Here is a 255079-nt window from a genome sequence, read left to right as displayed (position 1 = left end):
ATTAACCGTGTGTCCTCTGACCAGAGAGCTGTTTCCCAGGCGTGTTACTTTTACGTGAAAAAATCTGACCTGGGCGTCGGTTCACCTACAGCTAGAAAGAGATCAACCCTGAAAAATTCCTTACCAATTTAACCATGGAAACAGTACTGGGCAGAGCCTTAACGTGTCAGGTGCTCCAGCACCTGAAACTCAGGCCGTGAAGCCTCCAGACAAGTCCGGGGTAGTGACTGTCTCTTGAATTTGGAGCCAATGCCAAATTCCCCCTCTGTACATTTATGTTTAGCTGTTGGGCAAACTCTTTCAGTTTTCCCCTGATGCCTTACGCTGATAAATAAGGGTGACTAGCACCTCGCACTTAGGGCTTACTCTAGGCCAGATGCCCTAAGAAGTGCTTTACTTGTATTCTCTTCATTCCCACAACTCTGCCAAGTGCACTTTATGCCCCGTTTACACATGAGGGCCCGGACTCTGTCCAAGTGTCAAATTGGGATGTGAAGAAAGTTACACAAACCCCTAGCAAATGGCATCCTGTCTCAGCTGAAACATAACTTCCTCAAAGAAGCTATGCCTGAACCTCCAGGCAGCTGAAAGTCCCCATGACATACTCTCACCGCACCCCGAATTGGCTAGAACTTACCACATTTGCTTGTATTGTGACTATTGCTCCCATATTGGGCTCATCTGCTACATTACAGACTCCATGAAAGCAGAGATGGGGTTTGTCTTGTCCATTGCACTCACTAAACCTCATGACTTTGTGCTTGGCACTTAGCGGGCTTCCAATAAATATTTGTTGAGTTAACAAGTGACACCAAAACCCTTAGAATTTTCTAATGAGATTGTACCACCTATAAAGCAATAAATAAAAATGGATTGGGGGCACCCGCTTGGCTCATTCGGTAGAGCATGCAACTGTTTCTTGATCTCAAGATTACGAGTTCAAACCCCATGCTGGGTGAAAAGCTTACTTTAAAAAATAGGTAAATAAAAACGGATTCTTTTAAAACGTGTATCTAATTTGCATAGATGTGTATATTAGGGAACTTAAATTTAACTATATAGTTAGTTGAGGAAGGTGACGGTTTCAGAATTGTGTGTATCAGTTACTACTTTGCAACTTGAATGAAATTTATATCCTGCAACTACACATAAGAAAAAAATTCATACATAAACCAAGTTACCAGGACATCACATGCAAGTGGAAAAGCAGATACCTTGGCTCTTTCTCTGCCTTGCCACGACATTGACCCTACATGCCATCCCAAAGGGCAAAAGTCACAACAGTTTCTTTGGAATATTTGGGTGATTTGAAAAGTGGATCATTGCCAGTTTTCTAAACAGTGAGTCCTCGTGACATCCTGAGATGTGGACCAATGCAGTTGACATACAAGTTACTAATATAGAAACTGAGAAAACATAAATGAGGAAGCAAAGGAGAGCAACTTGCACGCGTGATGGTCTGTGTTGTAGATGACATGAGTTTCTGGCTCCTGGATCTAAGTTAGTTTGATCCATTATGCCAGAGGAAGGGACTACATAGGCGCATAGCAGGGAGGGAATATGCAGTGAAATTAATAGAAATTATCATTTCAGAGACACTTTGTAATTGGATACCTTACATTTTTATGGCAAGTTCCAGCTTATATACATCCTAGCTAGAGCCCTTCTACATGCATCCTAGACCTGCAGCTTGAAAGGCTGGGTCACTTTTTCAACCTCCCAGAGCCTCAATTTCCTCATCGGTAAAGTGGGAATAATAATGCATATTTCACAATGCTTTTTTTTGAGAATTTACTTAATATGTGTAACACTTCTAGCTCTGTATACAATATGAAGTAGGTGTTGGACAGATATGTTTTTATTATTACTTCATGTAATCTTTTTTTTAATGTTGATTTATTTTTGAGAGAGAGAGCACAAGCAGGGGAGGGGCAGAGAGAGGGAGACAGAATCTGAAGGAGGATCCAGGCTCTGAGCTGTCAGCACGTGGGGCTCAAACTCACGAACCACAAAATCATGACCAGAGCTGAAGTTGGATGCTTAACCGACTGAGCCACCCAGGTGCCCCACTTCATTTGATCTTGACAATAAACTGGTGAAGTAGATTTAGACCCAGGTTTCTGATTCCAAGTCCAGAGTTTTTCCACTATGTCGCACAGATTTGGTGACTCACAAATTATGTGATGATAATGATTTAGAAATAAAAATCTCAGGGGCGGCTGGGTGGCCCAAGTGTCTTCAAGGACACTTGAAGTCAGTCAAGTGTCCGACTTCAGCTCAGGTCATGATCTCATGGTTCGTGGGTTTAAGCCCTGTGTCGGGCTCTGTGCTGACAGCTCAGAGCCTAGAGCCTGCTTCAGATTCCATGTCTCCCTCTTTGTCTGCCCCTCATCTGTTCATGCTCTATCTCTCTCTCAAAAATAAATAAATATTTAAAAAAAAGAAATAAAAATCTTCAAATGAACTAGGACAGTTCGTATGGATTATTTAATAATTATAAAGTGGTATCATTTCCATGTGGTCTTTGGACTGACTTTCTCTAGTGGCATTGGGTTTTTAGGGACTCACACAAGGTTTACATGGTCAATAACTATATACACTCATAGGACAATAGGCTGATTTCAGGGCATCTTCAGAAAAGAATAATCTCTTCACTTGTCTATCTAGAAAACTAAGATTTTTCTGACATAGAAATCCCTCAGTAGGGGCAATTTCTGAAGCATATTTTGTTCCCTCTAGGCTGTATAAATTGTTCACATAAGCTATATTGTTTTGAGTTATTGGGTTAGACTTACTAAATTTAAGTTTTTGTTTAAATTTTCTGGTTATTGAACTATACTCTGAAACAAGGAGAAACTCCAAGTAAATGTGTGGTAGGGGCTGGAAAGAAGGACATTAACACGTATTCAGTGCATGCTGTTTGTTCTTCAAGGTGCTTTCACGTATTTGTCTATTCATCTAATCAAATATCTGTTGGGTGCCTACCATGTGCCAAGCACTCAGCTAAGTAGCAGTAAGCTTACATTCTCTTCTATTAAGTTAATGTCCATATGTATACCCTATAGATATATATTTCTCTGTAGGAAAGTGGCTACTTGGAGCCAGTAAGTAAGCCAGAGTGTGCCAGAGAAAGCAGGAATGTCCCTAGAATAAGGACTCCTAAGTTCCAGGGGTCACACACACACAATAGCCAGGTGGGTTATTATGGTGTAGGCTGAAAGATTATTCAAAAGTCCCCAGAGAAGAGCTGACTGCCCAATTCTGGTCACCTGTCTCTGGGATGATGAAGGCCCTGGAGACCCTATTAATTAGACTCATGCCAAAAAGGCACAATAACATGAATTAAGCGGGATGTTATTTGTTGTTACTCCCAGGCTTGGTAAATGGTGTAAACAATATAAACATGGGGAAGAGAAGGGAGAGTTCCAGGAAATGCATTGGAAATAGGGAAGTGGTTGGGGTGGGGACATAGGGAGGAGATGTCCTATCCTAGTATATGTAGGCAAGACTCTCTATTCTGTTCTTCACTTTTGACCAGGCAGCTAGGTAGTTTTGGGCTCCCTCAAGAAATGACTGCTATGCTACTAGGTATTTACCCAAAGACTACACAAACACTAGTGCAAAAGGATATATGCACCCTTATGTTTATTGCATATTTAAAATAGCCAAATTATAAAAGTAGCCCAAGTGTCCATTGATAACTGAATGGATAAAGAAGATGTGGTACATATATACAATGGAATATTATTCAGCCATAAAAAAGAATGAAATCTTGTCATTTGCAACAACACGAATGGAGTTAGTATAATGCTAAGCAAAATAAGTCAGTCACAGAAAGACAAATACCATACGATTTCATTCATATGTGAAATTTAAGAAACAGAACAAACAACAGCAACAACAACGAAAAAGAGCGAGAGAGACACAAACCAAGAAACAGACTCTTAACTATTGAGAATAAAGTGATGGTTACCAGAGGGGAAGGTGGGTGGGCAGATGGGTGAAATAGATGATGGGGATTAAGAGTACACTTATCATGATGAACCCTGAGTAATGATGTACAGAATTGTTGAATCACTATATTGTACACCTGAAACTAATATAATACTGTATGTTAACTATACTAGAATTAAAATGTTAAAAACTTAAAAAACAAAAAGAAAGGAGTGCTATGAAGAGAGCTGAAAGTATTTCCTGCTTTGTTGGCTCCAGTTAATCAGGAAGATGAGGCGTATAGGAAATAGTCCTTGCAGTGGAAGCAATTTAGCGGGAGTGACTGAAGCCTTATAAGAGCTACTGTTTACATCCAGCAGAAGTGCATGTTGATTGGTCAATGAGTTGGGCAGACAATTGCTTCTACAACTTTTATTGAACAGTTGGTTCAGGCATGATTCTGCAATTACTTGAATATTGCACAAGGCTTTGTCCTTAGTTAATAAAATGAAAAGAAAATGGAAAATACTATGCATGAGAAACATGGTCTTGAAAGGGCGGGCCTACGCCAGCCGACTCCATCTTGTTCTGTGTTCTCCACCTTGAGTGACTATGTCCCCGACATGACCCCTTTTCCGGGAAATTCACAGAAACCTCAGACTGCGCCTCCTCCCCTTGAGTAACCTCCCGCTCACCCGTTCAAACTTTCTGATCAAAACACGCCCAGCGACCTGCGTAACAGGACTCCGACCCTTCCCCAACCAATCGGCTGAGGCCACGACCCTTCCCCAGCCAATCGGCTGAGGCCACAGCCATTACCTCACCAACTGCCCCTAGACCCCTATAAAACCTTTGTGCTTTTGAAACTCGCTCTCTCTCCCTGGTATCTCACCGCTGCGTCGGTGCAGGTAGGGGATTGAGCTCGAGCTAGCTCGAATAAAGGTTCTTTTGCTTTTGCATCGGACTCGGCTCCCTAGTGGTCTTTGGGGATCACGAATTCTGGGCATAACAGTCTCATTCACTTCCTTCTTTGAAACAGGTGGGAAATCATTAGGTGTGCTGATGGAGACAAATCTCTATCCTTGATCTGATGTTCTTCAGATGTAAGCTGACCAAACGTGCATTTACTTCTGAAGGAAAAACTCATATTAAAGTACTTACTCAAAAATGCTAGAGGGGCACCTGGGTGGCTCAGTTGGTTAAGCCTCTGACTTTGGCTCAGGTCATGATCTCATGGTTTGTGAGTTCAAGCCCCACATCGGGCTCTGTGCTGACAGCTCAGAGCCCGGAGCCTGCTTTGGATTCTGTGTGTCCCTTTCTCTCTGCTCCTTCCCTGCTCACACCGTCTCTCTCTTTTTTTCAAAAATGAATAAACATCTAAAAATTTTTTTAATGCTAGAAATAACCTTATTATAGTTTCAACTTAGACAAATAAACTTTATTTAAAAATTTATGAGGCAATTGGGGAAACATGGACTGGATAGTTAATGACATCAAACAAGTTATTGTTAATTTTCTTAAGGTGGGATAATGGCGTTGTGGCTATTTTTCAAGATTCCTTATCTTTTAGAGATGTAGGCTGAAGTGTTTGTGGGTACACTGATGTGGTGTTTGGGATTTGCTTCAACATTAGCTCAGCAGGAGAAGGGAAGTGGGTACGGGTTTGGGTGAAAGAAGACTGACTGTGGGCAAACAATTATTGCAGCAGGGCGATAGGTATGTAATGCTTGCGGCATCTCGGTTACCTGTGCGTTAGGAGGAAGTATGTGTTGTCTTTTCCCAAAATGGAAATGGCTTTGTTTTGTTTCTGTTTATGAAGTGAATCTGTGTTCTTTTTTAAAAATTAGTATACCTAGAAGCAACTCAAACGTCCACCAATGGGTGAATATGATATAAACAAATGTCGTATATACTTACAATGGAACATTACTGAGTCTTAAAAAGGAAGGAAATCCTGTCATGTGTTACAACATAGATGAGCCTTGCAAGATAAGTGAAATAAGTTGTATGATTCCACTTATATGAGGTTCCTACGTTAGTCGAATTCATAGAGACGGGAAGTAAAATGGCGGTTGCCAGGGGCTGGGGTGAGTGGAGAATTGGGAGTTGTTTAATGGGTACAGAGTTTCAGACTTGCAAGATGAAAAAGTTCTGGAAATCTGGTTCACGGCAACATGGATATCCATATCACTACTGGACTGTACACTTGAAGACGGTTGAAATGGTGAATTTTATGTGATTTTTTTTACCACAATAAAAAAAATTTAGCTAGTACTTTTAGAAAAGGAATAAAGAAGAAATTAAGTATCTCCCTAATCTTGCAGCCTAGAAATAATTAGCATTAATGGGTATGTATCCTTCCATACATTTTTCCTGTGGATACACACACACATACATATACACACACAAACACTATTTTAATTAAATATGGGATCATACCCACTTAACAATAAAGAAGATACCTTTTCATTCTGTAAATAGGTTTCCATGCTCTATTTCAATGGTTGCAGAGTTTTCCACCAAATTAGATGTATGGCAGAATAAAACTTTGGCAGTTGTTTCCAAAATTTTTGTTCTCAGGACTCCTTTATGCTATTAAAAATTATTGAGATCCCAAAGAATTTTTTGTAGGTTATATCTGTGATATTTAATGTACTATATATTAAAACTGATCAAGTAAAAAGACTTATTAATTAATTTAAAAATAACTATAATAAATACATTTCATATTAATATAACTAACATTTTTAGGATAAACAGCTATCTTTTCTAAAACAAGAACATTAGTGTGAAGGGTGGCATTGTTTTACATTTCTACAAATCTCTTACCTAGCTTAGTAGAAGACAGCTAGATTCTCATATCAACATCCGTAGTCAGTTATGACATTACATATGCAGCTTCTAGAAAATTGCACTGTACTCTTATGAGAGAATGAAAATGAAAAGATCAAATAACATCTTGATATTATTATGGAAAGAGTTTTGACCTTGCAAGAGTGTCTGGGACCTTTCATGGACTGTGGATCACATTTTAAGAACCATTGTTTTTTAGATACTACTCTATGTCCTTAATTTTTTTTTAAAATTTCAGCTTTATTAAAGTATAGTGACAAATAAAACTGTAAGATATTTATGGTGTACTATGTGGTTTTTTGATATATGTACACATTGTGAAAAAATCCCCCCATCTAGTTAATTAACACATCCATCACTGTACACATTTACCTTTGTGTTGTGGGGGGGGGGCATTTAAGGTCTACTTTCTAAGCAAATTTCAATTATACAATATAGCATTATTGACTATAGTCACCATGTTTCACATCAGATCCTCAGACCTTATTCATCTTATAGCTGAAAATTTGCATCCTTTTACCAACCTTTCCATGTCCTTTTTTTCTTTCTAGCCTTCTCTTTTGAACAAGTAGCCAGCCAGGCTCATTGTGGGGGCTGCGGGTTGGGGGTGAAAAGGCAGGAGAGAGGAAAGAAAGCTTTCATTTCCAAAAGTCTAAACCTAAACCCATGAAGGAGATTGTATGAGGGGCATCAGAGGTGACATTTCACTATAGTGCAGTCTTCCGACCTTGTACGCATCTTGACATACATAGACAATTACAGCATTTGCAGGGCATTCTGGGGAAAGTGAATGCCCTGGAGGAAATCTATATATACACTTGGTGAAAAATGCATTCTATTTTGGATGTTATATAATTACGGTAAGAAAAATAAGTACAGAGCATATGTTTGCTAAATATCTGATTTATATACAACTTGCAAATACTGTCTCTTCCATTTTTTTAACAAAAGACTGGAGTTTGATTTCATGGACAAAACTTGTGAATATGCACGTTTGTGTTTCAAATAGCTTCTCCCCATCTTGATCAAAAATTTTAAATGATAATCTCTTCAAGTTATTTAAAAAATTTTTTTTAATGTTTATTTATTTTTGAGAGAGAGAGAGAGACAGAGTGTGAGCTGGGGAGGGGCAATGAGAGAGACACAGAATCCGAAGCAGGTTCCAGGCTCTGAGCTGTGAGCACAGAACCCAATGTGGGACTTGTACTCATGAAGCGTGAGATCATGACCTGAGCTGAAGTCGGTCGCTTAACGGACTGAACCACCCAGGCGTCCCAATTCAAATTCTATTTTTATTGAAATATAGTTGACACACAATGTTACATTAGTTTCAGGTGCACAATGCAGTGATCTGACAAGTCTATATGTTATGTTGTGCTCACCGCAACTGTGACTACCACCTGTCACCATACAACACTATTAGAGCACCACTGACTATGCTCCCCAGGCTGAACCTTTTATCCCCGTGACTTATTCATTCCATAATTGAAAGCCCGTACCTCCCACTCCCCTTCACCCGTTTTGCCCATCCCTCTACCTCCAAATTCTTGATAAAAATTTTTGCTAACACAAGTAGATAAGAAGCAATTTTCATTTTTTTTTAATTTTTAATGTTTATTTATTTTTGAGACAGAGAGAGACAGAGAATGAGCAGGGAAGGGGCAGAGAGAGAGGGAGACACAGAATCTGAAGCAGACTCCAGGCTCTGAGCTGTCAGCACAGAGCCCAACGCGGGGCTCGAACTCACGAAGTGCGAGATCATGACCTGAGCCAAAGTCGGATGCTTAACCGACTGAGCCACCCAGGCGCCCCGCAATTTTCATTTTAAAAACAGTTGTAATTATATTTAAAGAATCTCACAGCAATTCCTTCTCTTTCATGGCAAAGATAATGTTGGAATTTTCCGATAAAGAGAGTGGACTTTTAGATACAAAGAACTTTTTCACAGGAAGCATTTCAAAATCCGATAAAGAGAGTGGACTTTTAGATACAAAGAACTTTTTCACAGGAAGCATTTCAAAATAATGATGAAGCTGCAATTGGCAGAAAGAGCTTGCGGATGACCAGGCAGCGATGGCCCAATAGATGTTCCAGCTGACATCAGGGTGGGCGGATGCCTGGAGGACACGTCTTGCCCATCCCCTGTCTGCTCCCTACATGCACCGCACCTTGGCATTGCCTACAAACACCCAGCACTCAGATATTACCCTACAGAAGAGGGAAAAGTCTTAATTGACAAGGATTGCATTTACCCACCTCCTATGCAATGGGTTCAAAATAAAAGTTGTTACAGAAAATGTTCTGAAGTTTTATATTTAGTGCACACCTCAGTTTGTGCTCTGAGACTCATTTCTGCCACAGTGTTTATTTAGCTGGTTTCCGAACATCTTGTTATGATAAACAACACTTTGGGAAACTTCTTTCCACACACTTTTTTTTCAGCTACATTATGATTATTTCCTTAGATTCAGTTGCTGAAGCAGATTTGCTGGATCAAAGGTTTGTGGCCTCTATCATCTATCTATCTGTCACCTATCATCTCTTTACATTTTGCTTTCTTTTTTTTTAAAGGTCTTTGTTACATGTTGGTCAAATAATCTTAAAAGTTAACTACTGGGTCACCTGGGTGGCTCAGTCAGTTGGGCATTTGACTCTTGATTTTGGCTCAGATTATGATCCCAGGGTCGTGGATTACAGCCCTGAATTGGGCTCCTTACTGAGCATGGAGCCTACTTAAGATTCTCTCTCTCTTTCCCCCTGCCCTTCTCCCCCATGTGTGCTCTCTCTCTCTTAAAAAAAAAAAAAAAAAGTTGTTAACTGCTTAAAAAAATAAAATAAAAATTTAAGGAGCGCCTAGAGGGCTCAGGTGGTTGAGCACCCAACTCTTGATTTTGGCTCAGGTCATGATTCCAGGGTTGTGGGATTGAGCCCTGAAATGGGCTCCTTGCTGAGCATAAAGGCTGCTTAAGATTCTCCCTCTCTCCCTTTCTCTATCTCTATCTCCCTCTGCCCCTCTCCCCAGCTTGTGCTCTCTCTCTCTAAAGTAATAAGAAAAAAATGTTTTAAGTTGTTAACTACTCATATTTTTTTCTATCATTTTATTGAAAATTTGCAGATACATAGAAAATTTGAAAGACTTATATAGTAAACATACATGTAACCACCACCTCAGTTCTGCAATTAACATTTTGCTTTTTGTTCTATCATGTCTATCTGCCTAACCATCCTTCCAACAGTCCATCTTATTTTTCAATTGGGATACAATTCTCATATCATAAATTCACCCTTCTAAAATGCACAATTCAGAGGTTTTTCGTATAGTCACATAATTGCGTGGCCATCACCACTAATTGCAGAATATTCTCATTACCCCATTAAGCAGTTGCTCTAAATCTCCATCTGCTTTCTGTCTCTCTGGATTTACCTATTTTGGAGATTTCATACAAAATAAATCATACAATATGTGACCCTTTGTGTCTGGCGTTTTTCACTTAGCACAGTGTTTTCAAGGTTCATCGGTGTTGTAGCATGAATCAGTACTTTACTCCTTTTCACGACTGAATAATATTCCATTGTATGGATATACCACTGGTACTTGTCCTTTTATCAGTTGACAGACATTTGCATTGTTTCAACTTTTTGGCCATTATGTATGATGTTCCTATGAACACTTATGCAAATTTTTGTGTACTTATATGTTTTCAATTCCCCTGTGTATATACCTTGGGAGTAGAATAGATGAGTCGTACAATAACTCTATGTCTAACGTTTTGAAGAATTGCCAAACCGTTTTCCACAGTGACTATATTACATTCGCAGTAGCAGTAAATGAAGGTTCCAGTGTTTCCACATCCTTTCAAACACTTGTTATTTTCTGTCTTTTTGATTATAGTCTTATGGAAGTGAAGTGATATTTTCTCGTGGTTTTGATTTGTATTTCCCTAATGACAAATGATGCTGAACATCTTTTCATGTTCTTATTGGCCATTTGTATATTTTCTTCGGAGAAACATCTATTTAAGTTCTTTGCCCATAATCTTGTTCTTTTTTTTTTTTTTTGATATTACAATGTAAATTGCAGAATCCAATATGCATTATAATCATTACCTAGAGTTCAGTATTTGTTTATGGTTCTTTTTCTTTCTAGGTAGAATTTACAAACAGCATGTTAAAAACAAGACAATAGGCCTCAAATGGAGTCACTTATACTAAATCCCATATCACCAAATCCAGACTTAATTGCAGTTTCAGCTTTCCCAGAGACGGAATCTTAAACCAATTAATCAGGAATCACATGATTGGCACTAGTTAGGTAATCTGCCTGAGAGACCCCTAGTATCCCCTAAAGAAGAATGACCTTGGGGCGCCTGGGTGGCTCAGTCGGTTAAGCATCTATCTGACTTCGGCTCAGGTCATGATCTCACAGTCTGTGAGTTTGAGCCCCACGTCAGGCTCTGTGCTGACAGTTCAGAGCATGGAGCCTGTTTCAGATTCTGTGTCTCCCTCTGTCTTACCCTCCCCCATTCATGCTCTCTCTCTGTCTCAAAAATAAATAAACGTTAAAAAAAAAAAAAAAGAAGAGTGACCTTGCAATAACTAATGCACTTTTTTTTTTTTTTAACCTGGTGTATGTTCCTTGTTCCCACTCTTTCTGCCTATAAAAGTCTTTCATTTTGGGGACACCTGGATGGTTCAGTTGGTTAAGCATCCAACTCTTGATTTTGGCTCAGGTCATGATCTTGTAGTTCTGGGTTTGAGCCCTGCCTGGGCTCCATGCTGAACAATGAAGTCTGCTTGGGATTCTCTCACTCCTTCTCTCTCTCTGCCCCTCCCCTGCTTGCACTTTCTCTCTTTCTCAAAATAAATAAATAAACTTAAAAAAACAAAAAAAGGTCTTTAGGGTTGCCTGGGTGGCTCAGTTGGTTAAGTGTCCAGCTTCGGCTCAGGTCAAGATCTCACGGTTTGTGGGTTCGAGCCCCACATCCGGCTATGTGCTAAGCTCAGAGCCTGGCACTTGCTTCAGCTTCTGTGTCTCCCTCTCTCTCTCTGCCCCTCCCCTGCTCGTTCTCTGTCTCTCTCTGTCTCTCAAAAATAAATAAACGTTAAAAAAAAAGTCTTTCATTTTGTACTGCACCTCGGGATCCTTTCTATCTGCTAGATTGGATGTTACCCAATTCATGAATCATTGAATACAGACATTAAGATCTTTAAAATGGACTCAACTGAATTTTTTTTCCACAAATGCACAAACCCTAAGTGTAACATTGGATGAGTTTTGACAAATCTGTGAACCCAAACCTCTATCACTTCAGAAATTTCTTCAAAGCCTTTCTGGACAAACCCCTGCTCCCATCCCCAGAGGTAATCACTCTTCTGCTTTTATTCATCTTATATTAGTTTGGCCTGCTCTATAAGCACATATTACATAGTCCTGTGTAATGCTCCTCTCGCTCAGAATACTATCTTTGAAATTAGGCTGTCGCATGTATCAGAGTTCAGTCTCTCTCTCTCTCTTTTTTTTTTCCTAAGCAACCTCCATTATATGAATCTATCCCAGATTGTTTATCCATTTTCCAATGGATGGGCATTTGAGGTTGTTGCCCATTTGGGGCTATTATGAATAAAGCTGCTAAGAACATCCTTATCCCAGTCTTGTTGTGGACATATATTTTCATTTCTCTAGGGAAAATAGTTGGGAGTGAAATTGGGTCATAGAGTCTTGAGGGAAACTGCCAAAAGTTCTTCCCAGTGATTGTACCATTTCACACTCCCACAAACAATGTATCAGGATTCTGGTTCATTCTATGTCCCCACCAACACTGAGCATTGTCAGTTTTAAACACTGTAGCCTTTATATGCCTGGACAAGACAGAAGTATAGTCCTATCTCATTGTGGTTTTAATTTTCATTTCTGTGATGACTAATGTTTTTATGTGCTTGTTTGCTATTTGAATAGCTTCCTTTGTGAAATGACTGTCCAAACTTTAGTTAATTGCATAGCATTTTAACATATGTTGGGTTGTATGCCCTTCCAGATAGTAAAAATTAAAAGAAGAATACATGGTGCTATGAATTCACATTTTTAAATGTCTGAAGAGCCAAAGAAATGCAAAATGTATTGGCAAGATGGGCCCGCCCAGGGGGCATGTCAGAGTTCTGTAAATTAATGTTAAGAATTGGGGCCTGATAGGGGCGCCTGGGTGGCTCAGTCTGTTGGGCGGCCGACTTCGGCTCAGGTCATGATCTCCCGGTCTGTGAGTTCGAGCCCCGCGTCGGGCTCTGTGCTGACAGCTCAGAGCCTGGAGACTGTTTCGGATCCTGTGTCTCCCTCTCTCTGACCCTCCCCCATTCATGCTCTCTCTCTCTATCTCAAAAATAAACGTTAAAAAAAAAAAATTAAAAAAAAAAAAAAGAATTAGGGCCTGATAGAACTCACACCCAAGGATGTGGACTGTGACTAGAGTTACATTAGGACTTTCAGAGAATCTGGGGCACTTTTGCCTTTGTGAGAAAAAACATTAGAAATTGTATTCTACTATTGTATTGGTATAAAGATGACTACAATCCAAGCTTGATTTGGTATTACATATTCACTATTATTACATAAATATTTTTCTTCTTATTTTAAAAGAAATTCCAATTAAAGTATATTTGTGGGCACTCAAAAGTATTGTAGGCCTTAGACCCTGTGCCACTCTCAAAAATGAATGTCATTCTTGTTATTGACCACCTCTTTCTTAAATAATGGCAGAGAAAACTATGGTAATTATAAAAGGGAACTCACCCTAGGTCTGGGTTGTCAATATATATATATATATATACATATATATATATATACACACATATATATATATATGTGTGTGTGTGTGTGTGTGTGTGTGTGTATACATATATACACACGCACACATATTGGCCTAAAGGTCTGTAGTTCAGGCTCACTGTCCAGGCTGAATCTTCTGGTTGTTCTGCAACCTTTCAAGCATCTAAGAAGGTAATTGCCTAAAGGGTGGGACAATGTAATCTTTTCCTTGGTGGGGAAGCATCAGTATCAGAAAGCATCAGGTACAGGAATGTTTAGGAAAATCACACCTATACATGAATATTTTGGAGTGAGAAAACTGTACATATTTGTTACTTAAGGGTTTAAGTGATTTTGGCCTGTTGGAGTAATACTTTCAGCTTTGTAATTCCCAGTTAAATGTATCATCCAGCAACTGATTTAACTCATGATTTTAGTTTCAGATGTTATACGGTTAATCTATTAGATTTTAACTTGCCTAAGAACATAAGGTTTGTTGGTTTAAGTAGTACTTGAAAGAAAAATCAACTACATCAAATGTATAAATATAGCTGGAGATACTTAAGGGGATCTACTCACTCTAAAAGTCCTTCTTTAAGGTGAGGGTTAAAATTGTCTAGATTTATCAAGAGAATTATACATTTTTTAAAACTGTGACCTCTTAAAAGCTTAAGAAATCGATTTTGAATAATTTGGATACTAACTTTTAAAATGAGAATAACTCTCTGTGCACAAAAACCACCCATGAGGACATTTAAAAAATGGCGCTGACCATGTGCATTGTGACAATGAAGGAAACTTGCTATAGATAAGTGGTGAGGACAGGCTGAGTAAAGCAGGGATACCAGGAACCAAATGCAAATAGGAGCCTGCTCCTCCTCTTACCCAGGCCTCATATGTGCCATTTTTGAACCTTAGTCCCAAGCTCAAACACATGTATCTATGAAGTCATATGGCATATGCCCTAGATACTCACACCCCAATGTCAAAGCCCTGTGTCAATTTGCTATGGTCACCTTCCTACAAAATATATTTAAATCTTTCCATCAGTACCTGGTCTCTCAAATATGGCTTCCTTCTTGGCCCAGACTCTCTGCTTTTGTATTATTTATCTGGCTATTTATTCCACCCAAATTCTTCTTTTTACTCCCTAGGTGCAAATTAGAGCTTTTTGAAGCAACCTCAAATTTTTGAGTCACTAGGGTCCTATTTACCCTCATTTAACAGAATAATGAATCCTTATATGATGCCCTAGTGGCCTGAATAAATAGATGCCCCCTTTGAATTGCCTAATTTGCATCCTGAGCATGAGTTAGCCACCCAGCAACATCTAGAATTCTATTTTTATTTATCACATTAGTTAACTTTCTAGTTACTTCGAGAACTATTCTCAGAGTAGCCATATCATGTTGCTTGGATAAGGGAAATACTAAAGCCCCTGAGCCAATGTGGGTTAGTTTAAGTTGCTATATGCGGTAAATGTATATGTATAATACATACATATTCATATGCAAAAAGTATCATTTTTTAAATGTGCTGGTCATGATATTCCAATATGCAGGCACGTTAAGATATATTAATTTCACATTAAAGTTACCAAGTTTTTGTTCCCTGGGATATTGTCATGTGCACATAGTCTTCATGCCTCTGAGAACTCCTCCTCCCACCTGTCCACAGAGTTGATTCTGTGCAGAAAATTTGCACCACGTGATGGCCACTGTTTCTTGCCACAGTTGATTAACCAAGGATAAGAATGCAATCTCAACTTGGTCATTCCTTCTTGGGAAGTTTAGAGACACAGGAGAATGTTCTCTGGTATGCACGTGGAAGACCCCATGAACCGAGTTTGGAAGCTGCAACTGGAGGACAGCCAGCCTGTACCCCATCCATAGAGCCCAAGGAGCCCATTTACAGAGAGTGGGGAGAGAGAGAGAGAGAGAGAGAGAGAGAGAGAGAGAGAGAGAGAGAGAAAAGCAGATGTGTGGAGCAAAGTAAAGGTAGATAAGGTCAAGGCAGCAAGGGAAAGAGAGCAGCTAATTGCTGATGGTTTCATGGTTCACAATCCCTTGTGAACCTGAGTGCACATCCTGTCCTTGGAATCTATGAAATGACCCTGCATTTTATAATAAATTCTCCTGTTCATCCTAGGTTACTTTGTTTGGGTTTCTTTTACTTATAACCCAAATAATCTTGACACAGAAATAAAGGCCACTTACTACATAGTAGGTACAAAATCTGAATCATTTTTTAAAGTTTATTTATTTTGAGACAGAGAGAGAGAGAGAGTGCACGCATGCATGCAAGTGGGGGAAGGGCAGAAAGAGAGGGAGAGAGAGAGAGAGAGAAAGAGAGAGAGAGAGTCCCAAGCAAGCTCTACGCTCATCGCCGAGCCCAACATAGGGCTCTATCCCACAACCCTAGGATCATGATCTGAGCTGAAATCAGGAGTCGGATGCTTTAACCCACGGAGCCACCCAGGTGCTCCAGAATCTGAATCTTTTTTAAAAAAAATTAACTTATTTAGGAGAAGACTAATGCAATCTCTTTCTGGTGTTCTGTAGGCTTTTTGTTTGTTTGCTTTGTTTTGTTTTTATTACATTTTTAATTTTAATTCCAGTACAGTTAGCATGCAGTGTTACATTAGTTTCAGGTGTATAATACAGTGATTCAACACTTCCATACAACACCCAGTGCTCACCACAAGTGCCCTCCTTAATCCCCATCACCTATTTCACCCATCCCCCACACCCTCCCCTCTGGTAACCATCAGTTTGTTCTCTATACTTAAGAGTCTGTTTATGAGCAGTGCAATTTGAAATGAAAGAAAGATCATGATCTAAATGGTTTTATTAGGTTCAACTGTTGTTAGGATTTCCCTTCCTATCTTAAAGTAAATAAACTGCACAGTAAGTTCAACCTAAAATACTAGCGTGAACATTGCATAAATATAAGCACATTGTCATTTTCCCTCGGTTTCCTCAGAAGCTTTTCCTTTTCAGTGGAGATTTATGAATTCTGTAATATACCCTGTTCAACAGCAAAGTTCAGATCTTTTAGCAGACGCTTAATAAGCAGATAAGAGATTGTGCTGATATTGGGGATACAAGATGAATAAGACTGGTTCTTGCCTCTATAGGAGCACCCAACACATGAAGAAAGAACACCAATGCTTGTAAGGTCCCTTTCTCCCCTTTCTCTGCTGTTGGGGCTCTATGGAAGATGGGGTGTGGCCACCAATGTCAGCTAGCTGGTCTAAACAAGCCACCTTCCTTGGAGTCTGATCTAGCAGAAAAGCACTGACTTAAAAACCTGCTTAAAAAGCTGGGCTTTGCCAATACTAACACAGCTCTGTGAATCCTTTTCCTAAGCCAGTTTCCCTGTTTATTTTCACAACTCTAACTGGGGCAAAGGGAAATTGAGAAAGGGGCTCACAGGGTTCGGTTGTAGGAAACAAATGACTCCATGTATATTTTGCAGAAAGGGATTTTTAAAACGGCAAGTAAGCACTTACAGAATTGCTGCTGGGGCCGTAAGAGAGGGCTCTTGGCTGGACCTCTGGGATGATTCTCAAGGACATCTTGCAGAACTGGCTCACCAGGGAATCAGAGGCTGAAGCGGGACTTGTTGATTTCATGGACACACTTTTCTAGCCTGGGTCCAGGACTAAGTGCCTCTGGACACCCATGAAGCCAATGATGGACATAAAAATGCCGCTACGGAAAACCCCAGGACAGTACTTGCCAAAGGAAGAAGCTAGAGAGCAGGAAGATGGCCTGTACCTCACTTCCACCTTAAGAATAACGATTATAATAAAGCTAACACTTACTGATAACTATGCACCAGGCTAAGCAATTTGTAGGATTTAACTCAGTCCTCTTAACAACGCTATGAGGTAAATGCTTTCATTATCCACATTTTACAGACAAGGAACCTGAGGTAAAGAGTGAGTAAACATATTCGGGTCACACAGGTAGTAAGTAACAGTAGAGGTGTGCATGCATCCCATTGGTGCAATTGATTTCATGTCTGGATCCTAGCTGCAAGGAAGTCTGGGAAGCAGAGAATGACTTTTGTTTTTCCCACCCCTGCAGCTTTCGAGGGAGTCCGGAAGGCAGCAACAGGGTTCTTCACCACATCTATCCCCACAAGGCAGCTGCAGACCCAGGGCAAAAATGCCACAGCAACAGTGATTCAGCACAAGTAGATTCAATGTGTTGAATCTGTCATCTGTTACCCAAAGATTAGCTCCCCACAAAACCCTATCAAAGTGATACCAGCAGCTTCTAGATTGTTACCTGATGCAACTCCTGTTTGAACAAGGCTTCCTGTAGTTTGCTGTGTTTATTTCATTCATACAAAGTTACGAACTAAAATTTAGTGTTTCAAATTTACTCATTCTTGGCAAAATATGAAGCGTTTTTCTTTAAAAACAAGCAAGCCAACTCTGAAAAACGATCACAAACTCATTGGATGTCAACGACTCCCCTTCATTTCTCAGAACCAAACTCAAAAGTTGTCTCTTTTGTGACGATTTCCTTCTAGCGTTGAGTACTTTTGTGCATTAATTATATTATCTTCTATGAAAATATAATGTCGGCATGAGTTTTCTAGGGCTGCCATAAAGTATTACCACAGACAGAATGGCTTAAAAACAGAAATTTGTTTTCTCACTGTTCTAGAGGCTGAAGTCTGAGATCAAGGTGTTGACTGTGTTGGTTTCTATTGAGGCCTCTCTTTGTGGCTCATAGACAGTTGTGGCTTATAGACAGTTGTGTCTTCAGGCAGCCTTCGCTCTGCGTTTCTCTGTCCTAATCTCCTCTTCTAGAACCAGCCATATTGGATTAGGGCTCACCCTAATGACCCCATTTTAACTTAATTACCTCTTGAAATTCCCTCTCTCCAAATATAGTCATATTCTGAGGTACTGGGAGTTAGGGCTTTAGCATATGAATTTAGGGGGCACAACAGCCCATAACATGCAGCCCATAACAACGTCCTTTGCCGGGGCACCTGGCTGGTTCAGTTGGAGAAGCATGCGATTCTTGATCTCAGGGTTGTGAGTTCGAGCCCCACGTTGGGTGTAGAGATTACTTAAAAATAAAATCTTTAAAAAACAAACAAGAACAACAACAACAAAAAAAACCAGTGTCCTTTGCCAATTAAACTATTGTACTCTCAGCATTTTTCATTCCAAATGCATTTTTTCCAAATCTAATTTTATTTTTACATACAGGAGTTAAAATGTTTTATGTAGACAAACATGCCCATCTTTCCTTCAATTATAGTTTCTTGATTTTTTATTCTATCTATTTATATAACTAAAGTCTCTCGAGCTTGTTTTGGTATTATTCAAGTGAGAGCCTAGATGGTTTTTATTTCTCTAAAATTTTAACTAATTATTCCAACATCACCTTTTGAACATGCCTTCCTTTTTTCATTTGGTAGGTGATGATGTCTTCTTTATAATGTCATAAAGTTATTCGTATGTAACTCTGTTGCTTGGCATCCAAGACCTACATATAGGTTTAGACTCGCACCAGAAAAGGGAGAGAGTTCTTCCATGTTTTCAGTTGGGGCACCCCTCAGCCTGTGAGGGGACAGCTGAGGACGGTCACTGCAAATCTACTTCCCTCCTTGCTCTGGTCTCCTCTATTGTCCCCCAGGGTCCAGACTCCATTTTGCTACACTCTCAGTGGTTGAGGCTTGTGAAATCATTTGCCATTTGCATCAGAGGCAGGCAAAATAAATTTTTCTCTCCATCCCGAAGGGCGATGGGTCTTTACATCCTTCAGAGATCTGATGGGGGTGGAGGTTCGAAATAGCCATTCTGGCAAGTAAAAGAAGGGACTAGTTGGTCAGAGAAATATAATGTGATTCCCGGGCAGGACTGAACCCCATTTAAATTTGGTGGCCATCGGGACGCCTGGGGGGTGCTCAGTCAGTGAAGCGTCTGACTCTAGATTTCAGCTGAGGTCATGATCCCACGGTTTATGAGTTTGACTCCCACATTGAGCCCCGCATCAGGCTCTGTGCTGGCAGTGTGGAGCCTGCTTGGGATTCTCTCTCTCTCTCTCTCTCTCTCTCTATCTGCCTCTCCTCACCTCGCTCTCTCTCAAAGAAAACAAATAAACTTAAAACAGAAATAAATTTGGTGACCATCAATTATGGTGGAAGCCAGCAGCTCCATTATGTGCATGAGTCACTTTGGCAGGGACTAGGGAGATTTGAATTCCTTTGCCTGGGGATTGAAAACAAGAAGAGTGGAGAGGCTGAGATCAGAGAGATGGAGAAAATGGGACATTATCTAGTTCAAAAAGATAGGAATTAGGCATTTCAAAGAAGTCAACAGAGTGAGGACTGAGAACAGGCCATTGGATGCAGTTGCAGAGAAGCCGCTAGTGCTCAGAACTCCACGGTATTCTCTCCAATCTGCTCACCAGACTTACCTGTGTCATCAAATTGACAAATATTTTATTTTATTAAAAATTTTTTTAAATATTTATTTATTTTTGGGAGACAGAGAGACAGAGTGCAAACAGGGGAGGGGCAGAGAGAGAGGGAGACACAGAATCCGAAGCAGGCTCCAGGCTCCGAGCTGTCAGCACAGAGCCTGACGTAGGGCTCGAACCCACGGAGCATGGGATCATGACCTGGGCCAAGGTCAGATGCTTAATTGACTGAGCCACCCAGGCGCCCCAACAAATATTTTAAAGCATTTGTTTCATTCACAAAAGTAAATATAACTAAATAGAATAACATCAATGACATTTTCATTAGATATACTGTATTATGTTTTCCACTAATTATCACTAATCCTCTAAATGGAAATATTCCAGAAAATGTAAGAACATAATAATAATAATTTCTAAAGTCACCCCATAAAGATGAAGGCATTTTAAAATTTTTAGTACATTTTTTGTTGATCACTAGAAAAAAATGAATAGCTTTTCTCATGTTTGTAAGTGCGCAATTAAAAGCTAAAAAAAAAAAAAAAAATCCAGCAACACAAGTAATATAAAGATATTACCCTAATATATAGAAATAGGAAGTGTGTGGGGTGCCTGGTTGGCTCAGTTGGTGGAGTGTGCAACTCTTGATCTTGGGTTTGTGGGCTTGAACCCCACATTGGGTATAAAGATTACTTAAAAATAGAATCTTAAAAAATGTAGGAAGTGTGTAATACCAGTAAGCAGTTTGGATTGTGTGTGTGTGTGTGTGTGTGTGTGTGTGTGTGTGTGTGTGTGAGGTTGAGTATAGATGAGCTCTTTGCCTGACAGGTTCACTCAGCTCTAAAGTCTAAGTTAAGGCTGAGCGCATATGCAAAACTGACTTTGGAAGTCAATTATCACAGACAACAGAAGGGAAAAGCCCTTACTGGTGCTTTACCCACTGTCCTCTGTATCTTCTGGGGATAATAATGACAAGGCATTGTCTTTATGACAATAGAAAAGATATTATTATTAGAATGTCATTGTATTTTCTTCTGCTAATTTCTTGGAAATTATTTTTAAATAAAATTTCAATTTATATTTTAATATAAATATAATTTTAAAATATTTTCATGAAAATGTATAACAACCCTGTTTGCATCGCAAAAATTCATAAGGACGAAAGAGAGACACTGGCTACTTTGATGACCTTAAGGAAGACTCCAGGAATGTCCTCAACAGCATGACCTTTGAGACCCAATCCAACAACCAGAAGTTCGTCATCTTAGTAAAGTTTGAGCAGCCATAACTGCTTGAACAATGTATGGCAGAACCTGGCTGTGTGGCTTCGATTCCCCCTTTCCCCAGCACCCCCAAAGCAGTTGGCCTTTGGGGCTGTGCCCAGATGGGTTTTCTCCTACTGTTTATCATGCCACACTGGTCCCATGGGTGGTTCAGAGCTTCCTGGCAGTGGGAAGACTGAACATTGGCCCATCCGGTCCACATCGTAGGCTCCAGCAAAAGAGCCAGGCAGCACAGACTCTTCTTTTGCTAATTTTTTTGGTTGAGCATAATGAACACTCAACAAGCATGGAGACAAAGAAGAAAAGCAAAGGAAGGTTTTTTGGTCCAAATGTGATCTTAGTGGCTGTGCCAGTTATCAATTTATTGTTACTTGCCTCAAAATCTACCCTTTATCGTCTGCTCTGTGATAGTGGGCTAGACTGTTTAAGCACTTCTTGTCTGCAGTGAGCATTTGGTTAGATTTCATCAATAGAAGGTGCTGGAAGGACACTGCAGGAGATAGGAGCTTCTCCTTCCTGTCTGTTTCTTCCATTTTATTTCCCCCAGATTAGACACATTTGCCCATCCAGGCAAAAGCAGCACTGGGCCACAGCAGGCTCCCTGAGGTAGGTGGTTGGTGTTGGGGGGCCCAGATCCCCCCTGCCAGCAGGCATGCCCACCCCCCACTGTTGCTGTGTAGCATCCACAGTTGCTGCCTTGGCTAAAGTGACAGACTGATGAAGGGCACTTAACTCCACGCTGCAATTTGTGCTCCAGAGTGTCTCCAGGGGATGAGACTGAGCTAGGCTTCCGTGGAGACCACATGCTTGCCTCACCGGATTCCCCTATTCTGCTCTGCTTCCCCCATTCTGCTTCTCCTGAGACACTGTTTCCCCATAAAGCACTTGTACGCGAATTCGCATCTCAGCTCTGTTTCTGGGAGCTTAGCCAAAGACCCACCACATAGACCCTGCCACATAGAATTCACTCACCAGATGCTTGTTGAATAAAAGTAGAATGATTCTAGGCTCTCTGATACAAATTGGCTCAGATTATAGGGTCTCTTGCTTCGCTCTTCTGAGCCTCTAGTTTGCTATCTGTAAAATGGAATCAATCAAACCTAACCTGTGGAACCGTTGTGGATAAAGCACCCGGCCCCGTCCTATGGTTCAGAGAGTGTTAGCTTCCAACCCCTCCTTTTGTTGCGTTTCCCTCTTTGAAGATGTGGGGACTCACTTGGTGCGTCCAGGGTTGGCATGAAGATGATTTTAAGCTGAAGATAGTTGAGATTCAGCTGATGTAGAAAAAAGCCTTCTTGGAGCTTCCCTTACATGACTAAAAGCAGAAACTTCTAAGAAAGGAGCCTGCCATAAATTCTCTTTGGGGTGGCTTCTACTCCTAGGAGCAGGACCAGTAATAAACTTACCATAATTACCCTCTCCAGGGGTGTTTCAAGGCCATGAAGAAGACAGAAAGACCACTGCATCCGTATAAACACATATTATCACAGTTTTTCTTATCTCCCATTTGTTCTCCTAGAAATCCATTTGTCTTTGCTAAAGGAATCTATTTGTTCTTCCCATAGAAGCTGTTAAATATATAAACCTTTAACTTGAACCATTCAACTAGCCAGCTGCTTCTTTGACTGGCTCCTGCGTATACGCTGAAAAACCTTTTTCTCCTGTTAATGTGTCTTTTGCCCATTGAATTCACAAGCCATGGGCACTAAACCTAAGAGACTAGAGGAAAACGTCTTTCCTCTCCTACAAAGGCTTTGGAAAAGAGCTATTTTTTTCATTTGTTGCTGTGTGGCTCGACTACGTACAAATACAAACATCCTGGAACATTATCTTAACAAGGATGGATGATTCTGCCAAAACAAAACAAAAAAGCAAAACCAGTGTGATCATTATTGTACTCATCAGCTTTTAGCAACTGCTGAACCATGTCGGAACCACAGATGTCCACAGTGACCCCTCTCTCCCTTACACAGAAGGAATAGGCAGCACGTTTAATTACATTGTTAAAATTTGCAAGGGAAGTTAAAGTTTGCAAGGGAAGAAGGAAAGAATACAAACCAAAGTGTCAACATGAGTTATTTCTGGATGAGGACATTTTAAAATTTCCTTTTTTTTTTGTTAGTTTTTCTTTATTTTCTAAATTTTCAGCAGCGAATGTTAGTTTTATGATAAAAATCCTCTTTCCTTCTTAATAAATAGTATGAAAAAAAAACAAAAACAGGGGCACCTGGGTGGCTCAGTGGGTTAAGCGTCTGACTCTTCATTTCAGCTCAGGTCATGATCTTGCAGTTCATGGAATCGAACCCCATGTCGGGCTCTGCGTTGACAGCGTGGAGCCTGCTTGGGATCCTCTCTCTCCCTCTCTCTCTCTCTGCCCCTCTCCTGCTCAAAAAATAAAAAACAAAAGTAATTAGAAATACAAGGTAGGCAACATTTCCTAGATCACTCTTACTTGCTGGGTTTTTGTTGTTGTTTGTTTTGTTTTGTTTTGACCTTCAATCCAGATTTGACATGGCTTTTTAAACATATGCTGCATATTTAGCATTCCTTGCTTGCTGGTTACACAGGCAGCAGGAGGTAAAGTCATTTCCTCTGCGATTTTGTAGTCGATGCAAAGGTTAAAAAAAGAGACAACAGGCCCCAAATGGAGTTGTAGCAAATGGAGTTTGCTCCAAATGGAGTTGTCTCTCTCTCACACAGAGTTGTGACACCAAGACTTTTCTTTCCAGGAAGCAACTTTATTCATGCTGGCTGGGCTCAGTTGGGAGTGTACCTGAAGAACTGAGCCCCAAACGCCACATGGCCTAGTTTTTTTTTTTTTTTTTTTTCTATTTCTTCATCTCCCATATATGGTAACACACAAACATGCGGTCTGATTAAACGGTCTCATGTTCCAAGGTCGCGAGGGACGTTGTCACGTATGCATATAGTCAGGATGCCTTGAGGTCTTTTTTTTTTTCTTCACATTCCTTAGGGAGGGGACCCTACCACAGAGTCACTTGTGCTAAGTCCACATCACCAACCCAAGACCTAATACCTAACTTAATGTACCCATAATTGTAACCAGATTAAAGTGAGTCTGCTCCTTGGTGAGTTTCAGGTAGAGAAGACTCCAGGTAGAGGGGTCACATGAAGGAAGAAAGTTTATGTGCATGCAGCAAGTAACGAGATCACAGGGAATAAGTTCCAAACCCGTAACTCCCAGAGCAGGGGCAGTGGGTTTCTTTTATTTAGAGTCAGGATAAATATTCGGAAAGGGGAGTTTTGTCATCTTATGTCGAGGTAGCATGAGGTTGCGCATGCGTCTTAAGGAAACACGACTGTAAGTACGTTGTAGGTTGTGTTAGGGAGGCTTGTGCTCTCCTTGGGTGGAGATTTTAACATTACAATAAGGCGGAGGTAACTCTGACGACAGGATGTGGCTGCGGGCCTGCTCCAAGAGCAGGTATAAACTAGATGGGGTCTTGGGCTCCAGATCGCAGGTAAGGCAAGCAGGGCCTTGCTCACCTTTGAATCTGCACTTGGAGTTTAACCACTGGTTTATTGTCTCTGATCAGGTGTGGCTATTTCCAAGCCTGGTAGAGACTTAGTTTTTGCATTCCCTTTGTTCCCTTGAAATCCTTTACTGCTGAGGTTTCTGCATTTCTTTGTAATTCAGCACCTCCTGGGAAGTTCTGCCAGCCGTGTGCTTGGGCAAGCTGGGCACAGACCTGGGAGAATAGCTGCGGGCCTAAAATGACTTCTCTTGTTTCACAAAAGCTTTGTCTCTTCTTTTTCTGGTTCACAGCCCTCTCGGGAGCTTTCCTGGTGCAATCTGAAACCTGCCGCAGCAATCAGAGGGCAGGGAGAGACTGAAGAAAGAGGCAGGCCGCCCTGGGTTGGTAGGTGGCAATTTAAATAATAGCAAAGGGAACTTACCTAGGAGGCTTGTCTTGGGCCGCAGCAAGATGAATAGATCCCCACACCGTCGCCCTCCAAATCTTAAGAGTTTTATAAAGAGGCCCTAACTGGGCCAGTCAAGTATACCGTGCAGGTGTTTTCAACAGCACATCACCATCTCAACACTGTGTCCTTGGAGCAGCCTCTGGGAGCTGGAAAGGCAAGTGGAACCCGCATTCCAAGGACAGCGGAGGGGGGAGGAGTCTCCGGGAGCCCCAGTTCAGCTCACACGTCTGTTGGTGGTCACATCTTTTTGATGATGTTACCTAACATCTGGGGACCCCTAACTTTTTCTGCTTACATAATGTCTTAACCTCTCCCTGGAATGGAATCTTAGACCAGTCAATATGGAATTACGTAATTAGCACTAGAGAGGTAATCTGCCTGACAGACCCTTGTTGTTCCCAAAAGGAGGGTGACCTTGCCACCAAAATTCTGCTCTTTGCTAGTAACTTCCTTGTCCTGCCCCCCTTCTGCCTATAAAAGTCTTTCTTTCATTTTGCACAGCTCTTTGGACCTCCTTTCTATCTGCTAGATGGGATTCTGATTCATGAATCAAATAAAGCCAACAAGGTCTTTAAAACGTACTCAGTTGAATTTTGTTTTTTTAACACAAGGGTTCAGCATTCGCCTCCCAAACCTGAAACCAGAGCTCATTTTGTTTTGTCTGCCAGAAATACTGCAGCTGGTCACTACTTCTCACTAGAGCTCAGCTCTGGGAGCTGTTTTTATCAAGCAGAGCTCCTATCAACAAAGGAAAGGAGAAATTTAAACAAGAAAGGAATAGAATGATTCCTTGGGAAGGGCTATGAAATACTGACATGTCCTTTTGAAGCAAAGGTGGTTTTAAGATCACATACAAGTTGTTTGAAAACAATACTAATGTTGATTACAATTCGATTAAGGACAAGTTCTAAGACACTTATACAACAGAGAACTTAATCTTGAACTGAATGAAGATGAAAAGAAAAGAAGAATAAATTGGGGTCAAATAGCCTTATTGGGAAATGAGGAATGCGTGTCCACATCTCTGACAGACTTTGCTTTTTAACGATCCTAATAAACTAGCATGTGTTGTGGAAATGTAATTAAAAGTGAAATGTCTTCTCAACTCAGAAAACCTCTCTACAGGGGCGCCTGGGTGGCTCTGTCGGTTAAGCATCCGACTTCGGCTCAGGTCACCATCTCGCGGTCCGTGAGTTCGAGCCCTGCGTCGGGCTCTGTGCTGACAGCTCAGAGCCTGGAGCCTGTTTCCGATTCTGTGTCTCCCTCTCTCTCTGACCCTCCCCCGTTCATGCTCTCTCTCTCTCTGTCTCAAAAAATTAATAAACGTTAAAAAAAATTTTAAAAAAGAAAACCTCTCTACAAAGAAGAGAAAGAAAATAATTTTTTTATTGAATCGGCATTAAACCAGAATGTGATATGCATCTCTGGCCATCTGCTAAAGAAATGGCAGACAGCGAGGAAATCTTGCGCCCTTACAGCTGAGCGGATGCACCGGTGACGTTCGGCAGGTTTTGCAACGTGAACTCAGATGATAGCTGAAGTTAAGTTTGTCTTCTCCTAGGAAACTGCGAGGCAGGGCACCATCTTCCTTGAGGAGTACATTTCATAGAGATGGCTCTTGGTCCTCGGGGACACATTTCTGAGCTGTGAGACTGGCAAGAGGCTGATGCGGCCATTAAAAAAAAAAGAAGAAAAAAAAAAAGATTTACATACGTAAATCTCTGAAAAGCAGAGAAAGAAATTGTGAAAGAAAAGGGAAAGGAAGGTCTCTTTCCTTGTTTCCAAAAGGTAGAATTAAGCCCCTTATCTTTAAGCCCTTTACACATACGGTGGGGTAACTTCTCAATTCACCTAACGAGGTAGATAATGAGGCGGGGAAAAGTAATTCAGTGAATGTCAGGTATGCAGTTCTTCCTCTTTGGCAAAACAGCAGAAACATACTCTTTTTCCGATTGCCTAGACCAGGGTTTCTTAACCACGGCACTATGAGCATTTTGGGGGGCAGATGATTCTGCGTGGTTTGGGACGGGCCTGTGCATTGCAGGATGTTTAGCAGCATCCTGACTTCTCCACCCACTAGATGCCCGTAGGACAACCCCCTCCCCCAACTTATGGCGACTAAAAATGTCTTTGTCATAATGAAATATCCTAAGCGGAGTGGGGGTGGGAATCGCCCTCGGTTGAAAAGCACCGGTGTAGACAAATGATAAAAACACATGAACCAAAGAGGTAGGTGAGCCTGGGCTGGGATGCCAACAAGCCTTCTGCCCTCACTACCTGAGCCACACCTGTCCGAGGCATGCTGGAGCTGTGGCCTGAGCACGGATATCCCGAGGAACTGAGGGTCAGTTGGCTTAGTGGAAGACATCTCTGTTTGTATCACCCAGCCACCGGTCTCCTTCCCACCCCCTCCCCCCTTCCCCCCCCCCCCCCCCCCCCAACACCTCTGGTCATTCTTTCTCAGTCCTTGTGATGCTGGGAGGAGGGTTAAGACCCGAATCATTGTAGCTCCAGGGCTTGTCTTGTGTCCAAGGCCTTGTCAATCACCGCACTCTATCTTTCTGGCTATCGTGAAAAAGAGGAACGAGGAATGCTTTTTTGGATGGTTTTGCCTGGCTGTGAGAGTATGATCCTGCAGGCAGCCGCCTGGCCACCGTCATGGGGGAGGCTGACTGAGAATGGAAGCAATTCAGTGGGAAGCAGAATTAAGATAAAAGGCGAAAATATCCTGGACACAAAATTGGAGCCCTGGATCTAGCCATGTCTGAAACCATTGCTTCTTAATTGTCTGTTAATGTGAGTCATCAAAGCCGGGGCTGGGAATCTAGCGGCCAACCTGCACACAGCACTCACAGACCCTTCGAGCTTTCCGTTCTCCCCAAATGGATGGGGACGTGAGGTGGGTCTTAATCCTCTTTTTTTTTTTTTTTTTAGTTGCAAAGATTTTACCTCAAAATATTTACAGTTAATTTTTGTGGTGGTTTTAACACAGTTCCACAAATACCTTGATACTTTGCCTTCAAGCAACGGGAGCTACATCTGTCTCCCCTAAGTTATGAACTAAGTAGGCAGGGTGACTCACTTGTAGTCAGTAGAGAATGGAAATGTCCCAGTAGTAACTACAATGTCAAGATCTGCAGATGTCACCTGAACTAAGTAGTCAAAGTAAACATCTCTAACAATAATGAAGGATGGTATCATGTCCCCTCTTCCCGATAGATGCAATGAGAAGGGTATTATAGCACATGATATTTCTTCCAAAAATGTACTACCCCAGTCTAATCATGGGAAAATATGAAACAACCTACCATGTGAGCGGCTTTCACAAAATAACTGAGCAGTAGTCTTCAGGTCAAGGTCATAAAAACAAGAAAACACCAATAAATTGTCAGAAACCAAAGTTAATTACGCAGGCCTGATGACTAAATGCAATATGGAATTTCGTTTGGTTCCTGGAACAGAAAAAATATTATTGGAAATACATTATTGGGGCCATCGGTGAAATTTTAAAAAGTTTTTAGTTTCATTAATAATTTTGTACCAGTATGAATTTATTTTCATAAATGTACCCTGATTATTAACATTCTCTTCTAAACAGAGCCCATACTAGATAATCCAGTTGAGGGAGTATGATGTAGGCAACTGCTTAAAAAAGTGTTGAAAGACTTGGAAAGTCAAAGAAAGGATGGGGGAGAAGGGAAGGAGGAGCAAGCCACATATCTGCAACAGCAGAGAGCTGCTACTACCCGTAGGACTAGAGAGATCAAGGGAGAAGGTGGTACCAGGAGGCCAGGAACCAGAGCCACCACCATCGGTGGGAACAGTAGGGGCCAAGGGCAGGCCACCCCAAGATGGGCCACTTTGGCATAAAGATTATTTTGAGTTAAAAGCAATCAAGACCCAGCAGATTCGGAAAAGCTCTTTACCTACCCCCCCCCCCCAACTGCCTAAAAAGAATGTATTTATTTATATTTATTTATTTATTTCCCTATTTATTTAATTATTTTCAATCAAAAGGTCTCACGTGTTTATTACTGAACCAACCTACAGGTGCAGAAGCATAATAACAGAGAAAAGTCTTTTCCGTGATACAACAGATCAGGTAGTACGATCCCGTACAGACCTGGCTTCGTTCTTCTCCAATGCCGCCTCTTGGAGTTGTACCTGGTGTTATTACCAGTTTTCATCCGAATCCCCTGAGGAATGGGACGATTCTGCTTTTTTGTTTCTTGGCCAGGAATCGCTTGATCCTGAAAGTCTTGTGAGAAGACATGGCAAGAAACAGTCAGCAGCACACGCCATGATGGCGGAGAGGAGGAGAGACCTAAAAGGAATTCGGATTGAGGACTTGCTCCAGGTGGAGAGCTGTAACCCTAGATAACTACATTATACTGTGAACTAGGCATGGTAGACAGGGAGGAGCCAAGCAAGGCCTATTTGATGGAAGCCCTCCATGGTCCATTGTTTCTCGGTGGCCCAGCAAACATTTGTTTACCACACATTTACCTTTTTTCAGTCTTCCTAAAGACCCCATTCCTTCCCTTTGGAGACCCAGACCTTTGAAGACCCCATTCAGCTTGGTTCAGAATGACATATATACTTCATGCTGCCTGACTGTGTTTGGAATTTCCATGTCTATGTGGATGCGCCCCAGGTCTGTAACTAAACATGATTTTTCTCCTGTTAATCTGTTTCATGTCAGTTTGATTCTTTGTCTGGCTAGCAGGACCATGAAGGGGACAGGAATTCTTGCTTCCTGACAGAACTGGCCACACTGCCAGAGGAGCTGAGACTGAAGAGGGATGCCTGACAGAAGCTGGAGCCTCGGGGGAGCCATGGTCAGAGAGGCCGCCCAATCGCCTCCCAGTGACTTTCATCGGAGAAATTGGAGAAGAAAATCTTTTCCTCTACCCTCTCAGGTTCAGTAACTGGGGGGCTGAGAATTTAACTGACGAAAGGCAGATTAACAAGAAAAAAAGGGAGCGTTAGTTTGAGTGTGCAATCTGATTATATGCCAGAATGCTGTGAGGAGTAACTCAAAGAGGAGGTTAGAATTTGGGAGTTTATTTACCTAAGTTAGTAGGGGAAAGGAAGGCTGGAAAAAAAAGCTTCTATTGGAAGAATAGATAGGTTTCTTTTTTTTTTTTTTTAATGTTTATTTTTGAGAGAGAGAGAGGCAGAGTATGAGCAGGGGAGGGGCAGAGAGAGAGGGAGACACAGAATCTGAAGCAGGCTCCAGGCTCTGAGCTGTCAGCGCAGAGTCTGATGTGGGGCTCAAACTCATGAACTCGAGATCATGACCTGAGCCGAAGTCAGACACTTAACTGACTGAGCCACCCAGGTGCCCCAAATAGAGTTCTTTAAGAAAGGCAAATGGAGGGGTGCCTGGGTTGCTCAGTCGGTTAAGCATCTGACTCTTGAGCTCAGCTCAGGTCTTGATCTCAGGGTCATGAGTTCAAGCCCTGTGTTGGGCTCCACACAGAGCATGACGCCTTCTTTAAAAAAAAAAAAAAAAGACACATGGGTTTTTAGGAGAACAAATAGATAAGAAAATGTGTCGTGATGTTTGTTTATATAGGTGCAGGTGGTCTTTCCGCCATGGAATTCCCCCAGAGAGGGGAAATATGGTAGGTTTACTCTTGGTCTCTCTCCTGGGAGCAGATCTGCCCCTAGCAGGAATTCATGGAAGTTAAATTTCTCAGAAGTTTCTCCTTTTAGTCAGGTAAGGGAAGTTCTGAGGGAGCTTCTTGCTGTATCTGTTGAATCAAATATCTTCAAGTTAAGTTAACTCTGGGGTTTATACCAACTCTGGGGTTCCAAGCAGGTCCTGAGGGGGTGCAGGACATGTTCCTGCCAAATATGACACCGTAGCATATTGAATATTTTAAGCTGGAAGGGTTTGAGAAAACAGAAGCAGTAAGGTCACTGTGAATTTCCTTCTTCCCTTCTCCCAAAACAGGTAATAAAATCCCCATGTGAGAGTTGCCCTCCCTGTACCCCAGGAGAAGACATCCTTATCACCAAAGACAAAGGCACATGGAGAAGCATCTGAACAAATAGGCCTTACTAAGTTTCCCCTGCTGTACTTACCCCATAGTCTTTTACCTGCCGTATTTCTACACGACTGCCTACTCTTTGTTAAACCTAGCATAAAAATACTCAGGCTTAACTGTTTCTTTGGGCATCACATAAAACCTATATTAAATAAATGTGTGTGCTTTTCTCCTGTTCATCTGTCCCTGTTGGTTTAATTTTCAGCCCCAGCCAGGAACCCTAGGAGGATCGAGGAAAACTTTTTCTTTCCCTATGGTCCCCACAGGCTTAACCTAACTGAGGGCCGGTGGGCAAGAGAGCCCGGGAAAAGGAAGTATCCAGACGCTGGGCCCTGAAATTCAGAGAAACAAGAAGCAGGGAATTGTTTTAAGAGCAAACGCACAAACGACTGGCCCATCTCTTTTTCTGTGGTCACCTGTGATCTTACCTTACCGTTTGCCCCATCTCGAGTCCTCCATTATGAAGGAAACAATGCCCACCCCTTAAACAGCAAGCCCAGTGGTTCATTTCTGGGTCTACTTAAATTGCTAACTTGGTGGTACTGCCTAAATAGCGAGCAGAGCTTTGTATTTAGACACCTCCACCATGTCCCCAACAATCATATACATGAAAACTACCAACTTACGTTGGTTTATAAGCAACACCAAACTGAGCGGTCTTCATGAAACACCCGAATAACACTTGGAAGCTTCTTAATTCACAGTGTAGATGTGACAAGTGTTCCCAGAGATACGGAATGAAACCATCGTACCTATGGGACAATTGCCCTGCAATTCTAGCAGAGACCAGCCAGGGTACCTGTTTCAAGGTGGGATTCCACCTTCTCTTTCCCCAGAGATCACTGAAGTTCACAAGGGAGGAGCAGAAATCTGGAACGGGATTCTTCAGTCTTAGCCTGCTTAGTGGCTTGTATCTGACATAGGAATCCAACCAGCCACTGGGAATGAAACCACCAGCCATTATGAATCAGAAATATCCCAGTTATGCATTGGAATAAATAATGGGAAAGGCTCTCTGCCGAAAGAAAGAAGTTTTGGCAGTATCTGCTAGAACCTGCTCATTCTGCAGGAAGAGATAACAAAGCATGCCCTGCCCTCACTAACGCAAGAGCAGAGGCTGCCACTGCCCAGCTCGCTCTTCTCCTTCTGCTTCCGTCCTTACCTTTCCTGTGTGTGGATGTGGGCTTGTGTCCTTCGTGCTTCTCTCAAGGACTTTCAGCTTCTCCTGCAGGAACACATGTTCCTCCAGCCCAACATCTTGGCAAAGATGAGTCTTTTTGCAGCAGGGCCATTAATGATAGTAGGAGCTGGTGTAAATCTAGGAACCAGGGCACAGGGGAAGGCGGTGACCCAATTACTGACAGCTGTTAGAGCCTCGTTTCTCTGCATTTTAGTTTCCCCAGCAGAGTGGCACAGACACCACCATCATTAACATTTAATTTTGATTTAGTATGTCTGCACTGGCTGGAACAACTAAAGTGCAGCCTGTTGCCTATAAAAGTTCAAGCCCCTTTGAGGTCAGTCTGATCCGCACCTGCTCAGGCCCAAGCGAGGGGGAGAGGACACCGTTCAAGGTCATTCCAATTTCTAAAGGCTTCTTCCTGCTGCAGGTGTCTTGAAAGATAACTAAAAAGCTATGCGAAGAGCTGGGATTACTTACGCAAAACCCTCTTCCTCCTCCCCTGTGGTCACGCTGAGAAAAAGAAGAACTAAGGTTGTGTAATATAGATAGAAGGAACCCAAATACCAACCTTAGTGACGGCAGTTTTTTTAGGTGGGCTAAGTGGTGCAATTTGAACATAACTAAAGAGTGATAAAGATCCTCTCCTTGACCATGCTTTAGACAGGCTCCTCTGAGCCCTCTTTTTGACCAGGCCTGCACTTTGACCTCTAGAACCTGCAGGCTCCCAGCACAAATGATTCCATCCATTTCCCAGCCCCCCAGAAGCCCCTGCCAACAGACTTGAATATACACATAGTTTCTAATTGCTGGAAGCTGCGTGCTTAGGATGACCCCACCCCCTTTTAAAGTATCTGCCTGAGGAATTCCTGTTTCAGCCCAAACCTGGTAACAAAGAGGCCCCAGGAACACCCCCACTCAAAACAGTTACTTTAGAAAGCTTGCAGTTGTAAATCCTTTCTTTCCAGCTTTGAGATGCAGACCTTCCACCACCCAGAACTGCAGACTCAGGAACCCAGAGCTGTCGAAAAGCAAACCGTCAGGTAAACAACTCAGGCTCTCCCTCCCAGGCACTGGGCGGCTTGCTCTAACTTGCACCACTACCTCCTGTCACAAAGATACTAGGAGTTTGCTTCTCCTCCAGATAAGCACCCAAGAGTGAGTTATCTCAGTCTGCTGGGACCCCAGCTTGGTCCCCTGCCTACTCCTTCATTCTGGCTTTAATACGTCTGTCACCTCTGCATGGATAGAAGTTGAGCTCAGTTCACATGGGCCCTCTTCCCCACTGCAGTGGTTATTAATGAATAAAGTCTATCCTTGCCACTTCAACTAGCGGCCAGCTTATCTTTGACAAAGGTCAGGTGGTAGGGTCCCCTCCCTGAGGGGAGAAAAAAAAACTTCAAGGCAACCTGGCTATATGCATATATGTATGACAACATCCCTCACGACCTTGTAACATGATACCACCTAATCAGGCCGCATGTTTGTGTGTTACCATATATGAGAGACAAAGAAATAGAAAATGTATAAAATACTACGCCATGTGGCATTCAGGGCTCAGTTCTTCAGTGGACCCAACTGAGCCCTACCAGCACGAAAAAGTTGCTTCCTGGGGAAAAAAAAAAAAAAAAAAAGCCTTGGTGTCATGATTCTCTGTGCGAGAATCCTGCTACAGTCAAATCCACATGTTCTTGCCCTAGGGAGCAAGGGTTGTTAGATAGCAGTGCTAACAAGGCTAAGGTTATGAACTTGATCTCTGTATGGCTCTGTCCATATCATGGCCGCATGCGCACACCTCTATCAGGTATTTCTTTTTTTTAATTTTTTTTTTTAATGTTTATTTATTTTTGAGACAGAGAGAGACAGAGCATGAACGGGGGAGGGTCAGAGAGAGAGGGAGACACAGAATCTGAAGCAGGTTCCAGGCTCCTAGCTGTCAGCCCAGAGCCCGACGCGGGGCTTGAACTCACGGACCACGAAATCACGACCTGAGCCGAAGTCGGACGCTCAACCAACTGAGCCCCCCAGGCGCCCCCCTATCAGATGTTTCAAGAGTGCCTCTCGTGGATCAGGAGAGACACCAGATTAGAAAGTAGAGATGGCCCAGCACAAACCATTTACTGCTGGCTTTGTTTTTTTGTTTTTTGGTATCTCATTACTGCTTTAAAAGCTCAGATATCCAGATGGTGTGGCTTGCAGCTTTCACTCAGCTAGAAGACCACCTTCATGTCTGCCTTCAGCCAAACGCCCTTGTCCCTCTGTGTTAGACATTCCCAATTGCCTTGCCCTTTTAGCATCTAGCTCATGGTCTGCCTCTTTCACCAGGTCTTTCTCAAAAACTCCACCTCCCACTTCTCTGCCTCTAGTGCCTATAAGCATTTATCTTTGGTACACTGTCTCATTCTGTTACCGTCAGTGGCTCACGGTTCATGTAACTGTGTAAGAAACAAGGACCGAACATTCCACCTTTTGTTTTCCATCCATGTCAAGCATCAGGCTAAGTATATTGAAACCGATCAGTTAAATGCACTTAGATATTTTCATTGAGCTTTTGAACAGCTTTGACAAATCTCAACAAAATGAGGTTGAATTCCTTCATAGCTTCTAGGATGGGCAGAGGGCTGTTATTATAATGCTCAAAGTGCTTACAAAGTTACACAGAATCAAATGCCTGTTACTGCACTCTATATGGAGTAGACTGTCTATTGCCTGTGGAGTTTTTCCAATTTTGTGTGTGATCAGGCAATATTATAAAAAGACAATCATTTAGCATGTAGCATTGTAACAGCTAGGCTTTTACATTTACATTGTTGGTAGCCTACATTTTCATAGCTGTACACAGATCTCTTAATTATGATAACACACTTTATGCCCATTTAAGAGAGAAAAAAAGGGGCGCCTGGGTGGCTCAGTCGGCTGGGCATCCACCTTCGGCTCAGGTCATGATCTCATGGCTCACGGGTGCAAGCCCCGTGTCAGGCTCTGTGCTGACAGCTCAGAGCCTGGAGCCTGCTTCGGATTCTGTGTCTTTCCTCTTTAACTCTCCCCCACTCACACTCCATCTCTCTCTCTCTCTCACTCTGAAATAAATAATAAACATTAAAAAAAAAAAAAGAAAAAAAAGTTTGGGAAGATGCCATAGACTAGATGGCTTGTAAGACTCCTCAGAGTTAGGGCTTCAAACTTCCAGTGTCTGTGGGAAAGTTTTCTCTGTGTCCGTTTACTCATCTGTAAAATGGAAATAATAGTATGAGTCATACAGTGTTGTTGTTGGGATTAAATTAGTCACATGAAAGACTTACAACGTACTTGGCACATAGAAATTACTAGGTAAATGACTGTTAAAATAGTCGAAGATGTTAAGGCACAAAGAACTTAGAATGTGGGTCTTTTTGCAAAGTTTCCAATGGATGCCTCAGGTGAATAAAACTTTAAACTGGTCCGGTACTCCAAATCATTGCTAGGGGCGCCTGGGTGGCTCAGTCGGTTAAGCCTCCAACCTCGACTCAGGTCATGATCTCACGGTTCGTGGGTTCGAGCCCCGCATCGGGCTCTGTGCTGACAGCTTGGAGCCTGGAGCCCGCTCCAGATTCTGTGTCTCCCTCTCTCTCTGCCCCTCCCCTGCTCATGCTCTTTCTCTCTCTCAAAAATAAACAGTAAAAAAAAAAAAAAAAAAAAAGCTAGAAGGAAAAAAAATCATTGCTACTTATTACCTTTTTTCCTACAGATAACCAGCTAAGTACATTCAAGCTATAAATCTAACAAGGGATGGGAGACAGGTGATATTTAAGTTGTATTTATTTATTTATTTATTTATTTATTTCAATATATGAAGTTTATTGTCAAATTGGTTTCCATACAACACCCAGTGCTCATCCCAAAAGATTCCCTCAATACCCATCACCCACCCTCCCCTCCCTCCCATCCCCCATCAACCCTCAGTTTGTTCTCAGTTTTTAAGAGTCTCTTATGCTTTGGCTCTCTCCCACTCTAACCTCTTTTTTTTTTTCCTTCCCCTCCCCCATGGGTTTCTGTTAAGTTTCTCAGGATCCACGTAAGAGTGAAACCATATGGTATCTGTCTTTCTCTGTATGGCTTATTTCACTTAGCATCACACTCTCCAGTTCCATCCACGTTGCTACAAAAGGCCATATTTCATTCTTTCTCATTGCCACGTAGTATTCCATTGTGTATATAAACCACAATTTCTTTATCCATTCATCAGTTGATGGACATTTAGGCTCTTTCCATAATTTGGCTATTGTTGAGAGTGCTGCTATAAACATTGGGGTACAAGTGCCCCTATGCATCAGTACTCCTGTATCCCTTGGGTAAATTCCTAGCAGTGCTATTGCTGGGTCATAGGGTGGGTCTATTTTTAATTTTTCGAGGAACCTCCACACTGTTTTCCAGAGAGGCTGCACCCGTTTGCATTCCCACCAACAGTGCAAGAGGGTTCCCGTTTCTCCACATCCTCTCCAGCATCTATAGTCTCCTGATTGGTTCATTTTGGCCACTCTGACTGGCATGAGGTGATATCTGAGTGTGGTTTTGATTTGTATTTCCCTGATGAGGAGCGACTTAAGTTGTGTTTAAAGAGAATCTTTGAATTGTTAATTCGGGTAGTACTCATTCTTTGCACAGGTTCCTACTTGGTGTGTGACACTGGGCTTAATGCCGGGTGGCATCCAAAGAGGATAAAAAAGGTCTTGGTCCTCCAGGAGGTTTCAAACTAGCAGTATGAAAAAGAACATGCGCATAATGAAGGGCTCAGAATACTTACAGGAGGGAAAGAAGCATGTATGGGGTGGGGATCAGGACGTACTTGGACAATTTCAGCCAGGAGGCAGTATTTGCGCATCTTTAGTTGACAGCTGGGGCATACCGTACATATTAAAGATGCACTGGGTATAGCATTAAAGCAATTAGGAAAGGAAGAGTTTGGAAATCGTGGGAAAATTTTGGGATTTAGTTTAGTTTGATGAAAGGAGGTATTAAGAGAATAATAAAAGGTCTAGCAGCAAAGGCAGGCTGGAGATACGCTGAGGCAATTGGATCTCATTTTGTGGAGGACACTAGATTTCTGAGCAGAGAAATAACGTGCAGGTATCGAAGAAGATGGATTATTAGTGGGAAGGGTGAGAGGTATATTCAAACATCATCCACAGTTCTTAATGTATAATTAAAATGTATTTTTTCATTTTTAAATTATAGAAAGTCTTTAAGAAAAATATGTCTAATAAGTCAGTCATCTTAGAAAATGCTTGTCAGATGGCTTCATGCCTTCTCGGTGGAAGAGGTAATTCCGGGGAAATCAGAAGGCAATCTCAGCAACTCTTCCACTTCTTCTTGCAAAGCCTCTGCTTTTTCGTGCAACAGCATCTGCAATAAAAAATCAAGGCATGAGACCAAAATATGCATTGCCAGAGAATTGTGAACATTTTTACCACCGTCTATTAGATACTTGAATCTTAATACATCAGCGATGTAGACATTAAAACTAATAATGAGACTGAAAAATAGCCACTTAAGAACAAGTGATTATAGTAAATGAAGCTGAGGCATTGAGTTAAAGCCATTTTAGCTGAGCACTGCATTTGGTACACCAAAAATAAAGGAGGTTTAAGACCCTCAAAGATTTGTTTTATTGAAGACTCAGCCACTTAAAAATTAACTTTTAATCTATAAAATGTAAGACAATTTTGCAAAAATTTAATTAGCTCTTGAAAATGTTATCCTTTATATATGCTTTTTATTATTCCTCAGAGTTTAGTATGCGATCTTTTAAAAACCTATCAGTGTTTCAAAGAAAAATTTTATTCAAGCTCCTAAAATTAACATGGCTAATTTCAAAAGAAACATAAAGAGCCAAGAAAGTAGTTCTAAACGTGGCGCATAGTAAACGTCAATGAATATTTGCTGAGTAATGATTTTCCCTCTTTCTTTTAAAAACCACAAGTAGGGGCGCCTGGCTGGCTCAGCCAGTAGAACGTGCAACTCTTGATCCTGGGGTTGTAAGTGGGTATAGAGATTGTTTAAAAAAAACAACCCAAAACCAAAACCCAAACAACAACAACTTTAAGAACAAAAGCCCAGAAATCGAGTGTTGGTATTTGTGCAGCTGGGTTTTGTGTATACTGGGGTGTAGTATTTGCATCACTTCTGTTACAAAAGTTTTATAATAAAAAGTTCCGCAAAATCACGTGGAGGAAAAAAATCATACGACAAACCCACTCCAAGCGTGGCATTACATAGCATTATATACAGAAGAGATTAAAATGCAATCAGGTAAGCTTTCCAGTAGGTGAGGTAATGGTGACCACGTAAAACTAATCTCCCAATAGATCCTCTAAAAACGATACAGATCAACAAGACCAAGTAAACTGCCCAAAACTCACGGGTCATCATTACTAGAATACAGAGAACACCATCAGCTTCAAATTACTTGTAGTTAAAAATACCTGCCAATTTCCAGCAGAACCATTTTTTTTTACAATTTTTTTTTTTAGCTTATTTATTTTGAGAGAGAGAGAGAGCACGAGCAAGGGAGGGGCAGAGAGAGAGGGAGAGAGAGAGAATCTCAAGCAGGCTCCACAGTGTCAGTGTAGAGCCTGACGCAGGGTTTGAATTCACGAACTGTGAGATCATGACCTGAGCCAAAGTCAAGAGCCAGACGCTTAACTGACTAAGCCACCCAGGTGCCCCAGGAATCTGTCGGTGAAACTGTGCTCAAGAAACATCACCTGCACCTAGACTTGATTTAGAATATTAGACCTTGAGACTGAGTCTGATGCCATAAAGGAATAAATCTTGTAGGGATGAGCATATTTTGCATGTGAAAGAAACGTAAATTATCTGTGACCAGAGAGCAGACACTACAGATGACTGCAGATTATCTGGCACTCCCCTCATGTACAGGTGGGGTCTAATTCCTCTTCCTTTCAACCTGGACTGATCTTAATGGCCTTCTAGTAACAAACAATATACAGCAAAAGTGACACTCCACAACTTCCGAGGTTAGTTCAGAAGACGTCCTGCCTTTTCTGCCTTGATCTCTTGAAATGTTCACTCTCTGGACATTTCCTCTTGAAACTGAGCTGCCATGCTATAACAAAACGAAGCCTCATGGAAAGGCCATATGTAGCTGTTCCAGTTGAAAGCCCCAGATAACAGCCACTTTTCAACTGCCAGCCAAGTGAATGCGCCATCTTGGATTTCCAATTCAGTCAAGCCTTCAGATGACTACAGCCCCAGTCAAAATCTGACTGTAATTGCATGAGACTCCACATGCGAATCATGCTGTTAAACCTTTCCAGAATTAGGATTCTGGAAACATAAGCAAAATAAAATAGCTGTTTTAAGCCACTAAGTTTTTGAGAGAGAGACAGACACAGAGAGAGAGAGAGAGAGAACCAGTGGGGAAGGGACAGAGAGGGAGGGAGAGAGAGAATCCCAAGCAGACTCTGCACTGTCAGTGCAGAGCCTGATGTGGGGCTTGAACTCATGACCCTGAGATCATGGTTACTCAAGCTAGTTTCCAAGCAAGTTCAACAGCACACCCTTGGGAGTTTCCGGACAGTTTTGTCAGCATCCCAGCGGGCAGTTTCCTGCTTGCCAGCCTTGGCTGCAACACAACGAAGGAACTTATCTGCTGTCCAGTGAGCCACAGCCACACCCTCTCCAATGAAGTCTGAATCCCATCCCCAGGGGGTGGTGAGGGTGGACACGCTCCTCATGATTCCTTCCCATATTTGTTAAAGTTCTGTTTACCCCTAAGAAACCAACTAGTAATCTTTGTTACTAGTTACTATTTCTTTCTTTTAAACGTTCCTCTTCAAATTACTGTGTGGTTTCCGTTCCTAATAATTAGAGCCTGACAGATATACCCCCCAAAATAAGAAAGTCCAATAACGATGGGGACAGGTCAAAAAGACAAATTGGCCTACATCTAGAAAAGGGTAAGTAGGATAGTAAATCGCCTAAAACAAGATTATTTAATATGGATGAAAGAAACGGAAAAGAGAAACCTTTGGAGGCAAAGAGAGCTGTTTTCAAATATGTGAAAAACCACCATATGAACAAAGATAACAGAACAGTTCTAGAGGGTAGTACTTACAATGTAATGGTAGACATTGTAAGCAGGCAACATTTAGCCTCATTATCTTGAGATGCTTTTTGTAACACTACAAGTGTCCAAAAATAGAACTGCCTAATTTTTGAGGTTGTAAGCTCCATGCCAATGTAGGTGCTCAAAGTGGGAAGGCCAGATGTCGGGGATGCTGAGGAAAGGATTTCTGTGAAAAAAGATGAGGAGGCAGAACTCCGTGAGATCCAGCCTTCCTTGTACTTCAGTGAACTCTTGAGATTGTCTAATTTTCAGGAGGTCTTTTTCTCTTTTTAGGAAGCCTTGTATCATAACAGATGCAGTTTTTATCCACATATTGTGAGTATATGCCTTTGTGTCTTGTAGTTAGATGTTTTTGTTTTTATGTCCAAAGTATAAGGCGATAACACTACAAAATATCATGAAGGTTAAAAAAATGGTTTGTTTGCTTACCTTTGCTGATGAAACAATTTGCTTGGCCTGGCGTCTTGATAAATGATCGATTGTTCTTATTAGCACTTCAGGATTTGCATTAGCTAAGTGCGTTAGACTTTTATAACCTGCATTGTACAACTGTTTTGCTCGACCCTAAAAGGTATTACAAAAATCAGTAGGATCAGAATTTGGGATTAGGAAAAACAATTAAGTGTCTTGCTGAAGGGAAAAATTTCACATGCAAGAGACAGAAACAGATGAAGGTAATAAAGTAAATATGAAGAGATAACACAACAGAACCCTGAGAAATTTTAAAAGATGAATTTGGGTGGTTCCAAACTGCAAGATAGCTTTCTGTGTGGCTTAAGTCAACTGATGTGTGTTGCAACCAGGAATGAGAAACCCATTAAGGCACTCAGGTGAGGGGCACTGGTTCAGACTCCCCATCAACATGTTCTAGTCCAATAGCCTTAAAATGTGTTCACCATCTACTCAGGGGACCACTGGGGTGTGTGTGTGTGCGCACGCGCGTGTGTGTTCCCGAGCAGAAGAATGCTTCTGATTGAATAACAGAATAAGCTGAAACCAAGAGTTGGTTAAAAACACAGAGCTGAGAAACCAGCTGAGGATGCTTTCTTCTCACCCTCTTAGGAAATGGAAATCAGCCTTGTTGCCACCAAATCACCCCTTCCTGAAACAAGCATCTAGTCTAACCTGACAGAAGGTAATTCGTCATTAGAGTGGAGGAAGGGAGAGATGGCTAAGGACGAATGGAAGCACACATATACTTGGGGAGTATCAGTTTTAGCCCTACTGTTACTCTATTTTCACAAATGTGATTTTTCATCAGGGCTGCTGCCAGATTAACAGTGGATTTCTGGGAGGCCATGGCAGCAATTTATTTAAAAAGAAAAACAATCAACTCTCATGGCAAATGAGGAATAAGTCCGTTATTATGACTTACCTCATGATAACACTTCACAAAAGAGTAAAATCTGATTTTCCTGTTAGTTGAAATCATCCCAGTTGGGAAACTGGGATGGGAAGCTACTAACCTCTAAAACTCCAGTCACTTCCATGAGGGGAATGAGCTCTGCCTTTACACAGTAAGTCAACTTCTTGGTAAGTTCTACCAAAAGGGCTTTATAAACCCAAAACTCCTCAAGTTCCTGCAGAACACAAAGAAACATACAGAATTAATTTAAATCTGGCAAGTTATTTCGAAGTTTGGTTGGTGTGGTAATGGGCTCAGAGAGGATGTTTCCTTATGTAAGTTCTGAAACTTGGGGTAAGCCGGAGATGAACAATAATTCCAGGCAAAATTATTCTAAAGAAACACTGCAGAGACAGAGGAATCTGATGAAGTGATTTTGGGATGAGGAAGAAGATTAAAAACTGAAAAATAGGTCAGTAAGAAGAGTTCTGTTCACTTTTATCAAAACACCAGCGAGTGAATGGATAGTTTTTCTTTCCCAAATGACTGAAAACAATTCCCACCTCTGGGAATTTATCCTGTAGACAGAATATTACACGTGGAAGAATTCTGATGCAAGATGCAGCAATATTTAAAGCAGCAAAAATATCAGAAGCAATATTTAAGACAATAAAAATAATGGAAACCCTGGGTCAATAACTGTTAAAGCTGGGTGGGTATTTATTACATTGTCTAATTTTATGTTTGAGATTTTCTAGAATAGTTTTTTTTTAAAGGTCACTTTCTAACCTTGGAGGGTCATTGTGAGCACATGTGATACGTGGAACAGCATTAGCTGGCTATTTTGTGGTCCCTAGAAAAGCAGTCCATGCACTAAAGATGACACAGTGAAGAGAAGAAAACCTTGGACAGAACTAGGATCCAGAAACCCTGGCACCGCCTTTGCTCTAGCTTTCCTGTTACATTTGATAATCTTTTTTCCTCACTAAACTTTATTGGGCTTTCCCATTACTTGTAGCTAAAGGTGCCTTAGCTAATACTATTGATTTTATACTACTTACGTAACTTTTTAAAAAGAAAAAAAAAAACACTTTAAAATACTGAAAATACACTCATGAGAGCACAAGTTGTCGGGTAGATTGTTTCCAGGATCAAACATCCAATTATAGTTGTTTTTCAAGTTCAATGTATAGATTCTTTTACTCGAACACTTCTATGCAGCTGAAGTCCTTATAATCCTAAGTAAACTAAGGATGGAATATTAGGGGAAGTGCCTTTATATACGAAGAACAACAAACATAGAAAACTCAAGAAAACATATTTTAAAGGCTAGCCTCTCCTTATTACCCATAGTTTTTGTCTATAGCTTAGCTAGCATGTGATTAGAGAATGTGAGCTAATATCTAAAACTCAGCATAAGTAGGAGATATTTAGAAATGTGAATTTGCTAAAATAATTATCATTCACCCCAAAGTCAAGTATTTTGGATTATTTACTCATTAGTACGTATTATAGAGTTAATTGCCATTATACATACACAGAATATGGGGATTTAAGATGGGGAAAGTGAAGATTTTAAATTTAAAAATAAAATTCATGGGGCAGCTGATTGGCTTAATCGGTTAAGTGTCTGACACTTGATTTGGCTCAGATCACAATCTCATGGTTCATGAATTCAGTCCCTGCATCGGGCTGTGTGCTCATGGTGTGGAGCCTGCTTGGGATTCTCTCTCCCTCCCTCTCTGTCCCTCCCCCAATCACTCTCATGCTCTCTCTTTCTCTCTCAAAATAATAAACGTAAAAAAAAACCATAACATATATACTTTAAAAAATAAATAAAATTCATGGGAGGAAAATGTTTTTAAAAAATTGAGTATAGGAACAAATATGGAAAGGATTATTACACTGCTCAATTAGAAGAAATTTAAATGAGCAAAAAAAGGCTTATATTATAAATTCATCAAAAAAATTATCCAAGAAGAAAAATCTGATAAGCTTTGTTGTGTTATTTAAGGACACTCTGAAAGCTTCTTTTAGGAAAGTCACCCAAATGCATATGGCCAAAATAGCTTTCTTCTTGAATTATCTTATAAACTAAACACTTGACATAGAAACCTAAAGCAGCTGCCAAATGCTGGAATCAAAAATGACAAAATACTATGGAAATCAAGAGAGCATGGTCCCACAGAGTCACAAAGTAGCTGCCGGATGTTGGTAACACACTAATGAAATACTTTACATGGTTATCACTCATGAGAAGGATTCTCCCACAGATTCTACATCAATGGAGAAATGTTGTTTTAAAAGTTGATTTCAAATACTTGTAACTATTAAAAAATTTTTTTTTAATGTTTATTTTTATTTTTTGAGAGAGAGAGAGACAGAGAGTGAGTGTGAGTGGGGGAGGGGCAGAGATAGAGGGAGACACAGAATCCAAAGCAGGCTCCAGGCTGTAAGTTGTGAGCACAGTGTGAGGCAGGGCTCAAACTCACAGACTGTGAGATCATGACCTGAGCCGAAGCAGACGCTTAACCAACTGAGTCACCGAGCACCCCTTTAACTTTTTTTAAGTTTATTTATTTATTTTGACAGACAGAGAGACAGAGCAATTGGGGGAGGGGCAGAGAGAGAGGAAGAGAGAGAAAATCCCAGGCAGGCTCTGCGTTGTTAGAGCAGAGCCCTACATGGGGCTCGAACCCACAAACTGTAAGATCATGACCTGAGCCGAAACCAAGAGTCAGATGCTCAACCCAATGAGCCACCCAAGCGCCCCCAAATACTTGTAACTATTAACAGCGGTTCTAAGAGTAGGGATAACTAGGTGCTTTCTACTTGTTCACTATATATTTTAGTTGATTTTGTCATTTTTGTATCTTTACTATAAGCTAGTATATATAGTACTTTTTAAGCAGATAAAAACAAGTATAGGTCAACAATGAGAAAATAATGACTAAATGGTTTATGAGTTTGGTAGCAGTTAAAACAAAAAGATGCACAAAGCATGTGTCATCTGTTTAATGGAATTACCTCACAGAAATGTAGCACACAAGAGGAGAACGTGGCAGCTCCAGTAAGAAGACTCTGTATATATCCTCGAGGCATGTTAAATTTTTCAGACACACTCCAAATGTTGGTCTCTTTGAGCAGGGCATAAAGAACAAAAGACAGGTATAGTCTGTTGACAATGTCCTTGTCCACCTTCTAGAAAGACACAATCAAATACATTTATGTACTGGACCTGCTAAAAATGTACATTATATTGAAATTGGACAAAGGTAATGGGAATGAAGTTACACTACAGGAAAGTAAGAATAGAATGATTCCACAGAAATAAAACTAAGTTCTAACATATGTACTTTATAGTAATTCAAATTACCATTTTTCCATGTATAAAAAAAAGAAATGTACCAAATTATTTCCAATTTAAACTTCCTTCTACAGGGAAGCTGGAGTGGGCTGGATTGTGTTTGTTCCCCCCCCCCCCCCCCAAAGATATGTTTAAGTCCTAACCTGTGGTACCTGTGAATGTGATGTTATTCGGAAATAGGATGTTTGCAGATGTAATTAGTTAAAGATCTTGAGATGAAATCATCCTGGATTTACGGTAGACTACCTTTGGGGCTTTGTATTCAATGACTGGTGTCTTTATAAAGAGGAGTGGACACAGAGTGACACAGACAAGAAGGCAATGTGAAGATGGCACTGTCCAACGGAGACACTGGGTGGGGGGATGCGTTTACAAGCCAAGGGATGCCACAGATTGCCAGCAACCACCAAAAGCTAGGAGACAGGAAAGATGTTTTCTTCCTCAGTGCCTCCAGAAGGAGCCATCTTGATTTCAGATGTCTGGCTTCCTGAACTGTGAGAGAATAAATTTCTCTTGTTTTAACACACTGAGTTTGTGCTAATTGTTACAGTAGCCCTAGGAAAAAAAGTACAGGAAGGGAAGGAGTTGGGAAGGCTTTTACATTTACTGTGCTATTTGTAGGTTGTATGTAAGTGTGAATGTGATTAGACAAATGCATTTATTTAGAAAGGTATGTTAGGGGCGCCTGGGTGGCTCGGTCGGTTGAGCGTCCGACTTCGGCTCAGGTCACGATCTCACGGTCCGTGAGTTCGAGCCCCGCGTCGGGCTCTGGGCTGACGGCTCAGAGCCTGGAGCCTGCTTCCGATTCTGTGTCTTCCTCTCTCTCTGCCCCTCCCCTGTTCATGCTCTGTCTCTCTCTGTCTCAAAAATAAATAAACGTTAAAAAAAAAAAAAAAAAAGGTATGTTAATAAGTTGCCCACATTGTAAACTAAGAGTAAATGTTGGATTCTATGATTTCCACATGGTTATGATAATTAATGTTTCCAAAGTTAAAACACTGGCAGAGAAAAACGCCTCCTATAGTTGACAATTTGTGTACCTGCTTTTGCCTATGGTGTCTAGGGACCAGTTCATGTGTAAAGTATTTCATAGTCAATATCAAGCTACCTTAGAAACTGAGTAGCTCATGCTTAAAATCAGAGTAAAGAAAGGATGAACTTGAGAGAGAAAAAGTCAGTATAAAATATAAAATGATATCCTCTATGATAAAAGAATGTTTGGGATGAGAATTTAGGGTGGCATATCGAAGGCTGCATGAATTACAGATTCTGCATGTTGATAGTGGATCACCTTTTAAAAAGCATTAAGCTGAAAAATCATGATAGCTGAATTGCCAGTAGGGAGAGATTGCTTTTTAATTTCCAATTTTAGTGCACCTTCATTATTAACTATAATTTGAGTCAAAGTAGATTTTGCTTAGAATGGATTTTCTAAGCCAAGAAAAGTGATATAATTATATTACACGGTAAGATAAGATGTTTTATGCCAATTTCAAGATCTTTTACAAGAAATGTGTAAAGAAAAGTGGAGATGTCATTTTCAATGTGGAGAAATAAAGTCGATTTTAAGTAAATATGTTCTCTAGAATTTAAATCAACTGAACATTTATTGACTATGTTTCATTAAAATGCAACAAAAATAAATTCTGATTTAAGTTTTAAAAGATGTATTATTCTAATAGGATTTTGTAAATGTTTATTATTTGGTAATGAGTTCTAAATTAATATGATTTTGTTTTCATTTTATATTTTAAAGTTGGATATAAAAGGTTTGTTTTAAGAAATATTTTTATTTAACATTTTAAACATTTAAAACAATGTAGCTATTTCTGAGGTAAAAGACCCAATCAAAATACTGGGATAACATGAACACTGAAACATATATTTATTTGGGATTTTTCTTGTTTCTTGAATAGGCCTGGATTGCAATGTATTTTCCTCTCAGGACTGCCTTCGCTGCATCCCAAAGTGTTTGGATTGTTGTATTTTCATTTTCGTTTGTTTCCATATATTTTTTAATTTCTTCTCTAATTGCCTGGTTGACCCACTCATTCTTTGGTAGGGTGTTCTTTAACCTCCATGCTTTTGGAGGTTTTCCAGACTTTTTCCTGTGGTTGATTTCAAGCTTCATAGCATTGTGGTCTGAAAGTATGCATGGTATGATTTTAATTCTTGTATACTTATGAAGGGCTGTTTTGTGACCCAGTATATGATCTATCTTGGAGAATGTTCCATGTGCACTCGAGAAGAAAGTATATTCTGTTGCTTTGGGATGCAGAGTTCTAAATATATCTGTCACGTCCATCTGATCCAATGTGTCATTCAGGGCCCTTGTTTCTTTATTGACCATGTGTCTAGATGATCTATCCATCTCTGTAAGTGGAGTGTTAAAGTCCCCTGCAATTACCACATTCTTATCAATAAGGTTGCTTATGTTTATGAGTTATTGTTTTATATATTTGGGGGCTCCGGTATTCGGCGCATAGACATTTATAATTGTTAGCTCTTCCTGGTGGATAGACCCTGTAATTATTATATAATGCCCTTCTTCATCTCTTGTTACAGCCTTTAATTTAAAGTCTAGTTTGTCTGATATAAGTATGGCTACTCCAGCTTTCTTTTGGCTTCCAGTAGCATGATAAATAGTTCTCCATCCCCTGAAACATATATTTATAATTTTATGATATAGCAGTACCTGAGACAGGGCATCAGTTAATTCAAATGTAAGTGAACACCACTTTCACTTTGCAAAATATAATTAGTAATATTTATGTAAATTCAAAGATATAGGGGGAAATGGTAGGTAAGATAATTAGATTTCAATAAAGATTGGATTACCAGAAAAAATGAAAAATGAAAAAAAGTATATTATACGGTGGAAAATGATATTAACTTAAGGAATTTGAAGGTATATTTGCCAGAGAATCATTTCCATTCCTCTTAAAGTTAGTGTATTAGACACTTGCTTCATATGTGTTGACTAAACTTCAAAACCCCAAAATATAAGATATTGCACAAAAAGTATTAACTTATCCACTTCAACCTTCTACAGAAGATACTTCAAGTACTAGACTGGGAGTTCTTCAAGGACAACAAACAACAATAACAAAAACCTCAAACCCATCCTGTCTTAGAAGCCCTGACACCAAGCAGAAGGCCTAATAAAAAGTTTCTAGGGGTGTATAAAAAAAAAAAAAGTTTCTAGAGGGGCACGTGGCTGGCTCAGTCAGTAGAGTGTTTGATTCTTGATCTCGGGGTTGTTGAGTTTGAGCCCCATGCTAGGCGTAGAGATTATTTAAAAAAAAAAAAAAAGCTTCTAGAAAATACCTTTTTCTCCCTTGAACTGAACTTATTTCAGGATTATATACTATGATGAAAACATTTTATAAGTATTTTACAATTTTTATAATGTAAGGCATCAGTAGCTTAAGAAAAATAAGGCTTACTTTCTCCTATGACAAGAAGCTTATATGTGCATGACAGTGTTTCAGAAATACAAAGGTACACCCACAAAAAAAGAACATCACATCATCCAAAAATAAATACTATTTTTAAAAAATGCCCAAATTTCTGGTCCTGAGAATGTTTTAAAAAATAAACTGGGAATTATATTAACTTAAAGAAAAAAAACATGAAACAAAAAGATCAAATCAACAAAAGAGATGATATAACAGCATTAATTTTGTTAAATCAACTTATTTAGGAAGAGAAAAAAAAACTATGGTACCTTCCTTATAGCTTGACCTGATGCTTTCTTCCCAATAAAGTTTTCAGAGACTCCAAGAAGAGCAGCTACATTTTGTTCTGCTGGACTGAGCTGGCTAAACTACATTAAAAAAGAGTAAACATAGAGAAAAATCAAACTGTAACTTTTAAAAATCCACCATTTGAACCAAATCCAGTACTTCCTGTGATATTACATTGTCATGGTTTTAAAGGATAGGAAGAAACGACACAAATTTTATTAACACATATTTCAAGCTCAAAAAACGTTATTAAAATATAACATATATTAGTAGAACATTTGAAGACAGAGTCACAAGCACTATGACCATGGACTACGGTTTCCATGGACTATGTGGTTATGTTTAATACTGAGATGTTTGGGGGAGAGAGAGAAGAGAGTTAAGCTTTTGAAAGTAAATGCATTGTATAGTACCACTTAAAAAAACTTAGTTACAGGATGCATGGGTGGTTCAGTGGCTTAAGTGCCAGACTCTTGATTTTGGCTCAGGTCAGGATCTCATGGTTTGGGAGATTGAGCCCCACGTCCGGCTCTGTGCTGACAGCGAGAGGCCTGCTTGTGAGTCTCTTTCTCCCTGTCTCTCTGCCCCTCCCCTGCTCATGAGCGTGTGCCCTCACTCTCTCAAAATAAGTAAACATCAAAAAAAACCAAACAAACAAACAAACAAAAAACCACAACTTAGTTACAATTTAAAAATATGACATTAAAAAGAAAGTTAATTTCCTGCAATTAAAAGCCACATACTGCCTCTGCCTCATACATGTTCATGTCTCTGCCCTGTTATAGTAGAATCGTAACAAACCATACTCGACCACCTGGTTTTGTGACAAGCAGGATCAGTTCCACCTTGCTATTGGTGATAAAACTGACATTCCTTCTCAGGTGTTAACATCACTGGACCCATCATGCTTGGCTCTGATAGAGCTGTCATATAATTAAACTCTCAAAAAACAACTTTCACAATTTTCTTCACATTCTAGGCATTATAAAATGGAGTGGTCACCAAATCATAACGATAACTATCTTTGGGGAATGGGACCAGGGATGATCTTCTTTTCTTTTTTGGACGTTTCTTTATTTTTTCTATAATGAACATGTTCATATTTAACAGAAAAGTACTATTTAAGTTAAATAAACCAAAAATGCTATGGCCATATTACTATTTTAAAAACTGAAACATGAAAGGCCCAATTTCATATATATTTTAGCAGAGAAAAAAAAGTGAATAATCACTTAACAAAAATTACATCGTCATTAATAAATAAAATAGTCTATATTGAAGAACCTTGTATTCTCACCTGCCTGAAGTATATCATCCAGTCTGGGTCACACTGAGAAGCCATATCATAGGGAGTTGTTAGGTAAATTAGGTGAAGAAGGCTTTCCAGTACAAGTCCTTCGAGACCTTTCTTCAAGTCTCTGTAGAGAACGTCACAATAAGCCAAATCTATAGTTCCTAAAAGAAAGATACACACATTTATATCTCATTGCCAAAGAGGAAAAAGGTAAATTTTAAAAAGGTCTTATTTAGAAGTTACCTAAATGTAGCAAAACGTCTTTAAAATCTCTTTAAAAAATGTTTTTTGAGTCCAGTATAGTAACTGTGTTATATTAGTTTCAGGGGTACAATGTAGTGATTCAACAATTCTATATATTACTCGGTGTTCATCATGATGAGTGTACTCTTAATCCCCTTCACCTGTTTCACCCATCTGCCCCACCAAAACCGCTTCTTAACTAATTCAGCACATTTGGAGGTCATTTTGATTGTATATACCAACATTTAACAAGTACATACCAACTACTCTGTTTTTGGAAATCTAACCCAGAGAAACATTTCCACACATACCAAAAATACATACATGGAAATGCACACTGCAGCTTTGTTTATAATTGAGAAAAATAAAAAACAGTGCAAATGTCCGTCAACAGGAGAATGGCTAATTAAATTACAGAATTCACAGTATGAATGATTACAGTAGAAAAAGAAAAATGAGGTATATTTAAAGGGACTGACATGTTAAGATTCTCCTAATATTTTAAGTGAGAAAAGCAATTGCCAAAAAATGCTTCCAGCTATGATTTCATTCTTAAAAATAAAATATAAAATAATATGTAAATTATATGCATAAACAGATACATAAAATAATCTATACACATGTACACACACACACACACACACATATATACACATACACATATTAATCTATATATAAGATAATACATGGAAGGATACACATCAAATTATTAACAGTGGTTGCCCCTGGGAGAGTGGAAATGGGTCAGGAGAATGGGATTTTCCTTTACATAATTCTAAGTTCTAAGGATTTTTTTAAACAATAGAAATGTATTATTTTTCATTAAGTAAATTATGATGTAGCCATTAAGAAAAAACTATTCACTGTCATACCATGGAATAATTTCCAAGATATTATATTAAGCAAAAAAAGCAAATTCTGGAATACAAATGATTGTTTATTTAAAAGCAAAAGCTTAAGAAAATCTTAAATTTGTATATATGTATATATTATGTTTTGAAATGAAATGTACAGAAAATGTCTGAAAAGACATACACCAAATTGCTATTCTTGGTAGGATATTCAGATTTGTATGATTGCTAGGGGAGAGGGGTATGAAAGGGGGATGACCATCTTTTCCCTCAAATACTTCTGCAGTACCCTAAATTACTTGTAATTCAACTTTTTATTTACTAAAAAAACTTTTTTTAAAAGTCAGCTCTACCTGCAAGAACTCATGACCCCAAGATCAAGAGTCGCATGTTCTACCAACTGAGCCAGACAGGCTCCCATATTTTTCAACTTTTAAAAGCTAAAGTAGTTTGACAGTTTATAAACTTAATGTTATTAATATGAACTTACAATTCCAATTTAAAGAAACAGAATGATGTAATTTCTATTTTTTTTCCCAGCACATTTCGTCAGAAAGTTAGGGAAACTCTTACCCTTAAAAGAAGCTCGTCCCAGTTTTGTAATATGAAAACTATGTTGGAACTCTTCTTCAGACTTATCCGTAGTGTCTTTTTGTAGGAGTCCTTTTTCTGTCAGGTATCTAAGTGATTCCACAGTTATTTCCCACAGGCTTTTTCCTTTCAACAAAATTTTTTGCTGAACACCAAAAAATGTACCATTCATAAAGTGATAGATGTCATCAAGATTTGTTGCAATCTGAAACAATTCAGGACATCATTGGGACATTGTCCTTAATTCAAGGCATCATTTTGAATGCATGTTAATCTCCATACCTCAAAATTATTGAAATAAATTATATAAAGTCAACATACTTACATATATAAAGATAATTTTATAGTGGGATTTTTAAATTAACATGAAACAAGTTAAAGAAGTATCATATTCATACTTTTTATGAAAATCTACAGTTTTCATTAAAAAACTGCTCAGATTTTTGAATAATTTTTCACAGTAATCTCCAAAGCTGTGCTCTCTGTTTACTCTCCAGCCAATTATCCCAAATTCCCACTCAACCTCCTTCAGAAATCCCTTCACCTCTTCCTTTCAAGCCACCTGTGAAAGCATTCTTTAGCAATAAAAATTGTATTAACACACACACACACACACACACACACACACACACACACACACACACGTAAAACACAACTGAAAGTCTCCTCTGAAACAGGATCAGGCAATACTTCCAACATATCACCTAAAAATAAACAGTTTTCTCTTTTTGTCTCTCTTACCCCTGCTCTTTTGCTGCCTGTCTCTCCTCCCCCTTGTAGTCACTATTTAAAATCTATAATGGCAATTATAAGTAATACTTAACCCTCCATTTGGTATTCAGATGTAGAGCTGATGCTAAATTAGAATAATATTATATTAGCCAATTTCAATGAAATCAGCATATTATACTAAAATATAGTCAATCAATAAGCATATTTTTCTCACAATTCTGGTGATAGTTTCAATTGGAAAACTTTAGTTATTTCATAGTAAACCAATATGAGGGTTAACAAAAAAATATGAGGCACAGACATTTCCTATTGCTTTTCTTCCTTTTAATAAAACTCATTCTTTTTTTTTTAAACATTTATTTATTTGGGAGGGGGCAGAAAGAGAGGGAGAAAGATAATCCCAAGCAGGCTCTGTACTGTCAGTGCAGAGCCCAATGGGGGGCTTGAACCCACAGACCATGAGATCATGACCTGAGCCAAAATGAAGAGTCTGACGCCCAACCGACTGAGGCACCCAACCACCCCTTAATAAAATTCATTCTTAATATAGTATTCAATTAAGCCAAAACTGCAGTTTTAAGATATTCAAAACTGATACTCAGTTTGTAGATTATTACTTAATTCAAAGGTATGCAGGAATCAGAGATAAAACATACTGTGATATGGCTGTGATAAATAAATGATACCTAGAGGCTCCCTGAATGCGATGGCCCAACCACTGTTATGTCGTCTCATTAATTCCTGGAGTTTCCTTCTCTTCCACTAAAGCATGGATCTAGTCTCTCCAGGGCTGCTCATCTGTACCTTCCTGTACCTGCTGCCCAAGCCACAGACCTTGCCCTTCTTGCCTCTCACCCCTCTTCTACCTGGTTGTTCCTGTCCAGAGGACTTGATTTCTGCTTCAATTCCAACTCTAAAGGTTTTCCTGTTCTCTGCCTTCTTTCACAACTGGAGCCCTGTTGTGAACCCCTTCCCCAAGGTGTAAGGACCCCTGATGACCTGTCCCTCTCACGACTGGGTCCAGTTTCTTGAGTTCTGCCTCTTATGGGCAGGCGTGGAACAACAGCTGCCTACCTGCTAGTCTCCTGAACCAACTGCTGCCTGGACTTCTTGCTGCTGTACTCCAGCTGTTAAAACAGAATTTAAACGCAACTGTTGTTCCTGGTAGATCTTGCATTGCCAGGCCCATAAAACCACACCCTTGTGGCCAAGTCAGGTCTCCCAGTCTCCCTGTTACCTGAGTGTGCTTGTCTTAAGTGAAGTCCCAACTCCCTCCCAATTTCACTGCTTTTTGCTGAGTCCTAACTCATATACGTATTTGTCAGGGTATGTATTATGAATATTTCCTCCATTCTTTTCATTTTTTAGCAGTGTCTTTTGAAGATAATTTAAAAAATTATGATGAAGTCTATTTCATTCATTTTTTTCTCTTCATGGTTTATGTTTTTTGTTTCCTCATAAGAAATCTTAACCCAAGGTAACAAACAAACAATTTACTCCTATATGTTCTTCTAGGAGTTATATTTTAGCTTTTATTTAGGTCTATGATCCACTTTGAGTTCATTATTTTGGACAAAATTAGAGTGAGGTAAGAGTAAAGGTTATTTTGTTGTTGTTGTTCTATGCAGATATCTTGTCAGTACAGCACCATTTGTTGAAAAAAAAACTATCCTTTGTCCATTTAAATATCTTGGCACCTTTTGTTAAAAACTGATCATATATGAGGAATGCCTGGCTGGCTCCGTTGGTAGAGCATCGACTCTTGATCTTGAGGTCCTGAGTTCAAGTCCCAGTTGGGTATAGAAATTACTTAAAAAAAAAATTTGATCATATATGTGTGGGCCTAATTCTGGACTTACTAGTCTATTGTTCTATATGATCCTTGCACCAATATCACACTGTCTTGATTACTGAAGCTTTATAGTAAATCTTGAAGTAGTATGAACACTTGTTTTTTCACAAAATTAAATTTTGGCTATTCCACTCCTTGCATTCCCAAATAAATTCTATCAGCCTTCAATTTCCACAAACAAGCTTGTTGAGATTTTGACTGGGATTGCACTAAATTTATAGACTTTGGGATGTAACATCTGATCAAAACTGAAAATTCCAATTCTTGAATATGGTACCTCTCTCTATTTATTTAGGTCTTGTTTAATTTCTCTCAGCAGTTTTACAGTTTTGAGTATATAGGTCTCACACACAGTAGTTAAATTTATCCCTAAGTGTTGCATGTTTTGGATGCTGTTGTAAATGGAGTTGTTTTTCCAATTATTTGTAGTGAGTATACAGATACGATTGAGTTTTGTACACTGACTTTGTATCCTATGACACTGCTGACTACACTCTAGCTTTTTTTGTACATTCCTTTGGGTTTTTCTTGAACCTACTATCAGCAAATAAGACAGTTTTACTTCTTGCTTTCTAATCTATGTACCCTTGTGTTTCTTCCTGTCTTGTACTGGCTATGATTTCTGATATATCCTGAAAAGCAGTGTGAAAGTAGACCTTTTTTTTTTTCTTTTCTGATCTTAGAGGGAAAAATATGTAGTCTTTCACCATTAAGTGTGACGTTACCAGCAGTGGTTTTTTTTTGTTGTTGTTGTTTTGTTTTGTTTTTAAATAAACACCCTTTATTGAGTTGATGATGTTCTCTTCTAATTTGCTGAGTTTTTATCATGAGTGGGTGTTGAATTCTGTCAAAAAAGTAATAACATTGAATTTTGAATGTTAAACAACTTTGCAATACTGGAATAAACTCTGATTGTGTTGCTGTATTACTAATACTTTGATAAGGATTTTTATTATCTATTTTTACTATAGATATGTAGTTTTCTCTTCTTGTAATATCTTTGTCTGGTTTTGGTATCAGGGTAATGCTGATCTCAAAAGATGAGATGAGCAGTGTTCCCTCTTCCTCTACTTTCTGGAAGAATATATGTATGATTGGTATTATTTCTTCCTTAAATGTTTGATAGAGTTTACCAGTGAAGTCAGTTGAGCCTGGAATTTTCTTTGTGGTAAGTTTTAAGTTGTAAATTCAATTTCTTTAATAGATATAGGACTATTTAGACTTTCTGCTGCTACTTCAGTCAATTTCAAAAATTGTGTCTTCCAAGAATTTTCCCATTTCATTTAAATAATTGAACTCATTTTTCAGCATTCAAGGATACAATTATTTCAGGATTATTCATTACTATTCTTTTAATATCTCTAGGATCTTTAGTGATGACCCTCCTTTCATTACTGATATTGGTAATTTATGTGTTCTCTCTTTTCCCTCTGTTATCAAATCAGTCAATAATCTTACTCATCGTTTCAGAGAGCTAGCTTGTGTTTTCATTATTTTTATTCTCTAGTTTGTCTATTTTTTATTTCATTTTTGCTTTTACTAATTATTTCCTTCTTTCTACTTGGGCTTTTTTCCCCCCACGTTCCTAAAGTAAAACTTAGAACCTGAATTTAGATTTTTCTTATATTCTAATAAGCATCTAAAGTTATAAATGTCCTTTTCAGCACTTCTTTGGCTTCATGCCACTAATTTTGGTATATCTGTTTCCATTTTCATTCCATCGTAAATATTTTCTAATTTCCCTTGGAATTTCTACTTTGACCACTGGTCAAGTGTGCTATTTAATCTCCAAATATTTAGGAAATTCCCTGTTATCCTTCTATTATTGCTGGTATACTATAATTGCTTTCATTAGACACAATACTATATTGGATTTCAATCCTTTTAAATGTATTGAGACTTGTCTATGATCTCAGAATATGGTCTACATTGGTGAAATATTTCCCATGCACTTGAGAAATATTTCACACACACACACACACACACACACAATGGTACACTGGAAAGAGTACAGGCCAGCATGGCAGGAAACTAAATTATAGTCCCATCTAAACCATAATTCACTGAATGATCTTAGACTACTCACCAGTTTTCTGAGTCTGTTACCTTATCTAATATATAAATGGAATAAGACTTGATGATCTTTATGATCTCTTCCTCCTTTACTAATTCCTTAGCAACCTCCCTATTGTAAGGATTTATTACATTATACATGGATTACTACAATTACTTTTAAACAAGTCTTGCAATACTTCTGCATGCTATTATCCCCATTTTACAGATAAGGCAACTGAGCGAGGTTTACGAGAGAGCTGATACCTTACCCAGGGTAATAAGAGACAGAGTTGGGACTGGGACACAGGTATGTGTGATATCAGAGTTCTTGCTCTCAACCACCACACTTTACTAATGCTCCACTGATATGTGACAGTGTCACAACTCTTTAGGCTACTATTTAAGCATGCTCTCATATCCTCCCCAATTTATAGCACACAATCTGGCCCAACTTTTCCCACCCAACCTTCACCTCTTCAGGATCTGTAGGCCTTCTCTAGAGCTACAGAATCTAGTCTGTTGACTGATACCCCACATCATCTTTAGCTTTCTCATCATTCATTCTATGTCAAGTACCTGGAATGGCTTATTCTTTCCCTCTGCTTGTCTACAACTTCTACAACTTCTTCTTTTTTTTTGAGAGAGAGAGAGCATGCGAGCAGGGGAGGAGCAGAGAGAGGGAGAGGAGAGAGGGAGAAAGTCTTAAGCAGGCTCCATGGTCAATGTGGAGCTTGATGTGGGGTTTGTGGGGCTTGTGGGGCTCAATCTCAGGACTGTGAGATCATGAGCTGAGCTAAAATTAAGAGTTGGATGCTTAGCCAACTGAGCCACCTAGGTGCCCTGACAACTTCTATCTCCTTCACTACCTAGCACTGATTTCTTTTCTTCCTTATAACCTTTCACTATTCTGAACTGCTAAGGGATATTATAATATTCCACTATTCATCTATAAGGTAATCAAAACTTATGGGTTTTTTTTTTATTAATTATCTTTTGTATGTTCACCCAAACTGTTTGGGCTAATAAAGATATACTGCATGATAGGTTAAGACCACTGGTTTTGTAGTTGAACAAAGCTGAATTCAAACCCTGGCTTTGCCTCTTTATGGCCATGTGCCCTTAGACACAAAGTTAAAATTTACTTACAAATAACCCTAAAAAAGAATTTTAACTCAAGAGTAACCCTAAAAGAGAGCTAATCTCTAAGAAAAGGAGTGTTTTCCTAGTGTGCCTTTTCTTTTTAAATTTGTTGTCTGATAAAGGCTATACTGATCTCACAAATGTTTATAATATCCTAGAATGATCACAGGACAACAGGTGAACCTTATTCCTCACAAAGGCAGAGATGATGGATTACCCCACATCAGGACCCATGTCTTTATGGCTTCTTATAATCCCCAGAGTCTCCAAAAAGTCTCTCACTTGTAATGATGCCCAGTTATGATTTGTTGATTTTTCATATTTCATACAACTCAAAGCATTAAAAATGCACATATAAATCTAGATTCAGATTTAGCATGTCAGGCTGTTCTTTTCCACATTAGATTAGAGGTTAGCATTTTTTTCTACTTTACAGTTCTCATAACTTTTAAATCTCTATTATCTCACATAACAGTAATAAGATTTAAAAATATTGAAAAATACCTTCAAACCAATTAAAGAGAGAAACAAAGTTTGGATTCCCTTAGTGAATTCTTGAACAAGATGGCTATAACAGTTTTCCAATGGTCTGCTTATTAACTCCAATACCTACAAAAGTTAAAGCAATATTATGTTTTGTGTTATTATAAAAAAATAAAGTGTTCTACATAAAATTTTCTATTTTGCATAGATCTGGTAGAAGTAGGGGGAATTTAAAGACATAAAAACAAACAAATAAGAATTTAGCAGGTGTTTTCATGAAAATGGAAGAAAGATAAATAGGAAAAATACTTTTTATTGCTTGTCTGAAATACAAAAGTATTCAAACTACTTGTTCTAGTTCTTAATCATAGAGGAGAAAGAAACACTATTTAAATAAATATTAATAAATTTTAATATTTTATAATATATTAATATTTGATATAATATTTAATATTATAAATATTAATAAAATTAATACATTTTAAAGGATGATATATATCATAAAAGAGCTACAACCAAAGACCAAAATGAGACAAAATGATTAACCACCAACTGGATTGATTATTACCTGTTGCTTGTCTTTTTCTTGCAGTATAAGGATACTCTCCCCAATAGAATCTATCCCAGCACGGCCAGCTCGGCCAATCATCTGTTTATATTGGTTCCTCTTTAAAAACTCCTTGGCAACATAGGGAGCTCTTAAAATAACTCTATGGAATTGATAATATTAATTAAAAGTGATACTCCATCTATGATAATAGCATCTATCTTTTAAATTCTGTATTATTTATCTGGTATTAAATTTAATGACATGTTAACTCAAACTAATAAGTGACTACTATTTACCAAGAACCTGTGATGCCTTAGATTCTTTATGTACATTATCAGTTAATTCTTACAAAATTATTGGTAATAATATTCTTTATTATTTTATTTTATCTTATTTTTTTACAAAGGAGCTAACTGAAACACAGACAAGCTAAGTGGATTACCTCAACCCACAAAACTAGTAATTACCAGAACTATGGTCTGAACATGTTGGCCTAGCTACAAAGCTTATGATCGTCACTAGAACAACAGTCTCCAAAGATTTTTGATTCTATACTTCATAAATGAAAAATCTGACCATGCACTATGAACATATGCCTGCTTATGTATGTATGTTTGTATGTATGTATGTATGTATGTATATATTTATATTACTGTCAACTATATAAAATTACAAGTTTCAACCATTTTTGATGTACAAACATGGTACTTTCAATCCTGCTCATGTATATAAAAGTCTGTAGCTAGTTTTCCTGCTCAAAAGTGAGAGGAAATCTGTCATTTATCTACTAACCAACCTACTCTTTTATTTATAAATCTCTATGGACAGCCAAGATTATAAACACTTGAAGAAAACTAAGGACATTAAAAAAAAAAAACAACACAAGAATATGCAGAAACAGGGAACAGAAAGAATTTTTAAAAATTCTAATCAGTATTCACAGAAAATTCTAGAGGGTATTATATTCACAATATGAGAACAGACTATTACAAATGAAGAGCAATAAGAGAAGATAGTTCTTGGAAATTAAGAAAAATTTTAAATTCATTAAAAAATTCAAAGACGGACTTAATAATGAATGAACACAGTTAATGGGATACAATAAAAAACTGATCTTGTCACATAGAAGTAAAGTTGAAGAAATCACATAGCTCATATAGACTGAAAACTGTGTAAGAAAACTTGAGAGATTTGAAAGCCCAATCTACCAGGCTTCAACCCTGTCCAAGGGAAGTTACAAAAACAGAGAACAGAGATAATGGGAAAAAAGAAAAAGCCAAACAAAAAGTAAGATGAAGGCATAAAACTTTTTTGGGGGGGGGGGGAAGGGGGGAGAGGGTGCAAGTGAGGCAGGGGCAGAGAGAGAGAGAATCCCACGAGGGGCAGAGAGAAAGAGAGAGAGAGAGAAGCGGGGCTCACCCGGGGCTCCTGTTTCTGTTTTTTTTTTTTTTTAATTTGAATGGGGCTCTTGCTCACCTGATACAGCACGCATGCTCACCCAAAGCAGGGCATGAGCTCACCCGATGTGGGACTCGAACTCACCAACTGTGAGATCATGACCTGAGTCAAAGTCAGATGCTTAACGACTGAGCCACCAGGTGCCAGAGGCATAAAAGGCATAAAACTTTAGATTGAAAGCATTTTCCCAAGTGTAAGACGTATGAATAAAAAGTAGCTAAACTTGGATAGTTGGGATTAAGAATTAAATTTCCAGGGTTTCAAACCTTGGTTTTTGAAACTCATTTGTTGGTATGAAGTTGGGTACATTATTTAATTGTTCAGTGTCTCAGCTTTCTGTTCTATAAAATGTGGACAATAAAATATAACCTTCTTCACAGAGTTGTCATGAAGCTCTATTAAGTCAATGCATGTAAAGCTGTTATGACACAGGGGAGGGAGTGTAATAGCTGCAATTATAATTATACACTATGATGAAATTTTAAGGTAACAGAGAAAAATCTAAGTTTCTGGAGAGGAAAAAACAAACCTATGCAAAAACAAAAATGGGCAACAGTGGCTCCTAAAAGACATGGAACAATACTACAAAGTCCCCAAAGGGAAAAAATTGAAACTAGAATTCTTTTCCTAGCAAGATGTTCAAGTGTGAAGCTAAAATAAAAATACCTTCAGCTATAAAAAGACTCAAAAATTTCTACCCCCCAATCTAGCATTTAAAAAATAATTGCTCAGCAGTCAGAGAAAGACAAATATCATATGACTTCACTCATATGAGGACTTTAAGACACAGGACAGATGAACATAAGGGAAGGGAAGCAAAAATAATATAAAAACATAGAGGGGGACAAAACATAAGAGACTATTAAGTATGGAGAACAAACAGAGGGTTACTGGAGGGGTTGTGGGACAGGCGATGGGCTACATGGGTGAGGGGCATTAGGGAATCTACTCCTGAAATCATTGTTGCACTATATGCTAACTAATTTGGATGTAAATTTAAAAAATAAAATTGAAAAACGAAGAAGATGAGAAGTCTGCCTGTAAGGAAAAATAAAAGAATGAAAGTAAAAGACAAGAAAGAAAGAAAGAAAGAAAGAAAGAAAGAAAGAAAGAAAGAAAGAAAGAAAGGAAGAAAAAGAAAGAAAAAGAAAGAAAAATTACTCAGGAGGTGCCTGGGTGACTCAGTCAGTTAAGCATCCGACTTCGGCTCAGGTCACAATCTCATGGTTCATGAGTTTGAGCCCCTGCATCAGGCAGTGTGCTGACAGCTCAGAGTTTGGAGCCTGCTTTGGATTCTGTGTTTCCCTATCTCTCTGCTCCTCCCTAACTCACGTGTGTGCATGTGGATGTGCTCTCTCTTTCTCTCTCTCTCTCCCAAAAATAAATAAACATTAAAAAAAATATTACTCAGGGCACCTAGGTGGCTCAGTAGGTTAAGCATCAGGCTCTTGATTTCAGCTCAGGTCATAAAATCATGGTAGTGAGATTGAGCCCCACTTTGGGCCCAGCACTGACAGCGTGGAGCCTGCTTGGGATTCTCTATCTCTCTCTCTCTCTGCCCCTCCCCTGAACTCTCTCTCTCACTCAAAATAAATAAACTTAAAAAAAAATAACTACTCAATGATGGCAAAATTAAAAGTAAACCACAGAAGGAATATGTGAGTATGAGGTAGTGGTAAACAAAACACAAGTATAATTAATAGGATAGTTTAAATAATGATGGACTATAAGATGAAAGAAAATTAAAAATCTGAAACTAAAACTTTAGGAAGCTGCAACATACATGAGGCAGTATAGGAGAATATACAAATGCTAAGACTTGTTATGTTCAGGAGAGGACAAAGTTATTGATTAAATCTAAAATGGCAGAAAAGCATGTTTGATTATAACTTAAAATTTTAAGAGTAACAACTGGAATAAGAGAAATAGGATATATAATTTCCTTTTTAATTCTCCAATTATCTGAAAAAAGGAAAATTTAATCAGTGACAGAGGTTGAAAATAAAAGAATGGAAAAAGATAAACTCGGCAAAGAAAATGTAGTCCTAGTGTTCAAAGTAAAATCACTCAATGAGAAAAACAAGGACCTATTAATTGATAAAATGTATGATTCAACAATAAGATATTTGAAGTAAATCTTTGTATACTTCAAAAGTTTTGAAATACAAAGTAAAAACTTCTAGCAATGCAAAAAGGAGAAATTGACAACTCTGTAATAACAGTGGGAGACTAACACAGCTCTCTGAAATTGACCGATCAAAGAATCACAAATAGAAAACAGAGGAGCTGGTAACAAGATTAACTGTGGTCTCATGGAGATGTCCAAAACTGCGTACCCAACAGAAAATACATGTATTTGAAAAAATGTCACAAAGTTTAAAGTCACAAATTATAAAGATCATAAATCAATTATACAGGCCTATAGTTTTGGTAGTAACTGAAAAGATAATCAAAGACTTACTCTAAAAAGATACTAGACTCAGAAGTCTTTATGGATGAGTTCTCTAAGCTTTCAACGAAATCCCTATGTTAAATACACTCTTTCAGATCATAAAAATGGTAGAAAGCTTGCCAATTGTTTACAACTAAAAAAATAAACCTTAATGTCAAAACCAGATAGGGAGAGCACCAAAAAAAGGAATTCTAATACCAGGAAATCTACTAAAGTTATTCTTCATCAAAATAAAGGAAATAAACCACACAATTAACTCAGCAAATGAGGAAAAACATTTGATAAATTCTCACCCACTACCGAGAAAGAACAAAACAACAGAACTCCTGGCAAGCTAAGAATTAAAAAGTTTCAAGCCTGGCCAATAGTTTACGTGTGTCTTACCTTCGAGCTGGTAGATTAACGCCTGCTGCGAGGGTGGATGTGCAGGTAAAAAGGCACAGAACTCCCGTGGAATAGGCCTCTTCCAAGAGTTTCCTTTCATCACTTGTTAAACCACTGTGGTGATAAGCAACCCCAAAAGGGATGGTGCGCTTTAAAACAGGACACAAGTTGCCACTGCTGACATTCTTCAAGTTTTTAATCACCTCATGTTTTTCTTCCTCCCTGTGTTTCAGATACTCCCTAGGAAAAACGATCTGTTAGAAATATGAACCCTTGATCTTACGGGAACAAAGTGCCTACTGCTTTAACTTTAGTAGATGCGTGTAAAAGTTCTTTATTAAAAATGATATTGCTTTCCTTAATAGAAGTACATAAGATGTTCTTAGAATTCTGATTCTGAGTTCATCAATTATGAGCCACTCTCAATCTTTTTGTATATCACAGAGTCCTATGAAAATATGATTAAGACTAAGGAAAAAAAACATAAAATAAACATCAAACATAACACTTTGCTTATAAGTTCATGGACTTGCTGAAGTTCATTCCTGTATTGCCTATGAAGGCAGGTTAAGACACTTGCTGTAGATGTTACAATTAGTTTTTTCATTAGAACATACATTTTTATTGGCTTTTTAAAGAAATTTTAAGTCATTTGCTTCTGTGAAGATGGAAACATATTTGTTATCAAATCATATGTACTTATGTAAAACACCAATGGTCTAAACACTAGCATTTTAGAAGCTTCAATAATATCCCACAATGTCTCTGCATCTAAGAGTACCTATTATTTTAAACAGACATAGAGCCAGATTCTACTGCCCAGGGGATTTCATTACACCAGTTTCCCGTGACATTTATGATAAGGAGGCACATAATTAAGATACAAGTGGATATCACAGGACTCTCAAGAAATCACATGTAAAAAGGTTTTTTTTTTCAATGTTTATTTATGTTTGAGAGAGGGAGGTTGCAAGCTGGGGAGGAGCAGAGAGAGAGAGAGGCAGAGGTCAGTCAGCACAGAGCCCGATGCAGGGCTCGAACTCATGAACTGTAAGATCATAACCTGAGCTGAAGTCACACGCTTAATGGACTGAGCCATCCAGACACCCCTCAAGAAATCATGTTTTAAAGATACTCATTTAGAACCCATTTAGCTCTAGATTTACTTTATCTACATATAAATTACAGAATAAAGAAAGTATGCTCAAAACATGATTCACCATTTCTTAATCAAGAGCCACAAAAAGGGGTACTGAACTATACTCAGAACATTCAGCTTATGAAAGCAGCAAGTAATATGCAAAATATATTTTAGAGGAAATTTTCTTTCAGACGATGTTAAGTCCTATCTCTTTTAGAAAGTATGAAGTATCTACTATAATTCATTATTAACTAAGGATTCTAGAAAACCAAATTTTTAAGTGCTTCAGTGTTAAACACCAACATTTATGTCCCCCAAAACCTATTATCACCAAAAGCAAAATAAATCAAGGGTAAAATTAGTAAGTCTCATGTCTCCCAGGAAATGTCAGTCTCTAATAAATTTCCATATCGCTTAGCCGGTGCTATATTCCCTTATTCTATGAAAACAAATGATTTACTGAGACTACCTCAATGATAATTTAATTTCTTTAGATTTTTATAATCAACATCATCATTGTAAAGGCAGACTATTAGTTACCAAAATGGGAAACTCCTTGACTTTATCCTAAACATCTACATCATTGTGGTCAGTAAATTAACTATATTAGACCAATCCATGACAGTAGGACTGGATGGGGAGGTGAGGGTGAATTAGAATCCATAACTGTCTATGAATGGTGATACAGCACCGGCTAAGGGGCCAAAAAGAAGTCTGAAAAATACGATAAAACTACACATGGGACAAAGATACAGAAAAAAACTGAACTGTTCATACTTAAGGTCACTTTATACCCATTGCTATGAGTATAAAAGAGCGAATATTAAAATACTATAAAGTTACAAGTTAATAAATTTCTTAATTACTTACAAAATTCAATTCAAATTCAAATTTATTTACTTTAGTGTAAAGTTTACTAAGAAAACGAAGGCAACAGTATTTAATTAAAGAGAAGGTTAAGTTGAAGATATGATTCATATCCACAGTGATTAGTGCCTGGGCCTGTGACTACCATAGCCAGTGGGTGAACTTGCTGCAGGTTGAACCTGCCTGGAAAGTTTTACAAAATCCTGATACCTGGGCCCCACCTGCAGGGATTCTGATTTTCTGGGATGTAACCTGGGCACTGAGATTTTTAAAAGCCCTTGAGAGGATGCATTTGCAGTCAAGGTTGAGAATCATTGATCTAAAACCATGATATCAGTCAGCATTCTCTTCCATGTAACCTTAGAGTTTTTCTTTGCCTATTTCACATATATGAATCTCACAGTTAAACTTTCTTCAAGGTTAGGACCTTTAAAATCGACTGTAGTTATGATGTTCTACAAGAAATAATCAGTGCTTGTTGAATAAACAGAATATATAGCATGTAAATCATGATAAAACAGAATATTTTTTAAAGATTAACATACTTGCTTAAAAATTTGCATATCATTTCTGCTACGTTTTCACAGTTCTTCTTAGTGGGACAAAAAACTAAGCAGGAATAATTGGGAATAACTTCTGTCACCAATGCTACCAAATGATCAGGATCCATCTTTTTCAGAGTATCAGAATACTGTACAACAAGATGCAGGAACAAGGTAGTTAGCAACCATGAAAACCTGTCATTTTACCAGTGTGCTTTGAAAGGTAAGTAAACCATACTTAATTTTGAAGTTCTCATTTAATAAATCTCATCCTTTAAAAGAAAAGAAGAGACCCAGATTAAATTTTAAAACATTAAGTCCCACTTTTAGGTTATTAGGGCTTTGTTAGGCATATTTAGTTTTAAATTACAAAAATGAAAATAGTAAATGTTTTAATAACCCCACTGCATGTTCAGCTCCACTGGAGCAAAACAAAAAGTCCACAGAGAGAAACACAGATTGAGCCTAATAATGATCAAAGGACCATATAGATAAGACATGCCTTTCACTAACAGTTTTCAAAAACACAGATTCAATCACATTACAGGATATATTTTCAGAAATAAAAAATGTATTCATCAAGTAGACATAAGGAATTCAACATAGAGAAAAATATAAAATTATTTAAAAATCTCACTTCCTTCAACTTTATTAAAAACTAAAATACAGATTTAAAATATATCTTTATGGAATTCTAAACTATTGTAAAATCCCTTTCTTCTCTTTTTAATATACTTTACATAAGTCACAAAACATTAACGTAGTAGACATTAACATTTTATATACAATATCTGAACTACATAGCCCACAAAAGTTTATTCTTGTTTTGTGCTTGTTACTGAATGAATAAACATTTAAGGGAGAGGTCTCCAGATTTTCTTTGTTCATGGAGCCCCAGGGCCAAAAGAAATACCTAACAGTTTTGTTTATTAGGTATTTAGGTGCAAACAACTGAAGTACGTATTTCCTCACAATTTCGTAGCCATTTGAATAAATAATACACATCAGTTGAATGAAAAAGATACTGTTATTTCATTTTTAACCATAATAGCTAACGAACAGGATGTGCGCACAACTGAGCACCCCACAGTCTTCCAAATCTTAGAATCAGATTGGACCTGGCTACTCTTTTTTCTGTCCCACGTTGATTGTCACACAGTATTTGTTTACAGTAACTACAAAAAACAAACAAACAAGACTTCACTAAGATATAATATCATAGAAAGGAATACAGTGTGATCTAATGTTAAAACTGGAAACTACCTCAAAGTTGTAGTTTGTATGGTATCCAACAGATGTCAAGCATCCACTGTTTCTCTCAAAAATCTAAACTATCCTACGGCACCCATGTGAATCTTATGTGGTGTCCCAGGGCACCTAGGCACAATGTTTGGGAACCTCATATTCAAGGGATATGAAAATGTTACCTTATAATTCAGTAGACGTGAAAAAGTCATGCCATTCTCAGCTTTGCTGTCAACCTCATATATCGCATCATTTATTTTCAAATATTCTTTTAATTCAACCTTGCATTAAAAAGACATTTGCAATTAATACCACATATAAATTCCTCTTTCCAAGTTTAAAATTTTGTGAAGTATGTTGTAAAAAAGGACAGCTATAGAAAAACTGTCGCTTTTCTAAGGTATGCAAAACATGCTTCAATTTAAAAGTTTTTTCTTTACCATTTCTTTGAGTCTCTTTTCCCTTTCAATCAAAATAGGGATTAATACCCTTAAAGAAATACTTCTGAATTGAATAGCCACTAAAAGGAAACCAGACACTTCTGTTATTCGTCACAAGAAGTATAAATAAGCCAATGTTCACACTCTTTTATTAAGGAGTTATTTGTGTTATTCCTCAAGATCTAAAATTTTCTGTCTCATCAGTCATCAGTTTTAATTCTACATACCACCATATTCTCTTTAATTTAAGTATTTGTAGACAAAAGATGTTTATGAATACAGTTCATTGCATTTTTAAAAGAAGAGTGTCTAATTTGACTATTAAGGTCAGCCAAGTGTCTCGAAAATTCTCCTCTTTGATGCAAATGTAAAAACATCAAATTTTAAAATTAAACTTGGCGATTCTCAATAACTATTTTCTGAAAAGCTACTTAGACACTGAATATGCACATGAGTACTGCAGACAGAGCAGATGTTCACTATAAGCTACTTTCAGATAATTAAGAAATATATTTACTTTTTTAAGTCTTTTGGGAATACCTTTATTAGGGAGTTTAAATTTAAATCCACATGAAGTCTTAGCTTATTAAAAAAGCATTGTAACTACCAATGCATAAATATATGAAAATATTTTAACTTTTAAGTTAAATGCTTTTATATGCCAATGACTCAAAATATGAATGACTAAATTCTGAGCAAATGAAAAAATTTTTAAGAAGAAGTAGAAAAATAGAATGTATCTGAAAAATTTAATTCAATAAATATTCATTGAAGGCCCATAAGCCAAGTATTGTTGAGGTGCTACAGACACGCAGGTGACCCAAGCTAAGATCCTGACCCCATGGAGTTTATGTTCTTTATACACAAACTCTTATTAGCATGTAGCTATGGTGACTGGAATTATACCCCTTCTATGGTATACCTACTCTATGGTATTTTTTATATGGTATGTTAGCTACTTTTCTTTTTTTTAATGATTTGTTTGTTTATTTATTTATTTATTTCTGTGAGAGAGAAGGAGAGGGCACACACACACATGCATGAGTGAGGGAGGGGCAGAGAGAGAGAGAGAATCTCATGAGGTGCAAACAGAGGAGAGATGGAGAGAGAGAGAGGGAGAGAGAGAGAGGGAGAGAGAGTGTGGATCCAGCTCACCCAAAGTGGGGTCGAACTCACAAATTGTGAGATCATGTGAGCCAAAGTCATATGCTTAACCGACTGAGCCACCCAGGCGCCCCAGCTACTTTTCTTTCTGAGTAAGATGATATAAAACAAATCCATACAGCGCAAACCTTAGGTACATACTGGTCTAAACTGACTGGTGTAATATTCTGCTTGAAGGAATTCTTGAAGGTCTTCAACATTGTTCAGTGTTGCACTCATGCCAATAATCTGAGTTGTTTCTAAAAAAAAATCCAAAGGATTGAGGAAAATGTGTTATTTAGTGTATCAAAATAGTAATTTCAGCAACCTTTTAAAATTTTTATTTTATTTTTAAAGTTTATTTTTATTTACTTTGAGAGAGAGAGAGAGAGAGTGCGCTGGGGAGGGGCCAGAGAGAGAGGGAGACAGAATCCCAAAAAGGTTCTGCACTGTCACGGCAGAGCCCGATGTGAAGCTTGAACTCATGAACCAAGAGATCATGACCTGAGCCAAAGTCAAGAATCAGATGCTTAACTGACTGAGCCACCCACGTGCCCTTAGCAACCTCTTTGAGTTCTGTATTCTTCCTGAGTGATCTGGGAAAGGAGGGAGGGAAGGAAGTAAGAAAAATACAAAGATATTACCAGAGTATTATTCTGGCAGTCAAAGACTGAAAACTTTCAGGTATCTTGACAGCTACTATTTGGAATTTTACAGAATCTCACACTTGTCAAAAAGTCAGATCTTTATCAAGAACTTCTAAACAACAATAATGAGTATAAATATGCTTGTTGCTGACAATCTGGACCATTGTTAGGAAGAGTTATGACATGGTCCACAGGTATGGCTACAGGCAGATGAATAATGTAGGATGTGGGGCTGAGTAGGTCCTGAACTCTTGTCATATAAAGCCCTTTATGGGATCTTGCTATCAGGTTGACAATTTTTTTTTTTTTTTTTTTTTTTAAATAAAGGTGGAGTGAAACTCATGTGGCTGCATGTCCTGGGCAGTATAAAATGGCTACTTGCCATAGGAAAGCAACTCCGTCAGGCAGGTTTTATGACTATCATCCATTTAAAAAATTTTTTTTTTTTTTTTTTTTTAAATTTTTTTTTTTCAACGTTTTTTATTTATTTTTGGGACAGAGAGAGACAGAGCATGAACGGGGGAGGGGCAGAGAGAGAGGGAGACACAGAATCGGAAACAGGCTCCAGGCTCCGAGCCATCAGCCCAGAGCCTGACGCGGGGCTCGAACTCACGGACCGCGAGATCGTGACCTGGCTGAAGTCGGACGCTCAACCGACTGCGCCACCCAGGCGCCCCTAAAAATTTTTTTATCATTGAAATATAGCTGACATACAGTGTTATATTAGTCTCAGGTGTATAACACAGTGATCGACAATTCAGTACATTATACAATGTTCACCACGGTAAGTGTAGCTACCATCTGTTATTATCATGGACTATCTTCCCTATGCTGTACTTTTCAACCTCATGACTTGTTTATAACTGTAAAGTTTGTACCTTCACTTATTTCACCCATCCCATTATCAACTATTTTTGGTGCAGAAGGAAACAGAGGCACAGTTAATATAACTTGCTCAAGGCCACATGTGTCGTTAAAAGTTGAGTCAGGATTTTATTCCAGCTCCAGAGTCTGTCCTCAGCCGTGTGGTAACACATGATCCCCTATACAGACAGACAGTAGGGAAATCAAGAGAGAATGTTTCAGCACCTAAAAGAAAAAGGAATGATAAACAACCAAATGCTGAAGAAAAATAAGACAAGGACAGTCAGTATGCACTGGATTTGACAAGCAGGTGACGATTTGTCTCTCTTCCTCTGCTTTATATTTTTCCATGGAATTTGTCACCATCTGATACACCATATGTTTTCTTCTTTATCCGTTTACTGTCTGCTCACTTTCACTAAAACAGGTTCAGTGAAGGCTGGGACTCTGTGTTATTCACTGCTAGAGCCTTAGCACTTAAAATAGTGTCTGGCACAAAGTAGGAACTCAGTAATTGTTTTTAACGAATGATTATAAAGTGCTGCAACCTGCCTAAATAATATTGCTATCAAAAATTGTAAAATAATTCTTAATATTTGACCTTTATAATTAATCACTTTTCCATATATTAGCTCTTGCAATATATAATTTAATAAGTCATTGCAACAGCACATCTATGAATAGGAAAGAAGACATTTAGAATAAATATTTCATATACATTGAAAGACTATTTGATGTTGCAAATAGCTCCTTAAAGTGACTACTTATATTCACTGGTCTGGTGATGAGGATACTGATGGTGGTGGCAACAACAAACGTTTATCGAGTGCTATGTGCTAGGTAATTGTTGAATGCTTTACATGGTTAACTCATATAATCTTCACAACGATCCTATCAGGGTGGAACCATCATCCCCATTTTACAGATGAAGAAGTAGGTTGAGTCACACGACTAAGTACACACAACTAGTAAGTGGAACAAGATGTCCTCAAACGTTAATTTCCTTCATATTCACAGCTCTACTCATATACCGTTTCCTCCAACAAAAGTTTATAAGTTTACTTTAGAAGTAAAAAAATCTAAGGGGTGCCTGGGTGGCTTAGTTGGTTGAGCATCTGACTCTTGATTTCGACTCAGGTCATGATATCACGGTTCGTGGGTTCAGGCCTGCGTTGGGCCTGCTGACAGAGCGAAGCCTGCTTGGGATTCTCTCTCCCTGTCTCTCTGCCCCTCCCCCACTCATTCTTATTCTCTCTCTCTCTCTCTTTCTCTCAAAATAAGTAGATTTAGAAAAAAGAAAGAAGTAAAACTAATGCAGAATGATAAACTTAAAAAAAAAGGAAAGAAGTAAAAAGCTAATGCAGAATGCTTGAGTATCTTATTCTGTTACATAATCTAACTAATGACACAAGTCTTTCACAGGCTTCCTGAGTATAAATCAATTCTACTTGAAAAAATACTTACTGCTAGTGTAGAGGACTTTTGCTAGGGTCATTTCCAGTATAGCCCCACGGCTTCCTTCACCAATCATGTGTAACTTTGAGATTTAAAAAAAAATGGGAGAAAAGTAAATTTGCATATGCCTACATAGAACACGCATGTATTTATATGAAATCAAGTAATCTTTGCTTTAGAATTCTTAAGCATTTTGGATATAGCAATTAGAGTACACATGCATTGTACCACTGATATTTTATGTTAATGAGTCTTGGGGGCAACATCCTGACACACCTGGAAATTGATAAGCACCATTATAAAATTGAATATACACATACACATATATTCACTCTTCAAAAAACAACATAAAACCGAATTTAAGATTACTAAGCATGAAATGTATTCATCTGTATTGTCTACATATTAAAATAAATTACTTATCCTCATAGAGGTATTAGTGGACCTACATAATAATACATGTTGATATTAATTAATTAGTAATAAAATATAATTATTAAACAATTATTAATAAAATGATAAACTATAAAAGTACTTACTAACCTCATCTACAACAACCAGACCCAGACTGCCAATCCTTCCAGTTTCAATCAAGGAGTTCACCAGACTATGTCCTTTTTCAATAGTGGCAATATAGAGAGATTTTTTTTCCCTTCTTTTAATTGGGGGAAACTTTCCTTTGCTTCCAGCATATTCTTCAACAAAGAAACCCAGTTCTATACCAAAACTTGACAAACCTGAAATCTAGAATATCAGTTACAATAAGCAAAAAATTAGATAATTAACTCGATTATTAAGAGCTCATGTCTATTTTTTAAAAATCTAAAATAGTACCTAATACCAATGAATGAGAACAAAGTCACAGATAAGACACATATATCTAAGAAATGTCATAATTCACGTGTGGCTCTTTGCAAAATGAATGCAACTTTTACATTACATAATCAATGTGAAAATAAATTTCAAATGTTTCCTCTTAATGTAAAAAAAATCAGCATAACTCACTTATTTTGATAAAATAATCGATTACTTTCTGCTTGAAGAGGCAGGCTAAATATCAACAGAAAGTAAAAAACATTTTTTTAAATATTTATTTATTTTTGAGAGACAGAGACAGAGACAGAGCACAAGATGGGGAGGGGCAGAGAGAGAGGGAGACACAGAATCCAAAGCAGGCTCCAGGTTCTGAGCTGTCAGTACTGAGCCCGATGTGGGGCTCGAACCCACAAACTGTGAGATCATGACCTGAGCTGAAGTCATTCGCTTAACCGACTGAGCCACCCAGGAGCCCCTCAACGGAATTTTTAAAATGGAATTTAACCCACCAGTTTAGAAACAAAATAAAATTCTTCTTTTAAGAGGCAATTAATATTAGAAAAGACTTTTGGTAGTTTCTACATACTGCTTTGCACATCCCAAAAATATTAATTCTCCATCATTAATAGAAGTACCTCTTCTTAGTCAACAAAAAGTTGTTACAGGAATGCCTGGGTGGCTCAGTTGGTTAAGTGTCCAACTTCAGCTCAGGCCATGATCTCATGGTTTGTGAGTTCAAGCCCCACATTGGGCTCTGTGCTGACAGCTTGAAGCCTGGAGCCTGCTTAGGATTCTGTGTCTCCCTCTTTCTCTCTCTCTCTGCCCCTCACCTGTCTGTTCTCCCTCTCCCTCTCCCTCTCCCTCAAAGATAAATAAATAAACTTAAAAAAAAAATAGTTGTTACATTTATGGTACCTTTTCTATCTTAGTATGAAATTCAGTTAACAAATACTGCTTGTTAAAAAAAAAAATCACACCTTTTCTTGGACAATTGCCACATATGGTAGGATCATTAGAACATCTCTCCGCCGGCAAAGCAGTTCTTGCAGCATTAAAATCTCAGCCACAAGGGTTTTTCCACCACTCGTTGGCAAGGAATATATTAAGTTTTTTCTTTCTTGCACAGAATTCAGTGTTAAGCAAGTATGTTGCCATTCTATAGAATTAAAAAAAAAAGAAAGCATTCCTTTCCCCTTCTACAATTCAGTCTTAAGAAAGTTTTCTAAGAAGGAAAAACCAAATTCCATTCTGTGTATCAATCTCCTCATAATAATAAGTATAATTATACATGCTTGTTAAATGTCAAACATCCCCAGTCCTTGATGGGCAAGCCAGCGAGAGTCTAATTCTAATTCAGGCCTGGGCAAAGAAGTGGGTGACTAGGCCACCTATTCGCCAGCTGCACACTTAGGTGTAAGATTCTAACAGAGCAGGTAGTGACCTCGGGTATCACCTGAGCCATCAGAGGAGCTAAAGGACAGTACAAAGACCTGTGTGAATTCTAATGCTTTGCTCTTATGCTCTGCAAGGAGATTGTGTAAGCTTCCCTTTCTCATCTACCCACACAACATCCTAGAGAGAAACGGGACGGAGGGGGAAAAAAAACCCATGAGGTTTTATACATGGTTAGAAAGACTATTCAACCGGCTATTATGGGGAGCTGAACTCTGGCCTGAATACCATTTTGAGCTGTAAGAATATTTAAACCACAGGACTAGGATTCTTAACCGGCACATCTAGGAATTCCACAACGTAGCAAGGTGGAATTCACTAAAAGGACCAAATCAGATCCAAAACAAAACTAGAGTTTTGAAAACTAGAGTAACTACTCTCAAGGATAATCTGACAATGTGGACCATCAAAAGTCTTCAAAACGTGCATCAGTACTTTATCACTAGGAAAATGGGCAAAGGATATGATAAGACATTTCACAGCAGGAAGAAATATGAATGGCTAATATATACGTGAAAAGACGCTCAACTGTTACCTACTCGGTTGGCGAAATAAAATACAAGTAACTACTAAAAACAAATAGCCCCACATATAGAAATTCTGGAGCTGACTGGGGACAAGGAGACATTCTTATGTGTGGCTGATGAGAGCATAAAATACTATAATCTTTTTAGGGGTGCCTGGGGGGCTCAGTCAAGTGTCCAACTCTTGATTTTGGCTCAGGTCATGATCTCACGGTTCGTAGGATCAAGCCCTGCATCAGGCTCTGTGCTGATAGTGTAGAGCCTGCTTGGGATACTCTCTCTCCCTCTCTCTGTCCCTCCCCTCTCCAAAATAAATAAATTAATTTAAAAAACAACAACAACAACAACAACCCTACACACTGTCTTTGGTCTAGTAGTATTGCTTCTAGGTCTCTACACCTATAGAAATAAAAACAAGATTATGTGCAAGATGTTCATCATAGCATTATTTATATAAAACAAAGAGCCATCAAAGGGTAAAGGTGGGATAAATTATTGTAATCATATGATATTCTTTGCAGCCTGAAAGCAGGTGGTAGACTGATTTATACATGCTCAATATATAATGAAAGATTATAAATGTGTGTTAGACTGTAACTAACCAATTATGTACAGATTATTAGAAACTAATATATACATAGAAAAGTTGTACCTGAATGTATTACATTTTCCAAAAAAAGTTAAATAAAAAAAGGTGACTACTAATATGATATATTGCAAAGCTTTAAAAAGTTACATCTGAATAACAGCCAAATGACTAATTTCTTACATTTTGGTGATTCCCAAATATTTGCAAATGACTTCTTTTCACTTTACAAATATTTCAAAGGGGGGACCTGGGTGGCTCAGTCAGTTAAGTGTCTGACTCTTGATTTTGGGTCAGGTCATGATCTCATGGTTCATGAGTTCAAGCCCCATGTCTGTGCCAACAGCATGGAGCCTACGTGGGATTCTGTCTCCCTTTTCCTCTCTATCCCTCCCTTCTCCCTTTCCTCCCTCCCTTCTCCCCCTCAAAAAGAAATAAACATTTAAGAATAAAAATGTCTCAAAAATACTTAAATACTTATGTTTAATATTTAATACTTACATATTAAAAATATTTCAGGCTGGTATTACCCATTATATATGAAACTGCAGGTATCTGTGCAAAAATACACCTTGACCACATCCGCATTTCATCCAACTCAGATTTTTTTAAAGTATAAAATGACCAAAATAACAAATACTTAGCAATATCACTTATCTTCACCCACTAAAAAATGATTAACTTAGTTCTCGACATTTATGGAAAACCCATTAAGCATGCAATTCTATGATAAAAAGGCAAAAAAATAATAACAGCGTAAGGTTGAGGTTCTCAAGCTCAGTGGTTCTCAAACTTTTGGCACACCAGGATCCACTGGAGGGCTTGTTAAAGCCAACTGCCAGGTCACACCCCCAGAGGTTGATTCAGTAGGTCTAGAGTGGAGCTTGAGAATACTTACTTCAACGAGTTTCCAGGTGCTGCTGCTGCTGCTGTCCAACAATTACTTTCAAAACCACTACTTTAGCCCAATGAAAAGTGACACACATATTTATGCTTTAGATTGGTCATGTCATCGAACCAGATTGATAAGCAAAAAGAGATTTAAAAACTTGTTATTTACTCAAGTTCTTACTTAGAAGCTACCAACATAACCATTGACAGTCATTACCCAAGTCTCATTTCGCATGTCCTTGATGCAGAACATAGCTTGCAAAACAACCACGATTGTTACTTACTTTTAATAGACCAGGAACTAAGGCTCAGAGTACAAAACTTGTGTTTAAGTAACAGGATCAGAATTCACAACTAGGCTGACAAGCCCCAGCAGTTGAGAACCAACCGGAGCCTACCAGGCACAGTGGTAGTTAATTAAGAAAAAGAGGAGTCAGAGATAGCCCTGTCCTCAGAGAACTCGCTCTGGCAGAAGATGTGGATTAAACAAAGAACAAGGAGCTAGAAGAAAAGCAGAGGGAAGAAAGCGAACGCCTGCTTCAAGGGCAATACACACCTTTAGCTCTTTAACTGCAAACCTCACAATTTAGAATTTATTAGACCCTTTTAGTCTTACATTAGACTTTGTGTCCTTTCTCCACCTGGTTGTCTTCTCCCTGAGATGAGAACCGTGTTTTCATATGGTTCGTAAGGTACTAAGACAGGAGTTTCAGAAACACTTATGAAGTGATTGGTTGATAGGCTCATCTTTTGAGGATGGCAGCAACCGTCCCTTCTTTGCCTAAAGTGGCACATATCTGAAATATATGCAAAGACCCAGGATTTTTGAAAAACATTACAACATTTATTGTTATTAATACTATCTCTTTGCACTTAACTCTTAACTTCAGCTGTCTTCAGAGATGTTTAGTTTTAATCAGTGGTATTACTAATATTGATGCTGTCACTCAAGACATGAATAGTAAAAGGAATTTCGAGTTTTGGTAGAGAAGACAGAGCCAGCCAAGGAAACACCAGCTAAGAAAACTGAGAAGCAACTAGACGATCAGAGATAAAAACGAGTGGAATGTCAAGAAGTCAAGAAGTCCGTGTTTCAAGGGTCTGGTTAATTGTGTCTGGTAAGCTACTAAGAAGTTAGAAAGAACTAAAAGTATTGGATTTAGACACCCTAGTCATATCTCAAGTGAGAGCACAGAACCCAGAGTTGGAGTGGGCTGAGAATTGTGAGGTGAGGAAAGGAAGACAGCAAAGATAACAGATTTGAGAAGTGTGACCATGAAGGGAAGAGGTTCAGTAGCAGCAGGATAGGAATGGAAGGCTTGAGAGAACTGATATTTTGATTCATCTTAAGATGAGATATGTGACCATGGGAGCATCTGCTTTCTATTGATTTGCAAAGTATTATGGTAATTATGGTAAATGTTTTTTCATTTCAGCAAAAAGCATTACCATATAATTTTCCAATTCCCTTGAACTGAACATAAAGGTCTCTCACTTTGCTGGGTAATGAATAAAAAGGACCAAGGTCATCTGATGATGACTCAATTGTTTTCTTGGCAACATTAATCTCCTCAGATAGGAGAGTCTCTTTGAGTTGTTTAGTCTTAGAAAATATTGGTGTTTGGGCCTTGGCATTTCCAGTCATGGCACTTTTTAGATGTTCTTTAAGACTTTTTCTTCTATTCTCCTCTGAGCTAGTTCTGACTTTAGAAGAGGAATCATCAGTTTGCTGGTGTTGTTCTATGCTATTCTGGGGTAATTCCTCATTCACAGTCTTGTGGGAGGAGGAGTTGCAATCCCTCTCTTTGGTAGACTGATCGCCCAAATCATTTGAAGAATTATGCAAATTTTCAAAATATAAAACCTGGGAGGAAGGTATATCATACAAAAGATCAGGTTCAGGTTCAATACAGACATCTTCCTGCCTACTCTCGTTCTTTGTGTGCTCATCCATTTTTAATTCAGTAAAGTTGTCTATGGTAGTAACGCTGAGTTTGTTGTGTCTGTCGCTTTCTGAACAAAGATCGTCAGTGGCAAGGTCTGAGGCATGTTTCCTATGTTCAGGAAGCTGCATATATTGTTCCAGGTCATCAACGTGAGCTAAAAAAGAGTTTTCAGCAAATCTATCATAGTCACCAAACATGTCCTCTTCACTGTCATTATTCTGGAAAGAAAATGAAAAGATTTATGGTCAATTCTAGCTTCACTATAAATAAAAGTTTCAGTCTCAGGCTATACCAGGGTATAATTATATGGATTATAGACCTTAATGTAAATCACCCTATGAAATGGGTATTATCGTCTCCATTTTACAGATGAAGAAATGGAAGCCCAGAGTGTGTAAGTGATTTGCCTAAACTGCACTCCTAGTGTATGGTGATACAGGGATCCTGATTTAGTCAGTGCTAAATCCTTAAAGGTAATCCTAAAAAGGTAGCAAGACCAACCGACATCCCTTGAAATGTCATCTCACTAGAAGTTTCTGAGAACTGCACTATCTTTTCCCCTCCCATACTCCAATCTAAGACCAGCTTGTAACAGAACCATGCTTGTACCACTGGACATTCCAAGGAAATTCTGTTCCTAGGAATTTGGAATTGAAAGGGAGGGTCTGCATACTGACTTGGGATGATCTACTAAACAGAGGAGATGTAAATTTAGAGGTAGCAGTACAGTGAAGTGATTAAGAAAGCAAGATCTGAAGGGGCACCTGGGTGGCTCAGTCGGTTAAGCTACCAACTTTAGCTCAGGTCATGATCTCATCGTCAGTGAGTTCGAGCCCCGTGTGGAGCTCTGTGCTGACAGCCCAGAGCTGGAGCCTTCTTCAGATTCTGTGTATCTGTGTATCTCTCTCTCTCTCTGCCCCTCCCCCACTCACTCTGTCTTTCAAAAATGAATAAATGAATAAATGTTAAAAAAAAAAAAAAAAAAGCAAGACCTGAAGTCAGAAACCCAGTTTCTTGGGCGCCTGACTGGCTCAGTCAGTTAAGTGTCTGACTTCCGCTCAGCTCAGGGGTTTGTGGGTTTGATTCCCCAATCCCTCGCATCAGGCTCCCTGCTGTCAGCAAGGAACTCACTTCAGATCCTGTGTCCCACTCTCTCTCTGCCCCTCCCCTGCTCATGTTCTCTCAAAAAAATAAATAAATAAACATTAAGAAAAAATAAGTGTTTCTTAACTTCTCAGGGCCTGATTAATGTTGTAAAATCAAGATAATGCAAATAGCTTAAGCTTAACAAAATACCCCGCACATAATGAGTGTGCAATAAATGGCAGATTCTATTAGTACAGTAGGAACAGCAGTAACCTGGAAATCTAGATTTGCATCTCAGTCATGTCACTTATTTGCTGCAAGTATGACTTTCATACCTACAAAAAAAATGAGGATAGCAAAGCAATAATACCTCACAAGTGAGGACTAACAGCGATAACAAAGACGAAGTAAGCAAATGAAGGCTAGTAGATAATTGGTCAACTGTTTGCATCTAAGAAGGGAACTGCCAAAGTTTTGAAGTTTCAAATTCCATCACTTCTACAGCTGGTCTCCCAGGGTTCTTTCAGTGGGCATGCACGCTAGGAGACCTGGGTTTACATCATCGCTCCAAAAGTGGACAATGAGACCAGGACCTTGGGGAATTTGAGAGCTGAGGCGGTTGTACCTCGACCGGCTGCACCTCCGCGGTTTTCTTCCGCCGACTTCCAGCCATTATCTCCTCCTCGTCCTCCTCCACCTCATCGCCTGGCTGGAGATCGGCGGCGGTGGGGGAGGCAAAGATGCTCTCTAAGCTAGGCCGGTTCCTTTTGCGGACAGCAACCCGCCGGCGGATGCGGGAACCACCTTCATTCATGGCAGGGGCCGAGGACCCTGCCCGAACTTCGTCCCGCGTGACCCAGCCGCCAAACCCCCGTGGAAGAGGGAGTGGAGCACTGGGCGAGGGTAGCAACTGACGGGAAACCGCCCTCGCCTGTCCATCCACCTTAGGGTAATATCGCAAATCAATTGCCGGGAGGCTGGGGGGGGGGGGGGGGGGGGGCGGCACTCAAACCGGAAGCGGAGGCCCGCGCAGAGGGGCCAGCCTTCTCCTTGTCCAATCATAGGTGTCCCAGGCTTGTGCCTGTGAAGGGTTGAACGAAAAGGTGCTGCGCAGGCGCATTGAAAACCTTACCGACTTCGGTTCGCCAGCGGAACCTTTGAATCGAGTTTTCGGGCCACCAAGGGAGGAACCCCGGAGGCGACTCGTCAGGAATATTTGGAAAGAGGATAAGGAAGAGGAGGAGCGAGGATCCATGGCGGCGCTGGTTGCTGTTTGCAGTGATCTAGGGAGGAAAAAGTTGGCGTACTTCACAAAGCCAGCTCTCTGCCTCAGAGATCCTAAGACTCACGCGGGTAAAGTTTCCATAACCTATGCTCTTTTGTGGCATTGCAGCCGTTGCATTGGCCCTAATTAGGTTGGTGGAGTGGTCACTGTTAGCCAAACGACGCCGGTTTCTAGGCGATTAAGAGCTTCTCCAGGATACGTGGGAATCTGTAATGGCCCGTGACTAGTGTTTTAAGGCAGAAGGGTGCGTGATTGTCGTCGAGTACACTTTTTTAACCACACGAAGAGAGTGATCTCCTGATTCTCAGAGTACTTGCTTGAGAGCCCTGGGTAGAGTTGGTAAGGAAAGTACATTTCCAGAGTCACCCAGCAGCAGATTATAGGGGATGTCTAACGTTCCAGATCAGGGCGAAATGGTGACATGGGCTCTCGAATCTATCATTTCTGCACGTTATCTTTTCTGTCAATACTTTCTTTAGGGGGTCTGTTACTACATTTTCCCTATGGTATAACAATGCCTTTCTGTTGCTTTCCCGGTATTTCCATCAAAATCTGCCTCTAACCGTTGAGTGAAGGGAAAATAAACTTCAGGAAGAGAGCAGGTGAGAGGTTGTAGGGGTAGGGAAATAATATGCCTTTTCCCCAAAGCCTTGGAAAGCACATTCATCATAAATCTTACTCTGCCTCACTTCTAGAGGTTTTTATCTTGTTGTTTGTAAATATAAAACCTCCTTAAAAAAAAAAATCTTGTTTAATGTTTATTCATTTTTGAGAGACAGAGACAGAGCATGAGTGGGGAAAGGGCAGAGAGAGGGAGACAGAATCTGAACCAGGCTCCAGGCTCTGGGCTGTCAACACAGAACCCCACGCGGGGGCTCCTCACGAACTGCGAGATCCTGACCTGAGCGGAAGTCCGACTGCGAGATCCTGGCCCGAGCCGAAGTCCGACGCTCAACAGCCACCCAGGCGCCCCAAAATCTCTTTGTTCAATAAAAATTTTAAATGTTTATTTTAGAAGGAGAGAAAGAGAAAGAGTGTGAGTGGGGGAGGGGCAGAGAGAGAGGGAGATACAGAATCAGAAATCTGCTCCAGGCTCTGAGCTGTCAGCACAGAGCCCAGCCTGGGGCTCAAACCCATGAACCGGGAGATCATGACCTGAGCTGAAATCGGATTAACTGACTGAGCCATCCAGGTGCCCCCAAACCTTTCTTTTATATTGTATCCCTTGGTTCACCTTGCTTCCATAAAAACAAAAATATTTCTTTAGTTACAGAGCTAACAAAAAGAATTGGTTTGTTTCTGTTTGTTTAATTGCAGTGCTGTGGAGAAGCTGTTCACAATATACGCAGGTAGCCAGCAATGAGGACCTGGTAAGGCTTTTTTTCTTCCCTTTAACGCATTTGCAAATATGAGCAAATTCTTACATTTTAGCTATTTGAATAAAGTTCAGCTGGACGACAAAACAATTAAGAAAATAATCAAAGTTTGAAAATTAGAATTCATTGGTGAATCAGCACTTAAGAGAGCTTGGAAGTAAGAGAATTTCTAAAGATCTACCAAGAAGCATCAATTGTGTAAGACCATACTTTTCTTCCTAGATCTTAAATTTAAAGATATATGTGCTTTAGAAATTAAAGAAGGTAGTTTTGGTGTGTGCAGTAATTGCAGAATATCCAACAGAGGAATTGGACTAAGTCTCTTCTCCATTTCAGATTCAGTTCTTTGTGCCATTCATTACTGGGGGAGTTTGGGGGGGAGTGGGTTTGGTGTTTTAGTAAGTGAGTGTTCAAAATTAAAGTTTTACAACCAGGATGTTCAATACAGTTTCTTTTAGCCTGTAGATGTATTTTTATGGGTTTCAAGTGCTAGCTTTGGGCTTGGCCAGTATAGCTTTTCCTGCTATATGCAAAGATGATTTGACACTAATCAAACCATACAAAACATTTTAACACAGTGTAGAGAAGGAATGTAATCATTACATGTGAGCTGCATATAAATTGGATTAAGAGTCTGAAGCGTTGGAAAACAGAATTCTAGTCCCTTGAGCATCCTTCTTGGTCATTTAATGCACACCACAGTTCAAGAGAGTAAAGGACATTACTAGAGCTGTTTTATAGGTCATAAATTCCCCTGAGATGCTAATAAAATATGGGCTCTCAGAAAAAAGCTCACAATTTCATTCACTTGAAATTTTGCATACAACTACAGGGGGTTAAGGTCTTCAAAGCCATTTCTAGATAAGAATATCTTGATTGGAGACGTGCCTGTACTGATTATAGACAGGAGGCATTGTGACAGAAGCATTGGAGGTAGTAGTGAGGACAGAAAAACCAAAAAGGTTGAGATATAAAGCAGTTTGGGGCCATGAAAGGTATCCTGCCATAAACAGAGATTGTATTCTATCCCAGAATCCTCCTCCATGATTTAATTCCTCCTCAGCCAAACCAAAGTATGCATACAAAACGTTTATAAACACACTGAAATCCTTAAAATGGTGACTCTTTTTTAGAAACCTTGATTTTTCTTCTACAAGCCAAGCTGTCATATTTATTCTTTTTTATATTAAGAAAGGTACAACTAATCCTTTGGATAGATTCAAATGTGGTAACCTTAAGATTTAATTCTATTTTAATATTAACACATTAAACTATTAGATTTTTTTCTTTCCTTTATCTTAGCCCATTCCAATGGAAAATCCTTATAAGGAGCCTCTTAAAAAATGTATTTTGTGTGGAAAACGTGTAGATTATAAGAATGTACAGGTGAGATATGGTTTTACTTCACTATGATACTTGATTTTAGGATTTTTGCTCCCTTGTTAGTCATAACTAAAGAGAATCAAGTCAGTTTTATAACAGGCTTTGTGTAGAGGCACCTGTTGTAGTAACTTCATAATTTCAAATCTGGTTTTCTATGTACAAGGCATCCCTTTTATTAAAATGAGAGCCCTTTGGTTCTCCCTCATCTATTATTTCAGCTCAGTGTTTTCTTCCTTTTTTCCCCCCCTCTGCCTTAAAGGTCTTACCAGTAGCTTACTATGCAGGGATTCTTAGTTGGTAGAGTTAACAATTTGGAAAAAGCCCCTCTGCTGAAGTTGATCTCTGTACTGATACACTACCAATATCATTGCTTCAAAGGTATTTTTATTTGTTGTCCAGGGCTCAGCAAATTAAAAGTGGCAAATCACGGGCAAGAATGGTTCTGGAGTTAAGTATCCTGACAGTAGCATAAAGTGATAGCTGCCTTAGAAGCAAAACCATTAAATTTAAAGCACGTCAGGAGGATTATGCATAGTGCCAGCACAGTGCCTGCGACCTGAAAAGTACTAAAGAAGAATTTAAATTAATAAAACACAAAATTATGGCAAGCGGCTTGATGTACCTGTTGAAGACCTCACTGTAGTCTGATAGAATAATGTGATAGCCTGTCATGATAGATGAAATGTTTAATGCTAAGCATAGTATTTTAGGAAAGTATCTGTGGAGGTCAAGGAAACAGCTTTAGCACTGAAAACAAGTGCTCATTAAGCTGTTGTATAGACTTTTTTGACACACTGGATAAGAGATGTTAATTTTGGTAATTAGCTTTTTCATTTAAAAAGATGATCTATTAATAGAATGGACATAGTATTTTTATTTAATGAATTTTGCCTGAAATTAAGCCTTTACATAACTTGACAGTGATATATACATTTTTTAATTTACACAATCAAGGTTGAACAAATGTATTGATATAAATTTTTTTTCTTCTCCAAATAAAACTCAAAACAGCTTTTGTCCCAGTTTGTATCTCCATTTACTGGATGCATTTATGGAAGGCACATAACAGGTATTTTGTTTTCTATTATAGCAACTTATAAAAATTAGGTAAATCTACTTGTTATTTAAGAAAAATGGCAGATATTCAGATTGTGCTATAAATCACTATTAGTCCAGATATGACAGTACTTTGAGAAAGCCTCTTTGTAGGCCAAAAGGGCTATTATTTTACATGTCTTCTTATGCTCAGAGCTAACTACAGGGGGACATGTAAAAAAAAATTAGGGCTTAAGAAAATTGCATTGATGTTTTGGAGTATACTATAATCATTCCTATTTATTTAAACCTGGGGCCAATTGCCTCTAGGCCAAGTTGGATCTACCACTTGTTTTTGTAAATAGCTTACTTTACGTAGCGTCTATAGCCACTTTGTGACTACATCAGACTAAATTAGGACACTGTATGGCCCACAGAGCCTAAAATATTTACTACCTTGCTGTTTACAGGTTTTCTAGCTTCTCCTTAAGATAGTTGTTGTGCATTTTGAGTGCTGACATTTTTTTATGAATATGAAAGCATTTCTTTCATAGGTCTTTGTGGGAAGAAACAGAAAGAAATCACAAAAGCAATTAAGAGAGCTCAAATAATGGGTAAGAGCATCTGAAAAACTGAATTGGGCTAATCGAAAGTTTTTGCTCGTTATCTTTTGTGAAGAATTTTCATTCTTTTTTACAGGGTTTATGCCAGTTACATACAAGGATCCTGCATATCTCAAAGACCCTAAAGTTTGTAACATCAAGTATCGGGAGTAAATTACATGTCTTATCATCAGTAAATGTATTTTACAATAAATGGTTGTATGGTTTTAATATTGACTCAAATTAGAAGATTTAGTAATCTTTGAGTAGAAAATAGGCTAAATCTTGCCAAACGCTTGTAAGTTTTAAATTCTTAATAATTGAGATCTTAAAAGGAAAAAGTGCTTCCACTGCTCATTAAAGAAACATTATTTAAAATGTTAATACTCATCACATTTTACATACATACAAACTTTAAAAATTGGTACTGTAGGATTGTCATTTTATCTGGTCCCCACTTAGCTCATACCATATACAACTCATAGTGGGATTTTAAGTATGGAATAGAGGACTTGGAATTTTACTTTAGTCCCAGATTTTGTCTTGTAAATGGGATTTTAGGCATATGGTTGCATCAAGGTGGAATGCTTTTATTAATGCCCAAATTCCATGTGACAAAGTGTAGACTTGAAATTGCTTAGATTTTTCTAACTACCAATATTTAAGTATGCCTGGCCAGGACAGTGGGTGTTCCCTTTATAGAGACATTAGTTACGTGGGTATGGTTAGTGGTGCAGTCATAGGCCCTAACATTTATTCCTGGGCTAGTCTATCTTGAAACTGGTAGTGTACTTTGATTTTTTTTTTTTTTAAACATTTACTTACTTTTGAGAGATAAGAGACAGAGCATGGATGGGGGAGGGGCAGAGAGAGAGAGGAAGACACTGAATCCAAAGCAGGCTCCAGGCTCAGGGTTGTTAGCACAGAGCCCGACACAAGACCCAAACTCATGGATGGTGAGATCATGACCTGGGCCAAAGTCGGACACTTAACCAACTGAGCCACCTAGGTGTCCCGGTAGCGTAATTTAAAATGATCCACAAACAAATGGCCTAGTAACTAATTGCCAAAAGATGAGAGTAACTGGGGGAAAATGATATAGAAGGACCCTTTTCCTTCTTTTCACTTAATACCAAAAGGTGGGTCATCAAACTTAATTATGGGAATTCAGCTGGTACTGACCTTAGCATGCTTCTCTATGACTGGAAGTTTAGCATTTCTTTCTTCAAGATGGATCATTGTGCCAAAGTATGAACTAAATACATTACCTCTCTATAGTGCTTTAGGAAACTGAACTTTGCATGAAGGCCTGTTTCTTTTAAGGAGTCTGAAAAATCTTTAGTTACTGTCTTAAGACATTTGCATACGTTGGTTGCTTATTGCTTCTGCTGGTCCTAGTCTAGCTTGTTTTATCTGTTGATTAGTAGACTGGTACATGGAGGGCAGGAAAACACTAAAGAGTCAGATGACTCCAGACTGGTAAGTAGCAGCGTAGTAAATAAGCAAGAGAACTTACTTACAAAGCTGGTCTTGGGTGACCACAAGACAGATCTCAGAAAAACAGATCTCTGCACCTGCCTGTCAAGAGTCTTAAAAGTTTATATTGAGGTCTTAACTGGGTTTAGTCACACACAATCCATATGGTCTTAACAGCTTTCTCAAGTCCATGTCCTTGGAATACTCCCAATGTGGTAACAGTAGGCAAAGTGTACATTCCAAGGATGGGAGGGGGTGAGAAACCTTTGTCTCAGTCCAGCATGCAGGTAAAGTAGGTGATGTGTGCTCAGTGACCTCCAGCAAATCATTTGTTGGCTGCATTTAGTCATTATGTTCTATGTGATGCTCTATATGCTCTAGTGATGTTTGTGGTTATTTTAATTTTAGTGTGTGTGAGTGGGGTGGGGAGGGGCAGAGGGAAAGCGAATCTTAAGCAGTCTCCATGCTCAGTGCAGAGCCCAACACGGGGCTCGGTCCCACAAACCTGGGATCGTGACCTGAGCCAAAATCAAGAGTCAAAAACTCAACCGACTGAGCCACCCAGCTGCCCACCTGCCCCATTTGTGGTTATTTTTAAGTCAGGTTTCAGACTGCCAACCTATTTCCCCTCCCTCTGCCCTGTGTTGTTACACCACAGTGCTTCTTAGGTAACCAGTTAAACAGCCCCAACAGAAACTCTTTATACAAAACATCTCAGTTGTTATGTGGGCTTCATTAGCACCCTGTGGGTAACTAATACATGTTAACATAGATAAAAGATAATTTTGATAGTAGCTAGGAATTTGTTCTGCCACTAGGAAGTAGCAGATGGAAAAGCTATGCTCAAAGTTTGTGTTCAGCATTTCATCCAGTGAGTGAAACATGAAGGCTTCATATAATGTGTAGGCCTTGTGGAAATTTCTCACAATTATGTAAAAGAAATAAAACACACAGTAAAAGCTCTCTTAGGCAACTTCCATTTAACCAGCTCACTGGATTAAACTGGAGCTTTACATCCTCAAATATCAAACTGAAGCCCATAATTCTTCAAACCTGTTGAGTTCTACATTGCCAAGAGTCAGCTATTTTGTTCCCCAAGTCTGTGTCAGTTTCGTCACTGTATTGATGAAGTAGGAGCATTAAAAAGTTACTGCAATGAAAACTAAGTAAATGCTTTCCAAAGACTTATAACTAGCTTTAAGAAAATAGTTGTCAGGGTGCCTGGGTGGTGCAGTCAGTTAAGTGTCCCACTTCGGCTCAGGTCATGATCTCGTAGTTCATGAATTCAAGACCCACATCAGGCTCTGTGCTGACAACTCAGAGCCTGGAGCCTGCTTCAGAGATTCTGTGTTTCCTCTCTCTGCCCCTCCTCCGCTCATGTGCGCGCACTCTCTCTCTCAAAAATAAAACATTAAAAAAAAAAAAGTTGTCAAGTTAGGTGTGGTTAGGACAACTAAAGAAGGGTGGAAGTAGGAGGATGCTGTGAAATGGAAAAAAAAAGTAGTAGCATTTTGTACTTACGTTGCTTTGCAAGCTTCTTTAAATTCTTTATAAAGAAACTAAAGCTGGGAATTATAAAAGTTAAGTAATGGATGTGACTTATATAGGAACACCAGTATACTCACAGAAAAGTTCCTACCTTTTGTCCAACAAAAGGTTGACAAAATGAATGTACAACTCCACTTTATGTTAAAATGAAATCTGCGATAGACATGTATATACAAATATATATACACATATGCACCATTTTTGGTTCCCACTTTAACTGGTGTTTTTAGCTACTTGACCAGCTACTGACCTCAGACACACCATTACCAGACTTGTCCTGTACTCAAATACTGGATTCACTCAATTTTGTGTAGAGGACTCTAGACTAGGAAGAGATTATTTGTGCTGTATTTTAGTTGTGCCATAATCAGAACTGCCAGATTTAGCAAATAAAAATATAGGACATGCAATTAAATTTGAATTTCAGATAACCAATGAATAATTTTTTAATGAATGTCCCTAATATTGCATGTTTCCAGCATTTTATCTGGCAACCCTAGCCACTTTATAACTTAAGGAGTAGAAACTGTAATGACTTAAATAAAAATGAAATACCTCTTCATATTTTTAGACATCTTCTTCTATTGTGTTCTAATGCTAGTCTTTCTTTTCCAATTCTAAAGTATGCTATATAAGTTTAAAAGAACCATCTACTTAAATTAAGCCTTTCCCTCAACAGTTTTGTAAAAGGGGCACCTGGCTGGCTTGGTCAGTGGAGTGTGTGACTCCTGATCTTGGGGTTGTGAGTTCAAGCTCCTTGCTGGGTGTAGGAGATTAGTTAAAAATAAAATCTTTCAAAAGGTAGGGGGCAGAAAAACGTTATGGTTTTAAAATAAAGTGCTTTAAAAAATAAATGCACTAGAACTTATGTATTACTGCAAATTGTTGAACATAGTAAAGACAATATAAATGTCTGGCTTTACCCTTCAGCCAATCAAAGCTCTCCTTTTGGCCTAAAAAGATCAAAATGTAGGAGACTGTGGATATTCACCAGAACCCTTCATTTTTTCAATCTCTTCATCTATTTCAGGGCTGCTCAAGGTATATGCTTTTTCTTGATTACTACTATCAGTATCTGTTTTAGATGGTTTGTTTTGTGTCTCTAACAGCCGTGACTTCTTGAATTGCCATCCATCATCAGTATCTAAAGCTTTATGTTTAATCATCTGCGGTGTACTGCTAGCTGGACTAGCTTCAGGAATGTCGGTGTATTCTACCATTAAGGTCAGGTTGTCTATCACATCAAGATGGTGGTTGGCAGTACAGCTACTTTTAGAAATATGCCTATTTTTCAAAGAGATAACACATGAATGAAGAAATTCGCAATCTGGAAAAAAGGTCCGTAAAGCTTCGCAAAGAAAAATGTTCTCCTGAGGGTCTTTTTCGACGGTCTCCCCTAAACAAAATAAAATTAACAGTTCAACATGCGATATTTGTTTTACAAAGCTTTTGTAGTGATCTATTTGTTAAGTCAAAAAGAGCTTAACTGAATATTTCCATCCTCCAAACTCAGAAAAATAGTGTGCATAATCCCAAATTCTAATTTATAGGCCACTATATTCTAAACGAGAATTTAAGTTGTATTTTTTAATATCAACAATATAGTATAGCTATAATAATACCGAGTTCTTTGTTAAGTAGGATTTAAGAGTATTAATAAAACAATTATTTTTAATCCTAAGGTACATAAGTTCATCAGTTAGTTTAGTGGGCTCATCCATAGTTCAGTCAGGATTTTTTTTTTAAAAGCACAGAAGGCAGTGATGTGTGAACCTTTTACTTACGTGCTACTTGAATTTGTGCCTGTTTTCTTTTTTTAATTTCCCATTTCAATCTGTGTACATCCTTTAGTAGTTTCTCTACTGCTCGCTCACTGTGTTCTACTTTTTTGCATATACTCTGCAAAATAAAATAAGGGCGTAGGTAAAATTCTAAGTGGTGTACTACAGCCTAGGTTCATAAACAACAGAAAGCCCTTTGTGGATTTTATATTATTATTAGCCTTTATAAATTTTTTTTATTTTGCTATTTTCTGAAGGAATGCAACAAGCACTTGTATGGTGCTTTATAGGTTATAAAATGCTTTCCAGATGTATTAACTTCCCATTTATACACACACAGCTTTATCACACCTGTTATCTGCATGGTAATACACAGAAATAAAAAACAAAAATATTTAAGTCATTTACTTTGAAACAAAAAATACTGTAGTATTTTGAGATGCATATTTACTCCAAACACAACATTAAGAAACTGACAATAGGGGTGCCTAGCTGGCTCAGTTGGTAGAGTGTGTGACTCTTGTCTGGGGTTGTGGGTTTGAACCCCATGCTGGGCATAGAGATTGCTTAAAAATAAAATCTTAAAAAAAGAAAAAGAAACTGACAATAGCAAGTAACTATGTTTTACTGGTACTATGAAAGAAACCAATGTGCAGACACAAAGGGAAGAAAGTTCTGATAGCATTTTGGCTCCTGGTTCCAATTCCTTCCCGAAGTTCAGCTGCTTTCTGCCTACAGCTCCTGTAACATACCTCTATATCCCCTATTTTAGCCCAAGTTAGTACTTTTGACATAAGAGTTCTAATATATTGCTATATGAAATATTCTGCCATTAAAAAGAACTAGACTATGTAGCAACATGAAAAATGCTTAGTGACATCAAATAAAAATCATGACAGTCCCCAACATCATCAACTACATAAAAGCATGTGTATATATATTAGGGAAAAACCAGAAAATATGGTAAAGTGAAAATAGTTATGTTACAAGTTGGGATTCTGGACATGTCTGTTTTCTAAAATTCTGTATTATCATTCACATTAAAAACCAGTGTGCATTAGTACTATAAAATGTATTAACCCTATTTCTTTTAGCATGGTGTGTGTGTGTGTGTTTGTGTATATACGTTTTTTTAATGTTTATTTTTGAGAGAGAGAGTGAGAGCACATGGGGAGTAGCAGAGGAAGAGGGAGACAGAGGATCTGAAACAGGCTCCACACTATCAGCACAGAGCCCGATGCAGGACTCAAACTCATGAACCATGAGATCATGACCTGAGCTGAAGTTGGATGCTTAACCAACTGTGCCACCAGGTGCTCTCCCTTAGTGTGCTATATTGAGGAGTACGGTGGCCATGGAATATACTACTCAGATCTCCACTGGAGGAAGCATAGTTGACTGACAGCCCTAGCTACCAAACTTTCAGGTCAGCTACTGAAGCCACACTTTCCCTCAGCCACTCTTAACCAATGACTAAACACAGTGGGTATTAGTACAAATCCATTCCTGTAGGACAACTTTGCTTAGCCACCTCTCTAGCCCTGTGGTCTTTTTTTTTTTTTTTAATGTTTATTTTTGAGACAGAGACACAGAGTGTGAGTGGGGGAGGGGCAGAGTGAGAGGGAGACACAGAATCCGAAACAGGCTCCAGGCTCTGAGCTGTCAGCACAGAGCCCAATGTGGGGCTCGAACCCATGAACCGTGAGATCATGACCTGAGCCAAAGTCAGACGCTTAATCGACTAAGCCACCCAGGCGCCCCTCTAGCCCTGTAGTCTAAAGCTCTCTCTACCCAGTTGTCCTCCCATCCTGTCTCTTCTCTCAGGTGTCAGACTCAGCATTGTAAGTCCCCCTGCCTGTTCTTGTTCCTCTCCCTTTTATCCTTCTCAGGACTAATCTCTTACATGTCTAATCCCATCCTGAAGTCTACTTCTCAACTGATACAATGAAACAGAACTTAGTCCTGTGGTAGATTATTCTGTTCTCAAATACATGCTTCCCTTTTTATCCTGTAAAAGGATTATATATCCCTGCCTACTTCCATGAAATAGGGATATATAATCTGGCCCATGAAATGTGAGTGGACGTGTCATGTAAGCTCTGAACAGAAGGGTTTTTTTTGGTTTTTTAATTAAAAAAAATTTTTTTTAATGTTTACTTATACTTGAGACACACACACACCATGAGCAGGAGAGGGGCAAAGAAAGACAGAGACAAGAGACAGAATCCGAAGCAGGCTCCAGGCTCTGAGCTGTCAGCACACAGCCTGATGCGGCACTCGAACTCAGGAGCTGTGAGATCATGACCTGAGCCGAAGTTGAACGCTTAACTGAATGAGCTACTCAGGTGCCCCTGAACAGAAGTTTTAAAGCTGTTGTGAATTTCCACCAGCTCTTGCTCTTTTCCCTTTGTCATGAGACGAGCATGTCCCATATAAGGACTGCTCCTTCAGTGTGGATCCTAGAATAAAGATGACATTTAGAACAGGAGCAGAGCTGCAGCCAAGATATAATGTGAGTGAGACTAAACCTTTGTTTTTGTAGGCCACTGAGACTGAGGTCTTTGTTACTGAAACTAAACCATTAGAAAAATACGAATCTAATCAAATGTCAAGTTATCCCTAAAAGATTTGTTATCAATTTGATATGAACTCTAGAAGTAGTCTTTAAAAGTGTTTGATATGTGAACTTACCTTTAATTCCTCTTGTAAAGAAGCATACATTTCATTTATTTTATGTACCTCCTTTAAAGATCCATCTTCTTTAAAAAATTCAGAGCTGTAAAAATTACCATTTTGTCAAGCAAATGTATAGAAGTCATTTTAATACTATGACGAAAACTTATTTGTAGTTGAGGAGCAACAGAAGATTCTTTTTACTGGTTTTGCAGGGACATTTTGTCAACCTACTTGTTCACAGCAAAACCAATCAGAAAACTTAGTTCATGTATCTTCACATTAGCGGACTTCAAAGCCTCTTATGTACTACTGCCAAGACTCAAAAGATGTTAAGAAAAATAAAGACTGAAGGAGAGAGGGGGAGAAAGGTTTTCAATTTTTAAAATATTTTACTGAATTTAAGTCATCGTTGATTAAAAGAGGCAACATTATTTTATATACCAAAAAGACAAAAACAAACAAAAAACCCGGTAAGGCATAGTTTGTAAATTATCCCAATTAGAGATAAATGTAAAACTGTGCATCTCAGAATTAATGTATTCAGTTTCTTTAAAACTGTTAATTCTTGTGGAACACAAAAATAAATAAAATCTAGTCTTTTATTCTCCAGTAAGTACCCTGTAGTACCAGTGTTGTTATTTCTGACATTATTCCCTTAACGAACACACAACAGTTCTAGCTATATAGCTGTAGCCTATAGTATGAGTGAGTCTTGGCTAAAGCCTCATATTTTTGTTGTTACTTAATATCCAATCTAATTTTATGCCTTTATGATCTAAATTGCTGCCTTAGAAAATTATTTTCAGGCCAGCTACTTACTCTTAGAATATATATGTTGACATACACAGGATATACAACAACCCTTCTCTTTTCTGTGTATTATAAATGGACAAGTGCTAGAAAGAAATACGGAAACAGTAAAAAACAGTCTAGTTTATTTGAAATATGTGGTTATTACTTTTCCTTTAATTTTTATTTTGTTGTGTAATAAAAATTAATTTCAAAAAATGAATAGAAATTTAGTGGGAAAGCAGCTGAAGAATCTCACCTGTGTGTTTTTATTGCTCGGCTAAAACCAGTGGACTCACAGGAACCTGATACAGTTTTATAACCCAGTTGTTCAGACATGCCCAGATTGGCCACCACTAATGGTATCCTGTGAAAAACTCTGAAATAATAAAATTTTAAAATATAAAGTTAGAATAAAGTAAAATATTAACCTCTCCTTATTATACCTATATATACTTATACATATTATATATAGAATACCTTTCCCCTCCAAGATTAAAAAATAAACAAAAACCCCATTCCATACTACTTACCTGAAATGAAATTTATTGACTTGAAGCAAATGGTATTTAAAAGTGATGAAATGTGCATCGTGCAAGGTAATTTTGTGAAAACAATACCTTTCTAAAAAAATTTTTTATTTTAGAGAGCATGAACTGGGGAGAGGAGCAGAGAGAGAGACAGAGACAGAGACAGAGAGAGAGAGAGAATCCCAAGCAGGCTCTATGCTTAGCATGTAGCCCGACATAGGGATCAATCCAACAACCCCGGGATCATGACCTGAGCCAAAACCAAGAGTTAGACACTCAGTCGACAGAGCCACCCAGGCGCCCCTAAAAGAAGACTGTAATGTCTACTTTAACATGTAAAAATAGGCAGTATTGTTGAGATTCATCCTGTCTTCCATGAATAATAAAATTAATCTTGGCACCAGGGTGGCTCAGTTCGTTAAACATCCAACTTCAGCTCAGCTCATAATCTCACGGTTCGTGAGTTTGAGCCTTACATCAGGCTCTCTGCTGTCAGTGCAAAGCCTGCTTCAGATCCTCTGTTTCTCTCTCTGCCCCTCCTATACTCTTTCTCTCCCCCCAAAATAAGTAAACATTAAAAGAAATTAATCTTAGGGGCACCTGAGTGGCTCAGTTGGTTAAGTCTCTGACTCTTGATCTCAGCTCAGGTCTTGATCTCAGGGTGGTGAGTTCAAATCCATGCACTGGGGGTGGGTGTCAAGCTCACTTAAAAAAAATAATAAAATTAATCTTAGTTGGTACTCTTTTCACTTAATCCTCATATCCCATGAGAATGTTGTTTACATAACCTGTTGGGAGTCTCTGTTAACTCATTTTGGTGGACCACCAAGAACAACCTTGCTTCTTTCTTTGCAGAGGTTATAGAAAAGCTGCTCAAGTACCTAGGATTAGTTCTATATTACGTCCTTTAGGAACCATATCCAAAGTACACATATTTTTTCCACCTTATAACAAATCCTCTGTGGCAAAAACACAAGTCATCATTCCATACTGGGCTTCTAATTTCCTTATGTAACCTTCATCTTCCCCATCTATAAGAAAATATGGTACACTAACTTCAGACAGTTATTGTAACAAATGCAACAGTATTTGAAATATTTGTTAGGCTGCAAAAAGTACAATGAAAACATTGAGTATATTTTTCTATTAACTGAAAACAGCCAATGGCTGGCCAACATTACCCCTTCTGAGGTTTATATAAGGCATGCTCCAGCCGATGAGTAGAGCAGCTTTCTGTTATTATACTTGGTGTTAACAGCAGAAAAACCAGTTCCCGGCTTGAAAGATGCTTCTGTAAGTTTTTATGAAGCAGTCTCTCTCTAAATGTCATGATCTGGTCTGAATGACGTCGGAATTTGTACCAACCAACCACAGCCTGAGGGAAAATACAGAAAGATATCAGGTGTAGACCTTAGTGGTTACAATTATTATCTGTCTTACTGTCATAATTAAGCAATAAAATTGACAACCTTTAAAATGGCACTCTTAAATTTAGCAAGATTTTGGCATATATAAACAAAGTACATACTTAAGTATATACTTTACATTTATCAAGTATGTAAACTGACTCGTGTAGTCAAATTATCTTCCATTCAGTTATGGAGCTACTATTTTACTCATATAGAGAAAAAAAATTCCTAACTTCTTTTAGTTTCTTGATATCATTTGCTATTTTAAAATCTTAGTCTTTAGTCAAAATTTAAATGAAGAAAATGTCAATGAAAACAAATTTACTTCCTATATGGATATTTGGTTTGCTAAATAAATTGAACCCAATAGCTTTTAACTGAAATGTATATGGGAATGATACCACCTTTAGAAAGTGGGTTTCAAAATTGAGTAGGATCATATGAAATGGTTTTACAAACTGTAACATTTGCTGAACAAATTTGTTAGTATTACTAAACTTTTTTTTAAAAACTGGAAAATAAAATCTCATTTAGTAATTATAGTTTAGTAATTATAACAAAGAGCAACTACTTTGCTTAAAGGTCTGTGTATGACAATGTCAGCAACTAAGTTTTGTATCTGCACATTTAAACTAAGGAAATTAAAAGTTTTCTTCTTTTTAAAACTAAAAAATTTTTGTAAGTACATTTTTAAATACCCAAATATAATCAGGGGGCAAGCCCAAAGCATTTTCAACAAAGGAAGTTTTTTATAAGAAACTTACTGAATCTACTTTTATTCTCAACTCAGAGACCAAAAAGTTTTAAGAAGTACCCCCCCCCGCCAATTTTGTATCTGGGGGGAAAAAGACCTGTTTTGATCATTCAACAAGTCTTACCTAAACACCAAGTATACTAGTAAAGGTTAGATGCTATATAGCAAAGCGCTTTAACTGCAGCTATGTAAAAGAACAGTAATGAGTTAAGTCCTGGAATAAACGGTATGGGAAGGGGTATGGTAGGAATGTGGAAGAGGAAGAGATCAATGCTAATTAGAATAGTCAAGAAAGTGGGGTGCCTGGGTGGCTCAGGCGGTTAAGCATCCCACTTCAGCTCGGGTCATGAGCTCAATGGTCTGTGGGTTCAAGCCCTGCAGGGGCTCTGCGCTGACAGCTCAGAGCCTGGAGCCTGCTTTGGATGCTGTGTCTCCCTCTTTCTCTGCCCCTCCCCCGCTCATGCTCTGTTTCTCTCAAAAATAAATAAAAGTTAAAACAATTTTTTTTAATTAAAAAAAAAAAAGAATAGCCAAAGATGAGAACAAGATTAATATTTTTAATGACTGGTTTTGCTCTCAGAGCAATCCCTTTGAACTTCTGGAAGGAAAAAGCCTTTCTTTCTTCACTTGCTTTATAGAACACTGTGAAGACAAATGTTGTCAAAAACTTCCGTTAAAGTATTACACAGTTTTAGGATATAATACCAAAAAACCCCCAACAAGTCAGGGAATACCTTTTTGACACTTGATAATATTTTCTTCAGTGCTTGCTCATTTAGTTCACCAGAAGAATTATAAAAGCTGTAAAAGCCAAAATTAAAGGCATTTCAAATAGGCTAAAAAAATGGATTTTATTAGCATTTTTAACTTTAGTTACTCCTTACCCACCCAAAATCCATATACCTACTTGCTGGTCATATGAAGTTCTAAAAATAAGAATAAAGTTCTCAAATTAACAGACTTAAAGTGGTAGAAACAGGAGATCCATAAGCAATGAAAAAGGCAAAGGAAGTGGAGAATCCAGGGATCCTTCATTCAACAAATATTTCTGTATGTCCGTTGTACGTAGAACACTATACAAGCTCTAGCTTTTTCTGGCAGAGCAGTTTAAGACCACACAAAAGCCTTTATTTCTATCATCCCCTACCACAGATCTTTCTCACCTTTACCATATGCTCCACTGCAGTTCTTACACAACCTTAGCTATGTGTACACACAGTGTGACTGTAAGATAGTAATGTTGATTTTTCAAGTACAATTGATATAAATCATAAAGCCATTTCATTAAAACTACACCATGTTGTAGTTGTTTGCTTTATGAAAATGTATCTAACTTATGTGTGTATTTTTCTACATGTATGTTATACCTGAATGAAAAGTTTTAAGAAATATCATAGCCTATTAGGGCTACAGTGCTATTACTATCTGTAGGACTAAAAACACAAGTTTTCACCATAGAAAGGCAATAGGAAGCAGGCTGGATAAAGAACCTAACCAGGCACAAGATTACATTAGAATATGGTAAGTGAGGACACAAATGATCAAATAAACTGGAATGAAAGAGTAGAAAAAAGGGCTGCTGTTGATATATGAGAATGTGTCACTGAGTTTAGAATATGCAATGAGGTGACTGGGTGTGAGAAAAACCCTCTAGGTAAACTGGTACCTGGGAGAGGCAGTGGAGACCAGCGAAAGCAAGCATATAAATACAGAGAAAGAACTATTAGACAGGGTTGAAATGAACAAGTGAATTTTCTTTAAAAAGTCTTTTCATTTTTATCAGTACCACCATGTATAACTGACAATTAAGATATCTTGTTAGTTTTAAAATTTACTTCATTCACACAGAATAATTTTCACAATAGATCATTTACTTCCTCTTGCTACTTACCTAAAGAGCTGATAGCATGGAATATATTTCTGGATGTCTGGAAAAAAGGAATTTTTTGCTATGATTATATAAGTTATCATTTGAATAGCATACACCAAGCACTTCATATATGAACAGCATATACTGAGGGAGGAAGTACTTTACCATGATCTCATTTAATCCTCACCACAAAGCTATGAGACCAATCATTCCTTCCATTTTAAAGATGTGGTAACAGGTAGAGAGAGTGGGGGGCCAAAATTCAAAGCCCGTGCCTCGGTCTAAACTAGAACACTACACTCACTCTCAATAGGTTTAATAATGGCAACACAAGAGATAAATTTAAAGTTGCTATATTTTCATTGGGTTCTAAAAAGGTCATGCTCTAATTCTACCCAATTGACAACTACAGCTGTTAAAGGGATTATCTTTTGTTGTTCCAAGCAGCTGCTTCATAAAGGATTTGTCAATGTTAACTACAAAAAAAAAAAAAAAAAAAAAAAAAGCTAGTATCCTTTAGGAAGTAACTTTTATTCTCTTTCCAGTAGAAATACATCAAAATACATCTGAATTCTGGTAGCTACAGATGCTGTGCAAAACAGAATAAATTCTATTGCATAAGACATTATTATAAGTCTTGTAAGAAATATCCAGATGAATATGGTGTCCCCTCTATTATTCCAAACTTCCAGATCTCTCAAAATTATTCAAGGAGCAGTATGAGTGAAACATCCACATCTGATAACAAAGAAACTTATCCAGTGCACACAAGTCCGGGGGCACCTGGCTGGCTCAGTTGGTAGAGCATGCGACTCTTGATCTCAGGACTGTGAATTCGAGCCCCACACTGGATGCAGAGAATACTTTAAAAACAACTACAGAAAAAGAGAATACAAGTCCTTCTGGGCTTCCCACTTTTAATTGTAACTTGTGTCAAAAATCAAATTTTACCAGACAGCATTTACTGGATTACTGTAATAGCAATCACTTATTTCAGATAGTTCCTGTGACATGTTCTCTTTGCATATCTCTTAGCTGGGCAGATCCTAGCCAGAGTACTAGAATTTTTTTTAGTTACTTAAATCAAAGACATCAGTGTGATTACAGAGAATTTGTGAATCTTCAGCAAGGTGAGGAAACCCACTATCAAACTGCTGTTGAATCTCTTCAAGTAAACATCTGAAGGCTGTAGACATCTCTGCATCTTTGTACCTGCAAGTGCCATCTTTAAAGAGAAAACTACATGAAATCACCATTTCAATAACTTTATGTGTATATTAATAAAAGTCATTCGGTCTATTTAAAAAAGGAAAAGTGATCATCCTCTTGAGACATTTTTCTTCTAGAAAATGTATGTTACCCTCAGACAAATCCCTGTTTAAAAAACCACAACAACTGAACAGAAACAGTCTTTGTAACTGATAACTGGTCAAACATACTCTGGTGTAGATATGGGAAAATACAAAAATGAAGAAAATCTCACTAACCAAAGCAATGTAGTAATTTGTAGATCCTGGATTTTACTTGTTATCATCTAATAATCCAACATTTTAAAATAATTTGAGCAAATACTTAAGTGTTCCTATAGCATTTGCCTAATACCTTAATGCTTAGCATTGTTCCAGCACGATGGAGTTGCTCAGTAAGTGGTTGCTTAAACTCCTCAAAATACTTTTGCTTACTTTGGGTGGTATGCCAGTTACAATGTGGGGGGAGGGGGGAATGCCCCAAAGGTTTGTTTTTAAAGCTTCTGTCTGACAAGGAAAAAAACCACATTAACAAAGTAAAGCTACAAACTGTATAAACACCTGTAACACATAACAAACGGCCAATTTCCCTAAGTTGTAATTTGGTATTACAAATCAATTAAGAAAAAGCAAAACAGTGGAGTAGAAATATAGTCAAAGTATGCAACAGTGCTGTCCTTTTCAACAAACAAAAGCTAAGAAATACAAATTAATATAATTTCTTTTCATTTATCGAATTGGCAAAGATGAAAAGATTGGAAAATACCTAGTGGTGGCACCAGTATGGGGACCCAGGCACTTTTACATATTATGAAAGAGTCTTAAGAACATGACTTTTCCCAAGGCAATGGTCTACCTCTAGGAATTTGACTTTCCAACAGACTCGAAGTCATAGAGATACATGCACTACAAAGTGTTATTATATTGTTTTGTATTAAAAAAAACAAAGTCATTAGTAACTGGCTTAAGTAGATACAGTGGGAATTCGTAACTGGTAAGTAGATACAGTGGGAATATAAAGCCATTACAAAGAATGGCAAACTATACACATTGATACTATTCTACACTAACAGTAAAACTAACAGTATCAATGGAGATATTTATCTTGAAGATATTTACCCATTTATAGTATAATCCCTTTCGTGTAAATAAAAATACACATTTATATACATGTGTATTATTAATGAGCAAAAAAATACTCATAAAACAGTGGTGACCAGAGAAGACTCTATTGAGAGTGAATTTAAATTTACTTAATATATTTACACATATATACTACATTTATATACATATATAAATCTACATATATACTTCCATTTTTAACCTTTTAAAGTGGCAAACAAAAAATGACATACAGTAGGAATATAAACTGGTACAGTATTTCTGGAAAGCAATTTGCTAATACAGATCAAGAACCTTAAAAATGTTCATACCCTTTGACACTATAATACCACCCCCAAGAATCTATCCATAATAAATGTAGGAAAATATTTATGTACAAGGATGGTCACAGAATATAATTTATAATAATGAAAAACTGGAAACTACTGATTATAATTTAAAGGACTGCTGAAATCACATAGAGCCATTAAGAGTAAGAAACCTAACAGAATACACTGCAGTTATAAAAAATGATATTTAGAGGATTGTTTAACATACGGAAGTGGTCATGACACAGTATGATGTCATGATGCCACATTTTTTATACAGCATACTACCAATTTTGTTTTTAGAAATATACTTAGATAAAACTCTGTTAGGCAATCAGAGCCTCCCCCCCACCCCCCATATATTTTAAAGCTCCCTTTTCCCTTTCTTCCCTGAAAGAACAGCTGCCATCTGCTGCAGGTGTTTCACCACCCACTCGTCAAACCCTTCACAGTCTTGCCTTTTCCACATCACACTCCAGAAGTTACTTACAATGATCTAAAACGGAGTCGAAAAAACGGAGTTTTTCAGTTCTCATCTTCCAATTTTTCTGTAGCACTTAGTGTTTCTGTCCAAACTGTTTTATCTTTTTTAGTGGTCTTGCTTACTGGTTCCTTCTCCTTTTGTTAGGCCACCTTCCTACCACTTAAATACATGCAGGAGCTAGTTCAGCCGCGTTTCCCCACAGTAATCTTACGGCATCTTATGTTCCACACTCTTGCTTTAGGCCAGAGCCATGATTTTAATTGAGAAATGAATACAATGCATCTTTTAAAATCTGCATTAAAAGGTTTTATCTATTTTTTAAAACAATTTACAAACTAATTTATCTGATCCCATTTAGTATAAACCATCAACTATAGTAGACACAGAAATAAGTGATCACAGGGGCGCCTAGGTAGCTCACTCGGTTGAGCATCTGATTCTTGGTTTCTGCTCAGGGCATACTCTTGTGGTTTGTGAGACTGAGCCCCACATTGGGCTCCATGCTGACAGCGTGGAGTCTGCTTGGGATTCTCTCTTTCTGCCCCTCCCCTGCGCTCTCACTCTCTCTCAAAATATATAAAGAAAGTTAAGGGGCGCCTGGGTGGCTCAGTCAGTTAAGCGTCCGACTTCAGCTCAGGTCATGATCTCAGGGGTTGAGTTTGAGCCGCACATCGGGCTCTGTGCTGAGAGCTCAGAGCCTGGAGACTGCTTTGGATTCTGTGTCTTATTCTCTCTCTGCCCCTTCCCCACTTGTGCTCTGTCTCTGTCTCTCAAAAATAAATAAATGTAAAAATAAATTTTTTTTAAAGTGTATAAAGAAAGTTTAAGGAAAAAAAGAAATTGAGTGACTCACCAATTGTATAAATAACTTCAACATCATCCATTTGGGAATCAGTAATACTATTCTTGGCTTCACCTTTCACTTCCCCAAGAAGAAAACCTTCCTATAAAGGTAAAAAGCAATTTATGGAATATCATGATAGAATTACTACTCAATCACTTAACCAATATATCCCAAGATCAGGTGAGGGTCCCTGGTGAGGGACCAGGTACACTTTCAGTTTAGTTGGGAAATATGAACAGTTCAATAAAAATGAATAGAAGAGATTGTAAATACTGCTGTGATTTTAGCACACCTAGAACATAAAAGGCTTAAAGCCAGAAATGAGTACATAATGTCTGAAGAAGGAAGAGCAGGGTAGTTTGTCTTGGAACAGAAGGCTCCCCTTTCTGAGTAATGAAATTATGGATAGATGGGAATAGCGCCAATAATGAAACATCCCAAATAACTAGCCAAGGACTCTGGATTAATGGCACATGCTTCTGGGAGCCAGTGGGTGCTTCTGAGCTATGAAATGACACAATGATCAGTGGCTTTAGACTAAAAGTTATACAAAAATATTAAAGATTTGGAATTCAGTATCAAAGTCTAATTTCTAAAAGGGGAACTAGGAGCCCTAATTGTTTTAAAATGCAGGCATTTTACCACAACAGCAGTGATGTCTTTGAATTTCAGAGAATTCAATATTTTCATTTGGCACATTTAAAGACCCAATATGCTTGATGGACAAAGATTTTATCTTCTTTATAATTAGGTAAGAATGCCCCCTCCCATTCCATTAAAAAAAAAAATGACAGGGGCGCCTGGGTGGCTCAGTCGGTTAAGCGGCTGACTTCAGCTCAGGTCATGATCTCGCGGTCCGTGAGTTCGAGCCCCACGTCGGGCTCTGTGCTGACAGCTCCGATTCTGTGTCTCCCTCTCTCTCTGACCCTCCCCCGTTCATGCTCTGTCTCTCTCTGTCTCAAAAATAAATAAACGTTAAAAAAAAATTAAAAAAAAAAAAATGACAAAAAAAAAAAAAATGTTTCAATAATGTGAATCTTTACTGGAATCTAGGGGGAACAATCCAGAACTCTATAGTCCAGTTTTTTAGACAAACCCTGGGAAAGGAAGCAGTGTCAATGCAAGAATAGCTATCCAGAAAATCACCTTTTAAAGATGTTAGGAAAAAGATGTAAGAGTAATGGCCTCTCTAACACGATGCTATTTCCCAAGGGCTAATCCTTTAAACTACAGAGACTTAAGGACCCATTTTGTTTATATTCACACAAAGACTTTCCAAAATAATTTCCACAGCCACACACATTATAAATTGTCATATATTTGCTCTTAGCTAGGTATTAATCTACAAAGTTATTTAAAATTGTAGGGGTGCCTGGGTGGCACAGTCAGTTAAGTGTCCAACTCAATCTCACTGTTCCTGAGTTCCAGAGCTGATGGCACCCAGCCTGCTTGGGATTTGATCTTTCTCTCTCCCCCTCCCCTGCTTGTGCTCTCTCTCTCAAAATAAAGAAAGAACACCCCCCCCCCCCAACTTTAAAACTGTATACATGAAAGGTATCAACTCCAACCTTATTAGGATTGTGACAAAAAACAATTTTGGAAACAACATGAAATGAAATACACAATATTTAGCAGAAATCAGTAGGCTGTGTTCAGTATGGTATTCTCTAAACTGTACTAGCATACTAAGCTCTTAAATCTAAGCCAGTATTTCTTGGGCTCAAAGTTTTATAGTATTTTTCTGATTTCGTAAGTTGTTCAAAACGTGTACTGTATTTAAAAAACTACCTCACTACTTCATCCGGAGATTTTTGAACCTGGCAGAAGTATGAAATAATAATATCTAAATTTGAGGATAAATTTAAATGTTTCTATTGTAACTGAAAGCATCAAAAAGGAACTAGCTGAGGCCTTACAATTTCATAAACTTGACACCAATGCAAACAAAAATCAGGTATCACATACTCCAAATTAGGCTTTCCCATCCACTAAGCTTTGCCCCAGAACAGCCACCGGATGCATCTTCTATTCCTTCACTGGCCTACAATTTCAACAAACGCGCACAGCGGCTGCTCTGCACGAAAAAATTCAGCGGCCTTTGAAAACCACTATCGGTAGTTAGGAGGAACGTAAAGTTAACCCGCAACACCTTTCCTACCGTAGTGGGAGAACGCTATGTGAACTCTCCATCCTTTCACAACTAAGTTTAATCAGAAAAAAAGGGGGACTGCTGGAAAAGAAACGCGTGTGTGTGGGACACTCCGGTCCGGGCGAAGAAATAAACACTGGTTAGAAAAGGAATGGCTACTCCCGGAGAAGACTTGCCGGACGGGAGACACACCTACGACCGCCCGGGAGAGGGACAAGGCAAAGCCCCAGGGCAGAGAACCAGCGCGGCGCCGTCGGGAAGCTCATGGGCGGGGGCCGGGGTAACGGCGGCGAAGGGTGCCCGCGCTCGGGGCCTCTCCCGAGGCGACGCTGGAGCCCGCCTCGCCCCTCGGGCTCACCGTGTCCGAGTCGGTGTTGAGGTGCTGGAAAGCGAGCGCGCCGAGCACAAAGCCGGAGAGCACCGCCGACGTACTCTCCCCCTCCATGCTTCCGCAGGCTCAACGTGCAGGGGAGGATGGGGAGAAGCGGCCCGGGCCCGGCTCCTAGAGCGTCGCGGCGGTGAGGCGGGGCCGAGGGAGGAGGTGGTGCCTGCGCCGGCGCACTGGACCCTGCGCGCTCCGCCGAGGGGGCGGGCCCGAGGAGGCGAGGGAGCTCCCGGTGGAGGAGGGCGCGGCCAGGCGGCTGTGGAGGGCGGGGCCGGGGCGCTGTGGGTTTTTCACCCGGGGCGCGGTCCCGGTCGCATCGTGGCTTCCGCTGACGGCTTCGCAGTAAAGGCGGCTGGTTGTTGGCCACCACGAAGTGCGTTTGGGTGGCCAGCTGCTGCCAAGGGCCCTGTGGCGTATATGCAAACTATAATAAACGAACAATGCTGACAGAATAGAAACAGTGCTTATGTCGCTGTAATAGCACAATGGAAATACCCTGGGTATGGATTTCAAAGTGCGTGATACTGCCATTTACCCATTGAGACCTCTAGCATACTGGCACCCTTTTCATAGTCTCTTCTAGAACTCTTCGGTGATGTTACATCGTGCGTGTGTGTATGTGTGTGTGTGTGTGTGCGCGCGCGTGTCTGTGTGGTGGGGTGGCCGCTTCAGTTTCTTTGAGGATTTGCTATCTTTTAGAAAACTAAAGAATCAGGTTAAAGAATATGCTGATTATAAATATTGTTTAATGATATGTATAACCGTGTTATGTTGAGTCATTTGATATAAATGGTAAGGGGAGTGGGAAGACCAGGGCTTGGCGATATTCCACACACAATATGTAAAGCTATGTTTCTTGACTTATTAAGTCAGCAAAATATCAGACTACTGAATTGAGTTACTGTTGCATATTTCTGGGTTTTGTTGTGTGGCGGCTGTGTTTGGCTGAGTAACACGTTGAAGACAGATGTGTAGAATTATATGTTTATTACCTAAAATTAAGTTTCTTGCCTTCAGTTTAGCAAAATCAGTTAATACGAAAAGATTTGTCACATAATCTCTGTTTTGTGAATGGTAATAATCTAAAGGATTAAAAAATAAAATGCAACACTATTCCAAGCGATCAGAAATAAACCCTCAATAAAAGTCGAGTAATTTTCAGTAAGTTTGCCAAGACTGTTCATTAGGGAAAGGACAGTCTTTTCAACAAATGCAAAAGAATTAAGTTAGGCCCTTTCCCTATACACAGACAATAATTAGCTCAAAACGGATCAAAGATGTCACAGTAACACCTGAAACTATGAAACTCTTAGAAGAAAACAGGGGGAAAGCTTCATGAGGTCGGATTCAGCAATGATGCTGTGGATGATACCAAAGACACAGACACTAAAGGAAAAAATATAGAAATTGCATTTCATCAAATTAAAAACATTTGTCCATCAAAGAACGCTATCAAGGGGTGCCTGGGAGCTCAGTCTTTTAAGCATCCTACTTTGGCTTGGGTCATGATCTCATGGTTTGTGAATTTGAGTCCTGCATCAGGCTCTGCGCTGATATAGCTCAGAGCCTGGAGCCTGCTTCTGATTCCGTGTCTCCCTCTCTTTCTCCGCCCCTCACCTGCTCACGCTCTCTGTCTTTCAAAACTGAATAAATGTTAAAAAAAAAAAAAAAAAAAAAGAACACTATTAAGAGAGTGAAAAGGCAACCCACAGAATGGGAGAAATATTTGGAAACCATATATGTAATAAGAGATTAGTATCCTGAATATATATAAGGAAGAACTCAACAACAGTAAAATAACCCAATTAAAAAATGAGCAAAGAACTTGAATAAACATTTCTCCAAATAAGATATACAGATGACCAATAGGCACACAAAAAGATGCTTACCACCACTAGTCATTAGAGAAATGAAAATCAAAACCACAAAGAGATATTACTTCACATGCATCAGGATGGCAACGGTATAATAAAAAATATGTTTGGTCTTTGTCCCTGCATCCAGGAGCAATGCTCCTATAACTCTTGGAGTCTCCAAAGTGATAAAAGTATCTTTTTGCTAATGTGCTCTAGGGTTGGGGGAGCTGGATAGCACAAGGATGGGAACTAGTTGCCAGAAAGACCAAGCCTTAATTAGATTGGAATTTTTAGCTCCACTCCAGACCTCTTAGGTGATAGGAACTAGAGATTAACTAGAGATTAACTGTGAACGGCCAATGATTTGATCAATCTTGCCTAAGTAATGAAACCTCCACTAAAACTCCTGAAGAATGGGATTTCCCTGGGCAAAAGCAAGCAAATGTCTGAGAAGTCTTACCAAATTTGTTTCCTGGGCTTCCTCTCATGGGTCTTCCAGAGACTAATTAAAAAAAAAAAAAAAAAAAATTAAATTAGCTGACAAGGAAATGGGGAAGGGAACAGAGAAGAGTCAAAGAACTCTCCCAGTAAGGTGGAAATCTTTAGATGGTTATTAACAAATAAGATAAATAAAACGGACATTGATGGGGTTGAAAAGTGTACTTACTACAGCACTATTGAAGTTTGGGTGGACCAAATGAACCCCCTGCTGGTTCCCCAACATTAAAATGCCCCAAATGAGTTTGCTCTATTTACCCCAACTTGGAGGAATTTAAAAAGTTGGAAGGCAAAGAATACAATGAGAAACCTAGCCTATGATCACCCGGGGCAATAGGCAGATTAAGCAAAATAAAATTTGACAAAAGGGCAGGGTCCCTTGGCTGGGGACCCAAAGCCTAACACTCAGGAGTAGGTAGAATGGTCAGAGGATGAAGAAAAGAAGTTTCCAAGATTTCTGGACACAGGAGATGCATGCATGGTGGTATCAACAACTGTTGGTGAAGCCCTACCAGGGGCTACAATTAGATTGAGAGACTATAGAAATGTAAGAGTTGATAGGATTAAGGTGAAAGTTTGAGTGAAAATTGTAATGTTCAAACAGGCTTTATGTGAAGAGGTTTTGTCTCCTTTATCTGAATGCTTTAGAGGGATAGATACTGGTAAAAACAGGACAACAGGCCTAAAGTGGAGTCACTTCTGCAAAGTCCCATGCCACCAAACTGAGACTTAACTTAGAGTTTCTTCTCTCCCAGAGATGGAATCTTACATTAGTGCCTAATTAGCTCTAGTTAGGTAATCTGCCTGATAGAGCTCTGCCATCCCCCTAAAGGAAAGCAATCTGGCAATAATCAACCTTTTTTTTGTCTAGTATAACTTCCTTGTTTCTGCTCCCTTCTGCCTATAAAAGTCTTTCATTCTGTACAGCTCTTTGGAGCTCCTTTCTGTCTGCTAGATTGAATGCTGCCCGATTTATGCATCTTTGAATAAAGCCAATAAAATCTTTAAAATTTACTCTGTTGAGGGGCGCCTGGGTGGCTCAGTCGGTTGAGTGTCCGACTTCGGCTCAGGTCATGATCTCATGGTTCACGGGTTCGAGCCCCGCGTCGGGCTCTATGCTGACAGCTTGGAGCCTGCTTCGGATTCTGTGGTCCCTCTCTCTCTGACCCTCCCCCCATTCATGCTCTGTCTCTCTCTGTCTCAAAAATAAATAAACGTTAAAAAAAATTTAAAAAAGTAAAATAAAATTTACTCTGTTGAATTTTGTTTTCTAACTATATTATAACTGACTGGGGAACACTTTTCCTACTTAGTGTGGGGCAATCCAGTCGGGTGGAGGCAGTCGTCCAGGAGATGAAAGAGTTCACCCAAGGCAGAACAAAGGAGATAGAAGTTTATTGAATACACTGCAAGAAGCAGTGGGCAGGGCAGCAAAGAGACTGTGCCAGGAGGCAGTGGTGCAGGGCTATAGTTAACAGGGGAAGGATGGGAGGTATGGGAACGAATAGAATTTTCCTTTTTTGGTCAGCTAGGGTTTATGGACATTTTGAGGTGGGTTGCCTAATGGCTTGTTTGTATTCAGCCTGGGGGTCACTGTGGGCACTTTTACTTTACTCAGGTTTTCATTGCTCAGGTTGGTTGCCTAAAAGAGGCCTCTAAACTTAGTACTGTAAAACCAAAAATCTGCTAAGGTTTTTACTTTACACCATCAAATTGTCCTAGAGTAAAACTGTTGTAATTGATAATTCCATGAGAAATGACTACCTTGAAAAAATAAATTGTCACTAACTGGAATCTTTGCCAAGGTTATATGTCAAAAATTTTCTCTTAGGTAGTTGCAGTTGTTATGATAGGTAGTTTGCTTGCTCATGAAGTTGAGACATTATTTGGCCATTTTTACTTGTTCTCTCATGAATTACATCAATGTATATTTGCTCTTTATCTATTGTTGCTTACATCTTATTGATTTAAAAGAGCACTTATAGGGGCTCCTGGGTGGCTCAGTCGGTTGAACGTCCGACTTTGGCTCAGGTCATGATCTCGCAGTTTGTGTTTTTGAGCCCAGCATCGGTCTCTGTGCTGACAGCTCAGAGCCTGGAGCCTGCTTCAGATTCTGTGTCTCCCTCTTTCTCTGCTCCTTCCCCGCTCATTCTCTGTCTCTCTCTGTCTCTCAAAAATGAATAAACATTAAAAAAATTTTTTTGAAGAGTGTTTATACATTAAAGATATTAAGTTTTGTCTGTCAAATATTGAAAGTGTTTTCTTCTCAGATGGTTTTTAATTTTTAATTTTAATACAGAAAATTGAAAGCTTTGTATTTAAAACTTCCATTCATGTCTTTAATCTTTCTAAGGTATCATGTTTAGGAACACCTCCCTATGTTATGATAAAAAAACATTATTTGGAATTAGAGGCAATTATTAGTTATGACTAATCACTAATGGCATTGGCTGCATGGAACCATAATAGAGATCATTTACCAAAAGTTTAAACACTAGATTCACACAAACAATAATATTGTTTTTAAAAGACTTTAAAAAATGATAATTGTTGCCTTTCTTCACTAATTTTTTTTGGGGGGTGCCAGATAGTAAAGATGGGCTCAAAGAATGATGTAAACATGTCACCTTGGCCTAAGAGTCAGGTGGAAAAGGGTGATACTAACCAAATCTGAGGCAATTTGAGTATTAAAATAACAATAATAATGGATTATGTCCCACTAAATAAAGTAAGAATATTTGAGTTCATACTGATGTAAATGAATGAATTAATAAATAATTAGGGTAAGTGGAAGCTCTTACTTTCAGTAAAATATCAACTAATAAATGTAGAAGAAATTATGAAATTAGAAAATCTCTTTTGGGAACTCTCCTCCTCCTCCTCCTCATCATCAATACAGGCAACAGGGGGGCCTGACTGGCTCAGTTGCTTAAGCCTCGGTCTCTTGATTTCTGCTCATGCCATGATCTCAGGGTAGTGAGATGAGGCTCCCTGTTGGGTTCTGCTCTGGGTGTGGAGCCTGTTTAAGATTCTCTCTCTCCCTCTCCCTTTGCCCCTCCCCTGCTCACATGCTCTCTCTCTCTCAAAAAAAAAAAAAAAAAAAAAAAGCAATTACTGGCAACTGATACCACCACTGGGCAATGTTTGAGTAATAGGCTATTAATGTAATCTCCAAGTATCTTTCCTAAAAGATTTTTATGAATGGCTGGAGGACATATACCTTCACAAACATCACCTTAACCAAAAAATGAAAGTTAACATCATCAATAAAGAGACAAATCAAGATCAGATGCCTCATGACATGATGCTCCGAGAAGAGAACATCCTGTCTGTGATGTTCTTGCCAAAAGTGCATAATCTGAATTTTACCATGAGGAAACATCAGACAAACTCACATTGAAGAACATTTTATAAAATCACTGACCTGTACTCTTCATAAATGTCAAAGGCATGGAACACAAAGTTTGAGAAACTGTTCTAGATTAAAGAAAACTTAAAAAACAGGACAACTAAATGCTGCAAGAAATAACCCACAATGGCAGGGACAAATTGGTTCAAACAATATTGAACTGTTGTTGAAAAATACTTTTACCTGATTTTTCTTTGCTTTTTTCCATCATTAGCATATGATAACTCAGGAAAACCTGAAAAATAGAGCAACTTTGGAACCTCCACTTTTTTTTTTTAATTTTTTTTTTTTAACATTTATTTATTTTAGACAGAGAGAGACAGAGCATGAACGGGGGAGGGTCAGAGAGAGGGAGACACAGAATCTGAAACGCTCCAGGCTCTGAGCAGTCAGCACAGAGCCCGACGCGGGGCTCGAACTCACAGACCGCGAGATCATGACCTGAGCTGAAGTCGGACGCTTAACCGACTGAGCCACCCAGGTGCCCCTGGAATCTCCACTTTAAGAACTATTTTAAAAATATATAGAAAGACCTCCTCCAGTTACCCAAATTGCAAATCTTTGAGTATGTTTAAATAATAGTTTGTAAATTTTCTGGTCATATTGAAACTTTTCTGCATATATATATGCATATATATATATATATATATATATATATATATAAACTTTTCTGTATATATATATATATAAACTTTTCTGTATATATATATATATATATATATATATATATATATACATATATACATTTGTTTTTCCAACATAAGGAATTCCTTTAATATAGTCTATTAATAATAATTTTTAAACACCCTATTCTACAGGTGAAATACTTAAGGAACTGAGGAAGAGACTTCAGAAATGTCACTGTGAATATCATTCCCCAAACTCTAAGAAAATAAAACGAGATGATCTATTATAAGAGAACAGTCTGAATTTTTCAAAAATCATAATCTTCCTTAATTTAAAGTTTTACTCCAGCATAATAATAATAATACAATCTTTACCTCAAAATACTCATAAACTGTCACCATATGAAAATTTTATAGGAAGTTCTCATGAAGCTTGGCTTGACTCCTACTATGACAGATTCCTCCTGGTACATTTCTAATATTGTCAAGTATTTTCAAAATACCATTTTCACAGTATATGTCCAACATGTATGAGATACATTTCCAAAAGGAGCATTTCTAGACATACTCCTCCCTCATGTACCATCATAAGATATAAGAAGAGACACCAATAGAAGTCAGCCTTAGAACATACTAGAAAGGAAATTTCAACCTTAAATAGGCTTCCTAAGTTCCAATGCATACTCTTGTGGAAATATGCTTTCCAGCTGTATTAGTTTTCTAGGACTACCATATCAAAACACCACAGACCTGGTGGCTTAAATAACAGAAATTTATTTCTCACAGTTCTGAAGGCTACAAGTTCAAGATCAAGGTACCAGCAAGATTTTTTTTTTTTTTTGAGACCTCTCTCCTTGGCTTGCAGATGGCTTCCTTCTCGCTGTGTATCTGTGTCTTCATGTGGTCTTTCCTCTGTGCATAAGTATCCCTGATATCTTCTTGTATATCAAAATTTCCTCTTCTTATGAAGACATCAGTTGCTTAGGTTAGGGCCCACCCTGATGACCTCATTTTAACTTAATTACCTCTTTAAAGACCCTACCTGCAAATATAGTCACAGTTTGAGGTTCTGTTGGTAAGGGCTTCAACATAAGCATTTTGGATGGACACAATTCAGTCCACACCACCAGCGTGATGTGTTTGGGATTCCAGATATTCAGTTCCACTGGAGATCTGATGCTGAGGTTCATTAAGTGGTCTCCCTAAGTAGAAGGCTTCCAAAAGTAGAAAGCTATCTCCAAACGATCAATATATCAATAAGATACCATTGGGTATTGTCAAAGATAAACAAAGCTGGACATTTGATAAAGTGGTAAAAGCAGCTTTTATTTAGTAACTACTGCCATAGGGGAAAGAAGTGAGGTCCATTCCAATTTGTGCAGAGATGATAGGGCATATTAAAGGGAGTATGAGGGATGAGAGAGGGGGGAGCAAGTATAGGCTTAAGCAGAGTCAGGGAAGTGAAAAATTACATAAAAAGGGCAAGAGAGTTGGTCGACGTAAATGTGATTAGACCATCTGTTTCTGCTAACTAGCATCTATCAAAATTAGGCTTCTACCCTCCCCCAAGAGACTGGAGGCAAAGACCCTATCCTTTCTCATTATTACATTTCAAAGGTATGGTTTTTTGGTCCTTGGGAAAGACACTCTTGGTCATAGGAAATACAAATATATCTCAAAGGGGCAGAGGAAGGATTTATGATTGTAAGCCGTTTTTAGTAAGTGCTCTAAGAAAGGAAGGTCAGGGGCCTATCATCAGATATTGACTGAAACAAATAGCAAGTTCTTTTGGCAGTCTTGAGCTCTTCCCCTCAGAAATGCAAGGTAGGGGGAGGGGCAGTCATCCCAGGGACATGGCCTTAGTCTGCTCAGAACCATGTTAAAGTTTGGTCAAGGCTCTTAGTGTATGAGTTTGGATTGGAATCATTTGTGCTGAGAGTTTTTATAGTCCTTGGTATAAACATCTTTCTCCCATCATCTATGGATCAAGATCCATGATCTGGCAATGAGCTTTAAAATCCCTAAATATCATTCTTAAATAATTGAATGACTGCAATTCTTTCCAACCACTGGACTTTCTAACCATTGGACTTTCCAACTATTGGATTAATTGACACTGGAACCTCTAGAATATTATCAGTCCCAATACATCTACATGCCTTAATTACACCCTAGGCCTCCAATAATTAACTGCTATAACTGTTATCTTCCAGGGCCCTGAAGAAACCCAGAAGACATCAAGAATATAAAAGAGATGTGAGGCTGATAATGGAAGCTATTATCTTATTATTTTCTCACAAAGTCATATAGAACCCATTATGTGATTTGTTTAACTCCATTCAGGGCATGTGTCCTCAATAATCAGACCAACTAAATCAAAGCAGCAACTGATACCTTCAAGTTACCTTAAACTGCACATTTGTCTACTTAATGAGAATCCCTGGGACATTTCTCCCTGTGTTTACCTCATCAAAATGCAGGGTGTAATTTGGGCATGATTCTGGTGAACAGGATTTACTCTCAGCTGCCAAGATTTGCCTTAGCTCCAGAAGTCACCTCATGGTCAACATCTAACCGATCTTGCAGGGGTATAAAGGCCTGGCCATTTTGGCCCAAAGAAGGTTAAGTTTGATGAGTCCTATATGCCCCAGAGCTCCCTGTGGTTTGGCCAAGGATTTGCAAGGTCTGCATGACCATTTGTTTTCACCTTCTGCTTAATCCTACTCCTATCTACCTCCCAAGTGTTCATCCCTAATAAATGCCCTATAGGCAAAATTCCATCCCAGTGTTGGCTTTCAGCAAACCCAACACACATCAGTGATCAGTTAGATTCCAAATACTCAAAAACAAACCCACCAGTTTCTTTATTTTATTAGGATGATAAATTACCAGGAATGGTCTGAGACACTGCATGTCACTGGTTTATACAAGGATTTTTTGTTTCACCTAACTGCAAGTTCTTGAACAAAAATCTGTGATACATAATTTAACCATGACCCAAATTGGATAGTTCTAGGCTGACTAAAGAATTGAATGTAAAAGTGGGTTCTAAATATTTCTTATGATATTCATGATTGCATTGATCTTTTTGTCTTTCCCCATTGTCTGATATATAGGTGTTTAAGTGTTGCTATGCAGCCATTATCTCAAGGTTAAAGCCAACTAAGAATACTGTGTCAAAAAGCAGCCCTTATGTACACCTCTGTTCCTTTGAGAGCTGACAGTAACCAAAAGGGGGTAACTAGAATTTCTGATGAAGAAAATGATGCACTTTTGGTTTAACTAGATAGAGCTGTCAACAGGAGAGCAAAGGCAGACGTGATACACTATAGCTAAGACTCTCATGGCTTTCCAGAGCAATGGTTTCAAAGTGTGGTTCCCAGAGGAAGAATATCTGGGAAGCTGTTAGACATGCAAATTCTCCAGCCTCACCTCAAACCTAAGGAATCAGTACAGCACTCAGTGTTTTAACAAGCTCTCCTAGAACCTGCTAACTTTGGAGAACCACTGTTCAAAAGAGTCTGCAAGCAACTGAAATTGTTTTCCCTGGGACCCAGTAGCATGCTCTAGGGCAGACTCCAGGATGGGCTCTCAAGGGTAACTTCCAGTCAATCAGAGACTTCAGTGAAAGAAAACAGAACCCTTATTCCTAGACTATCATTTTTCTTCCTGTTTTATCATCTTTTTTTAAGATCTTTTTTTTACCTTTGTTTGATTGTAAACAAAAGTAAATTCCTAATATGCTACTTATGTGAAAGATCTCTGAATTATTCTGTGACATGACCTAAGCAAAGCCAATTTGTAAATTAATTTTTCTGAAATTAATATTTTGAGGCTGGTAGACCTAATATTTGAGTCTGGGATTGCCAGGCTGAGGAAATAACCTACCCCAGAGTATAGCCTTCCAGTGGTGAGTCTAGTGTATTTGACACTAGACTTTTGAACAAGCATTTGAACAAGCATATTGGTTTTTTTTGACCTTCTTTCTTCTATACAACAAAGTTACTTTCAGTAATGATAACAAAATAAAATGAATAATGATAAAGTCCAGAAAAGAAATGCAAACACTGAAACTTTTCTTTTATTGAACTCTATGTATAATTATGTCAGGGAAAATGAGAAAACAAGTAAATAAATATAGAGTACAGAAAGGACAAAACTAACGGATTAATGTATATTTTATTTAAAAATGTTTGTATTTATTTTTGAGACAGAGCGAGACAGAACTTTGAGCAGGGGAGGGGCAGAGAGAGAGGGAGACACAGAATCTGAAGCAGGCTCCAGGCTCCGAGCTGTCAGCACAGAGCCTGACGTGGGGCTCGAACTCTCAACCATGAGATCATGACCTGAACCAAAGTCAGACACTCATCCGACTGAGCCACCCAGGCGCCCCGATGTATATTTTAATAATAATATTATATTGATGTATATTTTTGAAATGGGGGAATTCATCTACACATTGGTCTATACAGTAATCAACAGCAACATTACAGTTTTTCTTCTAGGGAAATAAACCCGTAATGAGGTATAGTCTCATTCTATGTTTGGAATTCCTGTGAAAACTAGTAGGTATCTTACTTGAATAAGAGAAAAAGATTTATGCCCTCTGCACTGTAACAATTTCGTGAATAATATAGCATATTGACCTAGTAGTTCAATACCAGAATATAGAAGATAACAGTATAAGAAAAGCAGTCTAGCTGCTCTATTAGAATCATGTTAGTTAGAGACTTGATGCTTCAGAGGGATGTACTTGCTTACTAAAATTGGGATCCAATAATATTCATCTCTATTAAATAGTTGTAGGGCTCACTCTGGCAGCACATATACTGAAATTGGAATGATACAGAGAAGATTAGCATGCCCTCTGCGCAAGGATAACATGCAAATTTGAGAAGCGTTCCATATTTTTGAGATCTTTATGTAAAAGAAAAACCTATAACTTATTTTTGGAAAGCTAGATGAACAATCTTTTGGAATACTTGTGTTAATTCTTTTCCTGGATAAAACACGTGCCAAGCATTTATTGATCAACTCGTTAATTAGGTTTTCTATTATTTAATTTTTTTCAGCAATTAAAATCTTTTTTCCACCTGCTGGAGAAGTGTGAAAGCTAATATTTGATCCTGGGCTTGGCGATGTGTGCAGTGAAAATTGTTGGAAAAATAATTTAGAACCCATGATAGCTGAATGGGTAAAGAGACTATTTCAGTCTTTTCTATGGAAAGGTATGAGTAGACTCACTCAGCTTCAGTCTTAAGTAGATTTTCCTGGAGAAATGGGAGTGTTAAATTCTCTTGTTTTTTTTCCTAGAGCATACTATTGAATTTATATTTTAAAACAATTTAATACCTGCTTGCTTTCCAGATAACCTGGTGGAAAGCAAAAGCCACAGCTGTTAAGATGTTTGATGGATTCTCCTAACAAGACATTCAAGGTATGACTCACTGATGCTAATTTGTTTCAGTACAATTTTTTGTGCCCTCTGGCACTGGAGATTTCACGTTGCTACATCCTACCACCCTGGGTGATGAAATAGCATTTCTGTTTTGTTTTTCGCCAACCCCAGAAAAAGGAAAGCTTGCACAGGATTAAAAAAGCCTTAAAGTTGAAAAAGATGGGGGGGGGGCGCCTGGGTGGCTCAGTCGGATAAGCATCTGATTCTACGTTTCGGCTCAGGTCACGGTCTCATGTTTCATGAGTTCAAGCCCCACGTTGGGCTCCACGCTGACAGTGCAGAGCCTGCTTGGGATCGTCTCTCTCCCTCTCTCTCTGCCCCTCCCCTGCTCACTCTCTCTGTCCCTCTCAAAAGTGAATAAATAAACTTAAAAAAAAAAGTTGAAAGAGATGGGAGATAAAATTAAAGCTTTGGTTTGATGATACTAGTCAAAAGTCTCCCCAGAAGTTCTTTTTTTTTTTTAATCACTTAACTGAAGGCAGGCGATGGTTGTTATTTTACTCTGTCTCTTCCTCAGAGAACAAGTTAGGGAAACCCAGTTCCCCTGTTAGAAGACTTCATGTAATGGGGCGCCTGGGTGGCTCAGTCGGTTGAATGTCCTACTTGGGCTCAGCTCATGATCTCACGGTTCGTGAGTTTGAGCCCCACATCGGGCTCATGCCTCTCGGCACAGAGCCCGCTTCAGATCCTTTGTCCCTCTTCCGCTCTTGCTCTCTCTCTCTCTCAAAAATAAACATTTAAAAAAATTCTATATAAAAAAAAGAAGGCTTCATGTAGAAATGTGGGGATCCTAAGAATCCTGAGAAAGTGATTCCCGTGGTGGTCGAGGCATTCTACAGCATTTCACTCGAGAAGCAGAGACCTGGTGTGACCCGTGTGTGAGAGTGAGCTTCAGCAATTCTGTAAAAATACTTTATGCTGCCACAGACATCTGAAATTGTAAAATGGCAGCCCATGAAGCCTCCCATCGCCACGAGCAGGCAGCACAGAACGGCTTGCTGCCCCTCCAGAGCCCTGCTGCAGAGCCCCCTGATCAGAAACCATTGCTTCCAATCTCCATAACTCAGAAACCTCAAGTGGCACCAGAAACATGAAAGGATGCCATCAGGATTAAAAAAGAAACACCCCAAACTTCATTCGTGTGCGCTAACTGCAGTAAAGCTTTCAGGGACAGCTATCATCTGAGGCACCACGAGTCCTGCCACACAGGGATCAAGCTGGTGTCCCGGTCAAAGAAAACTCCCACTACGGTGGTTCCCCTCATCTCCACCATCGCCGGGGACAGCAGCAGAACTTCGTTGGTCTCTACCATTGCTGGCATCCTATCAACAGTCACTGCGTCTTCCTCGGGCACCAACCCCAGCGGCAGTGCCAGGAGCACAGCTATGGCCGTGGCCCCGGCCGTCAAGAAACCCAGTAAGCCTGTCACGAACCATGCCTGCCAGATGTGTGGGAAGGCCTTCCAGGATGTGTACCACCTCAACCGGCACAGGCTCTCCCATTCGGACCAAAAGCCCTTCGAGTGTCCTGTTTGCAATCAGCGCTTCAAGAGAAAGGGCCGATGACTTCTCATGTGAGGTCTCACAAAGGAGGCAGCACCAAACCCCATACTGGCAGTGTCTGTGGGAAAGGCTTCTCGAGACGTGCCCTGTTGCCTTGGCCACCAAAGACAGACTGCGGACACGCACGGGGCGCCACGAAGGCAAGGTACGGTGTAACGTCTGTGGGAAGCTTCTGAGTGCAGCATACATCACCAGCCACTTAAAGACACACGGGCAGAGCCAAAGTATCAGCTGTAATACATGTGAAGAAGGCGTCAGTAGAACATGCATGCATGAGTGGAGACTGGCAGCCAGAAGCAGCAGCAGCGGCAACAACATGTGATAGATGACCGGGGAAGCAGGTGGGGACACTGAAACTGGGGGAAGAAGCTGTCAAAGCAAGCAAGCAAGAAGCTGCCAACCCGTGCCAGACCTCTGTGGCTGCTATGACACCTATGACTCTCACTGCTCCATTCAATGTAATGTCCTGCGTGTCACCTGGGGCGATGTCAAACCCAATCACAGCGGCAGCAGCAACGAGCATGAAGCATCCAGTAAATGTTTCAAGTGCAGTTACCATAACCAGCCCAACGAACAGAGGGCACCCTGTAACTATAACCAGCCCATTATCCATGACCTCTCCTTTAACATTCACTACCCCAGTCAACCTTCTCCTCTGTCACTGCTCCAGTGCATATAGCCCACCCTGTCACGATCATGTCTCCAGTGAACCTGCCAACACCTGTGACGTTAGCTGGCCCTCTCAATATAGCAGTGAGGCCCGTAGAGGGCATGCCTTTCTTACCCCAAGCCTTACCCACATCACCACCTTGATAGCATTATAAAATTTAAAAAAAGGGGTTAAAGTAAATATTTACCAGCAACTTACTTTTAATTTATTAAAGCAAAGAGTAAACTATGGGGACACCCGGGTGGCTCAGTCGGTTAAGCGGCTGACTTCAGCTCAGGTCACGATCTCACGGTTCCTGAGTTCAAACTCTGCGTTGGGCTCTGTGCTGACAGCTCAGAGCCTGGAGCCTGCTTTGGATTCTGTGTCTCTCGCTCTCTGCCCCTCCCCTGCTTGTGCTCTGTCTCTCTCTCTCAAAAATAAATAAACATTAAAAAATTTTAAAAAAGTAAACCATGAAATGGGGATATTTCATTACATTAGTTAATAATAGTGTAGTAGCATTTTTCTCCAATTTGGCTGGGATTATTCAAAGCAGGGTGTATATGTAATTTATCACTGGACCACTTTAGTTTAATCAGAAATTCCTTTTAGCTGACAGCATTGCTTAAACAGGATAGTAGCTGGCAAGATGAAATGCCAGAATTAAAACCAATCATAAAAAAGCAAAACCCATTTCAAAATAAAAAAACAGCATTACTGTTTCTAATCCCAAGAAATCATTTTATTCTAAACACTAGCAGAACTCTTCTCCCCATACAAGGTGGATGGCTGGATGGCTGATTTTAACCTGAAGTCCTAAATCCACAAATTTAGAATTTGTGAGAGCTACTATAGAATTGTCTGTGCTTACTGTTTTTATGGGTAAATACATGCATTGTCATAATAAAATGCTTTTCGGAGAATATGCATTTTACCTTTGAGAATATGTTAATTTCAGGCAGCATTCTTTATGGGAAAGGTGATAGCAGCTCTGATATGCAAAGCGTATAATAATTTATGATTCTACTTTCAACATATAATAGAGATCGTGACCTGATATTTGGAGATGTAAATATCACTCAGCATATTAATCCTGATAGAACATAGCATTGTAGTTGACTTAAAAAAAAACAACAACCACCAAAATATACAAATTTTGTTTTGGTAAGAAAAGGCCTCAACTGACAGTGGATAAGTCAAGTGTGTGAACAGGCAGACCCCTAACAAACAGAGGCCATGGGACTCTTATTCAGGGGCCAAGAAGTACTTTAGAACAGCCAAAATATATTGCTTTAAATTGGAAGATGCTGGAGGCACTGGGATGTGATATGCCCCTCCCCTCTCTTTCCCAATCAGAACCTGTTGATGCTATGATAGGGAAAGATGTGTTAGTTGCTCACTGCAGTTTATGTCTTATATTAAATTGTATACAGTTTGTATTCTAACCACCAGCTAGGACTAGGTAGTATGCCCCTTCAGAACAAGCAGAGTGTATCTTTTTTTTTTTAATTTCTCCTTCCATTTCTTAATCAAGTATTGTGCAGATTTGTTCAACTTTGTAAACATGGACATCACTTTTTTTTTCTTTGAAAAAACACTTGTATCAGCTTGGTGGTGTTTTCAGGGAGGCATTTATCTGTACTCCCTGTAGGAACCCAGGAATGATTCTGCACGTTAAGACATGTGCTTTTTATTTCTTAGCAGGATGTTTTATCTCTGTATGTAAAGTAGAAACCAAAAGTTAAGGAAACAGATACTCTTTACACCATTAAGCCACACATTAATGTTTTTAAAGCATTGTGTTAAAAAAAAAAGTTCCTAAAACCAAGATGCTGTGATTTTTTTTAAGTTACAATATGTTTTTGGGGTTCCCTCCCCTTTTTAATCTTGCAGTTAAAGGAAATGAAATTTAGTTGTATTAATCTTGCAGAATGTTGGCAGGACTGACTATCAAATTGGATGACTTCAGTTTATACCCCACTGTGTCAGTTCAAGCATCAAACACCTTACATCTGAGGCAGACTTCCTACATCATGGACAGATATCTGTGTGTCATTATACAAAACAGTTTGAGGGGGTTGAACTACATAGTAAAACATAAAATAGTACTTAGTGTAAAGTAACTTTATAAATTATCTTTTGTACTTTAGGACATTAAGTTGTACAACTTCTGTACATATAAAAACTTAGGAACATTCTGTTTGGCAGGAAGGCAACACATTCCTACACTTTTAATCTATATGTTTTGTTATAATGTCCATGTAAACATGCCCTCTGTTTGTGCCTTTTAATTAGTGTGTCTCAATAAACAAAATGTAGAGAAAAAATAGTTGCAACATTTTATTAAACCTGTAAGAACAGATACTACACTTGATCTAAGCCAAAAGGCCGAGAAGCAATAGTTGTGGCATTTAAAAGAGGTTGGTTAATGCAAACTCAAATCATTTCAAGGAAAACCATGCTTTTTTTTTTTTACCTCTTTATTCACATTTTTATATATCTATTTTTCCCATAAAAAGGATCATAACCAAAAAAAAAGGATCATAAAAAGAATATAGAAAGCAATGATTGCAATTATGATGAGGGCCAAATTTTGAATAAATATGCCTGAAAATAAATGAGTATCATAAAGGAAGATATAAGTTTATCTTTTTAAAAAAAGTTTATTTTGAGAGACAGAGAGGGAGAGAGACAGAAAGAGAGAGAGAGAGGGAGAGAGAATGATCAGGGGAAGGGCAAGAGAGAAGGAGAGAGAGAGAATCCCAAGCAGGCTCACTCTGTCAACGTGGAGCCCGATGTGGGGCTCAAACTCACGAACTGTAAGATCATGACCTGAGCTAAAACCAAGAGTCAGATGCTTAACTGCTTAACAGGTACCCCAAGATAATATAAATTATCTTAACAGCCTATCACCAATTATAGTTTCTTCAAAGGAAAGTGAGTATGTATGGCCATGGATATGCTCCACTCAGGTCTTCCAGGGAACCTACTGGGGGACACAGTTGGCTGAAAACCTTCACCTGCAGCTTCTATGAGAGCTGTGGCCACTCTCCCCCACCCTGGCTGCTCCCAGACAGTCAGTGCACATGATGGAGGTACTAATGAAGGCCCATCCTTATGAGAAACCACATTCCTTTAGCAGGGGACTTGCTCAAAGAGTCTCCATCAGCCTGGCGGAGATTTTTTTAGCTTGCCTTGTAGTCTGAGACTCCTCTACAACTCTCCTTCCTTCCCTTTATCCTTTTCCAGGTGTCAGACATGCATGACATTGTGAAGCCTCTCCCTCCTTACTCACCTGTCTTTCCCCTATCATTCACAGATATTTTCCCCAATATGGCTCTTGAACATCTAACCTTGTCTTTGTGTCTACTTCTCAGGATCCAAATGGACAGAGTGCTTGCCTTCTCATGTCACCCACGAAGGTCTTCCTGAGCCATAAAGATCCCATTTTCAATTTGTGGCAGTGTTTTTTATTTTATTTAAAAATGTTAATTTATTTATTTTGAGAGAGAGAGAAAGAGAGCATGCACGCACACACAAATGTGTGCAAGGGACAGGGGGCAGAAAGAGAGAGGAAAGAGAGAATCCCAAGCAGGCTCCAAGCTATCAATGCAGAGCCCAACGTGGGGCTCGATCCATGAACCACGAAATTATGACCTGAGCCAATCAAGAGTTGGACACTTAACCAACCGAGCCACCCAAGCACCCCAATCTTTTTTTTTAAATTTTTTATTTATTGATTTTGAGAGAGAGACAGCGGGAATGGAGGAGGGTCAGAGGGAGAGATAGAATCCCAAGCAGGCTCTGCACTGTCAGCACAGAGCCTGATGCGGGGCTCGAACTCACGAACTGTGAGATCATGACCTGAGCTGAGATCAAGAGTTGGTCGTTTATCCAGTCAAGTCACTGGGGTGCCCCAGGCACCCCAATCTTTTTTATTTTAAAATTCCCATCAGTGATCCAATGTAAATATTCATGTTGACAATTACAGGTCAAAACAAAGTCATTCTTTTGGTCCCAAGCTTTACTGAAGTATAATTGAAAATATAATTGTATAAATTTAAGGTATATAATGTGATTTCATGTACATGTATATTGTAAAATGATTACCACAATAAAGTTAATTAACACATCCGTAACCTCACATATTTGACTTTTTGTATGTGTGTGTGGTGAGAACATTTAAGATCTTCTCTCTTAGCAAGTCTCAAGTATTCAATACAGTATTGTTAACTATAGTCATGATGTCATACATGAGATTCCTAGAATTTATTCATCTTATAACTGTGAAAGTTTGTACCCTTTGACTGACATCACCCCATTTCCCCCACTGCCCAGGCCCAGCAACCACCATTCTATTTTCTGTTTCTATGAGCTCAACGTTTCTAGGTGCTCCAAAAAGTGAGATCAGATGGCATTTATCTTTCTCTGTCTGACTTGTTTCGCTTAGCATAATGCCCTCAAGATTAATCCATATTGCTGCAAATGGTGGAACTTCATTTGCTTTTTTATGGCTGAATAATATTCCATTCTGAATATACACTAAATTTTCTTTGTTTAAAAATTTTTAATGTTTATTTATTTTTGAGAGGTGGGGAGGGGCAGAAGAGAGAGACCCAAAGCAGGCTCCAGGCTCCGAGCTGTCAGCGCAGAGCTCGACCCGGGGCTCAAACCCATGAACTGTGAGATCATGACCTGAGCTGAAGTCAGACACTTAACGGGCTGAGCCACTCAGGCACCCCCTACACTAAATTTTCTTTAGATAAAGTCACTACATAGAATACAGTACAATATGGAAATGGAATTATAAAATATCTAAACAATGTATCAGAAAAAAGTTTTAATCACACGCAAGTATAGACTGTTATTAGCTTACAATATATTGTTGAATTTTATTGGTAGGCTCAAAGAATTTTGCCATAATTATGCTATTTTCTATGACTGTTTCCCAAATTTTCAAAATGGTCTGTGCTTACAGTGCTGGTTTGTTAGGGCCTGCCAGAACAAAATACTAGACTTGGTGGCTTAAACACAGAAATATATTTCCTCACAATTCTGGAGGCTGGAAGTCTAAGATCAAGGTGTTGGTAAGATTGGTTTCATCTGAGGCCTCTCTCCTTGGTTTGCAGATGGCCACCCTCTCCCTGTGTCTTCACCTGGTCCTTCCTCTGTGTGTGTCTGCATTTAAATTTCCTTTTCATATTAGGTTAAGGTCTATCCTGATGACCCCATTTAACCTTAATTACCTCTTTAAATTCCCTATTTCAAAATATAGTCACATTTTGAGATACTGGGGCTTAGGACTTTAACACATGAATTTGGGGGACAAAATTCAACCCATAACACTCACATGGATAGGTAAAATACACTCATCCTGTGTGTTTCTCATTTACTCTCACTATTGATACGTAATGCTTTTGTTACCAGGTGTGTGGATTTTCCACATATCAGGCAATTCTCTGAAACCAGCCAGATGTCCTACAATTTAATTCAGTTCTGATAGCATCTACCTGGAGTAATCAGTCAATTTCGGCTCTTAGCACAGTGGCAGCTACCCTGTCCCATTCCCAGCCCCATAGTAGCCAGATAGACATATGTTCCTGGAGCAGCTTACACACAGCTTGCAGGAGCTAGGAGGGAAAAAAGATATTCGATGCAAATAGTTACCAAAAGAGAGCAGGGGTGGCTGTGTAAATACCAGACAAAATAGACTTTAAATCAAAAAAGTTTACAACAGTCAAGGAAGAATCCCATATATGAATTGAAATTCAACACAGCAGGAAGATATAACAATTATAAACGTTTACATATCCAATGACAGACCAGCAAAACACAAGAAGCAAAAACGGATAGAGTTGAATTTTTTAATTCAAGAAATTAACTGCTGAAAAATCGACAGTTCTACAATAATAGCTGGAGACTTCAACACCCTCTCACAATAATGGATGAAACAGCCAGACGAAAGATAAGTGAGGTAATAGAGGATTTAAACCACACAATAAACCAAGTAGATCCAGCAGACATGTACAGAACGCTTCACCCAGTAACTACAGTGTGCACATTCTGCTCAAGTGCACACGGGACATTTTCCAGGAAAGACCATGTGTTAGGCCACACTTAAAAATCAAGAGATTTAAAAAGGTAAATACCAACGTATCTTCTCCAACCACAGTGGGATGCAGTTAGAGACATTCATAACAGAAGGAAAAGTCGAAAATTCACAAAATTATGGAAATTAAACAGCATGCTTTTATTTTTTTTTAATTTTTTTTTAACGTTTATTTATTTTTGAGACAGAGAGAGACAGAGCATGAACAGGGGAGGGGCAGAGAGAGAGGGAGACACAGAATCTGAAACAGGCTCCAGGCTCTTAGCAGTCAGCACAGAGCCTGACGCGGGGCTCGAACTCGCGGACCGCGAGATCATGACCTGAGCCGAAGTCGGCCGCGTAACCGACCAAGCCACCCAGGCGCCCCAAACAGCGTGCTTTTAAACAATCAATGAATCAGAGAAAGATATCACAAGGGAAATTAGAAAATACTTAGAGATGACAATGAAAACATGGGGCTGCCTGGATGGCTCTGTCAGTTAAGTGTCTGACTCTTGATTTTGGCTCAGGTCATGGTCTCACAGGTTCGTGGGATGAAGCCCTGTGTCAGGCTGTGTGCTGGCTGTGGGGATCCTGCTTGGGATTCTCTCTCCCTCTCTCTCTGCCCCTCCCCCCCACCAAATAAACATTAAAAAAAAAATGAGGGGCGACTGGGTGGTTCAGTCTGACTTCAGCTCAGATCATAATCTCGTGGTTTGAACCCCACATCGGGCTCTGTGCTGACAGCTCAGAGTCTGGATCCTGCTTCAGATTCTGTGTCTCCCTCTCTCTCTGCCTCTCCCCTGCTCGTGCTCTGTCTCTCTCTGTCTCTCAAAAAATAAATCAGTGTTAAAAAAAAGAAAATGAAAACATAACATAACATCGCTATGGGTCACATTGAAAATAGTGCTAAGGGGGAAATTTATAGCTATAAATACTTACATTCAAAGACAAGAAGGATCTGAAATCAACAACCTAATTCACAACTTAAAGAAGTAGAGGAAGAAGAACACACTAAACCCAAAGCTAGTAGAAAGAATGAAATAATAAAAACTAGAGCAATAAATGAAATAGAAAATAGAAAAACAATGGAGAAAAATCAATGAAAAAAGTTCTTTCTCTTCCTGGTCAAGGAGGCCCTTTTTCCCATGAGAAATTTAAAAAAAAAAAAAAATTTTTTTTTTTTTTTTTTAATTTTAGAGTGAGAGATAGCAAGAGCATGAGTGGCGGAGAGGGAGTGAGGGAGAGAGAGAGCAAATCTTAAGCAGTGTGGAGCCTGACATGGGTTCAATCCACTACCCTGGGATCATAACCCCAGGGTGAGAGTTGGACACTCCAATTAAGAGTTGAATGCTCAGGGGTGCCTGAGTGGCTCAGTAGGTTAAGCGTCTGACTTCAGCTCAGGTCATGATCACGGTTTGTGAGTTCAAGCCCTGTGTTGGGCTCCGTGCTGACAGCTTGGAGCCTGCTTCTGATTCTGTCTCTCCCTCTCTCTCTCTCTCTCTGCCCCTGCTGCACCTGTGCTCTCTCCATCTCTAATAAATAAATAAAACTTAAAAAAAAAAGAGTTGAATGCTCAAGTAAAAAAAAAAAAAAAAGTTTGACGCTCAACCAACTGAGCCACCCAGGCGCCCCTCTCACGAGAAATTTTATGACCTATTTTTTGGTAGAAAGAGTAGGTTCGAGTGCTCTTTCTGCCTCTGCTGTTTTTCAGATGTCTTCAGCTCAAAATAATCAATATGCTAAAGCAGTATATTTTGGGTTGGCATGTTCTAAAGCACTTCACCTTATTTATTTCATGCAGATTTACTAAACATTCTCCTTGGTTGCAAGCATCAAATAATACAAGTATTAAAGGGAACTTCAGAGATTATTTAGTCCCTTCTCATTTTATTGATACAGAAACTAAAAGCCCAGAGCAATTAATCAAATCATCCAAATTCATAAATAGTTATTTTCTACAAACTATTTTATATGGTTAATATTTATTTAGATTCATTCTCTTTTTAGCTTTATTGGAGTATAATTGACAGAAAGATATTGTATATATTTAAGGTATGTAACTTGACGTTTTGATATCTGTACACTTTGTGAAATGATCACCACAATCAGGCTGGTTAACATGTCCATCACCCCGCATAGTTACCTTTTTCGTGTGTGTGGTGAGAATAGTTAGGATTTACCTTCTTAGCAAATTTTGAAGTATACAATACAGCATTATTAACTATAGTCACTGTGCTGTATGTTAGATCCACAGACCTTACTCAGCTTGAATAACTATAAGTTTGTACTCTTTGATCAACATCTCCCCATCTTCTCCACTCCCTAACCCCTGTCTATCACCATTGTACTCTGTGTCTCAATGATTATGGTTATTTAGATCATGAAGTATTTGTCTTTCTATGTCTGGCTTATCTCACTTGCCATGGTGTTTTTCAGTTTCGTCCATGTTGTCACAAATGGCAGGATTTCCTCCTTTTTAAAAAGGTGAATAATATTCCTATACATTTCACATTTTCTTTATCCAATCACCCTTTGATGGATAATTAGGTTATTTCCATATCTTAACTATTAATTAATAATGCTGCAACGAACTGTAAATACTAATCTGAAGCAGAGTCGGAACCGGAACTTTGGGGTCCCGATTCCCAGTGCTATCTATACCCTTCTTACTAGACCAAAAAGAATGAAGAGGTGATTGAGAGAGAAGAGGTACCCTCACATATAAGGCCATTAGACTTTGGAAAATCCTCCGAGAATGCTAGGAAGGCTGGTAGGGCCCAGCTATTGTCATTTCTGAAAAATGCAGTTATGATAGCTGTCAGGGTTGTAAACCACTACTTTACAGAAGATTGTAAATGCTTTTATTACCAACTTTTAGAGATAAGGACATTGCTTACATCATAGGGTGGGCCCCTACTCCAGTATGACTGGTATTCTTGTAACAACACCACCATGTAAAGAGACAGAGGTGCATGCAGGGAGAACACCATGTGAACATGAGGGCAGAGATGTTGTGATGTGTCTACAAGCCAAGGAATGCCAGACTGCAGGCAAACCATAAGAAGCTAGGAGAGAGGAAAGAAGCAGATTCTTCCTCCCAGCCCTCAGAAATCCATTCCTGCCCTCCCGAGCGTGGACTTCAGCCTCCAGGACTGTGAGACAATGACTTTCTGTGAAGTCACCCAGTTTGTGGTACTTTGTTAAGGCAGCTGAAGCAAATTAATGCATTTCCTAAAATAGCAGATTGCTTTGCTGCTAAATCACTGTCTGATCCACCTAATCTTCCACTGTCCTAAGCCTTTTCCCCCCTCCCCACTAAAATCATGCTTTCTCTACTGAATTTTACTTTCTTATAGCTCTGTCTTTGTCTCTTTGGGCTGCTCCAACAAAAATATCATGAACTAGGTGGTCTATTCACAGCAAACACTTATTGTTCACAGTTCTGGAGGCTAGAAAAGTCCAAGATCATGGTGCTGGCATATTTGGTGTTTGATGAGGGTTTCTCATAGTAGCCTCAATGGCAGTTGACTTTCTGGGGTCTCTTTTACAAGGGCGCTAAGTCCAATCTTGAGGGCTTTGCCCTCCTGACTTAATTAGCATCCAAAGGCCCCACCTCTTACAACCATCACCTGGGGCTTAGGATTTTAAAATATGAATGGGGAAGGGGGAGACACAAGCATTCAGACCTTTCATTCCTTCTTTCTTTTCTACAAATCTGCATCTCGCCTGTTAGAGTTCCACTTTCTCCTTAAATCCTTCACTATTGTACAAAGTTATTTTTACTCCTATGGAATTTTTCTAACCAACATCAATTATTTTGTTAGAATGTGAGCTTCATATGAATAGAGATTTAGAGTCAAACCCACAAGTGGTGAGATCATGACCTGAGCCAAAATCAAGAGATGGCTGCTTAACCGACTGAGCCACCCAGGAGCCCCTGCTTCTTAATTTTTTTAACTTCTGGATATAGTAGGTGTTTCTTGGATTTTTTCCCCCTCAATATTATTCTAAATTCTTAGAAGACAGGAATCCTGGCCTTATACTTTCCTCATATTCATGAATTCACAACTCGTGAATATGTACTTTAAATCAGGCTAGTCAGTGCCTGCCTTAATGGAATTTATAATCTAATGTGAGACAAAAACATTAAAGACATAATCTCTTATGTGATGACATAATTACATAATGCTGATAAACACTTTGTAGGAAAGATAGAAAGCTAGAAGCAAGGATAATTAAGGTACCTAACCCCCCCCACCTAGTGTTGGGATCAGGAAATGTCTGTTTAAGGACCTAAACACCGCCAGGGAGGAAGGGGTGGAAAGGAACACCAGGTGTGGAAGACAGGACTGAAACCTGAGGAAAGCGTTACCTCAGCTGAGAGAGAAAATTAGAATACATTTTGCAATCTTATTTTGAGTCAACTGTAAATAGACTCTTTAATTATACAAACGTAAAGCAAGTGCTTACGCTTTGTTTTTAGGAGAAACCTGAAAGGAAAATAGGAATAGAGATGTTTTGGACATTAAGTCTTAATCAATGCCATGTTTGGATTGTAAATAGTTGTACATGCTTTGTTGACCTTAAAGTTAAAACCTTTATTTTACCAGCAAAAATGGGTTTATTTGGGAATAGCAGAGGATTGAAATTTGGGGCAAACAAGCTACAGCAAAAACCATAGGCAAGTCCAACAAACAAAAGAGAGAAATGTTATTTTGTGGAGAAGAAGGAGGATGTTGGGAGGGGTGGTTCTGAATGAAAGTCCATTGGAGAAAAGCAAGAGTTCAGGATGATGATGGTTTCTCATCTGGATGAGTGGCTGGGGTAAGTTGATTTCTTATGTCGGAGATGCAATGTACATCTTTTCCTGTTGGGGCCTATAACTGATGATTCGCTTCTGTTGACGGTTCCTCTGTTGGGGGTCTATAGCTAATTAATTGGCAATTCTTGAGTTAATTGATGTTGAGTGTCACAGCATGAGAGCTCCCCCTTCTGGCCTCCTGACTCTATTTTAGTGAGGTTTCCTTTTGTTAATTTTCACAGCTTGAATTATTACTACACTGGGACTCAGTTGCTTCTGTGGTGGGAAATGTTTCTTGGCTTTATTTATGCCTACGGTTCCTGCTACATACAGCAAAGGAGGCTTATCCTTGGGGAGGCAGATGTGGGATTATTTAAGAATTGCTTGTAGAGCTCCAGAACTCTTGCATTAGTGCAAAGAACCCAGGGTCCTTACCTCTACTAGAAGAGAGTAATGAGGAATAGGACTGGGCTTGGAAAACCCAACCTATGCTGGATTGTTGATATCTTATACATGGCTGTAAGACCAAATAAGCTAAAACACGCTGATGCTTGCTTTCAAAATGACTGCTCAAATAGCATAGTGGAAAATGTATTAGAAGGGGTAAAAGTGGATTCATTCTAGATTATTCTGTATTTATGAACCCTCTTACTTAATTTCTTCACATGCACTGGACAATTTTATTTTTCTTTAAACCTCTGAGATTATCACAATATCTGGCTTACAAATAGTATGTCCTCCATATTTACTTATTGAATGAATGGACTTTTTCATTAGGAGTTACTAAAAAAAGTCATTATATAGAGAATGGAGTAAGATATCCTTGGATCACCAGAATTTGGAAATAAGAACATCCATTGAGAATTAAAATAAGGTATACATTTATTATTTATACATTTATTGTTCATCACTTTTAATTTCTTTATTTCTTAAGGATTACTTATTTAAGAGGATGAATGCAACTATGCATAATGAGTCATTTGTAGCAAAAAAAAAAAAAATCAGAAAAAACTGGCAAATGTGTTGTGGAAGAGATGTGGGAAACACCCATGAAAGTGACTAGAGTACATTTCCCAGAAGAACCACCAGAATATGACTAACCCAAAAGGAACCATGACTTCACTGACGATCAAGAAACCCATTTAAAGAAGATGAGAGTCCAGGTAGAATTGGGCCATGGATGAAAGAACCCTCGACACTAACTACAACTCTCCTGCTCTCATTTCTTTTGCTTGTGAATTTTGCCTTTCATCCCTTTGACAGAGTGAAGGAGGAGGTACTATATTTTGAAGATGTTCTGGCTACTAGAAAAATATATACAGCACCATATATATGGTATTAAGCACCATGATTCATAACTCAGTCTCCTCTGAATTTGATTATTATGAATCGGCCACAAAAGCTTGACTAAACCAAGTTTTAGATCTTAAACCCAAGGGCTATTTTAGCTATCTCAAGTGGAGATGATTACTCTAAGGTAGTTGTGAGTCCCCATTTTTGATATTCTGTTTCACCCTCTCTAATCCCAGAGGAATTTTACGGGAAGAACCTGCCTCCTCAGGGTAGTTCATTCCTAGGCAATCTTGCAAAATCTCTGCTGTGGAGTCATTTGCATTTGGCTTTAGGAGTGCTGGGGAGATTGAGTCATGGTATTTTCCAGGTAGGAGTCACCAAGAAAATGCCCCCAACATACTTTTGTAAAGGCAGGTCAATAGGAGAGTTTGAGGCTGAGACTTTAGTCAACAGTGAAGAAGCTGATGTTTTCCTTAATTCATTCAACACCAACGTGTGGATGAACCATCTGTTTTTTAAGGTCTTTAGAAACAGAGCCATAGGCTGGGATTTTCGTGGTTCCAAAGAAAGAACATTTCCTACAGATTTAAGTTCATCAGATTCAAAATCATATCACCATCTTCCTGGGATGCTCAAACCAGACTATTCTCAGATCTCTAATGTGTTTGTATGCTCTAAGTTAAGAAATACTGAATTGAAAGAGTAGATGGTCACTACTTACTCACAGAAGACTTATGGATCCCCCAGACTATGTCTGTGTCCCTGTGGCTCCAGGAACCCCATTTTGAGAGGAACTGGAGGGATGATTGTCTTCACCTGACTTACTCATGGACAATGTTGGGTTAACCAGTTTTCTTTGCATTGATGTTGAGGTCCTGCCCAAAACATTGTTAGTCATTTTCTAGTGAAAGCAATACCTGATAGCTTTAAAGTAAGTAAAACAAAAAAAGTTTTCATTCGTTAAAATAACAAAAAAAAATGGTGGAAATAATTGAAGCATAGAAATCACACTGGAATGTGCTTGGCATCATTACCTCATTTTAAGCTTTGCTCAACTAAACTCTGTTTTGATGACAAGAGTGGTTTTCCTCCAACTTCAGGGAGGAGACACCAGGAGGAGACAAATAAAGAGAAATGGGTGAAGTATTATAAATAACAGGAGTGTGTTATAACAGTCATCACGATAGTTGAAGAGATTTTATTTTTAAGAGGTCAGAGTGCATTTGAAGCTACTAATTAGTCAGCAAATTATTTTCTTTTTAATTGTTGTCAGCTAGTTGCTTTCTGCTCAAAATGCAGAAGTGAACTTTAGCACTATATATTATAGGGCAGCGACAACAAGCCATTAATTAAAGGCAACTCTCGTGATTTGAAAACGTTTTTAACTTATGAACTTGCAGAATGAAAGACTCTAGGACTAATCCTGGGATAAATTTGACTGTTCTTCTTAACTACTAATCTACTTATTTTTATTCCGCCCTAGAAAAGGGAAGGTATGCATCTAAATAATATTTAAAATACCAGTTTCTATTTATTACCACTTGTCCAAATATATAATTTAGAACTGCATTTGGTCTTTGAAAATTTTTATCTGTAAGTTCTTAATTTTCCCTGAAATGTGAATATTTTAAGGACAAAAGACAGAAAATCAATCTCCATGACAAGTTTTCCAGTCATGAATGAATTTCAGTCCCTGACTACGTCATCAGAGAACGGTAAATCATGAAATCATGCCTATACTCACCAAACCACCAAGACCTATGTACATGCAACTATGTATGTGCACGTGTGTGTGCAGATATGGTATAATACTTCACCGGAGAGATGAGGATTTTACTTACTCTCAGGTAAGTTCAGATGCCTAGATGTAGTATTAGCATCTCACCAAATTGTTGCTATTATCCAGAAATTTTGAATATAAAGTCAATTTTTAAAATCTGTTAAAGAAAAATAAACAAAATCTTTTAAAGGTTTTACTGGTTATTATAATAATGTCTTGATTCTTCCAAAATTGGGGAAATATTTTGGGAATATTGGTAAAAAAATTTTTTTTGAGAGAGAGACAGAGAGAGTGTGAGAAGGAGAGGGGCAGAGAGGGAAAGAGACAGAGAATCCCAAACAGCCTCCTCAAGGTCAGTGTGCAGAGCCCAGTGTGCAGCTCAAACTCATGAAACCGTGAGATCATGACCTGAGCTGAAATCAAGAGTCAGATGCTTAGCCGAATGAACCACCCAGGTGCCCCTGGAATATTGGTAAATTATGTAAATGTGGATATTACTGGGTATAAAGTGATTACAGCTGCCTGAGGAAGAAGATCTTCCCTAAGTGACCAGTTCCTTAATGGAAACTTTTGCCAAAATGTTTATTATCCCCCAATTTTATACTCCTTTGTCATCATCTCTCCCTAAATTTCTGGGGAAAGGAAGAGAGATGATGACAAAGGAGAATAAAATTGGAAGATAATAAAAATGTTGGCCAGATTCTAGAGTGGGGTCTTCTGTCTCTTGGGGACACAGGGCACTTGACCATCAAAGTCCTTCTCTAATCTTTTTCTTTTTTAATTAAAAAAATGTATTTTTAATGTTTATTTATTTTTGAGAGAGACACAGAGCACAAGTTGGGGAGGGGCAGAGAGAGAGGGAGACACAGAATCAAAAGCAGGCTCCAGGCTCTGAACAGTCAGTGCTGAGCCCGATGTGGGGCTTGAACCCACAAACAGCAAGATCATGACCTGAGCCGAAGTCAACACTTAACCAGCTGAGCCACCCAGGTGACCCCCTCCTTCTCTAATCTTGAACAAAGATCTCTAATCTTTGAACAACAACAACAGCAATAACAACAAAAATTTAAAAGAGGGAAGGAAATAACAAAAGAAGGAAAGAAAAAGAAAATAAAAAGAAAGTTATTTCTTCATGATATCCAGCTCTTAGGAGTACTGAAACTCTAAAGCTTTGCTAGCAATGGGGTAATAAAATTCCCTGTGGAAGAAATTCTGACTAACGGGGCTAACTGAGGTTTATCTACTTTCAAATTCAAATACCTACTGGAAGAGGCTGGGTAGGTAATGAAAATGAAGAAATAGGCTGAGGTTAAGAAAAATTTTGCTAACTCCCTAGGTACAAAGTACAAGTCATTGTTCTACTATAAGAAACACATCAATGGCATTCTATGACAAAAGATCATGAGAGGGATGTAGATGGAGAGGTTCTGCCTATAGGAAGCATGCTCATTGTTGCCTGATTATAAGAGTCTAGAAATTTTAATATTAGTGTGAATATTTTAATACGTGGATTATCAATTCAAATTTTCTAAAAAAGCATTGAATGGGTCTTATAAAGGCGCTGTAATTTCTGATGGCTAATTTACATAAAATCAATGAATAAATGGCTTGGGAAAAGGGGAGCTTGGACTTTTTAGGCAGAGACTTCCCTTCTCCCTATGTACATTCTCCTTGAAGCTACATTCTTGCCCTTTTGGGACATTCTGTTCAATTCAGCAAACGTGCATTAAGTATATCACTATATCATAACAGTTTTCCATGGCATGAAAAATTTTAACTGCTAGTTGTTGCTCCTACATTTGGAGACTAAACATAGTAGGTTCAGCTATCAGGTCCTATGATAGTGGTTCCCAATCAGATTGTAGATTATAATCTGTGGGGTCACATTCTAGATCCAAGAGTTAGTTTCTTAGCCCACCCACAAAAGAAAAAGTTGAGGGGCACCTGGGTGGCTCAGTCAGGTAAGTGTCCAGCTCTCGAGTTTGGCTCAGATCATGATCTCACAGTTCATGAGATGAAGCCCCAAGTCAGGCTCTGGGCTAACAGGGCAGATCCTGCTTAGGATTCTCTCTCTCCCTCTGTCCCTCTGCCCCTCTCTCTCATATGTGCTCTCCCTCTCTCTCAAAATAAATAAATAAACATTTAAAAAAGAAAAAAGAAAAGAAGTTGAGTATGTCAAAATCATCCTTGAAGAGTTCACTAGAAATTCTCCATCATGGAAACTGAGAGACTACCTCTTACCATGTCAGTTTTCCTTCCAATATTGGAATAGATTCATTGTTCCTTGGACTGAGCCCAGATGAAGAAATTGCTTGGCTTTTAGGGCTAAGCAGTTTGAAAAATGTGCATTCTAGTTTTTAACACTAGAATCATACCCAGCAAGGGAAATGTTCACACTTTGAGAGACCCTCATCCCCCGTCCAGGAACTAACACCTTGAGAAGGAAAAGATTTATGCTCCCCATCTCAAAATGCTACCTGAGTGGACTGGCCATTATTTAATTTTTTTCTCTTTTCATTTTTTAGTCATATAATTTAATTCACATAAGTAAAAATGAGGCATGAGGTAGTAGGCAACTCTGGCATAAATAATGTACCTCTATGCACTATTATTTTTTTGTTGGACAAATACTTGTGTATACTTCAGTAGTTTGCAAAGCATAGCCCAGGGACTCCTGGAGGTCCTTGAGAGGCTGTCAGGGGTACATGAAGTCACAACTATTTTTATGGTAATAGTAAGGCATTAGTTTTCCTTTTTCCCCTTATTTTCACATAAGTGTGATAGATGGTTTTTAAATTTTTTTTTTTTTTAATTTGAGTAGAGTTGACTCACAATGTTACATTAATTTCAGGTGTATAACATAGTGATTTGACAAGTCTATACATTATGCTGTGGCTTCCCACAAGTGTAACTATCATCTGTCACCACACAAGGCTATTACAATATCATTGACTATATTCCTATGCCATGCCTTTTATTCCCACGACTTACTCATTCAGAATCTTAAGGATGAGTTTCTGGAGTAGTTTTTCTAATCTGATTAGATTTAAATGCACCAATGCCTCTATTTTCAAGGATAAAGAGGACACTGGTGGTCCACCTCAAGATACGGTAGGAGACATGCAAAATATGGCCATGGGATATTCCTAATCAATATTAATAGAAGGCAAGATTTTGGGTGACCCTATATTTACTATTTTCGATCATTTTAGTTAAACTAAGGAATATTATGAGGTTGGTATTCGTTCCTAACTATACTTGAGTAGTAGGGAAAGAAAAGGGTGAGCTTAGGGTTTCAAATTCTTGGGTGGCACTCCAAATAGATGACCTGACAGCTTTTTCTGTATGTGCCCTGAAAGGAACCCTAACCTTCTGACCCATGGGCCAATATGTCTGAAAAGCAAACCTAGAGCCTCATTCTGTGAGTGACTGAATTGCAACATGAAAGCTATGGCATTGATTGGGAACAAACAGGATCCTGAAAACTGACAAGTGGATATATGGGCATATTTGACAAAGCCAGGAGACATTGAGCCCTTAAATTCTGCTGAGTCATCTTTGCCAGAGGAAGCAGTTTTCTACCTCTGCCTGAAGAACTCAGTCCTCCTTTGCCTGAAGGACCTGTAATGGCCTCCCCTGAGGTATTTGCCTTGAAAGACAATGATGACTCTCCATCACTCTTGGCTTCTAGACCTGTAACTACACTCAAGTCTTAGCAGCCCTGGAAGGTAAAGTACAAAGTATATGCCATGAGGAAATGTGCTATACTCCAAAAGAACTTCATGAGTTTTAAAACTTAGATGGGCAGAAATCTGTGGACTATGTGTGGGAATGGATATTAAGGGTGTAAGAATATGGCGGAAGGAATATAAACATAAGGAATTTATATTTATATAAGGAATATAAGGAAGGAATATAAGAGTATGGATCAGGTGAAATCTATTGAAATGAGCCTGCTAAGCAGAAATTACAGATTTGGTGTTTCAGCTCAAGGGGTCAGAAAGGACTCTAACAGTATGATTGGTGGCTTGAAACATGAATCCAAAGATGGTCTCCATGAAAGAAGTTGAAAAGGCAGAACTACCTTGGTGTAGTATGAGGAAAGTATCCAAAGGCTTAGGGAGATTGGAATGTTAGAGCAGATTTGTCATGTAAGGTCACTCATCTTAGGAAGATCCAAAGATGTACCCCTCACTTCAACTGGGAGAAATAAATTTGTGAAAGGGGTCCCCAGCATTCTCAAAGAGGTTGGTGGTTGCTTTTCTCTGTAGGTTAGAATTTACAGTGGGAACTGGGGTCCATAAGTATAATGGGGATCATGGGACACTAGGAACACAGGGGCCAAGTGGCTGCACTTAATTGCCACAGATGGTGAGTATGATGACTATAGTGGGAGCAAAATCAGAGTAGTTATCAGAATAGTTTGAATCTAGTAAACCTCTGGTGTTGACCAGTTGACCAAAAAAAAAAAAAAAACAAAACAAAAATGAAAACAAAAAAAACCAGATGGGCTTTCTACTGGATTCTCACTTGTATTCTGTAGAAGTGGAAGATGTTCTAGGTTTAGTCAATAGAAGTCTACTTTGAATCACAGAGAGATAATCTTAGTCCCTCAATTAATTCCTCAACTTGAGCCAGATTACAGACACTGAATCACTTCAAAGAAGGGGAGACTGAGTCCCCTTAAAGACTGACAAGTGTTAAACTGTTCATCTGTCTTCCCCCAAAAGACCTATGGCCATTTATCATGGTGATTGTCCATTGAAAAAAGGGTAGTAATCAGACTCCCAGGGAATACTGGAGGCTGTTTCTGAATTGACACTAACTCCTGGAGACCTACAACATTACTTTGGTTTATCAGTGAAAGTAGGAGTTTATGGAGGTCAGGTGAATGATGGAGTTTTAGGGCAGGTCCATCAAACAGTGAGCCCAATAAGTCCTCAAATCCATCCTGTGGGTATTTCCCCAGTTTTGAAATGCATAATTGCAATAGAATACTCAGAAACTGGTGGGATCCCCATGTTGGATCCCTAACCTATGAAGTGAGGGATTTGGATGAGAGATCAGAAGAGGGGTGTGGGGTGGGAGTTGGACAGGGATATTGGTGGGGGGCACAGGGAGGGGGAACTGTGATGTGATCAAAGACCCAGAGAAGAAGCAACCCTGCAGAAACCAGAGGAAGATGAGAAAGTTTTGTTAGAACATAATGGGAGTTAAAGTTAGAGTGCTTCAAGAACTAGCCAAAGATATTTGAACTTTGTGACCATTAGGGTCACACTGCTGGCATTGACTAACAGTGTGCCATGAAATAAAATTCTGTGCAGGTGGAGGAGTGGATAACAGAGGGCAGGGAGTAATACAGAAGAAGGAAAAAATCCCTGACAGGAAACAGTTTACAGTGGGACAATAAAGCAAATACATGAATCAAGGCAGGAGATGATGAAGGCCCAAGAAAGGTGTGAAATCTGAGAAAAGAGAAGTCTCATACTGACTGGAGATGAGAAATACAAAACTTGTCTGTTTAATAAAATGCTTCAGCAATCTGCTTCATCCCCAGGTTTCTCTGTTCTATCCTACCTCTTATATTAAATCAATGTTCATCATTTGGCTTCAACTATGGCATCTTATTTGCTGTAGGCATCTATTCATGAGAGTATTGACAATTGGTCAAAGTTTTTTAGCATAAACTCCTCTGTTCACATTATCCATTTGCTGTCAAAGCAAGGGTATAAAGAAGATGCAAAATCACAAAAGGAGTTCTTAGATAAGGACCAGCTCTTCAGAATCAATTCTTTTTTTTCTTTAATGTATATGTATTTTTAAATTTTATTTGAGAGAGAGAGAGAGAGAGAGCGAGCTGACCCTGGGATCATGACCAGAACTAAAGTCAAGAGTTGGATGCTCAACCAACTGAGCCACACAGGTGCCCCCAGAATCAATTCTTTTTTGTGTTGGATCCCAAAGACTTACCCGAACCCTTGCAATCTTTTATTATCTGTCAAATGTGAAACTCATCCTTTGTCTATACTCTAAGGGCTTGCCACTCAAGTGTGGTCTGAGGCCAACAACATTACCATCACCTAGGAACACACTGAAATGCAGCATCTCAGGCCCCATCCCAACCCTACTGACTAAGAACCTACATTTTAACAAGAGCCCCAGGGATTTCTACCCACATTAACAGGTGAGAAAATCTGAATGAGATGGCAATCCCTTTTCTTCATCCACCAGCACAATTTCATTTGGCCTCCGTTGTTGACAAGGGGTCAAGCATGGACACGACAGTGATTTTTGTCAAAGAATCTAATATTTTAGAACTGGGAAGGCTCTTAGAAATTATGTAAAGGAAACCATGTGATTTACCATTCAAGCCAGGATATTTTTGAGAGTAAGAGGAAGCATTATTAAAATATGTGCCAGGACAAAAGGTGAAAAATAGGATTGTCCTGAAAAACCTCATTATTGAGCATTTTACTATTGGCTAAATTTTAAAAATACAATCTCAAATCCCAATACCAACCTCTCCAAATGGGTGTCATTATCCCCAGTTTACAGAGATGATAAGTGTCATGAATTGAAGTGTAGCCTCCCCAAAGACATACCCAAGTCCTAACCTGTGAATGTGACCTTGTTTAGAAAGAAGGTCTTTGCCGATTGAGTATAATTACATGAAGTATCTCGGAGATGAGATCACCCTGGATTAGGGTGGGGTCCTAAATCCAGGATGACAAGTGTCTTTATCACAGAGGAGAAGGCAAGAAGAGATTTAGGAAGAAGGCCATGTGTAGACAGAGGCTATGAGTGTAGTCGTGCTGCCACAAACCAGCAAATGCTGGGAGCCACCAGAAGCTAGAGGAAATGAGGAAAGATCATCCCCTAGAGCCAGTGGAAGGAGGTTGGCCCTTCAGACACCTTCGCTTCAGACTTCTGGCCTCCAAGACTGAGAAAATAAATTTTTATTGTTTTAAATCACTAAGTCTGTGATCATTTGTTAAGGCAGGCTCAGGAAACGAATGGAGTAAGTGAAGGAGTCCCAAATGCATGAAAGGGAGAAGGGTCCTACTTAGGTTTGATTGAAAGCGACTCAAGGGCTGCAGGAGAGGGGAGAGGTGAGGTGAGTGCAAGGAAGGGAGTGAAAGGGAACGTTGGAACCATTCACCCATTCTTCCCTTCTCTCCTTCTCCTCATCACTTGCAAAGGCGAGCCTATCTTGGCTCTTGTGTGTTTTAGGCAAGAAAACAATGGAGAGCTTTTGCACTTGCACCAACTTGCCATCTGATCTCTGCACAGAGCTTTGTGGTTAAAAAAGTAGTTTCAGGCTCATAATCATGTTTGACCCTAAAAATGATCCATTTTACTGATGAGAAAGCGGAAACACAGAAGGACACTCAACCTAAAACTACAAATCCCATGTTATTATCATTCGACCATGCCGTTGGGGGACAGTAATTCCTCCACAATAGTGAAAAAAAAAAAACAAAAACCCAAGAACAAAAAACCCAAACCAGTTCATGGAGTTTGGTCATGAGCAGCAGAAATTATTAGGGATTGAAGGCAGTCAGCACCTGTGTGTGGGTGGGTAGAAAAAGCCATCCTTACACTGAGTTGCCTGCACTGGGACTTTGTTGGGTAAACTTTGGTATAAACATTCAGCATTCCTTAGTCACCTTCCTTGGAGGAAATATAAGGAGAGTAAGGATTTTGCCTGGAGTGTTAAATGAGTTAATAGAATCTTTGTTAAATGAGTTAATAGAATATATTTTTGAGACACACACACACACACACACACACACACACACACACACAGTATGAGTGGGGTAGAGGCAGAGAGAGAGAGAGAGAGAGACATACACACAGAATGGGAGGCAGGCTCCAGGTTCTGAGCTGTCAGCACAGAGCCCCCCCCCCCCCTCCCCCCCCATTATGGGGCTTGAACTCACTAACCATGAGATCATGACCTGAGCCCAAGTCGGATGCTCAATCGACTGAGCCACCCAGCCACCTCAGAATAATCTTTGAGGTTTTATGCTAAATATATGTTTATTTTCAGCAAGGACTCTGGACAGATTTTGGCAATTGTGTCTTCCTTGTTTTTGAAAACTGGCAGAACATACAGAGAAGCCAAGCCCCTAAAACTTCTTTATTCATAACTTGGTTCGCATGACCAAATCATAATTTTTTTTTTCTTTCTTAGCTGGGGAGGAGGTTGTGATACACACCTGGCAGAAGGTGCAGAGGGCAAACATTTACATTCTTTGGTTTGGGGCTTCTCTGCATCTTTCTGCACCCCACTTCCTCCACACCCTAGGCAGGGGCAGCTCTCTTTACAGTATTTGCTATCAATACTGCTTCAATTCAGTTCGCTTGCCCTCCCAGTTTTTCCAGCTTGAAATAACACCTGAAAGAGACCCGTCTGTAGGAGACTTTGGTCTCATTCGGTAATGATCTGGAAGCCCTGGGCAGCCTGATTTTCTGTCTCCTACAGTCTGGACATCCCATCTCAGGTTCGTTCTTAAAAACAGAGTAGGTCCCCAAGAGACATGAGCTGCAGTGAAGCAAACAGCCACATAGGGTTTTGCCTTTCATTGTTCCAGTAAGGGCTAGCAAGGCGGCTGTGCGTGAGGGGAACTGAACGCCCAGGAGGCGCGCGTCAGCGTGGTGAAGATTTGAGCCGGCCTGGCATTTTTCTGCAGCTTCTGTGCGCTCAGGGTGTTGGGTGAACGGTTGGGCAAACTGGTTGGAATCTTCCCCCAGGAAGAGAGGGACCCCCCAGCCCAAGGATTCCTGTGCCAGGGAGATGGCGGCTGAGTGGAGTAGGAGACTCGTGGAGAGAGCTTTCCTTTCTCCCGGGGAGCAAGAGAGAGCCGCACAGCCGCTCAGGGGAGAGGGCAGAGAGGCGTGGGAGACCTGCAAAAGCGGCGCAAACCGCGGCTCAGCGGCGCTCTGTGCCTTTCCCTCTTCTTGAAAGCTCTTCTAAAGAGGTTGTTTTACAACCACACAAACGTGACCTTCTCAAGAGTCCCGGGTGCGTCAGTAGTTCATTCTGGAGGTGAAGAAATGCGAACATTTTGCAGAAAACTCTGCTCCCTAAAGGACCTTGGCTAGGCGTGCTGGGGGAGGCGGGGCGCGGGGAAGAAGGGAGGCCTCCCGGGAGGCTGCGGCGCTGGCGGTGCAGATTCCCGCCTGGAAGCTCCCCGTTGGGTGGCGGGGGAGGTGGGGCGCGGGCAGGGCGCAGAAATAGGGCGCCGGGCGCGGAAGCGCAGCCTGCCTCCGGCACGGTGCTCGGCCTGGGGCCCTTTCCGCACGGCTGTGGAAGTGGCCGGTGTGCAGTGGTGCGGTGCGCCCGCAGGGATCCGCGCTCGGGGAGGGCCTCCGGGAGGGCCTCTGTGAGTCAGCCGTTGAGTCGTCGTAATCGCCACCCAGAGGAAATTAGGCACAAGGGTGGGGCGCGTTCCCGACTGCTCTGTCCTGCCCGCGCCGCCGTGTCACTTCGCTCACCCCCCAGCTCCCGTCCTCTGGCCGGCACGACCAGGTTTGTGCCCGCTGCTGTGGTTTCGGCGCTGGCCTGGGCCTCCAGCGGAGAAAGAGTTAACCGGCCGGGCCGGGAGGAGCCCGAAAGGGAAGGAAGGAAATTGCCGTCGTTCTGAAAGTTTTTTCCTTCCTTTTTTTTTTCTTTCCCCGCAGAGGTGAGTGCCAGGAGGCGGCGGCTCTGACTCTCCGGAGCCCGGCTCCGCGCCTCCGCTCCCGGAGCTGCTGCCCCACTGCCTGGGGACAGGGACAGCTGTCTCCCGTGGACTCCTTCGGAGAGGGTGCGCCGAGCCATGGAGGGCGCAGAGCTGGCCGGGAAGATCCTTTCCACCTGGCTGACGCTGGTGATCTGCCTCATCCTCCTGCCTTCGGCCTTCGGGGTGTCTTTGGGCATCTCTGAGATGTACATGAAGATCTTGGTGAAAACTTTAGAGGTGAGTGCTGGGGCGGGGGGGGGGGGGGGGGAAGGCGGCGCCCCAGCACCGTTTGAGGGCTTTAGGGAGAGAGAACTTGGGGCAGTGGTGGCCGCTAGTAGAGCTGTTGAGAGCCGAGTTGATGCGAGGGGACCAGTTCCGAAGGTCAGCGGTCCCGAGGGCTGTGCGTTTCAGTTTATCCCCCTCAGTAGCGCCCAGACAGCATCCTGGCTACTCCTTCAGAGTGAAGGGATCCGGGCTGAGACCATGGGACCACCGTGTTGTTCCCCTAGTTGAATGCAGAGCCATCCTCACCCACTGCTATTATTGTTGTTGTTGTTGTTGTTGTTGTTATTATCATTACTGATTAGAATAACAGTGCAGCCGTCTTTTATATCATCGATTCTTTTACATCCATGATGTAGTGCCCTTGTCCCTTCACTCTCCTTAGTTTTTACAGCCCCAGGTTTCAGAGGTCCTTTTCGTGTACTAAGGCATGCTGTCCAGAAAGGCATCCTGTTCTAGTTTATGTTCAAGATAAGAAAGCAATTGCGGGGCGGTAGTGAGAAATCTGATTATGTTTTAATGGAGTCATGGAAATTTTATCTAACCAAAAGCACTTGAAATGTCATCGTAAGTTTATATTCTTTGATCTCTGTTCTCTCTACACTCCTGTTTCCAAATTCTGCTAAGAAAGCTGGTAAGTTAGATGGACGTGAGCCTGGTAGGGAACAGCAGCTCACCGTTACACAAAGTTTAATTAAATTACACAGGGCTTTCCCATTTGCTCTTTCATCAGACGCTCCCCAAAGCCTTGGAAGGTAGGGAGGGCCAATGTTATCCCCCTTTTACAGGCAAGGAAACTGAGACTTAGAGCTAAGTTCAGCGGTTTGTTTGAGTTAAGTGGAGACAGGAGTCTTAACTGAGGAGAGGACTTGTGGTCTAGTGATTTAGGAGGATGGACTCTAGATACAGGTTTGCTTAGATTTGGTTCCAAAATCCCAGTTCTGCTTCTCAATATGTGACCTCAGGGAAGTCACCTACTTCTTGTGCTTCCTTTTCCTCATCTGTAAAATAGGAATAACAATTTAACACCTATTTGCATAGGGTTGTTTAACTGACCTAAACGTCAAGCATTTTAGAAAGGTGCCTGTGGGGTGTTAGGTACTATATCAATGTTTGCTGCTATTAAAAGAATATTATTATTATTTAGACTCTAGCATCCTGGTTTCTCTAACTTCTCTGGTACCTTCTAATATGGGTTCTCATTTTTCTGCCCTTCTTTTCCGTCTACCCCCAGAACTTGGCTTTATTTGCTCTTCTCTCTCAGTGAGTAGGGTGGCTCCCAGATACACATCTGTAAACTGCTAATCTCCCACCTGGAGATTACCTGCTAATCTCTCACCTACTAAACTCCTGAGACTCTCTTCTACCTGCTAATCTCCTGTTTTGCCCCAGATTTTTGTTGCACTTTCTTTCTCGTGGTTATTTTTCTATCTAGTCTTTGAAGTCATATTTGATTCTTCATCCTCAGCTCTCATGGGTTCAAAGGTCTTTTGTTTTTGCTTGGGAGATATTGCAGTTTTGAACCTTTTGTATTGACTTCACGCTCCGAACTTGGTCACACTGTGCTGTGAACTTCTCAGGCTGCCTCTTACTGCTAGATCTTCTTCAAATACTTTCCCCATAGCAGATGATCCTCTTTGGCTGGTGTTCAGAACTCTTTCTCAGAACTCTGAAATGGTTGAATTGTTCTCCCATACAGCAGTGTCTTTTGGAGTTTATACCCCAAGTGACATTGGAGTGAAGGTAAATTGCACACACTGGTTTTCAGCGGCTGACTCCTGTTGGTCTTGCTTTAATAATTCAATGTATGACTGAAGAGTTGTCAAGGAGAGAGGCCAGCTAGTTGCTGTCAACCTGGCAAATAACTTCTATACTTGGAAGGGATATATCCAGCTTAGAGTCTGACCATCAATTAGGTGGGGCCTCAAGTTTTAATTTTTGTCCATCTAGAGTTGAAGAGACTTTTCAGAGATACACTGCTTGGTTAGTGGGAGATAGACCACTTAGCTTGGAAACCAGGTAGATGGCAGCATAAGGAACTTCCGTTTTTGCTGAGAGTAAGCTTTTGGGTCAGAGTGATGCTTGGCATATATGTAATTAGAATGGAGATTCATTTTGTGGGCCAGCTCTGACAGTAGTTGCTCGGAGTGCCTGTGGTTGGGAGCCTCTGGGCTCATCAGGAAGGAGCTGTGATCCCATAATGATGTCTGCTTTAGGCACGGGGGAGGGAAATGGTGACCCAGGGTTTCTCATCCTTCAGCCAGAACAGCCTTAGATGTTTCAAAGACATTTCTTTTAGGCGGCGGGTAGTATAGCGAATTGCTTTTCCTGACCGTAGGGATAATTCCCTTAAAACTTGTGCTGTTTGCTTAGTATTAGGACATCTTTAGGTCTGGACAAATGCTGTCTTTTTGTAGATTCTATGCAAAGCCCAACCCTTCAGTTACTCATTGCACTTTGTTTTCAACGGATTTGGTTGTATCTTTCTCTGAACCAGTGATTTTCAAGGGGTATATAATCATTTCTAAGGAGTATAGATGGCATTATTACAACTTTATATTGGGAAAATTGTTTTTAGCAATTCAAACTATGAAAAGTAAAACTTTTGGGTGGGGATGTGTAGAGGGTAGTCCATCTGGATTGTAGGGTGGTGTATCAGAAATTCTGGAGGGTGCGTGTGTGAAGTTTTCATGTATATTAAATAGGAGCATGGATTTAATGCTGTTTTCAACCACAGAGTATGGATTAAGTGCTGTTTTCAACCACAGAAATCGATGGGGGTAAGGGGGGGTGAGGATTGCTATTTGTTGGCCTAAGGCTCATGATTAGAGGGAAATAAAGTCTGGGAAGAGAGTATAAGCATTGGTGGAGAAGAAGGTAGGGCAATGGTATGTAAATTATCTAATCTAACCAGGTAATACAGTCAATGGACAGATAATGAATGTCTAGGGGGCTAATTTTTCCCTCAGCTTTTGAGAAATAAGATGGAAGGATAAACAGATTCCTCCAAATTTCTGGCCTTGTGACCTTGGGCAGGTCACTTAACATCTCACCCTTAGTTTCTACTGGGGGGTATAGGAGAATGCCTCCGAGAGTTACTGTACCGTGTGCATGAAATGAGGAGAGGTCAGGGAAAGCACGATACACAGTAGGTGCTCAAATCTCAGTGGAGTTTGAATGGAAACACTCTTTGGTCTTGTTTTTATTTTTTGTTTGTCTTTGCTCCTATGTGGCTTGAGATTTAACCCATCTTCAGATCTTTAATGAGTTAGCATCCATACTCAGAGCAGACTATTCTTGCCTTTTATTTTATTTTATTAAAAATATATTTTTTAAGTAGGCTTTCTGCCTACTCGACCTGAAGATTGAGAGTTGCATGCTCTATACACTGAGCTAGCCAGTCACCCTACCTTTTGTCTTAATTATTTTTCTTCCCCTTTACACTTTCCTCCATCCACCAATTAGCTTTTCATCTTTTCAAAAGACATGTCAATAAATGTCACGTAGGATGGTTTATAACACCTCTGTTAATATGATATTCAGGTGTTATTCCTGGTGTTAGAAATACAATAAATGTGCTAGAAGGCCATGGCTGTTTATGACAGAAAGTAATAATAAAGAAAAGCTACCAAGGCATTGTGCTTAAATGCACAACTCTCTGACATAGTCTATATTACTCCCACTGATAGATTGGGGAATGGAGGTTCAGAGAGTTAATTTGTCCAGATAGTGGCATACAGCTGTTCGTAGTAGAATTAGGATTTTAATTTGAATCTAGAGCCTGAGTTCTTGCTCTGCCAAGATGACAGATTTGTCAAGCAAACTGTTTTATTAGGCTACAGACAGTGGCCTGCTGTTACCTGCATAAACCTAATATTTTGAATTTTTATGTAATTGTATACATTTTCATCCTCTCCTTTTCTCTTTTTAGTTAATCTTTAGTTTCTCTTTTAGTTAATCTTTAAATGTCTTTTTAGTGTGAAAACTAAAAGTTGTAATTGTCTAGATGACAGTATCATTTTTGCAAGCTTTTGATCTAAGCTTTAAAACTCAGACTTAACCTGTTTTTCTTTTTTTGGTGAGTTAGAGACAGCTACCTTTTGCTCCCCAAGAGGAGTTTTAAAACTGAGTAGAGTGAGAACCTGATTTGAAGGCAGTGTCTTTCAACCTTTCTTTGTAGGGAGAAGTGAGATGGGAGTAGCCATGGAGATTAGAAACTACTATCATACTTCAGCATCATCCTGTGGGCAAGAGGCAGATGTGTTTTGAGATAACCACTATAAGAGGTTGGGAACCTCTGAAGAGATATTCCAACCTCTGTCTTCGGGCTTACTTGATCATTTGGCATGGTGGAAGTGGAGTAGCTGTTTTGTGGGAAATGCACTGGGTGGTTTGCGAAAAAGTGATCATTTTGGAAGCTAAATAAATTGTGGGGCGTGAAGTGGGAGGAGGAAGCCAGTGTTTTCTACTTTGAGGCCTACTGGGTGGTGGTCATTGGAAAGATTATCTTCCTTACTCTTTTATCTTGGTATTGTCCCTGGTGTAGGGATGATGAAATTGGGGTCCCAAGAGGTGACAACCTTTCATCCGAGCGGAGTGCAGCCAGGAGCACACAACTGCGATTCGTATGCATATGTGTCTGGCTGCAAAGAGTTAGCGCTTTTCACTTTTGTTGGAGAGTAAGCCCAAAGAAGAAAATGGTTTTCTAGTGCAAATTTCCTTTGACATTAAATGACTTCTTCCACCTGAAAATTTGTGACTGCATTTTGTAGGACAGACCTTTGGCGTGACCATTTCAGGAGAGGTTATGCATTCTGATACTTGTGACAGAACATGGAGCTCTTTGTAGTACATCATGCTGTATGAAGCACGCCCCTGTATTCGTTCGCTCTGGCGGCCATAACAAAGTACCACAGACTGGGGGGCTTAAACAACAGAAATTTATTTTCTGACAGTTCTAGAGGCTTGAAGTTCAAAATGAAACTGTTGTTGGCAGGTTTGGTTTCTTCTGAGGCCTCCCTCTCTCCTTGACTTGCAGATGGCTGCGTTCTGTGTCCTCATATGGCCTTTCCTCTCTGTGTGCAAATCCCTGGTGTCTGTGTGTTCAAATTTCCTCTTCTTATGAGGACACCAATCATATTGGAGTACGGCCCACCCTAAAGGCCTCATTTTTTAACTTTGTCACCTTTTTTAAAAGGTCCTATCTCAAAATACAGCCATATTCTGAGATACCGGGGAGTTAGGGCTTCAACATATGAATTTTGGGGGAGACACAAAATCAGCCCATAACAGCCTCAAAATATCAATATTTTCCATAAAATAAGCATGGAATAATTGTCTTAATCTAAGGTAATTATCATTTATATAAAATATAAAATCATATTGCTACTTATAAATGATAACAGGGGCTAAAGCTTTAAAGTGGAAAAACTATGGAAATAAACCTTTCCTTCTATTGAGAAGACATGGGAGGTATATCTAGAGTTTGAGAACTCCTACACCAAATCAGCAAGGAAGGGAAAAGGCTGCAATCAGATTAAGATTGAGTCTGATTATCATTTGTGACTTGCCACTTGAAGCCCAGAAGATTAAGTCTCTATTTATAGGCTGTTCTCTAAGCACAAATAGCATGTTCCTACTTGGCTCTTTGGGATGTTGTGCAGGGGTCCTGACGTAGTCAGATCATGCCCTACTTCATGACCTTCAGGTATAGGTTTTAGGTCATTTAGTCTCTATCCGTCATTTTCTTATTGATTTGAATTTTTAAAAATTTGTTTAATTCCTTGTGAGCCTAGAAATACCTGTTTTTTGCCACTAGGTTTTTGATAAATTCTTTTTGCTCCTTCAAGGGCACTTAAGTCCTAATTATAACGATCACAATGCCTTTCACCTCTAATTTCACCCTTCCTCCTCCCACTCCCCCGTCACCTTTGACAATGTTAGCTTCTGGAATTGTAATCACCATTGTAATCATTTAAATAATATTTTATTTGTTCCCTTTCTAAAGTAGAAAAATAGTCATAGGGATTTTCCAGGATGCTGTCAACAAAGTTAGTTCATTTGTGGTTTTTGAACTATTGTTAATGGTTGATAATTTTGGAAATGCGTAAAAAAGCGCATAAAGAAGCAAATAACAAGTCACATCTTGGTGTATTTCTTTATACTTCCATGTACATTCAAAACAAAATGAGAATTGGGATGCCTGGATGGCTCAGTCGGTTGTGTCCAGCTTCGGCTCAGGTTATGATCCCATAGCTCGTGGCTTTAAGCCCCACAATGGGCTCTGTGCTGACAGCTCAGAGCCTGGATCCTGCTTCAGATTCTGTGTCTTTGGCTCTCTCTGCCCCTCCCCTGCTCATACTGTGTGTGTGTGTGTGTGTGTGTGTGTGTGTGAAAAATAAACAAACATTAAAAAAAATTTTTTTTAAATGGGAATTGATTTTCCCCGTTCTTAAATTCTCACAGATGTGTGGTTCCTCATATTCATAACATTTTCCCTGTCCATCCCCACAGAAGCAAGTGACAGGTCGGCAGGTGGTTTCCTTTGTTAGCAATTTCACTAATTCCTTTCTGGCTCCCCACGTCTTTTTTTTTTTTTTTTTTTTTAATATTTATTTACTTAGGGAGAGTGTGCAAGCAGGGGAGGGGCAGAAAGAGAAAGAGAGAGAGAATCCCAAGCAGGCTCCCTGCTGTCAGTGTGGAGCCTAATGTGTGGCTCAAATCCACATACTGTGAGATCGTGACTAGAGCTGAAACCCAGAGCCACCCAGGCACCCTATCCAGCTCTCCAAGTCTATTTAAAAAAAAAATTTTTTTTTAATGTTTATTTATTTTTGAGACAGAGAGAGACAGAGCATGAACGGGGGAGGGGCAGAGAGAGAGGGAGGCACAGAATCTGAAACAGGCTCCAGGCTCTGAGCAGTCAGCACAGAGCCCGACGCGGGGCTCGAACTCACGGACCGAGAGATCATGACTTGAGCTGGAGTCGGCCACTCAACTGACTGAGCCACCCAGGCACCCCAAGCTCTCCAAATCTTAAGCCTATTTCTGACATAGGCAATTAGGTCTGTTTGAATGTGTCTTGCCCCTGAATGCCTAATTTGTTATGAAAATATAGTTATTTTTTGGGCCCCATCTTTCAATTAATCCTCATAGCATCCATATGGGATAGGAACTATTATCCTCATTTTACCGATGAGGAAATGGAGGCCTAGAGGGATTAAGTAACTTTAAACTTAGTCTTTTTAATTTTTTTTAACGTTTATTTATTTTTGAGAGAGAGAGAGAGAGAGAGAGCACGAGCAGGGGAAGGGCAGAGAGAGAGGGAGACACAGAATCCGAAGCAGCTCCAGGCTCTGAGCTGTCAGCACAGAGCCCGATACGGGGTTCGAACCCGTGAGATCATGACTTGAGCCAAAGTTGGACACTTAACCGACTGAGCCACCCAGGCGCCCCTGAACTCAGTGTTGATGCCATAACCTGAGCTCTTGCCTGACATGCTTCATGACTCTTTCAAGGAGTAGTTTATTGGGGTACCAGGTGTGTGTGAGGGGTTTAAATAGGGTTTATATAGGGTAAATAGGGCATGATCAGTAACTAATATAAAAGAGTATACTTGAGACTTTGAATATTGCTACTTCTGAGATTTACTGAGGTATCTCTTTAATTCAGATAGTCCTGGGCATAATGTTTAATTTCACTTCTGTATAAGCATGGTTTGAGTATTTTACATTGTGTCTATGGAACAGTTTAAATTAACAACACTACTTATTTTTGAACAGTGGGCCACAATACGCATTGAAAAGGGAGTCTCAAAGGAGTCGGTCCTTAAAAACTCAGCTTCTGTTGGTAAGTCTCCTTTTTCAGTTATGATGGCTAACATATCCACACTATAAAAATTTACATCTACCAAATTTGAACTTGAAATATGCAGAGAGCAGTGCATTCTATAGGCCTAGGATCAGTCATAATTTTGTTCTTTATGCAAAATAGCAGTTGCCTGAGTTTTGAATGAGTTTTCACTGGAAAGGTGGTAATAATGTGCTAGTTCATCTATGTGTTCTTACTTCTAAAGGCACACATTTGAAGATGTCTGCCTATAGTTTTCAAGATGCAGTCAATGTTTTGAAAAAATAATGCTAATTGGACTCCTTTGGAGTTAAACCTATTTTTGAGGTTTTATTAGCACTGTAGTCTAACTTGCGGTTCTCAAAAATGTTCCTCAAAATACCCTTTCCTGCTAACGACTGATTGATAATACATGAAATAAATAATAACGGTCCCATGAAATAAGTTTGGGAATCACCACATGCTATACCTTACTTTTGGAAAGTAATATTATACAGTAACAAAGGCTCAGAAATGTCCTACAGTAAAGAAACTTGTTTAATTTTTGTTAGAAGTGAGCTGACAAGTCAGCTGAGCTCACTCGTGTATCCATTACTGCTTTGCTTTTGTTCCAACAAACTTTTTCACTTTTAGGGTAAGAATTTTAAGAATTGGTTAAGACACGGGGGATCATAGGAGAGTAGAATTCTATGGAAAGGATGACTACGAAATTAGGTACTTGATTTAATTAAAAGACTAAGCCTTCGTGTATTTTTCAAAAATAATGTGCAAACAATTTTGTGCCTATCTAATTTAGGATAAAAGATGACCAAAGTGTTAAGCACTTCACTAGAAGGAACTTATCTTCCAGAGGCTCGTCTAGGAGAAATTGTAGAAATGGTATACCACAGTGCATTTTGGAAATAAAGTATTTGAGTGAAAACATTGGCTCATTTTGTGTAAATGGATTGTTATGTTCAAATGATTGAAGCAGCTAGTAGACCTTCAAGGTGTATACTTGGACACCAAGTATTATCATCAGTAACATTTTACCAAAATTAGATATTTTTGGTGCTACACAATCCCCTTTTTATTGCCAGGTACCTTCTCTTGGACATAGCAGATCTACTAATATTTTATGTTTCTGGGTACATTTAAAAATGTACGTTATGATTACGTACTCCTTATGATTTAAGGAGACAACAAACTTTATTGCTGGTTTTTCTGTTGTACTTGGTGAGACTTTGGGCTGTCACTGATTTTTTTTTGTTGTTGTTAGTTTATTTGTTTTGAGAGAGAGAGAGAGAGCAGGGGAGGGGCAGAGAGAGAGGGAGAGATAGAATGCCAAGCAGGCTCCAGGCTGCCAGCGTGGAGCCCAATGTGGGGCTTGAACTTAAGAACTGTGAGATCATGACCCGAGCCGAGGTCAAGAATCAGATGTTAATCGACTGAGCCAGCCAGGCGCCCCTGGGCTGTCACTGATCTTGAGTGAAATTCTGTAGAGCCCTAGAGATTGGGGTATTGGTGGTGCATGTGTTGGGCCATGAATTTAAAAGGGCACAAGGTGTTTCAATTTGGTAGGTTAAGAGGATTAAAATCTCTAGGTGAGGGTTTCCTTAGCACTTTTTAGCCTAAATAGAAGTGAATATTGTCACTTGTTGAATTTTTTTTTTTTTTTTTGTCACACATCTGTCTTTTCCATGGTACCACCAGGAAAGAATAGAAGCGAACAAGAGGAGAAAACAGAAATCATAATGGCTTAGAGTATGGCTGAAGACTACCAAATTTTCTTCTTTCATTCAGAGTAGCCGTCTTTCCTTTTAGCCATGAAATTGGGAGTGACTGTTGCAGTTATGAGTGTTTGATATCTGTAAGGTTGGTGGGGAATCCAAAGATGATGCAGATAAGGTTCCTGTGGGGAGACAGGTATCCGACCGGTCACTGTGATAAATGCTAAAGTAGGTGTATAAGCAAAGGACAACGTGGGATCTAATTTAGGCTCTGATATATCCTGCTTTCGTCTCTGTTAATCCCACAAGTGTGCATGGTATGCACCTCCATTCCCATTCTGATTTACATCCTGCTTGGGTAGCCCTGTTAGAGGGTGTGTGCCCTATTGATACATCCTGCTGTTTGGAGTCAGCAAGAGGTAATATCTTAATCCTAGATAGACTGGCCAAGGGTGATGAAACACACACACTGAGCACTTGTGTGCCTGGCTGGTGCAATCTTCTGCCTTCGGAGCATCATGTCTCTGTACTGCAGCCAACAGTAGCCCGAGTCAGCGTTGAGTCGGTCAAAGTTGAGGCAAGGGTCACAGGCAGACCAAGAGCCCCAAGAGTGCGGATGTGATGTCTGAATGATATAGTGCTGATGACAGGTTTACGAAACTGAGAGGGAGAGAATTGCTAAACAGGAAAAATAGTTATGTTTATTTTCTGCACCCAAAATTCACTCTGCTGCTCTTTTACTTAATGAAGCACATTAAAAAAAAAAATGTTTATTTTTGAGAGAGGGCCGGGGAGAAGGGGGCAGAGAGAGAGGGAAACCGGGGATCTGAAGCAGGCTCTGCACTGTCTGCACAGAGCCCGATGCAGCGCTCGAACTCATGAACCATGAGCTCCTGACCTGAGCCAAAGTCGAGGCTTAACCGACTGAGCTGTCCAGGTGCCCCGAAGCACATTTTTGGAAATACTTTTTAAGTCTCTCTTTCCAGTGAGACCCCTTTTTCAGTGTATTTCTCCTGTGCCTTTATTAGTAAGACAGCTAAAAGCTGAACCTAGAGAAATATTACCTTTGTGGTTAAATTATCCTCTTCTGTCTTTAGCCATATTCTGCTGTATCTTCTGTTAAACATCTGTCTCATTTATTGATGGAGCTTCAGATATGATCATGAGCAAGAGCTCTTTAAGAAGCTCTGTTATTGCACCTTCTTCCAGTTTTAAGGACTTTTCCTCATTGTTAATACAACCATGAAGGTAAATATTTCTCCCCCCCCCCCTTCAAGTAACTGTGTTATTCTGAGCATCCTGACTCAGTGGAGAATGTAGAAGTCCCCTCTACCCTAGTTTTTGTTTCCTGAGGGCTCATATGCTGGGGAGGCTAAAACAAGAGACAAGAAGGCTATTGGGTCCTTTGCTTCTCTGCATCAGCTGTGCTTTATCTCTCTAGCCTTAGGACAAATGCATCTTCTCAGACCCAGGTACATGGTCTGATGGAGATAGTATCAACTTTTATTTTACTTTGTTGTAAATAGTGCAAAGGACCATCGACTATTAATAAGAGCCACCAACCTTGGGTGCCTGGGTGGCTCAGTCATTAAGCATCTGACTTCAGCTCAGGTCATGATCTCACGGTTTGTGAGTTTGAGTCCCACGGTGGGTGAGCTTGAGCCTGGCTTGGGTTGATCATGAGCCCTGCTTTTCTCTCTCTCTCTCTCTCTCTCTGCCCCAGGTGCGATTCTCTTTCTCTCTGTCCCCCTCTCACTTGCACATCTCCCCTCTCTCTCAAAACAAACAAACAAAAAAAACCACCCCAAATAAAACAATGAAACTGTAGTTTTATGCTATATTTATTTAAAAAAAAAAAAAAAGCCCCCAACCTCACCCTTGGGTGCCTAACTGATTTGGAAGACTTCTTGTGCAATAGATTTCAAATAGTAATTAGGATTGCACTTGTAATCATTGTGATTCATTATGCCATTTTCATGACTCAAGATGAATTCCACTGTACATTGCATTATATTACTAGGACATTTTGAACAATTACCCACCATAGGTCAACAGGCAGGATGAAAGGCCCGAATTTGCCCTTGGCCTGGAGTGTCTCAAACAAAACCAATAAATAGAGGCTATGGTTCAGTCATTTTGGCACTGTTTTCTAGAATGTGGCGCTGGCCTGACTTAGCGTTATCTGCATGCCAGATGCATGCCATCTCCTCAGTCCTCCCCTTTGCCCCACTTCAGGAGGCATCACACACAGGGATCTGTGGTCACATGGCCTGTTGTTAGTGAAGCCCCGTGCTGAATTTCTCTCCTGCCCTGTGCGTCTTACCCCCAGAGCCCATCTCTTCCTCCACCCAAACACACACAAAGGACAAAATGCTGTGGAGAAACTTCTCATGTTATACCTATTCAGAGAGAATTCAGGCTGCTTAACATTTCCACTGATTTTACTCTTGGAATTCTTTCTGTGAGACTTGATCAACCATGGTGATGCTGGTACAATATAGGTCACATCAATATTGTGAATTTAATAAATTCACAAGATAAAGATATTGTAAATTCAATAAAGATTTTTATTTACTATATTTATCTTTATTGTAATTTATAATAAAGATATTATAAATTCAATACCTTGAATTTATAGAAAATGTGGGATAATATTCTGTGACAGAAATTTGAGTATCATTTTCCATACTCATTTTTGCTTCGGGCAGGCTGTTTTTGATAGTCTGTTTACATCAACTAATTGTCAACTAGTATTGTCTTGGTATAAACTCCCTGAGTACAAGTCCTCAAGGATATAGAGTATAATGCATTTAAAGGGGTTATCTTGCTGATAAAATATTGGAACTTGTCTAGCTACTTGTAGAGAGAAAAATAATCCATTTATGGGATATGGAAGGATTATAGCATGAGATTTTTCCTTATCACGGCCAAATGCTTTTATTAGTCTGCCTCTATTCATAAATCTTGTGCCTGATGGTGGTGATGAAGATGATGATAATTTTCAAACATACACAAAGGTAGAGAAATAGTATATTGAAGCCAATATAGGCAATATTTGTCGAGATTTTGCCACACCTAATTTATCTATGCCTTCTTACTTTCTGCTAAAATATTCAATGCAGTATAAAATTTCATATCCTTTCATGCATTTTTAAATTAAAAATTTTTTTAAATGTTTATTTTTGAGAAAGAAAGACAGAGCATGAGCAAGGGAGGGCAGAGAAAGAGGGAGACACAGAATCTGAGCTCTCAGCACAGAGCCTGATGCGGGACTTGTACCCACAAAACACACGATCATGACCTGGGCTGAAGTCCCGTGCTTAACCGACTGAGCCACCCAGGCACCCCTTTTCATGTGTTTTTAAAAAAGGATTAAAGAATAATCAGTGCTATTATCCCTTTAATTCAAACCTAATTTTTTAATATCATCTAATATACAGTCCATATATAAATTCCCCTAACAGTTGCAAAATGTTTTTATAATTGATTTATTTGAATTGAGATTCAGTCATGGCCCACGAACTTGTTTGTTTATTTATTTATTGATATGGCTTATTGGACAGATGGAGTATAATTTTTGTTCTTGGAACAAAATAGCAGTTCTTAATAGCAGGTGATTCTGAAAAATTTCGCTTGCATACCTTGCATTTTTATCCTCACAGCTTAATATAGCTCTGTGGAAGACAAGGTTTAATTCTTTTGCTTGTTTATTTGTTTGTAAACCGTCAGATTAGTCCTCTGTATTTCTAAGCAATATAATGAAATTTAATCAACCACTTAGGAGAGCAATTTGGCACAGCTGAAGACCCATTACACGGTAGCCCCTTAATTCCACTTTTCCTAAGATATCAAACCCACCCAAACTCTCAGCATGTATGTATTAGGAGACATGCGTCAAATGGATACCAATAGTGAAACTAGGGCAAGAATCCTGTCACTCATCAGGAGGAGAATTAATATGTGAGCTAGTTCAAATGAACTAACTGGATTTACATGAAGAGAACAAAGTATGTACATCTTAATGTTAAGCGAAAATAAAATGTATGGTGTAACATTTATTTAAAATTATTACTATACGCAGATACCATATAATTATGTAGATATATGTAGATAAGTGTAAGATATATGTGGAAATGAAATGTACTATAGGTTAGTGTTTATCTTCTAGGAGGGAGGAGAAAAGGTGGGGAGATGGGCTTTAACTGTATCTCTAATTGTTTTCTTTAAAGAATATCTGAAGGGACGCCTGGGTGGCTCACTCGGTTGAGCGTCCGACTTCAGCTCAGGTCATGATCATGGGGTTCATGAGTTCAAGCCCCACATCAGGCTCACCACTGTCAGTGCAGAGCTCGCTTTGGATTCTGTCCCCCTCTTTCTGTCTCTCCCCTGCGTGCTCTCTTTTAAAAATAAATAAACATTAAGAAAAATTTACCTTCCTTAAACAAAAAAAAGAATACCTGAAGCAAATATGACAATAAGTCTCTTTTTTCTTTGTTGAACTCAAAAATTTTTTGTTAAACTTATATTTTAAGCATAAAAATTTAAAAAACCCAACCAATAAGATATTAAGAATATTAAGAATTGCTCAACTAGAGTCTTTAGTCTGATGGGTGGAAGTAGTTTTATAATAGAAAATAAAAATTTGTCTCAGGGGTGTGATTGATGGTTACCTACCTGCTCCAAAGTACATCTTCATTCAGTCTGTCCAATGCTTGGAGTTGTTGACATTTAAACCAATGGGAATCGAAATATATTACCTTTTGGAGCTGGGATTCTCAGCCTCAGCACTACTGACATTTTGGGTTGAATAATCCTTTGTCATGGGAGTAAATGCATTGTAAGATGCTTAGCAGTATCCCTGGTCTCTACCCACTAGATGATAGTAGTGTACCCCCTAATGTGACAACCAGTGTGTCTCCAGACACTGACAAATGTCCCCAGGGGGCAAAGTCCTCTCCTGTCTCCTAACCTCTGTCCTCTCCTTTGCAAAGCACTGCTCTTAGAGAATAATGTGTTTTTCTATTGGTACCCAATATCATTAGCATAATTTATCTTAGTTTTCTAACAAATAGGCCCTTGAGTGAGCAGAACTTGATTTCCAGTTTTGGGTGGTGTGGCTGGTGTGGGGAAGGACAGAAAGTGAGGTAAGGCACGTGAACAACAGGGTGAGCAGAGAACACTGGATAGTGGGAGAGGAAGCTTGCTCCTTAAGGAAAGGTAGAAGTAGACAAGGGACTCTTTCTGCAAACTTTGCCTCATAATCTGATGAAAATATGCTGTTTTGGAGGGAGCTTTATTTTAGAATGGATTGGAGACTTGTGTACAACTATGTACTCTAACCTCCGGAAAGGAGATGACTTAACATTTAATTCTGGCCAACCGTGAGTAAGCAGGAAGGAGTGGTTCTGGCAGGAAAGAAAGTAAAAAGTCAGATCAGACTAATGGCTTTCATTGCATTGTAAAGTGATGGGTGGGAGGAGAGTGATATAAGCCCTAAATCACAGAAAGGAAGGCTCCTAACTTAAGAAAGCAGTTAGGAAGCTCATAAAACATACTCTCTTATTTTGCAGATTGTTTTCTTGTCACGTAGCAGGAACAAAGTAGGTGACGTGCCCTGTGCCCAATCCCTATTTTCTATGAAATGAGTTTTGCTTTTAAACACAAATTTAAAAGCAGGTTTTAAATCTTTCTATCCCCAGCACTGTTTAGCTGTTGGCCATCTTGTTGGTGCTTTGGCTCTCTTAGTCCTAAACTCCTCAGTGGATTGGGAGAGTACCTGCATCTCAGAATTGTGGAGGTTTGAAAAAGTCAGATGAGAATGAGACTCAGGGATTCTTTGAGAGTGAGAAGATAGCTGGATCAGGTGACTGGATAGTCAACTTGAGAAGACATTCTCTGTTTAGAGAAGTTCTCTGTGACATTGGGAGGAGCAGACATCTCATCAGGTACCTATCAAATCTAAAATCCAGCTTGTCACTCTAGAAGTGTTCCCCAAACTAATCTCCCCACCTAACACCCCCCCCCCCCAGAGAAAACCCTAGTCAAAACTACAAAGCTTCTCCATTTTGTTTCTACTTTATAGACAAAATCCTGTCAATAATAATAAGAATCACCACCATTTATTAAACAATGGCTCCATTGTGCAAAATTATTTACATGAGGGAGGTCTTGGTAATTCTCTCTTAACTGATGAGAAAACAATGGGTGAAGGAGGTCAAGTGACTCCTTCAGATCATTTAAGTAGTCAGGGCAGACTGAAAAGAAAGCCCAATTTGTCTTTCCTATTCAGAATCGCTTGCCACAACTCCCTGCCTAAACTATACCTTCCTTACCTGCTCCTCTGGTCAATCCATGCCTTCTCATTCTCCCTTGGAAGGTTGAGGTAACTCTTCCACAAATGGAAACTCCCTGCTGAAAGTTGGCTTCGTCGCATCTTAGGAAACACATAACATTTCAATTTCAAATCATCACCAGAATTTTTAAAGAAATGAAATCTATTAAGAACATTTAGAATTATAATAAAAGATACTATACATAAATGCCAAGCCATAATGTTGACATTATAATTGATTTGATGGCTTATTTGACAATGAAGTTTTATAGATGCTTCTCTGTTGTGGGATTTCTTGTTTAATCAAACGAGTTATGTCCAAATCAACAAAGTTAATGGGGTCCATCAGCCAAGAAGAGATGGGTTAACAGTATACTGAATGGGATGTTAAAATGTTAGTTAAACTGAAACTCTGCCTGTTAATTCTAAATGCCTGTTAGTTTCTCTGCAGTGTTGACTGAGAATTGATTACAACAGTGTCCATACTTCCCTTCATTTATGCTTCAAAACAGTTGTAAACACGTGGTTAATTTCATGACTAACATTTATATCTGGGGGTTAAAATCTTCCTCTTTTATCATTAGCATTGGTTATTTTGTAAGTTTCTAGGGAACTACTGGGGTATATAATGGTGAAAAAGGGAGTTGATTTTCTCATCTGCTTTTCTCAGGAGAACAAAAATTTGTCTCCAGTACTTGTAGCTTAGTACTTCTAGTCTTGATTACTTGTAGCTTCGTACTTCTAGTCTTGATAACTGAGAGACACTAACAGGAAAGTACTCTAAATTTAATAAGGGCCAACTTTTTCTATTACAGATATATAAGCCATATAGAAAACAGGAAAATAGAAGGTACCTTTACTTCAGTAAAGCTTTTGATTGTATCCTATTCCAAATAACAGGGTTGATAAATCCACTCTATCTGTTACCCCTCCCACGGCCCTGGAAGACCTCTCTGGTTGATGAAGTCTTTGCCACTGAACCACCGGGTAGCCTCCTTAGCACAAACCTGCAGACACGCCCTCACTTATCACTGATTTGGAGTTGGTCTGTGATGGCTGATGAAACAGTTGAAACAAGTTGAAACCTTGTTACCACTCCATCTGGAGAATAAATGGAGTTTCTCACACTGTGTAGCAAAGGATCACTAACTAAAAGGAGGAGAACCTCTTGAGTACTTGGGCTTTGGCATAGATTTGGTTGTATTGTTCAAGGGGTTGTATTGAAAGTGCAGTATCATTGACCGAATGCTCTTAGTTGGGTTTTAAATTACCTAGGAAACCGAATAGAATTTGAAGTAATCTTTTTAAAAATTTTATTTATTTAAATTCAAGTTAGTCAAAATACAGTGTAGTATTGGTTTTAGGAGTAAAACCCAGTGATTCATCACTTCCATAGAACACACAGTGCTCATCCCAACAAGTGCCCTCCTTAGTGCCCATCACCCATTTAGCCCATCCCCCCATCCACAACCCCTCCAGCAACCCTGTTTGTTCTCTGTATTTCAGGGTCTCTTATGGTTTGCCTCCTTCTCTGTTTTTATCTTATTTTTCCTTCCCTTCCCCTATGTTCATCTGTTGTGTTCCTTAAATTCCATATATGGGTGAAATCCTATATTTGTCTTACTCTGACTTATTTTGCTTAGCATAATACACTTTGGTTCTGTCCACATTGTTGCAAACGGCAAGATTTCATTCTTTTTGATACTCAAGTGATATTCCATTATATATACACCACATCTTCTTTATCCATGCATCTGTTGATGGACATTTGGGCTCTTTCCATACTTTGGCTATTGTTGATAGTGCTGCTATAAACATTGGGGGTGCAGTGCCCCTTAGAATCAGCATTTTTGTATCCTTCGGATAAATACCTAGTAGTGCAATTGCTGGGTTGTAGGGTAGCTCTATTATTAATTTTTTGAGGAACCTCCACCCTGTTTTCCAGAGTGGCTGCACCAGTTTGCATTCGCACCAACAGTGATCTTGATTGTTTGGATTCGTGAGCCATCAAAGAGAAGATTGACATTCAAGATCCTTTATCCAAGGTGGATGCTCGGAAATGGAATAGAAAAGCCAGCCTTGATAGGAAAAGGCTTGCCACTTCAGAAGGGCCAGAGGCAGAGTTTTAGAGATCAGGCATGGAAAGCCAGGGAAAGTATAGAACTGAAAATAATGCTGCAGTTCATGGCAGAACCAGCATGTTCAACACACAGTGACAAGCTGCTTTGAATCACTCATCCTGGTCTCTGCATGAACACTTTACCCAGTGTTTTCTGGGTACCTGGGTTATATGCTGAACGATGCCCTCAGGCAACCCTTAGCCTACTTAAGGAGATATCACCAATATCCACATGTCCATGTGGCAAATGGGAACCAGGCAGTGCTGATGGTGTTGAATTTCACAAAAATAAATATAATTACCTCGAGTAAAGAAATGCATAAACGTAGTATGAAAAGAGATCGTTTAGGATGGGGGATGTCAGAGAGGGTGTTTTGGTGAACATGTTAGTGTTGAACCAGTTATGTAGAGGTGGATTGGGATTAACTGAGGTGACAGGGCTTTCTAAACTGGGGGAATGAGGGAATAGCTTGGACAGCAATGGTAGTGAGCTAAGTTCATAGAAGGGAACAGACATTAGAAATAAGGTTGGCAAGAAGGTGACATGAGGTTGTGAAGGGCTCAAATGCTAAGTGCTTTTGAAGTGATATAAAGGCATAGAAAAGCCTGGGTTTACTGCTTATATTGAGTGTGGTAAAGAAGAAATTCTGAAACCTGCAAAAAGGATTAATATAGTGGCAAACCAGACCTGTGAAGGTTGATTATTGAATTTGGAAAAAAAGAAGAGATGATTCCAATGACAGTTGATTAATTATTAGAAGGTAGAAGCCATCCCTCTTTCCCTCCACATCCATAAAAGATGGAACAAAAGAAGGGCACCTGGCTGGCTCAGTCCATAGAGCATGCAACTCTTGATCTCAGGGTTGTGAGTTCAAGCCCCACATTGGTCATGGATCTTACCTAAAATAAATAAATTTAAAGAAATGTTGGAACAAAAAGAATGTTGTAAAGTAAAAGAATTGTTACATGTAAGACAGAGATTCTTAGCAAAAAATGATCATAAAACTAAACCAAGCTAGTAGGTAGATTATAATACAGAGAAGTTTTACAAATAGAATACATAGTTGGGGCACCTGGGTGGCTCAGTTGGTTAAGCGTTTGACTTCGGTTCGGGTCATGATCTCACAGTTCGTGAGTTCGAGCCCCACATCGGGCCCTGTGCTGACAGCTCAGAGCCTGGAGCCTGCTTTGGATACTATGTCTCCCTCTCTCTCTGCTCCTCCCCTGCTCATGCTCTGTCTGTCTCTCCTTCAAAAATAAATAAAAACATTAAAAGAAATTAAAAAAAAAAAATAGAATATGTAGTCGAGAACTTAAGTTTTTCAGTGTGTGTTTGTCTCTATGTATCTGTTTGTGGGTCATTGGCTCCATAGGCAGAGGAATCAAGAAAGCTCTTCATCGGCTCTTTATTCTGCCAATAAGTCATGACAATCAAGCCCTCTTCACCTTTTCTCCTCCTTCTAGGAGGTTTTATAATAGCATTTCCCAATTTTCTGTTTTCTTGCTGAAGCTTTTGGGAAAGCATAAGTTTTTGAATGAATAAGAAGGTGACAGGCTAGAGTGCCAAAGCATGCTTGGTACACAGAAGGCTGGGGGGATGGGGAGCAGATGGTGGTGGTTCCATTGTTGTTCAGGATTGGCTCTCGGGGCTCAGGGAAAGGAGAAAGCCTGTTAGAATTGTGATTAGATAGAGTCCTTTTCTTGGGTTGGGGTAGGAAGAAGCTGGTGATGTCTGGATGCCTTGGGGATGGGCAAAGTTCTTAGACAGGGACCTTCCCCTTGTATGCCAACCCCAATGTTTTGAAAGCTCTCTTTCTGTACCTCCTCTCCTAACTTTTCTAGGTCAGGTGCCTCGTTTTTCCACTTCTCTTTCTCAGAGTTCTGTTTCCTTCAAAACTTGAGCTGACTAGAGAAGAACTTTAATTCCCTGGAGTCCTATTTTGTTTTTTTGAAGATTCCTCAGGGAGTAGAACCTGTAGAGCCCTTATGTCTCCTGTAACTTCTGGGGACACCTGGTGAGCAAAAAAAAGCTGGGATGTGGTCCGCTTTTCTGTTAGGGTCTTAGAGCCTTCACCCTGTCTTGCCTCAGCATTTCTGGAATCGATGGGCCTTGCCTGTGTGCTTTTCTGGTGTTGTGTGCTGGGTAGCCTGCACTGACTCATTTCACCTGGGAAATGGAGTGGACCTGAAAGCCCGAGGATGTAGGAAATGCCATAGACAAACTTTGTGGGTGGGATAATTTGGCCCTTTTACCTTTAAAAGGGAAAATGCACTGTCTGCAGAGGACAGCAACTTGGAGGAACATTGACTTTGGCCTTTACAAAAAGCTAAAATACTTTGGAGACAGTGCATATACATATGAAGTGACATTCTTCTTCAAGTTAAAAGAGAAAACAGCATTATGATTTCTGGTATCACTTTGCAACCAGTGGAATTCTGTTGGCTTACACAAAGAGGAAATTGATAATGAATTCTAGAGACTATCTTTAAAAGAACGAAAGAAAGAAAGAAAGAAAGAAAGAAAGGAAGGAAGGAAGGAAGGAAGGAAGAAAGGAAGGAGGTAAAAAGGAGATTAAGACTGGACAGAGAGTATAAGTTTTGGCTATGAGTAATTAATAACATTCACCTACTTGGTAGACTATGTGCAGTACTTAAAGCCTTTGCAAGGATTAAGTGTATGTCCCCTTTTTCCCAAGTGTGGTGAGTTTTTTAGGTTGTTATGTTAGAGTATCAGGCATATAGATCACTTCCTTTCCTTGCCTCTGTAATGACATTGGTACAAATCTACACAAATAAATGAGCATCTTCATTTTCAATGGCTCAAATGTTCCCAACAGTCAGTTTATTTGCACCCAGTGGCCAATCCACATGACCTCTCCAGAACAGATTTCAAGTGTGTGAAGCCAGCAGGCATTGTGAAATCCCAACATGTGATGGTGTTCAGCCTTTGATGTTCATCTGACATTCTGCACAACAAGCCTGTCACCAGTCAGTAGAGAAGCGTGTGTCTCAGGGTATACATTCAAGGAGAGAGAAAGACAGGTATTTTGTAATCAACAAAAAGAACTAATGTCCTTTTTTCCCTAAGGAAAGCCATTGCTTTGCCATTCTGTCCTTACCCCCATAGGAAAAGCCACCCATTGTGTCCTTTAGAATAAGCTTGTTTTAGAAACTTAGGAAAGACATTTCATGAGTTTGATGTAACTTCGTCTTTTTTTCTTTTTTATATTAAATATAATTTATTGTCAAATTGGTTTCCATACAACACCCAGTGCTCATCCCACCAGGTGCCCTCCTCAATGCCTATCACCCACTTTTCCCACTCCCCCACACCCATCAACCCTCAGTTTATTCTCAGTATTTAAGAGTCTCTTATGGTTTGCCTCCTTCCCTCTCTGTAACTTTTTTTCCCCCCTTCACCTCCCCCATGGACTTCTGTTAAGTTTCTCAGGTTCCACATATGAGTGAAAACCTATGGTATCTATCTTTCTCTGCCTGAGTTATTTCACTTAGCATAATACTCTTCAGTTCCATCCACATTGCTACAAATGGCCATATTTCATTCTTTCTCATTGCCAAGTAGTATTCCATTGTATATGTAAACCGCATCTTCTTTATCCATTCGTCAGTTGATGGACATTTAGGCTCTTTCTGTATTTTGGCTATTGTTGAAAGTGCTTTATAAACATTGGGGTGCAAGTGCCCCTATGCATCAGCACTTCTGTATCTCTTGGATAAATTCCTAGCAGTGCTATTGCTGGGTCATATTTTTAATTTTTTGAGGAACCTCCACGCTGTCTTCCAGAGCAGCTGCACCAGTGTGCATTCCTGCCAAAAGTGCAAGAGGGTTCCCGGTTCTCCACATCCTCTCCAGCATCTATAGTCTCCTGATTTGTTCGTTTTAGCCACTGTGACTGGCATGAGGTGGTATCTCAGTGTGGTTTTGATTTGTATTACCCTGATGGGGAGTGACGTTGAGCATCTTTTCATGTGCCTGTTGGCCATCTGGATGTCTTCTTTAGAGAAGTGTTTATTCATGTTTTCTGCCCATTTCTTCACTGGATTATTTGGTTTTTGGGTGTGGAGTTTGGTGAGTTCTTTATAGATTTTGGATACTAGCCCTTTGTCTGATATATATTTGCAAATACCTTTTCCCATTCCGTTGGTTGCCTTTTAGTTTTGTTGGTTGTTTCCTTTGCTGTGCAGAAGCTTTTTATCTTCATAAGGTCCCAGTAGTTCATTTTTGTTTTTAATTCCCTCGCCTTTGGAGATGTGTCAAGTGAGAAATTGCTGCAGCTGAGGTCAGAGAGGTCTTTTCCTGCCTTCTCCTCTAGGGTTTTGATGGTTTCCTGTCTCACATTCAGGTTCTTCATCCATTTTGAGTTTATTTTTGTGAATGGTGTAAGAAAGTGGTCTAGTTTCATTCCTCCGCATGTTGCTGTCCAGTTTTTCCTGCACCATTTGTTAAAGAGACTATGTTTTCTCCATTGGATATTCTTTCCTGCTTTGTCAAAGATTAGTTGGCCATACTTTTGTGGGTCCAATTCTGGGTTCTCTATTCTATTCCATTGGTCTATTTGTCTGTTTTTGTGCCAATACCACACTGTTTTGATGATTACAGCTTTGTAGTAGAAGCTAAAGTCTGGGATTGTGATGCCTCCCTCTTTGGTCTTCTTCTTCAATATTACTTTGGCAATTAGGGGGTCTTTGTGGTTCCATACAAATTTTAGGATTGCTTGTTCTAGCTTTGAGAAGAATGCTGGCGCAATTTTGATTGGGATTGCATTGAATGTGTAGATTGCTTTGGGTAGTATTGACATTTTAGCAATATTTATTCTTCCATCCAGGAGCATGGAATGTTTTTTCATTTCTTTGTATCTTCTTCAATTTCCTTCTTGAGCTTTCTATAGTTTTCAGCATACAGATCTTTTATATCTTTGGTTAGGTTTATTCCTAGGTATTTTATGATTCTTGGTGCAATTGTGAATGGGATCAGTTTTTTTATTTGTCTTTCTGTTGCTTCATTATTGGTGTATAAGAATGCAACTGATTTCTGTACACTAATTTTGTATCCTGTGACTTTGCTGAATTCATGTATCAGTTGTGGCAGACTTTTGGCGGAGTCTATCGGGTTTTCCATGTAGAGTATCATGTCATCTGCAAAAAGTGAAAGCTTGACTTCATCTTTGCCAATTTTGATGACTTTGATCTCCTTTTGTTGTCTGATTGCTGATGCTAGAATTTCCAATACTATGTTATACAACAGCGGTGAGAGTGGACATCCCTGTCGTGTTCCTGATTTCGGGGCAAGGCTCTCAGTTTTTCCCCATGGAGGATGATATTAGCTGTGGGCTTTTCATAAATGGCTTTTATGATGGTTAAGTATGTTCCTTCTATCCTGACTTTCTCGAGGGCTTTTATTAAGAAAGGATGCTGAATTTTGTCAAATGCTTTTTCTGCATCGATTGACAGGATCATATGGTTCTTATCTTTTCTTTTATTAATGTGATGTATCACATTGATTGATTTGTGAATGTTGAACCAGCCCTGCAGCCTAGGAATGAATCCCACTTGATCATGCTGAATAATTCTTTCTATATGCTGTTGAATTCGATTTGCTAGTATCTAGTTGAGAATTTTTGCATCCATATTCATCAGGGATATTGGCCTGTAGTTTTCTTTGTTTGCTGTGTCTCTGTCTGGTTTGGGAATCAAAGTAATGCTGGCTTCATAGAATGAGTCTGGAAGTTTTCCTTCCCTTTCTATTTTTTTGGAACAGCTTGAGAAGGATAGGTATTATCTCTGCTTTAAATGTCTGGTAGAATTCCCCAGGGAAGCCATCTGGTCCTGGACTCTTATTTGTTGGGAGATTTTTGATAACGGATTCAATTTCTTTGCTGGTTATGGGTCTGTTCAAGTTCTCTATTTCTTCTTGTTTGAGTTTTGGAAGTGTGTGGGTGCTTAGGAATTTGTCCATTTCTTCCAGGTTGTCCAGTTTGTTAGCATATAATTTTTCATAGTATCCCCTGATAATTGCTTGTATTTCTGAGGGATTGGCTGTAATAATTCCATTTTCATTCATGATTTTGTCTATTTGGGTCCTCTCCCTTTTCTTTTTGAGAAGCCTGGCTAGCGGTTTATCAATTTTGTTTATTTTTTCAAAAAAACAACTCTTGGTTTCATTGATCTGCTCTACAGTTTTTTAGATTCTATATTGTTTATTTCTACTCTGATCTTTATTATTTCTCTTCTTCTGCTGGGTTTGGGTTGTCTTTGCTGTTCTGCTTCTGTTTCCTTTAGGTGTGCTGTTAGATTTTGTATTTGGGATTTTTCTTGTTTCTTGAGATAGGCCTGGATTGCAATGTATTTTCCTCTGAGGACTGCCTTCGCTGCATCCCAAAGCGTTTGGATTGTTGTGTTTTCATTTTCATTTGTTTACATATATTTCTTAATTTCTCCTCTAATTGCCTGGTTGACCCATTCATTCTTTAGTAGGATGCGCTTTAACTTCCATGCTTTTGGAAGCTTTCCAGACTTTTTCCTGTGGTTAATTTCAAGTTTCATAGCATTGTGATCTGAAAGTGTGCATGGCATGATCTCAATTCTTTTATACTTATGAAGGGTTGTTTTGTGACCCAGTGTGTGATCTATCTTGGAGCATGTTCCATGCGCACTCGAGAAGAAAGTATATTCTGTTGCTTTGGGATGCAGGGTTCTAAATATATCTGTCAAGTCCATGTGATCCAATGTATCATTCAGGGCCCTTGTTTCTTTATTGATTTTGTGTCTAGATGATCTATCCATGGTTGTAAGTGGAGTATTAAAGTCCCCTGCAATTACCACATTCTTATCAATAAGGTTGCTTATGTTTGTGATTGATTGTTTTATATATTTGGGGGCTCCCGTATTTGGCGCATAGACATTTATAATTGTTAGCTCTTCCTGATGGATAGACCCTGTAATTATTATATAATGCCCTTCTTCATCTCTTGTTACAGCCTTTAATTTAAAGTCTAGTTTGTCCTGAGGGTTGATGGGGGGTGGGAGGGAGGGGAGGGTGGGTGATGGGTATTGAGGAGGGCACCTTTTGGGATGAGCACTGGGTGTTGTATGGAAACCAATTTGACAGTAAATTTCATATATTAAAAAAAAATAAAAATAAAAATAAAGTCTAGTTTGTCTAAGTGTGGCTACTCCAGCTTTCTTTTGACTTCCAGTAGCATGATAGATAGTTCTCCATCCCCTCACTTTCAATATGAAGGTGTCCTCAGGTCTAAAATGAGTCTCTTGTAGAGAGCAAATAGTTGGGTCTTGTTTTTTTTTTTTTTTTTTATACATTCTGATACCCTATGTCTTTTGGTTGGAGCATTTAGTCCATTTACATTCAGTGTTATTATTGAAAGATACGGGTTTAGAGTCATTGTGATGTCTGTAGGTTTCATGCTTATAGTGATGTCTCTGGTACTTTGTGGTCCTTGCAACATTTCACCCACAAAATCTCCCTTAGGACCTCTTGTAGGGCTTAGTTTAGTGGTGATGAATTCCTTCAGTTTTTGTTTGTTTGGGAAAACCTTAATCCTTCCTTCCATTCTGAATGACAGACTTGCTGGGTAAAGGATTCTCGGCTGCATATTTTTCCTGTTCATGACATTGAAGATTTCCTGCCATTCCTTTCTGGCCTGCCAAGTTTCAGTAGATAGGTCTGCTACTACCCTTATGGGTCTACCTTTGTATGTTAAGGCCTGTTTATCCCTGGCTGCTTTCAGAATTCTCTCTTTATCCTTTTATTTTGCCAGTTTCACTATGATATGTCATGCAGAAGATCAATTCAAGTGACATCTGAAGGGAGTTCTCTGTGCCTCTTGGATTTCAATGCCTGTTTCCTTCCCCCTATCTGGGACGTTCTCAGCTATGATTTGTTCAAGTATACCTTCAGCCCCTTTATCTCTCTCTTTTTCCTGAATTCCTATGATACGGATATTGTTTCGTTTGATTGTATCACTTAGTTCTGTAATTCTCCCCTCATACTCCTGGATTTTTTTACCTCTCTTTTTCTCAGTTTCCTCTTTTTCCATAATTTTATCTTCTACTTCACCTACTCTCCCCTCTGCTTCTTCAATCTGCACTGTGGCCGCTTCCATTTTATTTTGCACCTCATTTATAGCATTTTTAATTCATCATGACTATTTTTTAGTCCCTTGGTCTCTATAGCAATAGATTCTCTGCTGTCCTCTATGCTTTTTTCAAGCCCAGTGATTGATTTTGTGACTATTATTCTAAATTCTTGTTCAGTTATATTGCTTAAATTGGTATTATCAATTTGTTAGCTGTCACCACTTCCTGGAATTTCTTTTGAGAAGAATTCTTCCATTTAGTCATTTTGGCTAGTTTTCTGTCCCTTATGCATTTTAAAAGCTTGTTGTGTGCTCTGCACCTGTGAGCCCTGCTATATTAAAGGAGGGTCATATACTGTCCAGGGCCTGGCCCTTCAGGTGACATTTTTTCAGAGATTGTTACTTGCTCTCTGTTGTTGTGACTTTTGTTATTTTATTACCCTACTCGTAGTACTATTTTGGACTTCCCACCAGGTATGCTTTGATTTGTTCTTTGGAGTACCCCTATCTTTTTTCCAGCTTTCCCATTTTCTTTCTGGTAGATTCAGTCTCTTTTCCTCCCAGGCTCTGGTGTTCAAAGTCTTTTGGCTTATGCACTTCTTTGTTTGAGAGAAGCGGGAAGTGTGGATCCCCCTACTTCTCTGGCATGTTGGCCCCTCCTCCTGAGCTAACTTGGTCTTTTTTTGATCTTTGCTTATAATTGGTTATGACAATGCCTGCATCATGTAATGAATGGAGTTCGTGGTTCATGGGCTTGAAAAAAAGGGGGGGGGGATGGCATTCTGCTGATGTGAATAATTTTGAATGATTTTAGGACTAGAGTCATCAGGTGGAAGAAATTGTAAGGAAAAGCAGGAGGGTGGGAGAACCCAGGAAGTATTAGGAGCCCAAAGACTGATTTAGTTTGGCTGGAACTAGAATAAGTGAAAATGAGTTGGATATAGGAGTTAAGATTAGATAGATATATAGGTTTAAGTTAAGTCCTAAAAGGCCTCAAATGCCAGGTTAATAAAGTACTTCTTTAGATGAGGGCGTCTCAAAGTTCCATGTATCTTTAGCTTTGCAGAAGTAGGATTAGACAGGAAAAGGGAAGGAGAAGTGGAGAAAGAAGAGATGGTAGATGGCAAGCCATTCTGGAAATAATGGGACCTTGATTTGCAAATATTGATCACTTTTGTATCCCAGGCATAAATCTCCCTTGATCGTGGTGAATGATTTTTTAAATATATTGTTGGATTCGGTTTGCTAATATTTTGTTGAGGATTTTTGCATCTGTGTTCATCAGAGATAGTGGCCTGTAGTTCTCTATTTTTGTGGTGTCTTTGGGTTGTTTTGGTATCAGGGTAATGCTGGCCTCATAGAATGATTTGGTAGTTTTCCTTCCTCTTCTATTTTTCGCAATAATTTGAGAATAATAGGTATTAACTCTTCTTTAAATGTTTGGTAGAATTCACCTTTGAAGCCATCTGGTCCTGGACTTTCATTTGTTGGGAGATTTTTGATTACTGATTCAATTTCATTCTGGTTATTGGTCTGTTCAAATTTTTTATTTCTTCCTGTTTCAGTTTTGGTACTTTATATGTTTCCAGGAACTTACCCATTTCTTCTAGGTTGTCTGAATTTGTTGACATATCATTCTTCACAATATTCTCTTAGAATCTTTTGTATTTCTGTGGTGTTGGTTATTATTTTTCCTCTTTCATTTGTGATTTTATTTAAGTCTTCTCTGTCTCTCTTTGTCTCTCTCTCTCTCTTTTTTTTTTTTTTTAGTAAGTCTGGCTAGACGTTTATCAGTTTTGTTGATCTTTTCAAAGAAACAGCTCCTGGTTTCATTGATCTGTTCTGTTGTTTTTTTAGTTTCTATATCATTTATTTCTGCTCTAATCTTTATTATTTCCTTTCATCTGCTGGCTTTAGGCTTCATTTTTTGTTCTTTTTCTAGCTTCTTGTAGGTGTGAGGTTAGGTTGTTTATTTGAGATTTTTCTTGCTTCTTGATATAGTACTGTATTGCTATATACTTCCCTCTTAGGAATGCCTTTGCTATACCTCAAAGGTTTTGGACCATTGTGTTTTCATTTTCACTTCTTTCCATGTATTTTCTTTCTTTCTTTAAAAAAATTTTTTTAATGTTTTTTTTTTTTGAGAATGAGAGAGAGAGAGAGAGAGAGAGCGAGCAAGGAGGGGAGGGGCAGAGAAGGAGAGAGGGAGACACAGAATCCAAAGCAGGCTCCAGGATCTGAGCTGTCAGCACAGAGCCCGATGTAGGGCTCGAACCAGTGAATCATGAGATCATGACCTGAGCTGAAGTCAGATGCACAACCAACTGAGCCACCCAGGCACCCCTCCATGTATTTTCTTTATTTCTAATTTCCTGGTTGACCCATTCATTTTTTTTAGTAGCATGTTGTGTAACCTCCATGCATTTATGGTCTTTCCAAATTTTTTCTTGTGGTTGACTTCAAGTTTCATAGGGTGGTGGTCAGAAAATATGCATGGCATGATCCCAATCTTTTTGTACTTGTTGAGGCCTGATTTGTGACCTAGTATGTGGTCTATTCTAGAGAACGTTCCATGTGCACTTGAAAAGAATGTGTATTCTTCTGCTTTAGGACGAAAAGTTCCGACTGTATCTGTTAAGTCCGTCTGGTCCAATGTGTCACTCAATGTTGGAAAGTGTTTGATTTTAGTAAGGTAGGAGGATATAAAAGTAAGAATTCTCATACTGTAGGTAGGTTTTCAGATTTTCTGTCTGTTTTTTTTTTTTTCAGGTATGCAATTATTTTAACTTAAAATAGTGATGATTTAATCACTTCTTATTCAACTTTAGTTTGTCCTTGATTTCTTTTCCAGTTTCTACTTGATTTCTTTCACTTGTCTAAGTGCACTGGCCGCTACTCTGGTCCATTGCTGAAGGGCAGCGATGCTAGCTGCGGGTCTGGTCGGGACAGGCGGTAGTGCTGTCTGTGTCTTCCCAGTAAACAGCATACTCGCTTTGGTCTAGCTCTCTATCTCATGTTAAGTACTTGACTCTTAGTATATTAAATGAAGAATGAATGTTGCATTTTTCATACTTTTCTCAGCTTTTTTGGTGATGAATATATATTTTACCCCTTAGACATATTATGGTAAATTTCATTAATAGGTTACTATGTGAGCCACCTTCACATTTATGCACTAAACATTGTCTGGTCATAATATAATGCTGGAAACTGTCTGCCAAATTGGGGTTAGAATTGTTGCAATTGATCCTTGAGATTAGTGTATTAGCTACCTCCTTACTTCATCCTTCCCTTTCTCTCTTCCTTCTTAGATTTAAAGGCTTGGTAGAATTTTTTGTAAAGCTATTGGTCTGGTGCTTGGGGGTGGGTGGTGAAACTTTTTTTTTTTACTGCCTACACATTATTTTATTTTTACAAACGGTTCTCTTTAGAGCCTTCATCTCTTGGTGTTAGTAATAGCCACGTGTTTTTGGTTTTGTTTGTAGAAAACTATCTGTTTTGCCCAGATTTTTATTAAATTTGTGTAGAACTTTGTGCAAAGTTTTTTCTTACGATTTTTATAATTTTGTTGATATTATTTCTCCTTTGTAAATTCTTATTTTGTATCATATATGGGCTTCGTCCATATTTATTTTATTTTCCTTAATTGGATTAATTTGTGGGGTATATAGGTGTTTAAAGTAAACTTTACCCTTTTTTATGTCAAAAAATAAAATTAAACTAAAAAGTTGAATGTCACTCTTAAATGTGCCAACTGGGGAAGCATTGCCAGGGAGAGCATGAGTAGTTTCGTAACTAATGCTTGTTTTAAAATGAGGCAATTGTGATCGAGTACCTCTTAGGAAACCAAAGGAGATGCTAAGCCAGCATTAATTTTGAGCACTTTTCATATTTATGACAGGTCATGATATTTGTGCTGATTTTGCCCTCCTTTTCTTTTTATGGATCTATTATATGACATATAATAATCTGGTTTTTTAAAGCATTTTTACTGTGATAGGGACACATGTGAAACTTATGTAGTGAGCTTTTTTTCATTTTGCTTGTATTCATGTTTTTTGCATGTCTCTTCAACCTCTCCACTTTCCAAATTAGAGAAACTTCAGACCTTAAAACAATAACCAAAAGACAACCTAGGCAACAGCAGTCCTCTAATGAGTATATTGCTGATTTGATCATCAAATCGGTAATATATTATCACTAATTTGTGAAATTAAGCAGAAATATGTTAATGTGTGTCTGTGTACTTATTGGTTCTAATGTTCTAATACTTATTGGTAATAACTTGGTTCTCTCATCTTTTTTATTTTTTTTTATTTTTTTTTAACGTTTATTTATTTTTGAGACAGAGAGAGACAGAGCATGAACGGGGGAGGGTCAGAGAGAGGGAGACACAGAATCTGAAACAGGCTCCAGGCTCTGAGCTGTCAGCACAGAGCCCGACGCGGGGCTCGAACTCACGGACTGCGAGCTCATGACCTGAGCCGAAGTCGGCCACTCAACCGACTGAGCCACCCAGGTGCCCCAGTTCTCTCATCTTTTAAGTATTTCTCCTTCTAAATCAATTTAATTTGCAAGGTAAATGGTTTATCACAGATCTGGTGCTTGTAGCAACAAAATGATAATGTGATTCAGAGGTAAGGGCAAATGTAATTTTGTGGGTGCCTGAAACTTATACAACTTGGAGAGCCTAATCTTTAGGTAAGAGAATATAAAAAATTAGGAATGAGACCTTGGAAGGAGCTGTGCAGGTGAAGAGACTGAAGATGAACCTTACTGCCTTCATGGTCAATCTATCTTTGGCTCAGAGAGTTTGAGCTCAAACCTAGAGTCATGGGTGAAGGCACAACAGATTGTTGGAACCAAAAGAGATGGAGGCTGTTTCCTAAAAAGGTTGGCTGAGTGACAAGGTTAATGAGGAGGCAGAAGGTGTTAAAGTATTTCTAAGAGCAACAACAATAAAACACCAGGGGTGATTATTCTTTCTAAACCTTGACTAACCTATAAGATGGGGCAGCTGCTTCTGCCACAGCGAGGACTTGAAGAGCAAAGTACCAGAAGGACATTTGTGTGCTGAAGTCATAAAGTCATAAGTCCGACAGAACAGCTTCCTTGGACAACTCAGACCTGGCTGAACCACAGAACTAGGGAAGCATCAAGCAGGGGCTGCTTATCATGAGAAGGCATTAGAGACCTAATCAATGTGTTCCTGGCTATGAAAGATTCCTCCCCTAGTTTTTTTTGGTTGTTGTTGTTGTTGTTTGTTTGTTTTAAGTGACTTGGGTTACAATTATCTGGGAAGGATGAGTAAGTCTAAGTCAGTTAGTGACAAGTACATATCCAGATTAACGATAGGTGGAGGCCATGTATAGTTTTTCTTGCATCAAAGTTACATTCCTTCCCTCAAAGATAGAATAGATACTTGTAAGAACTGTTACTCAGGGCTTTCTATTTAACAAGGTGAACTGGGCCTGATGTGGAGTCGATGGGAAAGATTGTACACGTTTGGGACTTGTCAAAGGGCAGGTGTTGGAGAGGGTGATGTGGAATTTGAAGCTTGCGGATGTGAGGAAGCATTGCATTTTGGAGTCACAGAGTTGGCTTCAAATCCTGGTTCTCTTCCTTATTGTCTTTGTGGCCCCAGGCAAGTTACTCAACCCTACTGAGTCTTAGTTTCCACATCTGTAAAATGTGGGTAACAGACAATACCTCGTAGGGTTATGGGGATTATGGAAGTGCAGGTGTCAAGTGTTTAGCATAGAGTCTGGCATCAGAAAACATTCAATAACTGTCAGTTGTCTTCTAGTTTAGGATGGGAAATTTAAAACTATTCAGGGGAAAAATATGTATGATTGCCTGGAGCCTCTAATTGGGATTATAGCAAGAAATTGTGGAGACTCTTAAATGTAACATTTTTCTTATTTTTAAGAAATTGAGGCACAATTAACATATTAAAATGCACAAATATCAAGTGTTCAGCTAGATGAATGTTTGTGTATTTATAGACCTGTCAAAGAACCTGTTACAGTCCCCCTAAAGAACATACCCCAAATCTCAAAAGCTCTCTCAAGCCCCTGACCATATATAGTGCTCATCCCTCGGTCCCTGTGCAACCACTCTTCTGATTTCAGTCATCAATTAGTTTTAACTATTTCTGGAATTCACATAAATGGAATCATACAGTATGTGCTCTGTTGTACCTATTTTTTCCACAAAGTATAATGTTTATGAGATTTCTCCAGGTTACGTGACTCAGTGAACTTTATTTTAATGTTTATTTATTTTTGAGAGAAAGAGACTGAGAGAGACAGAGTGCAAGCGGTGGGGGGGGGGGGGGGGGGGGGCGGGCAGAGAGAGAGGGAGACACTGAAACAGAAGCAGGCTCCAGGCTCTGAGCTGTCAGCACAGAACGTGACACCGGGCTCAAACTCAGGAACCGCGCGCAAGATCATGACCTGAGCTGACGTTGGAGGCTTAACCGACTGAGCCACCCAGGTGCCCTTCCACTCATGTATATTTTTAAAAATGTAGTTGATGTTTTACTTTAGTTGATTTGGGGTTGGGCCCGACAGCTGTGGTTTTTTTTTTAATTTTTTTTTTTTAATGTTTATTAATTTTTGAGAGAGGAAGAGAGACAGAGTGTGAGTGGGGGAAGGGTAGAGAGAGAGGGAGACACAGAATCTGAAGCAGGCTCCAGGCTCTGAGCTATCAACGCAGAGCCCGATGTGGGGCTCAAACTCACAGACCGCGGAATCATGACCTGAGCTGAAGTTGGACATTTAACCGACTGAGCCACCCAGGCACCCCCCAACAGCTGTATTTTTATAGGTTCCCAAGATGTTTTGATGCAGAACCATGCCTAGTCTAGCTCCTTTTCCCTCTCCTCTGTGTTTAGTGCCTGACATTCTCTCTCTAGAGTGGCTGACGACTGACTAAATGAATGAATGCTTTTGGTTTAGATGAGGAAATTGACTTTTCAAACGAGTTTCTTAAACAAATTTTTAAAAAAATGTAGCATTTATTTTTAAGAGGTATAAAGAATAGTGTCACTAATCTTATACCCATCACCCAAATTCAACAAGAGTTTGCATCATCTGTCCTTTTTTCAGTTTTTCCTTTGTGGAAGTATTTTTTAATTAAAATTTAAATTACAGATGCAGTATGTGAGCAAGGTAGAAAATTAGAGAATACAGAGAAGCTATCAGAAACACCATATTCTCACCTTAATGCGTCCTTTTATGGAAGTAGTTTAAAACTAATCCCAGAGAATATGCCATTTCGCCTTTAAGTACTTCAGTATATACATCTCAAAAAATTGACTTTTTAAAAAACAACCCTGACACCATTGTTAACTAAGTTAGTAACAATACACTGGATTTTGAAAAAGTACTTAGGAAGGACAGCAGGGGTAATCAGGAACACAAAGGATTCACTGTGAAATAAGCATAGTCAATTCCCTAATTATGTAAATTATAGAAATTATAACCTGACTATTGGCCCAGGGAATTTTTTGCACACGGTGTATCTAGCATTTAGCCCTGCCGTGTTACAGCTAAATTTTTGTGATAAAAGGTGACAAAGGGAGGGCTGGAAATCTGTACAGTTAGGTGGCTATTTAGTTGATGCACCGATGGATATATTCATATGTATGACTGATGGAAAAGAACGAGAACAGAGATTGGTGGTCTGAGGATCCGTCCTAGGCCCTTACTGGTGAGAACCATCTAAAGACCTTTCAGTCTTGGGGCACCTGGGTGGCTCAGTCAGTTAAGCAGCCGACTTCAGCTCAGGTCATGATCTCGCGGTCCGTGAGTTCGAGCCCCGCATCGGGCTCTGTGCTGACAGCCCAGAGCCTGGAGCCTGTTTCAGATTCTGTGTCTCCCTCTCTCTCTGACCCTCCCCTGTTCATGCTCTGTCTCTCCCTGTCTCAAAAATAAATAAAACATTAAAAAATAAATAAATAAATACCTTTCAGTCTTTAACTAAATCTAAGCGATTGCTTGAATGTGGGTCTTCTTTCTCTGGAGCTTGACGTTGCATATTTTTGTTCTTTAAAGCCAGCAGCAGTGGTCCATGCCACCCCCGACTCCAACCACATGCAGTTAATCTTTACAACTAGTTTACTTTGGTCTCTTCTTTAATCACATGGCTGAGTCAGGGAGGATATTGGAGTATGGTGGGGGTAGAACGTACGCCCGGCTTCCTTGCCAAGGACCACAGCCCCTCAGAGGAGCTCCTCACACCAGGAAAGGGACTTCAGTCCCAGTGGTTGGTGCAGAGACAGGTAAACTCCTCCCTGTCCACTTGCTTAGGGGGATATGAATTTATTTATTTATTTATTTATTTATTTATTTATTTATTTATTTATTTTTTGATCATGGAAGTAGGTATTTATGTAATCCTGTAGTGGATAAATCACTGAAACGGGATTCACAGATACTGCCTCCTTCAATTCTTCTTTTTTTAATTTAATTTTTTTATTGTTAAATTTTTTTAATGTTTATTTATTTTGGGATAGAGAGAGAGGGCATGCAAGCAGGGGAGGAGCAGAAAGAGAGAATCCAGGTAGGCCCCACGCTGTCAGTACAGTGTGGCTGGAGGATGGAAAAACTGTAATTTATAAATGAACTGTGAGATCATGACCTGAGATGAAATCAAGAGTCAGATGCTCAACCAACTGAGCCACGCAGGTGCCTCCAATTCTTTCTTTCTTTCTTTCTTTCTTTCTTTCTTTCTTTCTTTCTTTCTTTCTTTCTTATTTTTATTTTTTTAAATTTTTTTTATAAGTTTATTTATTCTTGAGAAATAGAGACAGAGCATGAGCAGGGGAGGGGCAGAGAGAGAGGAGGAGACACAGAATCCGAAGCAGGCTCCAGGCTCTGAGCTGTCAGCACAGAGCCCGACGTGGGGCTCGAATTCACGAGCCGTGAGATCGTGACCTGAGCCAAAGCCTGGCGCTTAACCCACTGAGCCACCCAGGTGCCCCCCATTTTATTTTTTTTAAACTGTGGTAAGAACACTTAACATGAGATCTATCCTTTTAACATTATTTTTAAGTGTATAATACAATATTGTTAACTATAGGCAATATTGTACAGCAGATCGCAAGTAAAATTTTTTTTTAATTGAAACTTAACATACATAGGCAAGAGTGTAAAATTATAAATGTACAACTTAATTAATTTCCCAAAGTCAATTTATTCATGTATCTCTCATTTAGATCAAGAAAAAGAACATTATCTAGTACCCCTGAAAGTTTCCCAGTGTCCCCTCTAAGTCACTACAGGATAAGGAAGTATATTTTTGTTAATTCCAAACCAGATTTAATTTATTTTCTTAAAAAATTTTTTTTGGAGGGTGCCTGGGTGGCTCAGTTGGTTAAGTGTCCAATTTTAGTCTCATAGCTTGTGGGTTCGAGCCCTGCCTCAGGCTCTGTGCTGACAGCTCCAAGCCTGGAGCCTGCTTCGGATTCTGTGTCTCCTTCTCTGCCTCTCCCTTGCTTGTGCTCTGTCTCTCTCTTTCTCAAAAATAAATAATTGTTTTTTTTTTTGTTTTTTTTGTTTTTTTTTAAATATTTATTTATTTTTGAGACAGAGAGAGAACATGAACGGGGGAGGGTCAGAGAGAGAGGGAGACACAGAATCTGAAACAGGCTCCAGGCTCTGAGCTGTCAGCACAGAGCCCGATGCGGGGCTTGAACTCACGGACCGCGAGATCATGACCTGAGCCAAAGTCGGACGCTTAACCGACTGAGCCACCCAGGCGCCCCTAAATAATAGTTTTTAATGTTTATTTATTTTTGAGAGAGAGAGAGCACGCATGCAAGTGGGGGAAGGGCAGAGAGAGAGAGAGAGAGAGAGAGAGAGAGAGAGAGACAGAATCCCAAGCAGGCTTCAGGCTGGGAGCTGTCAGCACAGAGCCCAACAAGGTGCTTGAACTCAGAAACAGTGAGATCATGACCTGAGCTGAAGTCAGACTCTTAACTGACTGAGCCACCCAGGTGCCCCCAAACCAGGTTTAATTAAAAAAATTCTGGTAGAAACAGTGCTAAAAAAGATTTCTACTTCATGGTATTACTAGTATATGATCACCTATGTTTTGGGGTTAGTTGGGCTTATGATTGGATAGGATTCTAGCTCAAACAGATTAGTTCAATTCAAGTTTCCAGGTGAGAGTGTGTTTTGAACTCTAAGCTTCTGACTTTTGGAATATAGCCCATTCGTAGATTAAAGATCAACTTCTCTGTATAAAGTCCATTGTATACACTTTTGGTCTGTAGTGGGCCCTAATTTTCCCTAACTGCTGACTTAGAAACACGCTTTACAACTAGAGGATTGAAAAACTACTGTGATTTATAAATGGGCAGTCATTCCAAGAGTTCGCTCAGCTAATTTAGAGTTAATTATATTTGAGATCGTTTTAACTTTAGCCTCCATTTAACAGGACTTTCGTAGCTGATTATTTATGTACCATGACTTGCTGAGGGCACAGGGCACAGGGCAGCTTGTGCAATTAATCTCTTGCATTAGATAGAGATAGTTTTTTCATTTTATTTTCATTCAAGCATGAACCTTGTTGGGTTGGCCAAAGCGTTCAGTATTAGGACAAAGTTCAAATGTTTATGGCCTTACTGTTTTGATTTATGAAACAAAAGGAAATATTTCCTAGAATCAGGGTCTCATCAGTTTATGAAGGATCCTGAAGGATCAGGACTAATTTGTTGGTGATAACTAGGTTTCCTTAATAAAAACTGATGTCAAAATTGTGTCTGTGCTAGTTAAATCCAGTATGTATTTTTAATCTATATTTTGAAGACTTTCAGTCTATTTATAAATGTGTCTTCGTGCCAAAAGAAATATTTCCTCTTTTTCTTTCTAATGTGTACTTTGGTGCCTGATACAGAGTAAGTATCCCCTATGTGTTGATTGAATTAAATATTTTTTTTCTCTCAGAAGATATACCTAGGGTAAATTGAATCAGTGTTTCTGACCATCGTAGTCAATATAATTCAGGAAGGAAGTAATATTACGTATTTAGTAGTGCTGCTTTTGACATCTAATTTTAAAATAATACCCATTTTCACATTTTGTGTGCCTTATTAAAGAGCTTCTAAGCTGGTACCTGCTTTCTTATAATATAGATCTTTATCTTAGGAAAAATCTTCAGTTTCATGTAACTTTTTTTTGGGGGAGGGGTATAGCACATGTGTAGCCACTACTTAGTTTAATAAATAAAGCTTTACAGAAACAATACAATTCTTTGGTGTATCCCTCCCTGATTCCATTCCCCTGTCAACCCCTGAAACTATTACTCTCATTTTAATGTTTATTATTTTTATGCATCTTTTCATATTCCCCCATACATGCATATATCCTTAAATGATACATAGTATTTATTGTTTTGCATTATTCAAGCTCTATAAAAATATCACCTTCCACATATCATTCTGAGTTGTTTGTTCCTGCTGATGTTTGCAAATTACCTAAGGGAGTAATTGTAATAGTTAATTTCTTTTAGCTCTTGTGTAGTATGCACTGTATGTATCCATCTCTTTTTTATATGAACTGCCTTTTAGTATTTATTTTTATTGAGGTATAATTAACACAACAGTAAGTTTTAGGTGTACAACATAATGATTTGATATTTTAATACATTGCTATCTATCTATCTTACGTACCTTTAGATTGATTCCGCTATTTTGCTATTGCCCACAATGTGGCAGATGTTCTTATATATGTCTACTTTGCACAATTTTATAAGAATCTCTCAAGCATGAGGGAAAAGCTCTTCTTTAAGGTGGGATGCCAGATAATACATGTGGAAGGAGTGAGAAAATACCATTTTAGAATACACATAGTACCAATTTATTCAGGAAGGACCATTAATAGCTGCTAATATTGGGTGAAGGTTTGAAGAGCAGGATATTTCCATGGTCTCAAACATTTCCATAGTCTCAATATTTCCATAGTCTCTCCTTTATACATACTTATCGATAATAATTCTCCACTTACTAATCAAAAAGACAAAAATAGTAACTTTATAGTAGAGAAACCTGGTAATAACTATCTTAAACCAAGTGGTCAAAGGAACAGTTCATTAATCGTGGGACAGATATCACGTGTTCCCGGTGTGACGCATGGAGGATACATCGTTCATATAGTATTTCTGCCTAAAGTGTACAACATGCCTCTAACCATGAGGAGACATCAGATTAACCCAGATTGAGACCGTCCACAAAATAAATGGTTTGTAGTCCTAAGAACATCAATATCTTGAAAAACAAAGAAAGGCTGAGGAACTTTTTCATATAATTAGGACACTACAGAGATGACACATACATATCGTGTATGATCCTTGGTTGAATCTTGGGCCAGAAAAAATGATATGAAGGATATTACTGGGACCATTGTCAAAATTCGAAAAGGGCTGTACATTTGTACTAGTATTGTAGTAACGTCCACTTTCCTGATTTCAACAGTTGTACTGTGGTTAAATAAGTAAAACTTCATGTGTTGAGGAAACCAATGCTAAAATATTAGGGGTAAAGGGCATGATGCCTGCAATTTGTTCTCAAGTGGTCCAGGAAAAAGTATCATTTTACATATATCTAGAGATAGAACACTAAAGCAAATGTGACAAAATGTTAGCAATTTATGAATCTGGGTAAAGTGAACTATTGTTGCAACTTTTCTGTAGATTTGAAATTATTGAACAAAAGTCTTCCTGAGGAATATCTGGAAGGAGAATTGCTGGGTCTTGGGCTACGAATTTCTTTAAATTTACTAGGTGGTACCAAATTGTTTTCCAAATTTTCACCAACACTGGATACTATTCAATTTAAAGTTTGTATTAATCTTTATGGGTATGAAATAGCATTTCATTGTGGTTTTTGTTTGTGTTTCTCTGCTTATAGTGGAGTTGAACATCTTTTAAAATGTGTAGTCATTAAGGCTTACTCTTTATGAATTGTTTGCCACATATTTTTAAAACTTTCTCTTATTTTTTTGTATGTCTTTTCTTTTTTAAGTTTGTGTACTTATTTTGAGAGACAAAGTGCACGAGTCGGGGAGGGGCAGAGAGGGAGAGAGAGAGAATCCCAAGCAGGCTCTGCGGTGTCAGCTCTTACCCCAATGTGGGGCTCAAACTCACAAACTGTGAGATCGTGATCTGAGCCCAAACCAAGAGTCCGACGCTTAACTGACTGAGCCACTCAGGCACCCCTTGTATGTCTTAACATATTCTGGAAATTAATCCTTAGTCAATTAGATGCATTGTAGTCACCCACATACTTTTGAAAGAGGCTTAACAAGGAGTGCCTGGGTGGCTTAGTCGGTTAAGCATCCGACTTCGGCTCAGATCATGATCTTACAGTTCGGTTCATGGGTTTGAGCCCCACTTTGGGCTCTGAGCTGACAGCTTGAAGCCTGGAGCCTGCTTCAGATTCTGTGTCTCCCTCTCTCTGTCCCTCCTCCACCTGTCCTCGCTCTCTCTTGAAAATAAATGAATAAACTTAAAAAGAAAGGCTTAACAAAAATATAAAATTGAGTTGTATTTTATTTGAGCTCCACAAAATTAAGTAGGTCAGGGGGGCAGAGAGAATATTGCACATCAAGTGGATAAACGCTGGGGGCTGGCTCCTCTTTACAGATCTGTCTCCTCGCTCAGTTAAATAATGAGGCAACTCAAACTTGAAATTTTATCTCTGGCCCCTCCAAAAAACATTATGTTTAGAAGGGCTGTCCACTTGTCTCCAGTGTGTTTCATTCTGAGATTTGCTGAATAGCTTGTTCTCCCTACCCTTCTAGAGGTATTTTTTTTTAATTAAAAAAAACAAAAAAAGAAACCCACAAAAACCCTATATATTGCTAAATAATGAAATTCTTGCTCCGCTAAATATTGGTCAGTGCTTGGATTGAGTAAGCTGCTCTGAGTGGTATTGCAGTGTTCACAGAGCAAGAGGGTAGTTCACCAGTGACACTGTCTTGGTTCATCCTCTAATAGGAATCAAATCCTTTTCAGAGATGGTGAAGAAAGGTTAAACCACTTAGACTTGATGGCTGGAAAAGATAATCTAATCATCTCAGAACTTGCTTTATTGCTCTAATTTAAGGTGATTAGTTTGCATGTTGGCAAAAACCAAACAAAAAAAAAAAAAAAAAAAAAAAAAGAAAAACCACCCAAAAAACCCAAAAGGAAAATCGTGTAACTTGAGTCCTGTAAGGAAACTAAAACTTTTCCCAACCCCTATTTTGTAAAGGAGGACACCAACTTAAGTGACTTGTCTGTTTATACAGTCACAGAGCCGTTTTTGTCCTAAACAGAACTTGACCTTGGACTCCAGGTCCTCTTTACTTTCTACTCCAGTGCCTTATGCTTCCATTCCTTCAAAAAACTGATATATCACCTCTTCATCAATGGATGCATGCACTTGTTCTCCAGGGGTTAGGTAATATAGCACTCTTCACTCTCCTTACTGGTTTCCCAGTAAACTGGAAAGTGAGACAATCAAAAGGGATCTTCTTTCAGGGAATTTAACCTCTTAATCACCATCTCAAAAGAAAAGACTTTTCTACTTTGGGAGGTAAATTCCTTTGCGGCACACCCCAGAGGGGCAATCAGATGGTCTTGTCACTGTGTGTGTAACTACTTTTTATTCAAAGATCTCATCTATGACTCTCACTTAGTAGTTAAACTGGGTGACAGTAGTCATTTTTTCAACTTATGAAATTTATGGTACCTTAAAAATCTTTGAATTATTTTCCTTATGGGAAATACAATTACTGTTTAAGGAGGAAAATCTAGTCGTATTGCCCAGAGATAACTGCTTAATGTGGCCTTCTTGACATTTTTTCTATGCATATATATTTCAGAGTTAGATAGAACTATAGTTTTAGATCTTGCCTTTTTTCACTTAACATTAGAGTATTTATTAACTAGGGTATTTATTAGATGCATTATATCTCATTGTCTGGATCGATTATAATGGAAAATGCTACAGTGAACACTCTTGCCTACATTTCTGATTATCTTAACTATTAATGTTTCCATGAATTCAGTTAATGAACATTGCTCACTTTTTCACAGGAGACTGATTTTCTTATTAAATAATTTTTGCATATTAAAGACAGCAGCCTTTTGCCAATTGTGGTAAAGACCTTTTGCCACTTTGCTTGCATTTTGGTTTTATGGTTTTTATCAGGGGTAAACAGAAGGTTTTATTTTCACACAGTCTAGTTCTATACTGGAGAGTTTGTTCGCTAGCGGTGTGGAGGGAGGAAATGCAACAAGAAAAAGGCTACTGAGGACCAGTAGTGAATTGAAGTCATTCGGTAGAGGCCATTTCATGCAGACTCAGTGATTTCACCTCTTTTCCCACTGTGGTTGCTTGTCTTTTATTTTTGAAATCTGCTTCGTGTTACCCATTAAATCTGTTTATTTGTCTTCTGTACAAAGTTGCCTCATTGGTCAGTTCTTGTGTCCTATGGCATTTTCTCATGTTCTGATGCTTTCTTTTAAGGTATTATCCAAAGAGATGAGTCACCCATGGAAAAAGGGCTCTCTGGTCTGCGAGGAAGGGACTTTGAGCTGTCTGACGTGTTCTATTTCTCCAAGAAGGGCTTGGAAGCCATTGTGGAAGATGAAGTGACCCAGAGGTTCTCCTCAGAGGAGCTAGTGTCGTGGAATCTCCTCACAAGGACCAATGTAAATTTCCATTACATCAGTCTGCGGCTCACCATGGTGTGGGTACTGGGCGTCATAGTACGCTACTGCGTCCTACTACCCCTGAGGTATGTCTCCTGCCCAGTAATTTGATGGTATAATTGGTTCGGCTTTCTTTTTAAATCATGTATATCGGGACATGTAAATCATGTCCCATGAGAGTAGTATGGTACTAATCCCACCCCTTCACACCTGCAAAACACCACCAAATGTGACCTCCACAGGAACATGTTAAGTATCTATTCTCCTTTCACATTTTTTCCCAAATGGAAGTGTTTTTCAGAATCTACTATGTATCAGTCTGGATCCATGTTGTTCTTTCGGTCATAAATAATTTGAGGATGAATAGAAAGGGAAGTAGAAAAAAGAAGAGAGAAGATTTATAGTTTTGGATTCACCAGAGTGTCAACCAAACTATAACTGCCTTTCTTTGCTAGTCTTTAGCAGTTCACAGTTGCCCAGGAGAGAAAAAAATTTCTGAGAGTGGTTACCACATGGGAGAGAGCCATTCAGAAGACTGAATTTGTTCCATCCAGTTCCATTATGATTACTCACTTTTCTCTTTCTTTCTTTTTTCTTTCTTTCTGTCTTTTCTTTTTTCCCCTTCCCTTCCTTACCCTTCCCTACCTTTCCCTTCCCTTTGCGGGGAGCAGAGAGAGAGGGAAAGAGAGAATCCCAAGCAAGCTCCATGCTGTCAGCACAGAGCTTGAACCCATGAACTGTGAGATCATGATCCGAGCCAAACTCAAGAGTTGGGCACTTAGCCAACTGGGCCACCCAGCTGCCCCTCACTTTCCTTATTAAAATTTTCCCCCACCTGTGTCCCCTTCTGGTTCTAAGTTTGAATGCTGACTGAGGTAGGAGGTACCTTCAGGTCCAGTTTACTGGAACCACAGTGTGGAACATAAGATTAGCAGAAGTGACACTGCGCAGTGGGAAGGAGCATGAGTAGCCAAGGTGTATTCAGCATGGTGATGGGAGGTTGTAGGCATGTGTACCATTCACAATATTGCTATTGATCGTCTTGTTTGCTTTCCCTCGACACAGCCTTGGCATCCTCTCAATAGAGTTTTCCAGATAGTTGCTATCAGCCACCTTAAATGGGCACATGAGTTGAAACTTTTTTACCATCCCTCGGGTGGCCTATATTTGCCTCATTTAGGTCTATTACAAGAGTACAAAGAGTACAAAGGTACATTGTGTGTGTGTGTGTGTGTGTGTGTGTGTGTGTGCACGTGCCCATGTTGCCAGTTGGGGCATGGTTTGTCTTTTGGGAATCATTTCAGCTGTGATAACAAAGTGAAATTCAGGATTTCACATCTACTTTTCCTTCAACCTTAAACCGGTGTTCCCAAACTGGGGTTCATGTACTCTGAGCATGCACAAGACTATCCACTGGTATACATGCATGAACTTTTATTTATTAGAGATTTCTAGTCTATTTATAATTAGAAATTCCATTTATTGTTTTTTATTCTTTTTCTTTTAAGTTTTTTAATACTTATTTATTTTTGAGAGACAGAGTGAGACAGAGCACGAGCAGGGGATGGGCAGAGAGATAGGGAGGGGGACACAGAATCCAAACCAGGCTCCAGGTTCTGAGCTGTCAGCACAGAGCCCGATGTGGGCCTCGAATTCACCGACTGCAAGATCATGACCTGAGCTGAAGTTGGACGTTTAACTGACTGAGCCACCCAGGCGCCCCTATTCTGTTCTTATTCTTAAAAAGGAATGAAACTTCAATAAAGTAGAGTATATAGATTAGCTCTTATATCTCCACTTGTCCCATGAGTCATTCACTGTATCTAAGGCAACGTGGTAAAAAAGTGAGGATTTTGCCACACAGAGTATTTGAGATGCCCTCATTTGTTGGTTAGCTTTTGGCTGCTGTGGCTGCCAGCAAATGGTATTATGATTCTGTTATCTAGTTACATTTAAATAACACTCACAAACTAAAGAAATAACATAAAAGATTCTTGTGAAGAAAGCAGGTGTAGGATAATCCAGTAATGTAAGCACCCAGGAACAGGAAGAAATGGCAGAATTGAGACTCCTACTTAGTACATACTCTTCAGTGTGAAAGAATTGCTCTGAAAATGCTTTATAAGATGAGCTGTTGCTACAAAGTGAACACTCAAAAAGCAGACTGTGCTAAAATTGATTATGTTGATGTTTGCACAACTCTGTGAATAGGCCCCAAACCATTGAACCCTTTAAAGGGGTAAATTGTATGATATGTAACTTGTGTCTCAGTAGAACTCTTATAAAAAACAGGTTGTGACTGAAACCTTGTGTCATCTATGAGAACTCTCATGTTGGCTCTCTTAAATTGGAAAACAGAATTTTTTGGCCTGTTCATCAAGCAAATAAAAGCTTTCAATAGTTTTGAACCCAATTATGAAACATGTTAAAATGTAAGGCCCTTCTGACTTAATGTATAGGAACAAATGATTGCCATTACAGCAGGATAGCAAAACGTTCTTTTAAAACTTTTGCATAATTGGTGAATGAGATTAAGCAGTGATTTAGTTATTGCATCAGTGCTGGCATGAAAATGTGGCATCGAAAGAAAATGGAATCTGAACTTCAAATTGTTCTGTCAAAAGGTCTTAAAATAAGACTTCAACAAGGTTTCACACCTTAAGAAGGTGTTTATAAGGAAGTCCCCCTTATTTTGAAAGATTTTAAATCTCAATTTTTTCTTTTTGGGTTAATCCTACTTACATTTCTAAAGGTGACTATTTTCTTTCTGAAGTGATTAGAATGTATATTAAAAGCACTTTTCAAAACTGAGAAAGTGTCTTCGTGGAGATTAGATGTGAGTTACCACAAACATGCAAAGGGACAAAGGTCTGCATTAAAGGATTTCTACATGGTGATATAATTTGGTGTTCTTAATATGAAAGAGCTTTTCTTGCGATTTGCTATAAATTTTAAATTCCCTAGAGAAAAATTTGAATTGTACCTCCCTCCATCATGAAAAAACACAGAAAAACAAGTTACTTTCATACCTTTGGAAAATATTTTCTTTTACACCCACAGTATGCCCACCAATGTATCCTGAACAGAATTAGATAACTCCTTTCAACCTGACGTGACTCCTTTATACAACATAAAACTTTTTATTATGTAAGATGTTAGTTAATATGAATATATTTTTGAAAATTAAAATAATTCTGAAAAGCAAAAGGGGCAAGCCTTTAAATTTATTCTTGTCACTAACCCACTTAACCCTTTGGTGATTACATAGATTGAATTTGATAGCTTTATAAATAAATTTCCAAGCCTTCTCTATGCATCTATCAACTAGTTATATGCTTGCTGTTGTTTTGAAAATGGTTATCATACTCTACATATTATTTTGAAATTAATTTTGCTTTTCTTTTCTCAAAAGTACCAAGGACCATTCTCCCATGTCAGAATCTATAGATTTACTTGATTCTTTTTTTTTTTTTTTAATTTTTTAATGTTTATTTATTTTTCAGAGAGAGAGACAGAGACAGCATGAGTTGGGGGTGGGGAGGGGCAGAGAGAGAGGGAGACAGAATTTGAAGCAGGCTCCAGGCTCTGAGCTGTCAGCACAGAGCCTGATGCAGGGCTCTAACTCACGAGCCGAAGTCAGATGCTTAACTGATGGAGCCACCTAGGCGCCCCTACCTGATTCTTTTTAATGGCACTGCCATACATGTTTCGCAACTTATTTACAATGTAATTATTTATGAATTTTCAGGTTATTTCCCTCTACTGCTGCTATTCAACTAACTTTCACATTACCTTTTCTTTTCTTTTTCAGGGTTACCTTGGCTTTCATTGGGATCAGTTTGTTGGTATTGGGAACTACACTGGTTGGGCAGCTTCCAGATGGCAGGTGAAATGTTTGCCTCCACCCAGCCATAAATAGGATCGTCCCTTTTCTTGGCCTTATCCTCATAAAAGAATATTTGATTCCTATGTATTGCATCAAATTTATGGCCTCATCACACTTATTAAAATTTTGCTTACTTCGTATTCATAGTCTTCATCTGATTTGCCACCACACTTTCATATAAATCCTAAGAAATTGTTTTTCAAAGGGGAAATGAAGAAAAGAAAATAGAGTGAGGGACTCAAGGAAACCACGAGAGCGTTATCATCCGGTCAGGCTCATCAGGCTGAGACCAGAGAAGCTTCAGCTAATCTTGGTCAGGCATTTATCATGATAGTCTAGTAGGGCGGGAGCTATTTTCCATTAGAATTTTATCCTAATGCGTCAATGAGACTTTAAGAATTGAACTATGCTTGTGTTTCAGAACACAGTATGCTGCTGTGAAGGAGCACATTGAAATTTTTATTCTATTGTCTCTTAGCAGTGCCCAGAACTGCACCATAAAGGTTTCCTCTTTTTTTCAGCCTCAAAAACTGGCTGAGTGAACTGGTTCACCTGACTTGCTGCCGGATCTGTGTGCGAGCCCTCTCTGGTACCATTCATTACCATAACAAGTGAGTGTGTGCCTGCTTCCTTCTGCCTTTCTGTTCAGGAAGTCCAGCCCATGACTGACAGTAGCAGGTGGAGGAAGCAGATGAAATGAAAGTCCTTCCAGTGTGTTCATTCTTGCTGCTTAGAGTGTCACAGACATAACAATTTTGCCCGAAAACCTTTTAAAAAGCCATCCATTTGCAGAAGGAACATAATAATAGACATGTGATGACACTTAAAAATTGGGCAGGGGTGCCTGGGTGGCTCAGCCCATTAAGCGTCCGACTTTGGCTCAGGTCATGATCTCATGGTTTGTGAGCTTGAGCCCCACTTAAGGCTCTTTGTCCCTCCTCCCTCACCTCTCAAAAATAATGAAAAAACATAAAAACAAAAAACAAAAATTGGGCATTTATGGTGTGCAGCCAGGCCCGAGCTTCTCATAGGCCATCCTATGAGAGAGACACTGGTGTCCTGTTTTACAGGTGAAGAGCTGGGAGCCCTGGGATTGGTTGTCTAGGGTCACATGCCTGGCACGTGGCAGAGTGAGGTTGTGAACTGGGTCTGTCCATATTAAAAGCCATGAAGTTGACAGGCCTGTAGTGTGGAGGAAGGAGGACTGGCCTTCGAGTCTTGAGGCCTGGTTTCCAGTCTCAGTCCCGCTGCTTCTGAAATTCTGTAACTGAGCCTTGAGACAGAACACCCACACTTTGCTTCCCTCACCCCTAACTGTAGAGGGTAGGGGTAGTGGTAGCTAACTTGTTAGCTGATTGAAGTAATTTTGGTTGTTTTAATTACTTTTCTGTTAACTCAGTTTTATTTTTTTACGTTTAATCTCATTGTTTTAAAAGTTCTCTCTCTCTCTCTTTTTTTTTTTCCCTGACTGGGTCTTTCTGTCTCATTTGTAGAAGGGAAACATTTTCTCATTTGGCTTTACCATGTGTTACCAACATTGAGAGGCCCCTTAAGTTTCTAAAATTACATGATTTTTTCATTGAGCTGTGAGTTTTGGGGTGAAAAGTAGAAGAAAATGCTTTGATAGAACTGTGATCAAGAAGAGATACTATCTACAGAAAAGGTGCTTTAATTACATAGAGAGTTCGTAACTTATTATATATAGAATTACTTCTAATTTTATTTATTTATTTATTTATTTTAACGTTTATTTATTTTTGAGACAGAGAGAGCATGAACGGGGGAGGGGCAGAGAGAGAGGGAGACACAGAATTGGAAGCAGGCTCCCAGCTCTGAGCCATCAGCCCAGAGCCTGACGCGGGGCTCGAACTCACGGACGGTGAGATCGTGACCTGAGCTGAAGTTGGATGCTTAACCGACTGAGCCACCCAGGCGCCCCGAATTACTTCTAATTTTAAAGAAAACATGCTAAAGTTGTTATGCATTTGGTTGCCTTTCTTCTTTGTATAGGGCCAACAAAAACTACTTTGCTTCATTAATATCAAATACTGGTTGAACTTTAAGATAAAGGTCGGCAAACTATGGGGCTGGAGGCCAAATGTGGCCTGCCATCTGTTTTCTGTAAATAAAGTTTTATTGAAACTTATTCATTTATATATTGTCTGTGACTGCCTTTGTGCCCAAATAGCAGAATCCGGTAGTTTTGACAGGGATTGGCTGGCTTGCAAAACCTAAAATATTTATTATGGCCCTCAGTAGGAGAAGTTACCAGCCTCTGCTTTAGGGGGATAAGAGGGAGGAAACTATAGTAAATTTACTTTTTGGGTCATTGTGAAGCTACTAAAAGTGATGCATTTAAAGAGTGGAATAATATGAAAATACTTACAAAATATGTGAAACTTACATATCACAATATTAAAGTTGTGGAATCTTTGTAATTCAATCTAATATTTTTAAATTACTTTTTCATTATAAAAGGAAAATATGATCATTACAAAAAAACAATGTAAATATATATAAAGGGAAAGTCATGGGCCCCTTCTTCTCTATCTACTTTTACCCCACTCCCATCATACTGCCTAGAAATAACCTTTTAAGATGAGCCCATATACTTTGAAACTGTACTTTTAATGTACTTTTTAAAGTAAAATAGGATGAATCTCTACATGCTGCAGAATAGTGGCTCTTTTCCAGGGTATAGTATTTACCACTGTTTGTAATTGCAGACAGTACAGACCCCAGAAGGGAGGCATTTGTGTTGCCAACCATACTTCTCCAATAGATGTTTTGATCTTGACAACAGATGGATGCTATGCTATGGTAAGAGCAGCTCATTGATAGTTCAAGTAATTGCATGATTTGTGGATTGTTCAAACTTTTAATTTATTTTGGCACAAATTAGAAAGTTTTATATTAGAAAGTGACTCAGTTATACTACGATAGCTGTATGAATTATATAACACATTAAATGAGGACTATATGGGGCAAGAAAAAGAAAGAAAAGAGCCATTATATTTAAGGTAATAGAAAGTTGGGGACACTTGGCTGGAGTATGAGACTCGGTGGAGTGTAAGACTCTTGATCTCAGGGTTGTAAGTTCCAGCCCCACCTTGAGTGGAAAGATTACTAAAAAGAAAAAAAAAAATCTTTAAAAAATAAAAATGAATAAATGGATCAATCTCTTTTTAAAGAAAAAAAAGATGGTAAAAAATTTAGCTTAGTGAAATATAGACATACATGAACTTGATAGGAATTTACAAAGTTGACTTCATCTTGCTTCTAAAATCCCTGCAATGTTCAATAACACTTCAAGACATTAAAGTCTTTCTCCTTAGAGCTGTGCAAATCCCTTACCAGCCAATTAGTTCTGTCTTCCTTCAGGGAGTCATATACAATTAAACAAGCAAACAAAAAAATCAGACTTTTTAATGAAGATCAGATGAGAAAGACAAATATATATATAACACATTGCCTTTCTCTGTCAATAAGTTCAGATATACAACTCTTGTGCAAACCGCATTTTTTTAATTTATTTTAAAAAAAAGTTTGTTTAATGTTTATTTATTATTGAGAGACAGAGCATGAGCATAGGAGGGGCAGGCAGAGAGAGAGGGAGACAGAATCTGAAGCAGGCTCCAGGCTCCAGCTGTTACCACAGAGAGCCCCATGTAGGGCTCAAACTAAGAAACCAAGACATCATGGCCTGAGCCAAAGTCCAATGCTTAACCAACTGAGCCACGCAGGTGCCCCATGCAACCACATTTAATCTTTAAGTTGTGGAGCTTGTTCTAAATCCAAGGAAGCTTTAACTACTTCTAGGAAAAGACTTATGGGAATTGGTGGTTCTTAACCTTTTTTAGGTTAGGAATCAGTTAATAGTTATGTACTCTTTCTTGAGAAAAACAATGACATACATGTGCATCATACAAGCACAATTTTATGCATAATTTCAAGATGTTTATGGCTTCTTAGAAAGCCCATGCAAGGACCTTTATGTTAACAATCCTTGGTAGACCCCAGTACAGTTCTGGGTGTATGACAGTTCCTTGCGTTTATGTGGACAAGCATATTCACATGTATTGTATGTGACCTTCCCTGTAATGCAGTGGGATTAAGGCTGAGATTTTGTTATAGATGAGAAAGCAGAGGCTCAGGCATTTTAACCAACTTACTTAATTATGACTTTGTGTTTCTGGGACCATATTTGTTCTCTGTCCCTGTCAACAAAAAGTTGAATAAAACTCATTTGTGACTGAGGGCCTCAGAATTTTGTTGGCTTTTTTATTGTTGTAACTGCAGTTATAATATTAGCCAAAGTTTAGAAAAGCGTAGAGCCTGCTAACTTTCCATTGGGTTGAGTGATATGTTGTACAACTGAAACTAGGGTGCCATTGTGTGTCAACTATACTCAAATTTAAAAAAAATTAAATTAGACAAAAACAAAAACAAACCAAAACCAGAACCCCAACCAGTATCTCCTGGAAATCATGCCTTATCAGTCATAGAGATCAACCTTGCTCTTTTCCCAGCTGCATGATACTCTATTGCATATATGTACCATAGTTTATTCATCTGATTTCTTAAAGTTTGAATATTTAGGTAGTTTCCAGTATCTTGGAATTACAAATAATCTTACAATTAAGACCTCGTGTATATGTATTTTCATCTTGTTGGAGGTATATCTTCAGAGTAAATTCCCAGAAGTGGGATTACTGAGTTGAAGGGTAAATGTGTATGTAGTTTTGATAGATACTGCCAAGTTTTCTTCTGTGGGTGTTATAATCTCCCCCATCTCAGGCAATGTACGAGTGCCATTTTCCATAGTCTTGGCTCCGAGTGCATTGTTAAGCTTTTGAGTCCTTGTCAGTCTGATGATTGAAAAATGGTATTTCAGTGTAGTTTTAATTTGCATTTCCCTTATCTTGACTGAGTTGAAAGACCTTTACTTTTTAAAGCTAGATTATAACTAGTGTAGGAACACAGTTTAAATTCAAAGGTGCTACTAAAGAACACTTTTTGCTTATATCTGGCCATTCATATCTTTTGATTAGACTAAGAACTTCAGTCAGTAGAAGAAGGCCAATCTTTTCTCTTGGTGGGGAATACGAACTTACTGGTACTTTAAAAAAAAAAAAAAAGCTTTCTTTGCATATCTGTGCCTTTACATTTTTCTTTTTTTCTAATGGTACTTCTAGGTTGGCCAGGTTCACGGTGGATTGATGGGAATTATTCAGAGAGCCATGGTGAAGGCTTGTCCACATGTCTGGTTTGAACGATCAGAAATGAAAGATCGACACCTGGTCACTAAGCGGTAAGCAGAGACATTGCCCGGTGTTCTTTGGGGTAACATAAAATCTGATAAATCTTGGCCTTCCTGCAAAGACAGCAGAGCAGTACTAAGGATTAAACCTAAAATATATGGGGTTTTCTTTGTGGTTGACTTTTTTTTGCTGAATCACCTGTCTGAGCTACATTCTTAAAAATTTGAATTCTGTAGTCATAGTGGGTTATAGGATGAGATTAGAAGTCCCATACATTTTGTATTGCTGTGGTTTAGGTATACTCCAGTCCCTGAATTTTCAGAATTAAAACTTACTACCACGAAAGTTAAATAATTGGTAACTGTTTGCTGAGTAAATAGATGGCTGATTGTTTGCTGAATGTCTGTTATCATTTAAATCCATCAAGAGACTGGCAGAGCTAATGCTCTTTATTGGAACAGAAGAAATCTCTGGGGTTTGGGATTGAGAGGAGCTATCAGAAGCCTTTGTTGGGAAACAACAGCTTTTTGCCTGAGGCCTTTAAGTGAAGGCCGTCTGGTTATTGCTTCTAGAAACTTGAAGGTAGGGCATGCTTTTTTAAGAGTAAGATGAAAAGTACTTGTTGAAATCTGTTGAAGGTTAGTGAAACCATTCCCCAGTTTGAGATTATTTAGCATGGGACACGGGTAGCTGTAATTTCTCTCTCTCAGTCTTACCAGTTTCTGGTGAGCAGTTGGGAATATAAAGCTGGCTGCAGGGGAGACAGGATCTAAGCCTGGAAGAACTTCCATCGTTCTCAGCTTTCTGGCATCTCTATTACATATCACAGGAAAGCTGAGCCTGACTCTTTTAAGGAATTTCTTTATACTCAATGGCCATAAGCCTGACAGGTCCAGTGATCAGTATTCTCATTTTTCAGATGAGGAAATATAAGTACATGGAGAAGGGTACAAACTATATGACACGGGGGGCTCCAGAGCTCATGTCACATGACTGCCTAGCGTTCTATTTTAAGAGTAGGCAGAAGGCACTGAAAACTGCTCACTTTGAAATGAGAGAAATTAAAATAGTACAGATAGCATTATGCTTTTTAGAAAGGGACCAACTTGAGTTTTTCCCTTTACTTATGTCTTATTTTTCCCCCTCCTTATTGCTATACAATTATATTTGTGCTAGTGGAGTGTAAACACCAAAGTGGATTCCCACCTCTATTTTTATAAAGGTAGCATTCTGATCCTTTATTTTTCTTCACAGACTAAAAGAACACATTGCTGATAAGAAAAAACTACCCATATTAATCTTTCCTGAAGGTAAGAAGGGTAACTGCCTACCAAGCTATAGTTGATACCAACCAGCACCAAAAGTATGTGAGGCATCGGATTGTTCTAGAAGTTCACTCTTAGTCCAGATCTCTGCTGTCCTATAGGAATGGGATGGCCTTCTCTCAGCCAATAATTCCTTGCTTTCTTTTGACATTTGATGGAAGGCATGGTGCCTCTTTGATCTTAAAAGTTATTTCTGGGTAATGAACTTGTACAGGTAGTGTTCCTAATTTTTTCAAGTATTTTTTAAAGTATTAAAATTATCACCTGTTGTGCAAAAGTTTTATCTCCAGAGTATTTAATAACAAAGTAAAAGTTTGTCTTTAAACTTGCTTAGAACTGTTGAGTTACTTAATTAAGCAGGGACTGATTTGTGAAATAAGAGTAAACTCCAATTTTGCTAGGATTTGAATATTTTATTTTGTGTCAAAATAATTCCTTTTAAAAATTTGTTTAAAAGAGAAAAACTGCCTTTAAAAATAGTCACCATACCCTTTTCTCCCTTCTGCAGGGACTTGCATCAACAATACTTCAGTCATGATGTTTAAAAAGGGAAGCTTTGAAATTGGAGGAACCATACATCCAGTTGCAATTAAGGTAAAACAGATATACCCCCCCGCCCCGAGGCTCCCAAAAGGGGAGTGACTTGGTAACTTTATTTTGATATAACTTCAGTGTTAAAATCTGTAAGAATAACAAGTGCTTGTATACTCTTCCCCCGCCCCAGCTTTATTGGAATATAGTTGACATATAACATTGTGTAAATTTAAGGTGTACAATATACAGTGTTATTAACTATATTCACCATGCTGTGTATTAGGTCCCCAGGACTTGTTTATCTTAATAACTGTAAGTCTGTTGTCTTTGACCAATATCTCCCCAGTTCCTCCACTGTGCCGTCTCTCCTCCTCAGGCCCTGGTAACCACCTTTCTAATCTTTGTTTCTATCAGTCCAGCTTTTTTAGATTCCACATATAAATGAGGCTATACAGTACTTACCTTTCTCTGTCTGACTTATTTTACTCCTCATAATGCTTTCAGGGTCCATCTGTGTTGTCACAAATATCATCTGTATACACACACACACACACACACACACACACACACACACACACACACACCACATCTTTATTCATCTGTTGACATACACTTAGGTTGTTTCCATATCTTGGCTATTGTGAAAAATATGCTGCAGTGAACATAGGAGGGCGGATATCTCTTCAAGATCTTGTTTTCATTTTCATTGGATACATACCCAAAAGTGAGGTTGCTGGATCATATGGTAGTTCTAATTTTTGACTTTTTGAGGATGCTCTCATATGCTGTTTTCTATAGTGGCTGTACTGATTTACGTCCCCACCAGCAGTGCACCAACGATCTCTTTTCTCCACATCTGTTTTTCCTTTTTGCAAATCTGTTTTATATCCTGGGATTCTGTGTGAGATGTAATTGAAGAAAAGGATTGGTAATTTGCTGCTAACCCAGAATGTTTAGAAACCACAACTTTAGTTAAACTTTCTCAGTTTGTAAATTGAGTCTCAGAGATGTCGTGTAATTTGTCTCACGGTTATACCGTTACTTGGTGGAAATATTGTGCTGCCATTATGTTAGAGATATTTAGCCAACCAACATATTCTAAAGACCTGTTGTGTATAAGGTCTTCCTTAAGGCATTTGTATACTCTTTATTCAGATTCACCAACTGTTTACATTTTGCCCTGTTTGCTCAATCATTCTGTCTCTATTGGTACATATACAGACGGGTTCCAGGGGACTATGTACCAGGCATTGTATTACCTGAGGACACGGTAATAAGCAAAAGAGGTACTGTGCCTACTTTTGCTCAATTTCAGTGAAGTGGGAGACAGATACTGAAGACTCATGTGGATAACTCTCTTATTGCAGCACTCTGGGGCTCTGGTCAGAGGAGTTAGCTGGCTTGGTTTACTTTTTTGATCATTTCTATCAAGCAAAGTAGCTTCTTTTTCTCTTGGGGTTCAGTAGAGATGTTTGGCCTGTCGCCTCGGAAACACTAATGTGGATAAGCCATCACTTAGTTCATGACTGCAATGTTTTTTCTTTCTTTTACTTCTTTTTTTTTTTTTTTTTTTTCCCAGTATAACCCTCAGTTTGGGGATGCATTTTGGAACAGTAGTAAATACAACATGGTGAGCTACCTGCTTCGAATGATGACCAGCTGGGCCATCGTCTGTGACGTGTGGTACATGCCCCCCATGACCAGAGAGGTATCCATAGATAACAACTGGTCTTTGGTGCTTTATCCAGTCAGATCCAGGGGAGAACACTTTTCCCTGAAAACCTGGGTGCCTGCCTTCCTCACAGTAGCAAGAGCTGGGCTTCCTTTCTGCTTTCTCAGCAAACGAGTCATTTAAAACGAAATGTATTTTGGCTGTCTTCAAGTCAGGCTCTTTTATATTCAGAAACTCTTTTCCATAATGGTTTTTATACTTGCTGTTGGTTTAGCGAACCTACAAATATTATGGAATGTTACATATTGGTAAGGCTAATAATATAAGTACACGATAAAAATTAAACATTACAGCACTGCATTTTCTTGGCAGACCAAATGATATTTGCTATGATTGAGAACAGAACTGAGCTAAAAGGTGACTCTTACATTTTAAAACAAATCTAAATGATTGTGAGATATTTTAAGAATTGTTTGAAAACTCTATTCCCAGGATGTACTTGTAATTTTCTTTTCCCCAGGAAGGAGAAGATGCTGTCCAGTTTGCTAACAGGGTTAAGTCTGCTATTGCTGTGCAAGGAGGATTGACTGAGCTTCCCTGGTAAGAAATTTTTTAGATGTACTATCATTTCTTTTTCGTTAAAAAAATCACTTTTATTTTGCATTATTTATCTATTTATTTTTAGAAGTGTGTTTATTTTGAGAGAAAGAAATAGTGAGCGAGCGGGGGAGAGGGAGAGGGGAAGAAAGAATGTCATACACAGGCTCCACGCTCAATGCAGAACCTGACATGGGGCTTAATCTCATGACCTTGGGATCATAACCTGGGCTGAAATCAAGAGTTGGACACTCAACCACCCAGGCACCCCCCAAAAAATCGTCTTTAGTAATGTCATTTATTGTGCTAGCTAGCCAGAGGTTTAGCTGAAAGAGCGGTTTACTTAAATACCAATGGCTTAAATAAGGTAGAAGTTTATCCCTCTTGCTTAAACACAGGCTGCACAGGCTCGTATAACAGCTCATTCTGTATCCCATCCTCAGTGTGCTTCCACTTTCGGGTCCAGGCTGATGGCTTCAGGGCTACTCCATGTGTCCAGAAAATGGCCAGTAGGGAAGACTTAAAACAAGGACACCCCTCTCATTATTACCATTATAGGTTGGACCAGCCACTTCCATTTGTATCCATTGGCTAGAACTCAAGTAATATGACGGCAACCGCAAAGAAGGCTGGAGAATGCCGTCTTTGTTCTGGAAGGCCATGTGTCTAGCTGAAATTTAGCATTCTTTTACTGAAGAAGAACGTGAGAATAGATTTGGGGTTGGAGAACGGACCCTGGGAGCAAGGGGCAACTTATAGGCTTGTTCATATTTAATGCTAGCTATAACTAAATTAGAGAAAACTTAAAAACTTGAAAGGAAATAAGTGGAATATTTTAGTTATGGAAACTTTGGATTTAATTTTTTCTTTATTTGTTTGAGGAAGGTTGTAGGGGAGTGTAGTAGTCTGCTTGGGCTGCCATAACAAACTACCATACATGGGGTTGACTTAAAAAACAAATCTATTTCTCACAGTTCTGAAGGCTGAAAATCTGAGATTGGGGTGCCAGTAAGGTCGGTTTCTGGTGAGAGCTCTCTCTCCCTTTTGGCTGGCAAATGGCCGCCTTCTTGCCTTGTGTTCACACAATCTCGTCTTTGTATGAGTATGGGGAGAGAGAAGCGAGCAAGCTCACAGGTGTCTCTTTTTATACAGACATTAATCCTATCTTGAAGATTAGTGACCACTCTTCTGACCTCATCTAAACCTCATTACCTCCCAAAGGCCCCTTCTCTAAATACCATCATATTGGAGGTTAGGGCTTCAATATATGAATTGGGTGGCGGGGGGGGTGGGGGGGGGGTGGGGGGGTGGTCGGGAAGGCATAAACATTTAGTCTGTATCAGTGAGGGTTAACTATATACCTACATTATAGTGAGAGATTAAATTCTTACACACACAGACATTATGTTAGCAAGCTTGCATAAAGCAGTTCAAACTTTGGGGCACCTGGGTGGCTCGGTTGGTTAATCGTCCACTCTTGATTTTGTTTCACGTCATGATCTCATGGTTCATAAGTCTGGGCCCTGTGTTGGGCTCTGTGCTGATAGTGCAGAGCTTCCTTGGAATTCTTTCTCTTTATCCCTAACCCCTTCCCCTGCTCTGCCTCTCTCCCTCTCTGTCTCCCCCCCCCCCTCAAAATAAATAAAAAATAAACTTAAAAAAAACCAGTTCATACTTCAAATCCTGTAAGTTTAATAAAGTCCCTCTGTTTATCATTTTTGGTGTTTTGAAAACACTGCATGAAAAGTTCACTTAAGGCAATTATAGTTATGTTCTAGGAGCAGGATTTGACTGAGTCAGGTTGTCAGCCAGTTCAGCTAACTGCAGAGGGACCCGGGACTGCTCAGGAATTAGCCTCTGGAATAAGGGCTTGCTGGGTTCTTATACTCCTTTATGCAAAGGTGGGGAATGTCTCTAGAATATTTTATCCATTCATATACCTTGAGTACAACCAATTTCACCCAAGAAACCTGTTTCTGGCGTCTGTTATGCTAATTAGGAAGGCAATCATTTCTGTAGTGAAAACCCATTTCTAAAATTCATTATGTGAATTAACAAAGGTTGGGAAATTGATGGGAGACAGAGATAGCTGATGCCTTATAGTGACACCTTTGGAGGGTGGTCTTCTAAGTAAATGCCTGGCTGATCATCCCCAGAGTATGAGTTCTTGATTTAGGGCAACTTGACTGGTCCTAAGGCCAGGACTAGGGTCAAGACAGGTTAAAACTAACATTTGTATCACACTACCTAAGCTGAAATAGGTGAAACTAAATTACAGACATCATAATATCATGAAATGACAGGCTTACACATGTCCTAGTTTATCAATGCCCTAGTGAATCCAAGTTCACTCTGGATCTGGCTTCCTCTTTCCTCATTGTTTTCAGTTCTTTACTCTCCTTCCTCTCACCTGACATCAAAGCCCTCCTCCTGCCCTGAAGCCATATGAAAATCTAGGAGTTTGGGATCAGTAGCCTCAGACACCAAAGAAAGGAAGAAAGTCTTGAAAGACAACAGCCTAAGGAAGTCAGCCACAGGACAGATCCCAATCAGATTGGCTTAAAGAAAATCTGTCAGATTTTGAGAATTTTTCAATTTCCTTTTATTGGGCCATATGCAAGGCTCACTGCCTTTTCAGGTGTACCTGTCATTCACACACTGAGTATGAATTAACATGTCTACATGGCTTTTTTCCTAGATTAAATGAGAATTCGGTTGTATCATCTTAAACAGGTTTTTACATATGGTTGCTGCTATCCTTAGGAGCTCAGGTCTGCTGCCATTGCAGAGGGGAACTGGGTAAAACTTTAAAGTCTCTAGAGGGGGCAGGTCACAGTTGGGGTGCTCAGAGCTGTGTGTGATACCTGGGTGCTTGGGATAGTTGCATCAAAATAATGTCAGGATGCTCAAGGGCAAATGTTTTTAACTGTTTTGTCAGTTTTGGCTTGGACCTTAGGAAAGAAAGAAAGGCTTTTCTTCTGCCTCCCCCCCCCCCCCCCCCCCCCCCCTTAGTTCCTACTATTCAGAATTCACATCAGTGCTATGAATAGTTAGAGGCAGCTCTTCTGGATAAAAGAGGCTTTGGGGGACAATTCTGGGGAGCTAATAACAATTTATAACTTTGTTTCATGGAAATTTCCTACATCTGAGCCCCTGGAAGATGGGTGGACTTTAGTCTGTTTTTAAGTTGAGGACTCACTGGCAGGCTGAGTCTTGGTTTTGACTTCAGAGGCCAAAACATTGCAGTGGTTCAGGCGGGCGTCTGTTTGTAGGTCAAGTTCTGTCCTCATGGCAGAGTTTACAGGCTAACCTGTGATCCATTCATCATCATCAGAAGGCACTTGGTAAACATTTGTGTTTAACTGGGTTAAAATTAAACAGGTACCGTATAAGGTAAGCAAGTTCACCATCTATGCTCTTAGGAGTTAAAATCAAAAACATTAGATTAGGAGAGAGATCGTGGCCCCTTATAGTCCAGTTCTCCTGTCAGAGCTTACAGTTTGTTGTTCCTTTGTGTTGACCAAAGAAGGAAAGGCATGCAGAGTCCTTATAACCCAGGCAGCTCTGTGTTTTCACCACCGTGGAGAGAGTTCAAAGATTCACAGACTCTGAATTAAGGAATGCTACTTACATAGGCACTAACTACTGGTTAAATGCAATTTATGATTTTGTTGTTCGTTTTTATTCTGAGTCTGTTTTGTAATATGGGAGATCATTAATGCTTGAAATATGTAGTGCTTGGAATGAAAATACAACTTTTCATTGTATTTTCCTATGTCTTTCCCATATTTTCTATGTATTTTCCATATGTCTTCCTATGTAGACATAGGAAAGAAAGGAAGAAAGGCTTTGGTTTGAATAATGATTAACCCACTTATCTTTAAGGAATTTACCCGTACATACACAGTACCCTCACCATTATTTGAGTGTACCTTAAATTTTCCATATGGGTTTTCTAGTAAGACATAGGTTGATTGGATGAAAGAAAACAATACTTTGCTTTCCTTGCAGAAAAAGACAGGCAAACAATCCTAGTTTTAATATAAAGTCCAGGGGCGCCTTGGGTGGCTCAGTTGGTTAAGCATCTGACTTCTGCTCAGGTCCTGATCTCTCAGTTTGTGAGTTGGAGCCCTGCGTCTAGCTCTGTGCTGACAGCTCAGAGCCTGGAGTCTGCTTCAGATTCCCTGTCTCTGTCTCTGTCTCTCTCTGCTCCTCCCTGCTTGCAATCTGTCTCTCTAAAAAATAAATAAACATTTAGAAAATTTAAAAAAAACATGTAATGTCCAAATATTGAATATAGCAACCCTAACTTCTTAATTTTTTTTTTTCCAGTGGTCATTCATTTTTGAGAGAGAGACAGAGTGCAAGTGGGGGAGGGCAGAGAGAGAGGGAGATATAGAATCCGAAGCAGGCTCCAAGCTCTGAGCTGTCAGCACAGAGCCCAATGCAGGCCCGAACCCACGGACTGTGAGATCGTGACCTGAGCCTAAGTCAGACGCTTAAAAGACTGAGCCACCCAGACGCCCCTAGCAACCCTAACTTCTAAAAGGAAACTGAGTGGAGATATTATTCTATATTTTAATTAAGCATCAGAGAGATCGTTCCTTCCCCAGAGTAACACACATTTAGTTAGCGGTAGAACAGAGACTGAAATCTTGGTCTTTCTGCTTCCAAATCCCATGTGCTTTGCCCCATTGTTGACCAGCCACTTAAAGTGTCATGGCACCACACAGTGTGTGTTAACAGCAAATGCTTTTAAATCATTGCTGGGAATATCTTTTATTTATTTGCCTTTCTATTCCCAGGGATGGAGGGCTGAAGAGAGCAAAGGTGAAGGACACCTTTAAGGAAGAGCAGCAGAAGAATTACAGCAAGATGATTGTAGGCAATGGATCTCTTTGAATCAGACTGAATCCCACCCTGGTGATAAAATTTGGCTTACCAGAACTAGCCCCTAGAAATGGAATGTGTTGTTTTTGGTGGGGTGAGAGGGAGAGTGGAGTATTGTTTTGGTTTACTGTTTTTGTTTTTTAATGTTAATCTTTTCTATAGGATGAATTGTCTCTACCTCTTTACGCCAGAGGCAGAACCCATCTGGGGCCCTTTTTGGCTTTTGTTGTCATATCAATAGCCTCATGAATTATAAGGTAGTTTACTGACTTTAAACAGATTCTGTCTTGTGTAAAATGATGAAGTCATTGTTGATTGAATGAAATATTTGTACAGGAAAAAGTGCTTCTAAAACACTTTTGGAACTCACTGTGTTTGGAACTTGTTGATATGGCAATTCTCAAAAAAAAATCCCCCAGGCTCTTTTGATGATTTGTTTTCTCACTCCTTCTCACCACCCTGCCCCTCCGCCAATCACTTAAACAGTGGGAGTACACATCAGTTCAAGGTTACTGCCAGGGTTGTGTTCCACTGCAAGGTTGAAAAGAAAAATGAGGATCGTATTTAGGAGAAAGGACAGATTTGTGGCCACTTGATCTGAAAGTTGAAAGCAAATGTAAATATTTTTTTACTAGTGTGTTAGAAGAGAAGTATTACTTGGTGAGCTTTACCGAAGAAAGGTGAATGCAGGTTACTGTGTGTGTGCACTTGTATGTAGGCAAGTTTTGAATAAACAACTTTTTAGCTGGCCACTGGTGGTAAAGCTTTAAGGTTTCCTTGTGGTTACAGTAGAGATCTATACGTAGTGCCTCTCCCATTTACGGATTTGTTTGATTTTGTACCGAAGCATATTTTCAAACAGGAGGAGGCTTTAACAACAAAAAAATCACTTTGTCTTCAGGGGAGGTATGAATGAGCCAGGCGTGTGTGCTGCTCCTCACCCTCTACCCCTTTGAGGTTTATTTCAGGATGTTCCCAGTTTTTTAAACAGAAGAATGAGTGGTAAAATTACCTTTTGGAAACTGAGCCTTAAATTTTTTTAAGGGGAAGATAAGTGTTTCCCAATTTACTCAGTGTAAGCAATGTTTGATAGCAATATAACACCATGTTAAACTCTGGGAGTGTTCCATCTCTTCTGGTAACTGTGTACCAAATGTGAAACTGTCTTACAGTGAATATAAATAAATTATATATTTCTAAATGTGTGTTGCATTATTTTCCCTCACCTCTACCCTCTTCTGGTCTGAGGAAGGTTAAATTTTTTCTTATTATAAACAAGAATTGTTTGTTTTCCATATCAATTACATAGTTAGATTATATTGGACTGGAATATCTGAGAAATGAGACCATGAACAGCTAGTTTTGGTTTGTTTTTTCTTTTCTTTTCTTTTTGATATGCCCCGATTTGAGAGACCCCCCGAAAACAAACCACCAGAGTCCAGAGTCAAAGCCAAGCGGCAAGGGTCGTTTATTGCAGGTTTATTGCAGGTTTGAACCCGGTCCTCGGTTCGAGGTCACTCGTTGCCGGTGACGCTAAGAGGCACCGAGCAAGGATCTTACAGGTTCTTTTATAGACAGGCACAAACAAGTTAGGGATTTTTTTGAGGTTACAGAGCTGTTATTGGTTGACATTTAAATTTGAACGCTCAGCAGAACTTGATTGGTTCCTGCCTTTATTTCAAACCACAACTGGGCACGCCCTGGCTGGTTTCGGGAATGGTTGGGGGGGGGGGGGGGAGGTCTTTTCTTTGCCGTTGTGAGTACACCTGGTAATTTTTCTCTTAGTCTCTCACTTTTCTTTTCTTTTCTTTTTCTTTTTTTTTTTTTTTTGCCTGATGATTTGGACTCTGACCCTGTGGACTCTGCCTTGAGCAAGTCATAAACTTCACTTGATTTGTGGGTGAACTCAGGCAACTATCTCTTTTTTTTCCTTTTTAGTTTTTTTTAATGGTTATTTATTTACTTTTTTTAAAATTTTTTTTTAACGTTTATTTATTTTTGAGACAGAGAGAGACAGAGCATGAACGGGGGAGGGGCAGAGAGAGAGGGAGACACAGAATCAGAAGCAGGCTCCAGGCTCTGAGCCATCAGCCCAGAGCCCGACGCGGGGCTCGAACTCACGGACTGTGAGATCGTGACCTGAGCTGAAGTCGGACGCTTAACCGACTGAGCCACCCAGGTGCCCCAATGGTTATTTATTTTTGAGAGAGACAGAGCACAAGTGGGGGAGGGTCAGAGAGGGATGAAGATACAGAATCTGAAGCAGGCTCCAGCCTCTGAGTCTTCAACACAGAGCCCGAGGCAGGGCTCAAACTCTTGAACTGTGAGATCATGACCTGAGCTGAATTTGGATACTTAGCCTACTGAGCCACCCAGGTAACTATCTTTGAATTCACTATACGTATGTCTGGTATAGGGCTATGATTTACATTCTTATCAAACTAGATGGATTTGCTCCCAAAGGAACATGTGCAAACAGGTTACCCAAATGGTGAGCTACTCTTCTGTTCTTTGCACCCCCCATCCTTTTTCCCTATGTTCTTACTCTTTGATTCTTTCCTTTGATCTTTTTTTTAAAAGGTTTTATTTTTAAGTAATCTCTACACCCAACGTGGGGCCTGAACCCACAGCCCTGAGATCAAGAGTCACAGACTCCACCAACTGAGCCTCCCAGGGGCCCCGATTCTTCCCTTTGATCTTGACTGAAAATCAGCAAGTGACTGATTCGGGGTGACTCTTTGCCTTGAGTTCCTTTTTCCCTTTTACTTTTCATATTCAATATAACTTGAATTAATGAATCCATTGTATTAATTAGCCCAGTTATCAGAAAAGCTGATAGAACAACTAACAGCTGTTTTGTTTGGATGTCAATAAGATGTATCTTTCCAAGTGCACTCTGGAAGCAATAATGCTATCACATGTTCACTAGAAAGTCTAATGCTATCTCAGTGGGAACCTTTGTAGGTCTTGGACTTATGCAGCTAGTTTTCATTGGCATAAGTGAATTGCAACTTATTGTGAATTGCACAATAAGTGAATTGCAGTTGGGGGAATTGCCATGCTTCTGTAAACATCTTTTTAGAAAGCAAATATTGCTCAGATTTAGATTATGCTTCCTAGAGAGGAATGTTTATGTTACCCTTCCCTAATTTGTTTTTATGTTACCCTTCCCTAATATTGTTTTTTTTTTTAAATATGAAATTTGTTGTCAAATTGGTTTCCATACAACACCCAGTGCTCATCCCAACAGGTGCCCTCCTCAATGCCCATCACCTACTTTTCCCTCCCTCCCACCCCCCATCAGCCCTCAGATTATTTTCAGTTTTAAGAGTCTCTTATGGTTTGCCTCCCTCCCTCTCTAACTTTTTTTTTGCCCTCTTCTTCTCCCCCATGATCTTCTGTTAAGTTTCTCAGGATCCACATAAGAGTGAAAACATATGGTATCTATCTTTCTCTGTATGACTTACTTCACTTAGCCTAATACCCTCCAGTTCCATCCACGTTGCCACAAATGGCCATATTTCATTCTTTCTCATTGCCAAGTAGTATTCCTTTGTGTATGTAAACCACAATTTCTTTGTCCATTCATCAGTTGATGGACATTTAGGCTCTTTTCCATAATTTGGCTATTGTTGAAAGTGCTGCTATAAACATTGGGGTGCAAGTGCCCCTATGCACCAGCACTCCTGTGCTCTTGGGTAAATTCCTAGCACTGCTATTGGCTGGGTCATAGGGTAGATCTATTTTTATTTTTTGAGGAACCTCCACACTGTCTTCCAGAGTGGCTGCACCAGTTTGCATTCCCACCTACAGTGCAAGAGGGTTCCCATTTCTCCACATCCTCTCCAGCATCTATAGTCTCCTGATTTGTTCATTTTGGCCACTCTGACTGGCATGAGGTGATATCTGAGTGTGGTTTTGATTTGTATTTCCCTGATGAGGAGCGACGTTGAGCATCTTTTCATGTGCCTGTTGGCCATCTGGATGCCTTCTTTAGAGAAGTGTCTATTTATGTTTCCTGCCCATTTATTCACTGGATTATGTGGTTTTTGGGTGTGGAGTTTGGTGAGTTCTTTATAGATTTTGGATACTAGCCCTTTGTCCAATATGTCATTTGCAAATATCTTTTCCCATTCTGTCAGTTGCCTTTAGTTTTGTTGATTGTTTCCTTTGAAGTGCAGAAGCTATTTATCTTCATGAGGTCCCAATAGTTCATTTTTGCTTTTAATTCCCTTGCCTTTGGGGATGTGTCAAGTAAGAAATTGCTGCGGCTGAGGTCAGAGAGGTTTGTTCCTGCTTTCTCCTCTAGGGTTTTGATGGTTTCCTGTCTCACATTCAGGTTCTTCATCCATTTTGAGTTTATTTTTGTGAGTGGTGTAAGAAAGTGGTCTAGTTTCATTCTTCTGCATGTTGCTGTCCAGTTTTTCCTGCACCATTTGTTAAAGAGACTATGTTTTCTCCATTGGATATTCTTTTCTGCTTTGTCAAAGATTAGTTGGCCATACTTTTGTGGGTCCAATTCTGGGTTCTCTATTCTATTCCGTTGGTCTATTTGTCTGTTTTTGTGCCAATACCACACTGTTTTGATGATTACAGCTTTGTAGTAGAGGCTAAAGTCTGGGATTGTGATGCCTCCCTCTTTGGTCTTCTTCTTCAATATTACTTTGGCAATTAGGGGGTCTTTGTGGTTCCATACAAGTTTTAGGATTGCTTGTTCTAGCTTTGAGAAGAACGCTGGCGCAATTTTGATTGGGATTGCATTGAATGTGTAGATTGCTTGGGTAGTATTGACATTTTAGCAATATTTATTCTTCTATCCAGGAGCATGGAATGTTTTTCCATTTCTTTGTATCTTCAATTTCCTTCTTGAGCTTTCTATAGTTTTCAGCATACAGATCTTTTACATCTTTGATTAGGTTTATTCCTAGGTATTTTATATTTCTTGGTGCAATTGTGAATGCAATCAGTTTCTTTATTTCTCTTTCTGTTGCTTCATTATTGGTGTATAAAAATGCAACTGATTTCTGTACACTAATTTTGTATCCTGCAATTTTGCTGAATTTATGTATCAGTTGTGGCAGACTTTTGGTGGAGTCTATCGGGTTTTCCATGTAGAGTATCATGTCATCTGCAAAAAGTGAAAGCTTGACTTCATCTTTGCCAATTTTGATGACTTTGATCTCCTTTTGTTGTCTGAGTGCTGATGCTAGAATTTCCAACACTATGTTAAACAACAGTGGTGAGAGTGGACATCCCTGTTGTGTTCCTGATCTCGGGGCAAAGCTCTCAGTTTTTCCCCATGGAGGATGATGTTAGCTGTGGGCTTTTCATAAATGGCTTTTATGATGGTTAAGTATGTTCCTTCTATCCTGACTTTCTCGAGGGCTTTTATTAAGAAAGGATGCTGAATTTTGTCAAATGCTTTTTCTGCATCGATTGACAGGATCATATGGTTCTTATCTTTTCTTTTATTAATGTGATGTATCACATTGATTGATTTGTGAATGTTGAACCAGCCCTGCAGCCTAGGAATGAATCCCACTTGATCATGCTGAATAATTCTTTCTATATGCTGTTGAATTCGATTTGCTAGTATCTAGTTGAGAATTTTTGCATCCATATTCATCAGGGATATTGGCCTGTAGTTTTCTTTGTTTGCTGTGTCTCTGTCTGGTTTGGGAATCAAAGTAATGCTGGCTTCATAGAATGAGTCTGGAAGTTTTCCTTCCATTTTCTATTTTTTGGAACAGCTTGAGAAGGATAGGTATTATCTCTGCTTTAAATGTCTGGTAGAATTCCCCAGGGAAGCCATCTGGTCCTGGACTCTTATTTGTTGGGAGATTTTTGATAACAGATTCAATTTCTTTGCTGGTTATGGGTCTGCTCAAGTTCTCTATTTCTTCTTGTTTGAGTTTTGGAAGTGTGTGGGTGCTTAGGAATTTGTCCATTTCTTCCAGGTTGTCCAGTTTGTTTAGCATATAATTTTTCATAGTATCCCCTGATAATTGCTTGTATTTCTGAGGGATTGGTTGTAATAATTCCATTTTCATTCATGATTTTATCTATTTGGGTCATCTCCCTTTTCTTTTTGAGAAGCCTGGCTAAAGGTTTGTCAATTTTGTTTATTTTTTCAAAAAACCAACTCTTGGTTTCGTTGATCTGCTCTACAGTTTTTTTAGATTCTATATTGTTTATTTCTGCTCTGATCTTTATTATTTCTCTTCTTCTGCTGGGTTTAGGCTGCCTTTGCTGTTCTGCTTCTGTTTCCTTTAGGTGTGCTGTTAGATTTTGTATTTGGGATTTTTCTTGTTTCTTGAGATAGGCCTGGATTGCAATGTATTTTCCTCTGAGGACTGCCTTCGCTGCATCCCAAAGCGTTTGGATTGTTGTGTTTTCATTTTCATTTGTTTCTGTATATTTCTTAATTTCTCCTCTAATTGCCTGGTTGACCCATTCATTCTTTAGTAGGATGCGCTTTAACCTCCATGCTTTTGGAAGCTTTCCAGACTTTTTCCTGTGGTTGATTTCAAGTTTCATAGCATTGTGATCTGAAAGTGTGCATGGCATGATCTCAATTCTTTTATACTTATGAAGGGTTGTTTTGTGACCCAGTGTGTGATCTATCTTGGAGCATGTTCCATGTGCATTCGAGAATAAAGTATATTCTGTTGCTTTGGGATGCAGAGTTCTAAATATATCTGTCAAGTCCATGTGATCCAATGTTATCATTCAGGGCCCTTGTTTCTTTATTGATTTTGTGTCTAGGTGATCTATCCATTGTTGTAAGTGGGGTATTAAAGTCCCCTGCAATTACCACATTCTTGTCAATAAGGTTGTTTATGTTTGTGATTGATTGTTTTATATATTTGGGGGCTCCCGTATTCGGTGCATAGACATTTATAATTGTTGTCTCTTCCTGATGGATAGACCCTGTAATTATTATATAATGCCCTTCTTCATCTCTTGTTACAGCCTTTTATTTAATGTCTAGTTTGTCTGATATAATTGACTTCCAGTAGCATGATAGATAGTTCTCCATCCCCTCACTTTTAATCTGAAGGTGTCCTCAGGTCTAAAATGAGTCTCTTGTAGAGAGCAAATAGATGGTCTTTTTTTTTTTTTTTTTAATCCATTCTGATACTCTATGTCTTTTGGTTGGAGCATTTAGTCCATTTACATTCAGTGTTATTCTTGAAAGATACGGGTTTAGAGTCATTGTGATGTCTGTAGGTTTCATGCTTATAGTGATGTCTCTGGTACTTTGTGGTCCTTGCAACATTTCACCCACAAAATCTCCCTTAGGACCTCTTGTAGGGCTTAGTTTAGTGGTGATGAATTCCTTCAGTTTTTGTTTGTTTGGGAAAACCTTTATCTCTCCTTCTATTCTGAATGACAGATTTGCTGGATAAATGATTCTTGGCTGCATATTTTTCCTGTTCATCACATTGAAGATTTCCTGCCCCTCCTTTCTGGCCTGCCAAGTTTCAGTGATAGGTCTGCTAATACCCTTATGTGTCTACCTTTGTAAGTTAGGGCATGTTTATCCCTAGCTGCTTTCAGAATTCTCTCTTTATCCTTGTATTTTGCCAGTTTCACTATGATATTTGTGCAGAAGATTGATTCAGGTTACATCTGAAGGGAGTTCTCTGTACCTCTTGGATTTCAATGCCTTTTTCCTTCCCCAGATCAGGGAAGTTCTCAGCTATGATTTGTTCAAGTACACCTTCAGCCCCTTTCTCTCTCTTTTTCTTCTGGAATTCCTATGATAAGGATATTATTCCATTTGATTGCATCACGTAGTTCTCTAATTCTCCCCTCATACTCCTGGATTTTTTTTATCTCTCTTCTTCTCAGCTTCTTCTTGTTCCATAATTTTATCTTCTAATTCACCTATTCTCTCCTCTGCCTCTTCAATCTGTGCTATGGCCGCCTCCATTTTATTTTGCACCTCATTTATAGCATTTTTTAGTTCCTCATGACTATCTTTTAGTCCCTTAATCTCAGTAGCAATAGATTCTCTGGTGTCCTCTATGCTTTTTTCAAGCCTGGTGATTAATTTTATGACTATTATTCTAAATTCTTGTTCCGTTATATTGCTTAAATCAGTTTTTATCAATGAGTTAGCTGTCACTACTTCCTGGAGTTTCTTTTGAGGAGAATGTTTCCGTTCATCATTTTGGTTAGTCCCTGTGGTAGCTCCAAACTGCAGGGCACTTCCCCTGTGCTGTCAGGAGCAACTTCTGTTGGTGGGCGGGGCTGCAGTCAGACCTGATGTCTGCCCCCAGCCCACCGCTGGGGCCACAAGCCAGACTTGTGTGTACCTTATCTTCCCCTCTCCCAGGGGCAGGACTCACTGTGGAGTGGTGTGGCCCCTGCCTGGGCAGCTTGGACACTGCCAGGCTTGTGGTACTGCTTGGATGGGATCTGGCCAAGGGCATATTAGAAGGGGTGGATCTGCAAGGTGCACAGGGGACGGAGGGGCAGGCTTAGCTCCATTTACTGTTGGTGGTCCCCTGCAGGAGGGGCCTGGCAGCACCCGGAGGGAGGCAGACCCGTTGGAGGGATGGATCCACAGAAGCACAATGTTGGGCGTTTTCGAGGTACAAGCAAGTTCGGTGACGGGAGCTGGTTCCCTTTGGAATTTAGGCTGCGGGATGGGAGAGGGAAATGGCGCTTGCCAGTGCCTTTGTTCCCCCACTGACCTCTGTCCTTCCGAGGCTCAACAACTCTCCGTCCCGTTGTCCTCTAACCCTCCTGCTCTCTGAGCAGAGCTGTTGACTTATAACATTCCAGATGTTAAGTCCCGCTGGCTGGCAGAACACACTCTGTCCGGCCCCTCCACTTTTGCAAGCCAGACTCGGGGGCTCTGCCTTGCAGGACAGGCTGCCCCTCCAACGCCCCGGCTCCCTCCCGCCAGTCCGTGTAGTGTGCACCGCCTCTCCGCCCTTCCTACCCTCTTCTGTGGGCCTCTTGTCTATGCTTGGCTCTGGAGAGTCCATTCTGCTAGTCTTTTGGCAGTTTTCTGGGTTCTTTAGGCAGATGTGGGTGGAATTTAAGCGATCAGCAGGACGAGGTGAGCCCAGCATCCTCCTATGCTGCCATCTTCCCCTATATCCCTAATATTGTTTTGTACCTACTTTAGAAGTACTATGCCCAGAATGTAATCTTCTAAACTTCTGAGTCTTCTCTGATTATAATGGCATATCAAGGGTAGGTAGAATTTGGTAGAAAAATCCCATTAGAAAAGACTTTTAATCTAACCTCTTGCACAGATTCATTTATTGAGCCTCAAGTTTGCCTTTTAAAATTCCAACTTTGCCCTGGTCATGTTACAGACACAGGGTTTTAGGAATGTCAAGATGTTCTGAAATATCCTGGTACATTTTAGGATTAGATGAGCAACCATGGTAGGAAACAGTAAACGTACTGGAAGCATGGGAAATAGACCTGGATCATAGTCTGTAACAAAGAACTGTCTTGAGGAAATTTTCCTCAAGTCTTCCCAAGGCATATTCAGCTTTGCTTTGGTGATTTGCCATCATTCCTTCTGCCTATGTTACACGTTGGGTATTCTGTTGATAATTTAAGGGCTGTTCATTTCTTGTGACTCTAGATAATGTAGTCTGTACATAATGAGGACTGCCTTTTGGCCAGAGTTTTCTCAGTCTTTGTTTCTGAGGTGTGGCTTTCTGCTTGGCCAGAGTAGGATGGAATGGGAGATGGGGCGAAATTGGCATTTAAGGTTGGTACTTAAAACTAGGGACCCTAGTAGGGATTTTGACAAAAGCTGTGTGTTTGCTTTTGCTTATTTAACACTGGTTTCTAGTGAATTGATGCTAGTAGTATTTGATGTTATTTTTTGGAATAATGGTTAAAATGATGAGATAAAGAATCATAAAGACATTTTCTAATTGTGGCTCTGGCACTCGCTGGCTTTGCAGCCTTTGGCAATTCTCTGATTTCTACTTATCTTTTAATGTGTTGTGAAATTATAGAATACAATATATATGAAAGTGTGCAGGGCAATGATAAATTGCAAACTTATTTCTCAGTATTACCCTGGTTAGTTGTTACCCAGGCCAATAAGTAAAACGTGAATAACTATATCCTAGGAGGCATGAGAAGTCACAATTTATTATTCCTTTTACTACTGATTGACAGTAGTACTATTTTTAGCTTTGTTGTAAATGTCTCCTAGTATGCATGCACAAGAGCTTTTCTTTAGTTGGTATGTTTAGTAGGAATTAGGATTGCTCCATAGTAGGGTATAAACATGTTTAACTTCAGTGTAGAAACTTCCAAACTGTTTCCAGAAACGTAGCAATTTACATGAACTATCTGCACTGTAGGAGAGCAAAATTTATATTTAGTGTAGGGGTGCCTGGGTGGCTCAGTCAGTTAAGTGTCCGACTTCAGCTCAGGTCATGACCTCTCAGTTTGTGAGTTCAAGCCCCGCATCAGGCTCTGTGCTGACAGCTCAGAGCCTGGACTCTGCTTCAGATTCTGTGACTCCCTCTCTTTCTGCCCCTCCCCTGCTCATGCTCTGTCTCTCAAAAAATAAATAAACATTAAAAAATTTTTGTATTTACTGTAATAACATAGTTGGATTTATTTTTTGTTATTTTATTTTGTACTTTTTCTTCCATTTTTTCTCTTTTCTTGCCTTCTTTTGGACTTACTACTTTCCTTTTTCCATTTTCTCTACTTAATTGTTGGTTAATGGTCTCATTTCTATTTGTTCTGTGGTTGCCTTATAATTTTTAATTTGCATACTTACCAACGTCTAAAATGGGTCACTACCCTTACACTCTTGAATAATTCAAGGACCCTAGAATTTGAATTCCAATCATTCACCACCACCCCTCCACCAATTTATGGTATATGATATTATGTATTTTAATTACTTACATAGTCTCACAAATTGTCATAATCATTGTCATCAGCAGCAACATGGTTATTACTTTATACAGGCAATGTTTACCCACACTTTTTCCCACTTTTTTTGTTATTTCTTGCCTCTTATCTGAGTTTTAACATCTGGGATCACAGTTTGATAATGGCTAACTCCTTGTTTTTGTTTTTCTGTAAGTATACACTTTATACCCATTTTTAAAAAAATAATTTATTGTCAAGTTAGCTAACATACAATATAGTCTTGGCTTCAGGAGTAGATTCCCATGGTTCATCACTTACATACAACACCCAGTGCTCATCCCAACAAGTGCCCTCCTCAATGCCCATCACCCATTTTCCCCTCTCCCCTGCCCCCCACTCAACCCTCAGTTTGTTCTCTGTATTTAAGAGTCTCTTATGGTTTGCCTCCCTCTGTATTTGTAACTGATTTTTTTTCTCTTCCCTTATGGTCTTCTGTTAAGTTTCTCAAATTCCACATATGAGTGAAAACATATGATATCTGTCTTTCTCTGACTGACTTATTTCACTAGCATAATACCCTCCAGTTCTACCCATGTTTCAAATGGCAAAATTTCACTTTTTTTCATTGCCAAGTAGTATTCCACTGTGTGCGTGTGTGCGTGTATGTACATGCGTGCGTGTGTGTATACCACATCTTCTTTATCCATTAATCAGTTGATAGACATTTGGGCTTTTTCCAGAATTTGGTTATTGTTGATAGTGCTGCTATAAACATTGGAGTACCTGTGCCCCTATGAATCAGCACTCCTGTATCCTTTGGATAAATTCCTAGTAGTGCTATTGCTGGTCACAGGGTAATTCTATTTCTAATTTTTTGAGGAACCTCCACAGTGTTTTCCAGAGCGGCTGCACCAGTTTGCATTCCCACCAACAGTGCAACATGGTTCCCCTCTCTTCACATCCTTGACAACATCTGTCATTTCCTGAGTTGTTCATTTTAGCCACTCTGACTGGCGTGAGGTGATATCTCAGTGTGGTTTTGATTTGTATTTCCCTGATGAGCGATGTTGAGCATCTTTTCATGTGTTGGTTAGCCATCTGGATGTCTTCTTTGGAAAAGTGTCTGTTCATGTCTTCTGCCCATTTCTTCACTGGCTTATTTGTTTTTTTGTATCATTTGCAAATATCTTCTCCCATCCTGTAGGTTGTCTTTTAGTTTTGTTGGTTGTTTCCTTTGCTGTGCAGAAGCTTTTTATCTGAATGAGGGCCCAATAGTTTATTTTTGCTTTTATTTTCCTTGCCTTCAGAGATATGTCTGTACTCATTCTTGAAGTTATTGCTGGATGTAGAAGTTTATATTCAGAGTAACACTTATTTTCTCTGAGTACATTAAAGATTATTCTGTAGTTGGTGTTGAGAAGTCAGCTATCAGCCTAATTATGACTTTTTTGGAGGATATTTCTTCTGGTGTATTTAAGATCATTTCTCAGTTTTTGTTATTTTAGAAGATCACTCTGCTGTATCTAGGTGTGAATTCCTTGTTAATTGTGACTTCTTGGGTTCTCATCTGTGGATTTGTATTTTTTATCAATTCTCAAAAGTTCTCAGAGATCCTTTAGATATCCTTTGTCTCAGTTTCCCACTCCTGTCTTTTTAGAAGTCTGATTAATTAAAACAAATATTAGATTTTCTCATTGTATCCTACATGTCTCTTAATCTATTTTTTATGTTTTCCATTTCTTTGCCTCTCTAGACTTTTTTCTTGACAATCTTCAGTTATACAATTTCACTAATGCTCTCTTCAGTTCCATCTAGTCTACTGTTACGTTTTTTTCATTGATTTCTTTTTAATTTTGATTTTTAAATTTCTCATTTCCATGAGTTAAATCTGTTTTTTTTCAAAGGTACTTACTCTTGAATAAGTTTTGAAGCATCTTATGCTTCTTGATTTTGTATTTTTTCCAATAATTCCAAAATCTTACATCTTTTGTGGGTATGAGTCACCCCCCCCCCCCCACCCCGTTGCTTCTCATTAATGGAGCCTTATTTCTTTGTGTGTTTAGAGATATTTCACCATGATCTGTCATTTTCTATGGATTTTTTATCTTCCTTTAAACCTTTAAAGCAGGAATCAGCAAACTATAGCCCATAGACTAAATCCTGCCTTCTGCCTGTTATTGTAAATAAAATCTTATTGTAAAGCAGCCACACCTATTTATTTATACATTGCCTGCATTTGCTTCTGCTTTATAACAGCAGAGTTAAGTAGTTGCACCAGTAACTGAATGGCCCTCAAAGCCTAAAGTATTTGCTGTCTTGTCCTGCACCCCAAATAGTTTGCCTGCTCCTGCTGTAGAGCATTATCAATCTGGGACCACTTTAAACTAAATTATTGGCTTGATGTTTATTGAACCATGTAAACAGTGAGGATTTAGCCTATAAATCCAAATGAGAACCATCTTGTGGTTTTAAATTCTCTGCATAATGTTTTTGAGACTCATCCATGTTGTTGTGTTTAAAAGCAGTTCATTCCCTTTAATCACCAAGTTGTTGTAAATCCTTTGGGGAAAATTATTTTTCCTTTTCACTTAGCACTAAGGTTTGATAAAGACAGTATCCCTGGCTGGCATCTTGGTGTGAGGGATGGGAAATTTCTACTTTCTTTTTCCTTAAAAGTTGTAGCCCTTTGAGATCCCACCTTTGAAGGGTCTCTGGTTGGAGACTAGAGATTCCCAATTCCAACCTTGAGTCAGCCTTCAATTTTATCTATTGTTCCTTAGGCCCTCGATGCTCTGGAAACCACTGCTCCAGTTTGCTTGGTTTAGTCAATGCCCTCAAAGTGAAAGCCAACAGCTGGCCTCTCTGCTCTGCTTCTCTCTCTGTGGGTTAACCTATCTTCCCTCAGTCTTTGGCCTGAGTAGTCATAACCTTCTTGCTAGTTTAAGAAAGCATTCAAAATAATTTTCTTTTATCATGTAAAAAGACGGTGAGTATATGTTGGTAGAAATAAAAGCTCTAGAAAGCAACAACTCTAAAAAAAATGTTTCTCTGAGCCATTATTTTAATATAAAGAGCAAAAAAGTCTCCTTCAGAATCATAACTGCTAAGTTATAAATTAAATACTCTGATGAAAGTACACAGGAAGATACAGACCAATACAGGAAAAGCTGTTAGATTTTTAGTGTGTGTAGAGAATAAATACCCTAACAGCACAAAAGCAGCTATAGGTTCAGTGATATTTTCTGTCTGCATTGTGGTAAGTGGCAAGTTCTCTTGATGCTCACGTTACACCGTAGGCTGCGGTCCCATCAAGGCCTTTTATGGCACTTCGCAGGGGTCAAAAATCCCTCCGAGGCGTGCCGCATTGCTGTTGTAGGAAGCATGTAGCAGTTCTGGCTGTTTCTTGGGTTCTTGGCTCTATATCTGGAAAAGATGCCCAGCATAGCTTTGAAAACAGAGTATGTATTCTATCTTGGTGAACTAAAATATTTTAGATCCCTTTGAGTCCCAAGCTCAAAGATTAGGGAGCAGGATGTCTGGAAGAGTGGGACCAAAGAGTCATTCTCCTCTCAAGGTGACATAGGATACGTATTTTGAAAATAAGTGACTTTAATTTTTTTTTGAAAAGCTTTGAAAACTGTGTCCTTGACTTAGTTAAGATACATCCTTGCCAGTAATAAAAATCAATTGGGAATCACAGGTTAGAGTTGGGAAAGCTTTCAAATTACTGTTTCTCTGGCTTTATAAAGTAAAACGCATATATTTTGCACCTGCTGTGTCCATCACAGTTCTAGGTCTAGAGACACAGCAATGACAAAGAAAGATAAATCTCTGAGTTTATGGAAATCTACTGACAAAGATGGAAAGTTAAAAAATCAAGAAGCTTATTGGGACAAAACCATTGCAATGAATTCATAGTGGCCTTTAATTTTTTTCAAATAACCCAGGGATAATAAATGCCTAAACATTCCTTAGAGAGAATTTATGGAAAAGTATACTCTTACAGTTTTACAGTGTCAATGGAATTGAGCTCTGTGATTGGGAGAAGGTAGCGAACCTAAGGTCTGTGGAATGCACATCCGACAATGCTTATTCACTGAGTCTACTGAGGATTTGACCTTGGGTAAGGCCTATTTATTATAGCAACCATCTTTTGGTGCAGGTAGCCCTGACGTCTATTTGTTACTAAATCAGGTATAAGTGAAAGAGTACCAAATTACCTAACTGGAAGGAATTTTCAGTGCTGGTTGTTTGTAAGGCAGGTTCTGAAAATGTTCCTGAAGAGCCAGAATTTTGCTCAGGATGAGGCAGGGGAATGGCTTTGAAACCCTGTTCCGTCCAGTGGGTTCTACAGTAATTTGGTTAACAAATGGAGTGACAAATGAGATACTACAGTTTCACCCAAGAAGTCCCTTGGTTTAATACCTCTTTTTGGAAAATGCTTCTTTTTCTTTTTTTAAGTTAATTTATTTTGAGGAGACAGAGACAGTGTGAGCAGGGGAAGGGCCGAGAGAGAGGGGGGAAGAGAGAGAGAATCTCAAGCAGGCTCTGCACTGTCAGCGCAGAGCCTGATGTGGGCCTTGAACTCACTCATAAAACCATGAGATCATGGCCTGAGTTGAAAACAAGAGTCGGATGCCTAACCGACTGAGCCACCCAGGTGAGAAGGCAAGCTGGTAAAAAAGCAGATAAAAAGGTGCAGCCAGATGGTCGAGGCCAGACACTGCCCTTGCATGCTTTGGCTTCTTCAAATCTTGTCTGCCTTTTGTATCAGCCTGTAGCCAGGAGCCTGAAGCTTGACTGTACTAGCTCTGCCCATCCCGGAAGCACATGTGTATAAAAGACCAGTAAAACCGGAGCCGGATGCTCAGCTTTTGGAGGTGACTCCGCTGGGCCAACACTGGTGCAAAATAAATATATTTTTCTGATTCCCCGAGTGCTCATCACTTGTCTCTTCCTGGGCAACGAGTATTTGCTATAACACAGGTGCCCTGGAAAATGTTTGTATTAGTAATATTGTTTAGATACTTGACATATGTTTGATGAAAAGCATATGATGACAGGTTCTGTTAGTCCCGAGGTTCTATGCTGCCCAGGATAGGAATCTGCTTTAAAGAAGCTAAGAATTTAGAAGCGGAGACAACACCACTAACTACACAGGAAGTAGCAAGGCCTTGTGTTTCTTTCTTTCTTTCTTTCTTTCTTTCTTTCTTTCTTTCTTTCTTTCTTTCTTTCTTTCTTTCCTTCGTTTTTTGTCCCTGGAGGAAAATGCTGTAGGAGTCTGGAGAAGTGATTAATGCTGGGGCTGGAGCTGTGTGTGTGGGAGGGAACACATTTGAGCAAGCTGTGGTGGATGAATACGTGCTCTCTGGTGAAATTAGGGAAAATGGTAGTGAATGGATTTCTTGTTCTGTATACATTACCCCTCCTCCCAATAAAACAAAAACAAAAATAAAAACCCGAATAGGAGAGGGCTGTTTATAATCACAGAACTCTTTGCCTCCGAAATGCTCCCCGTTCGTATTTTTGGAGCCATTTACTCTTTTCCTACCTTTCCTGCCTGAGCCCAAGCCACCGTCATCCCTCACCTTGGCTACAGTAAGAATCTTCCAACTGATCTCCCTGCCTCTGCTCTTGGCTTCAAAATTGTCTATTTGGTAAACAGCCTCCGGTTGTGACTGAAGCATGTCACTCCCACATGCAAACCTCTCCGGTGGCTTCCCTCACACTGAGAATCACATCCCAAATCCTTATCCTGACCTCCAAGGGCTTGCTACCGTATGGTCACTGGTCACTCCCTCAGCCTGGTTTCTAGCATTCCCTCCCTTGTTCGACTTCTCCCCACACTATGGCCTTTTTGTTCTTTTTCTGAAGCCAAAAGATAGTCTTTCTTCAGGGTCTTGACACTTGTTGCTTCAGGTTAGGACCTTCTTCTGGATATTTGCAAAGCTCCTTTCCAGTTTGATTTGTCTGCTCAAACGTCCCCTCTTTGCTGGCCACCCTCCCTCACGTAGCAGCCCCTGTCACTCCCTATCCCCTTACCCTGCTTTTCTTTATTCTTCTTTTTTTCCCCATTAGCACTCATTTCCAGACATGATGCGTTTGTTTTATGCATTCTCCACTACACTGTAAGCTTAATATTTGCTAAATGAATGGGTAAATTTGTGATCATTTCTCAATCTTTCCTCGACTTTCATGACCTTGGCAATTTTAAAAATTACAGGCTAGTTATTGTTAGTGTATCCTCTCATTTGGGTGGGTTTTTCATGATGTTTTTCTTTTCTTTTTTTTTTTTAATTTTTTTTTTTTGACGTTTATTTATTTTTGAGACAGAGAGAGACAGAGCATGAAGGGGGGAGGGGCAGAGAGAGAGGGAGACACAGAATCGGAAGCAGGCTCCAGGCTCTGAGCCATCAGCCCAGAGCCCGACGTGGGGCTCGAACTCACGGACCGCGAGATCGTGACCTGAGCTGAAGTCGGACGCTTAACTGACTGCGCCACCCAGGTGCCCCTCATGATGTTTTTCATGACTAGATCCAGGTCATGCACAGGTTGTACAGTGACATGCTGTAGTGTTGGTGTGCCATCCTATCAGGCTGCCCCCACCCCCTATCACCCTGCATCGGGCTGGGCTTGGACCACCTTGGCCTTCCTACTACCAGGGTGATGCCCATCTGACTCTGCTCCACCTTTAGGCCTGAATTACTCAGGAAAGGGTGAAGGAAAAGAGAAAGGGGAAGTGAAAGAGCTGCTCCTGATTTTTTGTTTGTTTGCTTTCATTTATGGTTGCAGAGTGGATCTTTTTTCAAACTGTGCCCTTTTTTTTTTTTTTTAATTTTTTTTTTTTAACGTTTATTTTTGAGACAGAGAGAGACAAAGCATGAACGGGGGAGGGTCAGAGAGAGGGAGACACAGAATCCAAAACAGGCTCCAGGCTCTGAGCTGTCAGCACAGAGCCCGATGCGGGGCTCAAACTCATGGACTGCGAGATCATGACCTGAGCCGAAGTCGGCCGCTCAACCAACTGAGCCACCCAGGTGCCCCTCAAACTGTGCCCTTTTTAAAAAAGTTTATTTACTTTGAGGGAGACAGCACAAGTGGGGGAGGGGCAGAAAGAGAGAGGGAGAGGGGTGCCTGGGTGGCTTAGTCGGTTAAGCGGCCGACTTCGGCTCAGGTCATGATCTCGCGGTCCGTGAGTTCGAGCCCCGCGTCGGGCTCTGTGCTGACAGCTCAGAGCCTGGAGCCTGTTTTGGATTCTGTGTCTCCCTCTCTCTGCCCCTCCCCCGTTCATGCTCTGTCTCTCTCTGTCTCAAAAATAAATAAACGTTAAAAAAAAAAATTAAAAAAGAAAGAGAGAGGGAGAGAGAGAGGATCCTAAGCAGGTCCCGCACTGCCAGTGCAGAACCTGATGTGGGGGTCCAACTCACGAATTTTGAGATTGATGAAGTTTTGGGGCAATAGAGGGTCAGAGCCAATGGCCAAGAAAGAATTCTTGAAGATGCCTTTGGTGCAAAAAGGTGATTTTATGAAAGCATGGGAACAGGACTCCGTGGGTAGAAAGAGCTGCACTGGGGTTGTGCAGAGTGACTGCTTTTGTACTGTGGGTTTGGGGGAGGTAAAGTCAAGAGGAAGTTTATTAAAGGGATTTCTATATGCTAAAGAGGTTTTACAGACTGCTAGAGGCATAGCTATTGTCAAGTTAAGGTTGTTTTTCTCCTTAGCAAAGCATCATCATTAAAATAGTAGGGAGTTCCTGGAGATTAGGCTATTGATAAGATTGCTTTTTTCTTGTAATATGCTAAGATATTTGTAAACTGTTGGAGAATCTATCAGTTTAACCATTTGTTTCCTGTCCTTTCCTTTGTCCTTGGGTAGCCAGGAGTGCCTGAGGAATATCACACATATCCCACCTGTGGGGTGGTCGTGGGGGTGGAGGAGTTGTGCTAGCTTGTGCTTGGCCCTCAGCTTGCCTTATGGTCCTTTATCAAGATCATGACCTGAGCAGAAGTCGGGCACTTAACTGACTGAGCCACCCAGGCGCCCCCACCTGTGCTTTCAATCTTACATGTTTCTTTAAATTACAATTGGACAAGTCCTTGAAACATATTTAAGACATAGACTTTTTAAATAACTAGGTCACTCTCCTGGATAGATTTTAATTTGGCTTTACAAAACAAAGAATATTAAAATGTTTTAAGCCTACACTTTCAAGTTTCATTTTGAAAACTGAGATCTGATATTACTAGGAAACAAGTCTGATATTACTTTGATGCAGTGGGTAAATGTTATCCTTTCTCTTTCCCATATTCTTTCCTTTTATTGCCATGTTATCATGTTGAGAAAACAATTTCTCTGCCACGAAGGTTGGCACGTGGCCCCCAGGCTGGCTAGTTAGAAGATTTCTTCTGGTTTAAGTGTGGACATATGACCTAAGAGTGTCAAGCAGAGTCTTTTGTTTTTTAATTATTAATTTATTTCATTTTTAATTTTTTTAGAGAGAGAGACAGGGGCTGTGTGCATGCTGTGCGAGTGTGCAAGGGAGGGGCAGAAAGAGAGGGAGACAGAGAATCTTAAGTAGGCTCCATGCCCAGCACAGAGCCCGATGTGGGGCTTGACCTACAACCCTGAGATCATGACCTGAGCTGAAATCAAGAGTCAGGTGCTTTATCAACCACCCAGGCGGCCCTTAGCAGAGTCTTTTTGAATGAGCAACAGGGACACAGAGGAATAGTTTCTTTTCTTCTGAGATTGCACATGGAAAGAGCTACATAGATCTAGAGCTCCTGGGGGTCATCTTTGGTGGCACATGGAAGGTCCTTCCTGAGAATGAAGCCAACAGAAAGGAAGGCAGGGAAGAAAAAAGAGAGACCTATCCTGATGATATAGTTTGATATGTTTCATTTCACAATGCCTGAAGCCAGAAACCCTTTGACTTTCCAGATAAAATAGTCGATAGAATCTTTCCCCCTGTTCAAGCTAGAGTAGGTTTGCATTTAGATTCAGTTAAGTTTATAGCTATAGTGTGTTGCAAATGAAACAGCCCTAAAACAAATGGTTTTACAAATATAGATGTATAATATATATATGTATACATACACATGCCTATACACACATACACACACAGACACATTTCTTTTTTTAGCTAAGGGATTATTTTTTCTCCCCCCTCCAAATGAAATGTTCCTTAGAACTCCCAAACACAGTCCATTAAATGAAATATAGAATCAGGGATGGGTTTCTAGAAGCCAGAGCCTCATTCACTTGGTCACCCTTCGCCTCCATCGATGCTTTCCAGGGAAATCTATGAAACCTTAGGGCTCTGCAAGACAAAAATCAAAACACAGCTTTAAGGCAGCAAACAGGCAATTTTAAGGGATTTTCCTCCCTCAATTGTTGGACCTAATTTTAATGATTTAAATACAAAATATGTACAACACAATTTGTTGAATGTTTATAGAATTTAAATGTCTTGGGGCACCTGGGTGGCTCAGTTGGTTGGGCGTCTGACTCGTGGTTTCGGCTCAGGTCATGATCTCACAGTTCGTGAGTTTGAGCCCCATGCTAGGCTCTGCGCTGACAGTGTGAGCCTGCTTGGGATTCTTTCTTTCTCTCTCTCTCCCTCTGGCCACTTTCAAAAAATGGATAAACTTAAAAAAAAAAAAAAGAACCTAAATGTCTTCCTCAGAGTAGTTTTTTGGACAGCCTCCACTACTAAGCTCAATCAAACATAAATGTAATTAAAACTGAGTCTAGCTGAGAGAGATAATTGTGCCCAGGAGCTTCTGGAATCTTACTGCCTGGTGCAGAACTGCTGTCTGAGGCAGAGAAGCCAGTGTGGGGTGTTTCCATAGACAGTGCAGCTTGCAGATTTATAATTGATTCTTTCAGCAGCTGTAGAACACAGAATCTCTGGTCAGTGCCAGGGCAAATAGCCAGGCAGTATGAGGTAAGGCCGACTCAATGCAAACTCGTAGGAACTGGAGGAATACTTTCCAGAAGTCTCTGTCTACCATTTTGGGGTGAAATGGGGGAAAAAAAATTTAAGGTCTTGAATATTTCTCGTTGTTAATCTATACCCAATTCTACTCTCTGTATGTAGTCTGAGCGAAGTCCCCATAGTCAACCCTAAACACATATTTATGTAAAAAGCTGGAGAGTGGTAAATTTCATCATAGAACACACCATTCTGACAGCTGAACATAAAAGGGATAATTTAACAGACTCTTAAAGGATATATTAATACTGAGAATTAAGGGTTCTATAATGCTTTCTCCACTCTTCCTTTGACTGTCTGCCAGCTGGAGGCAGAGGACTCTGAGGTCCTAGGGTCTGGTGGCACCACAGTCAGAATGAGCCCGGGCTCTTCAGTCACCTTAATGCTGTAGTATAAAACTTCAAGTCCCACGTTTTGGGGGAGCCTGAGAAGGCAGGTCTGTAAACACACTTCTACTGTAGAAGAGAATGCTGCTTTACAGAAAAATACAGAAAAAACAATGCTCAGAATCTCAGCATGTGTAAACCAGGGCACCATTTGGAAAAACAATGTAAGAAGTAACCCGTTTTGTCTTCGTGGCTGAGAATCTTAGTCTGTATTAAAGAAAAGCATTTTGGGGCGCCTGGGTGGCGCAGTCGGTTAGGCGTCCAACTTTAGCCAGGTCACGATCTCACGGTCCGTGAGTTCGAGCCCCGCTTCAGGCTCTGGGCTGATGGCTCGGAGCCTGGAGCCTGTTTCTGATTCTGTGTCTCCCTCTCTCTCTGTCCCTCCCACGTTCATGCTCTGTCTCTCTCTGTCCCAAAAATAAATAAACGTTGAAAAAAAAAATTAAAAAAAAAAAGAAAAGCATTTTGGTTGTTTCTCTGACCTTGTTTTCTCCCAATCTTCTCTTTTCTTCTATTTACAGTGTGACTCCTTTAGCACTTGTCTGGCCTTGTTCACGTCCTATGCTCAGTTCATTGTTGGTTTGCTAGTATTAATAGGTTGTTGAGGTAGTTTTAGATCAAAATCATGTATCTTGGCAGCACAGATCCTTCAGCTAACAAAGGCACAGGAATCACTGAAGTGATGACCAAATCAGAATTATTTTTAAATGTGTTCAGTTCTTCTAAGCATTTCCAAGTGGATATGTGAATTCTTATGAGATTTGCTTTGGAGAAAGAAGCATTTAATTTCCTAGTGCTGATCTCTCTTCCTTCTAAAGTGGTCTCATCAAATAATTGCTTACATCATTAGAAGAAAATTCATAGACATAAGCCAAAGTCTGAGGCCAGAAGTTCAACTTCATCTTCTATTAAGAAAGTAAATAATGTCATATTAGCATTCTTTTTTTTTTTTTTTTTATAATGGAAATTGCTATGTGGTCACGGTTTTAAATTTCTTCTTTTCCCCTACTCTTTCTAATAAATTCCAATTCAGAAGATTTTGTTCAGAAGAATTGTCATGTCATATTTACGGATAAAATTCAGAAAGTAGATCTTCTGGCAACAGTTCAGATTACTTGGAGAACAATCACTTGTTCCATAGCCCAACTTTCTGAACAAAAACTTTAGTGACTTTTATTCATTCATTTATTCCATGGTCACTGAAGTAGAATCTTCCCGACAGCCTCTGACTGGGTGGAAACAAATGTTACTTTTCCATGTTGGGTGCCTCACCAGGCTGGGTGTGTAGCTCAGGATGTCTGTTGCCATGGCCCTTGGGCAAGAGCTAGGGTTTTCTGCAGATCTTCGGTTAGGTGTCTCCAGCATCTTGAGGTGGGAGGGGCCATGACAGGAAGTCAGGCTTTTGAGCCCTGGCTTCTGAGATTGCTACTGGTGTCCTTCTTGGAGGGGCTGCATGTGGCCTCTGCTGTGTGGGCAGATTTGTAGCTGGCCAGTAATGGTGGTTGGCATTTTAAGAATCCTGATTTCAAATAAGGGTGAGGGAGACTATGGTTCTCTGCATAACCCCCAGTGTTGGGATTTTTACACATAACTGGATTCTTCCTTTAAAATGTCTCTCTTATTTAATTCTTCTTTGTCATCACCATTCAGTCAACATTCAGACTTTTTCAATTGCTTGCTAGATTACAAAAATTTTAGAACCCAAATTCTCTAAGTCTGAAGCCACCCTTAGAAAGCATTTTCCCCAAATCCCCTTTCTTATGTCATAGTTCCTTATTAGATACCACATGAAGTCCAGCTCCTGAGCCTGGAGTTCTAGGCTCTCCATAATCTGGTTCAAAGCTGCTGAAATTCTTATTTGTCCCCTTTCCTCTAAATATGTGTGTGTACTTGATGTTTCCAAAACACCATGTGGCAGAGACCATTTACGGTCTCCACATTCATTCTCTTCCTCCTTCTTTGTTGTGGAACCCCACTTTTGTTTACAATTTCAGCATATCCAGTGGAAAACTGTATCCTTCAGGCTCTGTTGCAACCATGTTTAGCTATAGGACTAGTTTCTTGTCAGAAGACCATGAATACAAGTACTTCTGGGTGGTATCCATAAAAAATATTTTTTCCTTCTAGCTCGTTGGTTTGGGATGTGATGGCTGAAGCTCCAGTAGCCATTTTGGACCTTGAGGACAAGGACCACATTCTAGGCAGGACAGACCAGAGATCTGGGTCCCAGTGACTTTGTGGTTCTGTCTTATCAGCTCTACTTTCTATGTTATTTGAGACATCATTTGGTTTTCTTATTACATGAAACTAAACCTAATCCCAACTGACATATATACTTCATGGAGGAGGTTACACTGAGGTGGTCCTTGAGAGAAGAGTAAGATTTAGACAGGCAGGAAAAATCACAAGCAAGGGGATAAAATAACAATAAATGCACATTAATTCACATTGCATTTACAGCTTATAAAGTGCATTCACATCCATTATTTCATTTGTTCATTAGAACAACTGGATATATTATATGAAAACATTCCCCTCATTTTACAGATTAGGACTATGGAGTTGAAAGTTGAACAAATGATTAAATGGAAAGAACATTGTATTCATAATGAGAAAATCTGGGTTTGAGTTTCTTACTGTGACGAACAGACTTTATGATCCTTCTGACGAACAGACCATGATCCTTCTCCTGGTATTCACGTTTTTGTGTATTCCCCTCCTCTTGGGTGTATGTGTACCTGTGACTTGCTTTTAACCAGTAGGATATAACAACGATGACAAGATATTACTTCCATGATTCCTTTCCATTATATATCACTCTGTCTTTCTAGCTTACTCACTCTAGAGTCTTTCTCTCTTCATTGCTGACCTTGAAGTAGGAAGTTGCCATGAATCTTACAGGTTCAAGGAACCAAATGCTGCCAAGAACCATGTGAGAGAGAAAGTGGATCCTTCCCTAGTCTGGCCTCCAGATAAGACCTCAGCCCAGGCTGATACCTTGGCTGCAGCCTGGTGAGACTCTGTAGTAACTTGTGAGGCCAGACAACCCATGTCCAGACTCCTGACCCATAGTAGCTGTGAGAAAACAAATGTGTATTGCTTTAAGCCACTGAGTTTATGGTATTGTGTTACGCAGAAATAGATAGCTAATATACTTATCTACTAGTTATACAACCTTGAAGTAATTACATAACCACTCTGTCATGGCAGAGATAATTAACTGCTCACCATGAAGTTATACTTTCTCTTTCACAGACTAGCACTGTCACTGAGAAGTGGCTGTTCAGCCAAGGACAACATTTCTCAGTCCCCCTTGCAACTAGGTAGAGCTAATAACTGGTTCTCACCAATGCAATGCGAATGGAAGTCATCAGGTCACTGCCAGGCTGAGGTTGCTAGGAAGTAGGCATGCTTTCTCCACTCTTCCTTTGACTGTCTGCCAGCTGGAGGCAGAGGACTCTGAGGTCCTAGGGTCTGGTGGCACCACAGTCAGAATGAGCCCGGGCTTTTCAGGCTTTTTTTAGGAAGGAGAGCTACTCAGTGACCGGGAGCACTTGTGTCGCACTGACTGTTACATGAATGCGAATTAGACCTTACTGTGTTAAGCCACTGACTTTTCCCAATTTATTAATTGTAGCATTACCTTTCCCCTAATACAGCTTCAATATCTTATCTGTAAGATGGGGGTAAAGTTGTGGCTGAATGAAACAATCTATTTGAGACACTTACTAAGTTGTAAAATATTATGTTAGCATGAAATGTTAATGGTATCTTCGCAAACCCCCCCAAAATGTAAATAGGGAAGGAATGAGCTCTTTGTTTTAGAGTGGATAAAATGAAAATGGCCACAGGACTTGTTTGAGATCACTCTGTGAATTAGTGACAGGGGGCTGGGATGGGGTAGGACTAGAACTTTCGATTTCCTGTCTAATCCTCATCCATAACATCATGTCAAGTGTTCAGAGGCGTGGAGGGTATGCAAAGCAGGAGAGATTGCAGGAAGACACATTTCTTGAAACATGAGCAGATGAACGCAGTGATTTCAAGGCTGTCCCTGTGGGGGTGAACCCAACGCATGTCTCGGCAGGGGCTGCATATGGTGGCCAGTATATTGAAAAGAAACATAGCTACACACGTTACATATGTTTTAGTTAAATTAAAATATTGATGTGTATGTATTTTGAGGTGATCGTTGAAATACCTTCCTTGTGTGTAATGGAATTTTCTCCTTTTGGCAATGGTGAAGACAGCTCATTTAGCTACATATGTTGTCAGTGAAATTTCCCACATGCTTACATGAAACATTTGTCTTCTCCAGATGGCCTGTGTAAAGCCCAGTTGTTCTTCCAAATAGATTTATAGTTATGACAAATGTGTTATCTCTCTAGAGTAGGTGAGAGTTCTTTCTTGGAAGAGGAAATGATCTCCTACCATCCAAAAGGGAAAAGTGAGCCCTGAATTCTTCTAAGGCTGAAACGTGGTGGGGTATCTGAGTTTAAGGAAATCAGTAGGTCATATGTGTTGCTTTTTATCATCTCCCCTGCATCCAGCCATAGAATCTCTGTGGGTTTTCTCCTTGTAAAAAAACCCCAAACACAAAAGTTCCTCTAAAGAGAGTCTACATATCTCTAACTTGTTGCTTTTCAGCTTTTTCCCCCCAGTAAATGCCTTACTTTCCTTGTTTAAAAATTCAAACGTTTATTATTTAGTATTTAATATATAAAAAAGAATGTCCGTACCACATGTATATATGTTAAGAAGCACACTAATAAATGTAACACCCACAGAACCACTGATCGACTTCAGAGCCAGAACATGATTAGGGCATTGATTAAGGCATGATTAAGGAAGTGATTTGTGGTTCCTTTCTTTTCCCATCCTTCCCCTTCATCTCTGAACTACTGTTGTGCCTTACTTCTTAAAGTTTTCACAAACTGACTATAATCACTTATAAAAATGGTCAGACACCTTTGTGGGAGAATATGCAATGTGACTTCAGCTGGTGTTTGCAACAGTTCTTAAGCTTTCCTGAGGGCTTTCAAGTGTTTGATGTTTGAAATTCACAGTCATCCTGTGAGCTAGCCAGGATGGGCATTTTATACCTTTTCAGATAGAAAACAGAGGCCAGCACAGAACTCAATACCTGATAAGCAGGCAGCAGAGTGGAGATTGGAACAAAGTCTTCAGACCCTAAGTCCTTGAACTTTGCACTAAACGACATTGCCTGTGAGTGAGTAGCTGTTATTGAGTAGATTTCAAAGGAGAAATCCTTGTTTCTAACTTGACGGAAATGTGGCTACAGCAGTGGACTAACAGTAGCTTGTATTGTCATCGGACTCAGCAGCTCAGGGCCACATGTGGTATCTTGTTTACTTACCTTTGTGTTCTCAGGCCTCGGCATGGTCTCTGACACACAGTAGGTCTAGGTTAGGAGCCTGGGCTCTGGCATTGAACATCATGGGACTGAAAACTAAATGCCCTTCGTTTAGTAGCGTTATGACCTTGGGCGAGTAAATTAACCTTCGTAAGCCCCACTTACTCCTTTAAAAATGAGCCCAGTCACACCAATGCTCAGGGGGTGCTGGGAGGAGTAACTGAAACAGTGACAGTGACAGCAGGGTGCTTGGCACAGAGCAAGTACCCAATAGGTAGCAGCTAAAAGTAAAAAGTGTCTTTGGGTGAGTCGTGCAATTTCACCTGTTTGTCCCTTCCCGAGGCTTCAGTGCCTCATCTTTGAAGTGAGAGGGTTAGACAAAAATGAATTCTCCAGGTTTTCCTGACTCTGACTTTCAATAATGCTAGATTTAGTTCTCAAGATTTCTGTTGGCCTAGTTTAGCTCATTATTTGACTCTAAAACACCACATCCAAATGCGTTTATTGTTCATTTCCAAGTCTGCACATAACACGTAGACTAGTGTGACAAGATAAAATTGCAAATGCTTTTCTTCCTGCAAATTTCTTGTTGCCCCATAAGGCTTCTGCCTATTGGAAGCATTTGTTGCTTCGGCTCTGAAAAATGTAAAAAGTGAGTTACTGGATTGATTAAAAACACACTGCAACATTCACTATAATATTGAAAACCTTCCTTTTGGAAGAATCAGATTTTTGAGAGAGCAGAGGAGTCCTTCAGCACTGACTTTTTCTTTCTTTTTTCCTTCCTTCCTTCCTTCCTTCCTTCCTTCCTTCCTTCCTTCCTTTCACATTGACTTTATTTTCTAATTATAGTCTAGAGAAGGATGCACAAAGGCATGGGAGCAGTTCCCCATCCAATAGGCATTAAAACCTAAGTGACTGGTGGGAAGCCAAAATTCAGGGGGGAATATGACTGAGACTCTGAGGCTGGTGAATGCCTCAGAGGGGACTCCTACACTGAACCATGTGGTAGAGGTGGACGATCAAAAAGGCGAGACACTTTCTTTTTTTTTTTTTAATTTTTTTTTTTAACGTGTTATTTACTTTTGAGACAGAGAGAGACAGAGCATGAACAGGGGAGGGGCAGAGAGAGAGCAAGACACAGAATCTGAAGCAGGCTCCAGGCTCTGAGCTGTCAGCACAGAGCCTGATGCGGGGCTCGAACTCATGAACTGCAAGATCATGACCCGAGCCGAAGTCAGACCCTCAACCAACTGAGCCACCCAGGCGCCCCAAGGTGAGACACTTTCAATAAATTTGGAGAATGCCAGAACAGAGACAACCTGGCCCTCATTTCCCAGGTGAAGCTTGGAGGCAGCAGGTCTTGAAAAGAAATCCTTCTGTCCCAACCCTCCTGCTAACATGGGCACAGCTAAATAAGAGCAGAAAAGGTGGCATGGAATGTGTGGAGAGAATCCCTTCCCATTCACCCACATGCACACATGAGGTTGCATAGAACAGAAACCCATAGGGGCACGGGATTGACCGGGAGTCAACTAGGAACTTGCAGAGGCTTTGGTGTGAAGATGAGGAGGGCCCAGGGTGACTTGTAGGGACATGGTGGCCAAAGAGAAGGAGACAGGCACAAGACACTACTGCGTGCAGTGGGTACTGAGGCCCTTGAAGCAAAGAAAGGTAGAATGAATTGTGTAAGCAGCAAAACCAGCATGAGACCAGACAGATCACAAGGGCTGGCAGACTGTATTTCTGCGGATTGCAGGACAACAGATGCTACAGCTTAGTCTGGGAGACAGACGAGGAATGCCATTTGTTATGTGCGGGGCTAACTTATGTCCAAGGTGCTATGGTTATGGGACTATGGCAGAATGTAGCTCCAAAGAGAGGGTGATGTGAACTGGGCTGTGAAGAATGTTAGGTGCACATGATGTGGGAGAGAGGATGTCAGGCATGCGGAGGAGAGAGAATCACATGTGCAGAGTCCTAGAGAAGTAAAGAGCATGAAATGTATGGGACAGAGTGAGAAGACCAGTTGCCCTGAGGTCAGCTAGATGTGGGAGAAAGGCAGAACAATAGGCAGGCAAGGGCATTGAATGCCACATTGTAAAGGATTTTGTAGGATATGTTAATTTCCCCTAACCCTAGATCACTCTGTAAAGATCCTCAGAGTTTATTTTATGAAAGACAAATCTGATCGTGTCGCTGGCTTAAAATCTTATATTGGCTCTCCTTAGAACAGAGATGCTTAACTTTTATTGTGCCATGTAATCATATGCTAGTCTAGTAAAGCTCAGAAAAATACTTTTCAAAGCATAAAATAAGTAGGATCACAAAGGAAACCAATTATATTAAAATATAGTTATTAAACTGGCTTAACATTTATAATATATGTACATCTTCAGTAGGTCTGTAAGTAGGTCTAATAACTACTGTAATTTGAAAGTAGTGATGAATTTATGCCGTATTTCATGGGATCTGCAACAACTGTAAAATGTGCAAATATTTGTGATATTGACTGGTTAAGTCACAGATACTGTTAATACCACATGGTTTGATGTTTATATTTCTAACTAAATTCAGTTAGAAGTTGAAAATAAAGATGCCAAGTGTGTGACAGACACGCTTCTGGATTGGTGGGAGGTAACCCACTAAAAGTCCCAAGAATGGGGCTTCGTCACTTTGCCCTTCCCTGCTCAGGCAGTGACCTCCAGGCATGCATCTGCCCACTGCACGAGTCAGCTTTCCCTTAGATGAGTTTCTGAGATCAAGACCTAAGAGGCTTAGGAAGGCTGTCTGACTCGGACGATAGGCATTGTTCTCCAGCCCAGCCTTTATGAATACAGTTGGTAATTTGCTTCTCTGTCTCTGACTCCTTTATGGCACTTCTGGCTTGGTTCAGGAGTCAGGCAGAGAAGAAGTGTGCTGTTTATTGGACCTCCTTAAAGGTTCCAGCAATAGCAAGGAGACTCCGTGAGGGGTTAGTCTCCCAACACCTGAGCAAAGTTTAACATACTAAACTCTTTTCAGTCTGTAACTTCCTCTTGGGTTCTGGGTTATCAGGCTCTTTGTTCTATTATCCACCTTTCCCGCCTCCCCGCCCCCCAACCCATTAGTCATCAGGCTGCTGGATTTAAGGGAGCAAGGGTGGAAAGAGGGTAGAAGGTCCCTGAAGGGGGTGGGCAGTTCAGAAGTAATACTTTATTAGCAATATACACACTATCTTATCCTTCTATGCATATAACAACTTACTAAACACCTTTACATATAAATATTAACTGAGTTAGGCTGTTACAAATGAAAAAGAAGAGACTCAGATTTCTAGATTTAAGCTCTTTCCACTATTAAGCAGGAAAAGACAGTGCCTAGAAATGGGTGTGAGTGTGTGTGTGTGTGTGTGTGTGTGTGTGTTTGTGTGTGTGTGTGTGTATTGGGGTGGGAGGGAGAAAGGCAGATTGCATACAGACAACTAATTGAAACTGTTTTATAGTAACACTCTGTATTCAGGAAATTGGCTTAGAATTGTGATGCTCTCACTCATTTATTTATTCAATAAATATTTATTGAGTGCCAGTCATTGGCATAGGTGTTAAGTACATAGTGGTACAAAACAGTTCTTCCCTCAAGGGAATAGCAACTGTAGAGAAAGGGAGAAAAATATTAAGCAAATAATGAAATGGAGATGTATAATTAAAAATTGTGCCAAATGCTAAAAAGAAAAATTACGGGCTGTGATCAGCATATAACATGTGATGGTGTTTTACTATGAAAGGAGGGGCAACAGAGAAGGACTCTTCCCCATAAAGAGGGTTCACAAACACTTATTCTGGTGGTAGAACCTTTATATTTTACCTAAGAGGCTGTGCCCTTCCATTTTAATAAACTCACATTCAAGCATAATCCAAAGATACAATCTGTAAGATGTAGTATATTTTTGTGTTGACCTTATGTGTAGTAAGTTATGATTGAAAACTGAAAGCAAGTTTTAAGAAGACTTTTTGGGCCAGTTGGTAGACACTAAATCTGGTTTATAGACAGGGACATAAGCTGGTGATTCTGAGTTGTCAACAGGGAAAACGGTTTAAAAATAATATAGGGCTGTGTCTGGCCATAAAAAGGACAGATAATCAGGTTCATTTCGTGGGTGTGTAAATAGGGGTTTAGTGATTTCACCTGTCGTACAGCATGCTCATATGACTAAATTTTCTGAACACATCACAGGCAGATCGGTTATCCTGAAGGAAATGACCAACACCTACCTCTTTAAGTTTGTTCACTATTTTGGTGATTTGACAATCTGCTAAAGACAATTAAGTGCAAGATGCTCTGTGAAGCTCACTTAACTACCAGGATGCGTATGGAATCCTCTAGAAGGGAACAATATTGCAACCTAATAGGATCTATGTGGGGCATAAATAAGACGTTTGAATTTGGCAATCATGGAGAGCGTCTGGTTGAGAAGTTTTTGAAAGAATGCTTTAGGTGCCATCTTGTGGTCAGCATTATAAAGATATTGAATTCAGCTCCTCAACTTGCCAGAAAGGTTGTGTTTAAAAAGTTTATGAGGGCTTTTGGGCAATTTGGACTTAGAAATGTCTCCCCATAGAACCAATGTCATAAAGGATGTTTACATTACCTGGCTATGGCAAAGCCTTGGTATATTAATCAGCTTTCTTTCAACTTCAGGGGATAGAAACTTATTTTAAACTAGCTTAGGCAAGAAAAGGGTTTATCTCACAGAACTGAAGGAGTTGCTGTAGCAGCCAAGGTCTTGGAGGCTAGATCCAGGACCCGGTGTTGCCAGGACCTTCCCTCTCTGTTTCTCATTTCTGTTTGGTGTTTAGTTCCTCTTGCTTCAGAGAAGATTGTTGCCAGATGTCCAGATTTCATATAGTTTCTGCATTATGACTAAGGAACAAATAGAAGGATCTCAAGGAGGATGCTTGCCTGATTTGGGTCACGTAACAAGCATCGCATCAGTCATGCGGTAAGGGGAATGAGGAAGCCGGCCCGAGTCTGGTGATTATCCCCTGTAGTTTCGGGGGGCGAAGGAGAAGGGACCTTAGTGACATGAACATGTTACCTTAGTGACAAGATATAGGAGGATGCTTCCTGGGAATTTGCGTAAACTGAAGGAGTAACACAACCCAGTGCTACATTCCATAGCCTTTCCCCACGCATACAACTGTGCAAGGGCCAAGATACTTTGTTTCCTGAGAATAAATACAACCACAAAAACTCCCCTCCTCCTCAAGAGGGAAGATACATTGAGTTGAATTCAACACCAAGTTTAGGATTTCTGGATAATGTGTATTCCTTTTAGGTCCAGCTTCTCTTGGTCCAACTATCTTATTTCCATTAAGAAAAACAAAACAAGGGGGCGCCTGGCTGGCTCAGTTGGTTAAGTCTCCGACTCTTGATTTCCACTGGGTTCATGAGTTTGAGCCCCACATCAGTCTCTGTGCTGACAGCTGGGAGCCTGGAGCCTGCTTCGGATTTTGTTTCTACCTCTCTCTCTGCCCCTCTCCCACTCATTCTCTCTCTCTCTCTCTCTCTCTCTCTCTCTCTCTCTCTAAGTAAACACTTAAAAAAATTATAGGGGCGCCTGGGTGGCTCAGTTGGTTGAGTATCCTCCTCAATTTTGGCTCAGGTCATGATCTCGCAGTTTGTGAGTTCGAGCCCCACATAGGGCTCCTCACTGACAGCTGGGAGGCTGCTTGGGATTATCTCTCTCTGTCTCTTTCTGCCCCTCCCCTGCTTGCTCTCTCTCTCTCTCTCTCTCTCTCTCTCTCTCTCAAAATAAATAAACAAAAAACTTAAAAAAAATAGAAAAACAAAACAAAAAACTTGACCACAAAGTCAGTTCTCTCAAATTGATCTATTTTGGGTCCACTTAATATACCTTTAAAGATTTCATAGGAGGGGCACCTGGGTGGCTCAGTCAGTTAAGTGTTGAACTCTTGGTTTTGGCTCAGGTCATGATCTCACAACTTGTGAGTCGAGCCCTGCCTTGAGCTCTGTGCTGACAGTGTGGAACCTGCTTGGGATTCTCTGTTTCCCTCTCTCTCTGCCCCTCCCCTACTCTCTCTCTGTGCCTCAAAAATAAATAAATAAACTTAAAATATTTCCAAAGGAGAAAAATCCTGTGAGAAACTTATTTTTTAGTAAGTCAAGCACTTCAGAAAACTCCATTTATTTATTCATTCATTCATTCAAATAAATGCTTATTTGATTCCTAATATTTGTCAGGTATCATTCCGGGTGCTAGGAATATGTTTCTGACTCCTCTGAACTTAAAGGCATGGAAAATAATTATACCAAATAGCAAAAGGCTGCAATCGCAGTATGCAATGTGTATGTATGTTCTGTGTGCAGCATTTTTCAGAATTGTATATATTTTACAGGTGGTGCCTGTGGACCATCAAAACCACTGAAATGAAAGAATCTCATTGAGGTAGAGGATAGGGATAAACAGAACCTCAAAGAGTCAGAGGTATTACAAAGGTTATTTCAGATTGGAAGGCATGTGGCAATGGTTTGTCTAAAAAGATAGAAACATTTCCTTCCTCTTTCTAGTTTTGGGAATCTTTTGTTCCAAGCAGAGTTTGGTTTGTGCCCTTGAGTGATAATTAATCATGAAATGATTTTGGAATCAATTTACATTCTTCATTAATTAGTTTCAGACCTCCTTGTCCTCTCGGTGTTTCTAATTTAAAGCAAATTGACTTATTTTAAGACACACATTTAGCTTAACGATTACAGGGGAACAATAGGGTAGGGCTTGAGGGCATGGGTTTTGGCCGTTGGACTGACCAAGGTTTGAATCCTGGCTCCACTTCTGTTAGTTGTGTGACTCAGCAAATTTTCTCACCTGTCTGTGTCTCAGGTTCCTGATCTGGGTACAGTGCCACTCCCTGCCCCTTCTGTAGTTTTCACTTTCCACAGTTTCAGTTACCATCAATGGTTCATTACCACCATCCATGGGGGCATGGCGGGGAGAAGCAGAGAATTGTGACCAATCATCAGAAAGCCAATAGTAGCCTAACTCTGCGTCAGGAAGTTACCTACTCCTCCTCACTTCATCTCATCTCCCAGGCATTTTATCATCTCACGTCAGCCCAAGAAGGGTGAGTGCAAGACATTTTGAGAGAGAGAACGCATTCACATAACTCTTACTATAGTGTACTGTTATAATTGTTCTATGTTATTATTATTGTTATTAATCTCTTACGGTGCCTAATTTATAAATTAAACTTTATCATAGGTACTTATACTTAGGAAAAAAAACATAGTATATTTAAGGTTCAGTGCTACCTGTGTTTTCAGCCATCCCCTGGGGACCTTGGAATGTATTCCTTACGGGTAAGGGAGCACTACTATAGTGGGGATAAGACTGGTATTAACCTCAGTAGGTTAGTGAGGGTTAAATAAATATCTAATGGTATTGGCACCTTAAGGGTACAAAATGTCAAAAGAAAAATCAGAAAAAAGCAAAGCTTTTCTTAAATGCCTTTTATAGGGGGCCACTACACGGCTAAAATTCATTTATTAATGTCATAGAGACCATTGATTTAATGATTGTTCATATAATTGATTACTTAATTGGGGCCAATATCACTTGGAAAGAGTATTGAGAGTATGGAAATGAAAAGATTTTGTTGCTATTTATTGAGTGGTGTTGGGGAATCATTGGACTAGCAAAATTATGTTAGGGTGTTGCTGACAGGATGGAGTGTTGGTGGTGGTGTTGGGGACACTTCTTTCCATTGAGGATGTTTTATTTTGTGTGAAGGGAGATCTGCTAGTGTAGGACTTTTGGCTTTTTTGGGGGGTGGGGTGGGGGGAAGGAGTAACCAAGACTGTGTGGCCCACACTCTCCTCTTTTTCTCTTGGGAGTGAGTCTGCCTGCAGGAAGCTTGCATTCTTTTCTCTCTTTCTTTCTGATGTTTATTTATTTTTGAGAAAGAGAGAGACAGAGTGCAAGTGGGGAAGGGGCAGAGAGAGAGGGAGACACAGAATCCAAGCAGGCTCCAGGCTCTGAGCTGTCAGCACAGAGCCTGACGTGGGGCGGGACGAACCTTGAGATCATGGCCTGGCCTGAGGTGAAGTCGCATGCTTAACTGACTGAGCCACCCGGGCACCCTGCATTCTACTCTGACCCTCTTTGCCATAAATATACCAGGGACAGGTGCTGTCTTTCTGGGGCTTGCCCATTCCAGTGGTGCTTATCCAGAAGATAAGTTTAATTCTTAGGTTGACTATAGTGGAACTCACTTGTCTAAAGATATGGACCACATTTTCTAATAGTAACAATGTGATATCCAAGTCTTGTCCGCGTTACTCTTTGGTCTTATTTATTAATTATCTGATAACATTTGTGGGGAAGATGGCTATTATTTATTGAATCTAGTGAAATCCTAACAGTCCTGTCAAAGTACTGATTGCACATGTTGTTCTAAGGACTTCATAGGTGCCCAACTGGAATATACTTCAGGATTGTCTACTGAGGGGCAAGAAAGTGCTTGATGTAGGAAACCATCAGTGTGACTAGAACTATCTGTTGAAGTTACCAGTGACTTTCAGTGTGTGTTGAGGGGATTTGGTTGGAGTACCAACATTACCGGCTATAAAGTTGTCCTTGAATTCCCATTGACTCTGTTAGATGCCCTTGTTCTATGATCCCACAGCCTCTGGTTTCCTCCATTATAAAAATTCTGACATTGTACAGGTCGTCTATTTTTCTTTCTAGGCTATGTGGGCAGGGATAAGATCTGTGTTCTTCATTGTGGTATCCTCAAGTCTGGGTAATCAGTGAATACTTGTTGGATGGATTTTTTGTTTATGAGAAAATAAAATATTCACAGTGAGAAAACCAACTATGATTATTATTAAAGCTTGTTTTGGTGTTTTGTAAGGAATAAATTTACTACACATGGGATAGTACTGCTAAACTAATTTAACACAAAGACATGAAATGCTTGGTTTGAATCCATCTGATGCTGGTGTCAGACATGAAGGAAATTTTTGTCTTTTACAACTTTATGGTAAAAAAAAAAAGTTAGAGATGAGGTATTTTCCTTAAAACAAACAAACAAACAAACAAACCCCCAAAACCCCAAATACGGTGATCAAGGAGTAGTTCCTATGAAGGTAATATAGGGTAATAAACTCATTATTTCTGAATTCTTTATAATTGGTTCTGTTTGTGAAGTTGCTTGTCAAAGTTTCCCAAAGGGAGAAAATTCAGCATTTTAGATAGATTTCAGAGCTAAAAAAATGAGGTTGTAATGTGACAATCGTGCCAGTAGGTGGTGCTGTTTCATGTAGCAATTGAGACTTTGGATTTGGACAGTGATAGAGTTTACAATATTAATCTCAAAATGAATTAGGTTATTTTATGAACAACTGATAGGATTTTTTAGCCACACACAAGCAATAAGGGGAAAAAATCTGCCCCCCCCATTCATAAGCAAAAAAATCAGAGAGAAATACAATCTTTGCAAGTCCTACAACTGCAGCCAGTTGAATGCGGGAGAAGAAATACACAAAAACGATGGCTAATTCCAAATTGATTATATGCCCTGGTGTGGCCTGGATAATTCCAGTTTTGAAAGACTGTTCTGGATGGGCATATACGCTAGAAAAAATTCTAGTATAGTGGCTGGTTTTTGTTCCAGGGTCAAGGGTTGCTTGAATATATGGCTTTAAGATGAACTGGGAAGGTACTGAACTTGGCTTAGTGAATAACCACGTATGAAATACATTTGCGCTTGCAAATTACTACATTTAAAAACAACTCACAAAGTAATTCTTAATACTTTGATACGTATAGCTTGACAAACTGCTGAGCTGTCTTAATATTTCAGTCGAATTTAATAAACACTTATTGGGGGTCTACTATGTACCAGGCAGTCTGCCAAGCACTGGGAATCCACAAATTAATAAAACAGAGCCTGTCCTTCTGTGTTAGCCTTTAGCCCAGCTGTTTCCAGGCCTTATGGAGACCCTGCTTCTGCTCCATCACAGTAAAGGTCTTGGTCCAAGGGCTGTGGTGCAGGGAGGAAAGTCAATACTCCCTAAATACATGGTCCTTTCTTCCCTTTAGGATTCCCTAAATCCAAGGCCCTGTTTCCCTCATACAGAGACCTTTTGTACTATTCTGGAAGCTACAGAGGAATAACTTCTGGCCTTCTGATTATACTTCTTGTGCTAACACCCTTCAAACAGAGGGGAACACTATGGTTATTTTAGATGTTTATTAAAATCCAGTGATAAACTAAAAGAAATCACTCGTCATACCTGCATTTTACAATCATACTCTTTTCCAGGATGCTTGCAGAAAGTTCAAAGACGCGGTAAAATGGTCAATGTTATATTCTAGGGGAAGGTTCTAAAGTGACACGTCTCATGCCAAGACACGAACATGATTGCCCCCAGATTTACCTTCTCATCATCCAGAAAGATTGAGATTTGCCCCATGCAGGTGCAAAAATTTGCCCCATGGTGAAATTTGCCCCATGCAGGGGCAGAAATTACTACGTTTAAAAACAACTCGTAAAGTGATTCTTAATAATCTGGTATGTATAACTTGACAAACTGCTAGGAGGCTCAGTTCCCTTCTGTAAGAGTCAAAGTTTTAGAAGAAATGAGTAGCAAATATTTTGAAGTGGGATCATACAAAAACGACGTCTTTGAAAACACACAGTTCTGGTTCAGACCCCAACTTAAACATGTTATTAGCTCTGTGATTTGGGGCAGTTTATTGAACTACTCTAAGTCTTGTTTTTCTCACTTGAAAGCAGGAATTACAGTTCCTAGCTGATAAGGTTTTGCAGTACTCGAAGTAGGATAACATGGGGAAGCACCGATAGTAATTCCGGGCATACTAGGCATTCTAGTTAGAACTGTTAGAACTGTCCCTTCCCTCTTTGGAGAGGGTATTGGTAGTCAGTCACATGGCCACCAAACCACATATAAGGATGTTTAGTATCAAAATTATGTCATCTACATTGACCCGTCATCTCCTCCTGGCTTGCTACTAATGCTCCTTATTTTGATAGCAAAGTCAATAGGCAATTTCACGGTAAAGTCAATGAGCAGATCATCTCCAGGGCTAATTCTGAAAGCTTTCATAGGCAAATCCAGAGTAGAAAGAGGCCATTTATATTTCTCACATGTTTTCTTATAACTGGTGCACTGGAAACCGGGCATCCTGAAAGAAACTGATTAAATGACAGATTATGTTGGCGCATCCCAGAGCCTTCTCATTTGCTGTGTGATTCTCAGCCTGCCGGCTTACGTAAAGTGAGGAACACTTCCTCTTCCCGTGCCATGGACAATATGGGAGCACGGCTGCTTTTGTTGCTGATGAAAATATTATGGCCTCGGTTCCCTGTAATCAATTTACTGCTTTATGGACCCAAAGTCCTCCAGAGAATTTAATAAATTCACATAATGTTTCTAAGTGCTGCATTGTGCATTTGGAGCGCTGATTTAGCTGACAAATGTGAAAAATTCGTGTAGCTAGACAACTCCCTAGTGATTAGACATGTGTAGAAGCTAGAGAGAGCACGTTGCTCCAGAGAAGGTCAACATTAACATATAGCAGAGAGTCTTCTCTCATGATTGGCTTTGTGACCCCTTTGCTCTGATAGATAATACCATCTGACCAAACATTTGGGGGGTTTTACCTATTTCCGGTGGAGCTGCACTTATGGTTCTCTACCAACTCGCAGCTTCTAACCGGGGGCAGAGCAATGAACAACGAAAATAAAGGCAATGGTGGAGCGTCTGTCTAGGGTGGCACCCACTGGATTTAGATAATGAAATGGCCACTGACTTCTAGACATTTGACCCTGAGGCTGTCAGAGGTTTCCAAGGGAGCTTTTTTATGGGCTAGTATCACAGGGTCACTTGTTTAAAACTGGCTGCACTTAAGTTGTAGTGAATCTTTCTGCACATCTCTTCTTCCATTCTAACTTTCTTCTAACCGTAAACAAATTTTACCAAAAATAATAAATATTAAACCATTTTATTATTCAAAATAATCTATCTTTACTAATGTCCATATAAGCATTCTGCATAGCTATAATGAGTCAATCTATTACTTTGTCTTAAAAATACCATTTTATATTCCATTTTTCCTCCTTAATGTTATTTCATAAAAACAGTAATGTTATTTTATATCTATCAAGATGGGCCACAGAGCTGTGGTTTCAAATAGGTATTTAGTATTGAATTTCTTAAACTTAGCTTTAAAGTGAACAACTGTGCTGCTCAGTGATCACCATTGTTCAGAATTACTGCAGATTTTATTGTCGATTTTAGCTTAATTTTGATTTTCAGTTGGAGGTAAGATTTAGGATTCAGCTTGAGTTCTCAAATTAGGGGAAATCAACAATAGGTATAAGGGCCTGAAGATTTTGTAATAGCTAGTGTGGCAAACAAGCAAACACCTGTCTGTCCCACCTTCCCACCTCAGTGACACGGGGCCCAACTGTTCCCTGTAGTCCGGCAGGCTGAGGGTACTGACTGACTGTTGGCTCTCTCTTGATGGACTCATAAGGTTCCGGGCTGCCTGCATGGCTTTGGCATCTCGGTAGTACAGACACCCAGATGGCTCACTGATTAACAGGGAAGACCACCTCATGTGTCTGGCTGCTGTAAGCAATGTCATTTGACAGGTAAGCTTTCTATGGCTCGCAAAGCAGCTGAAGAATCTAGAACCACGATGTGGTCAAGTATTGACAATTAGGGATAGGCTTGGAATGAATAACCCTAATCAGTGAAATTGGGGTTCATAATTGTGGTTCCAGGTGGAGATGGTACTTACTTGAGAAACGAATATTGCTAATTAGCTATCTGGGGTCATGGTTTTTAGCAATGGGCAGGAACCTGGATAAATCGTAACTATTTCCTTTGATGGGTACTTTTATGCTTCCCAATGAGCTTGCCTTCACGGTCCTCATTTTTCCGATGCAGAGAAGGTACAGAGAAGACAAATAACTTATTTAGGCTCCAAAAGCTAGTTGCGTCTGAGGTAGGATATAAACCCAGTTTCTGTTCCCACCCATACTTTCCCACTAGACTGACAGTTCCCAAACTTTTTTTTAGTATGAGGACACTATTTTTGTGTTAAAAAGTTTGAAACCCTTGTATGATGGTAGTTACATGTATTTTTCTTCAATTTTTTTATGTGTGGTAAAATACACAAAATTTGCCATCTTAACCATTAAAAATTTTTAAAAAATGTTTATTTTTGAGGAAGGGGGCAGAGACAGAGGGAGATACAGAATATGAAGCAGGGTCCAGGCTCTGAGCTGTCAGCATAGAGCCTCACGCACAGCTCGAACTAGTGAACCATGAGATCATGACCTGAGCCACCCAGGCGCCCCAGCCGTCTTAACCATTTTAATTGCACAGTCCAATGGTATAAAATACATTCATAATGTTGTGTGACTATCACCACCATTCATCTCCAGAACTATTTTCATTTGTAAAACAGAAACTCTATACCCATTCAGCAATAATTCCCATTCCCAGGGCCCCTAGCCTATGAGAATCACCATTCTGCTTCTCATCTTTATGAGTTTGACTACTCTACCTCGTATCAGTGAAATCATACAGTATTTGGTCTTTTGTGATGAGTGTATTTCACTTAGCACAATGCCTTCAGGGTTCATGCATATTATAGCACATCTCAGAATTTCCTTTAAAGACTTAATAATATCTCATTGTGTGTATATACCACATTTTGCTTATCTACGCATTTGTCATTGGACACTTGGGTTTCTTCTAGTAGCTATGGTTTTAGTATCTATTGCTTGGGAAAATCCAAAATAGAGTCATAGACCCTTTGCAGTGACTCTGTAGCCCCTTAGGGGTGCACAGATTGGAAAATGATTGCAGAAGAGATTTTAATTTTAAAAGATCTTTTAGTGAACTCTGATCTGGATGGCAGTGCGATGCAATGATATTATAAACAAGATGTGTAACTGTGAAGCTTTCTATCACCCAGGAATTAATAGTAGATGATGAGAAATGGAAATGTCGGGGGTTTAGTGAAGGTCCCTTTCAAGAGCAGAGACTTGCTAACGAACATGTTTTCTAGGGGTTCAACTTTCTGCGTGGGGAATGGTACCGTGTGCCAAATCTAACCGTATTATACCCCCACCACCCATCCGGAAATAGTAGAAATGAAATGCCTGTCCCAGGCAGACAAGATTCTACATTATTACTCAAATGATAAACAAATGATACCAACCTGTTTGTGAGACTGTGATCTCTTTTTGCCACTATTCTGTTGTTATCATTCCTGATAAGTATATCTCTGTGCTTGTCAGGTTGAATTTACTGTCCATTGGAATACATAAAATGCATATGTCCATATGTATACTTTTTTTTCATTTTCTAAAATGAACATCATAAAAAGGACAGAAATGTGACCTCAAAAGACAGGATACAGACTCAAAATATTGTACAGCAGCTTCATCTTTTTATTAGATTTTCTGTGTTTTTTTTCCCCCTCTAGTTGCTGGATAAAATCCATACAAATGAAATACTGGCTCACTCAGTAAATAATAATGAAAAGGTAAATTCATTTTACAGAGAAGCCAGTACATGTAAGACATCATCTTGAATGACTGTGATTTTCTTGAACTGATCACCAGGCTATTATAGTCTCTCAAAAATAATATCTGGCTTTTAGGCTCTTCAATTGTGCCTGCGACCTCTTCTTAACCCTTTGGCTCTTAAGAAAAATTGATTTTTTTTTAAACATGTGCACAGTATGCTGCTAAAATCACACAGGTGCAGTTTAGTTCACATTGCACTGGTGTTCTAAGAGATGACGGTACATGTTGAGGGTCTGGCTTCCTTCCGCTATCATTTTACCCCTCTAATTGCATCCTCAGCAGTTATGATATAACTATGAAGTTCTTTAAAAGAAGTAGAAAAGAAATATCTTTAGGGATAAAATCCTGTATTCTTTTGAAGTTTATCTGGTAGCTAATTACGTCTCTACACCTATGTTGGATTCTATTTTATGTGTCTCAGAAAAGTCCAAATGTGTACATGTGATGATTTTGGTTTTGCCTTGGAGTATTCCCCCAGACTAGTGGGAGGCCCTTTAGGAAGATGTACATATGCGAGAGAGGGTGGTAGGTGACCAGCCATCCAGGTATTCCCAGGACATGTGACATTCAGTGCCAAACCCTATGAAATCTCTGGTAAACCAGGATGAATTGGTCACTCTAGAGGATGGATATTCTCTGGACTTTGTTTATGGATAAGAGAAAGATAAAATTCAGCTCAACAGCTTTTTTTGAGCACTTCCTATGTAAAGAGCCTACAAGGACAGAAGATTAACAAAACAAATCTGCTCTCAATGGAGCTTTCTACCTGGAGTAGGCTGGTGAGTGAAGTCTCCAGATAGCTGCAGAAAAGACAGCATAAGCCAAGTGCTAAAGGAACAGGTACAGAGGCCATGAGAATACAAGGACGGATGTCATTTCAGAGTGGAGATGATCCGCTCCCAGACATTCCTTTTTTAATGAAAATAAAATACCCATAGCTGTGAAATGCCATGCAAATAACTCCGTGTTTAGGGAGTATCTAAGATAAAAATATACAAGTAAACCTTTGAGTCAGAAGGAGTTTGCCCTCAATTCAAAATGAGATTTGGGCTTGGGGTGCCTGGGTGGCTCAGTCAGTTAAGCACCCAACCCTTGATTTCGGCTCTGGTCATGATCTTGCAGTCTGTGGGTTGGAGCCCCGCATCAGGCTCTGTGCTGACAGCTTGGAGCCTGGAACCTGCTTTGGATTCTGTGTCTCCCTGTCTCTCTGCCCCTCCCCCACTCATGCTTTGTCTCTCCCTGTCTCTCAAAAATAATAAACAAACGTTAAAAAAATGTTAAAAAATGAGATTTGGGCTTTATTGAAAATTTCAAAGATGGAGGTCACCTGGGTGGCTCAGTTGGTTAAGCATCTGATTTCAGCTCAGGTCATGATCTCGTGGTCTGTGAGTTGAAGTCCAGCATGGAGCTGTGCTGACAGCTCAGAGCCTGGAGCCTGCTTCAATTCTGTGTCAACCTCTCTCCCTGCCCCTCCCCCGCTCGCGCTCTCTCTCTCTCTCTCTCTCTCTCTCTCTTTCTCTCTCTCTCAAAAATAAATAAATATTTAAAAAAAGAAAAAAAAAGAAAATTTCAAAGGTGGAAAATAAGTGGGAACCTCCGATGTATTTGCCTCCAATATTAAGAGGGAGTAGCCGATTGATGAAACAGGCCTGGAAGCTCTGAAAGTTGCATCCGGGTTGAAGCGGCTTTGAATTCGAGGGAAGCGATCTGTGAGCGTGGCATCCTCCTGCGGAGAAGCCAGGCTGGTCCCGGGAGGGTCTGCAGACAGGAGGCCTCAGGAATTAAGCGTGTTGTGCTCTGATGGACTCTCAGGATGGGCGGGCCCTGGCACAGGGTGGGCCCTGGCACAGATTCTTCTAGAAGAAGAAGAGAGTGGGCTGAGTGTAGGATGCCTCTCCTGGTTTTTGTCAAGAAAGTATGAAAAGTGGTCAATAGCTGATGAATCAAAGTTAAGGGCAAAATGAAAAAAACAAACAAAACGAAAAAGAACCTCCCCAAGAAAAGAAGAAAAAAAAAAGATGTTAAGGGCAGAGTCAGATAGTCCTTTATCAGAATCCCTTTTTCCATTGCTTTTTAGCTACACAACCTGGGGCAATCCACGTAATCCCTGCAAACTCCCGTTTCCTTACCTGTAAACAGGGGCACAATTTCTTCACTGTAGTTTGATTCTTAGGGTTAAATGAGCTAATGTAAGCAATTTAGCATAATTCCTGGTACCTAGTTGGTACCCAATAAATAATAGCTATGAATATTATCATTATTAATAATAGGAGAGCCATTTCATTCATTTTTGCTATGATGTAGTAAACTTGGTAATTCTTTCTCTGCTCAGTTTATGCGATCATTTTTTCCTCCTGAATTGAAATCATCCTTTTGTTGATATTGTACTGTAGTTATGAGAACCATTTTCGAGCTGCTTTACAGATTTAAAGTGTAAAATATCCATTTGATAAATTCTTGAGGATTAAAATCTGATTTATGTTAAAAAATGGCTGAGCCAGGATTTCTTCAGAACTAGTAAGTTTCTTCCTGGGATTCCTCCGGGATATGGTTTATTCTTTCCTCCAAGTGCTATCTGCTCTCCTTGGCTGAGAACCAGGGGTGCTCACTCCACTTTGAAAGAGACACCATGGACAGCTGTCAGCACAGCATAAAAGTGTGACCAGCAGTGGGAACAGCGGAAATGTAAACCAATCTCGTACGCACAAACCCGCCCAATTTGTTTTTCTCTTCTCTTCTCTTCTCTTCTCTTCTCTTCTCTTCTCTTCTCTTCTCTTCTCTTCTCTTCTCTTCTTCTCTTCTCTGACACGTCTACTGACGTTCTGCACTAGGGAAAGTAATCCTGGAGTTGAGGATTAATCTGCTTCCAGTCCTGTGGTACAGGTGAGAGCAGGAAGCAGACACAACTAAGGCCAGGTTTAAGCTCAAGGAGAAGAGAGACATGCTCGAAGTACCTGCCCTGGGCAGCGAAGCAAATTTATGGCATGTCCTCCTTACTGGGCAGCTGGAAACTACACAGATCAGCTAATAAATGTGTGGAATTCATCCTCCCAGGGGTAAATTTTGCTGCTAAGGCAATTCTTTTGGTTTCAAAGGAACTAGAAATTGTTCATTCTTTTTAAAATTGCAGCTACAAAGTGGGCTGAATTACAATTCTCTGCTTAGAAGGTGAATATTTGGGGCACCTGGGTGGCTCAGTTGGTTTAGCGTCTGACTTTGGTTCAGGTCATGATCTCATGGTTCATGGGTTTGAGCCCCATGTCGGGCTCTGTGCTAACAGCTCAGAGCCTGGAGCCTGCTTCGTGGATTCTGCGTCTCCTTTTCTTTCTGCCCCTCCCCTGCTCTTACTCTGTCTCTCTCTCTCTCTCTCTCTCTCTCTCTCTCAAAAATAAATAAGACGTTAAAAAAAAAAAGAAAAAAAATAAGGTGAATATTTATGCTCACCTTCTACCAGAAAACAACATTAAGTAGTTAATGATAAATCCTGTGGACTGAACAAGTCACATGAGCATCAGCTGTGTTGGTAGCTTGAGTTCAGCAGGCCTGACAGAAGGCTATCTTTATAGGTCTATCTGTATAAAGAGGACTCATCCCGAGTGAGGTAGGAACCAGGCTTCATGAGCCTAATCTCTAAATGAGCCCAGAGTAAGTTTTGGGAGGAACATTATTTGAACATGTCTACCTCAGTCCTATGGATGAGTAATGGTGGGGGGAAAAAGCTATTAAGGAGGAAGCTCAGTGTAGAGTCCAATGCAGGGCTCAACCCCATAACTCTGGTATCATGACATCAGCCACAATCAAGAGTCGGATGCTTAACTGACTGAGCCACCCAGGCACCCCGGTACTAAAGTTCTTATACCAGTCTTATTCCAGACTGCTCTGGAAGCCCTTCAACAACAGAGCATCCATAAAAGGGACAGAAACCCTGAGGCATATACAGCTCACGGGGAAGTACAGAAGCTGCAGAGGTGCCCTCCGTGTTGAGCTGAGATTGATACCTGCAAAGAGCAGTTTTGACATGTAGCAAACTTGGAATTTACACTCATAGAATGGATGCTGCAGGTGGGATTCTTGGGAAGCGGATATCTCCGATTAGTACTATGCAAGGAGTTGATTAGAGCAGGCTCTTGGGATTGACACCTGCTGGAGAGGGGTTGGGCCATGATGTGACTGACCCCATGGAAAGCTTTGCATCTGCAATAGCCCTTTGGAGCTGTCCCTTTGGAGCTGTTGATGTCGCACTGTAGTTATGAGAACCATTTTCTAGCTGCTTTACAGATTTAAAGTGTAAAATATCCAGCATGGATTTTCATGTCTCCACATTGACCCTGGGAAGAGGGTAAGACTTTGGTTATGGCAGTTGCATTCAGCCAGCTGAGGGCAATTCCCAAGGGCTGAGAGCTGACAGTTGTTGGAGGGGGTAGCACGGCCAGCAGTTGGAGGAATAAATCTTTCAGTCCTGCAGCTGGGATCCGGGTGGTATAATACAGTCTATTAGAAAGGACTTATCTTTTGAGAGACCAATGGAATGCACTGAAACACTTCTGATTTGGGAAGATAGAAATTGGTGTGGGGGTGATCTCAGGGTCATGAGATTGAGCCTCGTGTAGGGCTCTGTGCTGACAGCACGGGGACTGCTTTCTCTCTCCCTCATCTTCCCTCCCTTCCTCTCTCCCTCTCAATAATAAATAAACATAAAAAAAAAAAAGAAATAGGTGTGGACTATCAAAACAAACTATAGTAACTCTTGAATTTGGACATCAGGAACTCTCTTGTGTCTGTAAACTAAGGTTTACGTCAAGTCAGACTGAAGTGAGTGAGTTACAATCTGTTCCTGTGGCCTTCTCACTTTGAGAAGAGCATGCCTGAAGATTTTCTCATACTCTAGTAAATGGTAACTACTCTGTGTACTGGTAATGTTGTGTGGTGTTGCAGGAGGAATAGCAGGAATGGTAACAACAGCCTGTTGTGTTACTACCAGCCATTACTATCTACGTACTCCATTTACCATCTTATATTTAATTTTTATGATGAGCCTTGTGATGTAGGCAATTTTATTATAATCACTTTAGGGATGAGGAAACAGGCTCGGAGAGTTTAAAAAACTTGCCCAAGTTGACATAGCAAATAGATGGCAATGCTGGATTGCAAAGTCAGGCATGAAAAACAAAATGAAAAAGTCAGAACCAAAGCAGGGTGGTCTTTAAAAGAGATGGTCCCTGGGGCGCCTGGGTGGCGCAGTCGGTTAAGCGTCCGACTTCAGCCAGGTCACGATCTCGCGGTCCGTGAGTTCGAGCCCCGCGTCAGGCTCTGGGCTGATGGCTCGGAGCCTGGAGCCTGTTTCCGATTCTGTGTCTCCCTCTCTCTCTGCCCCTCCCCCGTTCATGCTCTGTCTCTCTCTGTCCCAAAAATAAATAAAAAACGTTGGGAAAAAAAATTAAAAAAAAAAAAAAAAAAATAAAAGAGATGGTCCCTGATGTCTTGAGAGCTGTTCACATGAAGTTTCCTAAGCAACCGCAGTGAGCATGACCAGCCATCTTGTGTTTCAACAAGCAGTTGGGCTATAGAACTGTGTCCAACCTACTCAAAACCTGATCTCCTGTGTTAGCCCATGGAAGGCATGGCCCCCTGGGAAGGACAGCCTCTTTGAGGTGCTCAAAAGAGATTTGTTCGATGATGGATTGAATGAATGTACTGGAAGGATTAGTGTTTTTAGAGTTAAACAGGGGTAAAACCCTGGGCAATTTACTTTCTCTGTGCCTCAGTTTTTTCATGTATCATAAGGAACTGTCTCAGGGGTGATGGGAGGTTTGGAAATAATCATCGATGTAGCATACAGTCTTGCACAACATATGCTCTCAACAAGTAGGAGCAATTGTTATGATTATGTTTTTGTTATTGTTATTATGGTTATTATTATTATTATTATTATTATTATTTTGCTCCATGTTGGAAGGTGGCGTTTGACTTAAAAATTGCAAAGAACTGGGATGCCTGGGTGGCTCAGTCAGTGAAGCATCCGACTCTTGATCTCAACTCAAGTCATGATTTCACGGTTTGTGAGTTCGAGCCCCATGTCAGGCTCTATGCTGACAGCGCAAAGCCTTCTTGGAATTCTGTCTCTCCCTCTCTGTACCCCTCCACTGCTCATGCTCTATCTCTCTCTCTCAAAATAACTAAATAAACACTTAAGAAATCTTCAAAAATATTGCAAAGAAGTAATTGCTTCATTTTCTCAGCTTTGGAAGGTTTGGCTACATTATCTCTGTGTTTTGTCTTAAAATTAAGTATGGAATCCTAAAAAAGGTACAACATAGGGAGTATAGTCAATGGTATTGCAGTAGTATTCTATGGTGACAAATGTTGGCTACACTTACAGTGAGCATAACATAACATACAGACTTGTTGAATCCCTATGTTGTACATCTGAAATGAATGTAACATTGTGTGTCAACCATACTTCAAACAAAACAAAACAAAACAAAACAAAACCAACCTAAGTATGGAATCATAGATTTTGATGTTTCTCAGGTGCAGAGTTTTTAAACAAAATAATTTGTACTGAAGTAAAAATGGAGTCTCTTGATTCCCACCTGTCCTACCCCGCCCCCTTCCAATGTTTTCAGGGCACGTCTTGTATTTATTACCTTTGCATTAACAGATCCACTTCAAGGAGCTTACCATGACCAGGAAATGGATGCTGACTCAAATTGGAGGAGAGAGGACCAGGAGACATAAAAGGGATTTTATGTTCTTTTTCAGGAGTCATTAAAGTAGTATAAAAAGAAAAAAGACCTTAAAATATCAGCAAAGTAATATTTAGATAAGACTCAGAGAATGTTTTCTATAGACAGGTGGAAAAAACGCAGGCTATCCAGTTTTGCCTGAGATAATACCTGGGAACAGTTATGGTTAGGAGATCTGTCAGTCAGGACTTGGGTGGATATAGGAGAAACCACTTCAGCTATTTGAAGCAGAAAGAGATGTAACATGGGGGATAAGTGTGCTTACAACATTGTTGGAAGGACTGGAGGAGCAGGTGCTGGCTGGCTTTCCAGGGACCGTTACCAAAATAACAACCCAAACTGGCCTGGCCAAGGAACTATGACTTCAGCACCATCAGGAAGCTGGGGAATCAGGAAGCCTCTCTTGATCCCAGGGTCACATGACCTTAGCTGTGAGTCTGGGTCTGGAAGCCACTGCCTACACTGTTGGTTCAGAAATGTACCACCTGGGCCAAAATTTAGGGGTCAGGAGGCTGACTCAATCATTGTTGCCTCCAGAGCCAAGGTCTTCTGCTCAATCTGCAGCAACAAAATGATTATCTCCTTCGTTCCTTAGCTCAGATTTGAACCTGGGTCTTGCCCCAAATGCATGTTCACACCAGTCAGGGAAATGGAGTTATCTTTCCAGCTTCTGCAGTGCAAGAAGGCACTCACCTTATCTTGATCCCATGACTAATTTCGGTGAACTCTAACATAGAAACTGAATTATTTAGAATCTAGCACTTTGCTAATACCAGATATGCATAGAGAGAAAGGCAATTTAAATATCATTGGTAAAAGCAGTCCCTGTCCTTGAATTCTATTTAAAAGTCCCACACCCATTGAAATCTCATTAAAATATATTAAGAACTCAAATTCTCACAAGCAGACAAGCATGTTTAGTAACGATGAATTTAAAGAAGCTGTTTATTTTGTAATATACTTGGAAAACCATTGCTTCTCCATGGTCATGGTCAGATAAGTGCCTAGATTGTTTCTCTTCAGACCCTTTGGTCATTCCTGGATGCTTGGATCATAATCAACTCTCTCTCTCTCTCTTTTTTTTTTTTTTTTAACATTTATTCATTTTTGAGAGGAAGAGAGAGACAGAGCACAAGTGGGGGAGGGGCAGAGAGAGAGAGGGAGTCACAGAATCTGAAGCAGGCTCCAGGCTCTGAGCTGTCAGCACAGAGCCTGATGGACGCTCCAACTCAGGAACCGTGAGATCATGACCTGAGTCGAAGTTGGATGCTTAACCCACTGAACCACCCAGGCGCCCCATAATCAACTCTCTTTTTAACAAGAGCACCTCAGAGCAATAGTGATTAAAGTCTAATTGACGAACACAATGTAATTTGTTATCTCCATGTGATCTCTGTGAAGTCAGGGAACATGTCTTCCAACCTTCTTTTCATTCCCCCTCCCACTGCCATTAATGCTGTTTCCCTAGTACTACGGACATAGTAAATGTACAAGAATTATTTTTTTTACCACTGAATAATGGAATGCACGAATGAATAATTGCTAAATAGATCACATCTTTTTTTTTTTTTTAATTTTATTTATTTCCTTTGAGAGAGACGTAGTGCATCTGCATGCACACATGTGCATGAGTGGGGGCGGGGCAGAAAGAGAGAGAAAATACCGAGCAGATTCCATGCTTTCAGTGGGGAGCCTGACATGGGCTGCAACTCACAAACCTGAGATCATGACCTGAGCGGAAATCAAGAGTTGGACGCTTAACCAAATAAGCCAACCAGGTGCCCCCACATCTTGATTTTTAATGGTGGTGAAACACTGGGAAACAACAGGGATTTTGTGATTTAGAAGAAGTATTTTTTATTTACTGTTGGATGCCCCCCATCTTTTTTTTTTTTTTACAAGAATGCTTATGAAAACAGCCCGTATCTATCAGACAATTTCTTTTCCCTCAAGCTTTTATTTAGAACACACCCCATGTTAAAATGAAATTCACAAGTGATTTCTAAATTGGAATTTTTCAAATCACTGGAAGATGTGGCTGTGTGCACAAGAGAAGGCACACATTCTCCCAGTAATATCATTACTCTAGCCTTCTTTTTCAGTACTTAACATGCTTTCTTAGATTTCATAATTCAATCCAGAATACCTGTTTCCTCAGCATTTATTACCCCTCCTGAACCTTGATTGATGCTGTCCTTTTTGACCTTTGCAAAGAGTAGTGAGCAAAGTAAAACTTTCTTCTGTAGATAAACTGCAAATTATTTTCCCCAGTGAGCTTGCAATGAATGACTCAGAGTAGTGTTCCGCAACAGACATTTCTAAGCTGCATTATCATTATAAAGTCAAATACTTATCTTTTGTATGAGACTTCCGATAGGAGCAAAGACATGAGTTCCAAGCAATCTATTCTCATCCGGTGTTCATTTGTGTACCTGAAAGAATGCGATCAATTACTAAGTAAAAAGATCAGAGATTATTCCACCATTTAACCATTCTGAAATTCTTTTCGAGTACTTGCTGTATGCCAGGCACTCTTTCAGTTGCTGGAAATACAGCAGAGAACAGAACAGACTAAATCCCTGCCTTCACAGAACTTACATTCTAGTCAGGAGACATATTAAACAAATGTACACATGGATCATAAATATGATGTCAGGTGGTTGTCATTGGAATGAAGACAAATAAAGCAAGTTAAGGTGAATGTAATGAGGGATGACACTTAAGCAGATAAAGATGTGAAGGGAAAGAGTGTTCTAAACAGTGGGCAACAAGTGCAAAGACCCTGGGGCCAAATAAGCAGGAAGGAGAGTGGTCAGATGATGGAAGGTCTTGTAGGCCATGATAAAGAAGGAGTCTGATTTTATTTTGGGTATAAAGGGAAGCCAACAGAACATTAAGAGCAAAAGATCGACATGATGCAATTTATATTTTAAAAAGAACATGCTGCTGCTGTATGGAGAATGGACTGTAGAGAGGTAAGGCAGGCTGGTAATCGGGGCTACTGCAGTTATTTGGGTGGTTTAGACTAATTAATGTATTGACAATGGGGTGTTGGGAAGTGGTCACAGAATAGTATTGAATACACTTTGGAGTTCTAGTATGGATAGTAGTGACCTAGGTTTCATTCTTACTGTGCTGAGGACATTCTAGGAGGAAATGGGCCCTGGTGCAAGTAGAGAATTTAGTTTACGAGGAGAAAGAAGAGGGGTAAGGGCAAATTTTGGATTGGTCGGATGGAAGCAGTGTGGAATACCTTTCTTGAAGATATTTTAGAAAAGGGAAGTATTGAGGACGTAAAGGAAGAAGATACTTCAAGTTAAAGTGACCATGTGACATGTTTTGTTAAGGCACTTTCTCCTCAACTGGGCTCCTTCCTTTCATCTCTGTTTCATCTAATTACTTAAACATGAGATTAGATTTTTTTTTAATTTTTTAAAAGTTTATTTTGAGAGACAGAGAGAGAGGAGAAGAGGCAGAGGGGGCGGGGTGGGGGGGAGAGAATCCCAAGCAGGCTCTGTGCTGACAGAGCAGAGCCCGAAGTGGGCTCAAACCCATGAAACACAGATCATGACCAGAGCTGAAACCAGGAGATGGACACTTAGCCGACTGAACCACCCAGGCGCCCTGAGATTAGGTTTCTTAAAGTGCACGATCAGAACTTTGTCAAGGGAAAGAGGAAGGATAAGTTCACATACATGTCTAAGAAAGTTGGAAAGATAGGAAAAAAGTCTAATTGACTTATAGAAGAATTACATAAGCCTGTGAAATAGAAAAAAAGATTTTAGAGAAAGCTGAACCTTTAAGGACAAATACCTGTACAAAGGTTCATAAAAGTAAGGTCAGAATTACTAAAGCAGGAAATGAGATGCAACTTCTAAAGTTGAAATAGAACATTTTTTTTTTCTTTTTACCCTATCAGGAGCAAGAAGAGTAAAGCAGAGTGTTGTCCTTTAATTAGATAGGGAAGAAAGAGACTCAGGGATGACATCAAAAGGCCACAGGGCATTTGATATCTTTTTAAAAAAGCCTTTCTGCATGATCAAGTGAATGCGGCTCTGGAAATAGGTAATGCATACTTTAGGAGAATGAAAAGGTTTGAAAAAGAAGACTTGGGGGGAAGATAATTTAAGATCTGTATCTCAATGTGCAGGCACCAGTGATTTGCATCCAAGGGTCCTAAAACAATTGGCTGAAGTGTTGTGGACTATAAATGAACATGAGTCAGTGATTTGTAATGCTGTTATTTAAAGGGGGAACATGACTGAGAGATGTATTAATAGGAGTATGACATGGAAAGGGCAAGCATACACTTGGCATTGATCAACCATTATTTAGAATATAATTACCAATTTTGGTTGCTGTACATTAAAAGAGTTGAGTAGGTTCAAGGAAAGAAGCACAAGATGACAAATGGAATAAAAAATGTGAGAGAGACCAATGGTGGGAGTAAATGGTTAAATTCTCCACTCCTACGTCTCTTGGTTAAAAATACCGGCTTCCAGGGGCGCCTGGGTGGCTCAGTGGGTTAAGCATCTGACTTCTGCTCAGATTATGATCTCATGGTTCATGAGTTCAAGCCCCACATCGGGCTCTGTGCTGACAGCTTGGAGCCTGGAGCCTGGAGCCTGCTTCAGATTTTGTGTCTCCCTCTCTCTCTGCTCCTCACCCGCTCGCGCCTTCTGTCTCTCCATCTCTCCCTCTCAAAGATAAATAAACATTAAAAAAAAAAAAAAGAAGAATGGCTTCCAGATTACACTGACTTGAAAACACAGGCTTTGCATCTTAAGTGATCTGTATCTCTCTCAGTAGCTGCATCTCTGGTTAAAGGAAGTGGGTTGTTTGTTCAGAAAAGAGGCAGCTAGAGTAGAAGAAGGATTATTTTGAAGAACCATTTGTTCTTCAAATTTTCCAGAGGAGAGCATGAGGGGGTTGGTATATATTGGTATTAAGAGAATTGGACCAAAATAGAACTAAAATAACAGTGATTAAACACCAGAAGGGAGGGCTTGTTTTCTGAACAAATCATCATAGTAATGCAGGGTATATATTGTTTTCCTGTGTTGTCATAGAACCTTCTGTGCCTTGGTTCAGTGAAGGAGCAATGCTCTGACAACAGTAAATGAAAAACAGTGCCCATTTCAGTGGGAATTCTGATAATGAGAAATTATTACTAAATTACTAAATTATTATTACTA

General features: G+C 39.6%; 4 protein-coding genes, 1 long non-coding RNA gene, 1 other non-coding gene and 3 pseudogenes across 21 annotated transcripts; 4 read left to right on the top strand and 5 right to left on the bottom strand.

Moving 5' to 3' along the window:
- Window positions 1–26630: 26630 nt before the first annotated feature.
- On the bottom strand, window positions 26631–28707 carry LOC109275293 (uncharacterized). The gene is made up of 3 exons (XR_008421481.1): window positions 28571–28707; window positions 27707–27827; window positions 26631–26925 (listed from the first exon to the last, which is right to left on the bottom strand). It is a non-coding gene; the product is annotated as an uncharacterized LOC109275293 (long non-coding RNA).
- Window positions 28708–29293: 586 nt separating this feature from the next.
- On the bottom strand, window positions 29294–29601 carry LOC109274961 (60S ribosomal protein L39-like; annotated as a pseudogene).
- An 8005-nt stretch (window positions 29602–37606) lies between these two features.
- Window positions 37607–79786, bottom strand: HELQ (helicase, POLQ like). Of its 10 annotated transcripts, none has more exons than XM_019465521.2 (18): window positions 79437–79786; window positions 77229–77943; window positions 73304–73482; window positions 72054–72254; window positions 71520–71592; window positions 68707–68804; window positions 67144–67242; window positions 65720–65865; window positions 63167–63406; window positions 58891–59032; window positions 58344–58448; window positions 52043–52265; window positions 50379–50536; window positions 49063–49161; window positions 44996–45169; window positions 42090–42203; window positions 41053–41187; window positions 37607–37877 (listed from the first exon to the last, which is right to left on the bottom strand). In XM_019465521.2, exons 1-18 carry the CDS (start codon window positions 79623–79625, stop codon window positions 37773–37775), a joined length of 3195 nt encoding a protein of 1064 aa, XP_019321066.2. In that variant the 5' UTR covers window positions 79626–79786; the 3' UTR covers window positions 37607–37772. The 10 variants fall into 10 exon arrangements, 7 of the variants coding, with proteins under 7 accessions (XP_019321066.2, XP_019321079.2, XP_019321084.2 ...); XM_019465534.2 differs by lacking the exon at window positions 79437–79786 and adding an exon at window positions 79182–79418; XM_053901423.1 differs by lacking the exon at window positions 37607–37877 and adding an exon at window positions 38560–40789.
- A 102-nt stretch (window positions 79787–79888) lies between these two features.
- On the top strand, window positions 79889–84723 carry MRPS18C (mitochondrial ribosomal protein S18C). Of its 3 annotated transcripts, XM_019465594.2 has the most exons (6): window positions 79926–80164; window positions 81414–81466; window positions 82775–82858; window positions 83867–83924; window positions 84445–84504; window positions 84590–84723. In XM_019465594.2, exons 1-6 carry the CDS (start codon window positions 80065–80067, stop codon window positions 84664–84666), a joined length of 432 nt encoding a protein of 143 aa, XP_019321139.2. In that variant the 5' UTR covers window positions 79926–80064; the 3' UTR covers window positions 84667–84723. The 3 variants fall into 3 exon arrangements, with proteins under 3 accessions (XP_019321157.2, XP_019321150.2, XP_019321139.2); XM_019465605.2 differs by lacking the exon at window positions 82775–82858 and having other exon boundaries at window positions 79908–80164; XM_019465612.2 differs by lacking the exons at window positions 82775–82858; window positions 83867–83924 and having other exon boundaries at window positions 79889–80164.
- ABRAXAS1 (abraxas 1, BRCA1 A complex subunit) lies at window positions 83710–104018 on the bottom strand. Of its 3 annotated transcripts, XM_019465575.2 has the most exons (9): window positions 103838–104018; window positions 101340–101430; window positions 97347–97383; window positions 96190–96256; window positions 94474–94667; window positions 93022–93141; window positions 91989–92073; window positions 89301–89415; window positions 83710–88912 (listed from the first exon to the last, which is right to left on the bottom strand). In XM_019465575.2, the coding sequence occupies exons 1-9, from the start codon at window positions 103922–103924 to the stop codon at window positions 88479–88481; spliced, it is 1230 nt and encodes a 409-aa protein (XP_019321120.1). In that variant the 5' UTR covers window positions 103925–104018; the 3' UTR covers window positions 83710–88478. The 3 variants fall into 3 exon arrangements, with proteins under 3 accessions (XP_019321120.1, XP_019321124.1, XP_019321133.1); XM_019465579.2 differs by lacking the exon at window positions 101340–101430 and having other exon boundaries at window positions 103838–103944; XM_019465588.2 differs by lacking the exons at window positions 96190–96256; window positions 101340–101430 and having other exon boundaries at window positions 103838–103950.
- Window positions 104019–115058: 11040 nt separating this feature from the next.
- Window positions 115059–115165, top strand: LOC128776735 (U6 spliceosomal RNA). The gene has a single exon (XR_008421913.1). It is a non-coding gene; the product is annotated as a U6 spliceosomal RNA (small nuclear RNA).
- A 1490-nt stretch (window positions 115166–116655) lies between these two features.
- Window positions 116656–118086, top strand: LOC109275286 (vascular endothelial zinc finger 1-like; annotated as a pseudogene).
- Window positions 118087–120215: 2129 nt separating this feature from the next.
- LOC128776842 (U2 spliceosomal RNA) lies at window positions 120216–120322 on the bottom strand (annotated as a pseudogene).
- A 20771-nt stretch (window positions 120323–141093) lies between these two features.
- GPAT3 (glycerol-3-phosphate acyltransferase 3) lies at window positions 141094–203083 on the top strand. 3 transcript variants are annotated; one of them, XM_053901421.1, is made up of 13 exons: window positions 141096–141273; window positions 141572–141849; window positions 149676–149742; window positions 183533–183803; window positions 187529–187603; window positions 188125–188214; window positions 190330–190423; window positions 192799–192914; window positions 194119–194174; window positions 194698–194783; window positions 196303–196431; window positions 196916–196995; window positions 201798–203083. In XM_053901421.1, the coding sequence occupies exons 2-13, from the start codon at window positions 141709–141711 to the stop codon at window positions 201892–201894; spliced, it is 1302 nt and encodes a 433-aa protein (XP_053757396.1). In that variant the 5' UTR covers window positions 141096–141273; window positions 141572–141708; the 3' UTR covers window positions 201895–203083. The 3 variants fall into 3 exon arrangements, with proteins under 3 accessions (XP_053757397.1, XP_053757396.1, XP_053757395.1); XM_053901420.1 differs by having other exon boundaries at window positions 141096–141419; XM_053901422.1 differs by lacking the exon at window positions 187529–187603 and having other exon boundaries at window positions 141094–141419.
- The last annotated feature ends 51996 nt before the right edge of the window (window positions 203084–255079 follow it).

This window comes from Panthera pardus, unplaced genomic scaffold (genome assembly GCF_024362965.1).
Source record: "Panthera pardus isolate Hobbes unplaced genomic scaffold, ASM2436296v1 HiC_scaffold_13, whole genome shotgun sequence".
NCBI classification, from domain to species: Eukaryota; Metazoa; Chordata; class Mammalia; order Carnivora; family Felidae; genus Panthera; species Panthera pardus.
This window is presented reverse-complemented; position numbering and strand designations above follow the sequence as displayed.

Coding starts and splice junctions, on each gene's coding strand:
- HELQ (XM_019465521.2), bottom strand. CDS start 79,625: ATGAATGAAGGTGGTTCCCGCATCCGCCGGCGGGTTGCTGTCCGCAAA. Junction 67,243..68,706: donor ACACCAGTCAGTTTAGACCA/GTATGTACCTAA, acceptor TTTTAATGCAAG/GTTGAATTAAAAGAATATTT. Junction 37,878..41,052: donor AAATTGTTTCATCAGCAAAG/GTAAGCAAACAA, acceptor TTTTTATTGCAG/ATGCTGTTGCACGAAAAAGC.
- MRPS18C (XM_019465594.2), top strand. CDS start 80,065: ATGGCGGCGCTGGTTGCTGTTTGCAGTGATCTAGGGAGGAAAAAGTTG. Junction 82,859..83,866: donor TAGATTATAAGAATGTACAG/GTGAGATATGGT, acceptor AACTCAAAACAG/CTTTTGTCCCAGTTTGTATC. Junction 83,925..84,444: donor TTATGGAAGGCACATAACAG/GTATTTTGTTTT, acceptor TTTCTTTCATAG/GTCTTTGTGGGAAGAAACAG.
- ABRAXAS1 (XM_019465575.2), bottom strand. CDS start 103,924: ATGGAGGGGGAGAGTACGTCGGCGGTGCTCTCCGGCTTTGTGCTCGGC. Junction 101,431..103,837: donor TCAACACCGACTCGGACACG/GTGAGCCCGAGG, acceptor TTACCTTTATAG/GAAGGTTTTCTTCTTGGGGA. Junction 93,142..94,473: donor TTATATAAACCTCAGAAGGG/GTAATGTTGGCC, acceptor TTATTATTTCAG/AGTTTTTCACAGGATACCAT.
- GPAT3 (XM_053901421.1), top strand. CDS start 141,709: ATGGAGGGCGCAGAGCTGGCCGGGAAGATCCTTTCCACCTGGCTGACG. Junction 141,850..149,675: donor TCTTGGTGAAAACTTTAGAG/GTGAGTGCTGGG, acceptor ATTTTTGAACAG/TGGGCCACAATACGCATTGA. Junction 194,175..194,697: donor CATATTAATCTTTCCTGAAG/GTAAGAAGGGTA, acceptor TCCCTTCTGCAG/GGACTTGCATCAACAATACT.